Source organism: Ovis canadensis, chromosome 9 (genome assembly GCF_042477335.2).
Source record: "Ovis canadensis isolate MfBH-ARS-UI-01 breed Bighorn chromosome 9, ARS-UI_OviCan_v2, whole genome shotgun sequence".
NCBI lineage: Eukaryota > Metazoa > Chordata > Mammalia > Artiodactyla > Bovidae > Ovis > Ovis canadensis.
In genome coordinates, this window is record NC_091253.1 from 103,917,234 (window position 1) to 104,137,927 (window position 220,694).

At 46.0% G+C, this 220,694-nt stretch overlaps 1 protein-coding gene and 4 long non-coding RNA genes across 24 annotated transcripts; 3 read left to right on the forward strand and 2 right to left on the reverse strand.

Annotated features, from left to right (window-relative positions):
- Positions 1–35,644: 35,644 nt before the first annotated feature.
- Positions 35,645–185,289, reverse strand: ENPP2 (ectonucleotide pyrophosphatase/phosphodiesterase 2). 19 transcript variants are annotated; one of them, XM_069600736.1, is made up of 27 exons: positions 184,931–184,994; positions 164,563–164,675; positions 126,520–126,622; positions 114,930–115,085; positions 107,157–107,282; positions 104,167–104,227; positions 101,687–101,784; positions 101,406–101,485; positions 100,534–100,653; positions 91,515–91,570; positions 86,419–86,484; positions 85,093–85,165; positions 78,149–78,257; positions 75,005–75,130; positions 71,458–71,489; positions 70,605–70,732; positions 68,897–68,984; positions 68,645–68,732; positions 67,358–67,542; positions 63,126–63,177; positions 51,856–51,930; positions 50,432–50,568; positions 49,178–49,313; positions 48,454–48,531; positions 44,869–45,001; positions 43,266–43,422; positions 35,645–36,259 (listed from the first exon to the last, which is right to left on the reverse strand). In XM_069600736.1, exons 2-27 carry the CDS (start codon positions 164,635–164,637, stop codon positions 36,089–36,091), a joined length of 2,709 nt encoding a protein of 902 aa, XP_069456837.1. In that variant the 5' UTR covers positions 164,638–164,675; positions 184,931–184,994; the 3' UTR covers positions 35,645–36,088. The 19 variants fall into 19 exon arrangements, with proteins under 19 accessions (XP_069456837.1, XP_069456836.1, XP_069456830.1 ...); XM_069600735.1 differs by lacking the exon at positions 184,931–184,994 and adding an exon at positions 183,392–183,693; XM_069600729.1 differs by lacking the exons at positions 164,563–164,675; positions 184,931–184,994 and adding exons at positions 80,413–80,568; positions 163,642–163,889.
- On the forward strand, positions 84,697–86,098 carry LOC138446025 (uncharacterized). Its single transcript, XR_011259100.1, has 2 exons — positions 84,697–84,926; positions 85,641–86,098. It is a non-coding gene; the product is annotated as an uncharacterized lncRNA (long non-coding RNA).
- Positions 162,572–166,065, forward strand: LOC138446022 (uncharacterized). Of its 2 annotated transcripts, none has more exons than XR_011259097.1 (4): positions 162,572–162,765; positions 163,617–163,685; positions 163,789–163,913; positions 164,226–166,065. It is a non-coding gene; the product is annotated as an uncharacterized lncRNA (long non-coding RNA). The 2 variants fall into 2 exon arrangements; XR_011259096.1 differs by having other exon boundaries at positions 162,668–162,935.
- On the forward strand, positions 182,769–184,618 carry LOC138446024 (uncharacterized). Its single transcript, XR_011259099.1, has 2 exons — positions 182,769–183,028; positions 183,210–184,618. It is a non-coding gene; the product is annotated as an uncharacterized lncRNA (long non-coding RNA).
- A 660-nt stretch (positions 185,290–185,949) lies between the features above and the next one.
- On the reverse strand, positions 185,950–191,377 carry LOC138446023 (uncharacterized). The gene is made up of 3 exons (XR_011259098.1): positions 191,186–191,377; positions 188,969–190,929; positions 185,950–187,646 (listed from the first exon to the last, which is right to left on the reverse strand). It is a non-coding gene; the product is annotated as an uncharacterized lncRNA (long non-coding RNA).
- Between the last annotated feature and the right edge of the window lie 29,317 nt (positions 191,378–220,694).

Sequence of the window (220,694 nt, forward strand, 5' to 3'; positions counted from 1 at the left end):
TAGCACAGAGCTCTCCATACATCGCTGAACATGGCGCCCAGCAGGCCGTGAGCACTCAAGAGATAACAGCCAGAAAGAGGGAGGGCACGCGACAGTAACCACCTCAGCAGCTGCACCCGAGTGCTTAAAGATCCAGGCCAAGGAGATGAAGGAGGGATCGCGGAGCGCGGGTGTCCAGGTATCATCAGGACCTCCGCAGAAAGAGTCTACGCTGACCGCTGCGCTTCTTCCTCTCTTTGCCAATTCTTCCACATTATCAATAACGAGTTTGCCTATCCCATCTGTGAATAATCAGAGCAGGGCAAAATCTTTCAGGCACTTTGCTTCCCCATCAATAAGCTGAAATGGCTTTTCCAGTCCCCAAACCACACACACACACGTGCACACACACACGTGCACACACACACACACTCTAGGCAGTTTATTGAGGTGCAGGACAGTGGGCAAAAAGAAAAGAAAAAAAAAAAAGAAAGCTACTCCTTAAGCTCAAACATTGTTTTCAAGTCTAGGTTAGCCTTCCTGGAAAATCCATCCACAATATTTTAAGCAGGTTAAAATGTCTGAGCTGTGATCAAACGGTGTGCCAAGAACATGGTTAGACAGAGAGGCTTGGAAAATTGGAAAGGAAGATTTGTTTCCAAATGAAAAGTATAGCACAGTCACAGTTGGCACTCCAGCATGAAGGGCTCTGCGGGGGCTCTGGAGAGAAAGAAATGCTTTGAGCCTGGGGCCAGATCGCTATCAGGGTGCAACTGGGTTCTTCCCAAACTGACTCTTCTGCCTTCCTCTGCTTTAAAGAAACAGCTTCATAACAGGACTTCTGCGATCACAGAAGTCAGCTACCTTTTTCTAGTCTGAATCAGTAGCGGTTACACGTAGAAACTTCGTCTTACTGGGCTGTGCCGTCTCTCCCTTAGTTGACTGCTGCACTCTCAGGACAAATGCTGTCCCTGGAGCCTATGAACGATATACCCTCCAAACGAATATAGCTTCTGTCTCATCCAGGAGTTCTTTCAGAAAAGATTTAGACAGCTAGATAGTGAGACTTCTCTCCTAAGAGTCATCACAAAAAGGAATGAGGGCTTTGCTTTCATAAATAGGTCAGGTGGCACAGTTGCTAAAGAACCCGCCTGCCAATTCAAGAGACGCACGTTCGATTCCTGGGTCGGGAAGATCCCCTGAGGGAGGGCATGGCGACCCACTCCAGTACTCTTGCCTGAAGAATCCCATGGACAGAGGCGCCTGGTGGGCCAGAGTCCACAGGGTCGCAAAGAGTGGGACACGCCTGAACACACACACACACAGGTCCTCCCAACAAACTGCTGAAGGTAGAGTCTGACCAACCCGCCCCTACCTGGCAAACCAAAGAAGCCTGAAATTCTAGGTTTAGCTTCAACAGCATCAAATGAAACATAGAGCATGCAGTTTACAATTAAACAGTTGTGAATGGCTTCAATAATCCTCCATTTCCTAGCTGTGTAATTTGGGGTCGGAAGGTTACATTCCCTGACTTTCGGTTTGATCCGTTATAAAATGGAAAGAATAAGGAATGGCCTCATAGATTGTATACAACAAATGAGATCATGTAAGTGGTTCTCCTTTGCAAAGCCAAACAAAATACGCATAGCTAACATGAAAATGTTTATGATTATTATTCATTACACATTTATCTTGTATTACTGGTATCTGTTAAAATAGCTTTTCCCTTTGAGAAAAGCACTTCAGTCACACCAATTATTTGCACTTTAATGTGGATAAAAATAAAAGTAAAGAGGCCTTGCCTCGCTTGATGACTGAGGAAAGGCTCTAAGAAATAATAATGTTAGACTAACTATGAAAGGAAACATGGGTCTCCCAAGAGGCTTAGACTGAACTTTCTCCTCTTCAAAACATCTTCTATGTTGCTACTGGGCTAACTTTCTTTTCTCCAACAGAGAAAGGTAGAAGATACCGCTTTTCAGTCGATAAATGATGTATTGAGTGCTTGCTAAATGCCAAGCACGGTGACAGGTGCTGGGAATGTAACAGACACACAGGTCAGCGGCCCTTGGACCCTGCCGTCCGTGTTGGTGACTGACTCCACCGAGAGAGCAAAGGCCAAGACGAAGCCTTGAGATCCTCTCACGCCTGAGGGTCCGGGGTATGTAAGAAAGAGGGTGAAGACAGGCCTACAGAGAAGCAAGACGAGGGGAAAAGAGATGGATCCAGAGTAGATATGGACATCAGTTTTAGGCAAGACAAGGAAGGTCTTCCGTTCTCTAAAAGGAACCAGTCAGTTATTCAGCAGATACGTTTTCTTACTCCTTAGCAACTGCACTGGGGCCCCAACAATTGAGTGATAAAAGGCTGAGTTTCCCAGGAAGTAGACTCTGCCATGGAGACCAGCATGTAGGGGCTTTGACAGGCGTTTCTGAAGATCAGCCCCGGATGTGCAGGGAGAGGATGGAGGCAAGCTTGGGCAGGAGGGCTGGAGCTCCAAGCTCAGCAAACCTCCCGGGGCTGCGGGCGGGCGTCTGGCCCTTCAGCGTGGCTCCCAGCAGGGCGGAGACGCGCCCCCGACCAGCGCTGAGGGGGCCTGCTGGGCGCGGCCTCGGGCCAGGTGAGCGCTGCTCTCAGCCCCCGGGGCAGCGGGCGACGGTCTGCCCAGCACTGCAGCCTCTGGGGAGCAGTCCCTCACGGTGGGGGCCGTGGCGGGCACAGCCACGCCGCTCCCCGCGGGCCCCCTCACCCGCTTACAGACGCCAGACGACCACCCAGCAGGCGGCAGCAGTGTGCTTCCGGTCGGTGGGGCTGGGCCGAGGGGTTTGTTGAGCCAGGGCTCTCGCAAGCAAGCACTCGAAACTCCAGCTAACTGAAGGACACCAGGATTTCTGGAAGGGCAGGGTTGGCTCAGGAAACTGATGAGAAGGCCCAGGAAACAAGCTCCAGAATAGAAGGAAGAGCAGAGAGAGGATGGGGCCCAGGGTCCCCACCGAGGTCCTCTCCTCCGAGCAGCCTGCCCTGGCTGCCTCTCCTGAGGCCATGCACACGGTGCCGCCACCCTGCCTCTGGGATGAATTCTAACGTGCTCCCCGCTGCTGCGCACCACGGGCTCCACGCTCAGGGACGCAGGGATGCAGCTCGAAGCCCGTGCTTGGCCCAGTCCAGCCGGCGCTCTCACGCCAGCTGCCAGGACTAAGCGTGAGGCATCCTTGGCCAGAGGGGAGGACCTGGCTTCCACGTCAGCTCGTGAAAAACGTGTCCTCGGGCATCGACATCAGAGGGGCCTCAGACCCTGGACCGATCTTTTAAAATCCTAGAGACAGATGATCGATGGTGGATGGATCGACAGATACAGAGATTGATAGAGATCATGCAAAGACCGGCCCACCGACTTGGCCCTGCGCTCGCGAGAAAGGGTGAACGAGGGTCACGCAGGGCTTCCCCTGGGGGCTCAGCGACATAAAATCCGCCGACAACCCAGGAGACACAGTTTCGATCCCTGAGCCGGGAAGACCCCGCGGACCTCTGGGCGACAGAGCCCGAGCCTCGCGGCCGCTGAGCCCACGCGACGCAACGACCGAGTCCCCGGCCCCGAGCCTGGCCCTGCGACAGGGGGTCCCCTGCGATGGGACGCCGGCCACCGCGGCTGGGGGCCGCCCCCTGACTGCCGCCCCCAGGGAGAGCCTGCAGCGCCAGACCCAGCGGCCGACACAAAGGAAAACGCTGTTTCCACTAGGGTGGCGCGGAGGTTAGGCCCCGAACGCACACCGGGGCAGACCGGGGGCGGGTGGGGCCGGCGGACACGACCGCCCCACCGCCCGCTCGGCCTGGCCGGCAGGGCTGTGAGGGTTAGGGTTGCTGCGGGGCTGGCGGGCGGCCTCGGGCTCCGCAGAAGGAGAACGCGCTCCGGAGACCCGGTCAGAGGCGGATCAGAGAGACCCGAGACCGCGGCCCGCCCGCCGGCGCAGCGCTGCCCCGAGGCTGCGGCCCGGTTCCCCGCAGCGGGCGGAGGAGGGCCTTCCACCTGTGGTCACACGCGGCCAGAGGGGAGAAGGCGCGGGGAGCCTGCGAGCTGGAAGTTTTCGGTTCCCGCAAGTGAGCCGCCCGAGGGCGACGCCAGGAAGAGAGAGGACCCACAGGGAGGCTCGGAGAGCGCTTCTCTCCTTGTCTACTCCTCCAGACGAAGGAAGGGCCAGTCGCGTTTATTCCCTGCCCGCAGGACTCAGGCCGTCTCACAAATACCTTCTCTTTAAAACTGCACAAAGGCTATGATCCTCAACCTTAACCAAGGCAGAAGCGGGGGTCACAGACTCTGAAAACAGGAAGACTGTCAGCGCTCAGGAAGGGCAGGGGTCATCTCTCGTTTACCCAGAGCAGAGTGCCTCCATGCTCTGGGAGTACCGGCTCTCTCACCCCACTAGATGCTAAACCCTTCCCTGCACACGTGGCCCTGATGGGCACTTGGTACTTCTCAGAGTTTTGCTTCTCAAATGGGAATTTGTATTCTCTGTATAACATGTCTGGGGGCTCTGAGGTCCCAGACTCAGTATAAGCACATTCTACGATGCCAATTCATTTGTTTGGCCCACAGCACTTGGTGTGCGGGGTCTTAACTCCCTGACAGGGGATTGAACCTGCAACCCCCAGAGAGGAAGCACGGAGTTCTAACCACTAGAGCGAGTGAGTGACAGTTGTGTCGGACTCTTTGCAACCCCATGGACTGCAGCCTGCCTGGCTCCTCTGTCCACGGAGTTCTCCAGGCAAGAATACTGGGGTGGGTTGCCATTCCCTTCTCCATGAACCACTGGACTGCACTGGAATTTCCTCCTATGATGACAGTTTTACTTGAGGATTCTGCAGGGCTGGGGTTTCAAGTAGGAGAGAGTGCAAAGTGGAATATTTTCATTGGCTAGTGTTTAAAACATTTTTTTTTTCATTAAAGAAAGCACAAATACCTTTAAGATGTGAAAATGTAAGACCAAATAGGCCATGTTGAAGAAATCACAAGCTACTTTGGGCAGAGCCCTTTGAGATATGCATTCACTTGACTGTACCATTAAGGGTGTATTAATGGCAACGTTTGAGAAAGATTAGCTATGAAAAGAAGACCTAGGGAAACTTGGCTAAGCTCTCCACCACCTCCCAAGGCCACTCGTGTTGCAAAGCATCTCTGGCCTTCATGCCTGAGCTTCCTGATCTTGGGAGAGCATGACTTGCCGATGGGTACTGGGAGAAGTCAAGCGTTAGGGGAACACCCTGAGTGTGACACGCCAGCCTCTGCGAAGGATGGAACCTGCCAGAGACAAAAGGATGAGTCAGAGGCCCATGAGTATCCCGGACAATGAGATGAAGGGCAGCACAGGAAAGCTTTGGCTTGGGGCTGGGAAAATCTCCAAGCAGTAAGAACAGTTAGGTGGCCGACTCACAGAGGAAGCAAACGAGGTTCCCCCAACACTGAGCTCATCAAACCCAAGAGCCCTCACTCAGCCTCGTCAGAGAACCATCTGAAAACACTCCGGAAGGACAGGCTGGCCAAGCAGGTCATTTTCGGCTCCTATTTCTGTTGCTCCATGGAATGAGGGTGATTCGAACCGTATGTCTTTAAAACCACTCTGCATGCGGTGGTTTAGTTGTTTGGGTTCTTTGAAAGTACCACGTGACCCTGGTCCTTGTGACAAAGCACAGCACTCTCACAAACAAAGTTCATTTCCACCCTGACTCCCTTCTCCTCTCTTCCCCGAGCATGTCAAGTAATGTGCTTTCTTTTAGAACTTGTTCCAGACTAAACTGGATTGATGTGCTTTAGGTAAATCATGAGGCCAAAACAGGAGAATATGAAAGATCCCACACTGGGTAGGATCAAATTTCAGGGCCGCCTGGGGTTCTGAATCTGACAATGGTACCCAGGGACATGTGGTTAAAAACAAAACACACACTGGTTGTTGTTAACCTCAAAAAGACAGGGATGAGCCTTGAGCAGACTAACATGCCTATCTTGTGGGCAGATGTTTTATGAATATCTTATTCCAACTCTAGTCAAAACAGTTAAAACAGCCTGGCCTTTGAAATCAGACAAAGCTGGGTTCTGGCATCCTGGCACACAGAAAAAGACTTTGAAGAGTGCCTTTATCTTCTCCAAGCCTCATCTCTAAAATGGACACAATAAGCACTTCCACCAAGCATGGCTGAGAGGATGAACTGAGAAAATGTCTGCGGTGGCGGGCAAAGAGCAGGTAATCGATAACTTTTAACAAGCAGTATGACAGAGGTTCTCTCTGAAGCTCTCTTAAGATGATGTGCTTTCTCAGTGTCTAGTGCGTTAGTTCAGATGTATATGAGATACAAGCCACTGTTATGATTATTAGCCTTACTGAATGATTTCCTACTTCATCAAGAGACACAGTTGCCTTTCTATTTGGAAATGGTCTTACTCTTCATCCGATCAGGCTGCTGCAACAGAATAACATGGACTGGGTGGCGTAATCAGCAAGCCTTTATCCCTCACAGTGCCAGAAGCCATGAGGTCCAAGAGCAAAGTGCTGCTAATCTCAGTCAGTTCAGCTCAATCGTGTCTGACTCTTCACGACCCCATGAATCGCAGCCCGCCAGGCCTCCCCGTCCACCACCAACTCCCAGAGTTCACTCAGACTCACGACCATCGAGTCGGTGATGCCATCCAGCCGTCTCATCCTGGTAAAAACCCTGCTCCTGGGTTGCAGATGACGTCCTCTGACTGTCTGCTCACACGGCAAAGAGAGACCGAGCTCTGTCAAGTCTCTCGCCTTTATTTTTGGCTCTCCCGTGTGGCATGTAGGGTCTTAGTTCCCTGACCAGAGATCCAAGCTATGGCTCTGCAGTGGAGTCTTAGCCACTGGACCGCTGGGGCAGCCGCCACGTCTCTTTTTAAAAGGGCACGAATCTCATTTGTGAGGACTCAGCGCTCATGACCATATTACCTCCCACGTTTCCCACCTCCGAGTCCCATCATCTAGGGGATGAGGGCTCAACATGTGAATTTGGAAAGGGAGGCGAAGGGGGCACAAACATTTAGTCCATCGCAGAAGGGAGTGTTTCTCTAACAGTGCCCTGACCTCAGCCTGCAAGCAGGGCTCTGCTCTGTTAATTTTTGGTCCCTAGGGTGCTCTTTACTTCCCAGACTTCCTTCCTCAATCCCTTCCTGAATCCGAAGGGATTAACCTATAGCCTGCTTTCCAGATGCTGTGGGTTAACTCTGCCCTTTTATAGGTTTACCTAAACAAATATAACACTCTCTAACATCTGCCATTTAAATAAGAGGAGACTTACGACTTACTTGTTGCGATGAGAATGTCAAGAAGAAATGGATAACTGCTTGTGCTAGCCTTGGCAGCCTGTCTGGGCTCACCAGTAATCTCTTTTCTTGCCATTGCTGTGGCAGCCACAGGTCAGGCGCACAGCTTTGACAGTGCATCCGAATGAGTAACCTAGAGGACTGCTCTGACGGGAGATGGTCCACAATCCAGAGTTTCTAACTGTGGGATCCAACACACTTCTCTGTTGCTGCCAGTGTTTCAGCTGCTATGGAACAAGGAGGGGGCCTTTCAGATGGCTCTGCACCGCTCGCTCAGACACCAGTCCAAGCCCATGAAGCAGCTGTTCTCCAGTTTGCTGGTAATCACTTGTGAATAAAATCAGGGTTTTGTTCACTTCTAGGCAGCGGGGGTATCTGGGATGTATCCCTGCCAACGCAAAATGTGCCGGTGTCATAGATAAACAAGGAAAGCAGAGAGTAGAGACCACAAGGAGCAGAGTCCAGCCCAGAGAAGGACAGAAGGTCCCTCAATTCTTCAGAGCATTAATTCTTCAGCGCTCAGCTTTCTTTATAGTCCAACTCTCACATCCATACATGACCACTGGAAAAACCATAGCCTTGACTAGATGGACCTTTGTTGGCAAAGTAATGTCTCTGCTTTTGAATATGCTATCTAGGTTGGTCATAACTTTTCGTCCAAGGAGTAAGCATCTTTAAATTTCATGGCTGCAGTCACCATCTGCAGTGATTTTGGAGCCCCCCAAAATAGTCTGACACTGTTTCCACTGTTTCCCCATCTATTTGCCATGAAGTGATGGGACCAGATGCCATGATCTCCATTTTCTGAATGTTGAGCTTTAAGCCAACTTTTTCACTCTCCCCTTTCACTTCCATCAAGAGGCTTTTTAGTTCCTCTTCACTTTCTGCCATAAGGGTGGTGTCATCTGCATATCTGAGGTTATTGGTATTTCTCCCGGCAATCTTGATTCCAGCTTGTGCTTCTTCCAGCCCAGCGTCTCTCATGATGTACTCTGCATAGAAGTTAAATAAGCAGGGTGACAATATACAGCCTTGATGGACTCCTTTTCCTATTTGGGTTCAGCTACTCGAGCAAAGCTAAAAAGAGAATAGCCCACTGCTTCCAGTTCTGTAGCGAGAGTAACCTCCCACCTCTCAGGACTTTCTCCAAAATGCAAAGGACATCTTTAGGTTCTGGGCAGTCAGAATGACTTAACATTCACGACATCCTCCATTCTGACTAAAGTCTCCCCAGATCCTTCTTTGCTTCTTAACATTTTTGAAAGCATTGCTCCTGTAAATACAGTGAAATGCTTCTCAAGACAACCAGACTCTCAGAGTCGTCTGATGGGAGCAAAACAACATCTTGTTGGGTCCTGTCGCGAGCCCCAGGTTCCGGATCTTACGCCTTCCTGATATTCTTCCACTTTGACTAGAAGAGAGGTCATTACTCAGGACTTCCCTGGTTGTCCAGTGGCTAAGACTCCAAACTCTCAATGCAGGGGCTCCAGGTTCAATCCCTGGTCAGGGAACGAAATCCCACATGCTGCAACTAAGACTCAGCACAGCCAAATAAGTCAAAGTCATTACCTGACAATATATGGTGTGTACACACGCATGAAAATGAGATAGAGGAAGCAGGTAATGACGTGCACACACACGCACTGCAAGGTAAGAAATATGGCTTGATGTTACATTCCTCATTTTCGTAATTGAGATGAGGCTACAGCTGATGCTGGGCTTCCCAGGGGGCACTAGTAGTGAAGAACCGGCCTGCCAGTGCAGGAGACATAAGAGACACGGGTTCAATCCCTGGGTCAGGAAGATCCCCTGAAGGAGGGCATGGCATCCAACTCCAGTACTCTTGCCTGGAGAATCCCATGGACAAAGGAGCCTGGTGGGCTGTACAGTCCATAGGGTTGCAAAGAGTCAGACATGACTGAGCAACTTAGCACACGCATATAACTGATGTTACAGGTTGGGTTCTTTGAGAAGTAAACTCTGAGATGGCATTTAAATTTCAGTATACTTATTTAAGAGATGCCTTGGATCAGCATCTGTGGAAAGGTGGGAAAGGAAGCAGTGTAGACAAAGGGCAGAGTCAAGCTGCAGTGCAGGCCCTTTGGGGACCCTGGTTAAGCAATGGGTAGGTGAGTCATACATAATTCATCCATCTCAACCCTCCCATCTTTAAAGTCTTTAGATTCCATCTCTACAGTGAAACTGGCATCTTTTTCATGTAGGTCCAGATTTCAGTCAACCAAGTGAAAAAAAATTAGAACCACTCCCAGATGTTTAAACATGCACAATGAACCCAACAGAAACTGAAAATGGACCAGTTTCCAAAAACTCAGCCTGAAATAAAACGATCTTCTTCCAGTTTTAACCCAACACCCTCAGAGTCCATTCCTGCACACATATCTTAGATTTTTGTCCACATAAGTTAGTAAATTCTTATAATACTTTTGGAGTATAAAATTCTTTTCTCAGATTTAATTTTTTAAATGTCTCCAACCCAGATATTCTCTGGAGAAGGAAATGGCAACCCACTCCCATACTCTTGCCTGGAGAATTCCATGGACAGAGGAGCCTGGTGGGCTACAGTCCCTGATGTTGCAAAGAGTCGGTCATGACCGAGCACGCACATGTGAGGCTCAAAGATGTCACGACAGCACATGAAGAATTAGGCCCTCCTACTCACTCGCTCAACTTAGAAAGGGGCCATACATTTAGGAAAGAGCTGTGCCCTCAAGCTCTACTCTTTATTCGTAGGGCCTCTTTTTTTCCTTTTCCTCTTTGAATCCAGGTGCTACACACCCCTTCCCCAGGTCACCTCTAGGGAAAAACCCCGTAAACACCTTTGCCCCCAGCCTGATAGTTGCACTTGATCCCGTGCTGGTCGTGGGGTTGAGGAGACGCCAAGCGGCAGTGTTTGCAACGCCTCTCCTGCGTCTCTCAGACTTCCTGCTGAAGTGAGCAGCTGCCTCCCGCTCAGCTCCCTCACTGTCCACAGCAAGCCTCTGGATGCTTCTGTCCCCATTACACTCTAGCTCACCTTTCAACCTTTGGAATTGACAGTCTAAAAATCATTGGTGTTATCTTCTATTTTGACTTTGAATGAAATATACTTTTCACTATTAGAAGAATTTGAGAAACTAGAAAGTTTGTAAGATAGAAACTGTATAAACGTGGGGTATTTCACTATACTCAAATTTTCATGGGGATAATAAAAATACATGGGCTTTCCCAGTGGCACAGTGGTAAAGAATCTGCTTGCCAATGCAAGAGAGGCAGGTTCTATCCCTGGGTGGGGAAGATCCCCTGGAGTAGGAAACGGCAACCTGCTCCAGCATTCTTGAAGGGGAAATTCCATGGATAAGAGGAGCCTGGAGGGCTATAGTCCATGAGGTCAAAAAGAATCGGACATGACTGAACACACATACACAGCCCAGATATTATAGGAGCAAGTGTTTAACAGTCAGTCAGTCAGTAAGGCTGGTAGAGAGGACCCAGGAGGAAATGACTTCTGCAAGAGTTAGAGACGCGGTCACGAAGTTCAACAGCAGTCTTGGAAAGGGGTGAACCATTTGAGCTGGCCGTGAAGGCTCACTGCAGTTGCGAGTGTAGACACTGAATTCTTTCACAGGGTCCCATTCTAATTCATGGAGGTCCCATCCTATTTCATTTCTTCTAACTTGAGAAGAAGTCTAACAAACTTTGAATTAAGCTGATTCTGTGATATGTCAAACCTTGGAACAAACCTGTTTGGTTTGGGGCCATCCCCATCCTAAACCTCTGAGAGATAAGATATTCTTTTCCATAGCCATAGAAAATACCTTTCTTTCAGGCTGTTCCTTGAGCCAAGAATGTAGGAATTAGTTGGCTAATCTCTTGAAAGCTCTCTCTAGTGCCATTAGAAGTAGCCGCCCCGTGCAGAACAGCCTCTGTTTGTCCGCCTTGATTGACATTCCATTTACTTCCTCCCTCTTTGCCCCTAAAAGCCATCTCCAGGTTCTGCATCAACCAGGTGACCTCAGCCTTGCGGCTTCAGGTTGGCTGCGGCCCCTGGGATGCCTGAGGGGGAGACTCGGATTGAGAAAGATAAGGGAGGCTCTACCTCCTGGTCTGCAGCCTGCCACGACAGAAGGCAGCGGCTGGACCCTTTTCCCAAAGTCCACAGTTGCTCTCACTCTAAACCTGTGCTGCACCGACAGCTGTCTGGGGCCCTGGTGACCTCTCCTCCCTCTCACTCTTTCAGGCGCAGGGGCTGTGAGGACCTTGCAGGTCACATCCCTTCGCTGCTGCACGGCCCCTGGTTGATTTCCCTCAGCCTTGCTCACAATAGTCTAATAAGCCCTTTGTTAGACTTTCCTCAGCTACCCTATTTGAGTGTGCCATCTCCTTTCTGCTGAGACACCACGTGATACACACCTCAGCCAATAGTTCTCAAATTCTGGGAGTCTTCATCGCACCCCAGGGCATGAAATGACTCAGTCCACCAAATCTTGCTTTTGATATGCGTTTTATCCCAGACTGACAAGCTTCATCAGCAGACTCAACTGTGCACCATGAGCTCTGGATGCTCAAGACCAAATCTGAGCGGAACTTCCATTGTTCTTCATTCTAATCGATTCAAGGAGCCCACAGTTCTCACATTGTCCTAAAATACACCTGCGGATACTACCGGGTCCAGGATCTGCACTTGCCAAGCTTCTTGCTTACAAAGGACAGAAAGTACCACTGAATAACTTAAGCAAAAGCAATGATTTCTTGGGAGGAAATTGGTAGCTCACAGATTAACAGAAAAGTTGGAAAATGACGCTCCGAATGGAGTAAAAGGAGGCAAAACATAATCAGAGTCGCACCAGAGCCACCTCTCAGGTCGGCGCCACAGAGCGCTCATGGCCCCAACGATGCAGGGTGCAATGAGCATTGATGATCAGGGCTTGATGGCCCCAAAGCCACTGAACTTGAACGCCCTCGCCACCGAGTGCTCAGCCCCACTGCAGCTGTCCTGATAACCTCTAATTCACGGCAGTTCTTTCTTTAGTCCATTGACTCCAGCATTTTCACGTCAGCCGCAGACCAACCCTGAAATTAGTGTCAACATGCAGTTCAGCCTTTTTATCCTCCTCTGACTCAGAGCTCTTTGTCTTTTCTGCCACCTCATCTTTGTCCTTTTATCCCCTTATTAGACATTCTAGCAGAAGACATTTTTCTCCCTTTCTCTCATAGCAGAGTGAGGGGTAGCTCGAACAGAGATTTACAAGTCAAATGTTCATAAATTCAATATTTCTATATAATTTCTTAGAATTCTTTATTAGATACATTTAGTATTCAAATGTCAGGACAAAGTTCTACTTCGGTATAGAAGGCTTACCTAAATATTTAAGTCACACTAAGGCTTTCAACCTTTTCAATAGTCTGGGACACTGTTATATCAAGTTGCCTTGAAAGGAAATCATGGATTTGTTCCTGGTTTTGTTAGGTAAAATATGTAAAGGACATATCCTCTCGACTTCTTGGTTCCACAAAGAATTATCCAAAATACCTCTCTTAGATATGCAAAGATAAGACAAGAGTTAATGGGAACCATTTGGAGGTATTTGCCAAAAGCCCCTCCAGATGGTCTTTGCTGTGCCAAAGACACAGCATGTCTGTGATTAGATGGTGAGGTTTGCATGGAGCTTCATGGACTTTGGGATACACAGGTGGTGTGTGTGCTCACTCGCTCAGTTGTGTCCGACTCTTTGCAACCCTATCGACAGTAGCCCACCAGGCTCCTCTATCCATGGAATTTTCCAGGCAAGAGTTCTGGAGCAGGTTGCCATTTCCTTCTCCAGGGGATCTTCCTGACCCAGGGATCGAACCTGCCTCTCCTGCATTGGCAGGTGAGTTCTTTACCACTAGCACCACCTAGGAAGCCCACTTCGGTGGTAGATGCTTCAACAACTTCCACTGTGATGGTCAACATTAAACTCTCTCTGATAGATTGGAATGATGTCAACTTAAGTCCCACAAAGGCCTTCGAAAAGGGCTCACAAAGACAGAGCACAGATAAGTCCAGGGTCAAGGCCAAGGCCCAGTGCTTACAGAGGAAGAGCTGATTCTAGCGGAGCCTGCTGCTCACGTCCAAGCTTGTATCAGCCAACAACCATTGTGAGCCCTTTGAGAACAACACCTTTGCAAGAGGAGAAACCAAAGCACTCTAACAATGGTGAGCTCTCTGGCAGCGGATGACGAGGGGGGGAGTCAGACTGCTCTCCCTCGAAGAGCCACTGTGGCAGGCACAGAAACCCGGGTCAGTAGTGCTTCTACCAAAGCACTTGAGATGCAATTAATGTGAATGTCAAAAAGTTTAAGACTAATCTTCCTTTGTACTGTGAAGCGGATAAGGCAAATTCTTAATGAAATGGAACTTTTACTCGTGAAAGATTCCTGCGGTCATTCTGTCTTCTTTCTAGAGTACTCTTTGTACACTTCAGGAAGAGATAACTTGGTATATGTATGACGTGTGCATGCCTGCTAAGTTGCTTCAGTTATGTCTGACTCTGTAATCCCATGAACTGTAGCCCGCCAGGCTCCTCTGTCTATGGGAGTCTCCAGGCAAGAACCCTGGAGTGGGTTGCCATGCCCTCCTCCAGGGGATCTTCCCAACTCAGGGATCAAACCTGTCTCTAATGTCTCCTGCATCGGCAGGCGGATTCTCCACCAACAGTGCCACCTGGGAAGCTCAAATGTATGATGAGTCAGACTAACGAACGAATCAGTAAAGCCATCATTGTGCTTAACACAAAGATGCACCAGAGGCCAAGCCTTGAAGAACATAGTCATGGTCTTTAGTACCTTTTCTATCTTCATTATACGTGCCTGCTTAAACCTGTGGTATGGACATTATCTGCTGCAAAGACTGGGTTGTCATTCATTCAATGAATAAATTTAAAAGTCTTACCAAGTAAAACTACCTGGTTAAGTATAATAAGCCCTAGACTGGGAATAAACTGACCAAGTTGATTCCCAGACCTCATAAACATTTAATTATCTTTGCAAATACGAACAAACAAGTTACTCTCTTTCAACCCAGTCCTCATCTGTAAAATCCATAAAATGGAAAAAGTAAGACCATTCTTGACTACAACCCAGAGTGACTATGAAGATCCAATGGGATAATGTATGTGACCTAACACTGCAAATTGGATTAAACAATGCATAAATGTGAGAGATGACCTAATTCATCTTCCAGTTTTAACTGGTAAGTTTGGAATTGGCAAGCACTCATTTGAAACAACATTTCTCAGAGGAGCTCAGGGCCTCTCAATCATCAATTCCCCAAGGCTTTTAAAGAGAGTCATAGGACTGAGTCTCCACGGCCACATTCAGAGCATGAAAAGCCCATTTAGCTGTCATCCCCTGCTACTGGCAGACTCTCAGGGAATGCCAGCGAAACGTCTGGAATTGGAACGGCAACCCACCAAGTACATCCAAATCTTTCATCAAACTGTGCCGAGTTTAGAAGCAATATTATGTTAACATTACCCCCACCATGGATTATTTCTAATGAAACCAATCTGCCAAGGTGAAATGAGAGTATGTGTCACAGAGAAGCATAACTGGATTGACCTGAAAACTGGCTTGAAAAGTAAATATCCTTTCAATTAAAGATGAGCAAAAAGATTCCAGAAAATATCAAGACTTCTGACTCTTTTAAATTTGTGGCCTGTCCCTTGGCCCAAAGTATAATTGTCCTTTAAAGCTTCTGAATGTAATTAAAATAAAAATTTGTAATTCTGTTTATTGAATTGGATTCTCCTGATGGCTGAACTCTTAATTGTAGGCTGGCAAACTTCAAAGGCAGAATCAGCTCCTTCAAGCTGACATAGTACCATTCAGGATGTGGAAGACACCACACGGTCTCTAAGTTCAGCCTCTGAAGGGTCTTCGTTTCCTTCCTCTCTTTCACTGCTTCATCATCTTCCACCTCCCTTTGTAGCCATCTTCTGCTAGACCCCAGAATTTTATGGTCCTTCTATTTTCTGCACACTACAAAATGGGCTCTAGGAATATAAAAATGGGTAAGACTTGAGCCTTGGTCTTGAATATTCTGCTTTTACCTAATCACCTTCTTAGTTCATTCTTTCAATCTTTGATCAAATACTTCCTCCATGATGTTTATCCTTATTCACCCAGAAAGACATAAAACTTCTCTATGATTTAACTGTTCCTTGAACATGTGCCCATTCTGACTTGTACCATATTCTCTGTAATTATTAATTAACATATTTCCTGGAAATCAATGATCAGGTCTTTTCATCTTTGGACGCCAATATCCATATTGTATTTGGCACAAAATAGGTGTTTAAAATATTTGTTGAATAAACGATTCTCCAATCGAATCATCCCCCAGATACCAAACACTTTTGCCTGCCCTCTTAGCGGCTCTTCCTCCGAGGCCCGTTTCGTCACTGCTTTTTTTTGGGCAGCGCTGTGCACCATGTGGCATCTCAGCTGCCCGATCAGGGATAGAACCTATGTCCCCTGCACTGGACGCTAGGAGTCTTAACTGCTGGACCACCACGGTTACGACTTCACTGCTTTCAGTACCCACCTTGGGCCTTCCATCACCTTTTGCTCTATCTTCTTCAAATAAGTTTTTCATATACTATTCTTACACCTCTCAGATCCATTTTCTATTTCTACCAAAGTTATCTTAAGTCTGCCTCCAACCATCTTACTCCATTCATCTAATATTGTCTCCTAGATACACAGCAAAAAATACACTGTTCTAACTGACATTCTTCAGCCTATTTCTGCCCTCACACTCCAAGTTCCCTGTGTGCCTAAATAGTTAGGCATTTTTGTTATCTCTATGGCCTTGCTCATGTGTCCTCTAAGCCTGCCTACTCAGGTTTGCCTACTGAAAACTCACCAATCTGTAAGGTTTTAGCTTCAAAATCACACAAAAATCACAGAAGCCCAGGCTAATAATAACCTAGTCCCTCAAGCTTAGTAAAGTAGCTTGCAGGAGTCAAGTCTAAAGGCGGAGGCAGCGCTGAAACCTGAACTCCTGCCTCCAGAGCTCTTTACACAGACGACCGCCCGAGGCGGCCTTGGAACGTGCAGGAGGTCACGGTGAACAGAGAGGGACATACACGCGTGAGACTCCGGGGGATCTGCACTGGAGAGTGCGGGTTAAGCCATCCCCGACGAGGCAGTTATGACAGCCGTGGCCTCAAGGAGATGCTTGAGAGAAAGTAGAGAAAGGGAGAGAAGAGGGCCCAAGGCTAACCCTTGAGAAAACTTTCTTTTTTTCTTTGTAGCCACACTGTTGCATGTGGGACCTTGGTTTACTGCCCAGCTGACACACCTGCACCCCCTGCTGAGGACGTGCAGGGTCCTGACCACTGGACCAGCAGGGAAGCTGGTCCCCTAAAGCCTCGAGAAACTGTGATGGAGGGTTGGGAGGGGAAAGACGTTGCGAAGAGAAGGAAGACTCAGCCAGAGATGGAGGGAGACGTCCAGGAAGGCGCAGCAACTTGGAGTTTCCATGAAGACGGCCGGGATCCGCGGTGGGAAAGCCTGCCCGAGGCGGGGAGTGAAGGAGCGGCCTTTGGATTAGACGGCATGGAGGTCACTGTGATCTCAGCGAGAGCGGCTGGAGGCGTGAGAGGCGGGAGCCGGTGGGGCGGAGAGGAAACGGAGCCCCGGGTGCAGACAGGCCTCTGAGACGTTTAGCCCTGAAAATTGGAAAGGATTAGAAGGCTGTTTGGAGGAAAAACAGAAGAAGCTGTAAGAGGACACAGGTGTAACATGAGGGGAATTTTTTTTTTTCACAGATTGAAGAGAGCTGTGTGTTTAAGTATTTATGGAAAGATCCAGCTGAGAGGGCTCATTAATAATGTAAGGCCCCCGTGAAGACAGAGAAGCGTGGAGTCTGAAGCACAGGAGGAGGGGTTGCCCTGAGGGGAGGGACCACCCCAGAAATGGAACAGGAGGTGGAGACGGCCTTCACTCTGGAGACGGCCTTCACTCTGGAGACAGGCGCATACTCACTTGGCTGAGCTTAAAGAACTTGCCGTCTGATGGCCTCAACTTCCTGTGCAGGAAGGAGGGGACACTGAGCTGTTCAGAGGGTGGGAGCTTGAACTGAGGTTGGGACAGGGTGATGGTCCCCGCACAGAGAGAGCTGAGCGCCGCGTGGAGGCCCACAGAACTGTGCAATCACCAACTTCCCGTGATTCCACTACGCCCTACTGTGCGGCCTTCACCGGCCTACTCAAGCAAAGATCTGGAAAAGCAGAGAACAAAGGTGTGTGTTAGAAAAGCAGAGAGTAAGGGTGTGTGTTAGCCGCTCAGTCCTGTCCGAGTCTTTGCAACCCCCTGGCTGGTAACCTACCAGGCTCCTCTCTCCCTGGGATTCCCCCAGCAAGGATCCTGGCTGCTGTTGCTAAATCCCTTCAGTCGTGTCGAACTCTGTGCGATCCCATAGACGGCAGCCCACCAGGCTCCCTGGTCCCTAGGATTCTCCAGGCAAGAACACTGGAGTGGGTTGTCATTTCCTTCTCCAATGCATGAAAATGAAAAGTGAAAGGGAAGTCGCTCAGTCGTGTCCGACTCTTTGCGACCCCATGGACTGCAGCCCATCAGGCTCCTCCACCCATGGGATTTTCCAGGCAAGAGTACTGGAGTGGGGTGCCATCGCCTTCTCCAAAGGATCCTGGAGTGGGTAGCCATTCCCTTCTCCAGCAGGTCTTCCTGAGCCCAGGACTGAACCCGGCTCTCCCGCATTGCAGGCGGATTCTTTTCCATCCAACCCACGAAGGAAGCGCTAAAATAAGGTTAGGGTTTTGCCAGAACAACGTGAGAAGAAACAAGCAGCGCGGAGGCAGGGTGGGTCTGGGGACTGGCACCGAGGCGCCCTCTTCGCAAGCGAGCGGCGGCGGCGGGGCCGGCCCTCGGCGGGGCACCCAGAGCTGCAACCAAGGCCGGAAGCCGAGGGCCGGGTCGCAGGGCCGCGCCGCGTCCTCGGGGCGGCGTCCGGCGCGGCTGCCGACGAGGGCTCGCCGCCCACTTTGCCTGAGTCCCACGGCCAGGACCCCGAGAAGAGGCGGACGAGGCCCTCGGACCGCCGTGCACGGCGAACACCCCTCACCATCACCGAAGTGCGCAAGTGTCTGCAAGCACCTCGTCCCCATCTTGGCGACGAACAAGGACACAGCCTGCGCGGGAGGCCGCAGGCCCTCGGGAGGCCGCGGGGGCGGCCACAAAGCGCCGTCTTCGCTCCAGACCCGAAGGGCGCGGGCCGGGGCAGGCAGCCCGGGGCGGCCCCGCGCGCACCGCACGCGCAGCGCGGCGCCTGCTCGCGAGGCCAGCGGCGTGTGCGGGGCCGCGGCTCTCGCGGCCGTCTCCGCTCGGGGCCCGCGGCCCGCTCCGTCAGCAGCGGGGCTGCCTCACCCCCGGGCGGCAGGCGGAGGGGAGAAGGGCTGCGGCGGGGAGGCGTCCCCGCGGCGGCCGCCTCTGCCCAGACGCGCCCCTCGCCTCGCCTCGCCCACGCCGTGGGCCGGCGGGCGCGATTGTCCGCTCTCTGCCCTCGGGCCCGGCGCGTGGCCCCTGGAGACGCAGCAGGCGTGCCCGCGGGAAGGCTCGGCCTCGGCCTTCTCTGACTGCAAGGGCGCCAGCCCAGCCCTGAAATCCGGGGCACACGGCGCCTCTCCCCAGCTCAGCAACGAGCAGGGATTCCTGCCAACGTGTCAGTCCCACCGGGGCCACGAGCTCTTACCTTAGTGCAGAGCCGTCCGTGAGCCCCAAAGCAGGGACGTCCCCTCCCTTTCCCGAAATGAACACCCCACTGTTTGATGAGTCATTGCTTCCCTGACATTGGTAGAATTCGCTTGAAACGCTCCCAGAGGGAAGAAAATTACACTGCAATCAAACCACACTCTCTCTCCTTTGCCCTTTCCAGCCTCTGCAAGCCAGGAGCCCACCGTTAACAGTGGAGGCCTCTGCAGCTGCCTCCCTTGCTCATCTAACTCAGCTGAATTAGAGCTGGCTCATGGCTTCTCAAAAAGTAAACAAACGAGGTCTCTCCTAACCTGGCTCAGACGGTAAGCGTCTGCCCGCAGTGCGGGAGACCCTGTTCAATCCCTGGGTCAGGATGACCCCCTGGAGAAGGAAATGGCAACCCACTCCAGTATCCTTGCCTGGAAAATCCCATGGACGAAGGAGCCTGGTGGGCTACAGTCCATGGGATCACAAAGAGTCGGACACAACTGAGAGACTTCACTTTCTTTTCTTTCTCCTAACCTCAGACAGGATCAGGACACTCAAATTTTTGTCACTGAGAAAGAATGAGACAGAACCAGTCAATAGGTGACTATTGGTTCGGTACTTGTTCATTACAGCACTGAAGAGGTGCCAGTGGCCAGCTTAGAATCTGTCGAGGACCAGCCAACATTCACAAGGGAGCCAAGGCTAGGCCAGAGGCAGCTAGTGAGGAGCGCGGCGACCAGGTGGGGTGCAGAGGAGATGGATTGGTGAAGGTGCTTGTGTGGCAAAAAAGAAGTTGAAGCAAGACCTTTGAAACAACGAGGCTGATGACGGTAGGGTTGGGAGAGGTGTGTGTGGTTATGATTGCTTTCTGAGTTTTGAATGGTTTCATAAACCCTAATTCACAGAAGGAAGACAAGACCAGCTCCTGGGTGAGTCAGCATTCCGTCAATTACATATCAAATTCAAGCTCAAACTAACTGAAGCAAGAAAGGCATATGCTGACCCATGTTACTGAAAAGATTGGCAGAAATGTCTACCTGCATGCTCATGCAGTTGACTCATTGGAAAAGACTCTGATGCTGGGAGGGATTGGGAGCAGGAGGAGAAGGGGACGACAGAGGATGAGATGGCTGGATGGCATCACTGACTCGATGGACATGAGTCTGAGTGATCTCCGGGAGTTGGTGATGGACAGGGAGGCCTGGCGTGCTGTGATTCATGGGGTCGCAAAGAGTCGAACATGACTGAGCGACTGAACTGAACTGATGCTTGGCTGAGGCAAGGAACCCGGGGTGTCTCTCTACCTTGTTCTGAGGCCACCTGTGACCTTCTACTTGGAGTGACAGCTCCTCCTGGAAGAAAGAAGACTATCATGGTCCAGCTTCACATCCTCCTGGGGTCCAGTTTTCTGGGAAGAAGCATCTCCTTTCAGGACATTCCAGCTAAAGGAATGTCCTAATGAGGTCACATGCCATTCAGAATCACTCATGAACCCAAGGAAAAACACATCTATAATTGGTCAGATCCGAGTAATCTGCCTGTGAAACTGGAATGGATCCTTGTCATTCAAACCATATGAAATCAGAGATGGGTAAGAAAGTTTTCTTTTTTTTTTTTTTGGCAGTGCCTCTCAGCATGTAGGATCTTGGTTCCCTGACCAAGGATCGAACCCTTGACCCCTGCAGTGGAAGCGCAGACTCTTACTCACTGGACCACCAGGGAAGTCCCGAGAGGTGGTTTCTTAGAAGGAGATTGGAGTGCTGCTCTCAAAAGAGGGGCGCAGCCGATCCCAGCAGCCAAACACCGCAAGTGGCCCTCACAGTTTACTGAGACTTTGTAATGATCTCTATATTCTGATGACTTCTGAAAAGATCAACACAACTAAATAAAATCTAGTTTATGTAACTGAGTTTTTCTATAATAAACATAGCTAATTTTCATGCCAGGTTTATCTGAATTATATTGTTCTGACAATGATTCTACCAAGGCTGTGCCTTATCGTATTTTACAGACAGGAAAGTGAGGCTCAGCAAAGTGACTTTTGCAAAGTGTCACATTGCTAATTAGCGGGCGAGTCAATGGTCACGGACAGGAAGACTGAAACCAGAGAGGCTGCTTGAAAGTTTTCAAGTGATAGTAAAGTCTGGTCCAGACTTTTTACTTGAGAGAAGATTAAGAAGAAAAAAAAAATCCCTGAGGGACAAAATATCTTACCTGTAGTCAGATGCAAAGACACTTATAAGAATTTATATAATTTAAAGCTACATGCAAGAACTTTGGTGTCCAGAAGGCCTTCAATTTATTTGCTTGCAAAGCTAAATGATTGCAAAGACAAGATGTCATTGAGGTCTAGAAGTCAGTCCATCTTGCTGGGTTACTCAAGTCTCTTCAAACAGCCAACCAGGGAAGGAGATGCAGAATAGAGGTCGGGGGACAGGTGAGGAGAGACGGGTTTAGGCCCAGCCATAGGCAGTGGCTGGGGCAGCACAAAGCCAAGAGCCATCTATATTAGCTTTGGTTGTGAAGTCGCTCAGTCGTTTCCGACTCTGCAACCCCACGGACTGTAGCCTGCCAGGCTCCTGCATCCATGGGATTTTTCAGGCGAGAATACTGGAGTGGGTTGCCATTTCCTGCTCCAGAGGATCTTCGCGACCCAGGGATCGAACCTGGGTCTCCTGCTTCGTAGGCAGAAGCTTTTACCGTCTGAGCCATCAGGGAAGTCTTTGGTTAAGGATAGTAATTTGACGATCCTTCCCTCCCTCTGAGAATCGTTTGAAACTCCTCATCCTAACATCCATCTGTTCCTCTGACATTATCAAGTTCTTAGATACCAGGAACGCACTCACAAATAACAGAGATTATGAGCCAAATATTTTCTAACCCAGCCAGAGAGGAACCAGTGGCAATCCACTCAGTAAAGAACGTAGAGATAATTGTTATCTCTTACTTGGTTAGACAGCAATGGGAGTACCACGATGGGAGTGAATAATCTCGACTTTGGAATAAACTACTGGTGAAGGGCACAGTAAGAATTCTGTATCTGAATTGAGATGGATTCAGAAATTAGGGGTGGAGAGGGAAGGAAAGATTCAGTTCAGTTCAGTTCAGTCGCTCAGTCATGTCCGACTCTTTGCGACCCCATGAATCGCAGCACGCCAGGCCTCCCTGTCCATCACCATCTCCCGGAGTTCACTCAGACTCATGTCCATTGAGTCCGTGTTAGAAACTCAAAATTATAAGATTCTTTCTTAAAAATTAATTTATTTTTTAATCAAAGGATAATTGCTTTACAGAATTGTGTTGGTCTCTGCCAAATATGGCCAACCTAGACAGCATATTAAAAAGCAGAGATGTTACTTTGCCAACAAAGGTCTATCTGGTCAAAGCTATGGTTTTTCCAGTAGTCATGTATGGATGTGAGAGTTGGACTATAAAGAAGGCTGAGTGCTGAAGAACTGATGCTTTTGAACTGCCGTGTGGTTCAGCAGGGCACTGCAGACTGACCAACAAGCTCCTTCTTCTTCCAGCCTCCGACTGGGTTGGGCCAAGGGGAGGCCCGAGCGGGAGGGAGACAGTGTCACTGTGTGTCTCTCTCGGGCCTCTCCTTCCAGGCCACGGGTCTGACATGCTGCACCCTTCTTCCGAAGGTCACAGCCACTACTTGAGAACCATCTCCACAACTATAGCTCTTTCTCCAGGTTCCAGAAACCTCTCCTTTTCTTGGCTCAAAAGACCAAAGGGCAGTAATTCCCCGTACCAGGGTGTGCCACTACCTCTAGCTGGTTTGCCTCAACCCTTGCAAACTGTGCCTTCTCTTAACTCTCTTCCATCTTCCCCTGTGAGCATGCCCTCTGTGTCCTGCCAGCTCAGTCCAGTTCAGTAGCTCAGTCCAGTTCAGTGGCTCAGTTGTGTCCGACTCTTTGCGACCCCATGGACTGCAGCACGCCAGGCCTCCCTGTCCATCACCAACTCCCGGAGTTTTCTCAAACTCGTGTCCATTGAGTCGGTGATGCCATCCAACCATCTCATCCTCTGTCGTCCCCTTCTCCTTCTGCCTTCAATCTTCCCCAGCATCGGGGTCTTTTCTAATGAGTCGGCTCTCCACATCAGGTGGCCAAAGTATTGGAGTTTCAGCTTCAACATCAGTCCTTCCAGCAAACACCCAGGACTGATCTCCTTTAGGATGGACTGGTTGGATCTCCTTGCCATTGAAGGGACTCTCAAGAGTCTTCTCCAACACCACAATTCAAAAGCATCAGTTCTTCAGCGCTCAGCCTTCTTTATGGTCCAACTCTCACATCCATACATGACCACAGGAAAAACCGTAGCTTTGACTAGAGGGACCTTTGCTGACAAAGTAATGTCTCTGCTTTTTAATACGTTGTTTAGGTTTGTTCTCTCTATATATAAATCGAATCCTTTGGCCATACACCTGAAACTAACACTGTAAATGAGGTATACTTGAATAAAATAAAGCTGCCGCATTGACATAACTGTTGATAAAGACAGCAGAATAAGCACTGTAAAGTAAGACTTGGGGACGTGCAGAAGGTACCTTGGAAGGGAGCCTCTTTCCACAAGAGAGTTACTTGATACCAAAGCACTGGCCCCCACCCCTCACCTGGCCATCCTCCAGGCTGCAGTCCCCAGCTGGCTTTGCTTCTTGGGCCTGTAGAAAATGCCTCCTCATTCCACCGGCCCTGCTTCTCGGGGAGCTGCAACTCTTTGGAGCTCGCCCCCCAAAATCACTCTTGTTTGGCCTGTCTCGGGTCCAACAAATGAATGGAAGACACATTTTTATTAGGGAATCCCAGGTATTACTCACCTATGGAGCATTCTCATTCATGGGCCTGTGACAATTACCTTTTCATTAGTATTATTGTCAATAGATATTGCTCAGGAAGGCTTCCCTGATGACTCAGCAGTAAAGAATCTGCCTGCAGTGCAGGAGATGCAGGAGCCTCAGGTTCGATCCCTGGGTCAGAAAGATCCCCTGGAGGAGGGCGCGGCAACTCTCTCGCTGGAGTTCTTGCCGGAGAATCCCGTGGACAGAGGAGCCTGGCGGGCTGCAGTCCATGGGGTGGCAGTCGGACACGGCTGGAACGACTGAGCATGCACACACACGTTGCTCAGGAACAAAACAGTTTTTAATACAAGAGAGTTCATTTTGCTCTAGAATACTTGGACTTTCGTCACGGTGAGGGTGGGTGCCGTGTACACGTATTGTCAAAGATGAACTGACATTTTGTTATATTCAGACTGTAAACTGTTTATATCTCTTGGGTAAGACTTCTGACTTGACATGCAGAGAAACGAACGGCTTCCCCAGCTGTAGAGCTACGGGACTCCTTATTATGTCCACAGATGCATGTGGTGTGGACTTGTACAAGCCACAGAGAGCTATTTCCTGCGACCCCTAAGGGACTGAGCTTATTCTGCACTCTTACTAAAAGTGTAGAAGAGGAAAGAGATCAGACTTCACCTCCGCTCTCACTCCCCACCGCCAGGTTAAAATGCTTCCCCACCAGGGAAGGTGTTAGATAAAGGAGAGAACTCAAACAAGCCTTCCTTCAACCCATCCCACCCGCCCAGCAAATCCCAGGCTTCTGTGAAACTGAGTGCTCGGCCAGCTCCCTACTGAGGACAGCTCTCTGCCGCCCGGTGGAGCCGGAGGAGAGGAGAGCGCCTTGGGCCAGATGGAGGCCCCTGGATGGGACCTTGTGCAGCTGTGGCTGGAGATCCCAGCTCTGCCACACACGTGATCTTCAGCAGGTTCCCTACCTCGCTCAACTTTAGCTTCCTCCACTGGAAAATGGGTCCACTAATACACTTAACTGATGGGCTTTGGGTGACCCATTTGTCCCAGGGTGCTTGGGGCTGTTCCAAGTGTTAGAGCTGAAAGCCCGGCATCCTAGGAACACCTTCGTTCCCAGGACAGTGGATCGCGTTATTCTTGTGAGGATGAAATACAGCTTCACCTGTGAAGTGCTGCCCTCAGTGTCTGAAACACGACACATTTACAGCGCATGGATATGCTTGGCGTGAAGCCCCGCTGCCACACCCTGGGGTTCCGCGGAAGTGCCAGATGCTCACTGAAGCCAGCGCGGCGTCCGGGGCGGCCGCCCCGCCGTGTCAGTAGCAGGGGCTGCTGCGGCCCTTAAGCCAGGCCCCTGCGCGCCCCGACCTGCACCGGAGGACGCGCAGGCGGGCGAAAGAGACCAAGGAGCTGGCCCCGGAGAGCTCCGCTGCGTATCGGAGAGCGGCTTCAGTGAGCCGGGCCCTGGGCTCTTCCTGCACGGAAAACCGCGCCGGGGTCCTCCGCTCGCGGTGTCTGGTTTGCTCTAATCAACAGTAATCTTGCTGTGTTCCCACCACTTGGGTTCTGTTGCAAAACTTCCGTTGTCTTTTGGCTCCTCCCGTCTCTCCGGAGCAGCCCCTCAGACCCGTGTTAGAGGCTGTCCTCTGGACTGGGGTCCTCAGAAACTGCTCCACAGAAAACATTCTCAAAGTTGAGGTTTTGCGTTTTTTTCAGTCGACAATTGTCTCTAATTTTCCCAAAGAGATACATGAGAGCATCCCTATTTTACAAATGAACTAACCTCCAGGAAAGAAACACGACCGAGAACTAGAATAGAGTCCAAACTTGAACCTCCTTCGCTTTCCGCGCCCTGGGGTCTTTCCTCACGTTGCAGATTTCCTCACGTTGCTGTTGGTGTGAAAGCGGGCGGCAGAGGCACAGGGCTCCTTTGACCAGAGGAGCAGCTGAGTTTTGCCAGGCGGAGAACAGGGCCGGAACCTGCGGCGCTCCGGCTGGGTGTCACCGCGGCCCGCAGTGAATGCTCTCAGCGCACACAGGCCGCACAGCGCCCGTTTCAGGATGCTGGCCGCTGAACTACCAGTTTATCTTCATCTCAGCCTAGAGGTTTGCAGCCACGATGACATTATCTGAGAGCATCAAGAGAGAGGAAGGCCCACCAGCCACCCAGCTTTCTTTCAGTGATAATCAAATCTCTGTGAGGCGCTCGGCAAATGTCTCTGGACGGAATGATGAACAAGACAAGATCCCCCCTTTTTGAAGTGGAGGAGATAAACTTAGTAAAGCGGAACACTGGCTGGAGTTATTACTGAAACAGCAAAGCCCCAAGAGAGAAAGAGAGCAAAGATTACTAAGATTTTTAAACTACTTAAGGAAAATGACGGTGCGTTTTCCATGGCAAAGTAGGTTAGAATAGAAATGTAACATAATGCAAACATCAGGCATGACCAGTTCACCATTGCTGCTCAAGACTCTCTGGGTTTCAGCATTAAGTCCTTCAGTCCAAGGCATCTGGTCAGCCCACATGGGAGTCAGAATCAAGGGTCTCAAGACAAGCAAAGTGCAATGTTCTGTGGCAGCCTGGCTGGGCGGGAAGTTTGGGGGAGACGGAATACATGGATATGTGTGGCCCGGTCCCTTTGCTGTCCACCTGAGACTATCGCAACATTGCTAATGGCTGTATACCTATAAAATTTAAACAGTAATAAAAAACTTAAAAAAGTAAAGGCAAGCAAGTTAAATTAATGCAGTAGGACAAGTATGAAAAACAAAAGTACCAACACAGTGAAAGATGGCAAGCGGTACCCCATCTGGAGTAGGAGGGTGTATTAGAACGAAGCAGAGCCCGTTCGCGTCTGTGCTGTCCACAGCTGCCTTCAGGCTACAGTGGCGGAGCTGAGCAATTAGAGGTCGAATGGCAAAGCCTTTTATGGAAAACCTTGGCCAACCCTGCTCTAGAAAATGCTTGGGAATGCTGCTAAGGGCAGCCAAATAGACTTCCTCTGAGGGTTGCCAGGAACAATAGCCTACGAACAATGACTAAGTTAAAGATTCTCAATGTTTCAGGAGAGGTTAAAAACCTTTGGCGTCTAATTTTTAAAAAATATCCCACGGGCACAGCAAAAGTAATCTGTATGCAGCCTACAGGCCACCATTTTGCAAAGAGCGATGTACGTCATATGTTCTATGCTAACACGACCCAAGAAATGATTCTATTAGTTCTTGAATTTGAAGGCAAATCCATGACAGCTGGATTCATCCATTGCTTTCAGTTTTGAATGTGTTTCTAATTCAGTTGCTTTACCCATGAGTGCCTTTCCAGGATGATCGAATCCTCTCAACAGCCTGTGAGACATTTTCCCATCCTAAATAGCAGAAAGGGCTCCCTTAGCTCTCCCCATCTTCTGCGACTGTCCTCTGTTTCTGCTGTTTCCGAACTTCAAAGGGCCAGTCTGCACTGCCAGCTCCCAGCGCAGTCTCCATTCTCTCCTCCTCCGGACAGTGTGGCTGTTTCTCAGACCCCTTCACTGAAAGAACATGCATGGCAGATTCATGTCAATGTATGGCAAAACCACTACAATATTGTAAAGTAATTAACTTCCAATGAAAATAAATAAATTTATATATATATATAAAAGAACGTGCTTCCAAGAAGGTCATGGATGGCCACCTTATTGCAAAATTCAAATGGATGCTTTCAAATTCCTGTCTAACTTAACTTCCCTCTGGCATTTGGTATCACTGACCACTTCCTCCGTCTTGAAAATGTCTCTGGCCTTGGGTTTCACACTGCTCATTCTTTCTGTATTCTCTCCCTACCTTTCAAGCTATTTCTTCCGTGAAAATGTTTATTCCTGGATCATTTGTTTTCACTGGCTGCTTTACAATGCTGTGTTGGATTCTGCTGTGTGAGGAGGGGAATCAGCTCTAGGGACACGTATACATCCCCTCCCCCTTGGCCCTCCTCCCCACCCTCCCCATCCCACGCAGCTGGGTGGTCTCCGAGCAGGAGCTGAGCTCTCCGCATACACGGCAGGTCCTCACTAGCTCTCTCTTTCACGCGTGGTCGTGTATGTACGTCAATCTCAACCTCCCAGTTCAGCACACCCCCTCCCCCACCCCCGCCATGTCCATAACTCCACTCTCTACGTAGACATCTCTTCCTGCCCTGCAAATCTGTTCCTCTAGATTCCACATGCATGCGTTAAGATTTTTTGTCTTCCTGACTTTCCTTCACTCTTTATTTAGATAATTTTCTTGAACACTTGACATAGACCGAGCTGATGCTAAGCATTTTCCAAATGTAGCTAGTCTATAGTGTAGCTCACTCCCTAAATCTATTTCCCCAAAATAAATTGCACTTCTAATCTAAACTCCAGCTTACATGGCTTACACGTTTTAATTCAGTCTTTGTGGAGAGTCCAATCATTGCCCCACCCCTGATTATTCCAGATTCTAGTAAATGGGGAACAATGGGAGAGGGGCAGAGGGCATGGGTGCCTCCACGGTACATCCTCAAGTCCCTTGAAATCCCTTGGAAACCTTCCATGTCCAGGCCGAGGTCAGGGAGCTGGGATCTAGGGCTCTGCCCCCTAAAAGGAGCACGCAGCACACCTTGGATGTAGGTGTTAGTCGCTCAGTCGTGTCCGACTCTTTGCGACCCGTGGGCTCCAGCCACCAGGCTCCTCCATCCATGGGATTCTCCTGGCGAGAATACTGGAGTGGGTTGCCTTCCTTCTCCAGGAGACCTTCCTGACCCAGGGATCGAACCCGGGTCTCCTTCACTGCAGGCGGATTCTTCACCGTCTGAGCCACCAGGGAAACCCTCCCGGGGTATAGTCACCTCTCCGACCCACAGGCTTCTCTCTGTCCTGAATCCCAGGAAAGGCCCCTTTCTCTCTTGGCACACTAAAGACTTTTTTTTTTCCACTTCTTCGATGGGTTTAGGTTTTCACAAAAGACAGGAAATCCATTAATTACAGACTACTGCTGCTCCCCACACCCACTCTGCAAAAAGCCCTGAAGCCAAGAAAACACTTTAAGAGGGGATGCCTTCCTTGCTGGGAAGTGGTGTTAAAAATGGAGGGAAAAGGTATCAATTTATATTTCAGTGAGGTTTCCTGCCACAATTCTTTTGCTGACGCTGTAAAGAGTTATTGTCATCACTTTTTCTCTTTTTCTTTTTTTTGGCTGCACCACGAGGCATGTGGGATCGTAGCTCCCAACCAGGGACGAACCTGCGTCCCCTGAATTGGAAGCATGGAGCCTTCACCACCACCGAGCAGGTCCCTCATCACCCTTTTACAGATGAGAAATACTAGGCTTAAGGTTGCCTGAAACCATGTGCCCGTGGATCTCCAGAGTGTGCCCACGGCCTAACGCAGCCTTGCCGTCTCTGCCCTGAAATGCTGGCGTTCTTCCTCTCTCTTGGTTTTGCCCAGTCTGCATGCTTTTCAGGGGTCATGGGGCCACGCGTATTATATTATCTGACACCTACATACCAGGCGTGTAGATTTTTCCTATTCTTGGGTCTCCTTCTCTGCCTGCTTCCTGATCACTTTCACCAAGATGGCTTGTTCACGCTTCCATTTCAGCCCTTATGAATTAATAACGTATTATCTCCTTGTTCCGCCAGCATCTTTCCACCTGTTCCTTTTCTGAGAATTTTGAGGTTTCGGCCCCATCTTCTCCCTAATTGCCAGAATTAAAAGCCTCTGAATTATGCTTATTATCCCTTTTTCTGTTTCCGTATTGAATCTCCTATTTACCTGTCAGGCTTCCCTGGTGGATCAGATGGCAAAGAATCTGCCTGCAATGCAGGAGACCCGGGTTCGATCCCTGGGTCTAGAAGATCCCTTGGCGAATGGAATGGCAACCCACTCCAGTGTTCTTGCCTGAAGAGTCCTAGGGACAGAGAAGCCTGGCGGGCTACAGTCCATGGGTTCACATAGAGTCAGACACAACTGAAGGGACTAAGCACGCAGGCACACACATTTATCTGCCAACTTTTCCCCTCCTTTCCACCCCCAAAGCTACTTTTATGTACTAAATATATATTTTATTTTATTTTTAAGGAAATACTTTTTTCTACATTTGTTATTAACACTATAAAATACAATTTTAACAGCCAGGAAATATAATGCCATTGATCATATGTTATAAATAAATTAATTTGAGTTACTGTATTTTTTCATATGTAGTTCAAAATTATGTATAGATGCAAAAACATCTTATTGCATGATAAAAATCTATGCATTACCATTTCATTACATTAAATTAAAATCATGCCTATAAGAGATTTTCCCTAAATTTTCTTTTTTATTAATTAATTTTTATTGCTGGATAGTTGCTTTACAATATTGTATTAGCTTCTGCTGCTGCTGCTGCTGCTAAGTCGCTTCAGTCGTGTCTGACCCTTTTCGACCCCATGGACTGCAGCCTACCAGGCTCCTCCGTCCACGGGATTTTCCAGGCAAGAGCACTGGAGTGGGGTGCCATTGCAACTTCCATATTAAGGTAGAACTAGTCTTCCTTATTATTCTCACTAAAGGCATTTTACATTGTAACTCTATTTTAACACGTATGTGTGATCCAATATGGGCTTCCCAGGAGGCGCTAGTGGTAAAGAACACGCTTGCCAATACAGGAGACATAAGAGGCCTGGGTTTGACCCTGGGTAGGGAAGAGGCCCTGGAGGAGGGCATGGCAACCCCCTGCAGTATTCTTGCCTGGAGAATCCCATGACCAGAGGATCCTGGTGGGCTACAGTCCATGGGGTCATGGAGAGTCAGACACTACTGAAATCACTTAGCATGCATGAGCGTGACCCAATATACCTTAAGGCTTTTAAAGTTAAAATACTTCTTAGGCATTTTTGCATAAAGAACACTGCCAAGTGTCTCAAGTATTCAGTTGAACATTAATAGCACCTGAGTTTCCACCCAAAGGCAGGAAAAGAACCCCGTGAAGGAATTAGTGGGAACAGAGCCCAGAGCTCACATAGGGGTTGGAGCTTTGCCTGCTCCCAAGAGCCGGACGGCAAAGCTTCACAGGGCCAGGGCACCACGTCCACCTTCACATTCCATCCGAAACTAGACGTCCTGCCTGGGGTGGGGACACGGATGGGACAGGATGGATCAAGGACAGACGCTTCCTAGAAGTTCGACCCAGGTTGGAGCTCCTGCCGCTCCTGGTGACCCTTTCCCGGCCCCCTGCTCACCCCAGGCTCCAAGCTCAAACAGCTCGATCTTGTTCCTCACGGCCCTGGACAATCCCTCCCCTCATGGGAGAATTCCTGTCGCCTTCACCACTTCCCACCCACAAGGCGGCCCTGACCTGACTCAGCAAAGAGCTAGAGAGAGACAGCTGGAGGGAGGAACATCCTCGGTCCACAGCAGCCCTTCCCAAAAAGAGGCGGAACGGGCCGGAATCTAGGCAAACCCAGTGGACACCAAACCCTGCTTTTGTGCAGAGATTCTTTTTTTTAAAGTCAACTCTCTTAAGAACAATTCAGAATGTTTTTGCCCTTGAGAAACTCTGTGGCCGCTTTCCTGGTTCACCCTGTTTACAGTGAGCTCGTTTTAGAGAGGCAGTTTCTGAACGTATCTGCTAAAACAGGACCACCATGCTAGCAAGCAGTTGGCAACTTGCTCAATGAAAGTATGAATGGACCAAGGTCTCAAAATAAAAAAAATTTAAAAAATATCCCCAATTTAAAATAATCTTCCAGACCTCATTTTAATAGAGTCCCTGTCCGTTCAGAGCCTTTCATAAATAACCCCCCAATTAATGACATGTGTTTATCGGCAAAACCGCTCCCCTGAAATACACAGTGGTCGGTATGCAGTTTACTTATGAGAAAGAAAGACTTGACCTAAGGATTAAAAATAGAGGGGCAGTACTCAACTAAATTTGCTAACTGCTCACCCCCAAAGCCTCAGGTATAGTCTATTTTGAGAAGAGTTCAATCTGAGGGAAAGTGCAAGTCTAGCTATGCAAAGAGCTAGCAAATAGTTCTTAAAAATGGAACGGACCCTTCTATCTTGCAATGCCGCTCTTGGGAATGTTAGTGCAGAATTATTGCACCGAAATGGGTGCACTCTCTAGTATCAGTTGCATTTTGTGGAATGACATTGAGAGGAGGCTATATAATTACCGCATATCCAGGCCAATATACTGAAATCTTAAATGGAACCCTGTCATACCTCGGCCTGTGACTTCTCAATTACTTTCCTTGCACTTAGACCCCTCAACGGTCCCCACAAGGATCTGCTGACCTGTTCCCTGACAACCCCACCGTCGTGTCTGGGCACACCTGTTTTCTTTCAGTCCCTCACGCATGCCGAAGTCTTTCTCACCCTAGTCCGAGTGTTGCAGGAAGGGGGACCCCCACCAGGGCCTGACGGCGGGCTCCTGTCTAACGCTCAGAAATGAATTTTCCAAGGAGACACACGCGCTGACCAAGCAAAAGATTTTACTGGGAAGGGGCACCTGGATGGAGAAGGGCAGGATGAGAGAACCAGGAGAACTGCTCTGCCCTGGGGCCCCCAAGGCGGGGGTTTTACCAGAGTGGGGGTAGCTTCCGGTTGCCTTTGGCCAACCGTTCTGACTCAGCATCCTTCCTGGCAGCAGGCACCTTGCTCATCCTTCTCGTGGGTTTCAGGGAGAAGGACGCTGGAAGGCTGATGATTTCTCCGTTTGCTGCTGCTAAGTCGCTTCAGCTGTGCCCAACTCTGTGCGACCCCATAGACGGCAGCCCACCAGGCTCCCCTGTCCCTGGGATTCTCCAGGCAAGAACACTGGAGCGGTTTGCCGTTTCCTTCTCCAATGCAGGAAAGTGAAAAGTGAAAGGGAAGTCGCTCAGTCGTGTCCGAGTCTTCGAGGACCCATGGACTGCAGCCCACCAGGCTCCTTGGTCCATGCGATTTTCCATGCGAGAGCACTGCAGTGGGCTGCCAGTGCCTTCTCCATCTCATGGATTCCAATGAGAAGGACTCCGGAAGGCTGATGACTTCTCCCTGTTTGGGCCCCTCCCAAAGTCTGTAGACTGCCTTCTTGGGGCAGGACCGTATCCCTTATCAGCCTTTCCTGTTGCGAGACCTCTCAGGCAAAAGCAACAGGCCAGGGTGTGTACTTCCCGGTTGAGAATTCCCCAGTCCCTGACCAGCCTCTTCCTTATCTCTGCTCTTGAGGCAGCTTTTCACATCCTCAAGTGTTGGCTGTATTGTTATTGAAGCCACTTCTCTTTCCACCCCCTTGCCCCTCAGCACCTGTTTGATTATCTCACTGCACCTATCACAACGAAGCCCTGTGGTTTTTGAATGGCTCTTGTTCTCCCAGTTCAGTTCAGTTCAGTTCAGTTGCTCAGTTGTGTTCGACTCTTTGCGACCCTATGAATCGCAGCACGCCAGGCCTCCCTGTCCATCACCAACTCCCAGAGTTCACTCAGATTCACGTCCATCGAGTCAGTGATGCCATCCAGCCATCTCATCCTCTGTCATCCCCTTCTCCTCCTGCCCTAATCCCTCCCAGCATCAGAGTCTTTTCCAATGAGTCAACTCTTCGCATGAGGTGGCCACAGTACTGGAGTTTCAGCTTTAGCATCATTCCTTCCAAAGAACACCCAGGGCTGATCCCCTTTAGAATGGACTGGTTGGCTCTCCTTGCAGTCCAAGGGACTCTCAAGAGTCTTCTCCAACACCACAGCTCAAAAGCATCAATTCTTCGGTGCTCAGCTTTCTTCACAGTCCAACTCTCACATCCATACATGACCACAGGAAAAACCATAGCCCTGACTAGACGGACCTTTGTTGGCAACACTAAAGTGCAAGTTCTGTGAGGAGCCATGTTTATCTTAGTTTCATCCTCAACGCAAGTCTAGGTCCTGGCATGTAGTAGACGGTCAGTTAACCAAGACATGATACTACACAGTGAGTGATATACCAATTAATCTCTACTTCTGTTGCCAAACCAGATATGTTTTGCCTGATGGGTGGCAGGTTAAAACGCTGAGACACTGAGGTTTACAGCAGAGAGATGATTTATTTGAAAGGCAACAAAGTGAAGAGACATGTCAGATCCATCTCCCAGAAGGCAAGGAGATTGGGGTGTTTATGGGACAAAAACATGAAGAGGCAGGGTGCTCTGGGGTTGGGGAGCAGGAAGATCACCGGGAGAGGTGATGGAAGAAGGCACAGTAGCCATCGTCCTCTGTGCAGGTGTGATTAAGCGACAGGCCTCGGCACATTGAAAACCGGGAGGCGCAGAGCACGACCTGCAAGGGGAACTTCCGGCTCTGTGACGTCAGAAAGTCACTGAGCGTAGGCGTTCACGCATGCCCAGTTGGAGGGTTGGGGGGTCCTATCCAGTCTTAACCAGCTCAGCGCAAATTAGACACAGCTGACTCCAACTTCCTGGGAAACCACCTGGGCAAACATCTTATTGTTTAGGCTACATGCCGCTTGGAGGACGTGCAAGTGTTTTGATGACCTTGATTTGTGAAGGCAGGTGAAATGGATTTGAGTAATAATTGCCTATGGTTTCACTCCCACCCTATTTACCCCAAACTCCAAAGCCCAATTCCAGCCTTGCCCATCCCCACCTTCACCTCTTCCCTTTTCCATAAAGTCGTTCCTGAGCATATGAAGGGCCAGAGATGTGCGTGGCGCATAGTGGTTGGTGGATAAACGCAGCTGCCATCAGCATTACCAGGGCGCTTCTTCCAGTGCGTCCCTGTAGCTGTGTTTCCCAAACGTCGGTCTTCCTCATACCACGTTCATGATTTCTCCCATATCCCCACTTCCTGCTTCTGTTATGTACTTCTTAACACAACTTCCTTCTTAAGGAAACAAATGTTTTAAATATTTATTTCTTTGGCTGTCCCCGGTCTTAGCTATGGAACGCAGGACCTTTGACCTTCGTTGGGCGTGTGGTATTTTACCTTTTAGTTCGGGCGTGTAGAATCTAGTGCCCTGACCAGGATCTAACGTAGGCCCTCCGCATTGGGAGCAGGAGTCTTAGCCAGTGGACCACTAGGGATGTTCTCTTAAGCAAATTTATTTTTAAAGGAAAATTTAACTGCTATTTTTTTTTTTTGAGAGAAGATTATTAACTGTTAGAAATATGGCAGTACTGAGATGCATCTTCATCCATATACAATCAGAAGGACAGAAAATCTCTGAATGACTTCCTCACTTTGTGCTTCATTATTTTTTATGGCCACAATTGGCTCCATCAAAAATCACCCTATCTATCATTAAACCCTTCTGTCATATTGTGTTATCCTAACACTGCTCACTTAACGTTCATTATTCTCTGCCTTGATTTGTTAAATATACTTTTATGCCTAGATATCATCTCAGTGTCTTATTTCTCTTTATATCCTTCCTGGTTCTTAGGTTGATACTTATACAGAATATATGCTTAGTACACTCTCAGTTAAGTCCAATAAAAGCTTTGAAACAACTTGATCAAAGGAACCTGTTCCTCCAACATTCAAAATATTTTTTAAAGTAGATAGGTGAGAGAAGATATTCAGGAGTTCTGGTTCCCTTCTCCCTCTGTCCTTCTGATATCCCACAGATATGTATCAATACATCCTCTACCTCATTCAAGCCACGTGGTGGACTATTAAGGACGTCCCTTTGTCTATGTAAACTATATCCAACTAGGAAGAGGGCCCAATACAAGAAATGTATCCTTTTCATGCATGAAATTCACTAGAAACAAACCCTCTAATTTCTATGAAACAAAGGCCGAATAAAACCAGGAAAAAAAACTGAATGTGTGATTTATTATATTTAAGATTGGTCTATATTGGTCTATAAGGTTTAAATATGTCTGTCATAATTAACAATAAATGAATGCAACTTTACAAAATCAGTATTTTAATACAGTACGGGACTAAATGTGGCAACTGTGCTTCGGAAGATTGAGATTTCCTCAATGCAAATAGGGCCTATGCAGCACCATTTGGAAGCTTCCACTAAAAATGCAAGGGGCAGCAATTATCACAAGCTCTACTCAAAACACAGGACTACCTGAATCAAGCATTAGAGGAAAACAGTGGAGTCATTCAGGCGTAAGATGTCAGATTTGGTACAGGATTAAAATACTAGCTTTTTCTTTTTTTAATGTCCTGGTTTCAAATTAATAAATACAAAAACAATATAAAAATATACACCAGTTGATAAGCCTGCAGCGCAGAGGACCGGAGGCTAGATCTCGCTCTCATACGTCTGTAGGTACGTCTTTAGGGTCAGAATTTCCGGGTAGCTGCGGCTGGTCTTGCGGAAGAAGTCCAGGCTGGTGAGATGCTCGATGTCCCGCACCCGGGCTGTGTGCATCTTGAGAAGCTCTTCCACCCATTTCGACTCGTCCTCTGAGCTCTGCCACGGAAAGGAAAGACAATCAGAGTCAGAATTTTCCAAAGGTGTTTCTCCAACACTGTTTGGTCCAAGTCCACACACGACCTCTGCGAACTCCTGCACCCAAAGCCAAGGTGTTTTCTTCCTCCTTGGATTCTCCGCGGCTCCCACATCCCTGCCACAACGCACCACAAATACCGGCCCTCGGCTGTTGAAACATTTTCAGCAGCAGTTAGCTGGACCGAATAAAAGCGAGGTGTGGTGCAAGAGGACGTTTGATTCAATGGGTCTTCAGAACAGAAATCAAGATCGGGAGAGGCAAGGCCCTGGAGAAATCAGTCATTTCTCTCTCGCCCGAGGCCGAATTGAAGCGAGGAGCAGAGCGCAGGAGGACTGCGGCGCCTCGGCCTCCCCCAGGGGATGCAGAGCTTGTGCTCAATGCACACAACGTGTGTGCACCCCTGGAGCTTCTGAAGAATATGCTAGATTGATGACGTCACCTATTAGACTGCAACCGATTGAGACTGCAGTAAGTTTGACTCGACTCATATCAATTGAGCCGCTCAGCGAATACACCTGGCACTTTGGGGCCCAAGAGGCCGGGGTTGCAAATGCAGTACCGCTTCCTGCCTGGGAGACCTTGCTCAAGCTCTCTAAACTCTCGGCCTCCTTTTCTTCATTGGTACACAAAAAGAATAACGTTTACTACAGCTCCTGGGACAGGAAGAAGGACAGGAAGGAAGAAGGGGGTGAGAGTGAAAAAAGCCGTTCCGGGTGATCCCAGGATGGGAAGAAAGGAAATCTCTTTCTGTCATAACTGCTTGCGAAGAATCGCCTCATTGGCCCAGACTCAAGATGAAAGACATTTAAATGTCTCACACTAAATAATTTATTTCACATCTAAGGAGAAATGAAAAAAGTAATGCCGGGACCTCCCTGGTGGTCCAGTGGCTAAGACTCTGGACTCCCAGAGCAGGGGACTCAACGTTTGATCCCTGGTCAGGGAACCGGATCCCACATGCCACAGCTAAGACTTGGTGCAGCCAAATAAATCAATGATTAATTAGCAAAAAAAGAGAAAAGAAAGAAAAAATAATGCCCACAAAGCAGTCTTTACTTTAAAAAAATATTTTTCACTTCTGAGGGAAGTTGAGAGAATGAGATCTGAGCACCTTGAGAATGTGGGGAAATGTCTACCTTCAGAGAAGAGATGGGGCGGGAGGATCTTTGCAAATAATCTCATTTCCAAATTGCAACGGCTGCCGAGAGGCCTTCTACGAGCTGAAGGGTAGCTGCATGTCCCAGGACTGAGACAGCTCAGGCATGCCTTTGCCCAAGTCTTCCACCGCAGGCGGTCTCCGTGAGCTACGCCGAAGCCCAAGAACCTGCACTGGGTTTTCTCGGAAAGCTCCAACCCACATGGGCCTGGACAGGGAGCTCTGGCAGCTCGTGCCAGTGCTAAATACGTCCAGGAGGGTGTTGGTTCAGGAAACTGATGCCTGGCCATCCCCGGCAAAAGGAAGAAACAGGAAGAAACTGCTTTGGAGGCTGGGGGAAATAAGGATTTTAACCCTCCACGCCCCACCCTCCTCACCCAGGCTGACCAAGATCTATCTCTGCGATTCATAGGAAAGGACAGGCCTAAATATAACTCTGCCCACAACGGTACTGACCAGTCCTCAGTGTGACCATATAATTAACGAAGTAGGAGGTCTCCAAATGGGTCGGGACCCCCTCAGAGTAAGCAGAGTAAGCAAGAAGAGATATTTTGGGAGAATTTTCATATTCGACTCATTCATCTGATTTTTCAATGGTAAGTTTAATGTTTCCTTTGTAAACACAGTCTTTTGAATGTGTGGACATGGGGTGAAAAGGTTTTTCCTAATTTTAATAATGGCCAGCTGGGATTATAAGAATTTGGGGAAAAATCTGTCTTTTGCTATTTCTTTCCTAGGGAAGTGATTTGCTCGTTTCATCTGAGAGGCATTCTCCTCTGGTTCTCACAGGCTAAAATCCAGCCTCCAATTAGTCAAAATACTGGGCTACGCTACAGGAAAGAAAATGACTTCTGCCCCTTGCTAGCTGGCAACCCACTCAAGTATTTGCTGCAGGAGACTCTAGTATGAAACGCAAAACTAATAAAAGTCGAATAAAAGTTCAAGTGAACCAACAGAGGAAAAGAAAAACTTTAAAAATAAATAACTTTACACATTAATGCAAATGAAAGCACAATCCAGGGACTTGCTTCGTGTTTGTTTTGTTTTTTGTTTTCGATATGGACATTTATTCTTCACCCGCCTTCCTTCCAAACGAGCTTATGAATTCAAGTCCCAGCAGTTTTAAGGTGGACCTTAAAGCAAGGATGTAACTCAAAATGACATGTGTACCCCCATGCTCACTGCAGCACTGTTTACCAAACCCAGCTCATGGAGACACCCTACATGCCGCTTAACAGAGGATGGAGAGAAAAGATGTGGTCTGTGTATACAATGGGACACAGCTTAGTCACAGCGAAGAATGAAACTGGGTTATTTGTAGAGACATGGATGGACCCAGAGTCTGTCATACAGAGTGAAGTCAGAAAGAGAAGAACAAATGTTGTCTATTAATGCATATATGTGGAATCTAGAAAAATGGTTCAGATGAACCTATTTCCAGGGCAAGAACAGAGATGCAGACGGGGAGAGCAGACGTGTGGACCCGGTCGGGGGCAAGAAGGGGAGGGTGGGACGAAGTGGCAGCTTGGGACTGATATATACGCCACCATGCGTAAAGCAGGAGCTAGTGGGGACCTGCTATAAAGTCTAGGGAGCACAGCTCAGTGCTCTGGGATGACCTGGAAGGGTTGGATGGATGGGAGGGATGGTCCGAGAGGGAGGGGCTATAATACATACAGTTGGTTAATTTCATTGTACAGCAGAAACTAACAGCATTGTAAAGCAATCATACTCCAATTTAACAAAGTAAAAGAAAGCACAGACAGCTGTCTATGTGGCAGGGGGTTCTTCAGTAAGAAGCACGCTGGCCATGAGCACTGCAAGAAACACCTCTAAGCCCGGGCAGGGAGGAAGGCATGTAAGGACATCAGTTGCTGTTGTCAGACATAATGTTGGGAGGAATACAAACTGCCTTCGAGCTGAGTTCACGACAATGTTTTCAAGCTCCTCCATCACCCACTTCCCCAAATGACAGGAAAATGTGAGCACCTTCCCTCAGAACTTAGGTGTCTCCCACACGGCTTAAGTCCTCGATGTCTTTGTAGACTCTGCCTTGTCTTAAACATGTATGGCAATTTTGAATTTCACCCCATAAAATATGTCTTTACTTTTTTGCAAAAATGTTATCTCCCCACAGCAAGATTTCAGTAAAACTGAAGTTCAGATCCAGAGGTATTACACCCCCCAGCCCCGGTACACCATTAGCTACTCCTGTGGGGTGTAGACAATCAGAATTGAGAAGGTCAAGCCAATCAGTTGAGAATAGCTCCTCTCTCACCTGACGCTCCCTTGCTTCTCCACCTCCCATCCAGTTATTTCTAAGATTTTATTGATTCTTGCAATACAATATTGCTGCCTTCCACCTTCCTTTAGAAATCTCCAAGACCACACCCCAGTTCAAGTTCTGTTACCTCAATCTTGGGAATCCCGCCAAAGCCCTTTGAGGACCATGCTTCATCTCCTCCAATTCTGATTTATCTCCCAAAACAGAGGCCAAAACATTGCTCTCATGCCTAAACATTTTTTGTGGTTACCTTTGTGGCTCAGCTGGTAAAGCATCAGTCTGCAATGCAGGAGACCTGAGCTGGGAAGATCCCCTGGAGAAGGGAAAGGCTGCCCACTCCAGTATTCTGGCCTGGAGAATCCCATGGACTACACAGTCCATGGGTCGCAAAGAGTCGGACACGACTGAGTGCCTTTCACTTCACTAATGTTGATGCAATAAGCAAAAAATGCTAAGGCTCCAAGCTTCCACTATAGAAATCTGATAGATTTGAAGGAGGATGGGCTTTTGAAAACAGAGGTCTTGAATCTAAATAAAGTTCTGCTCTTCTACCGACTAGGTAGAAGGTAACCAGATAACCGTGCTACAGACTTTTCCTTTATGAGCCACAGGTTTCTCAAGACTCAATAGAGGGGAAGGGGAGGGGGTCATACGTACCAGCCTACTAGGGTAATAAGCTGATGAGAAACGACACAGGAGCCCAGGCTGCACAGGACTGGATGGTTAACATGGACTCGGCCAACGGTGACACCTGCTACCGTGGCTGCCATGCCTATTTTTATTTTATTTTAATTATTATTATTTTTGGCCTCATGAAATGTGGGATCTTAGTTCCCCGACCAGGGAGGGAAACCAGGCCCCCTGCTTTGGAAACACAGAGTTTTAACCATTAGACCAGCAGGGAAGGCCTGATGACTTTTATTTCAAATTTGATTCTACGAAACCTTTAAAACCTTATCTCCCACTATGATCTTCATTTCCAATATTCTGGGCAAACTTACTTAGCTTTTTTTAAGCCATATTTCACATTTCTATCTTTTCCTGAATCCATTGTTTTTTGTTTCGGATAGGTCAATTTTCACCTATAATTGAAGCCCTAGCCTCAAAACTGCCTTGTCCATGAAGCTGAAAACCTGTCTTGAAGCTATTCTTAAGTCTCTTTGCCTTTTAGTGAAGCAGAGTGCTTGTTTCATTTGCTCTCCCCTGGAAGGCTGCCTGGAGGAGTGACTGTGTTAAACACAGCCTGGTTTCTCCCAGGGTACCTTACATAAATAATTAAGGAATTTAAGCACTGCTGTTGACTAAAAATTTTCTTCTGGAGATTTTAGCTCTGATCCTTCTATTCTATAAACAAAAGCATAGAGACTATTCTAAAATCAACCTTGAATCACAAGGTTTCCATCGCATTAAAGAGACCTGAAGTGGTCACGTGATTTGCCCCCAAGCGCAGCATTCGACCAGGGCCAGGCGCACACAGCATGGCTCCTGCCTGCCTTCCTGGGCCTTTTTCATCCTGCCGCCCTGCTTTCACGTTGGAATAAGTGAATCGAGTCATCTGTCTTATTTAAGAATGGGGTGACCTGTTACACCTGCCCTTACAACTTACACATCAAAGTCTGATGTGTAAAGCATATATTCCTATGTGTTTGTGTCTGTATTTAAAATGGATAACCAACAAATTCCTACTGTGTAGCACAGGGAACTCTGCTCAGCGTTACGTGGCAACCTAGATGGTAGGGGAATTTGGGGGAAAATGTATATATATATCCCCAAATGAATCCTTTTGCCGTCACCTGAAACTTTCACAACATTTGTTAATTAGCTATTGTTGTTGTTATTTTAGTCACTAAGTTGGGTCTCTCTGCAACCCCATGCACTGTAACCTACCAGGATCTCCTGTCCATGGGATTCTCCAGGCAAGAATACTGGAGTGGGTTGCCATTTCCTTCTCCAGAGTGATTGGCTATACTCCAATACATAAAAAAATTTTTTTTTAGTTTTTATTAATGAAAATTTCAAACAGCCACAAAAGTAGAGTGAAGGATATAATGAGCTCCTGGCCGTTCTTTCCTCATTTCAATAACTACCAAAGTTGTGCTACTTTTCACTATTTTCAAAATATATTTGTCTTTTGCAAAACTGAAGGCATTTGAACACTTTTATCGTTTAAGAGCAAACACTGAAATAGAACTTTATTAAATGCACAATACCCTTACATTGAAAATTAAAACACCATTAGAACATAGAGTTCCCAAGTGTTAGGCAGTTTTGTTGGGTCCTTTCCAAAGACTCAACTTGTATACCCATTTGTATAGTCCAAATGTTTTATAATAAGTGTGTTCTAGTTCAAGGGTGGGGATATAATTTAAGACACAAAGATGAATTCTGTCAGCAAATCCCAAAGGACACTGCTCTTTTATAACTACATTTTTTTAATTTTCAAAATTAAAATATCAACATCACTAGCAACACCACATCTACTGTGTAAAGTTCAAATTTCCTTTGCTTGCTTTATTTGTTCTTGAACTATATCCCATTCAGGGAGTGTGGTCAGAGTGCACGAGTGCTCAATTGCTTCAGCCGTGTCTGACCCTTTGCAACCCTGTGGACTATAGCCCTCCAGGCTCCTCTGGCCATGGGATTCTCCAGGCAGGAATACTGGAGTGGGTTGCCATACCCTTCTCCAGGGGATCTTCCTGACCCAGGGATCAAACGTCTCTTATGTCTCCTGCATTGGCAGGCAGGTTCTTTACCACTAGCACCACGTGGGAAGCCCTATAGTCAGAGTACAAATGCATAATTTATTTGAATTCTTTTCTCTGTGCAGTTATGTTATAAACTTGATGCACAGTCATTTGTCTCGTTTTATTTAATATGTATACATATAGCTGATTCATTTCATTGTGTAGTGGAAACAAACACGACAATGTAAAGCACCTATATTCCAACTACAGGATAATAACAGAAGAAGGTGGGCTGATTTGAGAGAACAGCACTGAAACATATACATTACCAAACCTAAAACAGGTCTCCAGACGGAGTGTGATGTGTGACGCAGGGCACCTGAAGCGGGGGCTCGGTGACCGCCTGGAGGGGTGGGCTGGGAGGGGGCACCTGTGTGCTTATGGCCGGCTCATACGGACGCACGGAAGAAACATCACAACCCTGGGAAGCAATGATCCTCCAACGAAAACAAGTTCCCCTTATGCCTTACAAACAGGGTGACACTGTGCCCCTCCTTTAAGCACGGCTCATCCCTGTTGTCTGTAGTTGATATTTCATAGCATCCTCCCTCCACTTCCAGAAATGTTCTAGTTTGGAGAATAATGATAATAATAAGGACCTATGTACTTGCTGAACAAAACCTAAACAAATAAATAAAATTAAACAAGTAAATTTTAAAAAGAATAATAACAATATAAAGACTTTTAAAGCAATGAAGATGGAACCGGAAATACGCGTGAGATAAAGGAGCGCGGGCGGAAGCGGAAGCGGAAGCCGCGAGGGCCGCCATGTCTGCACTCACGTTGCAGCTCTCGTCGTTGTCGGGCCTGTGGGGCAGCACGAAGGCGGACACGGAGAGCGGCCCGTCGCAGCGGTCGGCGGGCTGCGTGAAGTCCAGGCAGCTGGTGAGGATGCTGTAGTAGTGGGTGGGCACGGGGACGGAGCTGCCCTCCACGTACCTGGCACGGGGAGGCAAGACGAGTTAGGGCTGAGGGAGGGCGCCCTGCGAGGTGTGCTCAGTGAGCGCTGCCCAGCGACTGCAGGGAGGGTCCTCTCCAGGGAGCCGCTGTCTCCCTCGCAAGCGTTAGCCCACGTCTCTGTCTTTGAATTTTCAATGCCCCAGATCTCCTTTCTCAACCTGGCAGAGCAGAAAAGATACTCGAGACAAAGGAAAACCGCCCGAACCCAGACTCAGAGGCTGGCCACAATGACGGGTCCGCGGAGTGGCGGTGGGAGTCAGGGAGAGTCGGGAGGCGCCGCAGCAGGAGGGGCGGTGGTTCTGAGCTGGGCGTTGTGGAGTTGGGGCTGTGATGCTCCGCTGAAAGCTTCCGTGCTGGGAAGCACCATTGTGAGGCCCACATTTCAGGAGAAGAACTCGCATAGTTTTGCATCAGATGGACCAGAGGCAGAAAACACAGGAGCTAGGAGAATAGCCCTTTCAGGCCACAGTGAGGGCCTGAACTTGGTACAGAGAACTCATTTACTAAAGAAACTTCTAAGGACTGAGTGCTAAGCGTAAATAATTTTTGCCAGTAGAGCACAGCATAGGAAGTGATCATTCCTTACTTAGCTTTCTCTTATCTTAATTTTAATCATTTTCAAAATACTGAAATTACGATTAAGCTGATAATACAATTTGAGCTTAAAACTGTAACAACCATCAATCAATGTATGAGTAAGATAAAATTTCTCTTATGGATGACTGGAAAGGGAGTAAGAGCTATTTTATTATCTATATTTAAAAAATTAACATTTTTGTTTGCTGCTGCTGCTAAGTCGCTTCAGTCGTGTCCGACTCTGTGCGACCCCACAGATGGTAGCCCACTAGGCTCCTCTGTCTCACAATTAAACCCTGTCATATTTTGTGTTGCTCTGTTTCATGCATGTATAAAATCAAGTGCTGATCTATTATGAATTTCTTGTATTTATATCTTCTTGCCTTCTCCACCAGACTGTAAGTTCCTCATGAATAGAGTATGCCTAATTCTTTTATATCCCTAATAGCACCAGAGAGGGACAGAAATGAGATTTGATCAAAGTTTATATGCAATTTCCTATTGAGATGTACTAACTCAGAAAACCTAAGGAATTTAAAAAGTGCCCCCCCCCCCCAAAAAAAAATAAGGGAAACAAGGGAAAATTATTTCCATGAGTTATTAAAGAATAAATGAAAAAAGTTTAATCTTTTGATACATATTCTTTGTTGGAGCTGAAAAGTGCATTTATTTACCACAAATTCCTGTTTCTTTCAACCCCCAATGCCATGTTTCATAAAAGGCCCCAAAGAACTGAAGAATTCACAAGGAGATTCAAAGAAGAACAGGTTTAAGAGGCAACAGCTCTTCTCTGGTACATGAGTATTTGAAAAATATTCTTGAGTGAGATCTTGGAATTTAAAAGCTTACTGTTTGATTTTGTCTTGTGTGTCGTGTAAGCCATCGTAGTCATAGTCAAAAATTGGTCCACTTATCACATTAACTCCATTTCTTTCTGAAGCATATTTCTTCACCAGAACCCTTTGGAAATAATTCCAGATGCCTGTGCAAAGACAATATCAATTCTTTGTGAACAAAACTCCTTGCTTTGGCCAAATTCTCTCTAGGATGTGTTAAACAAGACACATATCACAAGTTAAGAGACAATAGAGCTGTTGTGATTCTTGAGAACAACTCATCGTAAAGCACTAGCTGTGTGTGTGTCATTTATGAACCAGAAAAGACATGGAGACATTCATTGGTAGAGGAGTTTAACCTAGGTGAACAGTCAGGGAAGGCTTTGCAGAGGAAGTGGTTATTAGGCTGAGATCTGAAGGATAGGGGGGTATTTTTGAGCAAAGAGGTGGAGATAGAACATTCCAGGAAGACAGAATAGCTGTGCAATGGAGGAAGTATAGTGTTTGTGAGAAATTGAAAAAAGGCCTTAATCTACTTTTTTTTCTTTCACGATGTCATAGACTAGTTCCCAAGTTTATGTCTCTAGCCCTAACCTTTCCATGCAGCTCCAGACATATTATCCAACCACCCATCTCACGGTGCATTTGAAGACCTCATAATCATATCTAACAAAAAATTATTCAAACAGAATTCTTAATTCTCCTTTTCACTACTGTTCCATCTCTTGGCTTCTCCATCACAGTCAGTGGCACTCGCTCTCAGATGTTCAGGTCAAAATCCTAGGACTCACCCTGGACTTGTCTGCTCTCTTCATACACATGTGGCAAAGTCCTGTCAGTGAGACCTCCAAAGCACAGCCCTGTCTTCTAAAGCTGACCACTCCTCACCATTCTCACTGCATCCACACTGATCTAAGCCATCATCTTCTCTTGCAGTGTGCTACCACAAAAAACTACTTCCTGGGCCCCCTGGGAGAAACTCTTCCTTGTAGCTCAGGGGTCCCCAACCTCCAGATCTAATGCCCGATGATCTGATGTGGAGCTGATGTCATACCAGAAATAAAGCACCCAATACATGTAATGCACTTGAATCATCCCCAAACCATCCCCTTCCTATCCCGGAAAAACTCTTCCACAAAACTGGTCCCTGGTGCCAAAAAGGCTGGGGACCGCGGGCTGTATGCGGCCATTCTCTGGAGCAGCCAGACGGATCCTCTTACACCATGAGTTGGAGAGTGACTCAGGCTCCCCAGCACCCTTTTCTCACACTCCAGATGACTTCTCCCGTAATTAGAATAGCCCCCAGCTCTCCACTGTGGCCCCTGCCTCCCTCCGTGGCTCTCCTTCCCATTCTTCCCCAGCTACAGGCTTTCTTCTGCCCCTGCTTGCTGAGCGTGCTTCAGAGTAAGGCACATGCTCCTCCCTCTATCTGGAAAACTCGCCCTTGGTTTGGGATCCCCGGGTGTCTCCTCCACTCTGCATTTCTCAGCTTCACAGTCATCCTCTAGAGAAGACTTCTCTGTCCAGGCTAGCTCCAGTTCCACGACAATCAATCGCAGGGCAAGGACAGGGGTGGAAGGGAGAAGAGAAAAGGCAAGAGAGGACGGGCAATGCAAACCAGAGAAGCTGGCTCCAAAATGTTAGATATGACTTACTGTACTTGATGCTATTGGGTTGGTCAAAGAACTCATTCAGGTTTTTCTGTACGATGTGATTGAAACACTTGAACTTTTTGGCCAACCTGATACATGGGGGTTATGAGGTTCAGGCTGTTACCATTTCTTACCTCCTCTAATTAAAAAATACTTGGGCATTTTTCCCACGGGGTTTCAACTGCTGATGATCCTCTATCCTAAATGAGAAGGACAGAGCAGCCACCAGCGCCAAAATACCACGGATAACTATTTGGAATGAAGAAGGGAGGACAGTGGGGGAGAAGTTCAGACGTTAACTTAAGCATAAAAATTGGAGAGGACAGAGGGAAAGAAATAACAATGGGGACAGTCAAAAAGCCAAACCCGCAGAAATGTGGCCTGTGAAAAACCATTCCCCACTGAAGAACAGCGGGCCCTCTGTGAAGGGCTTCTGGCCACACCAGCCTCAGGGTGGGACCGTGTGTGTGTTTCCTTTATTGCTGCTTGGTCAAAAAGGCATCAGCAAAGAAGAAAGAAATCCAGGAAACCCAGATTTGTGGAAACTCAATGAAGCTGCATTCCATGTAATATTATGACAAATGGATTTACGTGAGTTTATGAAACATTTCTCCACTGGGCCTGAGAACAAACCAGGAAACCTCCTTTTAAAAGCATACTTTAAATTTTCACTCATATGCAACAGATTCTACCTTTGAATAAGCCCTTATTTACTAACTGAGGACATCAAATAAACATTTTTTTTCCTCTAAACCATGCTGGCCGTTTCACCAATGTCAAGTTGAGGAGGCATGGCCCCGTAGATGACACTTCACCATCTCATGTTTCTGTTCTGAAATTTTATTTTAGTCCCGAGAGTCGTGTAACACAGCCCAGTGCACCTTTACTAAGTGAAATTACGTAGAGATGTTTCCTTTTCCCACCCTTCCTAGAAGCATCCAGGTCTGCTTGCTGTAAATGAAATAAAGGGAGGTCAAGTCTGTTCCATAATGCCCTCTCTGTCTGAAGACATGGATGCATGGATGCATGGTAGATGGAAGGAAGATGGATAAACGGATGGTTGGAAAATGAATGGACGGATGGATGAATGGATGGGTGGAAGGAAGATGGATGGATGGGTAGATGGATGGATGGATGGATGGGCAGATGAATAAATTCTTTGTTATCAGAAATAGAAAATGGACTGGACAGTTAAGTTACAAATCCATATAAGTCATAAAGGTCATGTGATCAAATCTTATAATTTTACAAATGAGAGACTAAATGGCATTTCTGTGGTCACACAGGCAGTGGTCACACTCCAGGGACCAGAATTCAGTTTGGGAGCCAGAGCTCACCATGCTTATACCATTCATTTCATCACTATCACTCACAAATATTCATATTGTATAGAAAGAAATTATGAGTGTATATAATTTACACAGCCCTAAAACCAGCTGAGCTTATACTCTGATGATTCAGAAGACTCGTTAAGGTCTTCCTAGGTTTCAGGATCAATGTTCAGACTACATTGTCACTATTCCCCGAAAGGAAGGGTTGTTCATTGCTTTTACTGTAACATTCAATAAATACAGATGCTGTTAGATGTTAGACAGCCTCCAAAGTACAGAGAAGACTCTAAACCAGATAGAGTGCGCACTGAAATAGGGAGAACAGATGAGCAGCGCAAACTTGGTTTAGCTCAGCTTCCACCATTCATGACCTGAGTCACTTCTTGTGCCTTTAATTTCTTAACTATAAACAAGGGATAAATAATAATCCACCAAGCTCCCTCACAGATTCATAATTTGGATTAGCAGTAGAGAATTTATATTAAAGGTTGAAAATTATAAAGGCTAAACACAGGAAAGTTATTAAAATGAATATAGAGGTAGGAAAGGTAAGTGGCAAATTTAGAAACATTTCTTCCCACAAATAATAATCTACTAGGTAAATATTGGACTTACGTTTAAAAGCAGGATACATTGGAACCATATTGGTTACAAGGAATGCATCGTATTTAGCTTCTGGGGACGAGCTCAGATCTAAACATTAGGAAAACAAATAGTGTCTATTACACACTAAAATCAACATCAATACAAAAAGGCAATCTTGTGAAATGACCCAAACAGCATGCAGTGACTGGACCTACTCTTTCATTTCCACTTATCCCCTCTCTATGCCATCGCCGACTTCTCTTCCCATTCCACCTCTCTTCTTCACTCACTCGTTCTCCTTAAATAAAATTTTTATGTTCTTTTGCTTCCAACCTAATCTTGGGTCTACTAAGTATTATGTAAAACAGTTCCAGTGTAATTCGGACTTTCAAAAATGTCATCAAGGTAATGAGAGATAATTAAAGGGCTTCATGTATTAAGAGATCACATCTATAGTATTATTTAAAAGATTAATGTCTTACTAATTTCCTATTTCACTTTGAGCTTCTCATTTAATGATCTCAGGAGACACACTGAATGTTCCCTTGCACTTTAGAGCTCCCCGGGAATAGGATTTGTGAAAGCTGGTCTCTTTTTCTGGCTGCTTTTGGAAGGCTCCCAGAGAAGTTCATCTCCTCAACCTCTTGAGCACCCCTCTGAAAACCACCGAAATCCTAAATACCAAGTTGCACACGCCAGACTCCGCAAAATAACACCCCTCTAGAATGGTTAGGTCCTGGTCTCTGTAACTTACAAGGAGGAAAGAGGAATCCATAGGACATCTGTTTATCATTTCTGTAGGCCAAACAGCTCTGACTGAAACTCGGAGAAATGCGGACGTCAGGCCGGACACAGTTGGTCAGGTGTGCAGCGATGTCAGAGACGTCAGCCTGAACAGTGAGTCACAGGTCATCAGCAAAGCCACGGGGGAGACAGTGCCAGACCAACAGGGGCACTGAACCAGACTGCTTGGTTCCAAACAGCCAAAATCAAAACCCCACTAGCTGTTACTATAGCTCATACTCTGATAGTCCCTCTTTAAAATAAACAAACAAAAAAGAGAGGACTTCCTTGGCAGTCCAGTGGCTAAGACTCCATACTTCTAACTCAGGGTGAGGTTCAATACCTGGTCAGGGAACTAAGATCCCACGTGCCACTCGGCCAAAAAAGGAAAAATATACTCTTAAAAAAAAAAAAAAGACCTCACTTTTAAATCACAAAGCTAGTAATTTTCAAACTCTTTTTTTCTACTAGCAGAACTCTCTTATCAGTCTTAGGTAAAACAATAATACAGAAGACAGAAATCTCACTGTTGACATAATGAATGAGATTCCACAGAAGACAGCTTAAAAAATAATATTCTGAGAAATAATATAGACATCTCTTATTTTTAAAAAATAACCTTATGTATTGTATGTGCCTGAGTACAAATTAATAAGAAGCTATGTTTGGGGCAATTGAAGTAGTCCTTTGTATTCAGAAATTAGAAACATATCTTGACTGTAATAAATTTTTCTAATTTCTGATATAAACTGAACTATCTCATCTTTACCACAACTGAAATCCCAACATAAAACAAACCTTCATTAAAAAAAACAAAACAAGATGTTAGTGGGTCAGGCTGTGATGTGTGGAGCCGTGGGTATATGGGAATTCTCTGTCCTTTCCATTCAATTTTGCTGTGAACCTAAAACTGCTCTAAATAATAAGTATATTAAAACGCACAGCCAAATCTTGATAGCTTCCGAAACTACTGGGGCATGACAAGCAGAGTAAAAGAAACTAACAGAATTAGTATGCTATCCTATTTCACAGATCACCGTGAAGTTGTTAGCACATGGCAGAAAGCCTAATTCAAAATATTTCACAGTAGAGCCAATGTAGGATTTCTTTCATCAGGAAAAATTAAAGTCTTTTCTGAGACAAAATTCTGTTCTGCCAGCAATCATTCTATTAAGGCATGGAGCATAATGACATGAAGAACATGAAACCCAATGCTCTCAATGACCTGTTTGGAAACAGTGTATGATGTCCAGAGTGGCATTAGAAATATTTCACTATAACCGCTTTCAAAGTCAGTGTGATATAAGATATCATATCTAGTCCGATAGAGCACGGCAGGCCGTCCATAGAGGAGATGTCTCTCTAGGAAAGAAAAAATAATCTGTCTTAAATACAGATTAAAATGTACATCAAATGTTAAAGACTCAAATGACGAGAGTCAAGTTGTCCAACATTTGCTTGCGTACTATTAATAATATAGCTCCTTCTCCTTAATTTAATCAGGTTAGTGTTCCTATTACTTTGGTGGTTTATTTGATCACCTAAGCATGGGTCAAGGCTTCCAGTCATCAAAACTGTAATTCAAATGCCATATTTATTTTAATAATTATTTTCCAGTTGTAAAGAATTTTAATCCACATGGGAAAGAAACAGTAAATTATGAAATGATTCAGCTGAATGGGAAGTCAAGACAGTTGTATTTTTATAGAATTAATTCCTTTGACCCTGAAAGGCTCATCAAATTAACCAACGATTTAATTAAGAGAAAGGCACTCTTTGATCATTATTGGTAAACTGCAACTCAAATACACATTATTTCAGCATAAAAAGTGAGCAGTAATGAGCGTTTAAGCAGCTTTGTGACACGTAGGAAAACCCTTTAGGTAAGAACTTAAAGGGACATGTATAGATAAAATAAGTGGTATTCAAGAGGGTCCTTTGAATATAAAAGGAAGGTTGTCAGTTAGCAAAGAACTCAGGTAAGACCCCAGAATGTAGATTCCTCTTAGGAAAAAATAAAGGTTTAAAACCTTCATCTTCTAAGAAGACAGGGGACATGAACGGGCAAACCTTCATTCCATACCCACAATAAATGCCTCAAGCTTGATCTGCCCATTTTAGATAGACCAAAGTCAGAATTGCCATGGACCCTTAGAAATTGGGGTCCTACAGACTGAAATAGCGGCTGAGGCTTCGGCAATTCACAATTCCCTAAGTGATAACCAAAAAAAAAAAAAATTGCTATGATTTCTATTAGAGAAAGTCATTTCTGGCAACCACTTATTAAATTATGTATACATGTTGCTTTAATTAAAGAATTACCATTCTACGCAAGTAACAGAGAAAACTCTGTAGATTACTTTGCATGACCCTCCCAAGTAGAACTGCTGATTTGAGGCAAAACAGCCCACACTGTTACAACACAAGCCTGTTCTGGATAGTTGGGCTTCGTCAGCACTTCAGTAAATGTAGAAGCCTTGGTTAAGCTGCTGAATTTAGGGACCCACCCCTAAGAATTAGAAAATAATAGGCTAAATATTATATAAGTGAAATATATAACAAACACATAAAAAGCCTGCAAATCATAACAGTAGTACTTGGGAGCAGTTATTAACCAGGTCAGACTGTCCTTCAAAACTCAAACCAAACCTTTTCTAGGTTCAAAATTTCCATTAACGTTTTCCTTGATTTCATTTTTGCTGCCTCTGAATTTCCTGGTTTCAGCTGGAAGCAGAAGTATCAAGATTCTTTGAGAAGCTATTCTCTTTTTATCATTCAAGTTTCCCTGCTTACCCAACACATTCCTCCAAGCTCAAAGGCAAGCCTGGGGGATTATCCAGTCTACCCAGTAAGGAGGACAGCCAAACAGCAACTGTGTCCCTTCACCAGCACCACCCCTCTCTAGAGCAGGCATCAATCAACAGTCTTGCACAATCTGTAGACGCCACCAACTCTGGTTCCTCCTTCCTTCTTGTCATCCCTCCATTCCATGAAGGCTGACTGATTTGCAGGACTGCCCTTAATCACTGTCAGCAACTCTATGCTATGATACATGCGACGCCTTTTCTTTCCCCTGGGAATAACTTTTCCACCAATCCTGTCACTTGTCTCCCTTCAAACGTGTTGTCTATATATCCTCCCTTGTCAAACATGTGTCAGGTCTTGGGTCATGGAATAGAGATAAATCCTGAGTGCGTGCTGAGTCATTCAGTGTCCAACTCTGTGTGACCCCGTGGAGTGCAGCCCGCCAGGCTCCTCTGTCCATGGATTCTCCAGACAAGACTGGAAGTCTTGAGGCTCTCAGCCTCCAGAAGTTCACAGTTCCATGGGAGAAAGAAACATGGCCTGAATAACTGCAAGGCAGCCTGGTGCCCACTCTAGCAGAGACCCTGGCATGGCCGAATAGGAGCACAGAGCCGGCACCTGCCACAGACGGGGTGGGCACCAGTGCAGCCCTCCGGAACTTAGGGAGCTGAGACACAGTGAGCCCACACCCCATTCATGCCTCTGTCCTGGCATAACCGCCCTCCTCACCCTCAAAAGGGGGCGGCAAATCACATGGCCACATGGGTCAGCTCCCATGGAAAAGACGGGCAAGGAGAGGGAGGAAGGGGGGAAGGGGACAAGACGCCCAAAGAGCCCCTTTCTCTTGAGACGTGTCTCTAGTTAAGCTTCTCCATCTCTACTTACGCCTTTGCCCTATATGTACAGACTCACTTTTCTTCATATATTGGGGCTTCCTAGCTCCCAATATATGCACTACTGGAGTTTTTGGCACACGGAACACAAATATGTTATTATCTGACTCACTTTTCCTCAGTTGTTAACTGACCATATATATGATGAAGCAAAAAAAAAAAAAGTAGTAGCTTTGGCAGTCTCCTAAGAGCCCACGAGCTCCCCAATGACTGAAAAAACCTACTTGAGTCTTCCTGAAGCATAAGAGGTGAAATCATCTTTGCAGTAAGAAACACTTTAAGCCCAGAATCCAAATTTAGACTTCCTTTTGGGGGTTTATCAGGGCTTCCCTGCTGGTTCAGTGTTAGAGTCTGCCTACAATGCAGGAGACCGGGGTTTGATCCCTGGGTCGTGAAGATCCCCTGGAAGAGGGCATGGCTACCCCCTCCAGCATTCCTGCCTGGATAATCCCATGGACAGAGGAGCTTGGAGGGCTAGTCCACGGGGTCACAAACAGTCGGACACGACTGAGTGACTGAGCCTTTTCGGTTTATCAGGGTATCAAAGAATCACAGGTTCTTGCTCACTGCCTGGCTCTGCTACTCCATACGACACCTTAGGCAAGTCACTCACGGCATTTCTGGGTAGCAAAAAGTCCCTGTTGGTTGAGCCACAGAGTGGACTTGGAGCTTGGTCTTTGTGCACGTAAGGTCCCCGTCCTGAAACCAGCCGCCCTGGAGATGAACATCTAGTTTCGAAATATGTTCCTCGTGACTTCTTGACACAGACCTAGCATACCTTTTGTCTTCCCAGGCGGGGCTCCTGCTCCATGAGATTCCAGACGGAGCCTCCATGCCACACCCCAGCTCCCTGTTTACAATAGCGTCTGGAATTCTCAGGACATGCCACAGTTCCCCTCCAGATACCACATTTGGCAAGTACTGGGAGGCGAATCTTTTTAAGTGGTGTGGACTTCCCCAGCCCTCTTTTTTTGTCTTCCAGCGTTTGCTTGTCCAGACTGGAGTGTGTATTTCTTTGCCTTCTTCAGCTTTCTGACCCATATTCCCATAGATTAGCTGGCTGACTTGAGAGCCACATGAAAATCTCTCCTCTTTTTCTGTTTGTGTTTTAAACATTCATTCCCACAATAATATGCTCTGACATTTTACCACAGAATCTCTACCCCAGGTCTCTGCTTTTCCTACCTCCTTTCTCTCCCTTGGCCTTACGAGTGTCCACTATCATTTACTGCCGAGTAAACCGCTTCTGGGATTAGACTCGATGTCTCTGTTAGCGTCCTGGTCTTTCTTACCTTGGCCTTTAAAACACTGTGTTGTAACTCAACAGGCTAAATCTCACAATAAAATAATAACTTAATGAGGACAGGGCTTTTATTTATTTTGTTTACCATGTATCTCTACCTCCAACATTGCCAAATATTGACCTGGATAAGTAAATGACTGTTTTATTTGAAAACAAAATATTGTGCTTTATGACTTTCAAGACCTGGCTTTCTACATATGACCCATCTAATATAACCCCAAGAGATAGACTGGGCAGACCAGTGTCATCTTCCTCTTACTGATGCAGGAACTGAGGATTCATGATTTGTGTGAGGTAATTCAGCTACACGACAGCACCCTGAATCCAGGTCTCCGCCCCGGCCCATTACTCTTCTCCTAGCTTTTTGGACAGTTTCCAGGTGGATGCCGCCTGCCGGGTTATTCTAATGGAGAGCACACTGGGTGGAAGGCCCACTTACTCCGGGCAGGAGCTCAGCCTGAGTCATGCCTGCTGAGGTGCTCATATGACCAGCGGTTTGTATCCAAGCATCTACTGCTTCAGAAACAACTTCCAAACCCTGCTGGGCACTGAGATTCTCTCCAAACACTCTCTCTTTATTCCAACCCTTAAAATAAGAAGCATTTACAGAGGGAAGCACAGAGGCTTTAGTGTCCTATAGAACTGGAGTCAGATCTCATCTCAGCTCTTTATAGCTTTGTGATTCTCTAGCTTAACCTCCCAGAGCCTCATAGCTCTCTGAGACGCTGCGTTCTTTTCAAGCAAGGATGTAAAGCACCTCGCCCTGTCTTGATCCAGTGTAGCTGTAGTGTAGTCATTTAGTAAAGGGCATTTGGTAAATTCAGGCTTAAATTGAAAAAAGTAGCGAAAAATCACTAGGCCATTCTGGTATGACATACATCAAATCCCTTACGATTATACAGTGGAAGTGATGAACGGAGGATTAGATCAGGTAGACAGAGTGCCTGAAGGACTATGGACGGAGGTTTGTAACACTGTACGGGAGGCAGTAACCAAAACCATTCCAAAGAAAAAGAAATACAGGATGGCAAAGTGGCTGTCTGAGGAGGCTTTACAGATATCTGAGAAAAGAAGGGAAGCAAAAGGCAAGGGAGGAAGGGAAAGATAGGCCAAACTGAATGCAGAGTTCCAGAGAATAGCAAGGAGAGATAAGAAAGCCTTCCTCAGTGATCAGTGCAAAGACATAGAGGAAAACAACAGAATGGGCAAGACTAGAGATCTCTTCAAGAAAATTAGAGATACCAAGGGAACATTTCATACAAGAATGGGCAGATAAAGGACAGGAAGGGTAAGGACCTAACAGAAGCAGAAGATATTAAGAAGAGGTGTCAAGAATACCCAGGAGAACTACACAAAAAAGGTCTTAATGATCTGGATAACCATGATGGTGTGTTCACTCACCTAGAGCCAGCCATTCTGGAGTGTGAAGCCAAGTGGGCCTTAGGAAGCATCACTATGAACAAAGCTAGTGGAGGTGACAGAATTCCAGCTGATCTATCTCAAATCCTAAAAGATGATGCCATTAAAGTGCTGCACTCAATATGCCAGCAAATTTGGAAAACTCAGCAGTGGCCACAGAACTGGAAAAGGTCAGTTTTCATTCCAATCTCAAAGAAGGGCAATGACAAAGAATGTTCAAACTATTCTACAATTGCATTCATAGCAAGGTTATGCTCAAAATCCTTTAAGGTGGGCTTCAGCAAGATGTGAACCGAGAACTTCCAGATGTACAAGCTGGATTTAGAAGAGGCAGAGGAACCAGAGATCAAATTGCCAACATTTGTTGGATCATATAAAAAGCAAGGGAATTCCAGAAAGACTTCTACTTCTGATCTACTGACTATACTGAAACCTTTGACTGTGTGGATCACAACAAACTGAACGATTCTTAAAGAGATGGAAACACCAGACCACGTTACCTGTCTCCTGAGAGACCAGTATGCAGGTCAAGAAGCAACAGTTAGAACCAGACATCGAATGACAGATTGTGTCAAAATTGGTAAAGGAGTATGACAAGGCTGTATACTGTCACCCTGCTTATTTAACATATGCAGAGTATATCATGTGAAATGCTGGCATGGATGAATTACAAGCGGGAATCAAGACTGCCAAGAGAAATAGCAACAGCTTCAGATATGCAGATGATACCACTCTAATAGAATCAAGATTGTCAGGAGAAATATCAACAACCTCAGATATGCAGATGACACCACCCTTATGGCAGAAAGCAAAGAACTAAAGAGCCTCTTGATGAAAGTGAAAGAGGAGAGTGAAAAAGTTGGCTTAAAACTCAACATTCAGAAAACTAAGATCATGGCATCTGGTCCCATCACTTCATGGCAAATAGATGGGGAAACAGTGGAAACAGAGAGACTTTATTTTGGGGGCTCCAAAATCGCTGCAGATGGTGACTGCAGCATTAAAGGACGCTTGCTTCTGGGAAGAAAAGTTATGACCAACCTAGACAGCATATTAAAAAGCAGCGACATTACTTTGCCAACACAGGTCTGTCTAGTCAAAGAAAGAAAGTGAAAGAAAGTGGAGTCACTCAGTCATATCTGGCTCTTTGCGACCCCATGGACTACAGCCTACCAGGCTCCTCTGTCCATGGGATTTTCCAGGCAATAGTACTGGAGTGGGCTGCCATTTCCTTCTCTAGGGGATCTTCCCAACCTGGGTCTCCTGCATTGCAGACAGACACTTTACCGTCTGAGCCACCAGGGAAATCCTATAATTTAATCAGAGCCACCAAGCCACGATAATGTCTGACTCCTTGCGACCCCGTGGACTGTAGCCCACCAGGCTCCTCCATCCATGGGATTCTCTAAGCCAGAGTACTGGAGTGGGTTGTCATTTCCTTCTCCAGGGGATCTTCCCAACCCAGGGATCAAACCTGGGTCTCCCTCATTGCAGGCAGATGCTTTACCTTCGGAGCCACCAGGGAAGCCCACCACTCAGACGGTATCATATCTAGTCAAGGCTATGGTTTTTCCTGTGGTCATGTATGGATGTGAGAGTTGGACTATAAAGAAAGCTGAGCGCTAAAGAATTGATGCTTTTGAACTGTGGTGTTGGAGAAGACTCTTGAGAGTCCCTTGGACTGCAAGGAGATCCAACCAGTCAGTCCATCCTAAAGGAAATCAGTCCTGAATATTCACTGGAAGGACTGATGTTGAAGTTGAAACTCCAATACTTGGGCCACCTGATGCGAAGAACTGACTCACTGGAAAATACCCTGATGCTGGGAAAGACTGAAGGCAGGAGAAGAAAGGGATGACAGAGGATGAGACGGTTGGAATGGCATCACTGACTCAATGGATATGAGTTTGAGCAAACTCCAGGTGGTGGTGATGGACAGGGAGGCCTGGCGTGCTGCAGTCCATGGGGTCACAAGAGTTGGACACAACTGAGTGACTGAACTGACTGAAAATCACTGTGGATGCTGATTGCAGCCATGAAATCAGAAGACACTTGCTCCTTGGAAGGAAAGCTATGACCAACCCAGACAGACTATTAAAAAGCAGAGACATCACTTTGCTGACAAAGGTCCATACAGTCAAAGCTACAGTTTTTCCAGTAGTTATGTACGGATGTGAGAGGTGGACCATAAGAAGGTTGAGTGCCAAAGAATTGATGCTTTTGAACTGTAGTGTTGGAGAAGACTCTTGAGAGCCCCCTGAATAGCAAGGAGACCAAACCAGTACATCGTAAAGGAAATCAACCCTAAATATTCACTGGAAGGACTGATGCTGAAGCTGAAACTCCAATACTTTGGCCATCTAATGAGAAGAGCCAACTCATTGGAAAGACCCTGATGTGGGAAAGATTGAGGGCAGGAAGAGAAGGAGGCAACAGAAGATGAGACGACTGGATAGCATCACTGACTCAACAGACATGAGTTTGAGCAAACCCTGGGCGATGGTAAAGGACAGGGAAGACTGGCGTGCTGCAGTCCATGGGGTCGCGAGGAGCTGGACAGGATTTGCGACTGAACGACAACAAATTTAGTAAATTTTCAACGTCAGCAAGGAATACTGATAGGTAGTCATTAAAATTCAGTGTTTGGAGAAGGAGAAATATCATATGACACCCCTTATATGCAGAGTTTAAAATACACGATACAAATGCGCTTACAAACCAGAAACAGACTTAGAGCAAACATGGTTGCCTGGGGGAAGGGCGAGGGGAGGGGCAGTCAGGGAGTCTGGGATGGGCATGTACACACTGCTGCATTTAAAATGGGTAACCAACAAGGTACAGCACACGGAACTCTGCTCAATGCTATGTGTCAGCCTGGATGGGAGGGGAGTTTAGGGAAGAATGGATACATGTATACATATGGCTGAGTCCCTTCCCTATTTACCTGAAACTATCACAATGCTATTTGTTAACTGGCTCTACAAAAGAGAAAGTTAAAAAAAATCACTGTCTCACCCAATTCCTCTTGGATCCTACTATAAATCATCGACAATTATGCTATGTATTGAGTTCTTCTAAGTCTTCTGCAAAACACACATGAGGATACTTGCACAGAGAAACACAAGTATATTTCTTCCTTTCTTTAGCAATACTAACATCTCCAGTAAAATAACAAAAGTGAGAAGCATTTCATAATTGAAAAGAGCTACAGAGGAGTGTCCCTCTAGTTGTTCAGGGCTCTGCTTTAAATTGACAAGAATCACTAGTTGGTTAAATCATTTTTCTAATCAAACTAATTTCTCATAGGGTGTGATAAGGAGCCAAATCTGGGTGTTACAATGATTTTTACCTTTTTCTCACAAAGATGATAGTGAATGCCAATCTGACTAAGAAAATATAAAACACAGTTTAGTAATGTAAACAGAGAGAAGACTAAGGTGGAAATAAACAGTGAAGCTATTGTTACAGTGAAACTTCCACCTGGCTCCCGGGCCAGAAATGCTTGCTATGAAAATTTAAGCATCCCCATCTCATTCATTCACTCACTCATCAATTCAACGGATTTCAAAATGAAAATTTAGTACATTTGCCAAGACATTAAATACATCTGATATAGAAATAGCAGCCATCCAACTAAGATCTGGGATTCATTACAAATGTAGAAATATTAGGGCTTTAGAAAGCAGTTTAGATCATAATTTTTGAAGATTATATTGTTCTTTAGTAAAACACTTGATTCTGTAAATTTAGTGTTTATCATAAAACATTTATCATTGTTGTTCTGTCACTGAGTCATGTCCAACTCTTGGCAACCCCATGGACTGCAGCGCGCCAGGCCTCCCTGTCTTCACCATCTGGAGTTTGCTCAAACTCATGTCCATTGAGTCAGTGATAAAACATAACCTAACATTAACTAAATATACCATTCTCTGTTACCTTGAATTTACCCTGAGTTGTTTCACTATTTGAATGCACAGCTTTTACAGATGTGGTTGGTACAAATGTATGTTCAGGGCACGTGATTTATTCTGAAAGAATCAGCTTGTGTATTTTTTTAAAAACTAGGCAGGAAAATAACACAACTTTACATTTGTATAGAGCTTTAGGTCTACAAAACGGTTGAAAAGCCTCAGTACATGTTCAGAGATATGCAGAAAGGGGAAGTGATTACTCTGAGCACAGCGCACACAGCACCGTGAATTCACGAGGTTCCCCCCAGCAGAGCGGACCCCGAAGATTTCCGGGGGGGACCAGACTCATGAACCAGGCACACCATAGCAGCCTGAAGGAACTCAGACCAGGAAAATGGCACTCTGCAGCTGAAGCAGCGACTGAGACAGGGCCCTTACAGGGACAGACAGCAAGAGAAGGGAGAGAATCAGACAGGAGAGAGGACGCTGAGGCTCCCACATGCTCCAGAATTTAGACAGGCACCTGATCAGACAGTGACATGTAGTCATTTGTATTTCATGTAATGGTGGTAGCATCTCTCCTATATCACTCCAGTTATTGGCAATTGCAAACAGCCATTATTATGCATACAGAGCAAACAGTGCTGTATAAACTCAGACAACTTTACCAAAAAAGTCTATTGATATTAAGCCGTTAATTATAATAAAAATAAATGCAGACTCCCTTGCAGCATCAGAGGCTGCCCCAGGGCTCCCCAGTGGCTCGGCGGTGAGGAGTTCACCTGCTAATGCTGGAGACTCGGGTTTGATCCCTGGTCCGGAAATCCCACATGCTGCAGAGCAACTAAGCCCGTGTGCCCCGACTACTGATCCTGGGCTCCAAAGCCGGGAGCCACGACTACTGATGCCCACCGCCCAGAGCCCAAGCTCTGCACCAAGGGGAGTCGCTGCAGGGGGGAGCCCAGGCCCTGCGATTAGAGAGGGGCCCTGCCCACCACAACAGAGAAAAGCCCCGCTGCAATGAGGATGACGCACAGCCAAAAACAAAAGGACAAAAGCAGAGAGAGCCGGGAGCAAGCCAAGGAGCTGTGCTACCATGACCTCCCTCTCTCAGGTCGCCGTCGTGAAGTCCCGTGTTGGAACTGGCGGTGAGACGGCTGACGGAATCTGACAGGGCGTCTCAGCGAAATCAACCCCCAGCTCAGGGCAGGCGCTTAACAAACTCATGAGGGTCCATTGCCATGAAAAAGTAAAAACTTTAAGCCTCAGTGATGTGAAATCATCGAGAAGTAAGACGTATTCAACACTGAGCAGAGCAAAGGAAAGATGAGGTCGCTAGGTCCAGCTCCGGCCGGCCCTGAGAGTCAGCAGTTCGCCAGAAGACGCCTGTTACTTCCACGCTCAGCAGTGTGAGGCCACTCTTTGTGCTGAGTGTGGGGCTGGTTTTGTCCCAAGAGCACACTGCCACCAGAAAACGAAGTGAAAGATTTTTTTTTTTTCCCCAAGCTGGAAATGTTTTAGGACCATGAAGAGCCAGAGCTTGAATCAGAAAAGACATGCGTGTCCCTTCAAAGCTATCATAATTAACTATTTCATTAGTGGCTTTCAGAAAAGAAACATTTCAGTCATATTTTTCTGTCTTGCTGATTGAATGTTTGAAAAACTCAAATCATGAGACTCTATACTTCTTGATCGTGGTGTGCCGTGTGTGAATTCATTCAGTCGCGTCTGACTCTTTGTGACCCCATGACTGCAGCCCGCCAGGCTCCTCTGTCCATGCGATTCTCCAGGCAAGAACACTCGAGTGGGTTGTCATGCCCTCCTCCAGGGGATCTTCCCGATCCTTCCCAGGGATGGAACCCATGTCTCTCACATCTCCTGCATTGTCAGGCAGTATTGCAATTTTTCCAAATATAATAACACCTTCATCCACTAGATTTGATGTCAAATATTTTGAATCACTTCTAGAGTTTGTGAAGGATTTGTGTACCTTCCATCAACCAAGTCCTTTCTCTAAAGCCGTGTTCCTCCAATGACATGTCAAAGAGCCTGTGTGTTCCTTTATCACAGAGAGAAGGAGGAGGGTGGATATGCAGAAAGGGGAGAGGAGAAAAGATGGAGATCTTTACAGAGAGGAGAAATAAGTCGAGGAAATAAAATCTTCTGCGGGTTTCCTCAACCTTTGCTTAATCAGACTGAAGACGGCACATGTGATAAACAGAACCATGTTAGCTAATAACTCAGGTAACGCTCTCAAGAGAATCTGCCTATGTGCGTCTTGACTGCGTGACCTGGGCAGCTGTGCTGGAGTTCAGTCTTCTTTTTCACACACTTCCGGTCATTCCCTTGCTGTTAGAAGACGCTGTCGCCTCTGCTGCAGTAACCTGCCTAAGAGGCTTCCCCTCCTTCTAATTTCAAAATCAGAAGGAAGAGCCTGGGTTGTAGATCACATTACTGTTCCTAATTATTTACTGCTCTTGCGTAAAGGATTATATGCTTCCACCCGGCGCCAAGGAACGTGGAGGACAGCGTCCTTGGGGAGAGAATGTACGTCCCTCCTCCACGGGCTTCACTTGCCCTGCTGGCCCCAGCGAACTTGAAACAGAAGTGAGAAATGCCTCATCCAAGCAGAAGCACCGAATCCGGCCAGAAACCCCGGGATGGACACGTGACTCGACCCTGCACCAGGACACCAGCAGGACGTAGGGGCGCACACTCTGCCCTCAGTTCCGGTCCCTCTGCCCAGGACGCAGACTCAGGCCTGCAGATGGGGCAGCCGGGACGGGAGCAGCGTCAGGATGCACATGGTACCCAGAATGACCGAGCGGAGGGAGAAAGCCAGGAGGTGCTCACAGTCGGCCAAGGCGCTGAACAAAGAGGAAAGCAGAGGCACTGAGCCCCGCGGCCTGGCTCCGCCCAGAGAAGGGCGTGCTCTAACCAGGCCAGCTCCTTCACACCAGGCTCTAAAATGAAAGTGCCACGGGGCAGAGGAGCGCTTGGCCAACAGTCAGCACCCTGAAACAGGAATAAGAAATGCACAAACCGCTGAGGCTTTCTGTTCTCATCATAAGCTTGCAGAAGCTGGCTAAGCCAGGCGTGTTGCAATCGTATGCAGAACAAGAGGAGGGTGGGTTAGGGCTCGAGACCCTCTTGGGAGAGACTTCTAACACAGTTCCTTCCGGGCACCCCTCCCCCTGACATACACACCGACTCTCCAGGTGGGGAACCTTCAGCAGAGGAACCAGCTGTTACCACTATGAATGGTGACTTCCATCCCCTTCATCTGAAGTCCCCTCGGCCCTTAACTTATAACCCATCAGATACACAACAGCATGTCTGTTTTTCAGAGGGTTAAAAGCTGTTGAGGGGGGAAAAGAAAGGTAATAGAACTTTTCTATTATACAGCTGGCACCTTGTATACAGAGAAAAAACCAATACCTTTTGCCAGATCATATAAAGGTCACTCTGCAATGCGAATTCAAATTTTAAGAAAACACTGTGCTTACACTATGAAGTAAATAAGTCTCTCCAGTTTTTGAAAACTAGAAAACAAAACTTATCTGGTTCTTTTTTCTGTCAACTCCTTACCTTCTGTGGACTCTTTTATATGAAGGCGTTTGTTGAGTTCATCCAATTTGTTCTTCATGTGTGAAAATAAAAAAAAAAAAAAGAAAGGGAAAAGAAAGCAGATCAGAAATGGTCTTTCTTTCCAGCACCCTTCTCTCTATAAATTCAAAATAGGATCCTAAGCTTCATCAATATCACACGGTGTATAAAGTGTTACTACTTTATCTCAAATTGACACTGAGGCTCTACTTCTTAGCGATCTATGGTGTTGAACATGCTATTTAATCTCTCCATGACTTTGCTTCCTTTTTTTAAAACCATGGATAATCATGGGACCAGCCTCCCATGTCGATGATGAGGATTAGAGCACATATATATATAAATTAACTCTAATATTGCCTCAAAAGTTTGGATTAATCTCTAGGTACACTAAAGTGATTCCCAAACAAATTTATAAAATTGCTTTTTCTAAAGTAGAAATGGAAGGACCCAGCAATCCTGAAACTGTCGTGACTCAGCAATTCCATTTCCCACTGTTGATCCTGGAGATATCCTAGCATGGGTACAGAGACGTTTGCAGTAATGTCTATAGCCGTATTGTTTGGAGGCACTAACAGTTGGAAATTACCAAACATCCTCAAGTAGCAAAATGAATAAAATCATGATGCGCTAGTTGTACAATTACGCATTATAATAATTATTGATATTAGCAATAAAAATGAATGAGATAAAACTTTGTGTATTAATTTGTAAAAAATCTTAAAAATGCAGTGATCAACAAATAAATGCAGGATACATATGGTATATAACAGCATTTACATGAAAAATATAAAACACCCAGGGGACCTCCCTGGTGGTCCAGTGGGTAAGACTCCAACTTCCAGTGCAGGGGCCATCAGTTCAATCCCTGGTGTGGGAATTGGATCCAGAATGCTTCAAGGAGCAGCCAAAAAAACACCTTTTTAATAAAAAATAAAATATTCAAAACTATACTATAGGTTATTTCAGGGAACTATATTAAAGGTATCTTGATCTATTATTTGAGATACCTGTGTACGGAGTGAAAGTACAGAGGCCTCCACAGCAAATACGGGCCTTCCCTGGTGGTGAAGAATCCACCTACTAATGCAGGGGACTCCAGTTGGATCCCTGGGTCAGGAAGATCCCCTAGAGTAGGAAATGACAACCTACTCCAGTATTCTTGCCTGGAAAATCCCTTGGAGAGAGGAGTCTGTCGGTTACAGTCCATAAGGTCTCAGAGAGTTGGACACAACTGAGCCCAGCACAGCATGGCAATTATATATACTGTCTTCAGGAAATTGGGCTTCCCTGGGGGCTCAGATAGTAAAGAATCTGCCTGCAGGGCAGGAGACCTGGGTTCAGTCCCTGGGCTGGGAAGATCCCCTGGAGGAGGGCATGGCAACCCACTCCAGTATTCTTGCCTAGAGAATCCCATGGACGGAGGAGCCGGGCAGGCTGTAGCCCATGGGGTTGCAAAGAGTCAGACATGACTGAGCGACTAAGCACAGCACGGGATATTAGTGAGCTTTGAGGTAGGAAGGAAGTGGGACTGAGGTAGGGGTGTCACGTGGAGCTTCCATTCCATCTTTAACGTTTTCTTTCTCACGATGTCTGTATTGAAGTATTCATTTTATTAATCTTTATACCTTTTTATGTCTGTATATTTTTTTAAAGAAAAGTAGTCTTTCAGAGAAAACCATTGAGAAAATAAAGATGATCTAGAATCCCTCCAAAACAGTTTAAGATAAGAGAACTGAAATATTTCTTGTTTCCCAGAAGAAAGGTAATTCAGAAAACAAGATCTAATAGATGCCTCTAAAAATATAACTGGAATTCACTTCAAAGACCACTTCCTGTTGACTTGGGCAACTCAACTCCTCCAGCTGAAGTCTTAGAATTACCTACTTTAATTAGTGCTGTTAATTCTCATCAGGAGCTAAAGTAGGAGGCATTAAAGGGGATGTAGGACTCCCCAGGCAGTACAGTGGTTAAGACTTCGCCTTCTAATGCAGGGCTGAGGGTTCAACTCCTGGTCAGGGAGTTAGGATCCTATATGCCTTGAGGCCAAAAAAACAAAACATAAGACAGAAGCAATACTGAACTAATTCAACAAAGACTTGAAAATGGTCCACATTAAAAAAAAAAAAAAACTTAAAAAGATACTGAGCTCATATATAAAAAAAATAAGGCATGGGTGGAGGGAAAGGAAGCGAACTCTCGCCCACGGCGGGCTCCCAGGCCCCAAGGAGCCCTAGAAGGCAGACAGTGGTGGCAGAGGGGGAAAGACCGATAAGAAAACGACTGTCCATTCTTCTGAGGTCTAATGGGAAGATCACACATTTGCCTGTAATAAAACCACACAAGCAAAAACCGCACATTGCTTTGCTTCATGTTGGAACCCTATCAACTCAGTGTGGTAACGCTAGTTGTGTCTTGCTGTCAGGAGTACTGATTGGCAACTTTAAAGGTCATTGATCAATATAAAATTCAATAAGCTAATTATTATCGGCTACACTCCAGTACAAAAGAAAAAGCCGAAAAGATCCCCTGGGATTTTGAATGAGATTGCTTTGAATCTATAGATTAATTTAGGAAGAACTGCCATGAATACTGAGACCTTCAATGAATGATGAGCATCAGTTCATTTGCTTCAGTTCAGTTCAGGTCAGTTGCTCAGTCGTGTCCGACTCTTTGCCACCCCACGGACGGCAGCACACCAGGCCTCCCTGCCCATCACTAACTCCCGGAGTTTACCCAAACTCACGTCCATGGAGTCAGTGATGCCATCCAGCCGTCTCACCCTCTGTCGTCCCCTTCTCATTTACTTAGGTCTTTACTTTCTCTCAATACTGTTTTATAGTTTTCAGCATGCCTAGATATTTTATATTTCTAACTCTACTGCAAATGTTCTAAAATGTCATCATCCAATTGTCTGTTGCTATATTTAGAAATAAAATTGATTTTTACATACGAGGAAAAAACCATTACTGGACCCGTGCTTGTTTCAACAACTGTCGGAACTCACTGTGTGGGCAGCACCTATTTGCACGCCCACCCGCACCCTGCTTCCCGCTTCCCTCCCCTGCCCTGTGCCTGGGAGGCTGATGTCTAGGGACGCATCCAAGACTGGGCGCCAACAGCGAGAGGCGCCAGCAGGGTGGCGAGGGCGTGCTCACACCCCCAGCTTCCTCTCTCCAGGCCACAGTGTGTTCACTGCACCGTCCCCCAAATTTCAGTCCCCGCCTGCAGGGCTCTTCCTGCACGTGCTGGTGGCTGCTCCTCCCCTCTGTTGAGATCCAGATTGGTGCCCTGGGAGCCCCAGGCGCCTCTACCATCCCTCCTCGATTCCCCTCTACCCCGCCAGCGTTGTAAATAGTCTTCTCATTAAATGTGACTGAAACAATTCCTTTAAGCCTTCTTGAAAAACTTCTTCTGCACGGGCCATCTGTTTCCTATTGGGACCATGACTGCTAGACATGTGATCCAGGTTGAAAAAAAGAAAAACGTTTGGTTAGGAATTGCGACTCCACAGAATCAATTCAGTTCAGTTCAGCCACTCAGTCGTGTCTGACTCTTTGTGACCCCATGAATCGCAGCACGCTAGGCCTCCCTGTCCATCACCATCTCCTGGAGTTCACCCAGACTCACGTCCATCGAGTCCATGATGCCATCCAGCCATCTCATCCTCTGTTGTCCCCTTCTCCTCCTGCCCCCAATCCCTCCCAGCATCAGAGTCTTTTCCAAGACAACTCTTCCCATGAGGTGGCCAAAGTACTGGAGCTTCAGCTTTAGCATCATTCCTTCCAAAGAAATCCCAGGGCTGATCTCCTTCAGAATGGACTGGTTGGATCTCCTTACAGTCCAAGGGATTCTCAAGTCTTCTCCAACACCACAGTTCAAAAGCATCCATTCTTCAGCGCTCGGCTTTCTTCACAGTCCAACTCTCACATCCATACATGACCACTGGAAAAACCATAGCCTTGACCATACACAGAATAGTATGAATTTTATTTTTTGCTCTTCATTATCTATGCCTGTGCTGTCCAACATGGTGGCCACAAGCCACTAAATAAAATTAAAAATTTAGTTCCAAGTGCTCGAAAGCTACGTAGCTAGTAACTACTATTTTGGACGATGCAGATAGACCATGCATGTCATCAGAGAGAGTTCTACCCAGCACTGCTCTACACCCAACAGGCTCTTCCATGATCAACAAAAAAGATTACTTCTACCTTCGGCTCTGCCTTATCATCACAGGTACAGCCCAGGTCAAAATCGGACTGAAGGTACATGACCCCTGGGTAATTGGGTCTGGTGACTTCCTCTGGCATAGTCGGTCTAAAGATGTTGGTACGCAGGAGATGGTTCAGACTCCCGTGGGTCCCATTATTCGGAGCTGGCTTCAATCCCAGGAGATCTGATGAGAAGAAAGAAAAGGGCCAGGTACTTTGTAAATATTTTTGATGAGATAGGAGGAGAGTCAAAGCCATTCACCTTCCAAGGGCCGGAAAACTTGGAACACAAATCAAAACGGGATAACCAAATTCAGACGGCAGGCTCCCTTCTGAGCTCCCAAGTCATCCTTGCCTGATGAGGTCTTGGCAACAACTTTCTAAAATAGCATCTTCATAGCCTGATATCAAGAGAGACAGTCCCACAAAGAAAGAGGGAAGGAAAACAGGGCCTCGCGTCGCCGCCTTTATGTCTGTGACAGCTACAACCCAAGGACCATCAGCGTCAGGATCGTTGCCTTTCTGCTTCTCTGTGAGACTTTTTATCCCGAGTTTTGAAGTGGGGCTTATGATCAATAAATAACCTCGAGCCTGCCCTCTAATGCACTCCACAGAAGTACGGGGACAAGAGGAGGCTCTGGCTGTGTGCCCTGAAGGGCCTCTGTGAAATGAACAGGCTGATTTCAGAGCGAGTGAGAAGGCTGCCAAGCAGGCACCCAGGGACTGGCCCGAGCCAAGAGGCAGGGCCGGGGAGCGCCGGCAGCCCAGAGGGGAAGGGAACCCAGGAGGCCCAACGTGCAGACTCCCCCTCTGACAGCCAGACTGGCGCTCCCTTGCTAAATAGGAAAAGCTGTCCTCATCCAGCAACTAGAGACTCCAGGAAGAAAAATAATTAGGAGCACATAAATAGCTGGCCAGCCGTGCGCCGGGCTGCGCTGGGAGAGATGGAGGCAGGGGCAGGGTGGGGGGGCGCTGTGCCCAGCGCTCGCTTCACCGGGCCCGCGACCGGTGGTGTCAGACTGTAATGCTGTGTTAGATCAGCTGGAGGCTGCCAACAGCAACACCATGAAAACTCCCCATTAGTCAACTGTTGAAGCAAGACAAAGAAGCCTTAGAAGGGGGATGATATTCTGTCCCTTGAACCGATGGGCAAATTACAGCATTTTTTTAATGAAAAGATGAGGTGATCCCAGAAAACAGACGCCTCATTTCTTTCTCCGACATCGAAAGGGGCTCATATGTTAACTCCGGATTGTTTTCCTGGTTTTGATGAAATAAGTGACTTACCGCACATAACGTTGTAAAGTTCAATGTTTTCAAATGGAGGTACTTTGGTCTTGTACTTAAATGTTGGGCCATAACCTACAAAAACAGTCTTCCAAAAGAAAAGAAAACAAACAAAAACAATTAGGCCTTGCTAATATCCAGGGGCAACCCTCCCTCCAGTTATGAATGCTCTGCAAGCTTACTCACACCACCATTCCCACCCTTCTTTAGAGCCTCTAAGATGCTCTTCAATTCATAGTGCTGGGAGCATACCTGCATACTGTTGGCCTTGTTATCAAATCCATGGTCTCCCTGGAAAAAACATTTTCCTGATGGTTTCTTATAAACCTCCAAAGGTTTCCTAGAGCGAAACAATTGGACAATCAATCAGGACTTCTCATAAATCGCTCTGATAAAAGTCCAACGCACAAAAAGATCTGTTAAGAAGTGGATTGTACTAATACAAGCATATTCCTCCCACTTTGACTGCATCATTCCCAGGGTGATGAAAGATGATGCTGTCTTTTTGCCCCCAGTGTTTTGGCCTTGACGATCAGCCTAGAAGAGATTGGGAGGTCTGGCGCCCTCCTCCTGTCTCACAGTCACATTGAGCTGAGCACTGGCCACAGGCACGGACACACCCTGTAGGTGCTGCTCGCTGCTCCCGACCACCGCAATTAAGAGACGATCACGCTCAAGGAGTCCCACGACGCTTCTGGTTTCCCAGTGCATTTAAAAGTTATATCCACACGATACTGTATTAAGTGTGCAGCAGCGTTGTGTCTAAGAAAACAACGTGCGTACCCTGACTTAAGAATAGCGCTGTTGGAAAAAGGGCACCGACAGGCCTTCTCGATGCAGGTTCGCCACAAACCTTCAACCACCTGCTCACGTGCCCCACTGGCTCCGGCCTGAAAGAGTCTCTGCTCTGGGACCAGGTCTGTCTGGCTCACTTCTATATGCCTGTCCCTAGGCTCCGTGCTAAGCACACACCCAGCTGGCGCTTTTAAAATGTGTGATGTTTGATCAATGAACGGAGATCTGTATTCCATAGAAATATTTGCATGCAGATTTCCCTGTGAAGAAATTTATCTGGTAATACCACTGGAAAGTATAACCGAGTGGTAAGCCTAGCACATGTCACAGTGGCACAGCTTAACGAGCGCCAAGCCTTACCGAGGCAGTAGCTCTGTTTAGAAACAGAAAACGGAAACCGTGCTCTCGAGACATCAAAAGCATTGGAGCTTCCTTGTTGTGACAGGAAGATGCCTTTTGCTTAGAGTTATGTAGCAGTTTTCCAAAACACTTATATGTTAATTAAGACAAATATTTCCTAAGTACGTACAGGTACACGGCACTGAAGTAAAGCACTTGGGGAAAAACAAAGAAATTAAAGAAATTTCCTTAACCTTGGGAAAGCTACTTTCAGCTTGGGGTAATCAGATACGTGCGAATAATAACGCAACCATTCAAGTCCAGGTGAGAAATGTGCTGCTAATTAAAGTGGCTGGCTTTGGTTTATGCTAATCTGCTCGACTGTCTTCACGTTTTACTAACTTCTACTGAACTCCCAAGTTTTCTTCATCAACACATGCGTGCCCCTGCAATGGAGGCGTGGCTTTCTGACCACTGGGCCACCGGGGAAGTCAGGACATTTATTTTTATGATGGCTAATGGCCTCGCCACGCTGCAGCTGCCTTACACAACTATATACAGTGGAGGGCTAGTCGCTCAATCATGTGCGACTCTGCGACCCCCAGGGCTGCAGCCCACCAGGCTGCTCTGTCCGTGGGATTCTCAAGGCAAGAATACCGGAGTGGGTAGCCATTCCCTTCTCCAGGGGATCTTCAGACCCAGGGATCAAACCCAGGTCTCCCGCATTGCAGGCGGATTCTTTACTGTCTGAGCCTCCAGGGAAGCCCTCGGGGCTGAAGGGATGGTTATGAAGGTGAGAAACAGGGGCCACCTGTCCCCAAGGTACCTTGCGACGTGCCATCTGCGCTCCACCAGTAAATGGACGTCTTCGATCCTTCTGTTGTTGGCGTAGTGCAAACGTTTGGGAAGGTGCTGTTTCAAGTAAGGCTTAAAGTGCTGGTCTGGTTTTTTACACTGAAATATAAATGGACATTGGATTTTGCAATGGAGAGTCTTCTAGAAGAGTCCAAGACATTCTCTCCAGAAAGCTGAAGGAGGCTTTAAGTCACAGGAAAGGCTAATTCGTGAGCAAATGGAATTTGCGACACACCCCCCTCCCCCCCATCAAATAATAAAAGTGGGAAACAGATTCAAAGGGATTAGGTAACGTTGAAGAAGACATGGAAGGGTATCACAGAGGGGAGTTAGAAGTTTTTAAGATACGTCCCTGACTCGTGGGACTGTCACCCAGAGCAGCTCAAACTCCAAGGCGTTTCTCAAACACTCTTAAGTCCAGGGGTGAGGTGGTGGGGATGGGTGCAGAGAGAAGGGAGAGCGGTGAGGTTCACGAGGTCATGTCCTCAGGCGCTTTTAAGCTATCTACTCTGGGTTGGGAAACAACGGAACAGAACGGGGCCGTGCCCTGGTTCAGAAAGTGCAAGGGTCTGTTTAACCAAGGATGAAGGTTTTTCAGCCCTAATGGCATGATCAAATGTTCCCATTCTGGATCACTGCCAAGACCATTAGGGAGCCCGCTGTTGTCCATGGGCCAGGATTTTTGAAAGCTCTTAGGGAAATAAACACACTGGATGGCAGGGCGGCAAGGAAAACGCTCCTCTCACCCTACAGGGAGGCGAGCATGGGTGGTGAGTATGTGGGAGTCACTCCAAGGGCAGAGGCCCGGGGCACACAACACTTACCGTGAGATTAGCAATAATGACTTTCGGGTCATCTGTTCAAAGAGAGAAGGAGAGAGTTCAGAAGAGTGGACAAGAGTCACCGAGAGAGACCATTTTTACAGCAAGAGACTCAATTCTTTTCTTTTTCCTGGAAGTTATTTAGATTTTGTTTCAAGTACATGCAAAACTCTGTGTGGGTATTTAATAGTTCAGTATTTAAGATGAAATATTTCAGTAAGTGAAATATATCAAAATAAGTAGAAATTTCGATGGTAAATGTCCCTGCTAAGTCTGGGTCAACTTTTCTGAAAGGGAATTCCTCCTTTCAGAGCACCATGATGTTGCTGGGTAAGTGGCTTTTTAGAATTCTCCCAGCCGACTCACAGACTTAGAGAACAAACTTATGATTGCTGGGGGAGGCTGCAGGGAAGGGATAGTTAGGAAGTCTGCAATGGACATATACACAGCCATATTTAAAGTGGCCGATCAACAAGGACCTACTGTGGAGCGCAGGGACTCTGCTCAATGTCACGTGGCAGCCTGGAGGGGAGGGGAGGGGAGTTCGGGGGAGAATGGATACACGGATATGCGTGGCTGAGGCTCTCGGCTGTTCGCTTGAAACTATCACAACATTGTTAATCAGCTATATCCCAATACAAAATAAAAAGTTTAAAAAAAGTCCTCCTAAAGAGTCCCTCTGGAGCCTGGATTGAGTTTATGTTAAACACCAGGAACCATATTGAGGCATTTGGGGCTTTGAATGTGACTCCTTACGTAGCCGCAGATCTTTGAAACAAGTGACTGCTCACTTTTAAGATGAATCTTCTAATCCACTGAGTTATTTTTTTCTAAAGGGAGTTTGGTTTCCTCAGTGATATCACAGGTCTAATGACACGAGTGGCTGCCCCTTGTCTGTCACACACACACACACACACACACACACACACGGACCTCCTTTTCACTACCAGCAAATCAAGGATATTTTAGTCAATATCCTGAACTAGCTAAAAGCAAAACTATGCAAATAATAGCTGTGTGTAAACTGTGGACAGGATTGTATTATCTGAAGGTTCCCTTATGGGCGTGGGGGAGTGGGGAGAAAGAGGAGATTGTAGGTTGGTTGGATTTTGTTTTGTTTTCCGAAAATTTGCTTCAGCATGTCATTATAGAAGCAGCAGCAAAGGAAAGCAGCTTTCGGTAGAGATACAAACAGGCAGGAGGGAGCCGTCCCCCGAATGTAAACACCCGCGGAGCAGGTCACGCCTGTCATTTCCTGCTGTGTCCCCTGGGCCCGGGGCATCGTCAGCGTGCAATAAACATGCTAGTAAACAGAAGCAAAGACTGGTGGACACTGGTGCATATACACGAGCAAGCTTGCCTGGCCGCATAAACATGCACTCTGCAAAGACAACACTCAGAATCTTAGTTCTAAAGCTATGAAATTTAAGGATAAATGTGGATTCCCTTCTACTTAAATTGGGCTTAAAGTTTAGTTGCGTCTTTCAGCGGCAAGGAGATAAGTAACAATGGTAGCCACAGTCCTTAACCCAGATCGCATCCATGCCACGTCTCTCTGGCTGTCTCTCTGGCCACTCACGACAGCTCTGCTGGGGGCCCTCACTGAGCCAGTGGGCATTTAGCAGCGGGGGGGTGGGGAATGTGCCAACCAGGACCCTGTTGGCAAGCCATGCTTTCAACCTCTATACTCGGTGACCTCATAAACCACAGTCCTCAAAGGGACCAAACAGAGTGAGTTCATATTCTTCGATAATGAAGAAAAATTATCATTATCTCAGACAAATCCCAGAGAACTTCTAGGAAACAACAAAAGCTTGAGCCCACGTGTGGGACACCAAGCCTCCAATCCGGAAACACTCAGCTCTCACGCTGCCGGCTCCCTGAGAATGAGAGACGCCTCAGGACAGGGTGGTAGTTAACGGTCAGTGAAGCACCTGGGTTTCAATCCCAGCCCTGCCACTCCTTAACTGCCGCCCTCTTAGCCAATTACTTCATCTCTCTCTGAGCCTTGATTATTACTGTTTATAAGAGGAGATGATAGTGCCTGTCACACGGGGCCACTGGAAGGATTCAGTAAGATGTGTATATATCTGGCTGAAAACATCATTTTAACTACCACTTATTTTGCTTTGACTATATGCCCAGCACTAATCTAAGTGATAAGTAGAGAAGCTAAGTAGAGAATCTCCCGTTTACCCTTCCCAATAATCATGTTACAGGTGAGAGACGAACGCTCAGTGTTTAGGAAGCTTGCCCAAGGTCACAGAGTAAGGCAGCCGGCAGAGACTCAAACTCAGACTCGAACCCAGACAGCCCACCGCCGCCGTCTGTGCTCTCACCCAGCTTGCTCTGTGGTCTCTCACAACATGGATGGCGTGTTTTTAAGCTATAAGACGTTTAATTATTGGTAGTTACCATTTCACTGGCCCCAGGAAAGCTTTTCTTCCCCTCCCAAAATAACCTTCCTATTACTTTTAGAGATGTCTTGAATATCTTTAGACAAAGCGTCTCTTGCATAAGCCCTAGAAAGCAAATACTAAATCAGGAGGCACTCGCAGGTCACTCTGGCGAGGGCCAGCCTATCTCAAACGAGCAGAGGAGAGGGGACACAGAGGACGGAGAAGGCGCGGAGAAGAGAGGGCAGAGACACCCACACTGTTTATTTCTCAGCGTTGCCTGGAGCTGACCTTGGAACGCTTCCCGTTTGTGTTGACTCAGGAACATCGTTTGGGAAAAACTTTAATTTTCCAAAGCTTTCTGCTTGGTGCCAATGGTTTCTTATTCCCAAGGCTAAAAATGCTAAAGGATTTTTTTTTTCTTTCCAAAATGCAGCATGTCTCTAATAAAACTACAGACTTCTCAAAAGCTAGGTGGTTGGGCAACATCAAAAACCTCTTAGCCCATGAGTCAAAGCTCTCCTTGGTGACTTATCACAACCCCAACATGCAAAACAGAAGTGATAAGACTATTCCTATTTATTTTATTCTAGTCTTTCAGAGAAGCTGCCGCTTTTCAAGGGCTTCATAGCTTCCCCTGCTGGGTTCTGTCACTCACTTTCCATAAGGTGAGATCCCCTTCATCCAGGTTCCCAGGAAGCTCCAGGCTCTGGGGACGGTTCTAACCCTGTAGCTTCAGCTAGAGAGGAAGCCTGAGCCTTTGGTTGGAAAGTTCTTCTCTTGTAAACAGAAGTTTATGGTTATACACATGCCTCAAATTAAGTGTATTTTCCACATGATAAAAACAAGACCAAATAATTATATAATGCTCCCAGGGGCCAGGAACTATTCTAAGCAATACCCATAGATTTATTTTCACAACAACCCTATGAGCTAGTTGTTTGTTATCACCACTTTTTTTTCCCCCTCAGATTAAAAAAGACCAAAAAACAAAAAAACTGAGGTTTAACGTTTCAGTGACTTATTCAAGTTCACTCGGCTAAGAAATAGCAAAGCCATGCTTTCCCCCAAGTAGTCCAGCTTCAGAGAACAAGCCCCTTCTCACTCCACTATGTTACCATTGTAACAACTTAGTGTTTCAAGAGTCCACTTACATTTAGCATGATTGTTGAATTTGGGTCGAATTCTTCCTAGAGTTCCTGGCACTAAAATAATATCATCCACATTAGTCAGGTAATTGCTCAAGAATTCTGTTCTATCACATGTGACATCTTCCATTCCTATGGGAAAAGGGGGAAAAGTATTTTCAGGCAATTATAAAATTAAAATCTCAACACAGACACTAAAGATAATATTCAGGCACAAGGCTCCCTCTCTTGAGATTTCTCAACTTGACTTTTTTTTAGTGCTTCTTTATATAATCTTTTCTCCAGACTTTGATTGAGTCGTATCATCTTGCAGCACTAGAAGGCTGCAAATGCATCGTCTCAGTTAACATTTTAAGTCATTCAGCAAGTACAACAAGATAGAGGGAGCAGCCACGATCTTTAAAAAAGAAAAAAGATCATTATGAAGAAGATATATTTGTTCAAAAAAAAATCCCAAATCGCTTTAAACTCTTTCTAGCTGGGAGTGATGCAAATCACTGGAATGTATAAGAATCTCATTTTCCAACTCTCTTCTCTCTCTAATACATCTCCCGACTTGAGTACATAATCCTCATTCTGCCTTCACTGGTGGCCTTGGATGTTACTGAACAAACAATGCTGGAAACAAGAGAGAGAAAGAAAAAGGTCAACTCCAGTGACCACCCAAACTGAAAAACAAAATTACGCTGTAAACAATGCAATCAGGTATAGCTGAAAGCTAGCAGCTAGAACGCAGAAAGGGCTAGGCAGCGAAGTTTTAAATCAACAAATACTATCTGCCCACCAAGGATTTGCTACCTGCCTCTCATCAAAAATTTCCTTGATCAATGATAAAAAATAAATAAAAAGAAACTCAAATTTTAGAATGACAAATATGGAGGCTGGGAGAGAACTTCATCGTGATTTCAGAATTTACGAGGTGAGATGAAGCTAGAAAGGCTTAATATATTGCTTTGTACAATTCACTATCTGAATATTCTTTAAGAGGGGGAACATAAATGATTTTTTAAAGGATACCTTAAGGTTCTAGAATAAATAAATATAGAGTGGTCCTGATCCAATAAAATTTAAATTATCACCTTCTGGGATCCCAGATTCAGACCCTTTCCTTTTTTAAATACAAACTGGAAGGAAGTAACCATGATCTTCAAAGAAAAATCTATTTATACAATCCTTATGTAAAACAAAAATCCCAGATTGCTTTAAAATATAGATAGAAAAATATATCCCAACATAGCACAAGGGCTATAGATTTGCCTTTCAACATTTAAAATCTCTGGAAGAAAAATTAAAACAATAAACAGCTATATGTTCTAGTACAATGTCTACTAAGGACTTCCCAGGTGGTCAATGGTAAAGAATCTGCCTGTCAACGCAAGAGACACTGGTTAAATCCCTGGATCGGGAAGATCCTCTGGAGATGGTAATGGCAACTCACTCCAGTATTCTCGCCTGGAAAATTCCATGGAGAGAGGAGTCTGGTGGGCTACAGTCCATGGGGTCCCAAAGCGTTGGACGAGTTGGACTGGACTGAGCAACTGAGCAGGCACGCACGTACAATGTCAACTAAACAGCAGTGTTCACCCAGGAAGGGCTAGTCTCTAAGTATATATGAATGGAAGGCTAGAAAGATCTCCCACTTTCTCCCTTTCTACGTCATGTAAGCCACCCCAGTGGTGAAGCATCTCTCTTGCTTTCAACGTGCTTCTCAAGCATCATCACCCTCCACCCTCCAGGCTAACTCTGGCGGTGGTGTTGGTGTTCTCATTCTACAGATGAGGAGGCTGACTTGGAGAGTGTTTTAAGTGGCACAGTGTAATCTGAACTCCAACGCAACCCATTCTCACGCCAAAGCTTGGACTCTGAAACACCAGACAATGTTACCTTCTAAGAAAGAGAAGCTAAGCCATTTCAGAAGGCTTCCCACCAGCAAGACACAAATTTTATCTAGCCAAGACTTTTACAAGGCTCCAGTGTTGACTCACTGGAACCCATCTACTTCTTAGACATCTGGCTCCACCATGTGACCAAATGTCCTTGACACCTCTGGGTTAAGTTGAGTCAGCTGTGTCACAGGCTCCAAATTCTCTATCCTCTCTGCAGCTCTCCACCAAGTCAAACTCTTGGGGCACGGTTCTGCAGACAGTCATGTTTAGTCCCTGCAGAAGAGCAAGTTAATCCAAGGGCTTTTTTTTTTTTTTTAATTCTCATAGATCTTCTAGAACATTCTGTAAAGAAAACTTCAGGCCCAGAGCAGCAGTTTGATTGGGGAGATTTATTTGCCCAATCTTAATAGAACCACCGGCTCAACCAATTTTCTTCTTCTAAACCCTCCTAGAAGGGAGCCGCCCGTTTTCCAGAGTCATGGTTTCAAATTTCGAGTTCTGGAATGCAGGAGGCGTTCTCTGGAACTCGGTCTGCATACCTGTGAAGTAAGAATGCTCTCTGATGCATCCCTCCCCCAGCTCTATCAACATACAATGTTTATGATGCTCTTGATCCATGAATTGTTCTCCTTTATACAGAGATTTAGAAAACTGTTTCTTCCTCTCTCTAACAGTCGTCTCTGCCGAAACAGGGTCTCCTGGCTTGGGTCTAGAATTCACTCAGTGAATGCAGGGAAATAATTTCCCTTATATGCCACTTCTATAGCAGAAGCCTGTGTCTCCACCTTTTCATCATGTTTAGATTTATTTTTTAGCCATGTGACTCATGTGAGCTCCTTTCAGGGTTGTGATTAGCAGTAATATGTCATATTCACAGAGGAAACTCTTACTATCACAAGGGAACTGTCTGCAACTTTTTTTTTTTGCCCTGCGAGACTTATGAGATTAGCTCCCTGACCAGGGATTGAGTGAGCCTGGACCCAGCAGTGAAAACACCAAGTCCTAACCACTGGACCACCAGGGAATGCCCTGCAACTTTTTAATAAGAGACAGATTTTGGAAGAAAGGACAGGAAGTCCCTGGTTTTGATTGGCATGAACGCAAGGGTTATCTCAGGTCATCTCGTAGTTTTGAGTCACGGTCCAATTTCTTTCCCCATCCTAAAGAAAGGGGGAAGGAAGCAGAGGAAAACAACCTGGGATTTCTGGGATTCCCGGACACCACCAGAAATGTTATCTATTTAGATAAGGAAACAAAGTTTCACCATGGTCTCCAACAAAGATGACATTCACACAGCGATGCAGCTTTAGTTGTTTCAATCCGTCCATTAACTGCCCCACGGTTTTGTCAATGTCCCTCAGAGGATTGGTCATCTGGAAAAAGGAGCAAATTAGTCCCTGAAGGTTTTTTTTTTTTTTTTTTCCTTGATCTTCTAAACATGCTGGAAAGAAAACTTCAGGCCCAGAGGCAGAGCTTTGTCCAGGGAGATTTTCCCATCATTCTAAACGGAAACCTGGTCTAAGCACTTCTATTTGTACTCTTTAAGGAAAGTTAAACCTCTCCTCATCCAAGCCCTTTCAAGATTCTTTGATACAAAAATTGAAATATTAAGGGCAATTCTTTTTTTAGAAATAAAATGGCCTTTCTAAAATATAACAATGTTCCTTAAGTCCAAGAATTTTGAGAGTGAGCAGAAAATCAGATGGACAGTTTAAGCTTCTTGATCCCTGAGTGAAATCACTTAGGCTTTGAACCAAGGCAAGAAGATGGAGGCCAAGGGAATCAAAAGCAGCTCTCAGGTTAAATGGTAACCTTTCACTGACAATGCCGAACTAGACCATCACTAACACAATGAGACCTATCCAGTGTTCTAAAAAAAGCTTAACTGTTAATTTCTGACAATAGATTCTCAAGAGAAGGTCCTCTCCTAGGAAACAAGCTACTCCTCAATTTAGTCGCTTTCAGGCTAATCATGAGTAAGATACAAATCTGCAAGAGTCCAAACTTGAACAGAAGTGGATCACTGAGCTTGTTCTAGAAAGTTTCTTATTTAGCCTAATGAAAACTGAGAACTCAGTTCTCCAAAGAACATTTCCAAAGCGTAAGAAATGGAGGTTTCTGACAGCATGAAAGTGAAACAGTCAGTCACTCAGCTGTGCCCAGCTCTTTGCCACCCCGAGGACTGTAGCCCACCAGGCTCCTCTGTCCATGGGATTTCCCAGGCAAGAACACTGGAGTAGGTTGCCATTCCCTTCTCCAGGGGATCCTCCTGACCCAGGGATTGAACCGTGGTTTCCTGCATTGCAAGCAGAGTCTTTATTGTCTCAGCCACTAAGGAAGCCTCATAGCATGAATGCCCCCACATATCAGAGGTACTGGGGACGTCCCTCTCGGCTCTGGGCAATAGAAAGATTTTCAAGAAACACCCCATCAGCCAAACCCCTGAAAGTACTTTAGCTGACTCTGACAGCTGAGCTACAGTCACACACACCCACTCAAGATGTCTCCCACAAGAACAGAAGGGTTCCGCATATCGTCTTTCCTAAGACATATAATGTTATCTTCCATTGGCATCTTCTCAGAGGACTCAAGATCTTTCCTCATATCACGTCATCAGTAAAGTCAAGGTGTAATTTCGTTTTCCTTTACGACAGAAGTCAGTATTTCAAATTCTGTCTCAAGGAGTAAGTCACAAGTGAAAGTTTCAGAGCGATGTATGCCGCGTAATCTGACTAACGGAGGGTGGACAGTGGCGTTTGCTTCTGAGGAAAACATGCTCTCCTCTAAGACCTTCACTTAGACAAAGAAATACCAAACGCACAACCCATATCAACCCCTGGCAACAGATTAATTTCCTTTGGTCGACAAGATGACTCAGGCTAAAACCCAGAACCTACTTCTCAGTGATCAGTTCAAACAATAAATAAGATAGTGCCTTGGCGGTATCTGAAGGTGTCTGGAAAAGAAACACCTAGAGGCCATTGTGAAGGTGATGCAAAGAGAACCCACCGCCCACGTCTCTACAAGGAAACGCGCCCGCCTCTCCCCACCTCTCTCCTGCTTCACCTCCTTCCGTCTGTGCCCTAAGACTGCCTCTGAACTCGGAACAGGCCGCTAACCTAATCCAGTACCCTACTGAGTTCTAATCCACACCGTCTTTGAGGATTTCCCCAACTACCTTGCTGGGTTGTTCTCAAGAACCAAGGTTACCAACAACTTTGACAAATTCTGTGGAAAAGTGCAAGCAAAACCAACAGCTCTCTTAACATTCGTTCAAGCCAAATGTTCATACTAGTTTGGGGGCAACTAACTCTAAAGAAAGGAGGAGGGTGTTTGTTTTTGGCTGAGAGTTCAAGAACGCGTCACATGAGTGCTAACCTCTGAAGTACAGGATTCTTCTGGACTCAAAGCCAAGGATGGGGCACCAAATGTTTTCTGAAATGCACTCAGCTGATTTTCAAACCAGGGCACTGAAGGGAACCTCCAGGGCTGCCCGCCACAAAGCTTTGGAACAATGGATAAACTTACTTTGTCCTGACGAGCTTCCGCGGCATAATGATCCATCCTATGTACTTTTCTTCTTCTTTTCTTTGGAGGAGTAACTGGTCTTTCCTGTCTCCTCTTAGGGGTAACCTTCCTCTTAGGTCTCTTAGCCGGAGTAAAAGGTGAACCATAACTACTCTCCTGTACTGGCGGATAGAGATGTGTGGGCTCAGAAGCTGTCTGTCCCTCTGGGTCAGATAATAAAGCTCACACTTTGCCATCTAGGGTCAGTGAAGTCTTAGTTAAAAAACAAAAAGCAAACTAAGACTCCTTCTGAAGAGATTAAAAAAGAAATTGGTATGAGGGATGGTTTGGGGAACTCTACAGGGAGAAGCCTCCTAAATTGAACTTGACGCTGCTGACGTAGCTGCTTCACTGAGAACGAGATATAATTTAAGAACATCCGGCTCTCTCCTGTGGATCTCTTTTGGCTGAGGAGCCTATTTGTGGATACCCCTGAAGGTGACACAGAGTTCTGTATTCCACAACTCCTGCGTCATGGAGAGGCTGGTCCTTGGTTATGAGATACTCTCCACTTATAAAGTACTCGCTGAAAAATAAATACTAATCACTCAGTCATTTCAAGCTGCGTAGGGATTCATGGAGGTAGTTTCAAGTCAGATTCGGACAGGTATCTGTTCAGACCACCAAATATATCCATGCAACTGTCACCTTCCTTGGAAAGGATCAGGAAAAAAAAATTTAAACCAAGGATGAAATGAAACATAAATACCAAACAATCCTCCTTGGTCATGAATATGCTGATATTTCCACAAATCAGGAGAGCGTTTCACACTGATAATTTAGGTTTCTGATAGAGAGGAACTCCAAGCCAAGAAATAATCATAAATAGAACTGTCATTATAAAAAAAATTCTCTCATAAAATTAGATAAAATGCAAAAAGTCATCAAGATCTCTTCATCTTAGTATATCTATATCAAGAAAGAGTCTACTTATCCTCTTTCTGTTAGAAATTCCCCTCTTGGTGGTGGTCTGGAAGGTAGCGACTGTTCTATGCATCTTGTTTTGAAAATCTCTAGGGTGTTAAAGGCTGATACGTAAATTGAGGAAAGAAGATAACCTTCTGGGACTTCCAAATACTGGAGAAAAATAAGCCCCTGATTTGCGGATGGTGTAAAGGTGAATTGAAGCAGCAAGGCCTGCCGTCCTCCTAGCTGATTTCTCTCGGGGGGACTGTTCTGAGAATCATTCGGATGCGAGAAGGGGCAGAGGAGGAGCAATGTTAGTGTGTCCCCGGGACGCGTGTGCCATGCGGCGTCACTGTGTCCAGAGCAAGCACTGCAGAGACGCTGCCGTCCCATCCTCTCTCTCCCGCAGAGGAGGGACAGACACAGCACCTCCCCAGACTCTGGTTTGGTCTGCTGGCTTGTTTTTAAATGCTTCCGGTTCAGCCAAGTCCCCATGAGATGAGAAGCAAAAGGGAAAAGAGAGCTCACCATTTCATGGCCACCAAACACACTCAGCTAGCGCTCAAGTCTGCCCATCGGACCCCCGGCCATTTGCAAGAGACCTCAACATTCCAAAGACTCCAGAAACGAGCCCTTCTGGTTGCAGGGGGTTAGAAGAGCAGCAGGGGATTTAGTCAAAATGAGTTTCCATCCAGGGATTATACGGCACGTATCTCCTTCTTTGAATGTTAGAGGTAGACGGAAGCTAAGTTTTCACTGACCAGCCATACTTTAGTCTGACTTTAGAAGATTGAGCCTGAGGTTATTAAAAGGATGGGAAGGAGAGGGGGCACATTTTCCTGCTTTTCAGAAGGATACTCTGCCGTCTGAAGGTAGTAACTAGCCAGCCAAAGCTCTGCCTCCGGGCCTGAAGAGCAGCCGAACCAAGAGTCACGGAGGGAAGCACAGGAGCTCAAAGAGGCAAAGGTTGCGCCAAAAACCAAAAGCAAGCGTGTTTTCAGAACATTCACCGTTACACTGTGGAACCAGGAGCGGCATGTCACTGCGTGGGGCTACAAGCCCCGTGCGTGGCCACCTCATTTAACAACCTTCACGAATCACCCTGAAAAGAGGTATACTCAAATATCAGGCGAAGAAAGCACAAATGTCTGCTGTTCTGGAGCACACAGCATGTTGCCAGATTGAGTCAGTTTGATTGAATTTCAGATGCAAGGTATATTCTCATTAGATGTAAAAGACAGCATGTTACTGATTTCAACAATAATCTTTCAGCTAGTATAGTCTTTGCATGCTCTATAAAGACAAGTGAGAGGTATGTATTACTAGGTAGATAAATCAATTTTGTCTACCACACACACACAAAAGAGGTTTTTCTGGCTTTGGTTTCATGTTTAAAAAGTATAAACTGTTTTGTGTTTCTTTCAGTAAAAAATAAGATTTCTCGAACCAAATGAGAATTAGTTGAAATATAAAAATACCCCTTTCCTCTAAAGGGAAGAAAGTGATCAAGTTCTCAGGTTATCGTAACAGAAGGTACATTCCAACATCTCATCATAAATGCTTTACCTGGTGGATATATGAGAATATCCCAGTTATAAGAAGCATTAATACTAAAAAGAATATAGCAAGAATCCTTCTAACTCTCAGTTCAGAAATACTGAGGAAAAATAGATTTATATGTTTATGAGAATCCTGAACCTAGAACCATCATTACAGCCAATTAAAGCATCCTGTATTATGCTTTATCGCCGCTCGGTACTTAAAAAGCTTTTAATTCATTTCTCGATCAACACACATACACTTTCAAGTAAGTAATTATAACTTAACTATGTACATGAGAAATCCAGAGATGTTTGTGGATAAACAACATTCACTGCTAAGCCTTATAAGTTTTAAGGAAACGAAAATTATAAGAATTATACCTTCTCTGTATTGTAAAAAGCCACCTTTTGACGTAAAGAAAATGTTCTGTGCGGTTTGAACACGGCTGTTAATGGACCGCTTTGCTTGTCTCCTGTACTACAGGAGAGTTTAATGGTTTTCTGTTCTGGGAGTCAGAAGTTCCATTTCCAACTTCACTTACTAGCCAGGCAACTGGAGCAGGCCTCCTGAAGTACCAGCCTCTTGCTTTTTAAAGAATGGCTACACCCATCTCTGTTTGCCTCTGTTACAGGGTCTTTTAGGGATACTATTATCCAAGCAAAAGTGAACCTTTAATCAGGGCACATGGAACTGCTTAGGGCTTGGGTCTTTTTTTTTTTTTTTTAACATCTTAATAAAATCCGGCTCCTTCTGTTCACTTTAGATTAATCTCAAGGAAAATCATCCTAAAGATAAAATGGCCATGCTTGCTGTGGCAAGAAGTTCTGTGTTTCATGTACACAGATGCTCATCTCACTGTATCATTCGTGTCTCATACTCATGCGCAGTGCTTAAACATCAAAGGAACAGGAAAAAGAGCCTCGGACTCACACGACTTCAGTGACTTAAGGCAAACTAAGAATGTTTCACGTAGCCGCCAGCTTCCAGTGCTTACAGCAACCACCACTGAACTGATGCTAAAGCACTCAGAAGTATTTATGGTTCTCAGTATTTACTGCCTTTGTTCAAACATCCTGCATTTTGATCAGAAATACTTAAGCCAAGACACACTTATCTGTATTTCCTTAGTCATTCTTATGCTGAACATGGGAAACTTAATTACAGCTAACAGTGCTGCCATTGGCTCTCTGAGAACAGGAGGTATTTTCCATCATCAAAGAGTTTGTGAAATAATTTCTCATCCAAAATCAAGTCTTATTATGTTGATGTAGACCTCACCACCTCAGGAAGAAAGAGTGGAAAACATTTAAAATATTAAAAGATTTAGGTTCCCAAACCCCATCATATTTTAAAATGATCTATGCTAAAGCACTGGGAGAATTTCCATCACCTGATAAAAGGGCAGCATAATAAAATCTCAACATGTCTTTCCCACCTCCTGAATCTGAAGTCCTACTGGACACTACCTCACAAACCAATTGCTTTCCTAAAACTCCTGAGTGTTTGCTATCAGGGTGTCACACTGCTTTGCTAAACAGATTCATTCAATAGTGTTTTTCTCTCAGTTAAGAATTTGTTTCCCTTTAGGGGGTGAGGGATACGTCCACAGCCTTGATCCTGGTGATGCTCTCACAGGCATGCACCTATGCCAAGATTCATCAAATAAAAACATGTCCAGTGCTACTGTGTTTTCCAGGTTGCCTGTACCTGCAAAGGCTACTGAGCTGACCTATCTTCTCTGAGCCGCACAACCTTGCTAAGGGGCTTAAGATTCAGTTGCACTGCCTTGTATTGTAGGTTCCATCTCTAGATTCTTTTCCACTCCTATCCCGGTGATGGCAAAGGGCAGCCCTTCCCGGTCCTTCGTCTTCTGACTGATGCCGGCAGGACTGGAACCTATGAACACCAAGAGGCTGGAATATATGAACAGCAAGCTGGAAGCCAGGAACACCCTCCTGTGAACACCAAGTTTAGGATATGCTTGCATACCAAATCAATCTGAAATGAAGTTCCTGTAAGAAAAACAGGTACGTTTAGGATTCTTTTAAATGTTTTCACTCTTGCAGTTCCTTGACTCTGTATCCACTGTACACACACCAGCACGCTAAGAGACTTTGTGCAAATCCTGAAATCAGGTCAGTAGGCGACGTGGCCCAGGGACACAGGCTCTCAGGCAGAAGATAAGCTACTAACCTCAGGGCCAAAGGGGCCATACTTGTGTCCAGAGAAATCAGGTTGTTCGGAATAGAAGGCATAGACTGAAGGCCTACGGGAAAATTAAAAGGTTCAGAATCTCCCCCAAACCACACACAATAAAGAGTGTCACATATCCCTACACATTACCAAAACAACCTTGCAAATCAAGTGGATCACCCAACCACTGTTAGTCTTACCATGAAAAAGTCTTTTTCTTGTTTTTTTTTTTTTTTCCTGTTGTTTTCTATTATTTCCACATCCACCACCCTCTACACCGCCCCTACTGTGGTAACTACCTGGTTACCACCTTCAGGAATAAAAGCTCAGGAGGAAAATCTGAATGCAAACTCAGGTCTCTGATCCCTAAGATAATAGAACCCAGTAAGAGTTCACGGGGCCATGCAATCTGCAGCCTGAAAGAACTCCATTCAAGTGAAAATAATCAGTCTTCTGGATTGGGAGTTTGGGATTAGCGGATGCAAGCTATTATCTACTGAATGGATAAGCAATCCTTACTGCTTACACAGCACTGTTTATATATACAGCACAGGGGACTACAGCCAACGTCCTGTGATGAACCATAATGGGAACGGACATGAAAAAGAAGGTGTGTGCGCATATATACAGCGCATACGCGAGTCACCGTCCTGCACAGTAAAGGCTGCTGCTGCTGCTGCTGCGTCGCTTCAGTCGAGTCCGACCCTGTGCGACCCCACAGACGGCAGCCCACCAGGCTCCCCCATCCCTGGGATTCTCCAGGCAAGAACACTGTGGGGGTTGCCATTTCCTTCTCCAGTGCATGAAAGTGAAGAGTGAAAGGGAAGTCGCTCAGTCGTGTCCGACTCTTAGCGACCCCATGGACTGCAGCCCACCAGGCTCCTCCGTCCATGGGATTTGCCAGGCAAGAGTACTGGAGTGGGCTGCCATTGCCTTCTCTGACAGTAAAAACTAACGCATTGTAAATCAACTACACTTCGATAAAATAAAACCTTTTCAAAAGTCAGTCTTCATGCTTTCCCGATTCTTGGGATGCTGCTGGTTTATTTGCCAAAGCCAAGAACTCCCTCGAGCACTGCTGTGGTGACCAGGATTAACAGCTGGAGTAATTCATGTAATTAAATGGTCCTCGATAACCTGCGTCCATTATGCCCTAAATCCCTCTCACGGAGGTCGCGTTTAAGGCTCAGAACAGCAAAACTAGTAACAACAGCAAACCTCGGCTGCGCCCCTCCTGCACAGTCCATCGAGCTATTCACCCAGCTCCACCCTGAGACAGAAATGCACTCAAGGAAGAAGGGGGGAGCCGGGGAGGGGGACAGATACCTTTCGTGGTCCGGTAGGGTCAGCCACTGCAGGATGGTGAGTATCCTCCGCTCGTGAGGGATCACCCTGTGGGGCGGCAACCAGTAAGCGTGAGGTTAGGAGGAAGCTCCACCAGCTCCTGCCCTTGCACCCAGGCCAACAGCTCTCTACTTACCACCATCTGTGTTCACCTCACAGAAGTAAAAGATCCCTTTTCCTATTAGTGTTTAAACGTCCATTTCTATTTGCAACAGGTCATGTTGCTCAGCCTCGGCCACAGAAGATAAGACTGGAAACTGATCCACAGTCAAGTGAAGAATCTGCCTTGCTCACAGAGGCTTGGCTGCAGACGAAAAGGACCCCGGACTCGGAACCCTTGCTATTTAGTGGGCAAAGCCATTAGCTATGGCCAGCAAGGGACCAGGACTTATATCCTCAGTCCGCCTTCTGTTAGCACGACCTCTCTTGACCTCTAGACTTCTTTGACCTCTCTCAGCCTCAGTTTACTCATTAGTAAAATAAAGATAGTAACAGACACCGCACAGCTTGGTTGTAAGGATGAAGTGAGGCAAGACAGGCAAAAGGCACGCACAGTGCTTAGCACATAGTAAGTGCTAAAAAAAGTCCTTATTTTTATTAACCATCAAGATTAGTCACCATGCTATCTCGAAACAGCTATATGACTTAATAAACATTGTTGAATCTGAAACTCAAGTTCCTCATCTATAAAATAAGGGGTTAGGAAAGGTATTCGGCAAATTATCTTCTAGCTCTATAAAAAATCTATCGAGAATAGGCATATATAACTAAGAGACTGACAAAAAGGGTATAATCTTCATCCACAATGAGTTTTGTGTTTAAGTCTCATTCCTCTGCTGAAATATAATTACCCTCAGTCTGGCACTCGTTTCAAGAGCCCTCGGCTAGCACGACAGCACTGTGTCATGGATTGACTTAGTTACATTAAGATGCTCACAAGCTGAGTGATGTTTTACGGGGAAATTTGCTTATTCTTTTCCTAACAAGAAGCATAACATACTTTTCTGCTCCCTCATCCGAGATCAGGCATTGGAGTGTGTTTACAATAAATTTAAACTGAAGCCCAAGTTTAACTGTGGCTAGTAAAAATGATTGTGGCCGAGAGTGAACCTTACTGTAAACTGTGGTCTCTGGGTGACAATGACGTGTCGATGGAGGTTCATCATTTGCAACCAGGGTTCCACTCTGGTGGGGGATGTTGATACTGTGGGAGGCTGTGCCAGTGTGGGGATACAGATGGAGGTATTGGGTTGGACAAAAAATTGTTCAGGTTTTCCCATAAGATGTTATGGAAAAACCCAAATGAACTTTTGGGCCAAGCCAATATATGGGAAATCTTTGCTCCCACTGTTCAGTTTTACCGTGAACTTAAAACTGCTCTAAAAAATTAACTATTAAAAATGTGTTATGGGATACTGGGTGAGCCATTTCAGCTTTCAGTTTTGGCAGACATGAGCATGGGCTAGCCGGGGGAAAGACAGGCTAGTAGAGTCATGGTAGGTCGCTAGCGTTGGCAGCTCCACTCAACAGCCTCCCCCAGAGCCTGCCCCCACCCACCCCCATCACCACCACCCTTGCCGGAGAGACGCTGGGCCTGCCATTCCTCTCTCCAACCACTTCTCCCTCCAGAACTATCCTACCAGCCCAACAAAATCATGTTTACCATGAAACAAGTTCTCGTTTATACAAATTCCAATGCTACTGAATAAACGTGATCTTATTACATCCTATAATTGAATAAGAAGTAGGCAAAGCCAAGCCAGGTTAATCGCCTGAGGTATTTAATTCCTCAGCCTTAGAAATCCCCTGTATCTGAACAAAATAATTACATATTTTGAATTCTTTCCTAACTTAAAAGAAAAGCGAGTGTCGTAGTCTTTTCATTGTGCCTTACTTCACTACCTACCTACAAGCTGCTTTATTTTATGCAATTGGCATTAAGTCATAAAGACTTACTTTCTGATGGACTTTTCTGATGGACTCACTTGATGCTACTGGAAAAATACAGATTAATAGAATGTGTTTCAAGCTCAGAATGCTCACCCTTTAAACGCCTTCTTTGGATGGGGTACTTGACAAGAAGGGGGAAAAACATCAGCTCTGAGGTTTACATCGGTGATGTGACTTTGGCAAGTTACTTAACCTTTTGTTGCTTTATAAAATGAGCTATCTTACAAGGTGGTTGTAAGGATTAAAAGAGATAATCAATGTAAAGCACTTTGAATAGCGTCTGGCACATTGGAAAACGTGAGCTTCCATCGTTATGGACTGGATTTGTGTGTGTGTGTGTGTGTGTGTGTGTGTGTGTGTGTGTGTGTGTGTCAGCCGCTCAGTCATGTCCGACTCTTTGCGACCCTGTGGACTGTAGCCGCCAGGCTCCTCTGTCCATAGGATTCTCCAGGCAGGAACACTGGAGTGGGGTGCCATTTCCTTCTCCAGGGGATCTTCCCAACACAGGCATTGAACCCAGGTCTCCTGCATTGCAGGCAGATTCCTTACCATCTGAGCCACCAGAGACGCTCTGGATTCACGGGCTCACAGAAATGATACACTCACTCATGAAATATCTGTTAAAAGCATATTACATTCAAGGCATTTGTGTGAATATAAATAAAGATACAAGATGCCCCTACCAAAAAAAAAACCGATACGGAAGAGTTACCATTCTCTGCCTGGAGAGATAAGCAGGCGATCATTCTTTTCTGGGCAAGCGTATGAGCGTGGTAAGAGCGTGAGATGAGCACGTGGGGCTCTGCGTATCCGCTGAAATCATGGCCTTGGGCACAACAGTTCACCTCTCTAAGCCTTGGCGTTCTGATCACAGACGTGGGGAGTCACACAGAGTGGTCTCCAAGTTTCCCTGTAGATCTAAGACTGCCTTTATGAAAAAGCCTCAGAGACTAGAAAAGACACGGCCCCGGGCCATGTTTAAAATCGGATGCAGACACAGTACAACAGATTCGACAACGGAAGCCTGTGCTCCAGACAGAAAGGGATTCATGCCGTTGTCTTCCCCATTGCTGGTTGATACAGAATTTCTCATGAGACCAAGTACATTAGACACGTTAGAAGAAAAGGAAATAGAAAAAAAAAAAAAGGAAGATGAACTAGATGAGGAATTTAGTGCTAAAGGGGAACAAGTTACCTTAGGTCACATATAGATAGCCATTGTCTGGTCCTTGTTGAAAGAGATAATGTGAATAAGAAAACAAGTACCATCTGTTGGCTGTTCTCTATGTACTAAGTACCCTACTAAGGACTTTAAGTAAGTTAATTCATTCTGTCTTCATGATGCCCTAGGGTGAAGACACTATCGTTCCCATTTAAAGGTGAAGATGTTGATTTGTCAAGAGATTAAAACACTTGTCCAAGGTCAGCAACCTATTGCGAAGCAGAGCTGGGACTGGAATCAACCTGAGACACATACATAAAGGGAACTCCTGCTCTGAGCATGAGTCGATAGAAAAGAACATAATGGAAACACAGCTGAGCATGATTCTGAAATGAAATACTACCATTTGAAAAGCAAGGCTAATTCTAGGTTGCAGGATGGAACCAGCTTAAAAAGATGACTTTCAAAGTCTAAGTCTAGCGTTTGAATCTGCTTAAATTTAAAAATTTTCAGTATGGATGATGTGTAGCTTTCCTTGACATATATTCCAATAAATACCTGGAAGTGTGACCATTTTTTTTTAAGTTCTAAAGACACTTTTTTTAAAAAAGAAAGAAAATGAAACCAGGTCGCTTCCAGGATACAGAGATAAAAGAAGAATAGTCTGAGAAGCAAAGCAAAACTACAGGCGTCTTTGGAGCACACAAAAGCTACCTTCTTATAAGGTTTGAAATGGGTGGAGAAAATTACCATTCAGAACCGGAACACTAAGCCTTTTCAATGAAGCTCTGCAGCAGTTTTGGGGGGTAAGGTGAGGACTAAGTATTAATTCTACTGTTGGGGCCTCTTCATTCTGTCAGCCAAATATGTTGTGGAGAAGAAATCACTTCTATAAGTATCAATGACAGCCAAGGGTTAAAAAAAAGATTAAGCTGGTAAATCAACATGTCACTTCTAACATGCACATTTTCTCAGCCAAGAAGATTTCTTTTTAAAAAGGAGAGGGGGAGACTTTTAAGGGATACTCTCTGTCTTAGCTTCAAATCACCAAACCCAATTTCAATTTAGCTCTTCAAATCTGAAAAAGCTACCTTTCTTCCTGAATTTTGAGAATATAGATGGTGCCATTCTGGATTAATCTGAACCTGTGACTGCTCTCAGCACTGTACTATTACAGAATAGTCAGATATTTGTTACTGCATAAGAGGCAAATATGGAAACAGCTTTAGGTGGTTTAAAAAAAAAAAAACAAAACAAGATGGAAAGAACATCTCAGTGGGAACAAAATTCCCATGAAAGTTGAAACAGATTCCTTCTCTTACTAAGGAACCTCAAACATAATGAACATATTGACACTTTTATTAGGTAAGTTTCATCTTGAGACTGTTTCATGAACATTACTAATCGGCCCCATCACCTCTGTGGGGAAGAGAAGCAGTTTCTTTTCTCTTATTAAGGAAACCCTGGAGTTCAGCAGGAAAATGAGGGGGAAACAGAGACTTCCTCTTGGTCTCCTGTCTGAAGTTTCCATTCTCTGGGCTACAACATCAGCTGTTCAACAACACGCTTGATCTTTAAAGTAATGAACCAAAATAATTATAGAATGTTGTAATAAATCACAGCTATAAACAGTTTGAGAAATATACATTCCCTAGGTGCCAAGTTACCAAAAATCTACAAACAGGAACAGAAGAATCTAAAGGCTGACTAGACGTGGAAGAGAAAAATCCTCCTTCCATTCTGTTAAGAAAATATGGGGGAAAAGAGGGACAGGGGAGGGAAAGAGAACTGAGACGGAAAAAGAGAGAGGATCCCCCAAAAAATACCTGGAGGGTTATCTTGAGTCAGAAAATACTCATAAGTTGGTCTATACTAACATTTACATTTAAATGAAATAAAACTGAATATTCCTTAAACTGAATCATAACTGTAACTCACAAACATGGACGAAACAGAGGTGACTTACACAGGCCAGAAGAACGTCCCAGCGTTCACCCCTTGCTTCGCGGCTGTGATCCATAGCTGATGAGGAAAATATAAGAGGCTTAGAACATGTTTTGACTTTTGGTCAAAGAAGAAAAAGGTTTTAGAGTATATTAGCTCAGACATCTTAAACTTTACCCATACCCTACCATAAATCTCCCAATATTTGCAACTTTTTTTTTTCACATCTGGAAGTCAGAATTATTCTTTCCATAAATGTTATTCAATACATTCTCTGCAAAAGCTTTCAAGCTCTGCTACGATTACAGTGGCTTTAAAAAAAACAACCCTTATTTCATCGCAAGAGTCTCTTCTGTCCCTGTCCTTTCTGATCATTGTTTTGAACATTTCACTTATATGGCAGAATTCTGCTCATCAAAGGACCTCAAGTGACCATATGTTTCCTTGACTGTTGGAAGCCTACAGAGGAGAACCCCAATTTGGCACACAGATGCCCAGATTGCAGAACCCAGCTTTGCCTTGTTTTATTTTCAAAGAGGTGAATGAAACGGGGGTGAGGGGAGGATTATTTTTTATTCTGCTTGCACCTTTTACTTAGCCTTTTGGTAAATGGAATTTTAGGAGTGAGTTCCTGGGATAAGTTAGGTGACCCAAGCGTGTCATTAAGTCTTCTAAAATATTCTTTTCAGGGACTTCCCTGGTGGTCTAGTGGCAAAGGCTGCAATTCCACAGCAGGGGGTATGGGTTTGATCCCTGGTCTGGGAACTAAGATCCCCCATACCCCGTACTGTGGCCAAAAATATGTAGATAAATAGGCAGAGTATATATATAAAACATGCAAATATGTATATATATACATAGTATATGGGCTTCCCAGGTGGTGCAATGGTAAAGAACCCGCCTGCCAATGCAGGGGACATAGGAACACAGGTTCGATCTCTGCGTCAGGAAGATCCCCTGGAGAGGAGGGCATGGCAGCCCACTCCAGTGCTCTTGCCTGGAGAATCCCATGGACAGAGGGGCCCGGCGGGCTATAGTCCATAGAGTTGCAGAGACACAGCTGAGTGGCTAACCACACGCGTGTTGCTTACTACACGCGTGTACACAACGTACATCCGTATAGGCGTATACGGTCTTTCTAGCTCATGCTGTGGGGCCAGGAGCTGTGGCACTGAAGAACCTGACGGGGGGACCAGCTACTCGGATTCTAGGCTCTGCCTCTGTTGCTTACCAGCCGTGTGATCCTCCAAGAAGCTATCTAAGGCCTCAACCTCTCTTTAAAATGTAGATAATATTACCTAGCACATAGGATTATTCTAAGCTGTAATGAATTAATATGTGCAAAGTCCTTAAAAACGGTGTCTTAGCATTTGGTAAACACTGGATCAATTTTCATCTTGATTATTATGCAATAATGGACGTGAAGATAACCGAGTTATTTCAGGACACTGAAAACAATTCAGGATGCCTGTGTCCCACTGGACAGAAGTCTGGAAGAAGAAACCCCTTCACTTTAGGAGGCAGACAGGAAAAAGAAGCGTGGCTTGGCTTTTCAAAAGACCAAACAAAAATGGTCCAGGAGTTGCGATCCCCCTCCTTTCTGGTTTCAGCGTCTCCACATTTTGACAGTGTTTTATTTACTCAGTTAAAACTTTTGCTTTGGGGGTGGGGGAGGGGCAGTTGGGAGGTGCAGGGCATCCAGAACTTTGGCCACGGTTTCAGGAAGGTTAGGAACGCCTGGCCGAGGAGAATTATGCGAGGACTCCCAGCCCCCCTGGGAGCACTGCAAACCTCCAGCTCCCACAGCACAGCTGCTGCAGGGCGAGTGAGGGACGGGTCAGGGCAGACACACTCTCAGACTTGTGGAGGCCCGAGCTGCCGGCAGGCGTCATCAGCATGAAGGAAGGGATGTCCTCGTCCCTCGGGGATGGACCAGAGTGGTCAGGCCTCAGACCGCGCTGAGCACCACCCAGGGGGTTGGTCCGAAGTATCAGTCGGACACAACTAAAGCACCTTAGCAGGCACGCCCGCGTCTTCCACTTCACAGGCCAGCTCCGGCGTTTCCGGGTACCCCCAGGCCAATGAGGACTCAAGTGGGTCCTCATCCATTCATTCATCATTCATCCTTGTGCCAGACCCTCCACGAGCAAGAAGATGAACTCCAACCGAGCGCTGGACATCCTGCAGGGCCTCAAACCACCTCAGATTCCAGAGAGGTCCGTTTCTGATATTGTGCTCAGTCGTGTCCGACTGTTTGTGACCCCATGGACTGTAGCCCGCCAGGCTCCTCTGTCCATGGGATTCTCCAGGCAAGAATACTGGAGTGGGTTGCTGTGCCTTCCTCCAAGGGATCTTCCTGGCCCATGGATGGAACCCACGTCTCTTGTGTTTTCTACATTGGCAGGCGGATTCTTTACCACGAGCGCTAACTGGGAAGTCTTTTTTTCTTATATTTAGTGATCTTTTTGCATACTTATTTTCATTTCAGAGACATAAGCTTAATGCATCATAGTCAAGCAACTTCCTAGAAAATCTGGTGCCTCGTTTCCAAGGAAGTTGTATTAAGCAATATCTGGTAGACGTGAAGTGTAAGATAAACCCAGGGTTTTCTAATGGAAATTTTTTTTTTGTAAATACAGTTTGTCAAGAGATGACCCTACACTTTCAGAAGCTATCTTGTGAGATGCATGCTGAGGTTGGCATTATCTGAGCAACAGGAAGCCCTATGAGTAACTTTTAGCTTCCTAACCCTCGGGGGGAAGATCACTAAAGGAGTATCTGCAATGGTATAAGCAACAGGCACTGGGAGGGATGACAGATGTGTGTTGAAACTATCCTGGTGGCAAAATCAGGACTGTTGGTTCTGTATACTTTTCTGTACTTAAAATTTTTACAGTGACAACATCTCAGTAATTAGAGATACAAAATTAACCCATTGTAAAACAACAACAACAACGTGAACTATGAAGACAAAGGTAAAATTTTTTCTTTCTTTCTTGATTTCTTTCAAGAGAAGTGATTTCTCCCTGCTCCTGGTAAAAGTCACGTTGGCCATATTTTCCAAAAGAAAATTGGGAACCTGACCAGAAAAGTGCAAAAAGTGAACAAATAAGAGAGAATACTTGAAATTTAGGAAAAAAGTTTTTTAAAGCTCAAAGGAAAGAATCCTAGCAGTAATGAAGCTGGTCTGTCAAAGGACTGGCGAACAGTATGAGACTGAACGCATAAAGTTTCTGAAGTTAAATCAGATCACGAGCAGCTATAAAAGCTCCTTTGCAAGTTATACGTATATATTATATTTCAGAACCCTGAAGTTAAATCTAGTAATTACAGAGGAAAAAAAGCGCAGTAAAAGGTTGGTCCAAAGGAAGATACATGAAAAGGAGCCTTCTGGGCTATAAAAGTGGGGGAGAATCAGGAAACAGACATCATAAAACTAGTTTCTCGTTAATTCAGAGAAGTGGAAATCATAATTTTTCATTTCCCGGTAGGAATCTGAAAGTAATATACATTTCCTCAGAGATGAGTCAGACTACACAGCTTGAAAAAAATTAGCTAAGGAGACGCCCAGTTTGGCCTTCTCGGCTTTAATCCAAGTATTTCTTTCTTTACTTTGCTTTATCTAGAGGCACAGTTTTCAACATTTGTGTCCTAGAGGCTACATTTTGAAAAGGGAATAAATGGGAATATAAACATTGTACCTTCTTGATATGTTATAGGGAATTTAAAATAAAACAAAAAAACAAAACTTTCCCACTGGGACCAGGAGCATTTAAATGCAAAATCTAACCCTTTCTCAAATTCAGTAGAATATGCAGCTATGGGAAAAAGGAAGGTGTTTTCAAAAGGAAAATAAGCAAAAACACATTTTTGAAAACTATGAACTACTATTGTAGTCTTCCTCCTAGTTCTCTGCAGGGAAACTATTCCTCTGCATTCCAAAGCGCAGAAGTGGAAGAAATGGAATTCTGAGGGACCAGAGGAATGGCAGGACCCTAGTATCAGCGGGAGTAAGTCAGTCACTGAGACTCAAGAGTCAGAACAGGATCCCCCTGGTGGCCGGGTGAATAAGCATATACCTGCCAATGCAGGAGACACAGGTTTGATCCCCGGTCCAGGAAGAGTCCACGTGCCGAGGGGCAGCTAAGCCCGTGCACCGCAACTACTGAGCCCGAGAGACTCGGTCTGCAAGAGAGGAGCCACCACCAGGAGAAGCCAGGAGCGGCCACCAAGCGTCACCGCGGCTCACGGCCACGAGAGGAAGCCGGACACCGCAAGAAGCGTAACCACAGCTCACCGCCACGGGGGGACGCCGGACACCGCAAGAAGCGTACCACGGCTCATGGCAATGAGAGAAAGCCGGACACAGCAAGAAGACCCCGTGAAGCCAAAACAAATTAAGTTTTTAAAAAAGAGTCAGAACAGACTAAAGATGTGAGGGCTCGGGGGGGGGGGGGGAGGGGGGATGCTGTGGCAGAGATCGTGGACCAGTGCGGCTCTCCCCAGGGGATGAGGGCCAGAAGGAAGTAAGTGATGAGATTAAGTAGATGGGGGTGCAGAGCAAGCTCAGGCCCGGTAAACAGGATGCCTAGATGAGTCAGGCTAAGGGTTGGGTCCTGAGAATAAAGAGAGAAATGATCAAATCTCTGCCCTCCTGGGATCCATAGACTAAAGCAAATATCTGAATAATTGCAAATGATGTTGTCATAATCATGATAGAAATAACACAAAAATCCAAAACAGGGTCCCTGAGTTTATTAAGAGCTGAGAAAGCTTAGTGAAAGCTTCTTGGGAATGGATATTTCAAATGAAATTTAAAAGAGTGACAAGCATAGTAGGCAAGGGATTGGGGAGCATGGTCTAAGCACGCTGCTGCTGCTGCTGCTGCTGAGTCACTTCAGTCATGTCCGACTCTATGCAACCCCATAGATGGAAGCCCACCAGGCTCCCCCATCCCTGGGATTCTCCAGGCAAGAATACTGAAGTGGGTGGCCATTTCTTTTTCCAATGCATGAAAGTGATGTCGCTCAGTTGTGTCCGACTCTTAGCAACCCCATAGATGGCAGCCCACCAGGCTCCCCCGTCCCTGGGATTCTCCAGGCAAGAACACTATGATACAGCAAAAAGAAAGAGAATACAGATTTATAGCATGGATGGAAAAGAAACAACAGAATAAAGAAAAGGTAGTTTTCCTGGGGAAAAAAAAAGTCACCTGTTAGCAAGATAATCACACAGAGAGGTAAGCCAAGACTAGCGCCATCAAGGCGATCGCTTTGCCCTGGGCGATTGCCGCTGTTCCAAGTCATTCTCCCCTTTGCTGTCTCTTTCTTGAACTTGCCATCTTTATCGGAAAAAAGTGAACGTGTTAGTTGTTCAGTCTGTCCAACTCTTTGTGACCCCATGGGCTGTAGCCTGCCAGGCTCCTCTGTCCATAGCATTCCCCAGGCAAGGATATTGGCGTGGGTGGCTGTGACCTTCTTCAGGGGATCTTCCCGACCCAGGGATGGAATCTGCATCTCCTACACTGTAGGCAGATCCTTCCTTTACTGTCTGAGCCATCAGAGAAACATCCTTATGCTACAGTGATTCATGAGGATGATCTCAGGACCAATTCACTGCATTACCAATACTGGCCAAAAACCACTGTAGGCCCAGCAACTTGAGTAATAAGAACACAACAAACTAGCAAATAAAACAAAAAAGCAGCAGATTCACAGACATAAAGAACAAACTAGAGCTTGGACACCACTCTGGAGAGGGAGAGGGGAGGGGGCACTATACGGGTAGGGAGGAAAGAAGGGTTATGAGATCATATGATATCATGTGTGTGAAACCTGTGAACACTAAAGCACTACAGGATTTCAGGAATCTTGTTTTCAATTTAAAAATTCTTTTAAATGAAAAAAACAAAAAACAATGTATCCTGTCCTCTTAGAAGTGCTTTCCTCCAGAAACTATGATTCGAAGAACTTGCACCATGATGGGGGCTAACCTCATCTCTCAACTCTCCACACCGAGTGGGTCCCTTGAAGTCTCAATGACTCTCTGCTTCGCTGAGTCCAGCTTTAAACTGAACAGGGGATTTTCCCCATCAAGATATCTCAGTATTAGAAACAGCAGGATGAGAGCAGAGAGATTTTTCAAAGAAACAAACGCACTTACGACACTCCATTAAGAGTATGGAACATACTTTTGCAATGAGAAAAAAGTAAATAGCTTCAAAACAACAATATACAAAGGAATCCCATCCTAACACATGCAGGAGAAATGCAGGGTCTTGCAGTGAACGGCGACTATTAGCAGTGCATTCTGAAGATTAACTAATGAAAAGCAGACTCACCTTTGCTGAAGTCTCTATCAGGCTTTTGGTAATGAAATTGAAATGTAGAAACTATTTTTGAAAGCCTCATGGTGTGATTCACATTTTCAGATGGACACTGCAAACACTTCATGGCATATATTAGATTTCAAACTAGAAACAGAGCAGTTCTTATCCCCCATTTAATCTGACATACACATTGTTTGCCAAGTGCCTTTCATGGTTTAATCAGTGTTAAAGTAAGTTGAGTTTGACTTAATTGCCTAAGATTTTTATAAATATTTTCTCTACTTCAATTTTTTCACTGGTGAGTTCATGAAATATATAAGCCTCAGAGAGGACGGTATAAATGCTTGGCAGTATTTATTAAAGGTTCCTATTTTCTTACAGGTTTATTAAGGTTTATTTTCCTATTTTCGGTTTCTTATACTGTAGTTTCTTATAGTTCAGGTCCATATAGTCTTCTTACATGCCAGATTTCAATAAAACGTGCTTTTAAGTTATATCTAGTGCGCTCCCTGGAATGCTTTTGGTGGCCTCTTGTTCAAGAAGACAGACAGAAACACAAATCGGTTTCACGGCAAACCCTGGTCTGCACTAGGGAATCGCTAAACTTGGTGAAACGTGTCAACTTGGGGAGTGGGCGAGGACACAACTGAACAGTTCAGACGGAGGCTTCGCTTCACTGGGCAGGGGCACAGCTTTCCCTCTGCTCTGTCCTGCAGAAGTTAACGACTGGTAGTCTCATTTTCTGAGTCACACCAACCCAGAGGAAGCCTCATGTCCACCCAGGACAGAAGTTGGTCCAATCTGATAAAATGATCATTCATCTCTATACCCTTTGTGGTTCTCCAAGCAACTTTGCTTCCACGACAGAATTAATATAAAAGACCAACTAGCCACAGCTTGACAGAACTCTAACTTCAGTCATTTTATGTATACCTAAAATGGTCCTCTATCATAAACTTGGTTTGGGGAATCCACCCTGGAAACAGATTTCACTTTGCTTACAACACAGTGCATCACAGACTCCTGGGAGTCCAGCCTGAATAAGGACAGCAGAATCAGAACCTCTGCGAGAAAAAAACACTACTACCGACGGACAAGAAGCCTTCCAACCCTTTTTACAATGAAAAACCCTATTAAACCTCGCATACTGGCTTACTATGCAATATGCATATTTTCCCACAGACGACTTTTACTCAAAACCAATATTTTTTTCTTACTTTATATCCTCCATTTAGCCCTTAGACTGCAGCAGACATCACCAGGTGGGAGCTCGTTTCGGGATGGTGGACTCGTGGATGTGTGCAGACCCTGCCCCCTCTTCCTGCCGCGGCAGACAGCACAAAGGCCTCCCAGCCCTCTGTCCTGCCCAGGGCTCCCCGCGGCCGCGGGTGGAGCTGACCTGAGACGGAGCCACGAGCCGCTCTCTCTGACAGGCTCTGTGTCCTGGGATGCGCTCCTACAGGCCCTCGGACCCTTCCACAGGGCCACGTGCAGTTAGTCCTCTTCCACACGTTAAACAGCTGTGGATTTAGGTTGCTGCTTTGCTCACCTTTGATCAACACACAGTCACAGGAAAAATTCTGGGTGGAAAGCCACCTTCATCCCCTTGTACTTTCTGCCCAGCCTTTTGATCTGAAGTCAACAGGATGATTTCTTTCAAAGTATTAGTTTGCTGGTCCAGAACCAACATAGATTCCACTTACTATATTTCACGCCCAAGACTGTTTAAAAATGGACTAAACAAATGCGCAAAATCACTGTGGGTTTCACTGAGCTGGTTTATTCTGTTTCTGCAGCACACGTCCCTGTTCTTGAGCGTATGGAGCTTGGGCTACAATCGTGTGGCCGTCACGCCGTTCGCTTCTTTTGCACCGCACCCACAGATCGTGTAAATCAGTAAGACCTGACTATTCCTTCCCTGGTGGCTCAGGAGGTAGACAATCCGCCTGCAATACAGGAGGCCTGGGTTTGATCCCTGGGTCGGGAAGATCCCTTGGAGGAGAGCATGGCATCCCACTCCAGTATTCTTGCCTCAAGAATCCGCCAGGAGCCTGGCAGGCTACAGCCCATGGGGTCACAAAGAGCAGGACACAACTGAGCCACTCAGCTCAGCACAGCACATCCCTTCTTCAGGATATTTCTGAAAGTCACTGCTACGTCACCATTTCTACCACAATCATTCTAATGAAGACCCTCCTCATCTCACTTTCATAATCATAACCTCCTGTACACACAGATAGACACACAGACACACAAACGTATGCACACACACACACAGAGACACGTAAATACACATGCATGCATATATGGGGCTTCCCTAGAGGCTCAGCAGTAAAGAATCCACCTACCATTCAGGAAACACGGGTTCTTCCCAGGTTGGAAAGATCCCCTGGAGAAGGGCATGGTAACCCACTCCAGTATTCTTGCCTGGGAAACTCCATGGACAGAGGAGCCTGGTGGGCTACAGTCCATGGGGTCGCAAAGAGTAGGACACAACTCAGCGACTAAACAGCTAACAACAACATGCATATACATATTATACGCACATATTCTGGGTACAAGCATACAAACTGATACACACACACATACACGATACCAAAACACGGAAACATTTCCAAGTATGAAGAAATTAAATGCATCTTTTTCACAGGGAACAAATTTGGAAATGAAGAGTTTCAATGCACAGAAAAACACACAGAAATGCGAAACTCACCGGCTGGCCTCCCCACCACCTATGGTTAAACTTCTCTCGCCCTCGAAGATTGAAATGCGCGTCAAATACAGGATCATACATGGAATTGCCAACAATCCCATGTGATTCTGGGTACAGCCCCTGTGTGGAAAAGCAAATTTATTATCAAAATAATCCACATGTCATCATGGTTCCATCATAGATTTTATCATAGAAGGTTTTATAACTGTGTAATTTCCAATTTTATATGATATATATAACTTTTACATGTCTGTCAGAGGAAACATTACCTATACCCTAGTTGTAAGCCATTGTAAAACTTGACAAGATTATAAGAAATTTAACACTGAAGTTTTTTTAACTGTTACAATTTAATAAGATGACAACAATTTTTATTACAGTAATTTAACCTATAGATTGAAATTTACTTATGTGCCTCCAAAGAAGCTTCTATTTCTAAATATACTATTCCTTTTTCCTCGGTTCTATTTCTACTCCAAGGCAAAAAGAAATAAATAAATAAATTGTATTTGTTAAAAAAGAAGGCGAGGTAGAACTTGGGAGCATCTGAAAATTAAAACATAGCAGCTCCAAAGTCAATGCTTTTGTTTGAAAACTCAGAAACTAAAGAAGCGATCTTGTGGTATTTGAGAGGTTAGATGAATGTATGCAGACAGAATTGCACCTGGTAAAAAAAAGGTTTTAATGTTGCAATGAAGTTCAGTCACCCACAAAGTTGTAAAAGGCATTTACTATGAACAATTGATCTGGGTAAGATGAAAAACAGAAAGATTTTCTCTGAACACTAAAGACCATGTTTTTAAAATTTCCCTCTAAGTCGTTCCAGGATGAAATCAGCCCTTTGAATCTACACCATTTGAAAGAATACTTACAGTGGCCAAGGTGTATAAGTTAGGGAAAGTTTTTGTCGGGTACACAGGCCTCATGTAGGGGGAGTGAGTGCCACAAGACCCTGGAGACAGAATTCAGATGTTAGAGCAGGAGAGAAAAGAGGAACCGCTCCCCAGGGAGACCCATTCCATGAGCGATCGAAGACATGGGCTCTCTTCACTCTTGACTTTCAAATGGGAAAGCCGTGTGCCCATACATCTCCTACCGACAGCTGAGGGTTACTGGGTCGGTCGCGGATCACAGATGGGAACGCAGGACTTACTCAGCTTTTCAATGTTAGGCATAACCTTGCTGCCTTTCTTCATGTATGAAGCGCGGAAACCGTCCACAGAGAAGATGATCAGTGGAGGGCGAACAAACCTTAAATGGGAACGCGATAAACTTTAGAAAAATAACGTCACAGAGTTTGCACTGTGCCTAGTCCTTCTCAACAACTGGAACCGAGAATTTCTAAAGCAAAACTTCAGTGAGGATATCCGTACGAGCCTGCACGTTCAGCCACATAACGTTTGTGGCAACTTCAGTGCAAAGTGAAATGACCAGGCAAGGAGCTGGACTCCAGATTTCCCTCAGTGTGCTTTCTCCACGGCTGCCTCTTGCCTTGCAAACAAGGCTTTTCACAGTGTAAAAAGCTGTTATACTGACTTGCCTGGGATATGAAATCTCCCATTTGCTACCTGAAAGACTCCTATTCATTCTTTGAAATCGAGCTCAAAATTTCCTCTCATAATAATGGTTGATGCTTCAGAATTCCTTTAAGATAATAATTAATACCTCTTTCATATTAATATATATCACTTTATATATATATTAATTATATAATTAATACATATTGAATTAATAAATGCATATTATATTTTAATATGTTACATTATATTATAATGCTATATCAACATGTTTATCTTCTTCATTAGTTTCAAAGCACAGTTGGTGTCTTATTCATCTTTCTATTCTATGGACCTATTGCAGGGCTTCAATAACTTATCAAATACAGAAGGAGGGAGAAGGAAAATGAAATTAATAAGCAGTAGCAGTCTTATCACAATCTTATCACAATCACAATCTTATCACAATCTTAGACTAAACACTTACCCAAAATTTTAAGTTTAATTACAAAATGACTGTGAAAATGATTAAAACTGTTGAAGATCTCTAAAACTTAGACTATCCATCTAACTAGGGCAGGACTGATAAACAAGGCTCTTTGTTATAGTCTCAAGTTCCAGTTGTTTGATCAAATCTGAGAATGCTAAACTTTGTGGAAAACTTTCTAATGGCTTGCAAACTATTCCTCAAGCACAAGTTTGCATTTATTTGAAGCCACATAACAAATGAGTCTGACTCTTTGTGACCCCATGGACCATAGCCCGCCAGGCTCCTCTGTCCATGGGATTCTCCAGGCAAGAACACTGGAGTGAGTTGCCGTTTCCTTCTCCGGGGGATCTTCCCGACCCAGGGATTGAACCCTCGTCTCCTGTGTCTCCTGCACTGCAGGCAGATACTTTTACTACTGAGCCACATGGGAAGCCCATATTTTAAATGAGTCACATTCTAAGCACATTCTAATTCTATATGAGTTCATTACTATCATTACTATTATCATTCAATGATTTTACCACTTAAAACTGCTTTCTCTTCCAAAAATGACTGAACACACTTTAGACATTCAGACACTACTGTCATCCCATTCTAACAGCCCAAAGAAGTTCAAGTAGCTCACGAAAGTTAAAAAGGAGACAAAAATAAAAATATCTAAATTCTTGGATCTTGTGTCCCAGGCTGTGCGGCCTAAAACAAAAAGACACTCACTCAAACACACTCATGAAAACACGCTTGTAGAACATCCTTTCTGCCAGGCACTTTAAGGGCCCATGAATTTGCAACAGTTTCCTGGAAGGCGTCACAAGCGCCTTACGCTGCTGGTCCCACTTGAGCTGTGGGGTGTCACTAAGTCTGGCTGGACCCCAGCAGAGCAGTGCAGCCTCGGTTTGCTGACTTCCTGCAGCATCTGGTAGGAGTTACCATCTTGGATAATATTTTCGAGACGTTCTAGAGTCCTCCCTCCAGCCACCCCCCACCCCCACCACACACACAAAAAAGCAAAAGGAGCACTTCAGGAAAAAAACACAGAAAAGCCAAATCACTGCCAGAAATGTTTGTCTTCCTCTTCATTATTATTATTTCTAAAATCTTCAGCTGAGGTGAGATACGGAGGATATTATTTCCAATATGTGCAGAGGCGATAGAGGAGAAAATTTTTTTAACATTTATTTAAAATTTTTTTTTATTGAGTTCTAATTTACATCTCATACAATTCACTTCTTTTACTTGTATGATTCAATGATTTCTGGTATTTTTACAGAGTTGTGTAACTATCGCCACACACACCACAGACATGGAGTTGGTTTTTTGGTTCTGTTTTTGGTTACACCATTTGGCATGTGAGATCATAGTTCCCAGACCAGGGTCTGAACCTGTATGCACTATGGTGGGTGCCTGAAGGTCTTAACCACTGCCAGGGAAGTCCCAACAGAAGAAAAATTTTTCAAAAAAAGAAAAAAATTCCCCCTTCGAGATGTACATTCCAGCTTCTGACTGGGAAATTATGCAGAAGTACTCATAAATTTGCCCATGTAAGAGGATTTCAGTTTTACATTGTTTTAAACCATTCACCCATCCATAGCTTGTGATATTTTATCAACGCACATATAAAATGGCATAGTATTCATTAAATGCACTCACCCTGCAGGACATTCTGGGGTCTTTATTTCCTCACAGTCATCATCTACCCAATGAGACTCTCCTGTAGGGAAAAATGGGTAGACTTTTGGGTGAATCGAATTACAAATGTCATCCGGATCGCTGAGAGTATAACTGCAGGGCCTGTGTCCTGTTCGATACTTGTTGTTTATGGAATGCCATCAAAAAAGAGCTTCGGAAATAAAGTCTAGAGCCTGTTTTGGCTTTACTAAACTACACCCATACGTGATGGGAGAGCCTAGATTTAATAACCCCAAGTGGTGTTTATTTGAGCGTTCCATGTCTAAATGTCTTGTAGATAAAAACACCAGTGGCGTCAGGGAACAAAATTCCATGTTTGTTTCCCTCCAGAAATAAACTGTTTGGTCATTAGACGGAACATTTTCTCCTATGCCACCAAACATCTCAATGCCGTAGAAAACATGATACAACTTCCCTTCAGCTGGGGAGAAAGGTTCAGACTGCTCGGAGGCAACAGATGGGAGACGGCCACAGGGAGGCTCTTCGCCAACGGTGTGCGTACAACCCTCACACCAAGGAGTCTAAACGAATGCCATCTTTCACTTTTATGTTCCAGCAAGATCTGAGAGCATAAACCTAGGCCGTTCTTGAGTCACTTCCTCTAGAGAAGAGGGCAGGAACAGAGACGCAGACAGAGAGAAGGAGCTGTGGACATGAGGCGGGGCATGTGGGGGGGGGGGTGGATGGAGAGCTCGGCCTTGGCATGCACACAGCACCGTGTGTGAAATACTGGCTGGTGGGAAGCGGCTGCTGAGCACAGGGGGCTCAGCTCAGTGCTCTGAGGCGACCTGGGGGGTGAGGGGGTGGGCGGGAGGCTCGAGAAGGAGGGGACATGTGTGCACACACAGCTGATTCACGCTGCTGCACGCAGAGACTAACACAGCACTGTAAGGCTGCTGTAGGCAGAGACTAACACAGCACTGTAAGGCTGCTGCAGGCAGAGACTAACACAGCACTGTAGGGCAATTACACTCCAACTGAAAATTCATTCATTCATTAAAACCTAAAAAAAAAAAGAATAGAGACTGAAAAAGAGCTTCGATTTAAAAATGAAGCTTACTTTGGAGAAAATGAAAATTATCAAAAAGCATGCACTTTAAATTGTCTTAAAACAAACGAAAGCATATGTCTGAAATGTAAGTAACACTTGTGACCAAGACTTTGAAGAAATGGCTCCCAAGTAAAGAGCGCTGGACATCTCCCTGGTCAGTATGAATCTAACTAGTGACCACTGCGTAAGTCCCATGCTCCTTAAAATGGAGCAGCTCTGCCACACATGTGAGAACCCAGGGCCCACACATGAGCCACAGGAAAGTCCCACAACTAGAATTTGAAACCAGCAAACACCAATTTTCACAGTTCAACGACCAGTGATACCTAGAACTTTATTTTCTCTTCTAATAGCCTTTGTGGATTATTGGTACATTTACCAGGGAAATAAAAGGGAAAAGAAAAGAAAATTCTCTACCAATTTGGTGTTTTATCAACAGCTACAACAATCATTTGGGTAGGAGAAATTTTCAAGGTCAGCATTCAGGTAGGATGTGTTGCCATAACTAAACACTACACGTATTTCAGAATCTGCTCTTCCCCTAAAATATTTGAACAGAAACGCTCCATAAATGTTCCATGTCACAGCTAGGAAAAGCTCTTCATTCAAACACTGAAAAGTGACCTGCAAACGTTACACAAAGATCCTGGGATCCTTTCATTAACTTGGCTAAGTGGTTGCCAGGGTGACAAGCTCCTTAAAGGCAAAACGGCATCATTTATACATTCAGCAGTCCATTGATGAATAAAACCACCATATTTGACAATTCACTTCACCAAGTCAGCACGCACGCACACACACACGGCTTTGGGGCGTAACAAGAGCTATGGTTTAGGCCCCCCTCCTCTTCAGCAGCAGTGCTCCCACCCCTGGGCCCTCCAGGTGGCTCGAGTGGTGACGAGCTCGCTGCCAATGCAGGAGACGTAAGAGACACAGGTTCGATCCCTAGGTGGGAAAGATCCCCTGGAGGAGGGCATGGCCACCCACGCCAGGATTCGTGCCTGAGGTTCGATCCCCGGGTGGGGAAGACCCCCTGGAGGAGGGCATGGCCACCCACGCCAGGATTCATGCCTGGAGAACCCCATGGATGGAGGAGCCTGGTGGGCTACAGTCCAGAGGGTCGCACAGAGTCAGACACGGCTGAGGGACTTAGCACGCTCACACTCCCACCCCAAGGCTGGTGCTGGTGCTGAGGCTCACAGCTGACAGCTGGTGGGCACCGAGCCATGCCCAACTTCAGATGTAAGAGCTCTGAGGCTCACCCTCCAGAGCCCGAGGAGGGCACAGCCAGGGGACCCGTGCCCTGAGCCACAGCCTCACTCGCCTTCCCCTCCCCACACCCCTGCTCCCTCAGATGGTTCTCCTGCAGACACCTTCCCAGAGAATTCCCTGGATAGCACTCCCATCTCAGGCTCTGCTTCTAAGAAACTTGACCAAGATAGGATCTCTTCTAGAAATCTCTTCATGATTCAGTTCAGTTCACTCATTTGGCGTTTCAGCTTCAACATCAGTCCTTCCAATGAATATTCAGGACTGATTTCCTTTAGGACCGACTGGTTGGATCTCCTTGCAGTCCAAGGGACTCTCAAGAGTCTTCTCCAACACCACCGTTCAAAAGCATCAATTCTTCAGCGCTCAGCTTTCTTTAGAGTTCAACTCTCACATCCATATATGACTATGGGTCCCTAATTAAGGAATCTGGGATAATTTCCTTGTTATTTCAGATCAGCAAAATGCAGGCCGGCCAACCTGAGGACGAAGCCTGAGGAATGAAAAGGCACAACTCGCTCCCACCTCCCAAGCCCACGTCCAAGGTGTCACAGCCGCAAGAGCCGAGATCCCTTGGGACGTCTCCAATCTTCCCTTTGATAAAGTTTAAGCCAACAGAGGAAACATGTACCTTTGCAAACCACTTGGTAATTAGTGCAGCAGTCTCCCCGGGCCAAGCAGTCCTCCGAGCAGTGACAAGCGTGGTCTTCATTTCTTACTTCCCCGCATCTGTCCTTGGTACACTCCCAGCCGCCAGCTGAAATCAGCACGACAGAACACTTTTCACTGCTTCGCACAAACCAAATAAAAGAGGCCACAACTGCTTACAACGTTTGCCAAGAAAAAGAGCTAAAGTCCCACATCATTTAATCTGCTTGTGAAATTAGAGTTGGCCTGAGGCCTAAATGATATTTGGCATACTTACAAATAGGATGGATTTTTAGTTTTTCAAATCAGAGTCCAATGGCACTGGGCTCCTTTGGGAAAATGGAACCCTTAATCGCTTGTGAACTATCCTAAAAGACCAAGGAAATGGATGGTGTATAAGGTTTGTGACAGGGATAGTTCCCCAGGTGGCGCTAGTGGTAATGAACTTGCCTGCCAGTGAAGGAGATGAAAAAGACATGGGTTTGATCCCTGGGCCTGGAAGATCCCCTGGAGGAAGACATGGCTACCCACTCCAGTATTCTTGCCTGGAGAATCCCAGCACAGAGGGCCTGGCGGGTTACAGTCCATGGGGTCACACAGAGTCAGACACGACTGAAGCGACTTAGCGTGCACATACCACTGTAGACGTAGTTGGCCATAGCTGGGCTCTTTTATTTTCCAAAGTAGTTTTACTTAAACCTTTATCAGCCTGATTTAAATACAGATGATAATGCAACTAAATGGCCTCTAACTGACACAAGATGCACCGGAGGCTAAAGTCATATGAAGATTATGTGTGTGTTAGTCGCCCAGCTGTGTCAGAAGCTTTGCGACCCCATGGACTGTAGCCCACCAGGCTCCTCTGTCCATGGGATTCTCCAGGCAGGAATACTGGAGTGGGTTGCCATGCCCTCCTCCAGGGGATCTTCCTGACCCAGGGATTGAACCTAGGTTTCCGGCATTGCAGGCAAACTCTTTACCATCTGAGCCACCAGGGAAGCCGTGAAGAGTATAAAGCCATACTAAAGACATTCACAGTTCTGAGTGTAGGCCAAACTGTGGCCCTGCTCACGATTGCAGGTCAGAATGCCTGTTTTCAAGGAGGTCAGCTGCTAGGTTGCAGACTCCTATCTGAGCATACTTGATTGGGAGCTCACAACTTTTTTCCACCAAGAAAATATCTTCAGAAAAGTAATATCTTCATTTTGAAGAGAGTGTTGGGCTTCACGCATGACTTTCCCTCCGCTGGACTGTAAGCTCCACGGCAGGGAAAGTCCCGTCTCTCCTTTCACCACTGTAACTCTAGTACCTGGGTGTGTGCCTGGCTCAAGTCAGTGTCCATGAACATCAACTAAACCTAATTCAGAACTACTGTGACGATACAATACAACTCTTTAAATTCACGGTGGCTTTGCTGAGAAACTTCACAGCTGATTCATTTATTCAAAAGATACATCCACTGTGACTCCCATGTTCTAGGCCGTGGGGAGGGAGCGAAGAGCAAGGAAGACAAGGTCCTGTCTTCACGGACCTTACATTCCGGTTGGGAAAGGCAGACCATAAGCAAGTCAATGGTCAATGAGATCATTTCAGCTTGCGGTAAGTGCTGTGAAGAAAATTAACACAGACAGAGTGACAGGCCGGACTGGGTCTACTTGACTTATGGAGCGGGCTGGGTCTACTTGACTTAGAGTGGTCAAGAAAGGCTTCTCTGAGCTAAAGGACACTTCAGATCTTCATCTCTGAAAACACGTCTTAAGTGAGAGGCAAAAATTTTAGAAAGCAATGCTGCTCTTTAGTAATATTCTACCGAGATATACAACTGCTATGTGAATAATTGGATAAACAGATGTTAGTTGCCATACTAGAAAATCATGCAGCTACAGTTTTTAATTTCCATATTTTACAATTACTCTTGCATCCTGATTCCATTCTCTGATATTTTTATAACCCCTGTTTCCACTGCCTTCTCTTTCCAAGTAGATTAAATGCTTGGAATTCTTTTACCCAGGATCTGCTATTCTCAATGGTTAGCAATTTTCCAAGGTTATGTTGAGGGACAGAGGTCATGTGAGGTGTTTTTTCCTCAATTCAAAGATAATTCTTCCAACCAAAACACTTTTTAAAAATGTGTTACTTTGGCCATATAATCTTTTAAGTTGATATGTAGTAGTTCCAGTTTTCTTTACTCAGTTCAAGCAATTTTCTTTCCTTTCCTTTTGGCCACATGGCATCTTAGTTCCCCAACCAAGGATCAGACTCAGCGCCCCCTACACTGGACACACAGTCACAGCCCCTGGACCACCAGGGATTAGACCCAGCGCCCCCAACACTGGACACAGAATCACAGTCACTGAACCAGCAAGGATCAGACCCAGCGCCCCCTATACTGGACACACAGTCACAGCCCCTGGACCACCAGGGATCAGACCCAGCGCCCCCAACACTGGACACAGAGTCACAGCCCCTGGACCAGCAGGGATCAGACCCAGCGCCCCCTACACGGGACACACAGTCACAGCCACTGGACCACCAGGGACATCCCCCCAAAATATATTTTTATTCCTCCCTAGTTCCATAAGAGGGTGTCCCTGGTAAAGAATCCTCCTGCTGATCCAGGAGCTGCATGTTTGATCCCTCAGTCAAGAAGATCCCCTGGAGGTGGGCATGGCAACCCATTCTATATTCCTACCTGGGAAATCCCATGGACAGAGGAGCCTGGTGGGCTACAGTTCATGGGGTAGCAAAGAGTTGGACACGACTGAGCAACTTCAGTTCACTTCACTTCATTAACAAGCTAGATATATTGAAGCATTACTAACTTTGCATAAGAGTGAAATTTTTTAAAATTTAATGAACCTCAAGTAAAGTATGATTCTGTATAATTTTAAAAGCAACTATAAGAATAAACATAAAAATATTTAACCTTATTAGATAATAATAAAGTTATCTATCTATCATATCAGAAAAGAAATTTTTATAAATGAGAACATGCTGAAAAGGGAGTGCTGAAAGGGCCTGTGCCCTTTGAGAGAAATATAAACTTTGAGGTGCATAATTATGTTATATTTATTTACATTTAAGAAATGCATATATATACTTTGTCTGGCCCTAGGTTGAGTGTGAGTGATCACACCATCGTGATTATCTGGGTCATGAAGATCTTTATTGCACAGTTCTTCTGTGTATTCTTGCCACCTCTTCTGAATATCTTCTGCTTCTGTTAGGTCCATATCATTTCTGTCCTTTATTGAGCCCATCTTTGCATGAAATGTTCCCTTGGTATCTCTAATTTTCTTAAAGAGATCTCTCGTCTTTCCCATTCGATTGTTTTCCTCTATTTCTTTGCATGATCGCTGAGGAAGGCTTTCTTATCTCTCCTTGCCATTCTTTGGAACTCTACATTCAAATGGGTATATCTTTCCTTTTCTCCTTTGCTTTTCACTTTTCTTTTCACAGCTATTTGTAAGGCCTCCCTAGAGAGCCATTTTGCTATTTTGCATTTCTTTTTCTTGGGGATGGTCTTGATCCCTGTCTCCTGTACAATGTCATGAACCTCATTCCATAGTTCATCAGGCACTCTGTCTATCAGATCTAGGCCCTTAAATCTATTTCTCATTTCCACTGTATAATCGTAAGGGATTTGATTTAGGTCATACCTGAATGCTCTAGTGGTTTTCCCTACTTTCTTCAATTTAAGTCTGAATTTGGCAATAAGGAGATCATGATCTGAGCCACAGTCAGCTCCTGGTCTTGTTTTTGCTGACTGTATAGAGCTTCTCCATCTTTGGCTGCAAAGAATATAATCAATCTGATTTTGGTGTTGACCATCTGGTGATGTCCATGTGTAGAGTCTTCTCTTGTGTTGTTGGAAGAGGGTGTTTGCTATGACCAGTGCATTCTCTTGGCAAAACTTTATTAGTCTTTGCCCTGCTTCATTCCATACTCCAAGGTCAAATTTGCCTGTTTCTCCAGGTGTTTCTTGACTTCCTACTTTTGCATTCCAGTCCCCTATAATGAAAGGGACATCTTTTTTGGGTGTTAGTTCTAAAAGGTCTTGTAGGTCTTCATGGAACTGTTCAACTACAGTTTCTTCAGCATTACTGATTGGGGCATAGACTTGGATAACTGTGATATTGAATGGTTTGCCTTGGAGACGAACAGAGATCATTCTGTCATTTTTGAGACTGCATCCAAGTGCTGCATTTCGGACTCTTCTATTGACCATGATGGCTACTCCATTTCTTCTGAGGGATTCCTGCCCGCAGTAGTAGATGTAATGGTCATCTGAATTAAAGTGAGAGTCCCTTGGACTGCAAGGAGATCCTACCAGTCCATCCTGAAGGAGATCAGTCCTGGGTGTTCACTGGAAGGACTGATGTTGAAGCTGAAACTCCAATACTTTGGCCACCTGATGCGAAGAGCTGACTCATTTGAAAAGACCCTGATGCTGGGAAAGATTGAGGGCGGGAGGAGAAGGGGATGACAGAGGATGAGATGGTTGGATGGCATCACCGACTCGATGGACATGGGTTTGGGTGGACTCCAGGAGTTGGTGATGGACAGGGAGGCCTGGTGCTCTGCAGTTCATGGGGTCGAAGAGTCAGACACGACTGAGGGGCTGAACTGACCTGAACTGATACATACTTTGACCCCCAAATCCCATTCCTCAGATTGATCTTAAGGAAAATAGAAGTATGAACATGCGTGGACAATATTCACTGGCACATTGTTCACAGCAGCAAGAGTTAGGGAAACATAAGGGCTGATCACTCACTCAGTGACGCAGGCTGTACCTGTTCAGTGGAATACGATGTAGGCATTCAAAAGGATGATGTGCATAAAGGTACATAAATACAGATACACCTCACACAGGCATAAATATACGTAAATATAAATGCATACATGCATACGCTTCAAACCCCCTGATGCTGGGAAAAACTGAGGGCAAGAGGAGAAGGGGGCGACAGAGGATGAGACGGCTGGATGGCATCACCGACTCCATGGACATGAGTTTGAGTGAACTCCGGGAGTTGGTGATGGGCAGGGAGGCCTGGAGTGCTGCGTGCAGTTTAGGGTTGCAAGGAGTTGGACACGGCTTAGCAACTGCACAACAAATACATTCTAAACACATAACACAGCCTTAATTTGCACTGAAACACTGTGCTTATCTCTGGGTCAGCAGAGTAGCATCTCAGAGACCTGTTTTCTCCTTCAACCTTCTGTTATCATTTTATATCCGGTTCTTCCACATTTGGCCTAAGGTATCTTTGTACACAGGGACGCAAGCTACTTTAACGTGTCTGTATTTATTAAACTCAGAAAGAAAGGCATGAGCTACATTCAGAAAGAGCTAAGCTAGAGTCATAACATCCATTCAAGTTTAGAAGCAGCTCTAAGATCAGGAATCGGGGCGGCTGAGATGACGTGTCAGGGACAAGATACTCAAAGTAGAAGAGGAAGTATAGAACATTCGTTAGTTCTTCAGTGCCAAGTGGACACAGACCACTGGTTTGAAATAATATTTTGAAGCCAAAAACTCTGCTGGAACATCTGTTCCATGCCTATATTCAGTTTACAAGGTTCCCAGCATTTCAGTTTACAAACCCACAACCAGAAAGCTGGGAGAAGTTCCAAAGGAAAAAGGGAAGGAACAACAACAAAAATATGGCCAAACACGGGGAAAATGTACTACACAAATAAATAAATAAGCAGCCTACTAGCACTCTCCTTCTTTTGAGGAGGGAAAATCTCAACTAGTAAGGAGTTGACACAGGTTTTCATATAAAGCAGGTGCTATTCCTTTAGTAAAGGAGAATAATATATCTGTTTCTAATGTTGTCATTAGAAAAGTCAGACTAATGTTAATGATAATATGAGCTAGATTTCTGAAATAATCATCTAACCATAAAAGTCTAAAAGCAGGTAAAAATTTATCAAGAGAGCTGTGGAATCTCTGTATCTAATGGTCTTGAACTATTACACTACTCAGCCATAAAAAAGGAGGGTTTCCCTGATGTCTGACAGTAAAGAATCTGACTACAATACAGGGTTCAATCCCCGGGTCAGGAAGATCCCCTGGAGAAGGAAATGGCAGCTCACTCCAGTATTCTTGCCTGGAGAATCCCATGGATAGAGGAGCCTAGAGGGCCGCAGTCCATAGGATCACAAAGAATCAGACAAAGACTGAGCAAAAAACACTAACAGTATAAAAAAGAACAAAACTGGGTCATTTGTGGAGATGTGGATGGACCTAGAGACTCTCATGTAGAGTGAAATAAGCCAGAAAGAGAAAAACAAATGTCATATATTAGCATGTATATGGAATCTAGAAAGATGGTATAGATGACTTTATCTGCAAAGCAGAAATAGAGACAAGGACGTAGAGAACAAAAGTATGGACGCCAAGCGGGGAGCAGGGGAGGGGCATGAATCGGGAGACTGGGATTGACCCGTGCACTGCTGATACTATAGTAGAAGAGACGACTGAGGGGGCCGACTGCAGAGCTCAGGGAGCCCTGCTCAGCACTCGGGGCTGGCCTAAAGGGGAAGGCGCCAAGCAGGGGGCTATATACACACACGGAGCTGACTCACGTCGCTGCGCAGCGGAGACTCACACAGCACAGCAACGCAGCGGAGACTCACACAGCACAGCAACGCAGCTGTTGTTTAGCCGCCAAGTCGCGTCTTTGCAGCCCCATGGACTGCGGCCTGCCAGGCTCTGCGGCGCTCAGCCTTCTCTACAGTCCAGCTCTCACATCCGTACATGACGACTGCAAAACCCACAGCTTTGACTAGGCGGACCCTTGTCAGCAAAGTGATGTCTCTGCTTTTTAATACACCATCTAGGTTTTTCATAGCTTTGTTTCCAAGCAGCAAGCATCTTTTAATTTCATGGCTGCAGTGATTTTGGAGCCCAAGAAAATAAAATCTGTCACTGCTTCCACTTTTTCCAAAAAATAATTTTTTTACAAAATGACCTTAAGAGCAGGGTTGCTCGTCACCTTTCCCAGAGTCAGAATATGAAGCTGCCCAGAGGAATAGGGGATCATCTACAAGGTAACTGCAAAGTCCCCCCTAAAGTGTGAGGCTTCGGAAACACAGCAGGCAAAACGAGTCGCCAAAGGAGACTTTCTCAGCTAACGCACGTTCAGAGGCCTGCATATCCCACTGACGCTTCTACTAAGAGATGCCAACAAAGGTCAGGCACGTGTAGAGGAAGATTCTAGAGCTGCCTTGAGCATGCAACCCCAAGAAGAATTCTAAAATGATTTTAGACTTCCACTGAGAAGAAGTAATTGACCTCAGAGTAGACGCATAGTCACTATACAATAAGATGAAACAAAGCCAGTGTTAGAAATTGAGCAGGCAAGCAAAATAATACAGTTAAAACAGACGCCCCAGAAGAGCCCAAGACTTTAAGAACGTGCAAAATTTCAGTCTAGGTGTGCTAGCAGTGAGTGAGGGGCAGCAAGAGATAGAAATCACAAAGATGAAAGAGAAAGTGACTGGTCATAAACACCCCAAACTAGAAAATGATGACTGCAGCTGCGAAGAATTCTCTCTGGGCTGAGTCTTGTGTGGACGCAACGGTCATACACGGTGGGCTCATAACGCAACTGGCGGTGACTCCAGGAACAAAACTAAATCCCCCAGCTTGGTTTGTCCAAAGCAGGGTGGCGGTGGCAGGCTGCTCAACAGCAGGGGGTCATTAAGCCAGCGAACCAAGACTAGAGAGGATTCAAAAGTTACGCACCTGTCTTCAAGCAGAGCTCATCGAAGTCAAGGCAGCAGCTGCTGTAGCTCTTACACAGGTTGTCGCACCGGCAGTCAGGGGGTCCAGCCTCTTGAAGTTCAAAGCATCTGCCCTTGCAAGATCCAGAGATGTTGATCGAGGGGGAGTCTGACAACACTGCGAGAGACAAGAGACAAGGGCGATGGGATTAGGGCGCAGGTCATGTCACCATGGGGCTTCCCCGGCGGCTCAGACAGGAAAGAATCCGCCCGCGATGCGGGAGACTTGGGTTCAGTCCCTGGTTTGGGAAGATCCCCTGGAGTGGGAAAGGCTACCCACTCTAGTATTCTGGCCTGGAGAACTCCATGGACAGAGGAGCCTGGCAGGCTACGGTCCATGGGGTCACAGAGAGTCGTACGACTGAGCAACCTTCCGTTGCGTCACTCTGGCAGGGAGGCCCTGGGCAGAAGAGCGCGGTCATGCAGGCAGACTCGAGCTGAGCAGCCTGGCTCCATCTCCTGCTGGCTGTGAACCTCGGCAGGCCCTCTGCGCCAGTTTCCTCACCGGTAGAGCGGGGAGACCAATAAAAGTAACTGGAGGCTGTCATGTGAATTAAACGAGGTAGTGGGCAAGGTGTCAGCCATATAGAAAGTAACGAATGTTGGCTCCTGGTTTTACTCCTATTTACAGTGATTATTACTACAAATCTGTGTTTCTGTGGATGTTGTGATGCCAACAGAGACCAGTCCTTTGAAGTCTACACTTAGAAGTGTTCATTCCTCTGTTCAAAAATCCACAGTTTTTGTAAGGAATGTGCAGGCATGCTCAGTTGCTCAGCCGTGTCCAACTCTTTGTGACCCATGGCCTGTAACCCACCAGTCTCCTCTGTCCATGGGATTTTCCAGGCAGGAATACTGGAATGGGCTGCCATTTCCTAGTCCGGGCGATCTTCCTGACCCAGGAATCGAGCCTGTGTTTCTTCCATCTCCCGCATTGGCAGGCAGGATTCTTACAGCTGCAACAGGAAGACTGAGCCGAAATGTTCCGAGAACAGTCTCAACAGACGGGGTCGAAATAGAAGACTTTCAAGATCTCTTCCTGCCATGAAGCCTCCATATGTAACTAGAGCTATGCGAGCGTGAACTCTGCAACCTTGGAGAAAGAAAGGGTTAATCTCTGCAACCTTGGAGAAAGAAAGGGTTAATCTCTGCAACCTTGGAGAAAGAAAGGGTTAATCACGGAGTGAAGAAAATTAATTGGTGAGTAGTGCTAGGGTAACAGGCTGGCTGGAAAAATTAAGCAGAATCCTCATCCTAGCTTACAAAGCAAGTCAGATCTGCACAGGCTAGTATGGAAAGAGCTACAAAATGGATAAACATGTTTTTTTATACAGCAAAGCATGGAAAGTTGTCCTGGTCGACCCAGGGACCGAACCCAGGTCTCCTGAATTGCAGGCAGATTCTTTACCATCCGAGGCCCCACGGAAGCCCCAGCAGTAAATGTACGCATTACATTTTCTGTTAGAAACAGAGACGGAGAAAGCAGTGAAGGTAGAGACAAACATGAGATAAAGTCAGAGGCCACGCTGGAGATGAGAGGGTGGGTGGGGACAGAGCGTCGAGACCGGTACTGGGGTCAATCTGCAGGAGGACACGACACCCACCCCGGGATTCCTGCCTGGGAAACCCCGCGGCAGAGGGGCCGGAGGGCCACAGTCCATGGGGCCGCCAGGGTCGGACGTGAGCACACAGCGCACGCCAGTGTGCATCACACCTGCTTTCACTGGAAAAATTCTTTACAGAAATTATTTCTGGAGAAATGAGAAAGAGAAAAAGCAAGGAAACGTCTTACTTTTCTGCAATTTGAAACTTCTGTTTTACAAATGTCTTTTTGCTTTTTGATGTTCTGCTTGCTCACTTCTCCTTCTCACGTCTACATACAACATATACCTATACGTGTGTGAGTAGACGTGCATGTGAACTTCTGTGCGTGAAGGATATATTACACAATATATAAATATTCTACAAAGTTTATGTTATTTTAGTTCCTTGTTTATGTTTATGAATTTTCCATTTTTTTAATAAGCAGAATCCATTACTTGTGAAATCAAGAAAACACCAGAGGCAGGGAGAGAACAGACATCTAATGGCATTTCTAGGTTCACCAAAGCCGTTTATCTGAACATCCCGTTCATCTGTTAGTCCTTTGTCCTCTTTCAAGTCTGAGTCGCCCAATCCTGACCTGGACGGCATTAGATCAGTCTAACTAAAGCAAACAGACTCACCTGACCACGAGAGGCGAAACGCTTTTGCATGGTTGATTCTGGGATATTCAAAGACATACAAATCACCCCCGTTCAGCTGAAGAAATAATATCAGGTTTCCAAGGCAATGCCTTACCTCTGGTTCACAAACCACATTTTTCTATAGACTTTGCCCAGCCAATGAACAGACACGCTGAACCCCGAGGAACTATGAGAGGAGGAGGACTGAGCAGCAGAGAAAGGAAAAATAAAGCCCCTCAGCGAATGTAAGAAAAATGCCTATAACGGAAACATGCTTTTTATAAGGATACTGCTTAGAATCATTCCAGCATCCATCTATCATGATAAATTCTGGGTAGAATTTGTGCTCATGAGCTGTGTATATAAGCACACTTAGCTAGCCTTAGAGCTGGGATGATCAGAAGAGCTTCAAAGGCACATTGTTCGCAGATGCTCACGCGTCCTTTGGGGCATCTCAGCCAGCACGTATTTTCCTCCATTCACGCCCTCTGCTTTTCCCTCATCATACTCTCTTCCTTTTTCTTATTTTTACTTTCAAAAGATTTGTATGAATTTCTAATCATTTTAACCCTTTCTCCATTCATTCTATCAAAGTGATTTTTACTCCTTCCTTCCAACAATAGTTACTAAGTTTATCACTCACTTTGCTTTTGAAAATAATTGAATTTCACACAATAGCTTGCCCCTATCCAATTGTCACCTTCCTTGCCAACCCTTAAACTGAAGACAGCTTTGGTAAGAAAGAGTTGCTCTTACACTCATAATGCAAAGATACAGCTCATGAAAAGTATTGCACTCAATTTGGGGTCACTAACAGCTTTCAAATAAGAGTGAATTTCTGGGCTGGTGTGGATTAGGGATTGTTGTTGCTTAGCTGCCAAGTAAGTGTGTACGGCTCCTGCAACCCCCATGGACTGGAGCCCTCCAGGCTCCTCCGTCCATGGGATTTTCCAGGCAAGAGTACTGGAGTGGGTTACTATTTCCTTCTCCAGAGGATCTCCCTGACCCAGGAATCGAACCCGGATCTCCTGTGTTGGCAGGAGACTCTGCTTTTTCATCCCACCCAGGTCCTGGGCCCCTCGCCCGGCACCAGGCCCAGCTCAGGTTTTACAACTGCTCCTCTTCTTGTACCTGATTCAATAGTCAGATATGGAAGGATTCTCTGACTTCTTCTTATACACCTGAATTCTAAAATCTGTACAGCCTTCCTTTATCAGAACTAAAAACTTCAGAACTAACGAGAAAGACAACAAGGAAACAAACTCTGTACTGAGTGAAGTAGGTCAGAAAGAGAAAAACGAATACCATATAACAACAGATATGGAATCTGGGAGAACGGTGCCTGAACCTATTTGCAGGGCAGGAACAAAGCCGCAGACGTGGACACAGCCGGGGGAGAGGTGAGGCGGACTGAGAGAGGGGCATGAAACACAGGCGCGACGGCAGGTAAAGCAGACAGCCAGGGGGAAGTCGCTGCGTAACTCAGGGAGCTCAGCCGGTGCTGTGACCCCTAGAGGGTGCAACGCGGCGGTGGGAGCGAGGTGCACGCGGGCAGGGCCTGCGGACACTCGGCCAGTTCTCACTGCTGGGGTGGGGCGGGGCCTGCAGACGCTCAGGGCCGGTTCACACTGCTGGGGGTGGGCGTAGGGGTGGGCGGGGAGCGGGGTGCATGGGGCGGGGCCTGTGGACACTCAGGGCCGGTTCACACTGCTGTGCGGCAGAAGCCAGCATGACACCAGAAAGCAATTATTCTCCAATTAAAAATAAATTAAAAACAAATCTGTCCTAAGTGTGATGGGGGTTTGAAACGTCATATGAGGCACTTGCCAGCACTTTTATGAAATTCAAATGCTATTCTGCCTTTTGAATTACATATTTAAATGATACTGTTTTACTTCAAAGGAACAAGTCAGTTCCAGAAGCTTAAAAAATAAATGTCACAGGTCTACACAGATAGAAGTTTCCTTTAAACAGACTTTAAATTTTAAAATATATGTATATGTGATGTACATAAAAACAATGCTGTACGTTTCTTACTTTTCCCAGAATGCAATTTCATGATTTTAAAAACCCACCCATGTAAAATTGGATTTATCGCATTCAAACTCATAATTCTGATAGAAACAAGTGAAATTATTTTTACTTAGCTAAGTAAACGTTCTTTCTAAAACATTCCGTCTTACCATACCTACACAGAGGTAGCACTGTGGAAATCTGGTGCCATTTATGCACGGAAAAAAAAATTATTGATAATGTTAGACTATTCGAAACAACCTAATTCATGATAAGAGTTGTGACCTACACATTATTTCATCTTGGACTCCCAATCACATTTCCCACCAAATCTCTCTGCAAAATGGAAGTTTTCAGATTTGGACGATGGCCAGTGCGGGAGGCTGTGTTTAAGTTTGAAAATGCTTAGCCCAGCCTAAAGCTGGACGAGTCCTCTCAGTTTTGTCTGGTCCTGCATTCAGAGTTTGTGCTGTGACCCGCTCTCTGTTCCTCCCATTTTCCATGGTTCTCAGCCTGAGGGTTTCCTGAAAGTTGAGAGGCAAGTCTTGAAATGAAACAGACAGTGAGTAAGCCGCCTCCTTTCCAAGAGCACTGGGACAGACCTGGCTCTCCGGTGTCCGCCTGCCTTGTCTGAAGCATAAAATACAAGGAAAAAAGGCCGACAACGTGGATGACAACCAAGATGCCGGCCAACTCAAGAGTGAAGTCCCGTCTAACGCCTCTTCTGGAGTATACGATGTGCTCTTTCTGGTCCTACTTTCTTGCACTGAGTTGCCATTTTTCCTCGATAGTCTTGACCTCATCTCTTGGAAAGCAGCACTTAATACAGGCCTGTGTGTCAGTATCTCCACTTCCTAAATACATCACTTTCTATAAATATCCATTACTACAGCATCATTGCTTCCCTGGTGGCTCAGAGGTTAAAGTGTCTGCCTCCAATGCGGGAGACCTGGGTTCGATCCCTGGCTCAGGAAGATCCCCTGGAGAAGGAAATGGCAACCCACTCCAGTATTCTTGCCTGGAGAATCCCATGGACAGAGGAGCCTGGTAGGTTACAGTTCACAGGGTCGCAAAGAGTCGGACAGGACTGAGCGACTTCACCTTACCTTACCTTACCTTACAGCATCATTAGGCTCTCTTCTTCACAGCTTCTGAACCAGATTTCATAGACAACTTTTTAAATTAATAGGTCCACCTGGGAAGTTTTCAAACACCTGTACTTTCAATGTGTTCGTAAATACAACATCCTCATGTAGCAAGATCCCACCAACTACAAGGAAACAGGTTTCTAGATGGTTTCAATGAAATTTGAGTCTAACTTCAATTGTAAATCACTCAAATAACATGTATGATCATAGTCAGTAGTATAAGTCTGCTACCAAACAATGAACAGTATTTTATATAGCAGATACTGTCAATTTGATGAGGTAAAAATGGAGACCCTGGCCTTAAAACAAATTTGGAGATAAATGCAGTGTATCAGCATACACTCAACACCTTGTATTCTTATCAGTCTTAGTATGGCACGTTTGTTTTCAAGAATCTTTTCAGACAAAGAGGCAATATTATCCTCATTTTTCCTGGTTGGGCGATCAGAACTCTAGTGAAAGAGAAAGTCGCTGAGTCGTGTCCGACTCTTTGAGACCCCATGGAAGACAGCCCACCAGGCTCCTCTGTCCACAGGCTTCCCCAGGCACGAATCCTGGAGTGGGGTGCCATTCCCTCCTCCAGGGGACCTTCCCAACTCAGGGTTGAACCCGGGTCACCTGCCCTGCAGGTGGATTCTTTACCATCTGAACACCAGGGAAGCCCTCAGAATTCCATACTTTTTCAGTGTGTTTTTAAATGCCATGTCCTCATGTAGAAAGACCTCGTAAACTACAAGAAAACAGATTTCCAGATGATTTGAATAAAACTTAGGCGTTTAATTTCACTTGTGTAGTGCTCCACTGCATGGCACAGGGGACCCTACTCAGTGTTGTGTGGCAGCCTGGACGGGAGGGACTTTGGGGGAGAATGGGTACGTGTATATGCATGGCTAAGTCCCTTTGCTATCCGCCTGAAAGGATCACAATACTTTTATACTCCAGTATAAAATTAAAAGTTGTTTTTAAAAAAAGAACCCTAGGCCTAACTTAAGCTAGCAAAGGCCCAGCTACAATTTTAGATCATCTGATTGTAGCTACAATATCATTATCATTAACAAAGGATTTTTCAAATTATGCACATAAGCTCTGAATTTTACATGTTCTTTTTAAGACATGATTTGGGAAGATATAAGCTATGTTGAACTTTATTAAAGATGGTGATTTCTGGTTAATGCAACAAGATAGAAGATTCTGTTTTTTTGTTTTTTGGTTTTTTTTGCTTGTCAATTTTAGTCTTTAATTTTTATGAAATTTGAAAATTAGAGAATAGTTAGTGCCCCTTTCTATAGCATACAATTATGATAAGCAATGCATAAAAATCATCTGGAATATAAACTAAATTTATTTTTTGAAGACAATCTGCAAAATACCCATTTTAAAGAAATTATTTTAAAAGTTTACTATTACAATGTGTGCTTATATCATTTGGACATTTTTTTGCTTAGCAGGTTTTGCCTACTATTTACTATGCTTTTCAACAGAAATTGGAACAAGTTTTATTAGGTTCACAATAAAATTTTAGTCTGAATTCACTCCTTTCCCTTTTGTAAATTAATGTCTTCCCAGGTGGCTCAGTGGTAAAGAATCCACCTGCCAGTGCCGGAGATGCGAGAGACATGGGTTAGATCCCCGGGTCGGGAAGATCCCTTGGGGTAGGAAATGGCAACCTGCTCCAGTATTCTTGCCTGGAAAATTCCATGGATGGAGGAGTCTGGTGAGGTACAGTCCACGGGGTCGCAAAGAGTCGCACAGAGGTGCTTTACGACACTGTGTTGGTTTCAGCTGTAGGCAAGGCTGAATTTCCTTTAGAACTCCCTGTGTGTGGGGGAGCATGGCCAGTTACCAGCGCTGCGATACAGGGCTGCTGGGCCTGCCCCCTGAGCACGGGGCCAGCCAGACCCCGGCACTCAGGCCGCTGCTGAGCGGGGGCACGCGCGTGAGGGGGTGCGTGTGTGCACGAGCGCATGAGCACGTGTGGCCCTGTGCCCCTCCATCCTCCACATGGCCCACCTTCTACACGAAGATTCAATATGTTGCTTCGTATTGTGTATGTTGGGGAAAGTGAAAGTCACTTAGTCGTGTCAGACTCTTTGTGACCCCATGGACTGTAGCCCACCAGGCTCCTCTGTCCATGGGGATTCTACAGGCAAGAATACTAAAGTGGGTTGCCATGCCCTCCTCCAGGGGATCTTCCTGACCCAGGGATCGAACCCGGGTCTCCTGCATTACAGGCAGATTCTTGACTGTCTGAGTCACCAGGAATTTGAGACGTTTTGGGGAAAGTTTGGGGCATAAATCAGTTTGAACTTATAGGAGCGATTTTTCTATCATGCAGAGTAGGTATTTTTTGTAGACTGAAGGTTAATCAATTTTTAAATACTTCTGAGAAAGAAAATTATCTCTGTATACACAGAATATATATATATATATATATATATATATGTACAACAATAAACATGGAACTCGACTCCCTGGGTCCCCTCCCAAGAAAAGGTTGTGATAGTTTCAGGTGGAGAGCCAAGGGCCTCAGCCATACATGTACATGCATCCTTTCTCCCCCAAGTCCCCTCCCATCCAGGCTGCCACACTGAATCAGCTATATGTTCTCATATATCCCCTCTGTTTTGGATTTCCTTCCCATGAAGGTCACCACAGAGTGTTTGTATAGTTCTAAGATACATGAAAAATCACTGCACCTAAGTGCCATATTACAAAGAACTGAAAAATCCACGCTCTTCTTTCAATGCTAATTCAGATCATTGTGTTCCACTGACTTAAATGCCTTCTGGTTTCAATATTAGATTTAACATAAAGTCCCAGGACGTGATAGTCCTTCTAATTTCCTTGCAGAGTAACGGCTGATGACAGTCACCTGTCAGCTTTGCAGTTCCTCCAAGCTATTGCCTTATCATTTAAGTGCCCTTGCGTTGTAGGATGAGATGCCCAAAGCTACCAAATGAACGTGAACCTTCTCACTCCTGTCACCATTATCTGCTTTCTCCAGGATTCACAAAGCAAAGGTTTACTTGTAAAATTGTCAGTGACACTCTTCATTTCACATTTCCCCATGAATTCACCTGCATTCTCGTACTTTTAAACTCTCAAGCCACTTAAAAAGATGATGACTTGAACAAAGCTTTCAAGTCTCTGTTAGCCAGTTATTTACAAGCTTACCCACTTCCCTTTGTCTTTCAAGTATGAAGTTGCTTCTCTCACAGGAGATCCCATTTCCACCCAGAGACTGGAAAAGTATCCGTCACCAACTCCAGTGAAATAGATTCCACCATCACACAAAAACATACACATAAGCACATTCTGTGAGTGTCACCTGCACACACACAAATTCTCTTTCAACTTTAGAGGTAAATCAAGCTGGCTGCATCAGATGCGGGACAAGAATGTCAAACTGAATCGCACGTATTCTTTACGTTCCCTCTGAAGATTTATTCCCGGCATCTCATGTACCTGATGGTCCGTGATATTTACCCAGCAGACTTGTGATCAGTTCTGCTCATTTCATACCCTCTAATAAATCTACAATCTAAAAGAAATCTTATTTTACCATGACTTCCAATAGATCACCACATCCTAACAAAAAATCCAGCTATCAAGTGTGCCAGCTAATTAATTATAATAGTTTGCACGGCCACAGCCTTGAAACTAACATCCACCACAGTCCACTAGCAAGAGTCTGCATGTGTGCAGAACGTTCTCAGCTACAGCTGAGGACTCTGAGGTACTACGTTTCCTAAATAAGAAACCGAATGCTAGTGAATGAGAGGTCTTGCCCTGGTCAGTCTGAAGCTGGCTATACATCAATATCCTCTGTGTTCCTTCTGCTTGGTAGAACAATCTCGAAGCACCAAGCTTCTCAGGAATACTCTGGAACACGGAAGCGTCGTTGACAGTAAGCATGGCAGCCTTTCCTCCTAGCATCTTCTCTAAAGCGCGTGTGACAGCTCACCCAGGGTTTTCTGCCGCGTATGCTTTGCGGGCAGAATCGCCAACCATAAGCGCCATCTCAGACACACACAACATTTAAAAGGGGAAAATGCTTAGACTCTCCGCACTATGCGTTTGCTCAGCTTCCAAAGCACATCATGGCCTTCATTCAGGAGAAATCAATTACAGTGCCTCAACAACAGTAAGCTCTAGCAACAGAAATTTAAAAATAAAAAGTGTCAGGCACACCAAAATCCCCAAACTCAGACTCACATGTATCTCAAGACTAATCCTTCCTAGCAGTAGAATTTTCACTAATAAGTTATTTTAGAAGATAACATAAGGCCAAAAGTAATCAATGATTTGATTAATAATTCATGAAGCAAATATTCTGAAATATACTAGATTTAGAGATAATTTATATTATTTTTCCAGAAGTAGCATTGACTCATTAATTCTTGTAATTGTTTTTAATAATGCAAGGAAATTATTTATTATACACAAAATATATTTGAGGATTAGTAAATCTGGTCTGTATTTTTCAAGTTCTCCTGCAGAGAGTACACACATTCAAAAGGCAATGAAACAGACAGACAGAATCATGTTTTTCTTTTTTAATCCAGAAGAAAAACTGGAAATCACCTAGGCCCGTTCTCCACTGTACAGCTAAGGAAATGGAACTCACAAGTGACTTCCCCAAGACCACCTGGCAAGTGAGACGCATCCAGGGCGCCAATCCAGGGCTTTCATGACCATTTTCCACAAAAAAAGTCAACTTTGAAAATAATGGGCAACTTGATTTTACAACATTCATCAGAGAAATCGCTTTTAATATCAGTTTTAGCCAAAGTAATATATTGATACAAAGAAGGGGAAAAAGTTCCTTTGAGGGTCCACTGGAAAGAGCCAGCAGCGGGCTCTCAAGCTTGCCCCCATGGCCAAACTAAAGGCCTGATCCTCGCTCTTCAGTCTGAGCAGTTACAGGCAGTGTGAGCAGGAGTTACACTTGTCTGGGACAACCATTCGTTACCAACAGAAACAGGATCCTCCAGCCCAGGGGTCCACCTTCCTCCCCTTCCCCAACAGAAGACAGCTCATTTTGTCCATTGGTCCCCTGGGGGTGCAATCTTTATGATTTCTTATATTTTCTTACTTTTCACCCCAAGCACACTCCACTTGGATTCACTAAACCACTTCTGATATGATTCTTTTGCCTTTACTCAAAAGTCACTTGCTTGAAATAAGGAAGGTTCAGAATTCCATCAATGCATGGACCATAACTTGGCTAAGAAATGCTCGTGCTGGCTAAAGAGAGACAGGTGACAGTCTTTTACGAGGCAGGTCAAGAAATCCAGTGCAGAGAAGTACAAAATGCACAGGAAGGCCAACAAACACGCTGAGATGTCAGGAAAAGTCAAGAAAAGATTGCCCCCTAGAGTACCCGTTACTTAATATGTAATTTTTCTTTATAAAACCATCAGCAGCTCCAATTTCCAGGAAATTAACCAACTCATTACTTAAGACCTGGTCAGTTAAGCCTCCTGGACCTGCACAAGGAGCTCCTTTATAAGAATTCCCATACTGCTTATGGCACAGGGTACATTGTAAAAGGAAACGCTTTCACTCCAGTTCTGCTAGTTAAGTCATGATACACTGAAAACTGACCTCTCCTCGGGCCAAAAGAAAAATCAGGGAGCAGCCACTCTCATCAGCTCTTCTAAGCGCCTCCTCTCCTATTTTTCCTGTTTAGGTTAAACCTTCATCTCATAGTCCTGAACTTTCATAACAACAGCTCCCTGCCATTTTTTGTTTTTTACTTCCATCCCTCTTTTTCTCAAGGTCAGAACTTTCTGGACACAAATGCTAGATCTCCTATCATATGACAACAAATTACACTCCCAATGTCTCTACTATCAAGTCAGCACCTGTTCTCACCACTTCTTTTTCAGCCTTGTCTGTTCACAAGAGCTTTACTGTTGCCTTAGCATGTGTAAATTCAGAGGACAGAGATTTAAACAGTCAGTAAAGCAGCAGGAAGAGTTCATAAAATGTTCTCTCTCTAAACCACGTTCCCCCATCTGAACTGTGCAGAAAGCTGATTTGATTCCAGAGACGGCATGAGTTAGTTGCACTGCAAGATTAAAGGTGCATTTCTTAAGGAGTGGACAGTGATCACTTTCAATATTTTAAAAGGACTGAAGATGGGCACAGCTGCTACACATACCTGTAGGAGGGCCTTCATCCCATCCTTCTGCCCTCTTAATTCGGTTTGCTGTGAATCCTAAGCAGATATTGACACCAACAGCAAAAGTGAACAGAGATATTACCTAAGAGAAGAAAGAGATCAGACTGTCAGTGCAGCCAGACAAGCCTGAATCGGATTCCACCAAGGCAGTGCAAATGACTTCAACATCACCATCCAATCCTGCAGCTTTCCCAACGCACCCTGTAGAGCTGTCTTCATTTTAAAAGCAGAAAGAAAATTCAGATCAGAAAGCAACTCCCCCGTCACTGTCCCCTTCGCCTACCTGATGGAGCTGGCATGAGCTTCTCCTGGCCATGGCAGGGCTTCTTGGAAAGCCTGTGGCAGCGTGTTCTGTGTGCCTACACTGAACGCGCTGCTTTTTGGGGCTCCGAGTCCAGTCTATTAACTACAAGTAATCCCACCTGGGAGGTTGACAGCCTCCTCTGATTTGTCCAAAGCTCGATTTCATCACAGTTTGCTCGCAAATCGCAGCTCTGAGCCTAAGCAGCTTGAAACATCCCTCTCCGCCTCTCCACCCCGCTCAGCCCCTCCCCTGACACACAGACACTTTCAAGTGGCTTCCTCTGGTAACATAAGGGTTTCTTATGTTGCTGTAGCCAATAACCCTGCATGTTCATTTTCCTTCCCTCCTGAAAACATGGCTTTTTAAAAAAAGAAACCAAATGCATTTTATCCGATAAAAATGAAACAGAGCCACAAAAGGGTTTCTACCAGCTTTAAGCTTTTAAGGTTTAACAATGTAGTTATTCAATGCAGTCAACCTCACAACTTCATGTTTTTAAAAAAAACAAGGAAAGTTTTATAATTTCTAAACCTGCTAACCCTCTGTCCGGCCCGTTTCTTTATTTTTCTGGTCGCATAAATGACCCTGTCCCTTCTGCCGCATTCTCAGCGACTCCTGGCTCCTCAAACATTTCCCACGATGAAACCTCCCAAGATTGTAACGAAACACAAGAGATAGCATTCTGCTTCCCCATGTTGTCCTTAGAGTTTACAGAAGTAACATTTATCAAAATCCTGGGGATGCCAGTGAAGCCGCACAGAGGTCTCCTGCCTCCTGAGGAGGCATAAAATGAGTTCAGATCTGCCTGCCTCTTCCTCCGGAAAAAACCGTCAGGTTTTTTGTTTCGGAGGGACTGGGGAGCAGCGAGGGTGGGATGTGGCGGGGGCGGGGGCGGGGGCGGGGGTGGGGGGAAGCTTTACTAATGACTGAACTGAGAAAGGACATCTCGGTGGCAGCAAGAATTCAGCTCTACAGAATTGTTTCCTTACGTTTTTTCCCCAGATAAATTATCATCTAGCCACCAAACACTGTGCCTTTGATGCTATTGTGAGGCTTAAAGTCTTTTTACTGAGCTAGCTAGCCACCAGGGGACTTCTAAAAGAAATCAAGCCCTCAAAAGCTGCAAGTTCTTCAAATACTATACACTGGTAGGATTCAGACGGGGGAGGAGCGCTTATCTCTGGTTTTTCTCTGGCCAGACCTGGTGACCACAGCTCTTGTGCAGAGCATATGTGTGTACGTAAACAAACAGGGGGCTTACTATGCAACAAATGGCTAAGGAAGCTGGGGCTCTGCTCAAGTAAAACCCCACAGCACAAAAGCCAGAGCTTGCTTACGGTGGGCTGCACAGTAGGCCTGGGTTTCATTAGATATTCCAGAATTCGGTGACAGCTAATTGAGAAAAAGGAAGCACGGTGCCAAGCTTTCAGCTGCCTCTCTCGAAGCCTTTCCATTCTGCACTCTTACAGAGACGGCAGGCTGATGGGTCTTTCTACAGAAGTCTCTGGCTTCAGTCTGTACGCCATACTGAAATGATTTGGGGTCGGGTGTTTAGCAAGGCTTATGAAAGATGTTAACCCCACGTAAGATTTTTCTACTCTTTATGTTCAGTTTCAAGATGCAGGCTTGTACAAAGGAAAACTATCAGCCTAAAAGGGAAATATCAAGGCAATGCTGTGACTGCATTGTATGCCACATGGCCAAAGGCTCCGAAAGAAAACTGCCCCAACCCCCTCACCAGCCTCGCCAGCCCTCACCAGAGCCCAACAGCTGCAGAATCTGTCTGATATTTGATGGTAGAAATCCAGCTTGAGGACAGTGAACACTCCCCTTGAAAAATGATTAGACTCAGAAACTGAACATTATCCATTCGTTGTTTGGACCTGCAGAGTAGCTGTGCAGGGGGAAAAAAGTCTTAAGAGTAATAGCCAGAGAAATGAACTGTGTGTGTTAGTCGCTTAGATGGGTCCGCCTCTTTGAGACCACATGGACTGTAACCCACCAGGCTCCTCTGTCCATGGGGTTCTCCAGGCAAGAATACTGGAGTGAGTTATCATGCCCTTCTCTAGGGGATCTTCCCAGCCCAGGGATCGAACCTGAGTTCCAGATTGCAGGCAGATTCCTTACTGTCTGAGCCACCAGGGAAGCCCAGCCTGACCCATAACTGGCTTCTGTACAGCACTTGTTACCAGTTATCTAAGAGGACTGAACACCTCTCTTCTGATAACCATTCGGCCAAAGGACTTTATCTACTACTGGTCACTGTGCATAGAGAACGCATTCACACACACACACACACACACACACACACACACACACACACCACCTAACCACTGTTACACAGAATTTCACTCAAAGACCTTAACTGAAAGACATCATTACAAATTAACTGTCAGGGGGGTGACCCAAGTCCCTACCTCAGGCACCCAATCAACTGTAAAACAAACTCAGCCCTCATTATCTAAGACTGAGCCAGCTGCAAAGCCTGACAATGCATACTGCCCGTCTAGAAATTCAACTGAGATGACTGAGATAGAGTCCAAACCCCTTTATACAGAACTAAATCAAGACAGTTCGCCCGTGCTGGTATTTAAGATTTGGGGATAAGGTCACTCGTGGCCGGGTCAGTAAATAACAAAGTGTATGAGAAAGACTAAAATTAACTTTCAGCTTGGTTTATTAATCCAGCCATATTTCAGAGAACACTGCCCCCTGGCAGAAGAAAACCCAACCAAATCTTAACAACAGGCTCAGGCCTGAAAAATCATTCTGTGATTCTCAAGCTTCACTGGGCATAAGAATGACCCTGGAAACGTGTTTAAAATGTTGATGCTTACGGTCTAAACCCCAAGATTCAGAACCATGAGCTCCAGGAGGTGAGAAGAGAGGGAAAGTTTAGGGCCAGGCAGGAGCTAACACAACAGGCTCTTCTGATGCAAGCAGTGGAAGGGCCACGTTGTGATGCAAGAAAAGAGCATTCGAACAAATTACTCTGAATCAGTTAACTTACATCCTGAATGTTGACTTGCCTGGCCTAAGTCATAATGTAATTTTAATATATCACTAATAGCATCCACTACTAATTGGACATTAAAGTTTATATCCCTTAATGGCAAACCATGGTGGTTCTTCCACTGTCCTTCCGTCTCCAAACTGTGAGCAGCGAAACCGTCTTTTATTTACTTTGCTGGTGGTACCAAGCAGCCAGGGTGTGTATTGCTTAATTGTGATACAGTAGTTGCATTTATACAAATGCACAGTCCATCTTTTCATGACATGCTTCTGTGAGTCCTTGTTTCCAAGCCCTGATTAAGGTAAAAGGGTTTGAGGTCAACAGTGAGATTTGAAAAAATCTGTAATTGAGGGTTGTCATTCTTGCCTCCTACCATAATTACGAAGCATTCATGAACGGATTCACACTTTATCAATATCCAGCTTCTCATTGTGCAGAACTAACTACAGTTACGGCCTTGACCCGACTCTGCTCCCACCGCACTTCTAACACTACCGGACGGCCACTGACCACCTGGTTTTCAGGGGCAACACTTGAGCAGTCACTGCAGCACCAACACCAGGAAATTAAGAGAACGGCACCTACATGCATTCTTCCTACCCTATTTTAAAACTCTTTCAGTTAGGTCTTATTTTTCAATTCTGCTGTGGTTGAGAACTGTTAGAAAATTCAGGACAGACACCGGACAACAGGCTCTGCAGGAGGGATTTGCCGACTAAACGGAGCAAGAAATCATGGCAGCTAATACAAAAACAGGCAGGCTCAATTGCCTCACAATCCAGCACTGCCCGTGTATAAAGTGGACTCCACTTAAGAGTTTAAACCACAGGGGCAAAGCTTTACGAGTAATCTACCGTCCCTGAGGGGTTCGCCAGCGAGAAGCGGCATATGCCTATTCAAATGCCAGCAGGACTTGCGTTATTAATTACTACACAGCTGAAAGCTGAAATCAACACTGTCGCCTCTTTCAGTGACTTCCATTTATATCATAAACACCTATGCATCACATGTGCTCTCAGTGGGATCTAAGCATGAGCCCCCGTGCCGGAACACTCTCTGAGAACACGCACTCATGGCACAGATGTGCACTAGCTCCTACTGTGTGCCAAGCACTCTTCCGGGCACTAGTTCCTTAAAAGGAGCCAAACCAAACACAGTCCCTTGGCCTCCATATAAGTCACACAGACACAGAAATAAGCGGGAAATTGCAGCTGTGGCAGGCGTGGATGTATAGGGGCCAGTGATGCTATGGGAACGCATGATTCAGGCTTGATGTGGTCAAGAGGGTCGCAGAAGACTTTGTGAAGTGTCGGCTGAGCTGGGATATGAGGGCAGAGGGGAGGAACGAGTTAAGAGAGGAGGAAAGGCTTCTAGGCAGAGCAAACAGGATATGCAACGGCTCTACGCAGACTGGAGGCAGCACGCATCCCGCCAAAGGCATCCCGTTCAACCCGTGCCGGGAGATGAAAGGGAGCCTGGAGTGAAGTGAGGCCTGAGAGGCTAGTAGAGGTCAGTCCACGTGGGGCCTCGTCAGGCACGTAGGGTGGTATCGTCTTGATCCTAAATGTTTTGGAAAGCCTTTAAAGGGCTTAAATCAGTGGAAGCATAATGAGATATGAAGCCTTGACCTCTGTACAGTGTGGACATGAGTTTGAGGGAGTCAAAATGGATACAATAGGTAGTTTGGAAATGGAGGTGGTAACCCAGACAAAAGCCAGTGAGTGAGACGTGGCATTAGGAAAACAACGGCGCTGGTGGAGAGGCGGGAAACTGGTCGAGCTGGGCAAAGGGCTGTCCACGCACCGGGCACGCAGGCTGAGGGGCAGGAAGGCGTTAACGTGACGCGTGAGCGAGCGAATCGCTGATGGTCGTGATGGCCAGTGAGGCCACTTCTTAGGCTTTTGCTGGATTATAAGGAAGATGAGGCAATACGCATCCATTTGCTAACACTCTAGAATTAAACAGGTAGAATGAGGGATCTCGCCAATAGCTTTAAAACCTGTGTCAGTACTTTTAAAACTCTTCTGAGGCAGTTGATTTAGAGAAAAGTTACAGTAGACTTGAAACATTTGAAAATAGGTTTATTCATAATTGAGGTTTAAGAAGAATTACCCCCAGGAAATAGCTCAGCTTTGTTCCTAACTATAGCTTACAATAAAACATTGCAAAACTCAAACTCAAATTAAGTCTTTTTTTTTTTTTGCTACTCTGAAATGTACGTGTAAAAATCCAGGCAAATGGAAGTCGTTTGAGTCAACTTTGCCAAGTGAACTGTGAACATCTGAGCACGGATGCGTGGCTTTATGACTGGAGAAAATTGTTTAACTAAAAGTATCAACCCAAGGTTGAGAACTCTCACCCTTTATCCTTCAGCCTCACACAAACAGGCTGAGAAGCCGTCGTCAACTCCACTGGTATTGGGTTGGCCAAAAACACCCACGGAAAAACCCAAAAGAATTTTTTGGCCAACACAATAGATGAAGAAATGGAAGCTCAAACAACAGATAAATGGAGGCTCGAACAACAGATGACGGCCCAAGGTGGACAGAGGACAGCCCACGGTGGTGGAATAAAGGACTGGGCCCAGTCCGGAAGCTGGGCCTCCTGAGCCAGGCTTGTCCTCTCCACTAAAGTGTGATGTCCCTCCACCAGGCCACACGAGGCCTCCAGCCAACACACCCAAAACACGGCCACTGGAGCAGCCAGCCCCTCTCCAGCCTCCTTTCAGGGTAACCTTAAAACCACTTTTGCTCTGCCACAGTCCCTGCATCCCTTACTTCGAGTCAGACACCATGTCTGCAGGTCCTAGTCGTTAATCAGAATTATTACCATCCTTTACCAGAGACTGCTGAGAGCCAGGAATACCTGAATTATCTTCCTGTATGAATTCTTCTAGATTCATCTCTTCATCTTCTGAACACAAGTTAGAAATAGCTATTCTAGTATAAGAGACAAAGCAGGAGCAGAATCAAATGCAGATATGTAAATGTTGGACTGATCAGATAATGATTAAATGCTAAGAACAAAAAAATAAGAGAAGAAATAACTGTTCTTCCCGTTGGCACTCTCTGCCCCCTTCAAACTGAGGCAAGTCTTATCTAATCTGTAATTCATTTTTCTACTTCTTACCCAGAGAGCTCTGCATAAAATATAGGCAAATGTGATGATTTTCCCCCTAAACTGAAAACCTTCCAGTCGAAGTGTGATCCCCAGAAGGCTCAGAATCACTTGGAAACTTGCTACAAATGCAAATTCTTGGGTCTCAGAAATTCGAAGGTAGAGCCCAGAGTCTTTAACAAGCCCATCAGGTGATTCTGCTGCAAATTTGAGACCCACTGACCTAGAGGATAAAATCCAAACTGCTTAGCAAGGTGCACAGGGCTCCAAATCCAAAATTAAGCTCCCCACATCCTGATCCTGGCTCTACCACTGTTTAACAGTTAGACCTTACTTGACCCTTTGGTGAATTACTTCTCCATTCTAAGACTCCGTTTCCTCATCTGTATCCAGCTCACAGGACTCTTAAGAGCATTACATGAAATAATCCATGTAAACTGCCTATACAATGCCTGGCACAGAGGGGTGCTTAATAAAGGGTGAGTTTTCTTAATCAGGGGACGGTTTGCTCTTCCCTGATGAAGCTGTGCTCTCTCACACCTTTGTCCTTTGGTGCCCCTTGTTGCTTTGGCCTAGAACGCGCTCCTCCACCTAATCTCCCTGGCCGACTCCAGCACGCGCTGAGGATCCAGGTCAGGAGCCGCTCTTCTGTGAAGCCCCCAACTTCTGCCCTTCCCACGCAGAGCAAGGGCTCTCCCACTGCATCTGTGATCTCTGTTTAGGCATCTCCATCCTTCAGGGTCACTTCAAATGTGCTAGACAGTCACCCTGCACTCCACAGAGCCTCGCATCTTTCCTGGGATGCATCAGACAGACAATAACTGTTTGTCCAGTGAAGGACTGGGCATAAAGAAATCGGGACTTGAACTTGAATTCTTGTTCTCTTACTAACTAGCTGTGTCCCTTTAAGCCTGTGTTTATTCATCTGTAAAGAAGGATTATTGGGCTAACTCAGTGGTTTGAAACCCTTTTTTTAAGCATCAATACCTTACTTTCAAATAAAATCTCAAAATGAACACCAGCGTCTAAATTTGGAGCTGCTCTAGTGGGACTGGGGAGCCAAGATCCCATCCAGGCAGCCCCCTCCCTTCCGCCTATGGCACCTTCTCAGAAACATGGGAACAGGCCAAGGAGTGCAGTTTCTAGAAACAAATGAAAGAAACCCATCAATAACTAAGTCAGTTCCACTACTTAAGGACTTCTCTAAACCCCACCCTTTGTTGTAGTATTCATAGGCCTACGTGTGTAGTTTTCATCACCTAGGTGTATGGTATTCATGTACCTATGTGTGTAGTTTTCATGTACCTACGTGTGTGTGCTTAGTCACTCAGTCGTGTCCAGCTCTTTGTGACCCCATGGGCCCGCCAGGCTCCTCTGCCCATGGGATTCTCCAGGCAAGAATACTGGAGTGGGCTGCCATGCCCTCCTCCAGGGGATCTTCTCCAGGGATCGAGCCTAGGTCTCCTGCCCTGCAGGTGGATTCTTTATTGTCTGAGCCTCCAGCGAAGCCCATTCATATGCCTATGAAAAACGGCAGTCGCCCAGTCGTGCCCGACCCTTGGCGACCCCTGGACTACACAATCCACGGAATTCTCCAGGCCGGAATACTGGAGTGGGCAGCCTTTCCCTTCTCCAGGGGATCTTCCCAGCCCAGGGATGGAACCCAGGTCTCCCACATTGCAGGCGATTCTTCACCAGCTGAGCTCCCAGGGAAGCCACATACCTATACACACGCCAAAACATGACCCGAGTCACCCCCAGACCAGATCTTTCACTGATGACAGTGAGACTCGGGCCCCAGCTTCCCCTCACGCTGATTCGCAGCCCTGCCCCTCTCCCACTGCGGTCACTCAAGCCTTCGTCAAGCCATGGCCCAGCAGCCTCACCAGAAGCCCCTCACAACTGCACCATCCGGGGCACTCTCCTCAAGAAGCTCAGATTCTACCCAAGACAGTCGTCACGTGTCCCTCTAGTGTTGCCTGTCTCACTTCAGTATTTCTTGCCTTGGCAAAAAGAAAATAGATTCCCAGAGAGCAGGGGAAAGACAAAGCCTGGTACAGAGGCTGCAGGCCTGGGTTCTGGAGTCCAGCCAACCTAGGTCTGCCACTTTAAAGCATGAGACCTTGCTTAACCACTCTGAAACTCAGAATTCTCATAACAAAAATGATGACAGTTTTTATCACACAAGACTGATACAAAGCTCAAACAATACAATGCATGTGAAAACAGGTAGCTCAGTAGTTGAACACAGGAAATAAACAAATGCTAAACCTTTGTTAAATATAGCAGGATAAACATCATCGACTCCCATGATCTCAGTAGGCAGCAAAGTGCTGGGCACATAGTAGGTGCTTAGCAGTGACAAAGGTTCTAGGAGAATTCGCTTTACTTGCAGAGAGATGACGTGTAGGTTTCAGCTGGAAATGTTATGAACCGCTTTCTTCACATTCTCTCCAGCCTCGAGAGAAAATGGGCTGCACATATTTGGCAAAGGGTGCAATGACTCTGGAGAGAGCTCCAGAGACACAGGTTTCCACTGTGACAATAACGACCTTCTATTTGAATTGGAAAGTCCCAAGAATTTGAGCTTCCACTCAAGAAAGCTGTTGAACTCAAGCCTAAAAGGAAGTGCATACTTGCTACTGGGGGGGCACCATCACGTGCTCGGAGCACAGCAGGAGCCTCCTGGGAAGGAAGCAGACCCGCTATTTCTGTGATTCCCCTTAAATCAGGCAACAAATAGTGACAGTCAGCAAGCAAGGAGTGGAAAGAGACCTCTGCCCGATACTAGATTTCTTCGAAAACCTCACAGCTAGCACCATACTAAATAGTGAAAGGCTGCAACTCTTTCCCCCTGAGATCAGGGGCAACACAAGACTGCCTTTTCCCACCAGCTCTGCTGAGCACCGCACTTCCAGCTGAAGCAATTAGGCAAGAAAAACAATATAAGACATCTGAATCGGGAAGGAATGAGTAAAACTACCTCTCTTCACAAATGGTGTGAACTTTTATATAGAAAATCCCAAGTAATCTGTTTTTAAAATGTTAGAACTACAACAACAATAAATGAATTCAGGAACATGGCATGATAAAAAAATCAGTGGTATTTTTGTACACTCGCAATGGGCAATCTAAAATGAAACTAAGAAAGCAATTGCATTCATAATAGTATCAAAAAGTCTGAAATACTTAATAATTAATTTAACAAAGGAAGTGAGGCTTGTACACTGAAAACTAGACAGCATAATTGAAATATATCACAGAAGACCTACATAAATGGGAAGACAATCATGCTCATGGTTGGAAAATATTATTGTGAAAAGGGCAAGAAAATGAAAAGATGGAAAAGTCTGCAGATTATATATCTGACAAGAATCTAGTATCCAAATATATAAAGAACTCATGCAAGTGAGCAAAAGAAGACACTTAGACCAATCTTTCAAATGTTCAGGAGTAGAACAGACATTTCTAGAAAGAAAATATATAAATGGTCAATAAGTACATGAAAAGATGCTGACTATTGTTATTCATTTGGGAAATGCAAATCAAAACTACAGTGAAATAGGTACTATTTCACACCCACTGGGGTGGCTAACAGCTTCCCTGTTGGCTCAGACGGTAAAGAATCCACCTGCAATGTGGGAGACCTGGGTTGCGAAGGTCCCCTGGAGAAGGGCATGGCAACCCACTCCAGTATTCCTGCCTGGAGAGGCCCCATGGACAGAGAAGCCTGACGGGCTACAGACCCAGTCCATGGGGTCGTAAAGAGTTGGACATGATAGAGTGACTAAGTAAAGCATAGCACACAGGATGACTAACATTAAAAAGACAAAAAATAAGAAGTATCAGGAAGGATGTGGAAAGATTGGAACCCTCATATATTATTGATAAGATTATAAAATGGGTGCAGCCCCTTTAGAAAACTATTCGGCAGGTCCTTAAAGTGTGAAGCGTAGTGTTACCGTATGACCCAGCAATTCCACTCCTAGGTATATACCCAGGAGAACTGAAAACGTGTGTCCACACATAGCCCTGTACACAAATGTCCACAGCAGAATTCTCAACTGATGAGTGAATAAACAAAATTTAGTATATTCATGCAATTAAACGTTACTCAACTATGAAACAGAATGAAGTCCAGATACATGCTTAAACAGGGATGAACCTTGGAAACATCAGGCTAAATGAAAACAGTCAGATGCAAAGGCCCCACGCTGTATGAATCCACTTACATGAACTATCAAGAGTAGTCAGAGCCACAGAGAAGGAAGGTGGGTCAATGGTGGTCAGGTGATGCGTAAGTGACTGCTTCTGGAGATGAAGTTTTCTTCTGGGGTGACAGAGAGGCTCTAAAGTTAGATCATGGTAGTGTCGGCACATCTCTGTGAATGATTAGACACCACTGAAATGTTAAGTTTAAAAGGATGGGTGTTCTGGTTTATATCTCTAAAAATGCTGTTTAAAAAGAGAGAGCGAACACGCTAGTCAGATTATTTCCACAGTGAAGCAAATTTCAAAGCATCTGGACCTGCAGAAAAGGAACATTAATCCTGATCTGCAGCTCAGGTCAATGCCTTCAAAAGTGTCTTCAGAGTCACCTCAGTTACCCTCCAAACCTGATAATTAACAGGAAAACTGAAGCGTTTGCGTTGCGGTGTAGACCTATTTTAACCAGCCTCAATGTGATGAAGCCCTCTACTTTTCTAAAAATAGGAGGAGTTCCTGGGACTCTTTCAGAGCACTGCAGGTTCTCTGCCATTCTGCTTCGTCAGTTTCTGCTTCATTTGACTTTCAAATAAAGTGGCCTAAGAAGAAAATCTAGGGCCCTGTAGCCGTCACTTCGCCTACAGATCTCAAGGGGGTTGAGTCTTAATGGCAACAAACTGCAACCAGAGTCTGCGAGACTGTGGGGGGAATTTAAGAACAGTGACTTGGAACAGCATGGATGGACCTTGAGGGCATGCTGCTAAGTAACATCAGGTCAGACGGAAAAAGACAAATACCGTTGGGTCTCACTGATAGGAGCGATCTCTAGAACAGAGAGAGAGAGCGCGCGCAGAGACACAGACCAGACTGAAGGTTTCCAGAGGCAGGGTGGGCAAAGCCAGTGAAAGGGATCAAAAAGGACAAGCTTCCAGTTATACTATAAGTCACCAGGATGTCGTGTAGAGCACGGTGACGGGAGATAATAATACTGCATTGCCTATTTGAAAGCTGCTAAGGGGGTAGATCTTAAAAGCTTTCTTTATGAGAAGAAAGATGTCTGATTCTGTGTGGTGACAGATCTCAAATAGAGCCACTGTGGTGATTATTGATCAATATATACAAATACTGAATCATATTACACATCTGAAAAGACTATAATGGGATAGGTTGACTGTACTTCATTTAGAAAAGAAAAAAAAGAACAATGTCGTGCATTTGAAGAGCACTTCTCTTTTAAAGAAAATGTTAGAAGAGTGAAGAATTATAAGTCAAAAGAATTAAGGCTCACTCACTCTCCCCACTTTGCAATCAACAAAACAGAAAGGTTGCTCCTAGTCAAGGTCACAAGAGCTAAAGTCTGGACAGCTTGGTTGGGAGATGAGGGCAGTCCGGGACTGGGAGAAGGAAACGGGAAAAGCGAGTCTGTGTGAGTGGCATCATATCTGGCGTGGAGAGGACATTCCACAAATGGTACTCATATTTAGTAAGTGCTAGCCCTCTGCCAGGCCACATAAGTCAAGATTTTTACATATATTGCCTTGTGTCACCTTCATAAAGACCTTCAGAGTATTACCATTGTCAATATATGAGAAAATAAACTTTAAATTGGGCAACTTGCCTGAGTTCAAATGCATTTTAAGCAGAGGAGTCCTCTTTTCTCCATGATTTCCCAATGAGGATTACAAAACTGGCAAGATTTTAAAGGAATGGGAATTTCAACTATTTTCTAGAAGAAACATAAGTCTATTAAAAGCAGAGGATCTGATAAACATTTGAGAAATCTTGAAAATGTTTCCTATTTCAGAACATATCAAAAGCCACAGATTAACGTCTATTCTAGACTGACCTTGCTCTGACCCAAAAAAAGAGTCAGTTGGTAATGAGGAGGTGATCAGAGCCGTGGGCATCATAGCATGTCATTTCAAAGTTCCTAAGATATCAGAGAGAATGGGGGTCACTGTCAGACAAGAGCCCGAACTGTTCGAAAGGAAGAGTTTTACAAATTCACAAAGTGTTGATTCAACACAGATTTCGCAAGCACTCACTATAAAATATAAGCTAATGCTTAGCAAAAGTTCTGTCGTCGTTTACTCGCTCAGCCACGTCCGAGTCTCTGTCACCCCATGGGCTGTAGCCCGCCAGGCTCCTCTGTCCATGGGATTCTCCAGGCAAGAACACTGGAGGGGGCTGATACTTCCTTCTCCAGGGGATTGAACCCGTGTCTCCCACACTGGCAGGCAGGCTCTTCACCACTGAGCCACCAGGCAATGTGCCGAGCACTATGTATCAGGGATACTGAAACAAAAAAGCATGTCTTAACTGGAAGAAACGGAAGTCAGTTGTTGCTAGAACTCTGTGAGTTCTACTTGTAGAGGTACGCACAGGCCATGCGTGGAACATGCTGAGAACTGGCTCCTTCGATCTCTGCTCCACGCCACTTCCAGGGAGTCCTCCTGTCTTGCAGACTTTTTGTAGGATGAATTATAGACACAGTTTATAGATCTCTGCCAATTATGCTACTGAGATTGTCTTTATGTACATGAGATTTGGACAGCAGAATTAAGACAGGATCTCTCTTCCAACCCCTCCTAGCTGTTACTCTGGGCAAACAAGATTGTGGAAATGGAAGGTTTTCATAAACATTATTTCACTGTCCATTCTCCAGATTCCTAGGCCCTCTATGGGGGTGACAGAGATGATAGCTTCTTGATTCCTAAATCATGGGATATGGCATATATTCTTGAATGCAATAATTCAGTGACAGCTAGCTACCACACACTACGGACCTGGACTGAACAAAATTCAAAAATATCTTGACAGGTTGAAGTCAAGAGATTACACAAAAAAAGAAAATAGCTAGATCTGTCTGGGATAACATTCTTCATATACTGAATACAATGTTGAATACAGTAGAATACAAAATTCGGTTATATAATTTCATACTAGCAGAGACCAAAACTGGAAACCATTCTTGTTAAAGGAAAACTGGGGGACTTCCCTGATAGTCCAGTTGTTGAGACTTCCAGTGGGGGGGGGTGTGGGTTTGATCCCTGGCTCCTGAACTAAGATCCTGAATGCCATGCAGACAAAATGTCTTAATAAAGAAAGAAAATTGAGTATTTGAAAAGAGAAAATCGGGTCTTAAAAAAATCCCCCAAAGCCAGGAGTTTTTACCTGCAAGTTCTACAGGAGACCCTGCTTGACCACAGCTCTAAATAACCTCATTTTACCTTGAAAGTGAAAGTGAGAGTCCCTCAGTCCTGTAGGACTCTTTGTGACCCCATAGAATAGGCATGGAATTCTCCAGGCCAGAATCCTGGAGTGGGCGGCCTTTCCCTTCCCCAGGGGATCTTCCTAACCCAGGGATGGAACCCAGGTCTCCCGCACTGAAGGCTGATTGTTTACCAGCTGAGCCACCAGGGAAGCCTGTTTTTCCTTCAGTTCAGTTCAGTTCAGTCACTCAGTCGTGTCCGACTCTTTGCGACCCCACGAATCGCAGCACGCCAGGCCTCCCTGTCCATCACCAACTCCCTTAGGCTCCTCTAATAAGCAACTAGCTCAGATCCAGAGGAGAAAGGGTCAGCTGCGCTGCCTGGACGCCATCGGGACCGTTTTCCCTCGGGACGTCTCGTCTAAGTCACTGCAAACGGCGCGGGGAGACGCGTGACCGAGGTGATGGGGCGGGCCTGTCACCGAGCGCATTTACGCATTCCTTCATGCATCCGTTTATTTATTCAACAAACTTTTATTGCGCACTTAGTATATCCTCGTGGCTTAGTATATTCCCTGGTGGCTCAGAGGTAAAGAATCCGCCCGCCATTGCAGCAGACGCGGGTCCGACCCTGATCCAGGAAGACCCCACGTCCACGGAGCAACTAAGCCCGTGGCCACGAGTACTGAGCCCGGGGCCCAGCTAGGAGAGCCCGCGCTCGAGAGCCGCGCCCCCCTCCAGAGCCGCGCCCCCGACAAGAGAAGCCAGCGCGTGAGAAGCCCACGCACCACAATCAGAGAAAATCCTCTGCAGCAACGGACACCCAACACAGCCAAAAACAAACAAATGAATAAAATTGAAAAAAAAAAAAAAAAACAACCAACACCCGCACACCACAACTAAGACCCGGTGTAGCCAGATGAATGAATAAACAAAAAACGTGGGGAAAAAAAACCCAAAAAAACCAATCCTCTGCCTCGTGGGTCTCACATTCTAGAGGGAGAGAAGTAGCATGCAAGGTCAGATCGTGGATTCCTGACAAAGCAGAGCAGAGAACTGAGCGGGACGGGAGGGCCGGATGGGAACAAAAGTGCCCCCAGAGAGAGGACTCCCGGCAGAAGTCTGACGGACAGACGGCAGAGCCAGGCGTCTCTTGGGAGAAGCAGCAGTGGGAAGGCCCTGGGGCTGGGGACAGTCCGCGTGCCCAGAAAGGCCAGTGCGGCTGGAGTGGCCGCGGGGCGAGGGGGCACCTGCGGACGACCGCGGAGAGCGGCTCGAGCTCCGGGTCCCGGAGGCCCACGCGGGCAGAGGGGGCTGCCGTGCTTCCCGGGGTGGGATGGGCAGCCGCTGCAGCGATGGGCGGGGTTCCGTGTCTGTTTCAGAAGGCTCACTCCGCCTAATATTTAGACGAAGGCGATTTAACGGCTCCCCTTCCGGCCCGTGGTTGAGGAGCCTGTGACCGAGCATCCTGGTGCTTTAGGTGGGCGATGAGAGAAGGTGGGTGTGATTATCCTTCGCAGATATCTGAAGGCCATTGCACTTCCCTGAGCAAAACTGGAAGGTCCAGAGAAACATGTTTTATCTTGTAATAAATTCTCCAGCCATCCATGCTGCCAAAGTTCTCTTACAAAGAATGAACTCATGGTTATTATTCAAGAAAAGGTTGGTCTTTTGAGGTATCTAAATTTAAAGGAAGATTGACTATACAATACGTATGGTCCTTTCCAACTCTAGACATCTATTATGTTTCTCTCTTCTTAAAACTCTTAGGGAGCTGAGTTCTCTCTGCATGTAATGACCAGCAAAGAGCTACTCAATTAAATAACTAACCTTGGTTTTATTTTTCCTGAATAAATCCAAAGGAACAGTAAGGATCCTAAATACATTTTGTTCTTACTATTTCATCTCCTGAAAGAAATATACATATAGACATAAACAGGAGTAGATAGACATATAATACCTATGGCATGTGCAATTTAATTTCTATCCATCAAAGGGCTTCCCAGCTGGCTCAGTGGTAAAGACCCTGCCTGCCAATGCAGGAGACCCAGGTTCAATCGCTGGATGGGGAAGACCCCCTGGAGAAGGAAATGGCAACCCACTCCAGTGTTCTTGCCCGGGAAATCCCAAGGACAGAGGGGCCTGGTGGGCTACAGTCCATGGGGTTACAGAGCCGGACAGGACTGAGCATGCATGTAGGCACACAATTAAAGAGAACATGGTCAGGGCTAGGCTAAGAAAAGGAGAATACCTTTCACAAAATCACCTGATGGACTTAAGTGAGAGATGAAGGAATCTACTTCCGGACGGAGCTAGAAGAGAGCCAAAGGCAGGCTGATCTTACATTGCCTCTCCCAGTATAAGACCGGGTGGGGGGGGGGGGGTCTTATACAAGACCCAGTGCAAAACCAGGAGATCTCTTACAACCCTCTGTAAACAGAGAGCCACTGCAAAATTGGAGTGCAATAACCTCGGCTTGCCTCTGGAGTATTATGCAAGAGAACTCAGAAGTGCTGGGCCTTCTGTTGACCCGCTAAGCTTCTGTTGCTCTTATGAGGGATGTTATACAACTTGTTCATTACGAAAATCCTGGGCTCTTGGGCTTGTTTGGAGTGGTGACTCTGCCTGCTAGCTGTGTGGCCTTGCCTGAGTTAGAAAACCTCTCTAGCCCTCGTAAAAATGGGAGAATCCCAGTATCTTCCTCATGGGGTTATTGCAGGGATTAAGCAAAAGAATCCGCCTAGCGTTCACTGTTGAGAACAACAGCTACCATCTACTGAGCCCCTAGGATGTGCCGGACATTGTTCAGGAATGAGCTCTGTGAATTCTCTCAGCCTTGCAAAGTACACAGTGGTTTCTCTTCTTGACAGAGGCCCATAGAAATTCGAGTAGTTTGCCCAAGTTCACACAAGTTTATTCAAACTCAGGTCTCCCTAACCAGAGTCCAGCTTCTATTAATAAACAGTTCTTGCTATAGTCCACGATGCTATGTTCTATTACTTTTAAAAGAAATTCCTCTAATCTCATCCTTGAAGGGCAGTTGAAGGTTTTATCCCATAGGGCCTTTAACAGTTCAGAAACAGAACAGATTTTGTAAAGCACAGTTCCTCACTTTGGCACCAAATACAGGTTGGGATCATTATACTAATATGCTTTTCTTGTGTTATCTGATCAAAGCAGCTGTTTCTGTATGCCTTCTAGGTTTGGAGCTGGGTAAATCTCAGTCAGAGACATAGCTTGCGGCCTCTTGTGACAAAACATTTTGCAAAAGACCCAGTCTTCTCCTTTTTTCAGGCTTTCCTCCCTTCCTGCAGCTGTTTCCCCTTCTTCCTGAGAATTGATAAAAATTCTGAAACTCCTGTTTTTACAGTTGATCTCATGTGACCTCACTATGGACAATGGCCCCGTTGTTTCACCCAGCTACAACACTGTCGATGAGATGCCAGTGCTAACAAACGTCACCAAGTGTCGGAGGCAAGAGCAGTATTTCTATAGTGGCTCCTGGCCTGGCGCACACCACAGTCTATCCCTAGTAATGACGCTGGCACAGTAACGGTTCCCGTGTGCTGCGAGCCCGTGTCAGTCGCCCAGCCGTGTCTGACTCTGTGTGACCCCGTGGACTGCAGCACACCAGGCCTCCCTGTCCTTCACCATTTCCCAGAGTTTGCTCAAACTCATGTCCATTGAGTCGGTGACGCCATCCAACCATCTCATCCTCTGCTACCCCTTTCTTCTCTTGTCTTCAATCTTTCCCAGCACCAGGGTCTTTTCCAATGAATTGGCTTTTCATAGCAGGTGGCCAAAGTCTTGGAGCTTCAGCTTCTGCATCAGTCCTTTCAATGAATATTCAGGACTGATTTCCTTTAGGATGGACTAGTTTGATCTCCTTGCTGTTCAAGGAACTCTCAAGAGTCTTCTCCAACACCACAGTTCAAAAGCATCAGTTCTTAGGCTCTCAGTTTTCTTTATGACCCAACTCTCACACCCATACAAGACTACTGGGAAAGCCATAGCTTTGACCAGACGGACCTTTGTCAGCAAAGAGACGTCTCTGCTTTTAACACGCTGTCTAGGTTTTCCATAGCTCCCCTTCCAAAGAGCGAGCATCTTTTAGTTTCACAATCGCAGTCACTGTCCACGGTGACTTTGAAGCCCAAGAAAATAAAATTTGTCACTGTTTCCACTTTTTCCCCACCTATTTGCTGTGAAGTGATGGGGCCAGATGCCATGTTCTTACTTTTTTGAATGTTGAGTTAAGCCAGTTTTTTTCACTCTCCTTTTTCACCCTCATCAAGAGGTTCTTTAGTTCCTCTTTGCTTTCTGCTATTAGGGTGGTATCATCTGCATATCTGAGGTTGTTGATATTTCTCCTGGCAATCTTGATTCCAGCTGTACATCCAGCCCAGCGTTTCTCATGATGTACTCTGCATAGAAGTTAAATAAGCAGGGTGACAATATACAGCCTTGACATACTCCTTTCCTGATTTGGAACCAGTCCATTGTTCCATGTCCAGTTCTAACTGTTGCTTCTTGACCTGCATACAGATTTCTCAGGAGGCAGGTAAGATGGTCTGATATTCCCATCTCTTTAAGAATTTTCCAGTTTGCTGTGATTCACACAAAGGCTTTAGTGTAGTCAATGAAGCAGAAGTGGATGTTTTTCTGGAATTCCCTTGCTTTCTCTATGATCTGATAAATGTTTGCAATTTGATCTCTGGTTCTTCTGACTTTTCTAAATTCAGCTTACACATTTGGAAGTTCTTGGTTCACATATTGCTAAAGGCTAGCTTGAAGGATTTTGAGTATAACCTTGCTAGCATGAGAAATGAGCAAAACTGTACAGTAGTTTGAACATTCTTTGGCATTGCCCTTCTTTGGGATTCAAATGAAATTGATCTCTTCCAATCTTGTAGCCAATGCTGAGTTTTCCAAATTTGCTGACATATTGAGTGAAATAGCTATAGCACCCTATTTTTATGAGGAAGAAAGTAAGATTCAGAAAGATGAAATAATTTACGCAAGACTATATGGTAATGGTGAGAAAAGCCAGTCTGAATGGTTCAGTTCCCCTGATCTCTTCGCCACACCTTGCCTCCTCAGTTGTTTGCTACGTCAGAAATTCTTCCTTCTAAATTGAAAGCTCCTCGAGGACAGGGATTGCCTCACCAACATCTCCTGAAAGTTCCACAACATCTGGCACAGAAACTGTTAAACTTTCTCCATCTAAATCAGCTGCATTTTCCAGGCAGACAGAACTCTAATACCCAAGAAAGATGGCTGCCAATTCTAACATTCCAGCTTGCTCAGCCTCCCTTGGCAGTGGGTTGCAGTGAGTAATTAGCACTGCAGGCAATTCACGGAGTCATTCACGGAGCTGAATGACGTTCAGAATTCACAGTGCAATGGCCACCTGCTGGCATCAGCCTAACCTCCTCAAAATATCCACCTTCCCGAGTGGACTTATGACCTGGACACAGTTGTTTGCCTCTTTATTAGACTTGTGTTTGCCTAGGAATGAATGGACAAACAAGAGGGACGCACATGCCTCGCATTCTAATGAGGGCAGGAACCCTTTGGAGCAAAGAGGGCATTGAGAGGCATCTGAAGAGCCTATGGGCTCTGGTGGCATCACCCCAGCTCCAGGCGAACAATGCTTTTCTCAGCCGTCCTGGGGGCGTCAGCCGCAGCTGCACTTAGCACTCGCAGGCACATCATGGCTAATCCATGGTGAATGGTCAGAACGGGTGAAGAATGAGCAAATGGTTTCTCTCCTTATTCTTGTCTAAGTAGCTTCATGGGAGGATCAGCTCAGCTCAGCTCAGTCGCTCAGTTGTGTCCGACTCTTTGCGACCCCATGAACCACAGCACGCCAGGCCTCCCGTCCATCACCATCTCCCAGAGTTCACTCAGACTCACGTCCATCGAGTCCGTGATGCCATCCAGCCATCTCATCCTCTGTCGTCCCCTTCTCCTCCTGCCCCCAATCCCTCCCAGCATCAGAGTCTTTTCCAATGAGTCGAATCTTTTCATGACGTGTCCAAAGTTCTGGAGCTTCAGCTTTAGCATCATTCCCTCCAAAGAAATCCCAGGGCTGATCCCCTTCAGAATGGACTGGGTGGATCTCCTTGCAGTCCAAGGGACCCTCAAGAGTCTTCTCCAACACTACACTTCAAAAGCATCAATTCTTCGGCGCTCAGCCTTCTTCACAGTCCAACTCTCACATCCATACATGACCACAGGAAAAACCATAGCCTTGACTAGACGGACCTTAGTCGGCAAAGTAATGTCTCTGCTTTTGAATATACTATCTAGGTTGGTCATAACTTTTCTTCCAAGGAGTAAGCGTCTTTTAATTTCATGGGAGGATAGTATAGCTAAATGTAATCATGTTGAGAGAAAGTATAATTCCTTTTTGGTCAAGATTTAATGAAAAGGGTTCTCAAAGTCAGACAAACCTAGGTTCAAATTTCAGGGCTACCACTGCCTTGCTGGTTGAGTTTGGATATTAACTCATCAGACTTCTGCTTTCTCCGAGCCTTCAGTTATTGGCTCAGAGAGAGGCCTTCCTTGCCCCTCGCATACTTTCCGCTTCTTTATTCTCTTTCTGCCCAGGCGTTTACACCTTGCTACTGCAACACTCTACCCTACCTGTAGCAGGGAAGAACCTTAGTTACTGTCGCTATTTATACGCCTATTCCAGGAAAGACTCTTTCTCTCCCCAATATGTCTACCTGCTTTTTGGAGCTTAGTTTTAGTCTCATCTCCCCTATTAACTCTCGGGAAGAACCTTGTCCTTCTGAGTTAACCCGTGAAGAGAGGAGCCTGGCAGACTACAGTCCATGGGGTCACAAAGAATCGGACATGACTGAATGCGCAGGCACACACACACACACAAGTTAATTACTACAGGGCTGTGGCCTTTAGGCTTAAGTTATACATAATGGCCCATCTCTGGAAACCCTGCTTCCCACAAAATGAGCATTAAGCTAAAATACCTCTGTTTGGCTCACAGGAGCATCCAGACCAGGCCAACCTGTGCCTGACTGCAGGGAGGAAGAAATGAACACACCCCTCCAGGGGCTGATGGGAAGCCAGGACGTGTTTGACTTCACTCCCACCTGTTCTAGTAGAAGAGGTGTCCAAATTCTGTGAGTGGCTCAGGCAAGATGGTTCTTTAGGGCACAGGCCCATCTTCTGGGTTAGCTGGTGTGTCTCAAACGTTGGCCTGAGAGTTCAGGCTCAGCATGTAATTCTGGGCACGTGTGCCTTTCCCACTAGACTGTAAACGCGACAAGATTAGGAACCAAGTCCACGCCTCTTCGCTCTTGCCCCCAGAGCCTGGCACACAGTTACTGTTGGTTCAGCAGGTTAACAAAGGAAGAAGCCTCTGAAGAGAGGGGAAGGGAGGCGTACCCGACTGTGGGGAACCGAGACGCAGGGGAAGAGGGGCCGGGCGGCAGTCTGGCAGCTTCATTTGCTGTAAAATGGCAGCAAGGTTGCCAGGGCCTTCTCCCTCTGCCTCTACGGCCAGAGTTCTCAAGAATTTTCTAAATCCTAGAGGATGGCAAGATCCCAGCCCTAGACAAATAATGCTACTTTCTGGCTTCTATTCCATGAACCCAAGACACTCTTTGTTGTTTAGGGGCAAAGTCATGTCCGACTCTTTTGCAACTCCGTGGACTGTAGCCCGCCAGTCCCCTCCCTCCATGGGATTCTCCAGGCAAGAATACTGGAGTGGGTTGCCATTTCCTTCTCCAGGGGGTCTCCCTAGATCAAGGATCAAACTTGTGTCTCCTGGATTGGCAGGCAGATTCTTTACCACTAAGCCCCCAGGGAAGCCCCTAAGACACAGCAGGAAATTGCAAAACCCTGCTGATAACTGCCGTGCGCACTCACACCCCTTCATTTCTGCAAAGCGAAGTCTGCAGCAGTCTTGGCCATGCTTTTGTTATTCAGGCACTCGGTTGTGTCCAATTCTTTGTGATACCACGAACTGCAGCACACCAGGCCTCCCTGTCCTCCACCATCTCCTGGAGCTTGCTCAAATTTACGTTCATTGAGACAGTGATATCATCCAACCATCTCATCCTCTGTCATCCCCTTCTCCTCCCCCCTTCAATCTTTCCCAGCATCAGGGTCTTTTCCAATGAGTTGGTTCTTCGCATCAAGTGGCCAAAGCGTTGGAGTTTCAGCTTCAGTATGAGCCCTTCCAATGAATATTCATGACTGATTTCCTTAAGAATTGACTGGTTTGATCTCCTTGCTGTCCAAGGGGCTCTCAAGAGTCTTCTCCAACACCACAGTTCAAAAGCATCAATTCTTCAGTACTCAGTCTTCTTTATGGTCTGATTCTCACAACCATACAGGACTACTGCAAAAACCATAGCTTTGACTATATGGACCTTTGTCAGCAAAGTAATGACTCTACTTTTTAATATGCAGTCTAGGTTTGTCAACGTTTTTCTTCCAAGGAGCAAGCATCTTTTAATTTCATGCTGCAGTCACCAACTGCAGTGATTTTGGAGCCCAAGAAAATAAAGTCTGACATCTTTATTGTTTCCATTGTTTCGCCATCTATTCACCATGAAGTGATGGGACCGGATGCCATGATCTTAGTTTTTTGAATGTTGAGCTTTAAGCCAACTTTTTCACTCTCCTCTTTCACTTTCATCAAGAGGCTCTTTAGTTCTTCTTCACTTTCTGCCATAAGGGTGGTGTCATCTGCATATCTGAGGTTGTTAGTATTTCTCCCAGTATCTGATTCCAGCTTGTGCTTCCTCCAGCCCGGCATTTCTCATGATGTACTCTGCATATAAGTTAAATATGCAGGGTGACAATATACAGCCTTGACGTACTCCTTTCCCAATTTGGAACCAGTCCATTGTTCCATGTCCAGTTCTAATTGTTGCTTCCTGACCTGCATACAGGTTTTCCAGGAGGCTGGTAAGGTGGTCTGGTATTTCCCATCTCTTTAAGAATTTTCCACAGTTTGTTGTGATCCACACAGTCAAAGGCTTTAATGTAGTCAATGAAGCAAATATTTTTTTGGAATTCTCTTGCTTTCTCTATGATCCAACGGATGTTGGCAATTTGATCTCTGGTTCCTCTGCCTTTTCTAAATCCAGCTTGAACATCTGGGAGTTCTTGGTTCATGTACTGTTGAAGCCTGGCTTGGAGAATTTTGGCCATGTCTTTAGTTACTACACATTGACTTAACCCTTGAATAGTTTGTATATAATGTTGCAAATTTTTCCAGTCTTTTCAAGCCTTTCCACTCCCACTACTCTCAGGGAACAACTTTATCTCCTAATCTCCTCTAAAGATCAAAACTATTCTAATGTATTTAGCATGCTCTGTATAAAGATTTTATTCATAGTGCCTCCATACACAAAATATACTTTGGAGGGTGAGGAAAAACTTATTTTTTTCCAGCTTTTTCCTGAGGTTAATTTACAGATTGAGATGTTTCTGAGGACAATTGCCTGTCTTGTGTTATATAGGAAGGTCATTCTCTGGCAGCCTGGCTCTATTTTTAGTCAATTTGGAGCCACTGGCAATGGATATTAGGACTATAAATATCCAGGGTAATAGTAATAAGGGGTTTAAGGTCCAATGAGCACTGGATGAACATGCTGTAACATCTCACAACACGTCTTCCCAAGGCAAACATGGCCAACCAAGTGCTACAAGGCGTGCTCAGAACAAAGACAGCTCTTACCAGCAGACCTCAAAGATACTGTGGGTTTGGTTCCAGACCACTGCAACAAAGCAAATATCTCAATAAAGCAAGTCACAGAAACTGTTTAGTTTCCCGGTGCAAATAAAAACGGTGCTGACACTCTCCCATAGCCCATCAAGTCTGCAATAGTATTATATCTGAAAATCAGTGTACTGGGAATTACCTGGCAATCCAGGTGTTAGGACTCAGCACTTTCACTGCAGGGCCTGTGTTTGATCCCCAGTTGGGAAACTAAGATCCCACCTGCTGTGCGGCACAGGCAAATAAGTAAAATAATAAAAGGGAAAAGATCAGTGTGCATATCTTAGTTTAAAAATACATTATGACTGGAATTCCCTGGTGGTCTAGTGGTTAAGGATCCTCCGGGCAATGCAGGGGACATGGGTTTGATCCCTGGTCTGAGAAGATCCCACATATCCCAGAGCAACTAAGCCCGAGGGCCACAGCTCCTGAAGCCCACGGTCCAGGACCTGAGAGCTTCGGTACTGAGCCTGTGCACCGCAGTGAAGAGCAGTCCCTGCTCCATGCAACCAGAGAAAGGCCCCCAGCGGCAACAAAGACCCAGTGCACTCAAAAATAAATAATTACCTTAAAAAACACACAATTGCTAATGCTGTCACCTGAGCAATCCGCAAGTCATAATCTTTTTGCAACAGTAACATCAAAGATCCCTGATCATAGATCACATAACAAATACAGCAATAACGAGAAAGCCTGAAAGAAAGCCTGAAATACTGCAAGAATACCAGAACGAGACACAGAGACACAAGCTGAGCAAATGCTGTTGGAAAAATGGTGCCCGTTGACTAGTTCCACACAGAGTCGCTACAAACTTTCAGTTATCTCTGAAGCACCGTAGAGCAAATAAAATGAGACACGCCGACATGAAGAAGCCAGACGGCTGTCTCTCCTCGCTGGGATCTGACAAGCAGAGGCCCCCGTGCTCTCCGAGCCATCTGGCTGAGCTGCTCTGTCAACCAACCGTGGCAAATGCTCCCAACTTTTCCAGACTCTTTATTTCACCCTTATTTTGAAGTAATAATTTGAAATAAAAACAATAAATGCCCTGTGACCCACACATCAAATGCTCTTCCCATTTTTCAGACATCGTCTCACTTAACCCCAGTAACAGTCATGCATATAGGTGTTATCACCCTCTGTAATGCACAGGGACGGAAACTGAGATACAGAGAAATAAAGGGGTTGATCTGGGGCTTAAGCAATGTGGCTCCAGAGCCTGGCTGCTTAACCACTACCCCATGTAATCTGGCTTGTCTTTGAGATGGACAGTATTCAATAAGAAATCAGAAATCAGTTTCCCCATTGTTAAACCCATTTAAGGATACACATAACTGACCATCAGCCCCAGGGCCAGCTACAGTCAGAGCAGAAGTTGTGGAACTCGACAGGACTGGGTTTGAATTCTAAGAGTGACAAGACCTCATGTGCAGGCGCGCTCAGGTGCTCTGTCGTGTCTGACTCTTTGCGACCCCGTGGGCTCAGCTCCTCTGTCCCTGGGGTTCTCCAGGCAAGAATGCTGTGGGAAGCCACTCTCTCCTCCAGGGGACCGTCCCCACCCAGGGATTTGATCCACACCTTCTTTGTCTCCTGCACTGGCAAGCGAATTCTTTACCACTGAGCCACCAGGGGAGCCTGTGAGAATTCACCCAATTACGGACCCTGCGGGTCTCTATGCTGTCATTCTAAAAATGAGAACACAGGCAACTCCTTCAAAGGACGGTTTTGTATGCAAACTTTTCCTGTAAGGGGCCAAATAATCAATATTTTAGGTCTTGTGGGCCATACAATGATCTATCTCAACTACTCAAATTGCTGTAACATCAAAGCAGCCCCAAACTATACAGAAAACAAGGAGGTAACTGTTTCAACAAAATTTTATTTACAAAATAAGCAGTGCTCAGATGTGGCTGCAGGCTATGGTTCTCCAGCCTCTGATTTTGAGGATGACATGAGATAATATATGTACTTTGCATGATCCCTGGAATACAAGTCATCAAAAATGGTAGTATAATTATGGTTTCAGCGTGAGATGACCGGTGCTTTGGAGCTGGGTTCAAGAAAATCCCAACCAAAATCAAGGAATTTAAAATTGTCAGGAAACTCTCAAGTCTCACTTAGGTAAATGGACAGTTTTCATAGACTTTTGAAATACTGATAATTTATCAGTACTCTACCCCCAATATAATTTTACAGGTAAGGTTGCCAGAGACAATTTTTTTTTTTTTTTTTTTAGTATTTTCAGTATTGGGGACATATTTATACTAAGAGTATTTCTTGTTTATTTGCAATTGAAATTTAACTGGGACATCCTGGGAGCGGGGTAGGAAGGGTTGCTGTTGTCTGTTTTGGTTTGCTTGTCTTTTCCTGAATCTGACAGCCCGACCTACAGACCTTTATGATGCCATAATTTGGGAACTGCTGGTTTTATCCCATAACAAGAATAGCTCAACACAAGCAACATTTTGTTCTTTCAGGGAGGAAAAGAATTACATTCTTCAGGAATTATCCCCAAGGTTCAAAACTAATAAGTCCCCTGGGTAGAAGCCACTGAAACACTAAGCCAACCAGTGCTTTGCACTCACGGGTGCCAAGAACAAGCTTAGGTCACCCAAGGAAAAAGTGCAATAATCTCGCATTTGTTCCCGCGGACTAAAGTCAGGCAGCTTCCTGGAAATTGTTTGGCGTGCCTCACGTCACGATGTTGAATTAATATCTGAGCAGAATTAATGATGGAAAAACTCAATTATATCCAACATGTACAAAGTTTTGCAGTTGGATTTGTCAGTAATCAAACTGGGTCCCAAGAAAGTCCATTTTGTCAGTAAACAAAGCTTCTGAGTGGAGAAGAGATATTCTGTGCACATAAACATGGGCGCCTAAATTCCTGATAAATATTTGATAATGAAGACATGGGTGGAGTAGGTGTCTTCAGCCATCGGAGGTCTTCCAACAAGTGGGATTATTCAATCATTCTCAGGGGATTTAGGAGAAGAAAGAAAAAAAAATCTCGCTCAGTATGCCACAACTCAAAGTCTTTTCAAATTCTAAAGAGGGAAGATGATATTCGGCATGTCCACAAAGGTGAAAAGCATCACGTTTTCTCTAAAATTGTATGGTATTTAGTATCCAAAGGCCAATATTTGAGTTGCAGGTCTACCGCTTCCGAGCTGTGCAACTTTGAATAATTCACTTGGCCTCTCTGAACCTCTGTTCCTACGCTCATCTCGGCACTACCCTGGTGGTCCAGTGGTTAAGACGCCCCGCTCCCAATGCAGGGGCCCAGGTTCAGTCCCTGGTTGGGGAACTAAGAGCCTGCAGGACCTGTGGCAAGGCCAGAGAAAGGAAAAGAACGCTCCTCTGTTACAGTCAGGGTCAAAGGAGATCAGTTAGAAAATGCTTTGTTGACTGACACAGTGACATTCCATCTGCTGGCATGCCTAGGGACAACACCATCATCTCTGGTGACGGCAGAGCAGAATAATGTTGCGTTGCTGTTATCTGCTGAAACCACACCAAGGGAATTATGCATTCATGAAATTGGTGTTAAATCTGTATTAAGCCATAACAAAGTATCACAAACCAGCTGACTAAATAACAGAAATTATTGTGTCTCAGGGCTGGAAGCTTAGATGCCCAAAACCAAGGTGCCAGAGGGTTGGGTCCCTCTAGGGTCTGATCCCGCCCCCTCCTCTCGGCTCCGAGGATGGCCATCTTCTCTCTGGGTCTCTTCTCATCACCTTCCTCCCTATCTCTGTGTCAAATTTCCCCTTTTTACAAGGATGGCAGTCACAGTGGGTGACAGCCCACTGGACCTTACTTTGATTGCCTCTGTAAAGATCCTTATGATGGTTAACTGATGTGATTGGGCTAAGGGACACCCCTATAGCTGGCAGTACATTTCTCCAGGTGTCTGTGAGGGTGTTCCTGGAAGAGCTGAGCATTTGAATTGGTTTAGTAAAGATTATCTTCAACAATATTGATTTGGACCACTTCATACACTGGGGCTTGAACAGAAAAAAAGAGGGACAAAGAGTGAATTTGCTCTTTTTGCTTGATTTGGGGCATCCATCTTCTTCCTCAATATCAGTGCTCCTGGTTCTCAAACCTGGGGGTTCAGACTGGGACTTACACCATTAGCCCTGCAATTCCCTGGACTAAAAGTAAATTGCACCACCAGTTTCTGGCCCTTCAGCTCGCAGACAATACACGAATGATCTTCTCAGCCTCCATCCTTGGGAGTCGATTTTTATAATGAATCTCTCAACTATTTATATATAGTTGGCCAGTGAGTTCATTCAAGTTTATCCATAGAAGCTATAACGGAAAAATGCAAATGAACTTTTGAGCCAGTCCATATGCATGGAAAATTCTTAAAAAGATAGGAATACCAGACCACCTGACCTGCCTCCTGAGAAATCTGTACACAGGTCAGGAAGCAACAGCTGGAACTGGACGTGGAACAACAGACTGGTTCCAAATCAGGAAAGGAGTACATCAAGGCTGTATATTGTCACAGCGTCAAGGCTGCTTATTTAACTTCTATGCAGAGTACATCATGAGAAATGCTGGGCTGGAAGAAGCACAAGCTGGAATCAAGATTGTCAGGAGATATATCAATAACCTCAGATATGCAGATGACACCACCCTAATGGCAGAAAGTAAAGAACTAAAGAGCCTCTTGATGAAAGTGAAAGAGGAGAGTGAAAAAGTTGGCTTAAAACTCAACATTCAGAAAACTAACATCATGGCATCTGGTCCCATCACATCATGGCAAATAGATGGGGAAGCAATGGAAACAGCGACATATTTTATTTTTTAGGGCTCCAAAATCACTGCAGATGGTGACTACAGCATGAAATTAAAAGACACTTACTCCTTGGAAGAAAAGCTATGACCAATCTAGACAGCATATTAAAAAGCCCAACAAAGGCCAACAAAGGCCCATCTAGTCAAAGCTATAGTTTTTCCAGTAGTCATGTATGGATGTGAGAGTTGGACTATAAAGAAAGCTGAGTGATGAAGAATTGATGCTTTTGAACTGTGGTGTTGGAGAAGACTCTTGAGAGTCCCTTGAACAGCAAGGAGATCCAACCAGTCCATCCTAAAGGAAAGCAGTCCAGAATACTCATTGGAAGGACTGATGTTGAAGCTGAAACTCCAATACTTTGGCCACCTGATACAAAGAGCTGACTCATTTGAAAAGACCCTGATGCTCGGAAAGATTGAGGGCAGGAGGAGAAGGGGACAACAGAGGATGAGATGGCTGGATGGCATCACTGACTCAATGGTCATGGGTTTGGGTGGACTCTGGGAGTTGGTGATGGACAGGGAGGCCTGGCGTGCTGTGGTTCATGGGGTCGCAAAGAGTCGGACATGACTGAGCGACTGAACTGAACTGACTAATATAGAACTTATCTTCAAATAAAGTCACATTTACAAGCATTAGGGGTCAGGACTTCAAGGGGTGGGGGACAGATACCATTCAATCCATGACAAGATCTTTCATTTATTTTGTTAAAAAGTCACCAAACTGATTCACAGTGTTTTCCAACCAAGACTTACTTCTCATATGAAAACATTTCACTCTACAGTGGAGATATACCTGCTTGTTGAGTGTCTAAGGAGATTAGTTATTCTCTTTAGAGTGAAAGTCTAAGACCCTGGTCACGTGTCTTTTCCAGACACCAGAATATCAGGCAGTGTTTCTCTTTTCCGAGATCTCTCTTTATCCCGTAACGTACGTGTCATCACTTTCCTTATATTTAGCTTGTAAATAAAAATGTGTCACACTGATGGAGAGATGCTAAAGTTTTTAGATTTCAAACTCTCAATTCTTCATTCAAGAAATATATTTACTGGTTATATCTCACTTCTGCATCAAGCCCACGATTGCTGACACATTTTAAAATCAGATTCCTTCATTAAGTTAGAGGACTGAGAAGTGGAGACATAGGCACACACACATAAAGTCTCATATACAACAGATTTATATAACATAGAGGAGAAATGAAGTTTTTAAGTTGAATTAGACCCTGTTTAAATGCATGTTTTCTAAGCAACTCAGTATCAGTTTTTGGTCATCAACTGTCTTGCAATTTTACAAAATGTAAATGTCCCTCACAGAATGGATGTATGGGCACAAGATGTACATCTCAGATGGTCGTCAAAGCATTCCTGGCAACACTGAAAGATGGAAACAACCTGATGTCCCCCGGGAGGAGTTAGTTAAGCAGAGCAGGAGACACTACAGAATGGAGCAGAAGTCAGCACCCACGGAGGACCGTGTGTTTGAAAACATACAGTGACATGGAGTAAAACAATTTTCAGCTTTACTGTAAAGCAGGCTATAGAAGGATACTCGTGATTCAAATTTTAAGACTACCTGTGCATAAAAGAATATAGAAGGGATATTCACTGACATGTTAATATGCTGGTTTCTAGGTACTAAGATTATAGACAATTTTTTCCCTGTTACTCCCCTTATTAAATTTTTTCTACAAAATGCATAAATCATAAAATGAAAATATGACTTTTTTAATAAATGAGAATTTTCTTCTGAAAGGTTACTGCCTTAAACATTGTATAATTCATACCACTGGGTGACTATTTTTCTCAGGTCTTTGTACTAGACTTCTAGGGGATAACAGAGGGAGGTCAAATATGTATAAAGATACACTTCCAGGTATAAACTAGGTTAACTGGTGGGAAGCTACCATACAGCACAGGGAACTCAGCTCGGTGCCCTGCGGTGACCTGGAGCCGCAGGCTGGGGCGGGAGGGACGTTTACGGGGAAGGGAATAGATGGATGCACACAAGCGCCTCATGCGCCATACGGCAGAGACTGGCACGACATGGTAAAGCCACTACACTCCCATTAAAAAGTGAAAAGCCAAAAACGTATAAGAATCACTATGTCCTGATACTTACCGCTATCAGCAATCCACTCCAGCGTTCCTGCCTGGAGAGTCCCATGGACAGAGGAGCCTGGCAGGCTATGGCCCATAGGGTCACAAAGAGTCAGACTGAAGCGACTTAGCACAATGCAGCACTTAGCACTACAATGCAGCTTATAAAATTACCAGAAAGCTGGATGAAGGACTCAGCATTTGATTTAGGCTGTTTCTGTTGTTTAGTCGCTCAGTTGCGTCCAACTCTTTTGGGACCCTGTGGACAGCAGCCCACCAGGCTCCTCCGTCCATGGGATACTCCAGGCAAGAATACTGGAGTGGGTTGCCATTTCCTACTCCAGGGGATCTTCCTGACCCAGGGATTGAACCCAGGCCTCCTGCATTGCAGGTGAATACTTAATTGCTGAACCACCTGGAAAGCGCGTTTAGGTTAGGCCTTTATGAAAAAGTATATTCTCAGTAAGGTATTTAGGATATAAAGAGGGGTATTCCTGACAGAGGAAATGGCTTGAGTGAACCAACATGCAACAGAATGCTAGGTCTCCTCTGGGAGTAACAAAAGTCCAGTATGCCTGGTTCTTAGGGTGTCTAACAGGATGCCGGGGGACAAGGCAGGAATATCGAGTCAAGAGATGCATGATCACAAAAATTTATCAGACGAAGACTTTTGAGAGGGAACACTGAGTGCTCTTAATAGCTACTAGGAGGTGACAGGCATTCAATAGAAAGACACAGGGAAACCAGGGCATATGGCTGTCCTACCTATGGCGGGGTCCCAGTGGGCCCTAAATGCCAAGCTAAGCAAGGTATCTGAAGCTCATACCCAGAATCTTAGGATCTTGGAGTTGGTAAGAAATGCTAATGCCCTCCAGCTGGGCCACCCCGTCCCTACCTCTGCGACTTTCCCGAGAATATTTATCAAGCCTTTGTTTAAACATCTCTGTGGCAGAGAACACACTGCCTTGGACCAGCTCTGTTAGAAAGTTCTTCATTGTACCGAGCTGACGTTTCTCTCTCTGTATCTCCCACCCATTTGGCCCATGGCTGCCATCTTGGACAGACAAGCACAGTCTAAGCTTTCTTCCAGGAGAGCGGAAGACGTAGAGACAGCTGAAGAGGCTCCCTGGACTCCTCTGCGGGTTAAACGTCCTGCAGCCGTCCCTACAGCAGCACGATGTGTGGCGCTCCTTGCGTTCCAGCTCCTAATGAGCTTTGAAAATGCCCCTCTCTTCTCATCTGCCTGCTACCATCTTGGTTGGAGCCACCATCCCTTCTTGCTTATACCACAGTGATTCCTCCTAAGCCGTTTCCCCCCTCTTCTTTCTCTCTCTCATTGACCATCCCTCCAACTCATTGTCTATATTGATCTTTCCAAACCGATTGATCTTTCCAAACTATGTTGATCTTTGCACAAAACTGACTGTGACACTGCCCTGCTTACAACCTTCAATAGCTCCCTACTGCTCTGAGGGCCAGTCAGAGCCTCGCAGCATGAAGTTCTAGGCCCATCCACCTCTCTGGTCTGTCTCTCTCCTCCCCCCCACTCTGGGTGCACGCCCCTCCCTCAGTTCCTTGCACAGGATTTTCGTCCCACTGAAGTCACTTCACCTACACGTGGAATCTTCTTCCCTCCACCACCTGTACCTCGATAACCCATACTTCACTTCTGGGTTTCAATATAAACATTGCCTCTAAAAGTTTACCCTGATTCCGTTAAGTCTGAATTCAAAATCCCTTAAGTGGTTCCTCAGGGACCTAAGCTTCCCCTATTATAGCAAGTGTAACATCGAATTAAAATCCCCTGCTTGTTCATCTAGCACCTTCCCTATACTGTGAACACCCTGAAAACAAGTCTGTTTTTTAGCACCATGATCATCAGTATCTAAGCACAGTGATTGGAACACAGCGTGCACATACATGTGTGTGTGTGTATATATATATTTAACAGCATGGACGGATTTTATGGATTTTTCTATAAGATGTTACGGAAAAACTTGAATGAACTTTTTGGCCCACCCAATATATGCATACATGAATGTGTACACATATGTATATATACACATACACACATATATACGTACTATACACACACACACACACACACATATATAATTTTTCCATAACATCTTACAGAAAAATCCAAATGAACTTTTTGGCCAGCCCAATATATGTGTTCAAAAAAATGTATATATATGGCAACCCACTCCAGTATTCTTACCTGGGAAATCCCATGGACAGAGGAGTCTTGCAGGCTACAGCCCACGGGGTTGCAAACAGTCGGAGACAACTTAGCAACTAAACCACCACCACACCACATACATACATGTGCTCAAAAAATGCTAAAGAGTTCATATCTAGCACCCAGAACTAGATACAATTGTTCTAAATGTGGTCTGCATAACACATATTAGAGTGACAATTGCCTTACATGTTCTATATTCCATACCTCTTTTAATAAAACCTTACATTATTTTAGCAGAAAATTTCATGGTTGATTGTATTGTCCATTTAAGTCCCTACACCGTAAGTATATGAAGCCACCACTTCCGTCTTTTAACTTTCCTTCTTCTGTGCTCGAGCACGCGCGCTCTCTCTGAGTCACACACACAATAATTTGCAAATGATTCTGGCCATGCACAATACATCTTGCATCTATTTTTGCACACTCCTTACAAAGATAAAATATCAAAGTGTACTACAACTTATTGCTAACTTCTGGATTCCTAATCCTTAATTAAGCCTTGTCTCTCAGCAAACATGAGCAGTGTGCTATGCCTTCCTGGATATTAACAATATTGAATAAAACAGGAGTGGAGATGGACCCAGGAGCACACCTTCTAAAGAGGTCCATCTGCCGATCGACTATGCTTTAGTGAATGCGTTCGGACAGTGATTGACCCAGCCCACACGCATACTTCTAACGCAGGAGCACGTCATGAGATCTGGGCCCTTCCTAAAATCACGGTTTTTGAATTGATTAGGTAAACTGAGTATAATTACGTTTCAGATGTTAATCCTTTCATAAACTTTATTTTAGTTATCCTTTTTTAATAGATACTGAAATGGCCGCTCAGAGAGAAAGTCATGCAGCTCACAAGTGCTCGAGCAGGGACATGACCTCCAGCGTTGTGACTGCAGGTTCAATGGCACCCAGTCCACCGGGACCTTCCCAAAAGAGAAAAGGTGCATTCTTGGACGGCAGTGGGCTCCTGGTGACCACCACCTACTCTCCCAAATGCCTGCTGAATGAATAACGTCTTTGATTAGAGATTCTGAACTTGAGGTTCATGACCATGCCAGGGGGCCCAAGAGTAGGCTTGGATGAACCTCCTGAAAGTTTACAAAAAGTACCATGTGGTGTATATGATACATTTTTTTCTAAAAGGTAATGTATGTTTGAATCTCACAGTAATGTACTGTGTCTCCAAAAGGTTCAAAGAACAATCTGCAGTTAAATAGCTCCCTATTAGGATGTCACTGTCACTCTGTCTACAGAGTTCTGAATGCACGTGTTTCTTTAGAAAATCAAACTGAAGTTTTTCATCTCTAGTCTCCAAAGCCTCCATCACTCTAGCAGGCCTCAGACATCTCATCTGCTGGTCCCTTCAGAGCCTTGCTTCTGGTGTCAAAACACGCCAGCTTGATTCTTTGATGTCAGTTTATCAAAGGGCTCTCTTAGAGGCCCACTTTGAGACTCCCCTGGCCGTCTTGGGGGTTGGAACGTTGAGCTTCTAATGCAGGGGGCACAGGTTCGATCCCTGGTCAGGGAGCTAAGATCCTACCTGCTGCACGGCCAAAACAACAAAAGAAGTCCACCTCACTTGGGTTATCTCAAACACCCAGAGAGTTTACACCTTCACTTGTTAAATACTTGGAAGAGTGTGCCTGTCCCTGATAATCAGGGTTGACATTCATTCTTCATTCTTTACATGTTCTATTATACATTGTATCTCTGTCACCTTATTCATCACTTGAAGATCATTGTCACTGACCACAACTGCACAAGAATTCACATAAATACATTGTGTGTCCCCCCTGGGTCCAGAGAACAGGCTCAAAGGATGCGAGGACAGACAGAGCTGATCCTGCTCTCAAGGAGCCTACAGACCAGTGGAGGACAGACAAGCAAGCAGATGCTTGCAACAAAGAATGGTAAATGCTCTGACAGAAGAGATGAGGAAGCTCTGGGAGAAAAGGAGAGGACCACCCACCCTGCTGGAGGATAAGGAGCTGATGGCCTGGGTGGTCTCCAGGAGAGGGGCTGCCAGCCGAGTCTAAGAAAAAACAGAAGTCAGACCAGATCCAAGAGAAGGACACGGAGGAAAGTCAGGGTGAGGAAATAGCTTCACATGCCTGAATTTACACACTGCATGCATCACACGTGGAGAGGGAGTGGGTGGCTGATAAGAGATCACACTGAAGACAGAGGTAAAGGGCAAGTCCAGAGCTCCCGTGTATATCAGCACTGTTCTCAAAGGAAAAAACAGGAACCCACTGTGGACTCTTCCAAAAAGGTCTGCGTGATCGCACTGCATTTTAGAAAGACCATTTGATATAGGACGGTGACAAGACAGGGCGCCCGGGGGGTGGGCAGTACTGGTCTCAAATGAGACTCACAGAAAGCTGGGACCGGAGTCAACGTGGGGCGGTCCGGACTGACACTGAACAGTGGGAGCTGGTCTGGAGACACCGGCGAGTGCGCAAAACCCGTGAGACAGGGAGGGGGACAGGACTTGGGGACTGACCAGGTGTCACGAATGAAAGGGGATGATGCCTCTGTCCAGGGTGACTCTGTCCTGTCTGGCCTGGACGACGAGGGACCCCATTTGAGCGGTGGACAATGGCAGAGGAGCGGGCCTGGGAGGGGAGGGGGGGGGACAGTCTGAATTCGTGGACTTGAAGAGGCTCCGCGAGACCGCAGAGCGGAGAGACCCTGTAGAGAAGGGTGGCATTTAGGAGAAAGGCCCAAACAGGCTACAGATGTGTATGAAGTGGGGGAAGCCATGGGGTAGATGAGGTATCCCAGGGAGACCAAGAGAAAGACAGAGAGCAGAGGGACACGCCGACACTGCTGAAGGGAGGCAGTCAAGGGCGACAGGTCAGAGGGGCCCAGGAGGCCGGCATCAAAGGCTCCGGGACAGTAAAGTTCTTCAGCGAGAGGATGACCAACGCTCACGATGACACAGAGAAGCCCTGGGGACGGCCGAGGGCAACCGACTGCACGGTTGAGCCCCGAGAGGCCTCTGGCGCCCCGGCAAAGCTTCGTCCTCAGAGGCAGAGCGGAGGCCCCTCCGCGCGGCCTGGGCCCGAGCGCGGTACCGCTAGTGGTGCAGAGGCGGCCCGCCGGTGCAGGAGCCGTGAGAGGCCCAGGTTCGAGCCCGGGGCCGGGAAGACGCCCTGGAGGAGGGCACGCAACCACTCCCGTGCTCTCGCCTGGAGAACCCCCGGGCAGCGGGGCCTGGCGGGCTGCGGTCCATGGGGTCTCAAAGAGGCGGACCGACGGAGCGGCTTAGCGAAAGAGGACATGGAGACGGTGAGCGTCACCCGCTCTTTCAAGAAGGTGGGTGGCAGCCATGGAAAGGCGGCGGACAGGAAGCGCGGGGAAGAACACCTACTGGCTGAGGAGAGGAAGGGCGGAAACGCGACAGACACCTAATGACTGAGGCGAGGAAGCGCGGAAACGCGACCAACACCTACGGGCTGAGGTGAGGAGGCGCGGAAAGGCGACAGACACCTACTGGCCGCGGTGAGGAGGACGGTCCGTCGCCGGCCCCGCCGGCCGGAGGGGAGCGACCTCCACACGCGCCAGGGCTGCCTCCCCCTCTGCGTCCCGCCGGGCGCCAGCGGGGCTTCTGTCCCCCTGCCCTTATCGGAGGTGAGCCCTTAGAGCGAAACCAGGGCGTGCGGCGCACGGCGGCCCCGGCCCCGCGGCCCCAGCCCCGCTCCCAGAGGAGAGGCCCCGCTCGCCCCGGGAGAGGCACAGAGGCCCGGCTCGGGCGCGGACCCGGCCTGTGGAAGGCCGAGCGGAGGACCCCCAGAGCTTCGCCGCAACCGGCGGCTGCCAGCGCCGAGCCCGGCCTCCCCGCGCCGCCCCGCTCCCGCAGGCAGCGCACGGAGCGCCCGGCCGGCCCCAGGGCGCAGCGCCGCGGAGCCCGAGCCCGCCGCGCCCGGGGCCCGCGGCCGGGTCTCCAGCAGCGGCGCGCGCGCCTGCCCTCCCCGCCGCGCCCGGGCGCCCAGGCTGGAGGCGGGCCGCGCTCGCGCCCCGCGCGGGGCGGCGCCGGAGCCCGGCCCGGCCCGGCGCCCACCTACCCGCTCGGCGCGGCGGCCCATGCTGCTGCGGCCCCGCGCGGCCCCGCCGGCCCTGCCCCCGGCCGCCCGCCCGCCCCCCGGCCTCCACGCGCGGGGCCGCCGGCCCGGGGCCCCGGCGCCCACTGGGAGCCCGCCGCCGGCGGCGCGCGCGCGCGACCCTTGCCTGGAGCGGCCCCGCGGGCGCGCACGGGGCGTCCGGGGGCCGCCGCCCCCACCCCGACGCGCCGGGGTAATGTTTCTCGTTCAGGGAGACTCCATGGGGTCTGACTTGCCATTGCTCCTGCATCCGGCCCCGGCCTCTCCTGCCGCGCGGTTGGTGAGTTCCCTGAATTAGCATTTCCAGGTTAAACGCGGGCAGTGCCTCCTATAAGGTCCTCTCACACTCCGGAAAATAATACCCCCATTATCTCCCCCTAAAGCCTGCAACAGTTGACAAAGAGCTGTGGACAATCAGCCTGTCATTTGACCTCCCAAACAATGCCAGGAAGGCTCTCCTACGACTGCCATTCTACACAGAAGGAAAAAGCCGCTCCAGAAAAATAAGGTATCTGCCCAGTCAGCCAACCAGAAAGTGAAATCTGCGGGGGGTTTTTCAACCACATCCTGGGTGCACCCACAAACCACCCACCTCCCTACTGAGTGACCCACCCCACTAACTGAATTATAACACAGAAGCACCTATTATAGTTATAATGTATAACACAGAGCAAAGATAACTATTCAACATTCTAATGTTTGGATTATAAAAGTGTTAGAAAGTGTTTTTTAAAAAAAGTGTTAAAAGTTAAGGATATCCACAGATATCTTGAGTTCATAGACTACATTGTTTTATTGTCTGATTTCTTCTCTTTGCCAGCTGCTAAAAGGATGCTGCGGGAACCAGACTGGCCACTCTGAAGTGCTGGAACAAGCCCAGGGATCCCTGAGGCTGCTCTGAGTCCATCACTGGCCTTGGTCAGAGTCTTTTCCCCTCCTTTTTCTGGACCCTTCCAGATGGTGAAATACTGAATGGAATTGGAAGGGGCTGTGAGACTGTAGAGAGCCCTGAACAAGGAGTCAGAGTACCAGAATCTTAGTGTGAGGACGACAGCTGCGGTGTGGGTCTATAGAGATGCTCTGGAGACAAGCTGGTCTGGAAAGTGGCATCACTCTGATTTTTCCACTGAGACAAGGGGAGAGGGGCTGATACTCACACTCAGTCTGGAAGGACTGGAAGGTTTCGGCCAGGAGAAGAGGAAGAAGGACATCACTGACCCGGATAGCATCATGTCCGAAAGCTGTCCTAAGGCCTTTCTGAAAATAGTTCCTGCAGGCGAGAACAGAGGGCGTGGGAGGCTGTGACTACAGAGGAGGGTGTGGTTTGGACTCTGACCTTCTGTGTCTCTTGAGGGGATTTGGACTTCATCCTGCCGAGCCTGATGGGTTACTATGACTGGCCTGGGTTACCAGCTCTTAACACGAGGGTGCAGGAGTCACAGACTGTTTTACAGCAAGAAATTTGTATCTGGCTGGTGGTCGTGGGTATTGGTGTCATCAGACAGATACAGTTTCTTTTTTTTCCTAGCTATAAACTGCAAGCAATGTATTTAACCTCACTAAGCCTCAGTTTTCTCACCAGTAAAATGGGGATTATGTTATGTGCTATGAGAATTAAATGAAATTATGTAGGTCAAACCCTTTGCCTTTCTTCTGACAGTGACAAGTAGCTACTGTTATCGTTGCAAGTACTTTAATGTGTGTGACCACAGGGCTACCATAGAATAACAAGGAACTACCTCCCTTCTGATGCCTTCCCTTCTTCCCATTATGCTTGTTTGGCTTTTGACTCATTAGAATCCTGCTTTTTTCCTCCTTCTCGACATCACTTCCTTCCTTAATGTCCCGGTCTAGACTTTGATGTCAGTTTCGATCTTAACTCACTTTCCTGCTCAGTTTGTTCCTTTCCCGGTCCAACCAGGGTCAGACCATCTCCAAAGCCCCAGCATTGTGCTCTGCGAGAGCCACACAACACTGCGTAGTGTGTCCTCTGGCCCCAGCACCTGCATGCTCTGCAGCCGTGGTGTGGTGCCCGGCCCCCCGGATGCCTTCTACGCAGCCCTGGCCACCCCCCCGCCCACTCCACGGTCCTTCCCACCCCTCAGAACCCGGAGCCCGCTCCTGGCCGCCTTTCTTTCAGCAGACCGGCTCCTCTTCAGCAGCAGAGATCACAGAAACTAGCAGGAGGGAGCTCTGCTTCCTGTCCTGGCACCAGAAACTGTATGTCCAGTCTCCATTCTGCATGCAACAGAATCCCTCTCTTCTCAGGTCTTCTGGAATATTCTTTCATCAACGATCCCCTTAGCTTTCGGCTTGTTCTCTACTGATTTCATCACAGTCTATAAACACATTCAGCTGTCTCCCACAGAGCGCGCTCCATCTTTCCTAATATCGTCTGAATACATGCCTATTCTTTTTAACGACGACACACACACACCATGTGTCCACTGCATAGAACACACTTCTCAGTGGATCTTCCAAGCCCAGTTCCTCCTTTAGAACCAAGCTTTAAGTCACCTCTTCAAAGAGTCTTTCCCTGACCAGCCAATCCAGGGAGCTGTCCTCTCCCTCGTTACCAGCTGTCAGCCTTCTTCACTTTGGCCACATCCTTTACCCCGTGTAAATATTTTCTGAATAAAGAAATGAATGGATGATTCAAAGAATGGGATCACTGAGCTCCTGCCTCTCTTGCAATCCTCTTCCCCTGGGTCCTCCTCACAGCATCTGTTATCTGGGTGTACAAGGCAAACAAGCCCTGCACTCATGGCTCTAAGCTTCTGCATGATATCAGCTCTACCAAGATCACCCACACAGCTTCTCAGCTGCCTGAGGCGCTTCCCCGCTGCTGGACTCCCAGGAAGATCTGGTATCCTCCACAGTGTCCCCAGAGGACTCCCTCTTCTTGCGTGTGTCCCTGGTAGAGTGGTCATGTTGCTGCCAGCAGCTGTGTCGTGATTCGTTTTGACTTGGAAATAATTGCTGTGTTTTATTTTTTGTTTGGGTTTTTTTTTTAACAGCCACATTGAGCTATAAATCACATAACATACAGTTCCTCAATTTAAATGGTACAAGTCATGGTTTTTAGGGTATTCACAGAGTTAACCATCACCACAATCAATTCTAGAACATGGTTGTCCCTCCAAAAAAAGAGAACGCGAAACATTGTAGCGGTTCAGTTCAGTTCAGTTGCTCACTCCTGTCCCACTCTGCAACCTCATGAATCGCAGCACGCCAGGCCTCCCTGTCCATCACCATCTCCCGGAGTTCAGTCAGACTCAACGTCCATTGAGTCTGTGATGCCATCCAGCCATCTCATCCTGGATTGTCCCCTTCTCCTCTTGCCGCCAATCTCTCCCAGCATCAGAGTCTTTTCCAATGAGTCAACTCTTCGCATGAGGTGGCCAAAGTACTGGAGCCTCAGCTTTAGCATCATTCCTTCCAAAGAAATCCCAGAGCTGATCTCCTTCAGAATGGACTGGGTGGATCTCCTTGCAGTCCAAGGGACTCTCAAGAGTCTTCTCCAACACCACAGTTCAAACGCATCAATTTTTCAGTGCTCAGCCTTCTTCACAGTCCAACTCTCACATCCATACATGACCACAGGAAAAACCATAGCCTCCACTAGACATACCTTAGTCGGTAAAGTAATGTCTCTGCTTTTGAATATACTATCTAGGTTGCTCATAACTTTTCTTCCTAGGAGTAAGCATCTTTTAATTTCATGGCTGCAGTCACCATCTGCAGTGATTTTGGAGCCCAAAAAAATAAAGTCTGACACTGTTTCTACTGTTTCCCCATCTATTTCCCATGAAGTGATGGGACCAGATGCCATGATCCTCGTTTTCTGAATGTTGAGCTTTAAGCCAACTTTTTCACTCTCCTCTTTCACTTTCATCAAGAGGCTTTGTAGCTCCTCTTCACTTTCTGCCATAAGGGTGGTGTCATCTGCATATCTGAGGTTATTGAGATTTCTCCTGGCAATCTTGATTCCAGCTTTTCTTCCAGTCCAGCGTTTCTCATGATGTACTCTTCATAGAAGTTAAATAAGCAGGGTGACAATATACAGCCTTGACATGCTCCTTTTCCTATTTGGAACCAGTCTGTTGTTCCATGTCCAGTTCTAACTGTTGCTTCCTGACCTGCATACATATTCCTCAAGAGGCAGGTTAGGTGGTCTGGTATTCCCATCTCTTTCAGAATTTTCCACAATTTATTGTGAGCCACACAGTCAAAGGCTTTGGCACAGTCAATAAAGCAGAAACAGATGTTTTTCTGGAACTCTCTTGCTTTTTCCATGATCCAGCAGATGTTGGCAATTTGATCCCTGGTTCCTCTACCTTTTGTAAAACCAGCTTGAACATCAAGGAGTTCACGGTTCACGTATTGCTGAAGCCTGGCTTGCAGAATTTTGAGCATTATTTTACTAGCATGTGAGATGAGTGCAATTGTGCGGTAGTTTGAGCATTCTTTGGCATTGCCTTTCTTTGGAATTGAAATGAAAACTGACCTTTTCCAGTCCTGTGGCCACTGCTGAGTTTTCCAAATTTGCTGGCATATTGAGTGCAGCACTTTCACAGCATCATCTTTCAAGATTTGAAACAGCTCAACCGGAATTCCATCACCTCCACTAGCTTTGTTTGAAGTGATGCTTTCTGAGGCCCACTTGACTTCACATTCCAAGATGTCTGGCTCTAGATTAGTGATTACATCATCATGATTATCTGGGTCGTGAAGATCTTTTTTGTGCAGTTCTTCTGTGTATTCTTGCCACCTCTTCTGAATATCTTCTGCTTCTGTTAGGTCCAGACCATTTCTGTCCTTTATCGAGCCCATCTTTGCATGAAATGTTCCCTTGGTATCTCTAATTTTCTTGAAGAGATCTCTAGTCTTTCCCATTCTGTTCTTTTTCTTTATTTCTTTGCATTGATCGCTGAAGAAGGCTTTCTTATCTCTTCTTGCTATTCTTTGGAACTCTGCATTCAGATGCTTATATCTTTCCTTTTCTCCTTTGCTTTTTGCCTCTCTTCTCTTCACAGCTATTTGTAAGGCCTCCCCAGACAGCCATTTTACTTTTTTGCATTTCTTTTCCATGGGGATGGTCTGGATCCCTGTCTCCTATACAATGTCACGAACCTCATTCCATAGTTCATCAGGCACTCTATCTATCAGATCTAGGCCCTTAAATCTGTTTCTCACTTCCACTGTATAATCATAAGGGATTTGATTTAGGTCAAACCTGAATGGTCTAGCGGTTTTCCCTACTTTCTTCAATTTGAGTCTGAATTTGGTAATAAGGAGATCATGATCTGAGCCACAGTCAGCTCCTGGTCTTGTTTTTGTTGACTGTATAGAGCTTCTCCATCTTTGGCTGCAAAGAATATAATCAATCTGATTTCGGTGTTGAACATCTGGTGATGTCCATGTGTAGAGTCTTCTCTTGTGTTGTTGGAAGAGGGTGTTTGCTATGACCAGTGCATTTTCTTGGCAAAACTCTATTAGTCTTTGCCCTGCTTCATTCCGCATTCCAAGGCCAAATTTGTCTGTTACTCCAGGTGTTTCTTGACTTCCTACTTTTGCATTCCCGTCCCCTATAATGAAAAGGACATCTTTTTTGGGTGTTAGTTCTAAAAGGTTTTGTAGGTCTTCATAAAACCGTTCAACTTCAGATTCTTCAGCATTACTGGTTGGGGCATAGGCTTGGATTACTGATATTGAATGCTTTGCTTTGGAGACGAACAGAGATCATTCTGTCATTTTTGAGACTGCATCCAAGTACTGCATTTCGGACTCTTTTGTTGACCATGATGGCTACTCCATTTCTTCTGAGGGATTCCTGCCCGCAGTAGTAGATATAATGGTCATCTGAGTTAAATTCACCCATTCCAGTCCATTTTAGTTCGCTGATTCCTAGAATGTTGACATTCACCCTTGCCACCTCTTGTTTGACCACTTCCAATTTGCCTTGATTCATGGACCTGACATTCCAGGTTCCTATGCAATATTGCTCTTTACAGCATTGAATCTTGCTTCTATCACCAGTCACATCCACAACTGGGTATTGTTTTTGCTTTGGCTCCATCCCTTCATTCTTTCTGGAGTTATTTCTCCACTGATCTCCAGTAGCATATTGGGCACCTAATGACCTGGGGAGTTCCTCTTTTGGTATCCTATCATTTTGAATTTCCTACTGTTCATGGGGTTCTCAAGGCAAGAATACTGATAGCCGTTAATCATCCATTAATGACTCCCCAATCTTGTAGTCCTAGATGACCGCCAGTCTACTTCCTGTCTCTATAGATTTACCTGTCTTGGACATTTCGTGTAAATGGAATCATACAATACCCGTTTGTGTGTGTGTGTGTCACTTTCTTCTGCATCTGAAGACTCACTTGGCCCCAGGACGCCTTTCACGTTGAATCAACATGGCAGAACGTGGACTCTGTAGAGTAGTTTGCTCCATAGAAGAAACCAGAGCAATGTTTCTTAAATCACGTCACGCACAGCATCCTGGTAAATCATCTGAATTGCTGAGCTGGAGCAGGAGACTCAGGCTTAGCTAGCCCTGCCCTCGCAGGAGGAAGGGGAACGGGCAGACTCCAGGCGGGCTTGCCTGACCTCCTGTGCCGAGGACAGACTGCCTGCGTCCGCCTGACCTCTGCGTGTGCGAGCTGTCACCTTCAGTCCCGGCTGTGCTCAGTCGTGTCTGACTCTTCATAGCCCTGTGGGCCGTAGCCCACCAGGCTCCCCTGTCCATGGGATTCTCCAGGCAAGAACCTTTGGTGGTTTGCCATCCCTCCTCCAGGGGATCTTCCCAACCCGGGGATCAAACCCGGCTCTCTTACACCTCCTGAATTGGCAGACGGGTTCTTCACTGCTATCCCAGCTAGCTCCTTTCTAAAAAGAGGATATAAATAATCCTGTCTTATAAGCAGCACATTGTAGGATTGTAATAAAGATTAAATGAGAAGATATATGGCAAGTGCATAGCACAGCGCTTGGGAGATTATAAATGCCTGAGAAATATTTACGATGTTGTAGTTGTTGATGTCTGACCACAGCTGTTTTCATACTGTTCCTCTAAGTAAAATTCAATATGGAAAGAGGGTTCTGCTGCTTTACAAAAGTAATTCAAACCATTATTCTAGGAAAGCTTCACACACCATGTGGAGATCCCCCGCCAGATGGTCATGTGCGTTCTGCTTGATGAAAGTAGGGACGGTGGGGAGCTGAAGCTTCAGCTGAAGAGCAACTGTTAGTGGAAAGTTGCAGGGGGCAGGTGGGTGGAGATGGATTGGGCTCAGTTGTCACCCTGCGGCATGTGGGATCTTAGTCCCCCGACCAGGGATCAAACCTGTGTCCCCTGCACAGGAGCATGGGTTGTTAACCTCTGGCCCACCAGGGCTGTCCCTGACTTCCCCTGCTGTGAATGGCCTTTCCTGCATGTCTGGCAAACCTCTGTACAGATGCTGCATGGCCATCTTTTTCTTGCCTTCCTCCCGTCTGTGATGGGACAGCCCATATACATGCCCGTGGGCCTGTGTCCAGCCACCACCTGTGCCAATGACTGCGAATAGCTGAAACACAAAGGGCCTTTTTTAAATTTTTTTTTGAGTGTTTAATGGTTTTTTAAAAATTTATTTACTTTTTAATTGAAGGATAACTGTTCTACGGAATTTTGTTGATTTCTGCCAAACATCAACATGAATCAGCCATAGGTATACATATATGTATTTCTCATTAACAGCTCTGGGCTTAGCATACAAGGCTCATCCTTCCAATTTTCAGATATATATTGAGAACCTACTATGAGCTGACATTTCAAAATGCAAAGACTTCATAGAAGCCTGGGGTTATCACACAGAAGAATCTTCAGACAAGGAAATGAGACCCAGAGAAGGGTGTATCTCATTAAGTTTCTCTAGAACCTGAGAGAGGAAAACATTAGGGATTAGAGTCCAACCCTTCCTGACACCTTGCTCTTTCACGGCAGGGATTTTTCTCCCTTTGGTTAAAATAGCAGATTTTCCGAGTGTCCATGTCGATCCCAGACTCCCTCACCATCTCCTCCCCCCATTCTTGCCCCAGCAACCATAAGTTCATCCTCTAAGTCGGATATGTACACTCTGCTAGGTTTAGAATGGGTAGCCAACAAGGTCCTACACAGGGAACTCCGCTGAGTGTTAAGTGGCAGCCTGGATGAGAGGGGAGTGTGGAGGGTAAATGGAAAGATGGATTTGTGTGGCTGAGTCCCTTCTCTGTCCAAATGTCACAGCACTGTTAATCAGCCATACTACAATATAAAATAAAAACTTTCTAAGAAATTAATAAAAATCAAGAGACCTAAAAATATAAAACAACAGATTTTTGAACATGATTAAAAAACTAGAGAAAATGTGAACGATTATTTTGTTCATTAATGGTTTTTCCAGACCAAATGCTAGCCCTCAAGCACCCCTGAGTTGGAGCCAGAGGACATGAACACAGACCAAGGCCAGTCTGCAGTGCGGCTGATTCCATTCCTGTCTGACTCCCTGTCCGCCTCACACCCACCCTGCAGGCTCACGTTCCACCCACGCCAGGCCAACCAAGGGCCTGTAAAAATTTAACTTGGTGCGATTGCACAACTGTGAAAGCTCAAGCTGATTTTCGGGATAATGAACGAGATTCTTCAATTGCCTCGTGAAAAAGTTTCCAGGGGGAGGCCAAACAGCACAAGCTGTCACAAACGTCGGTGTCCTCAGCACAGGTGAGGTGATGATACCTCAAAAGGCCGAAGGGGACACGCATGTGGGCCTGCGTGGGGGACTCGGAATCTTGTGCGGTTCCTCTGTCTGCTCCTTTGCTGAGTTTCTACTGTTAAGAACCCTTTGGGAGGGGACAGATGTGTCTGTCGCTTTGAATCAGGCTTACATACACGCATATGTCCCCCTTTGTACTTCTTTCCCCTTCAGGTCCCCACAGAGCGCCGAGCAGGGCTCCCTGTGCTCTCCTGAAGGTTCTCACAGTTATCAGCTGACACATAGTATCAATACTACGCAGGTATCTATCCAAATTTCCAAATTCCTCCCACCCTCCCACGTTCCCCCTTAGTTCATATATTTGTTCTCTACGTCTGTGTCTCTATTTCTGCTTGGCAAGTAAGATCATCTATACCATTTTTCCAGAGACATATGGCCAAACTCATCAAATTATATACATTAGATATGCACAGATTTTTAATATCAATTATACCTCAGTTCAGTTCAGTCGCTCAGTCGTGTCTGACCCCATGAATCGCAGCACGCCAGGCCTCCCTGTCCATCACCAACTCCCGGAGTTCACTCAGACTCACGTCCGTCGAGTCAGTGATGCCATCCAGCCATCTCATGCTCTGTTGTCACCTTCTCTTCCTGCCCCCAATCCCTCCCAGCGTCAGAGTCTTTTCCAATGAGTCAACTCTTCGCATGAGGTGGCCAAAGTACTGGAGCCTCAGCTTTAGCATCATTCCTTCCAAAGAAATCCAAAGAAATGGACTGGTTGGATCTCCTTGCAGTCCAAGGGACTCTCAAGGGTCTTCTCCAAAACAACAGTTCAAACGCATCAATTCTTTGGAGCTCAGCCTTCTTCACAGTCCAACTCTCACATCCACACATGACCACAGGAAAAACCATAGCCTTGACTAGACGGACCTTAGTCAGCAAAGTAATATCTTTTGAATATGCTATCTAGGTTGGTCATAACTTTTCTTCCAAGGAGTAAGCGTCTTTTCATTTCATGGCTGCAGTCACCATCTGCAGTGATTTTAGAGCCCAAAAAAATAAAGTCTGACACTGTTTCTACTGTTTCCCCATCTATTTCCCATGAAGTGATGGGACCAGATGCCATGATCTTCGTTTTCTGAATGTTGAGCTTTAGGCCAACTTTTTCACTCTTCTCTTTCACTTTCATCAAGAGGCTTTTTAGCTCCTCTTCACTTTCTGCCATAAGGGTGGTGTCATCTGCATATCTAAGGTTATTGAGATTTCTCCCGACAATCTTGATTGCAGCTTGTGTTTCTTCCAGTCCAGCGTTTCTCATGATGTACTCTGCATATAAGTTAAATAAGCAGGGTGACAATATACAGCCTTGACATGCTCCTTTTCCTATTTGGAACCAGTCTGTTGTTCCATGTCCAGTTCTAACTGTTGCTTCCTGGCCTGCATACAGATTTCTCAAGAGGCTGGTCAGGTGGTCTGGTATTCCCATCTCTTTCAGAATTTTCCACAGTTTATTGTGACCCACACAGTCAAAGGCTTTGGCATAGTCAATAAAGCAGAAATAGATGTTTTTCTGGAACTCTCTTGCTTTTTCCATGATCCAGCAGATGTTGGCAATTTGATCTCTGGTTCCTCTGCCTTTTCTAATACCAGCTTGAACATCAGGAAGTTCACGGTTCACGTACTGCTGAAGCCTGGCTTGCAGAATTTTGAGCATTATTTTACTAGCATGTGAGATGAGTGCAATTGTGCGGTAGTTTGAGCATTCTTTGGCATTGCCTTTCTTTGGAATTGAAATGAAAACTGACCTTTTCCAGTCCTGTGGCCACTGCTGAGTTTTCCAAATTTGCTGGCATATTGAGTGCAGCACTTTCACAGCATCATCTTTCAAGATTTGAAACAGCTCAACCGGAATTCCATCACCTCCACTAGCTTTGTTCCTAGCAATGCTCTCCAAGGCCCACTTGACTTCACATTCCAGGATGTCTGGCTCTAGGTGAGTGATTACATCATCATGATTATCTGGGTCGTGAAGATCTTTTTTGTGCAGTTCTTCTGTGTATTCTTGCCACCTCTTCTGAATATCTTCTGCTTCTGTTAGGTCCAGACCATTTCTGTCCTTTATCGAGCCCATCTTTGCATGAAATGTTCCCTTGGTATCTCTAATTTTCTTGAAGAGATCTCTAGTCTTTCCCATTCTGTTCTTTTTCTTTATTTCTTTGCATTGATCGCTGAAGAAGGCTTTCTTATCTCTTCTTGCTATTCTTTGGAACTCTGCATTCAGATGCTTATATCTTTCCTTTTCTCCTTTGCTTTTTGCCTCTCTTCTCTTCACAGCTATTTGTAAGGCCTCCCCAGACAGCCATTTTACTTTTTTGCATTTCTTTTCCATGGGGATGGTCTGGATCCCTGTCTCCTGTACAATGTCACGAACCTCATTCCATAGTTCATCAGGCACTCTATCTATCAGATCTAGGCCCTTAAATCTGTTTCTCACTTCCACTGTATAATCATAAGGGATTTGATTTAGGTCATACCTGAATGGTCTAGCGGTTTTGCCTACTTTCTTCAATTTGAGTCTTAATTTGGTAATAAGGAGATCATGATCTGAGCCACAGTCAGCTCCTGGTCTTGTTTTTGTTGACTGTATAGAGCTTCTCTATCTTTGGCTGCAAAGAATATAATCAATCTGATTTCGGTGTTGAACATCTGGTGATGTCCATGTGTAGAGTCTTCTCTTGTGTTGTTGGAAGAGGGTGTTTGCTATGACCAGTGCATTTTCTTGGCAAAACTCTATTAGTCTTTGCCCTGCTTCATTCCGCATTCCAAGGCCAAATTTGTCTGTTACTCCAGGTGTTTCTTGACTTCCTACTTTTGCATTCCCATCCCCTATAATGAAAAGGACATCTTTTTTGGGTGTTAGTTCTAGTAGATCTTGTAGGTCTTCATAAAACTGTTCAACTTCAGCTTCTTCATTGTTACTGGTTGGGGCATAGACTTGGATTACTGTGATATTGAATGGTTTGCCTTGGAGATGAACAGAGATCATTCTGTCGTTTTTGAGATTGCATCCAAGTACTGCATTTCAGACTCTTCTGTTGACCATGTTGGCTACTGCATTTCTTCTGAGGGATTCCTGCCCGCAGTAGTAGATATAATGGTCATCTGAGTTAAATTCACCCATTCCAGTCCATTTTAGTTCACTGATTCCTAGAATGTCGACATTCACCCTTGCCATCTCGTTTGACCACTTCCAATTTGCCTTGATTCATGGACCTGACATTCCAGGTTCCTATGCAATATTGCTCTTTACAGCATCGGACCTTGCTTCTATCACCAGTCACATCCACAGAAGGGTATTGTTTTTGCTTTGGCTTCATCCCTTCATTCTTTCTGGAGTTATTTCTCCACTGATCTCCAGTAGCATATTGGGCACCTACTGACCTGGGGAGTTCCTCTTTCAGTATCCTATCATCTTGCCTTTTCATACTGTTCATGGGGTTCTCAAGGCAAGAATACTGAAGTGGCTTGCCATCCCCTTCTCCAGTGGACCACATTCTGTCAGACCTCTCCACCATGACCCGCCCGTCTTGGGTTGCCCCGCGGGCATGGCTTGGTTTCACTGAGTTAGACAAGGCTGTGGTCCTAGTGTGATTAGATTGACTAGTTTTCTGTGAGTGTGGTTTCTGTGTGTCTGCCCTCTGATGCCCTCCTGCAACACCTACCATCTTACTTGGGTTTCTCTTACCTTGGGCATGGGGAATCTCTTCACGGCTGCTCCAACAAAGCACAGCCGCTACTCCTTACCTTGGATGAGGGCTGTCTCCTTACCGCTGCCCTTCCTGACCTTCAATGTGGGATAGCTCCTCTAGGCCCTCCTGTGCCTGCGCAGCCACTGCTCCTCGGGTTGCTCCTCCCGGCCGTAAAGGTGTTTTTAAAAAGAGAAACTGCTTCCTCACTGAGTCAAATCATGGTCAGCAAATCCACTGTTCTCTCTCTGACTAACGTGGGCTTCCGGCAAGAAAGAGTAAGAGACTCCAGTTCCTGCCTGGCTCCCCTCAGGCTGTTGCTTAGCTTCTCTCTGCTCACGACGGTGCTGATTCTGATGGATGCCACTCCTTAAGGCCAGGCCTCCGCTTCCTCTCAGAAAGACCCTGACAATTCCTCTTGACTCCAGTTTGGAGTCTTCAATCTCCCTTCCAAACTGCGGTTGGACAAATCAGCCTAAACTTCGAACCTGAACTAATGCCTCCGCTTGGTGCCCTGCAAGGCTTTCCACGGCTGCAAAGATGATGTGTCAACTCTCAACCTCACTGAGTGATAATCTGGTCAGAGTTGCTGGCTGTTGACAAAGGTTTCTAGCTAAGGATTCTAGTTAGCTGGATCCTGGTCCATGTTGCCCAAGCCAAGCTGTGAGCCCAGCGCTGGCCATTCTGCCTCAGAGCCAGGAAGGGCTGGAGGTGCCCCGAGGACCTGCTGCTCCCTGCTGGTGGTGTATGCTTACTAGCCCCTCTGCCTGCTTCCTTCTTGGCCTCAGCATGGTAACCCCTCCTACTTAGCATCACGGAATTCCCCTCTGTCTTGCTGTCGACTCTACCCATGTTCTCTTCCACATTATTTTCTTCACCTGGGTAAGTCTTTCTTCTTAAATGGCACCTTCCCTGACCCTCTTGGATTAGGTTAGGAGTCATCAGCATGGAGAAGACTCTTGAGAGTCCCTTGGACATCAAGGAGATCAAACCAGTCAACCCTAAAGGAACCCTAAACAAGTCAATCCTGAATACTTATTGGAAGGATTGATGCTGAAGCTCCAACACTTTGACCACCTGATGAGAAGAGTTGACTCATTGGAAAAGATCCTGATGCTGGGAAAGATTGAAGTCAGGATGAGAAGGGGACAACAGAGGATGAGATGGTTGGACGGCATCACTGACTCGATGGACATGAGTTGAAGCAAACTCAGAAACCCACTGGAACATTCAGGCAAGAGATGATGAAGACGTAGACCTGAATTATGGCAACGGAGATAAGAAAGCAAATTTTTTTTTTAATTACAGACAAAAAAAATCACTTGGACTTGATTAAATATGGTTATAAGGAAGGGAGAAGAATCAGAGAAGGCCCCAGGGTTTCTAGCTTCAGCACCTGGGTCACTGGCAGTGGCATCATCTGAGCTCAGAACTATGACGATAGCGACCTCACTTTAAGATGTATTCAGTGTAAGATATGGACTTTACTAAGAAAAGGACTTACCTCTGTATACAGTTTTGGTCATACCTCATACATAATAGGTGCTTAAAACACTTCTTGAATGGAATTGAAGCTGCTGTCCATCCTACCTGTAGAATTTTCAGTATCTACTCTCAACTGTCTTTTGTCAGATTCCATGCAGACTCATCCAACCATAATGCTCTCATGTCATCCATATGACAAGCTAAGAAATCTCACCCCCTGGAAACTATGACTAAGAAGTTTCACTGCAATAATAATTTTCCCTAAGTGGTGGAAGGAGTCGGGGACAAGGGGTATTTACGAGAGCAACCACAAATCAGTCCAGGCCTACGCTTGGCTTTCGATTTCCCTACAAATTTCAGAGAAGCCATAAAAAACTGGAGTGAAATCTGGTTGGTTGATTAGAAACATGTGAAGGAACCCCAACCAGGCACGTGTTTCGCATTTCCTACTCCAGAGCTTGCCAAGTATTCATCTGCGTCCTCCCGGTGTTATTCCAGAAAGCGTCACCGCTCCAGCTGGCCTTTTGGAAGGACAGGCCTGGGTCAGGAGCGCACCCACAACCCGGGCTCCCCTGGAGCCGGGAGGGCGAGCCATGCGGAGGGGGGCCGCTCTCTCCCCGTCTCCTCAGCACGGCTTCCCGGGGCTCCCTGGAGACTGAGAGGACGAGCCACGTGGGGGGAGGCCACCCCCCATCTCCTCGCCCGGCTCCCCTCCGTCCCCTCAGCCCGCCCTGCTCACCTGGACGGCAGGAGAGAGCGGGAGCTTGGAGACGCGCCCCCTCGAGGGAGAACACGGCTGCTTCAGTCTCCAGCTCTCCCTCCCGGAAAGCAGATTCCAGAACTCAGCGGGAATAACCAGAGAGTCCCAAGTTTGACACCGGACTCCACCACCGTCTCGGGTAATTTACTTAATCTTCTGAGCCGTGAGTGTTAGTTGCTCAGTCGTGTCCGACTCTGTGCGACCCCATGGAGCCCGCCAGGCTCTTCTGTCCATGGACTTTCCAAGCAGGAATGCTGGGGTGGGTTGCCAAGCCCTTCTCCGAGGGTCTTCCCCACCCAGGGATCAAACCCGATCTCCTGCATTGCAGGCAAACTCTTCACCATCTGAGTCTCTGAGCCTTCGATTTCCACGTTTCTAAAATGAGGATAACATGACTTGCTTTGAAAGGTAAAGAATAAAAGAGGTAACTCATGTAAAACGCATACATGCATGTGGCATGGACACCCCTGTCTGGTCCCTTCTTGCCCTTCCTCTGTGGGGTGACGTGCCCAAGCCAGTGAGGAGCCAAGACTGTCATCGGCAGAGTCCCCACCACCCTAACCCTCTGGCGTCTGGTGGGAACCGGCCGGTGTTCAGTTGCTCTGAAGAGGGCTCAGGTTCATCTAGTCCTCCTGGGGCTCACAGAGCAGATGGGATGAGGACGCACCTGGCCTCCCTCAGATTAAAGTCCTCCCAGAGCACAGACGACAGAAAAGCTAATTTTGCCTGAAAGTGTCAGATCAGAGCTCATAAAAGAGGCATCCTTCCAAGTGGGCCTTAATGGATGAGGAACAGTTCTCCAGGAAGGAATCAGAGACATTCATGCAACAAAAGGTAAAGGAAGAAAGACACTGAGGTGATGATGTGCTCAAGAAACCATAGCTACGGCTATGGTAGGTACGGCTAAAGGAGCAGCAGTCAGGGGAGGGTTCAGTTCAGTCACTCAGTCGTGTCCCACTCTGCGACCCCGTGGACTGCAGCACACCAGGCCTCCCTGTCCATCACCAACTCCCGGAGTTCACTCAAACTCATGTCCATTGAGTCAGTGATGCCATCCAGCCATCTCATCCTCTGTCATCCCCTTCTCCTCCCGCCCTCAATCTTTTCCAGCATCAGGGTCTTTTCCAATGAGTCAGCTCTTCGCATCAGTTGGCCAAAGTATTGGAGTTTCAACTTCAGCATCAGTCTTTCCAATAAACACCAGGACTGATCTCCTTTAGGATGGACTGGTTGGATCTCCTTGCAGTCCAGGGGAAATGAAGACATCTTAAAAAGACTAGCATCATTTCATTTGGAAACATCCATTAAAACTGCAAAGAAAGGGACTTCCCTGGTGGTACAGAGGATGGGAATCCAGCCGCCAACACAGGAGACAGGTTCCACCGCTGGTCCAGGAAGATTCCACACACTGAGGGGCAACTAAGCCCATGAGCCACAACTCCTGACCGGGCTCCAGGGCCCGTGAACCATAGCAACTGAGCTCATGCGTGCCTGCTAAAGCGCGTCAGTCCTGTTTGACTCTTGGTGACCCCACGGACCATGGCCCGCCAGGCTCCTCTGTCCATGGGCTTCTCCAGGCAAGGACACGGGAGTGGGGTGCTGTGCCCTCCTCCAGGGGATCTTCCTGACCCAGGCTTCGAGCCCACCTCTCAGGACTCCTGTGTTCTTTACTGAGCCCCCACTGAGCTGCAATTACTGAGGCGGGGCACCAGAAGCCCCTGCTTCACAACAAGAGAAGCCCCCCTCACTGCAACAGGAGAAAGCCCGTGTGCAACAAGGACAACTCAGGGCAACCAAAAGTGAATAATTAAAAAACTGTAAGAAGAAATGAAGACGAGCTTTCCATTCTTCTCTCTCTTTTTAAAAAAAGACTAGTCTGTAAAATGGGAAAGCTGGGTTTGGGAGAGTCCAATATGAGTTCCCGATTCCTAGAGCTCCACCCTTGCAAAAGTATTCAGTGAAGGTAAGAAAAAAATATACTGAAGACAATTACAAGACAGCGGATCGTAAGATTTCAAAGCTCATTTAGTCAAAATGTGATGTTCATTGGAAACACCTGTGCAAACTTTTTAAAAACATTTTTATACATCTGTCTATCTATTCACTCATTTTTTGACCAAGAGAAATGCTGGGAGACAGGGTGAGCAAGGTCACCGATGTCGCTTTACCAGGAGGTTTCCATGCCGGGCGGGGCTTCTGGACCTAATCCTGGAAGTCATGCAGGGTCATGAAAGAGATTTGGAATTTTCCCTACTGAATTTGATAGCATTGTGTATTTAGCTTTTTTAAATTCTCATTATGAAAGCCACATACATTTAAAATATTCAAAAGGATATGGTAAAAAATGAATCCTTCTCTTTATCCCAGACCACTGGGTTTACCCTTGCTCCTGAGTTAAATCTTTATTCTCTCTTCTTCCAAAAATTTTCCATATAAACATTCCTGTAAGTCTTCCTGCGAATGAATATTTATATACTGTTCTCTGTACATGCTTCTTTCTCGCTTTACAATGAATCACAGAGATCTTTCTGTTTCAGCATATGTAATTTCACCTCCTTTTTTTAAAAAAAAATAGCTGTATGGTATCCCACACATTAGATTGTTGCCTCATCTTTTATTGAAATAATTCTCAGTGTGTAAATATTTAAGTTGTTCTCAATTGTTTATTATGACACACAAAGCTGCAGTCCGTCCTTGTACTTTTATCTGTGCAAACATATGAGAGCGTTCCGGTAAAATGGATGACTGAAAGCGCGACTGCTGGGTCAAAGGGCACGCGCTTTTAAACTCTGAGGGCTGTTTTCAAGTCGCCCATTAGAAAGAAGTTCCTCCTTACGTCCTCACCACCAGAGGACGACCGGTGGTGCTTCCACGTGCCCTTGACTTTACTGTTATCAGACTTCTAACTCTTGCCCGATCGGATAAGTTAACCTTTTTTAAATTCCCTTGTTTGGACTTATGTTTCTGTAACTGAGTGAAGATGAGCAAGCGCTCTCATGTTTATAAACCATTTGCACTTCTTTTTCTTTTCCTGTGAACAGTTTTTTAAATTTTCCTTGCCAAACTCTCTATTAGTTTGTGGTCTTTTCCTTGCTGATTTATAAGACTCTTTATATACTAAGAAAACAGGTAAGTTGACCACAATGTCAGTCACAGCTCCTGGGCTCCAGCCAGTTCTTAGAAATGTCTCTTCCACTCCAATATTATTTTAAAATCCAAACGTTTTTTCTTTCATACTTCTAGGACTTCCTATTTTATGTTTACATTTTTAATCAATCAAGAGTTTGTTTTGCTATAAGGTGTCAGATGTAGAGGCCTTCCCCGGTGGCTCAGTGGTAAAGAATCCACCCGTCAATGCAGGAGATTCATGTTTGATCCCTGGGTCGGGAAGATCCCCTGGAGGAAACAGCAACCCACTCCAGGATGGTTGCCTGGAGAGCTCCATGCACAGAGGAGCCTGGTGGGCTAGTCTGTGGGGTCACAAAGAGTCAGACGTGACGGGGCACGCACACGCGTCAGATCGAGATTTGAGTTTCATTTTTCGTCTTTCTCTGAAAAGAGTTTACCTTCATTCTTACAAATGTACCTACTTACAAAACAGAAAGAGCCTCACAGACTTAGAGACCGCATGTATGCTGTCTGTGCACACTGCTGTACTTAAAATGGATAACTAACAAGGTCCTACTGGAAGCACAGGGACGCCTGCTCTGTGTTATGCAGCAGCCGGGATGGGAGGCGGGTTTGGGGGAGAGTGGATACATGTGTATGTACGGCTGAGACCCTGTGCTGTCCACCTGAAATTATCACAACATTGTTAACCAGTGATACCCTATTACAAAATAAAAAGGTTTTTAAAAATGCAGAAAAGAAAAAAAAAGACTTTACCCTCATTTCAATCGATCAACGTGATAGAGTGTGAAGTTCCCTTCTTTTTGCTGTTCTCTACTTTTATTGCTTCCTCTGTTTTCTAACTTTCGCTCCACGGTCTCTTTTTATCTTCTTTGATGGAACTGCTTTTCTTCTCATCTTTTCTTTTAAGCCATGCAGCTTGCCACTATCTTAGTCCCCCAACCAGGGGGGACTCCTGCCCCCGCAGGGGAAGCAGAAAGAACTAACCGCTGGAAGATCAGGGAACTCCCGTGCATTTTTAAAGTTTTTTTTTTTTTTTTGCTGTGGACTATTTTTAAAGTCTTCATTGAGTTTGTTGCAATACTATTTCTGTTTTGCGTGTTGGGTTTTTGCCCTCAGGTGTGTGGGATCTTAGCTCTCTGAACAGGGATCAAACCCGTAATCCTGCACTGGAAGCTCAGAGTCTCCACCACTGGCCTGCCAGGGAAGTGCCCCCTCTCCATTTCTGTAAGGGGCACTGTCAGATAGAAGAACGAGGAGTCTGCCTGGCACACCATGGAGGCTCTCTGTCAGCAGAGCTCGTGTGTGTGATTATATACACTGTGTATGTGGGTTGGCCCCGATATCATTATCCCCTACCATCTCTACTGTGCCCCTATACCCTCTCATCCTGAGAGTCCCTGTAGAGACGCCCCATCTGTAGGCTTGTCTTTTCACTCCACTCCCCACAACACTCCAAGGAGGAGACTGGGACTTAGATACCTCCTCAGTCTGCCCGGAACCCCACGCTGCTCTCTCAGCCACAGCTGGCTCATTAATGACGTCCTGTCCCCTTTTAAAGACTGCCATGGAAACGTGGGGCTTCCCACGTGGCCCAGCTGGTAGAGAAGCCGCCTGCCAACGCAGAAGAGGCAGGAGACTCGAGTTCCATCCCCGGGTGGGGAAGATCCCCTGGAGGAGGAAATGGCACCCGCTCCAGCGTTCCTGCCTGGAGAATCCCGTGGACAGAGGGGCCTGGGGGGCTGCAGTCCACGGGGTTGCAAAGGTCAGACACAACTTTGTGATTAAGAGCTCACACCTATGGAAATGTGAACTTTCCGTAATTTTCTTTCCTCAATTAGATTCAAGTCTTACTGTGTTTAGCAGTTATTCTTCAGAGTTTGGGGTTGGGGGTCTTTCCCAAGTTCTTTGAAGATAAAATTTTTCTTCCTTTTTTTTCCTTTCAGTTGGTTTGAGAACAGCGGTCCCCAGACCCCAGGTCCCGGATGAGCACTGGTCCCTGGCCGGGTGGGGACTGACTGGCGCGGCGGGGGTGAGCGAGCGAAGCTCCATCTGCCTTGCAGCCGCCCCCCACCGCTCGCATTCCGCCCTGAGCCCCCTCCAGTCAGACCAGCATCTGCTCACTCACCCAGGCCTGTCCGACTCTGTGACCCTGTGGACTGTAGCCCGCCAGGCTCCTCTGTCCCTGGGAGCCTCCAGCCGAGAATACTGGGGTGGTTGCCATGCCCTCCTGCGGGAGATCTTCCCGACCTCCGTCTCCTGCATCAGCAGGCAGATTCTTTGCTGCTGCGCCACTGGGGAAGCCCATAAATAAATAAATAAGTACTAAAACAAAAGAGAATTGTAAAGGCCGGAAGAAAGCAAGAGACGGTGGCATTGTGGAAACCACAAGAGAGAAAGGGTGTAGAGTCAGCAGCGTCCGGCGTCGACAAGGGTTACAAACATACACCAGATACAGCTGGCCGTTGGGTTTGGCAACCGGCAACGGCGATCTGGGGAGGAAGGAAAGAGGGTGGGGGGAGGACGGCAAACTAATGAGTGTCTGATACACCCGGGCGACGACTGCTGCTAAGCCGCTTCAGTCGTGTCCGACTCTCAGCGACCCCACAGACGCCAGCCCACCAGGCGCCCCCGTCCCTGGGATTCTCCAGGCAACACTGGAGTGGGCTGCCATTTCCTCCTCCAATGCATGAAAGTGAAAAGTGAAAGTGAAGCCGCTCAGCTGTGTCAGACTCTTCGCGACCCCGTGGACTGCAGCCCACCAGGCTTCTCCGCCCATGGGATTTTCCAGGCAAGAGTACTGGAGTGGGTGTGTTTTGCATGTATCGTTCCAGTTAATCTTCACAAAAATCCCCCAAAAGAGGAAATAGACGCCAACAGACATTAAGCAACCCTTGCGCCATCCCGGAGAAGCCAAGGAGACAGCTAGGTTTACACGTGAGTCTGTCCTGCACCAAAGCACCATTCTGTTTCCACTCTATTCATTTCCAGGTCAGATTAGAAGCAACTTAACAAATGCTGGTAAACTAGAAAATGTAGCATATTTCAGATCCTAGTTTCCTGGTGACATCTCAGAAAACCGGTGCTGGATCCCTTTTACAAATTCTGACTGTCTTGCAAAACGTGATCACTGTCCCCAGGGCTGTGTTGGTGTAACGCTGCTCTACCAGCTCTTCTCGTAAATCGGCCAGATAGCACGGACCTCATTCCTGGCCTTGGTAACCGTCCCGGAAAGGGTAATGAAACCAGCAGAGGTCACAGAGTTAGTGCTGCAAGAAAGGCGATTATGCAAATATCTTTATATTTTCCCTGATCATGCTTCAAAACAATAAATTGGAGAGTAATTGCTTTACAATGCTGTGTTGATTTCGGCTGTACAACAATGTGAACAAGCCCTAAGTATGCCTATGTCCCCTCCCACTCCGCCCCTTCCCACCCCTTTAGGTCGTCACAAAGCACTGGGCTGGGTGCCCTGTGTTTTGTTTGTGTGAGTTTAGCCTTTTTAGATTCTACACATAAGCGAACATTATGTAGTCCTTGTTTTCCTGTCTGATTGATTTTGTTGTTGTTCAGCCACTAAGTTGTGTCTGACTCTCTGCAACCCATGGACTGCAGCATGCCAGGCTGCCCTGTCCGTCACCGACTCCCGGAGTTTGCCCAAACTCACGTCCATCGAGTCGGTGATGACAACCAAGCGTCTCATCCTCTGTCGTCCCCTTCTCCTCCTGCCCTCAGTCTTTCCCAGAATCAGGGTCCTTTCAAATGAGTCAGTTCTTCACATCAGGTGGCCAAAGTGTTAGAGTTTCCGCTTCAGCCTCAGTCCTTCCAGTTTCATAATACCCTCAAGTTTGCAATGGAATGTTATTCAGCCACAAAAAGAAAAGAAATTCTTCCATTTGCAACAACTTAGGGGAAACCTACTCATTCTTGAATAGAAACGTCTCCAATCTGAGTTCTGTATGCGCTCTCTTTCCCAGTTAAATTGTACCAGATGAATATGCAAGCTTTCTTGACCTCAGAGTTTCTGTTATCATTGCGCTTTCTCTGTGTATCATCTCTTGCTTGGATTCTTCTCTCTCACAAGACATTGGCGCTGTTCAGCGCTCAGTGCAGTGCCTGCCGCGTCGTGAGCACTCAGTGAATATTTGTTCTACTGAGTTGCTTTTTCCAGGCCCAGGTCACTACAGGTGGCTTTATAACCTCTTTGCCTCTGTTTAAAAGAGCCTAAAAACACCAGAGGTGGGGTATATAACTCAACTTGACTGTTCAACTAATTCGGTACCAACCAACCAACCAATGAAATTGGCTAGGATGGGTACCAGCAACTTTACAGTTTTCCTCAATATGGGAAAAAGATATGTTTAATAGACATATTTATAAGGGGAACATAGTTAAAGAATCTGTGTGCCATTTCCTATCTGGGGCATCTGGCCGGCAAACACAGAGCATCCTACAGGTAAAGCCATTTCCCACGGGGCTACAGGACCAAGACCTGCACATATAGAATATTCTCAGCAATGATTCCCCAGAGCAAACTCAATTAGAAGGGAAAACAGCTCCTTGTTTGGGCACTCTGGCGACTGAAGCTTATAAGGCATGCATCCCCCAGGTGATAGATGGCATATCTTTTACTAGACGTGTTTTGGGGCATGTATTTTCTCAACAGGGAAATTAGTAAGAGAAAAATAACAGTAAACACCATCATTTATTGCCCATCACACTCGCGCCAGGCCTGTGGCTGAATTCTCCCAACAGTCCTACGCGTCATGTCCGTTAACCTAAGTCCCACACATGCAGGTGTTGACAGAGCCAGAATACAGTCAGATCTGTTTATTATTAATTCTACAATCTTAACCTTAAGACTAGAGATCACGGACCTTCCCCTAATTAGAAAAAGTAAAAAATACTGAAATACTGCAGTGAAACCTCTCTCTTTAGAGCTCGGGGTTTTGAATACTCTGCCAGCTTTCTCCCTGATCTTTCTTCTCCTCCAGGAATTTGAATCCCTGATATTTAATTGAATTCTTATGGTCTTCTAGAAAAAGACCACAGTTCCCATCTTCCTTTGCAGTTAGCTTTGGCCATAACTAAATTTTGACTAATGTGATACAAGCAGAAATGGGGTATGCAATTTCTTTGAAGTATTCTCAAAAAGAAGGGGGCAAATCATTCTTCATCACTCCCCTCCATTCTGCTGGCTAGAATTTGTCATCCCTATAGTTCCAGCAGCCGTTTTGGAATGGGAGCCGTAAGCAGCAGGGCGATAAGAAAGGCGTCTAGACCAGCTGCAGCGTGGGGGGCTGGCTTCCACCCACAGACCCTCAAGTGCGGGGTGAAAACACGTCTCTACTTGTCTAAGCTGCTGCCCTTTATTTCCTGTTTCCCACAGTTGGGTCTAGTTGCCTCATGCCGTCCTATGTGTTATGAAATCTTTCTCGTATTGTTGTTACACGGTTTTCATGTTCAATATTAAGTTCCTCGAGTTAAACTGGTATTGGGCGTGCTAAATACACAGGTAGAGATGACCAAGAGCGGACTTCCCTGGCCAGCCAGTGGAAGGACTCCACACTTCCAACACAGGGGTGCGGGTTCAATCCCTGGTCAGGGAACCAGGGTCCCACACGCCAGTTAGTGTGGCCAAAATTTTTTTAAAAAGAAAAACGAGAAATGACTAAGGTGCAGCGCTACTTCAAGGAAGCTTCCATTCAGAAGAGGCGAGCAGGGGCTTCCCTGGCGGCCCATGGTCAGGACGCTGAGCTTCCAGGGCATGGGGTAGGGTTCAGTCCCTGGTCAGGAAATTTAGACACCAGGCTCTGCTCAGCCGAAAAGGTATTTAGAAAAGACGAAAGGAGCTGAGGAGAGGAGGCATGCCCCTGAGACTAAAGCAGATGGAAAGCCTGGCCTGTGAGCAGAGAAGTCCTATGTACACTGTATTTGGGGGTGTCTGTAATGCTTATATCTAGCTCCCTGCATGGATGAAGGAGAAAGCACAGAAGGAGTACTTTTCCTGAGGCCTTTTTGCTTTTCACCCTGGCGTACCGCAGGTGCTCAACAGTTTGGCAATAAATACAGTCTTCAGTTGGTCCGCTGTACTGAAGCAAAAGTGGAGCGCTGGCTGGTGTCTGGTCGGCTCTGCAAGTTCCATCCCTTCATCCTTCTGTGCAGAAGGAAGACGAAGATTCCTGACGAGGCGCCCCAGGCCCCCTGTCCCTTCTCCGGGGAGAGAGAGAGGCAGGGCCCTGTTCCTCCCTGGGCACAGTACACTCGCAGGCTGTCCTTAGAGGTCGTGGCGGGGTGCTCCTCGGGCCTGAGGATACAGCTGTGGGCTCTGGATCCAGCTCCTGTCAAGTTCCCGTGCCCTCAGTTTCCTGGGCCATGAGTCCCTTAATCAGCAACAATGAATTAATCAATTATACCAAGAAGATTTGATCCATACAAGATGTATTATTTAAAGTAACCCCAATCTAATATTGCATGCAAACAATTAGGATTTTTTTAAGCTACCATCATGTGATAATCTAAAAGTTGGCTCGGGGTGGAATTCTCCATTATCTTTCATCTTTCTGCACAGGCGCTTGTATGTCGTGCCTAAGGTCATAAATGAAAAGGGCCTCTCTGGGAACAGAAGTGCCTTTAGCAAGCACAGCTGATCCTGTTGATAAGCATAGCCAACACGCTTAATGTCGTGTGGTTCCCCTTGATCCCAAGTCAAAATGCTTCCTTTTATCCGAGTCCAAACAATTTGTCTATGTCCACTGGAAGACAGGGATTCAGCACCATCCATCCCCTCTTGTAACACGCTTGAAATCCTCTTTACAGTAAATCTCTGCCTAAAGCTAGCAAAGCATCATGTTTTTTCCCCTTTTAGAGCTTTTACAATGTGTACACATTTCCAAAATAAGACATTCTACGTCAACTCTAGGCTGTAACTAAGGGCTTAGTAAACAAAACAGTCAGGGCTGGTTAACAGAGTTTAGTGCCAAAAAATTTAAAAATCACTGTCTTTATCAAACAATGAGACCCTGAGTGAATGGAAAGTTTTAAGGTTTTGGATTCTTCAAGCTGGTTTTCATTTTGGTAGAAGAACTTGTATTTATTTACCTATTAAAGGTAAACTGTAATAAAATAAACACCCCCCAGCTTCTCCCCTTCTTGAACTGAGTCGACTGTCTGAAACTTCACATTATGGGCTGAATTTTGTCCCCTCAAAATTCACATGCTCAAGCGCTAAGTCCTCAGGCCTCAGAATGGGACTGTATTTGGAGATGGGGCCTTAAAGGAGGTGACAAAGGTCAGACAAGGACAGATGGGTGGGCCCCAATCCAACATGACTGGTGTCACCGTAGGAACAGGTCAGGACACAGGCCGCACACAGGGATGACCTGTGGAACCAGAGAGAAGGCGGCCGTCTGCGAGCCCAGGAGGAAGGTCTGCGAGAAACAGCCTTGCTGACACCTTGACTCTGCACTTCTCGCCTCCAAAACGGAGGGAAAATAAAGCTCTGCGGTTCAAGCCACTGAGTCTGCAGTGCTTTGTTATGGCAGTGGTGATAAACTAATACACTTTGAATATTCTGACTCAGATTTACACGAATGGTGAGTCTCCAGAGTCTCTCGGAGCTTAGCACATTGCCTTGGACATAATAAATACCCCATCTGTGTTTGTCAAATGAACGAATGAATTTAAAACTGGAAGCAGCACTCACCAGACTTCCCGTGCTTGATCCTCTGTGCGGTGATGCGTGGGAATGAAGACACTGGGCTGTCCTCTTACCCTCCCCTTTCCCCCTCGGTCTCAGCCCAGCATTTCCATCTGGGTTTGTTCAGTCTGTGATGAGAACCAACACTTTCACTGTGTTGTTTGCTTACATGTTCTAGATTCATCTAGAATTAGATCCACTCATACCCCAAAGATGGTGAAGGACACGGAAGCCTGGCGCGTGGCAGCCCGTGGGGTCGCAAAGAGTAAGACAGGACTCAGTGGCTGAGCAACAGCAGCAATACCCGGAGTCATGACGTGACCTGAGCCTCTTGCACGCGGTCTCACAGGGTGCTGGAATAGCGGCGGAAACGCAAGAATCGACATCCAAGCGCCAAGGGAATGGATCCTTGGATCAGTTCCGAGGGAACTAGTTCCAGACTTGAGGGACTGGCGGGGCGGGAAGACTCGTCCAGCTCCTGGGGCTGTGTTCCGCCGTCCCATTGCTTCTCTCTAGGCTTCATGAGCTGAGAATTCACTGGCCTCCTTCCTTCTGGTCCAAACAGGAAGAGTCTCACTTGCAACACGTCTCTTGAGGAACTCTTCCCTTCCCACTTTGCATCTATGAGCACACCTCCATAGGGCTGTGTAGCTACGTGAGAATAGGACCCATCTCACATTAACCTTTGCGTGTGGTGCCAGGCCCACGGAGTTTCAATCGAGCTGCTGGTCTTGTTTATATGGATGAACAGGGACTTCCCTGGGGGTCCGACGGCTAAGACTTGGCTTCCCAACTTGGTGGGGAAGATTCGCTCCCTGGTCGTGGAGCTATGATTCCACGTGCCTCGAGGCCAAAACGTGAAATAGAAGCAGCATTGTAACGAGCTTGATAAAGACCTTAAAAAACGGTCCACACCAAAAAAAAAAAAAAAAAATCATTAAAGGAAAATAAAATTGATGGATGAACAAAGATCTATTCAAATTATAACAACATCCACTCAGCCAATTACTTGCTCAGGGCATCGTTGCTCAGGCCCTGAAGCAGGCGTGCTGAGTGAGAAGGGCCGTCAAGGAGCTCAGGCCACGGGAAAGCAGTCAGGGCGGGGCACAGCACGCGACGTGGCGTCGGTCCCAATGTGCGTGACTGTTAACGAGAACATAGCAAAAGGGAAAACCAAGCTACAGCAGCGTAAGGACTCCCATCTACCTCTCTCCCCAGCCTGGCTGCCCTTCGGCTTCAGTGCTGCTGCTGGTGGTGACGGCTTCGTCTCCAAAGCAGGTCTGACTCTCTGTGACCCCATGGACCGCAGCCCCCCGGGCTCCTCTGTGCATGGGACTCTCCAGGCACGAACCCTGGGGTGGCTGCCATCTCCTTCACCAACTGCAGCATTCCTGCAGTACATGGCTCCTTACAAAGAACATATATTCAACGCGTAAAGCTTTGTAAGTCCCATTGTTTGAACGTTTTACAAGCCCAGCTTAAGTTTTACTTATCCTCTTGGGAAGATATTCCCAGATGGCCCCAGGGCTGTATTTTCTCCACACCTTCCTGACGGTCTTCACCACGCACTAGCAGCGACTCCGAGCCCACCTGCGGGGGCGCTTTAGTCTCGTGCTTGAAGCCCCGTGTGAGCCATGCGCGGCTTCTGTGCTTACACCTGCCTTAGAGACCACAGCTTCTTGAAGGCGAGAAAGATACAGACTCACAGAATGCTAGAAACAAGGGCTGCAGTGGTGATTTGATTCAGCTGCATCTTTTACAGATGAGAAAACCCAGGGTCAAGGATGTCACCAGTCAGGCAGGCCCTTAGGAACAGAGAGGCTTAGCGGAAGAGCGAAACTGGAATCCAATATCAAACTGACCTGAGACGCTCTCGGGAGGCTGACGGCCCTGATCTCCTTTCCTGATCTCTTCCTGGGCTCTTTCTTTTGGCTTCTAATATCCTCTCTCTCTCTTGAATCTGCTCCCTATAAAACAAAATAAAAATTTTGTCCCTAAGGAAAAGCCATCCTTCTGTGTGTGTTTTATGTGTACGTAAGTGTGCATGCCCACGGTAAAGTACTATAGAAACTTAGGGTTTCGTCAGGCTGGGATTCTCTCCACATCCTTCGGAATCAGATGGCCTAGCTTCAAGTCACGGATCATTCTCCAGGGTGAGGATTAATTCAGGTCGTCTCCAAGTCTCAGTTTCCTTATCTGAAAAATAAAAATGAGCATACCTACCTCTTTTGATTTCTTAAAAGACCAGACTTTTAAAGCATTAGTATAATGCTTGGCAAAAAGTAAATGCTCACGACATTTACAGCTATTCTGAAATTAAATGCCACCCTTGCTAGGACTTTGATTTGAATCCTATGAAAAGTAGAGGAAACCGCTGTAGGAAAGCCCGTGATGTGTTGAATCACCATGGAAACTACTCACAAGCACTCACAGTTCAAACCTCAGCACTCATTTATTTTTTTTTTAAAGTGTTAAGTTACAAAACTCCTTCCTTTCCAGTTAGAACTGAAGACTACCAGAGACGTGCCTTAACTTGGTTACACTGGTTCTCTCAGAAAGGACCTCAGGGCGTTTATTTTTGTTTTCATGTTTGGAGGACATGCGTCAAGGTGAAAGCACTATTCATCACATCCATTGCCCTTTCCACTTGTGTACAAAAACAGGAATCCATTAATTTCCTTCAGATCCCAACCAGTCGAGTCCTCCTGGCAGCCCGGAAGGTTTCTAAGGACTTTCCTTTGTCAATGATGTCATTAAAAGCCTTGCAAGTTTCCTTCCTCCTGCTTGTCTTTCTTAAGAGCAGAACATTCAATTTATTGCCCTTTTTCTTCCCTGCTGGATAAATAAAAATTTATGGTAAAACTATGGAAAATAACCCCCATGACTGTCTTCCTTCAGGTCTGCCAAAACAAAATGAAAGGTCTCCACAGAACTTGCGGGGCATGCAAACGAGTCCTACAACGTGGGCCTGTGGGTTAGCGCGTGTCTGGGTTAGAGCAGATTGTGGCAAGGCTCTCTCGCCGGAGATTTCTGTCATGGACTGATGATCTTGTAGGGAGCTGCTAAACCCTTTTCCTCTCCCACCTGAAGCTCCAGACAATTCAGAGGTGCTCACGGTGGTACTGTACTGAAAACAGTTGGGATCAAGGGACCTGTGTGTTGCTACCTGCGAGTGATGACTTTGCTAGTGTGGAACGAGGAGTGACTGTAGAAGGGGAAGGAAAGCGATTTCTCCTGCTGCTCCCGTGTCCCCATCTCAGCCGGGTGGTGTGGGCATCCTTTGCCTGGTAGGGAGAGAGTTCCAGGATGAGCTCTACAAAGACGATGAGGTACAGTGGGGGATTTAGTCTTTGAGGGCAATTATCAATATGTAAGCAAACCTCTCATACATTTGACTGCTTAAAGCTTCATGCAGTTCACCCTCAGGTCCCTCCACCAGGGCAGGGACTCTCAAAAATGTGATCAGATCACTCAGATGTTTGCTAAACATACAGATTCCCAGGTCTTGCCTCTGAAAGACGGATTTGGTGGGGCTCAGAAATCTGAATTTTTGCTAAGTGATCTAGGTAAGATTTGTGGTACAGGTGCTCAGACCACACTTAGGAAAGGGCTTCCCAGACAAGTGTGGCAGGCTTCAAGCCTCCCCTCACAGATTGCACAAGCCCAGGTCCTCACCCTCACTCTTGGCAGCCTGTCTCCCTGGAAATGAGCCTCTTAACGTGGCAGAGCGGGTAGCAACTGGAAATCTCTCCTGGAAAGACTTTTTATTTTCATGGAGGACCAAGGGGTCACTGGTTTAGGAAAACACCTTCACGTGAAAGGCCGTTGTGACCATTTCAGCAGGTGAGGGGGCCCCATGGGGGGCTGAGCACGTTGTTGGGGAGCTCCACTGGGGAGTCGCTACAGGCCAGCCCCCCAGGCAGGGCGGGGCAGAGAGGCCGCTCCAGGCAGTCTGTCTGGATCCGGGGAACCCCGAGGGAGCCCAGTGCCCGGCCCTGGGCATTGCTGCCTGTCTGCCTGGGGATCTCAGGCTTCCCGTCCTTAAGTCCCACAGTCTCCGCAGAGAAGCCACTTCAGCTTCACACGGAAGGTGCGCCCCTCCTCACGGTCTGCCCAGCAGCGCTGAGCCTCAGGCTGGGCTCGGCGGCGGCGGCGGCGGCGGCTATGGGTGGGTTTCCTCTGCAGCTGCTCTTGTTCTGGCCCCCCTGGGCCTCAGTTGCCGCACTCAGGGTCTCCGACCTTCTGACCTTCCGTGTGGCTTGCAGGATGCTTAGCTGTAGCACGTGGGGTCAGTTTCCGGACCAGGGATGGAACCCTGGACCCCTGCACTGGGAGGGTGGCGTCTCAGTCCCTGGACACCAGGGAAGTTCCTGCAGTTTCTGTGTGTGTGTGTGTGTGTGTGTGTTTTTAATTGGAGCATAACTGCTTTCCAGTTCTGCGTTGGTTTCTGCCCTACACCAGCAGGAGTCGCCACAGGCGTCCGCAGTCCCCTCCCTCCGGAACCCCCATCCCCCACCCCTCCACCCCGCAGGGGGTCACGGAGCAGAACACCACTGATCCCTGGAAAGCCCAGGAAAGGGGAAAAGTGACGGCGTCCTCTGTTCTGTGCTTGACTTTCCCCCGGCATTTGACGGAGGACAAGAAAACTACTGAAGATTACTCCCCCTGCGCTGAAGACACCTAAACTCATGATTGGTTAATGCGGATTGTACAGATGTGATGTGTTGCTTTTGCACATCAAAGGCTGTTAAGATGTGCAGGGTTCCAATCTGGTGTGCAGAAGCACCCACTAACTCCCACACTGAGCTGAGTATTCAAAACCCATATTGCAGTTTGAACTTCCTAACAGCCCTGTCCTGAGTAGGAGATGTTATTGTGCTCATTTGAGAGACGAAGAAAGCGAGGTTTGAATGGATGTGAGTGACTTGATGAAGTCACACACCTGGAAAAGAGCTGGAATTTGTCCTTGTGACTTCAATGCCCATATTCTTACCATTACACCATGCTGCCCCTCCCTTAAGCATGTTAAAATTTATTTAATTACGAGGGACTAACTTGCAAGTCCCCAGGCCTGAACTGCTGGAGTGGACCCTCTATAAAAGCCTTAAGTACCGAAAACCTACACTGCATGGCTACGTCAGAGACAATACTTCTCCAGAATTGTGAGCATAATTTAATCAAAACCACACTGTACCCAAAGAGCAAACAGATATTCACAAAGTGTTTAACACTCTGGAGAAGGGTACACTGCAACATAAAACCAATCCAAGCAACATGCTTAAAACCGCATTGGCAAACATCACCCTGTATTCAACCAGAAACAGGATGAGTTTTAATTCCAGGGCATTAGTTCAGATCTGTTCTAGATTTGAGCTGATGGAAAATCGTTCCCTCCTGACAGCCACTCGGTGGCCACGTTCACTCTCAGTAAATTGGCGCTCCCAGGAGGCGGTACTGCTGCGCACAGACCCCCAGGCCCGGCCTCTGCAGGACACATGGCAGGGCTGGGGAAACCCAGGACAGAAATCCGCTTCCTTGCAAAACATTCCCTAAAGGGACCCCATGCTTAAGGCAAAACAGATGCTCCCGAGAAACAGCCTCAGGCCCAGGGAAGCTCCCCGAACCCTCCGTTTGCCCAGGTCTCCGCTCTTTCCAACCCTCTTCTGCGTCTACGCAGCCACGTCCGCGCAGACACACGCGCGCAGAGACCAGTAGTCCGTGACGGGCCTCCTCGAGGTAAAACCTCAGAAGGACGGGCAGTCTTGGCATTGGCACCGAACTGGTCGTGTGGGACCCTATCCAAGAGTAACACAAACAGCTGCCCCTGCTGAGCACTGGCCGTGCCAGACCCTGGGCCGTGTGCTTCCTGTGGGTGGGAGGGTGAGGAAAAGGAGGCGCACAGAGGGCGTTACTGCCAGGATCCCGCGTCTAGCAAACAGTGGTCCCAGGATGCAAACCAGCTCTGTCGGACTCAGAAATCTGAGCTCTAAATCCCCAGACTACACAGCCGCTCAAGCTACGGCACCTCTATTAAGGCACCTCTGAAAAATGGGCAAGTTGGACCAATTTGAGATTCCAGAGAGCCAAAAAAAAAAAAGCCCGCAAGGCACTGGGGAACGCTTTCCTTTGCTGCCTAGACCTACTGTCATTGTTTACTGGAATTTTTAAAAATTCTGAATTCGAGTGCCTGAGCCAAGACACCACACCTCTGGGCCCATCTGCCTTCCTGCCCAGTCTCCCCTCCGCCTGCTGCCCTTGTCCTCTGGTTTGTTTCCAGCTCCTCCTCGCTCTGTACTGCACCGTCAGCTTGGCCTTTCTTTGATCTCTGTATGGGGACGGTTACCCAGCCATGAGAGAAGGATGGTGAAGAGTAGAAACTGGTAAAGTCAGAGTGGGAGGTGCCGAAACTGACGGCTGTGTGATAAGATGGCAAGTTTGGGCTTCCATGAGGCATGACAAATATTATCCATCTATAGTGCCGATTGTGGCCTGGTATTCGCAGACTACCGTGTGGGGGATTCGGAGGCTGCACCTTGACTCAGCAGAGGGCCAAGGTTGATTGCCAGGCTCTTATCAGCCACAGAATGCTTTCTCTGGACAAAAGCTTTTAAAGACTTTATTAATAAAACAGATAAAAGTGAAGTTGCTCAGGCTGAAGCAGAGATGGGCCCCTGCAATGCCACCCTACTGGTTTCCTTGAATTTCTACAATTACTGACATACTGTGTTCATGGAAAGCCTCTTATTCCTTAGAGGATAATGTAGAAATCACTGACAAATTACTGACTCCCCAGTGTCCCTTTACCCTCTGACATACTCTGATCCCCTGAGACATCAAGAGATGAGGGAGATGCCCAGCAGCATCACAAAGGACGTAAAGGCTTCTGCTTAAAGTCATTTATTTCATCAGCTTTCACGTGGTGGCGAGACGACAATAGCAAAGATGGATCCCATTTCTGTTGTTCCAGAAATACTCATCTGGCAAGCCAGATCCCTTCTATCTTGTCTCTGTGTCCAAGGCTGCTGTCATTTCCCATGTGGGTGATTGCAGCTGCTTTCTAGCTGACGCTCTGGTTCACTCTCAGCCTCCATAGTCTATTCTCCATGAACACAGAGACTGAACTTCGGAAATGTTACACCAACTCACTTCTCCACTCAAGACCCCATGACAGCTTTACGTTTCACTTGGAATAAGCTTTCAGGTCTGATCACAGCTCCTGCATGAACTCTGTGGTGACATCCTCACCCATCATTTCCTGTTACTCTGCTCTAAAGCAATGGTTCTCAAAGTTTAGATCCTGACGCCCATTTTAGACTTTGGAGGCCAAGCTTGCTTTTATCCTAATACCGTGATGTTGTTTTCATGTCTATGTTCTCAGAGAACAAATATTTTGTTGATATGGTTCCAAATCCCACATTGCAACTTCCCTTTAAAAGACAATCACTTGTTGAGTTTTGATGCAGTATCAAAGCAGCATAACCACAAACATCTAAAAGGGCTGTTTAAATTCTCTTGTATTTTCCAACCGTGTATCCGTATGAAGCCAGGTTTTCTTCATATACTAAAACCAGAACAACACAATACAACTAATTGGACACAGAAGCAGCTATGAGTCTCCAGCTGTCCTCCAGCAAGCCAGACATTGAAGAGATTTGCAAAAAAAAATGCAAAACAACATTACCCTTCTCATTAAAATGCTCTTATTTTGGAAAATATAGCTATTTTAAATAAAATATTATTTATATTAATATGACATGTTTATTATCATACTTTTAAATGAATCAATACGTATTTTTAAATGTCCTCATTTTTAACTTCTAATATGACAAATATAGCTAGAATCCATACAACCAAAGCTTTTGGGAACCCTCAATAGTTTTTAGGAGTGCAACAGGGTCCTGAGACCAACATGGTTGAGAATCACTGCTCTCAATTTATTGTCCTGTTCTTCCCCATGCTCAAAAGAGATCTATTCTAAGGAATGGGCCCACGAAGAAGTGCGGGGTCTGGAGACTCAGGAGAGAAGAAGGTGGACGCTCCAGTCTGAGTCTGAAAGGCAAAAGGAAACGGAGGGCCCAGCTAGAAGACGGCCAGGCTGAGAGAGAGCTCTTTCTTGCTCAGCCGTTCATTCTGTGCAATGACCTGGGTGACACGCACCCACTTAGGGAGGGCAGTCTGCTTCACTCTGTCGTTTGACCCAAAGGTTAAGCTCATCCAAACTCCCTCACAGATGCCCGTGTTTAACTGAACATCTGGGGAGCCTGTGGCCCAATCAAGTTGACGTAAAATTAACCTTGACTCCTTCCTTTCTTCAGTCACCGCTCCAGTGTTACGTGGTCAGGTATCCCCTGTGCCAGCCTACGCAAACTAATACCAGCACACACATCCCCTCTATCCTTGACCATCTTATTTTCTTAGCATGTTAACACCATTTATAAAGTCTGTGTCTGTTCTTTTATTTCTTCTTCCCTGTCTAAAATGTAAACTCCTTAGACTAGCCAACAGTTTACGTCCCTGTTGCTCAGAACTGGTACATAGTAGATCTCAAGGAATATTTGTTAACTCAGCGAATAGCTATGTCATACGACTTATTTAGATTAAGACCATAATTAGGATTTGAGGAAGCAATTATTCGGGAGAAAGTACTGGACTGCTCTGAAGTGAACTGTGGTGTGCACATGTCAAGCACAGTTCTTGAAGCAAGGCAGATGATTATTTCACCTAAAATGTTGACACTAGACCTAGAGTCTAGGGGAGGCTGGCTGCTCTACTTTTCAAGGTCCTCAGGGGCTCTACAGTGTGGCCCTTGCTTCTTGATCCAAAACGGTGGTTTGAGACCCAGCTACGTGTCTTCACTCCAAAAGAAAGGCAGAAAAAAACTAGTAAGAAAAGTGAGAGATGACATAAGCAGATGGAGAGATAGTCCATGTCCCTGGGTAGGAAGAATCAATACTGTGAAAATGACTGCACTACCAAATGCAATCTACAGATTTAATGCAATCCCTACCAAATTACCAACGGCCTTTTTCACAGAACTAGAACAAAAACTTTCACAATTCGTATGGAAACACAAAAGACCCCGAATAGCCAAAGCAGTCTTGAGAAAGAAGAATGGAGCTAGAGGAATCAAGCTTCCTGACTTCAGGTTATACTGCAAAGCTGCAGTCATCAACACAGTGTGGTACTGGCACAAAAACAGAAATACAGACCAATGGAACAACATAGAAAGCCCAGAAATAAACCCATGCACCTATGGGTACCTTATTTTTGACAAAGGAGGCAAGAATATCCAATGGGGCAAAGACAGCCTCTTCAATAAATGGTGCTGGGAAAACTGGACAGCTACATGTAAAAGAATGAAATCAGAACACTTCCTAACACCGTACACAAAGATAAACTCAAAATGGATTAAAGACCTAAATGTAAGACCAGAAACTCTAAAACTCTCAGAGGAAAACATAGGCAGAACACTCGATGACATAAATCAAAGCAAGATCCTCTATGACCCACCTCCTAGAGTAACAGAAATAAAAGTAAAAAGTGGGACCTGATTAAACTTAAAAGCTTTTCACAGCAAAGGAAACTATAAGCAAGGAGAAAAGACAACCCTCAGAAGGGGAGAAATTAACAGCAAATGAAACAACTGACAAAGGATTAACTTCCAAAATACACAAGCAGCTCATACAACTCAATACCAGAAAAACAAACAACCCAATCAAAAAGTGGGAAAAAGACCTAAACAGACATTTCTCCAAAGAAGACATAAAGATGGCTGACAAACACAAGAAGAGATGCTCAACATCGCTCATTATTAGAGAAATGCAAATCAAAACTATAATGAGGTATCACCTCATACCAGTCAGAATGGCCCTCATCAACACATCTACAAACAATAAATGCTGGAGAGGGTGCGAAGAAGAGGAATAAAAATGCTAGGAATAAAACCACCATATGACCCAGCAATCCCACTCCTAGGCATACACCCTGAGGAAACCAAAACTGAAAGAGACACGTGTATCCCACTGTTCACTGCAGCACTATTCACAATAGCGAGAGCGTGGAAGCAGCCTAGACGCCCATCGACGGATGGATGGATGAAGAAGCGGGGGTCCAGACACACAGCGGAATATTACTCGGCCATAAAAAGAACACATTTGAGTCAGTTCTAATGAGGTGGATGAACCTAGAACCTCACTTCACAGAGTGAAGTGCGTCAGAAAGAGAACGAGAAATATCATATTCTAACACATATATACAGAATCTTGGCATATAGCTCTGAGGAATTTATTTACAGGGCAACAATGAGAAACATAGAGAATAGACTTATGGAGAGGGGAGAGGGGAGGAGAGGGTGAGATGTATGGAGAGGGTAACATGGAAACTTACAGTACCATATGTGAAACAGACAGGCAACGGGAATTTGCTGTGTGGCTCAGGAAACTCAAAGAGGGGCTCTGTATCATCTAGAGGGGTGGGACGGGGAGGGGGAAGGAGGGAGGGTCAAGAGGGAGGGGTGCATGTGTACCTATGGCGGATTCATGTGGAGGTCTGACAGAAAACAGCAAAATTCTGTACAGCAATTATCCTTCAATTAAAAAATAATTTTAAAAAAAGTGAGGCAAAGGGTACATAGCATACTTTAAAAAAGATTTTCAGAAGCTGCCACATAAGAATTCTATAACCATTCACTTCCAGCTTTAGTCAGATGGCTGTACCTGGCTGCAAATGAGTCTGAGAAATATGCCTTTAATCTGGGGACAGGTACACAGCTCAAACACTGGGGCAAAGAGAAAGGGAAGTGGGACTCCCCCTGGTGGTCCAGGGGCTGAGACTTCGTGCTCCCAATACAGGGTCCTGGGTTCAACCCCTGCTCGGGGAACTAGACCCCACATGCCTCAACCAAGGCCCAGCATAGCCAAATAAAGAAATAACTAGCAGGGGAGAACAGATACTTGGGGGACCATCAGTCTCTGCTACGGCAGCTGTTGCTTTTGTGGCTGCTCGGTGGCTCAGCCGTGTCCAACCCTCTGGGACCCGTGGACTGCAGCCTGCCAGGCTCCTCTGTCCATGGGGTTTCCAGGCAAGAACACTGGAAGGGGCTGCCATTCCCTTCTCCAAGCTATTGCTTCAGTCTGCCCTCTTCTGGAAAAGGAGCTCCTCCTTTATCATTAGGGAACGTCCTCACCCTACAGCGTTTCTTGGGGCCTTGGCAAATTGGTCTAGATGGCGCTTCCTTCACCAGATGTGGAAACGTGCCTCAGAGTCTGCATACCCTGCCCCTTCGGCCCCTGGACTGGGCAGAGGTGAGCACGCGGCCAGGCAGGCCCGGATACGCACCGCCAGACAGGGCGTCCTCCGAGAACCACAGATGCGTGGCAGAAGAAAACAGCTTTGTCCTGGGGTTGCTGAGCTGGGATTGGTGAACCCAGGGCTGCCAACGTCCCCTGTACCTTGGCTAAGTCCCATGCGAGGCTGACCCGAGGCAAGCCGCCCCACAGGGTGGAGTGAGTGAGTGAGTGTTAGTCGCCAAGGCATGTCCAACTCGCTGTGACCCCAGGGACTGCAGCCCACTAGGCTCCCCTGTCCATGGGATTCCTGGGGCAGGAACACTGGAGTGGGCTGCCTTTCCCTTCTCCAGGGGATCTGCCCACCCCCCCCATCAGGGATTGGACCCTCGTCTCCGTGTCTCCTGCGTGGCAGGCACGCTTTCCCGTGTGAACCACCAGGGGGGCCTGGAAGGCGGAGAGATGACATCATTCGTTCTTTGATCTGCTGGTGCCCGAAGTCCGACATCTCAGGTTCCTCTTTTGCTAAAGCTGGTTCTGGTTGACTCTCTGTCCCTTGCATTTGAAAGGCCTAGAGACTGTCTCCTTGAGTGAAGTAAGTCAGAGAAAGACAGATGCATGATATCGCTTATATGTGGAATTTAAAAAAAATGGTACAAGTGAGCCTATTTACAAAGCATAGGTAAGAGTCACTGATGTAGAAAACAAACTCGTGGTTACCAAGTGGGGAAAGGGCAGGAGGGGTAAACTGGGAGCTGGGATTTTGTAAACAGCCTCTTCCATTTAGCATAATGTTTGCAGTGCTCACAACCCTCGTTTCCGGAAGCTTGCTAGTAATATCTCTTCTTTATTTCTGATTTTAGTTATTTGAGTTTCCTCCCCCTTGGTCAATCTAGATAAAGACTTGTTAACTTTGTGGACCTTTTCAAAGAGCCAATTTCTAATTTTCTTGATTTTCTCTATTTTTTTCCCCTATTTTCCACTTTCTTTGTGCTCTAGTGTTTACTTTCCTTCCTTATGCTTGATTTGGGTTTAGAAGGCGAGACATTAACATGAGCTCTTTCTTCTTCTCCACTCAGGCATTTACATGTAAATCATCCCGTAAGCAATAGTTAGCTGTGTCCTGTAAGCTTTGGTATGTGAGCCTCCATTTTCATTTATCTCACAGTAGTTTCTAATTTCCATTATTTATGAGTCTGTTATTTCATTTCCACTTATTTGTGGAAACTTCTTTGTGTTTACTGATTTCTAGTTTTACCCCACTGCATTCAGAAAACTATGAATTCCACCCTGTAAATTTATTGTGACTGATTTATGGTTGAACATATAGTCTATCCTGAAGAATGTTCCATGTGCACTGGAGGAGAATTTGCATTTCACTTTTCAGTGGGATAGCCATTAGGTCTGGAAGGTTTACAACGCTGTTCAGGTCTTGTCTTTACTCCTTGGTCTTTTGCCTGAAGGCCACGTGCCCTACCGAAAGTGGGTGTGTACGTCTCCACCGTTACCGCTGAGCTGTCTCTCCTTCAGTTCTCCATTGTGCTTCACGTAGCTCGGGCCTTTGCTGTTCGGTACATATACACTTATAACCATTATATCTTCCTGATGGATCGAGCCCTTTATCATTATAAAATGTCTCTATCTCTAGTAACAGAAACGTTTGCTTTAAAAGCTCTTTTGCCTAATATTTGTACAGCCACTCAGCTTTTTAAATTGACTCCAGCTTCCTGTTTTGCATGGTATTTTTTAAAAGATTTTTTGATATGGGACATTTTTAAAATCTTTATTGAATTTATTACAATATTGTTTCGCTTTCATGTTTTGGTTCTATGGCCCTGAGGCACATGGGATCTTGGTTCCCTGACCAGGAATTGAACCCAGGCTCCCTGCATTGAAAGGCAAAGTCTTAATCACTGAACTGACAGGGAAGTCCCTACCTGGTATTTTTAGCCATCCTTTTACTTTAAACCTATTTCTAGCTTTGAATTTAAACTGTGTCTCCTCTGGGCAGTACACAGTCAATCTTGTTTTTAATTTTTAATCCAGTTTGACATCTCTGCCTTTTGACTGGATTGCTTAATTCGTTCACATTTGCTACTAATAAAGTTTTCGTTATAGTTGTTGTTACTGATATGGTTAGACATACATCTGTCATTTTAATTTTTGTTTTCTCATCTTTTTATTTTTTCCTTATTCCAAAATCACTGCAGATGGTGACTGCAGCCATGAAATTAAAAGACGCTTCCTCCTTGGAAGAAAAGTTATGACCAACCTAGATAGCATATGGAAAAGCAGAGACATTACTTTGCTGACTAAGGTCCGTCTAGTCAAGGCTATGGTTTTTCCTGTGGTCATGTATGGATGTGAGAGTTGGACTGTGAAGAAGGCTGAGCGCTGAAGAATTGATGCGTTTGAACTGTGGTGTTGGAGAAGACTCTTGAGAGTCCCTTCGTTTGCGAGGAGATCCAACCAGTCCATTCTGAAGGAAATCAGCCCTGGGTGTTCTTTGGAAGGAATGATGCTAAAGCTGAAGCTCCAGTACTTTGGCCACCTCATACGAAGAGTTGACTCATTGGAAAAGTCTCTGATGCTGGGAGGGATTGGGGGCAGGAGGAGAAGGGGACAACAGAGGATGAGATGGCTGGATGGCATCACGGACTCGATGGACATAAGTCTGAGTGAACTTGGGAGTTGCTGATGGACAGGGAGGCCTGGCGTGCTGCAATTCATGGGGTTGCAGAGTCGGACACGACTGAGCGACTGAACTGAACTGGTTCCTCCTTTAAGGTTTCCTTTTGCATTAAGTGTAACATTTTATTTCCTGTAATTGTTTTCACTATAGTTTTATGAGTTATTTTCTTAGTGGTTTCTCTAGGGTTTATCATATATATCTTATCAAAACCTAGGATAACTTAATTCCAGTGAGATATAGAAACATTATTCTTAACATGCTGCTGCTACTGCTGCTAAGTCGCTTCAGTCGTGTTCGACTCTCTGCGACCCCATAGACAGCAGCCCACCAGGCTCCCCCGCCCCTGGGATTCTCCAGGCAAGAACACTGGAGTGGGTTGCCATTTCCTTCTCCGATGCAGGAAAGTGAAAAGTGAAAGTGAAGTTGCTCAGTCGTGTCCGACTCTTAGCGACCCCATGGACTGCAGCCTACCAGGCTCCTCCGTCCATGGGATTTTCCAGGCAAGAGCACTGGAGTGGGCTGCCATAACATAACTATTTCTTATTCCCTCTTTGGGGCTTTTATTGTTGTACATATCACATCTATATATTACTACAAAACCAACAACATGGTGTTATATATGCGCCATAATATAATTTTATGTCTATTAAAGAAACTGAGAAATGAAAGCAAGCATATACGCTCGGAGCTTGATACAGTCACATTCTTATTCACCACTTGCGGTTCTCTTCGTTTGTTCCTGTGGATTCAGACTGTGCTCTAGTGTCTTTCCCTTATTTCAGTCCAGCCTGACTCCCACCTACTCTGATTGCACTGTTAGGTTAGATGGATTCCATTTCTATATGTTTTAGGCCTGACAATTGCTTTTTAAAATCAATTAGGAGTAGAAAGGAGGGGACATGTGCATTTGTGTTTTCTTTTATGATTACATAGTCACTTTTAGCAGCGTTCTTTGTTTTCCCATGAAGGGGGTTTGCACCACCAGCTGCAGTCCCTTGCTTTCAGCCTTAAGAACCCCCTTTACTGTTTCGAGTAAGCTGAGTCTGCTAGCAACACATTCCCTCAGCTTTTATTGAAAACTGTCCGTATTCGACTTCATTTGTGAAAGCTTTGCTGAACGTAAGATTACTCTGATGGTTTTTCTCTTCAACACTCCGACTATGTCATACCCGTCTTCTCGCCTCCGCTGTTTCCGAGAAGTCAGGTACCGGTCTTGGTGGGATTCCTTTACATGTGATGAATCCCTCCTCTCCTGCTGCTTTCAGATTCTCCCCTTTGCCTTTGTTTCAACATCTTTCCTGCGATGTGTCTCTTGTGGGCCTGTGTGTTTTCTGCTTGCAGTTCATTAGGCTCTTGAGATGCAGACTGACTTTCATCAAACTTGGGGTGTTGTTTCCAGCCATTCTTTCTTTTGATATTACTTTGTTCCCTTCCCTCCTCTTCTGGGACGCCCATTATCTGCACATTCATGCATGATGGTGCACAGTTCTCTGACACTGTCCCTTTTTCTTCATTCATTTTGTTTTCTGTCCTTTGGGTTGCAAGGTCTCTATCGAGCTAACTTTCACTTCACTGATTCTTTCAAATGTGTTGGTCCCTCTAGTGAATTTTTCATTTCAGTAACACTTTTCAGTTCCAGAGTTCCCATTTGCTTATTTTTTATAACTTCTGCATCTTTATTCATATTGTTTGATGAGATATTGTCGTCATAGCTTCCTCTACTCCCTAAGTATAGTTTCTTCAGTTCTTTGAACATATTGACAATGGCTGCACAGCAGGCTTTATTCAATTTGGCATCTAACCTGCTCACAGCTCATGCACACCGATTTTCTTCTATGTATGAGTCCTACTTCCGTTTCTTCCCATGGCTTTTTTTTTTTTTTTTTAATGGGACATCCTAGGTAATACACGGCAGCAATTCTGGATGCAGATTTCTTCCCGCTCCTCCGGGGGCTTTGTGTGTGCATGTGAGCATATGTTTATCTGTGTAGGGGCTCGGCTACACTCTTTTAATGAAACCTGTTTCTCCTTTCCCACCCGCACCCCCACAATGTGAGGCTTCGGCATGAACACGGTCGTCCTGGGGTGACGGTGGCTTGAGCAGGGCTCTCTTTGACCCTCTTTTCCTCTGATTCTCTATGTAGTTGTCGCTCTCTCTTTTTTTTTTGTCTTTTTTTTTGTCTGTCTCTTTTTATATCACAGTTGGCTGTTAGGCTCCGCTAATTACATGGGATTGTTCTCTTCTTTTTGACAATATCCTGGGATATAAACTGCTCCTCAGTTTTGTTAGGTAGGTAAGATAGGGAAAAGGAGTCCAAAATGGCGGTGGCTACAAGACAAGGAAGGGAAAAGCCCGCGAAAATGGAACACAAGGTCCGAGGACCCGAGTGAGGACCTCAGGTAAAACAAACACCACCCTGGCTGGCCCAGTTGACACAGGACAGGCCCAGGGGGAGAGAAACATATAAACAGCGGAGCCAGAGCCAACCCGGTCTCTCCCGCGCGCGCTGGGGCGCTCTTCTCCTCGTGTCTTTGGATCGATGTGCCCTCACGCCTCAAAGATGGGTTTTCCTGCTATCTTCTAAATAAATAGAGCTGTCACACTGGGCTGTAACACTGACTTGTCTAAGAGCTATAACACGGTCTATCCACGGCCTGAGAGCTGTGACGCGGCGAGGGGGCTTTAATGTCCCTCACTCCAAATCTTAGTTGCGACGAGACAAAGAACCGAGGAACATACACTCGCGAGACAGTTCCATCTAATTAAATATCATGGATGGTCTGAGGCAAGGCTTTGAGGTGTTTTTCTCACATCAGGAAGGCTCTTAGAAGCTCTTTCTCTGATTCCTTCTAATAAACCAGCCAGGCCACCGGCTAACTTGATAGTCTCAGAGCTACAAGCCCCTTACCTTCTCACCACCGTCTCCATTCCTGGAGAAGGACATGGCACCCCTTCCAGTCCTGCCTGGAAAACCCCATGGACAGCGGAGGCTGGCCGGCTGCAGCCCATGGTCGCAAAGAGTTGGACACGACGGAGCCGCTTAACTTCCTTAAGTCTCCGTCCTTTTAGAAAGTGCCCTTGGGCTTGAATTTCCCCTTGTTCTGTTTCAAATAAAGTCAAGGCTTTCACGGGAGCGCCTCGGAGCGCTTCGTTCCCACTGGCCCTGGGCAGACTCTCTGAGGCACAGCTCTAGGTGCGGCCGGGGCTGGTCTGCCCCTCGGAGACGGACACCCCTGCTCTGCGCGCGGGGGCTGGCCTCAGCTCGCCTCCCGGGCATGGTCTTCATCCGACGAGCTGGCTGCGGGGGCAACGACTGGGGCTGCGTTCTTTATTCCCCGGCTGCCGGCTCAGCCTGAAGCTCCCACCTTTACTCCGGGGTGCGGGTGGGGAGCAGCCGAGGCTGCGGCCGCACCCGCCCCTCTCCCAGGGCTGAGCTCTGACCGGAAGCTGGCCGGGGCTGGGGTGCGGCGCCCCCGGCTTGGGAGGCCGGGACGCTGTCACCGAGGGCCACAGCAGCCGCAGGCGACGCCTGAAAAGGAAGCACGGGAGAGTTTCACCCGCACAGAGTGAAGGTTCAGTGCGGCGGAGACGGGGAGGATGGGTATTACTGGGTGGCCGCCTAACCAGTATTGTATTGGGTTGGCCAAAAAGGTTACTTGGGTTTTTCCGCAGCACCTTACGGAAAAACTCAAACGAATTTCGTGGCTAAATACATCATAGTGACAAGATTCACAGACAGCCTTGCGGACCCCGAAGCCTGCGCAGTAACAATGCAAGGAGCCAGCTGAGCAGAGGTGTTTAACCGGCTCCATTGCTCCCGGACTACTTTCGTACACTCCTTAAGATTCAGGTCCTTTTCTCCTTTACAGACGAGCCTCAGCTGGAGCCCCTGCAGGGATAACTGGAAAAAGAAGTGGAGCAGCAGCCGGCTCTCGTGTTAAGTCTTCTGAATCATCAGGCAGTCACCTAAGACGCAGCCGAAGGACATCTGTTTTAACAAAAAACCCCTCTGTCTTCAATAGGAAGCCAGTCATGAAGCTCCATTGTTTGATTAAGCGTGGAAACTAAATGCTGACCTTTTAGGATAATAGTTGGCTCCTCCTGGAATGGAAAACAACTGCATGAGAATCAAAACCTGATGTGTGACGTGTCCCCTCAAAGCAAGATAGTCAAAAGATGTTAGAAGTTTTCGCCAGGAAAACAGACATCTCTATTTTTTCAGTTAAGAAAAATACTTACCATTGCTAATTAAAACCACAATATTTAGAACTGAGGCCTCCCCTACCGCATGAAAGGAGCTGGTCCCACATCTGCAAGGTGTGAGGGACATGTGAGCCCTGGTGACCTCACATAGGATAACTCTGCATAAACGACTGCGAACAGAGGTGTCTGGAGAGCAGATTGTTAATCCACGCCAGGACACGCCTGTATTACACTAGCAGAAAACGCAGAACACATGCTTGCACGTCTGCTCAAACACAAATCGAGCCGAGTATCACCCGCTTTGCCTCCTTAGACTGGGCGCAAGAGCAGAAGAGGAGTTCCATGGAGGCACGGCCTTCGTCTGCCAGGCACTGACGGCCGTGGCTGCGACACCTGGGAAACTGAAGGACTGTCGGCTTTGACCTTGACAAGTAGGAACCTTAAGATGACAGTCATAACAACGGTCTATCAGCCAACCAACAAGCCACCTACTGTGGTCAACAGCATTTCGAAAAAGGCCTTTTCATCAGCAAGCTACTAGGATGGACACGCTTACCCTCCACGCCTGAAAGGAATGAGCTTCATTAAGACTTCACCCTCTCAGCTCATGTGCAGTGATCAGCACTGATGAGCCACAGGGCCAGTCCTGACATTGTTCTGTCCCTGGATCTCAATGGTAAGACAGCTCTCTGGTACAGGATTACAGGCAAGGTCCAGGTGCTTTAGCAGCACGCATTCAAAAATCTTCATCAGATTTTAGAGCAGATCTGTAGTTAAGAGAACTTGGCAAGGTGTCCCCTAGATCCCTCATGGCCTGCTTTAAAATACAGACAGTCCCCAACTTTCAATGGTTCAACCTTTTTTTTCAACTTTATGGTGGTGCAGAAGTCATAAGCATTCAGTAGAAATCGGACCTGCGTTCTGATCTCATCTCCGGCCAGTGAGATGTGGTGAGGGCCAGCAGGGAGCCTTGACTCAGCGTCAGCCACGGGACCGTGGTGGTAAAAGACCCAGACACTCACCATCACCCTGAGCTCAGATGACCACACTTGTTTTCACTTTCAGCTCAGCGTTCAGTAAACTACACAAGTTATTCAATACTTTATTCTAAAGTAGGTTTGTGTAGATGATTTTGCCAAACTGTAGGCTAACGTTAAGTGTTCTGAGAATGTTTAAGACAGCTAGGCTATGATGTTCGGTACGTTAAATCCATCCGTGCCTATAATATTTTCAACTTAACTATGGGTTTACTGGGACATAGCCCATAGTAAAGCAAGGAAAATCTGTCTCAAGAGTTTAGCTTTAGACTCCAGGTTGAAGCTCCTATTATTCCATTTGTTTATTTATTGTAACTCTACTTATAGAACCAAGCCACCCCGAGAGCAGGGGCCTTATTTTCTCCACGAGATCTCCTGGCCAGCAGGCATCCAGTGATACCTGCTGACTTGACGAGACGCTGATGACTATAGAGTCTGTAAAAGTTCAAAAGCGAATTATAGTGCCTGATGAGCATCATAGGGAGCTGGTCTTAGGAAAAAGATGAGTCTGTCCAAAGAGACAAGAGTTTACAGTCAACTGAGAATGTTCATGTTCGCACCTCTAACTACATACTGTCTAACACATATGTCCGAGCAGATGCAGAGAGTCTAAAGTTGAAACATAAGTTCTTTTTAGAAAGTTCAGATAAAACTTAATAAAGGCTGTTTATTTCAAGAATGGAAATAAGGACTTTATAACCTGGGTTTCTCACACAATGTGTAAACGTGCATTTTCTGTATAGTGAAAGTGTTAGTCACTCAGTCATGTCCGACTCTTTGTGATCCCATGGACTGTAGCCCGCCTCTCCAGGCTCCTCTGGCCAAGGGATTTCCCAGCAAGGATACTGGAGGGGGTAGCCATTCCCTTCTCCAGGGGATCTTCCCAACCCAGGGACTGAACCTGCGTCTCCAGCACTGCAGGCAGATTCTCTGCCACTAGGGAAGGAGTGACAGAATCATCACAGGAGGGGCAGGAGACGGTCTCAGCCAGACTCCTCGTCTTTCAGGAAGACAGCCCCGCTGCGGCTGGGTGATACATTTGAGGCCCCAACTCTAGATACTCTAGCTGGGATTTGGAACCCAGGTTTCCAGTTGTCTAGAACCAGGATCCCTGCACAACATTACTCACTCTCTGGCTGATGAAATCACCTTCTGCTTTCACGGCCAGTTCAGTGCAACCTGAGCCCCTGAAAGTGAAGTGCCGGCAGGGACTTGCAGCGACAGCAGATGGTCATTCGCAGGGCAGGCACGCGACCTACGCCCTCTGACTCACCGTCCAACAGGAAGCACCTCACATGGCCAGGGAACACATTGTAGAGGTAACAGTTTATCTTGAGAAATACATGTTTTTTTCCAGACCTTTTCAGCCTGTCCCATCGGCTGAGCCCTTTCCTCTCTCTCCACTGTGTTCATAGTAACTAACAGGTGCCGGTCGCAGAGAATATCTGTACAGTCAACTAGCTGAAAAAACAAAGCCCTCTAGAGCCTGTTTCTCAATGTTTGAAAGTAAGAAAACGAAGGAATATATTTGATGCAGTTCTCCTTTGTACTGAACCCTGCACGTCAGCCTGTATGCTGGCGTGCGAGCTTGTAACAATCACGCCAATCAAAATAAGGAAGTCACCTAAGGGGACACCCATCAGAGTCACTCTGGACAATGTTGCAAAGAGATGCCATCATCGCGGAGCACTGACGGACACACGAGGAGCCCGAGAGCCACAAGCACTGTATGAGGTTCGCATCCAAGAGAAAGGTGGGGGCGAGGGTTAGTGCCGAGTGCTGTGATCTCTGAGGACAAGGACTGCCGTCTTATTGACAATATTATCACAAGCCTAGAGCATGGGAAAGGAGTGGGTATTCAAAAATACTGTCGGCCACACATACACCACCCAGGGTAAAACAGGTAACTAGTGGGAGCTGCTGTGTAACCCGGGGAGGTCAGCTTGGTGCTCCATGACAACCTAGACAGGTGGATGGGAGGGGGAGGGGAGGCTCAAGAAGGAGGGGAGATATATGTAACTACAAAAATGCTGTCTAAAGGGTGAAATGCAGGAAGGAGGCGAGAAGAGAAGCAGGTACGTTGATTCACTTTAAAACACGACACAGATGGCTGTTTGAAAAGTATCTGCACAGGAATTACATCTATCCTGATTTTGTGTCATCCGCATTGAAAAAACAAAGGCATATCAGGCCCTGTGAACTACGGAATAAAGAAGAGGGCGACAGACGATGAGCTGGCTGGATGGCATCACCGACTCAATGGACAGGAAGTTGGGCACACCCCAGGAGATGGTGAGGGACAGGGAGGCCTGGCGTGCTGCGGTCCATGGCGCTGCAGAGAGTTGGATGGTCTTGGCGGCTGAGTAGGAAGGAGGAGGGGAGGGACGTGGGGTGGCGGATTACAAACTATTATGCAGAAAAGCAGTCATAAGGGTTTACTGTACAATCCAGAGAACACAGCCAACACCCTTATAGATGGAGTATGACCTTTCAACGTTGTGAGTCACTGTATCGTGCACTTGTAGCATATAATGTTGCACCTCAACTACACTTCAGTGAGAAAGAAGTTAAAATGTCATTAGCCATCCAAAAAAAAAGTGGCACTGAAAGCAGAAAATGTGTTTGCAAGAAGCCTTGAGAAGAAAGGATTTTTATCTTGTCAAAAAGCAACCACAATTTTTCTTAAAAGAATCAAAGAAAGCAACTCTGAAGAACTCTTCCTCTCACCCTTTTATTTATTGTCTCCTTCTGGCCCTGGGTCCCACACAGTAAACATCTGTGTCCCCTTAAGATTTCAGCTCCCCTGCTGAGCAAGGGGCCTCCTGGCTTCTAGCTTTACAGTTCGCTTATTCTTTTGCAAAGAGGCGGCCAGAGGAACGATAATTTAAATAGCAAGGCACCGGGACTTCCCTGGCAGTGGTCCTGTAGCTCAGACTCCTTTTTTCCCCTGCATGAGGCACGGGTTCAGTCCCCTGTCTGGGGAAGTTCACATGCTATGTCATCAAAGACAAATGAAAAAAAAAATTTAATAAAATAAAGGAAGGCGCTGAAGAAGAGGGATAAGCAAGTGAAATGTACAAGGTCAAAGGTCTACAGCAGAGGCCTTTCAAGTAGGGCGCCCTGTACTGCAAGGCGCATGCGAGACCAGAGGACTCGTTAAAACCGCTGCTTCTATGGATCTGCGCACAAATGACAGAGACTCTCACTTCAATCCTATGTCAGACGCGTGAGGTGCGTCTCAGCAGCAAGGAGCTGGGGACGGTGGTCATCCTGGGCCTCACCGATTCCTGTGTTTCGACATATTGCAGTTGAACCAAATACCACAAAGTAGACAATGGTCTTTCAAAGAGTCCTGCCAAATGGACTGAAGACAATACACATAACATAAGCACCAACAGCTGACAAAGAGCCACGCCCACGCTCCTTTCACAGCATGAGCCCTTCCAACGCCACATTACCGGATGGAAGCGCGGTGACTGACTGTGTCGGCCAGCGCTGTCCAGCACAACTCACTGGGGTGATGGAGACGCTCCAGACGGCCGTGCCTAACGAATTACCGAACACCTGCAATGCAGCTGGTGCAGCTGAGAAACTGCGTTTTAATTTTTCATACCTAATTTAAATACATGTCCCAATGGCTACTATACGGACAGTACAAGTCTGAGAGAGAACACACTCAGGCTGGAATCCAAATGCTTTTCCTTACAAACTGTGACCTCCTGCTTAATGTTTCTACACCTCTATTTCTTCATCATAATCATAACAACTATCTCATATGGTTAAAATTAAACTAATGCACAAAGGTACTTAGACTACTGCATACAATATAGAAACTTTATTATCTCCTAAGCAGATTAGAGAAGAAAAAAATTAATTTGAAAAATGGAGAAACAAATACTTCTCACTAATGAATCTTGAACAAAGCTTACATTTGAGATATTAAATAGTTTCTGTAAGACTACCGCAAGTTGTGGGACATCTACAAAAATTTTATTTCATCGTTATCCTATGCATTCTTGTATACATCTTATAATGAACACTGTAGATATCAATACTACTACATAAACTATGTAATTTCTTTGTGAATGATATAAATACATTATTAAAAAGACAAAGACTGGCAGCATGAATAAAAAAAACAATAGCCAACCAGACTGAACTATGCTGCTGCTGCTGCTGCTAAGTCGCTTCAGTCATGTCCGACTCTGACCGACCCCATGAACTGCAGCACACCGGGCCTCCCTGTCCATCACCAACTCCCAGAGTCCACCCAAACCCATGTCCATCGAGTCGGTGAAGCCATCCAACCATCTCATCCTCTGTCGTCCCCTTCTCCTCCTGCCCTCAATCTTTCCCAGCATCAGAGTGTTTTCAAATGAGTCAGCTCTTCGCATTAGGTGGCCACAGTATTGGAGTTTCAGCTTCAACATCAGTCCTTCCAGTGAACACCCAGAACTGATCTCCTTAAGGATGGACTGAGGGGGTTGGATATCCTTGCAGTCCAAGGGACTCTCAAGAGTCTACTCCAATACCACAGTTCAAAAGCATCAATTCTTCTGAACTCAGCTTTCTTCAGTCCAACTCTCACATCCATACATGACCACTGGAAAAACCACAGCTTTGACTAGACAGACCTTTGTTTGCTAAGTAATGTCTCTGCTTTTCAATATGCTGTCTAGGTTGGTCATAACTTTCCTTCCAAGGAGTAAGCATCCTTTAATTTCATGGCTGCAATCACCATCTGCAGTGATTTTGGAGCCCCCCAAAAATAAAGTCTGCAACTGTTTCCACTGTTCCCCATCTATTTCCCATGAAGTGATGGGACTGGATGCCATGATCTTGGTTTTCTGAATGTTGAGTTTTAAACCAACTTTTTCACTCTCCTCTTTCACTTTCATGAAGAGGCTCTTTAGTTCTTCACTTTCTGACATAAGTGTGGTGTCATCTGCATATGAGGTTACTGATATTTCTCCTGGCAATCTTGATTCCAGCCCAGCGTTTCACACGATGTACTCTGCATATAAGTTAAATAAGCAGGGTGACAATATACAGCCTTGATGTACTCCTTTTCCTATTTGGAACCAGTCTGTTGTTCCATGTCCAGTTCTAACTGTTGCTTCCTGACCTGCATACAGATTTCTCAAGAGGGAGGTCAGGTGGTCCGGTATTCCCATCTCTTTCAGAATTTTCCATAGTTTGTTGTGATCCACACAGTGAAAGGCTTTGACAGAGTAAATAAAGCAGAAATAGATGTTTTTCTGGAATTCTCTTGCTTTATTGATGATCCAGTGGATGTTGGCAATTTGATCTCTGGTTCCTCTGCCTTTTCTAAAACCAGCTTGAACTGGTTATAGAACTTGGAAGTTCATGTTTCACGTATTGCTGAAGCCTGGCTTGCAGAATTTTGAGCGTTACTTTACTAGTGTGTGAGATGAGTGCAATTGTGTGGTAGTCTGAGCATTCTTTGGCATTGCCTTTCTTTGGGATTGAAATGAAAATTGACTTTTTCCAGTCCTGTGGCAACTGCTGAATTTTCCAAATTTGCTGGTATATTGAGTGCAGCACTTTCACAGCATCATCTTTTAGGATTTGAAATAGCTCAACCGGAATTCCATCACCTCCACTAGCTTGGTTCATAGTGATGCTTCCTAAGGCCCACTTGACTTCACATTCCAGGATGTCTAATTCTAGGTGAGTGATCACACCATCGTGATTATCTGGGTCATGAAGATCTTTTTTGCACAGTTCTTCTATGTATTCTTGCCACCTCTTCTTAATATCTTCTGCTTCTGTTAGGTCCATACCATTTCTGTCCTTTATCGAGCCCATCTTTGCATGAAATGTTCCCTTGGTATCTCTAATTTTCTTGAAGAGATCTCTAGTCTTTCCCATTCTGTTGTTTTCCTCTAGTTCTTTGCATTGATCGCTGAGGAAGGCTTTCTTATCTCTCCTTGCCATTCTTTGGAACTCTGCATTCAAATGGGTATATTTTTCCTTTTCTCCTTTGCTTTCCACTTCCCTTCTTTTCACAGCTATTTGTAAGACTTCCTTAGATAGCCATTTTGCCTTTTTCCATTTCTTTTTCTTGGGGATGGTCTTGATCCCTGTCTCCTGTACAGTGTCATGAACCTCCATCCATAGCTCAGCAGGCACTGTCTATCAGATCTAGGCCCTTAAATCTATTTCTCACTTCCACTGTATAATCACAATGGATTTGATTTAGGTCATACCTGAATGGTCTAGTGGTTTTCTCTACTTTCTTCAATTTAAGCCTGAATTTGGCAATAAGGAGTTCATGATCTGAGCCACAGTCAGCCCCTGGCTTTGTTTTTGCTGACTGTATAGCGCTTTTCCATCTTTGGCTGCAAAGAATATAATCAATCTGATCTCGGTACTGACCATCTGGTGATGCCCATGTGTAGAATCTTGAGTTGTTGGAGGAGGGTGTTTGCTATGACCAGTGTGTTCTCTTGACAGAACTCTATTAGCCTTTGCCCTGCTTCATTCTGTAGTCCAAGGCCAAATTTGCCTGTTACTCCAGGTGTTTCTTGACTTCCTACTTTGGCATTCCAGTGCCCTATAATGAAAGGGACATCTTTTTGGAGTGTTAGTTCTAGAAGGTCTTGTAGGTCTTCATAGAACTGTTCAGCTTCTTCAGCGTTACTAGTCGGGGAATAGACTTGGATTACTGTGATATTGAATTGTTTGTCTTGGAAACAAACAGATCATTCTGTCATTTTTGAGATTGCACCCCAGTACTGCATTTTGGACTCTTTTGTTGACTATAATGGCTACTCCATTTCTTCTAAGGGATTCTTGCCCACAGTAGTAGATATAATGGTCACCTGAGGTAAATTCACCCATTCCAGGCCATCTTAGTTCGCTGATTCCTAGAATGTCAACATTCACTCTTGCCATCTCCTGTTTGACCACTTCCAATTTGCCTTGATTCATGGACCTGACATTCCAGGTTCCTGTGCAATACTGCTCTTTACAGCATCGGACCTTGCTTCTATCACCAGTCACATCCACAGCTGGGTATTGTTTTTGCTTTGGCTCCATCCCTTCATTCTTTCTGGAGTTATTTCTCCACTGATCTCTAGTGGCATATTGGGCACCTACTGACCTGGGGAGTTCCTCTTTCAGTATCCTATCTTTTTGCCTTTTCATACTGTTCATGGGGTTCTCAAGGCAAGAATACTGGTTTGCCATTCCCTCTCCAGTGGACCACATTCTGTGAGACCTCTCCACCATGACCTGCCCGTCTTGGGTGGCCCCGCGGGCATGGCTTGGTTTCATTGAGTTAGACAAGCTGTGGTTTGTGTGATCAGATTGCTAGTTGTTGCGATTGTGGTTTCAGTCTGTCTGCCCTCTGATACCCTCTCTTAGCACCTACCATCTTACTTGGTTTTCTCTTACCTTGGACGTGGGGTTATCTCCTCACAGCTGGTCCAGGAAAGCGCAGCTGCTGCTCCTTACCTTGGACGTGGGGAACTACTGTTTGTCAAGAAACTTCAAAAGTCACCATACTCCAGTGTGATAAAGAGAGGAGAATCTAAATAATTAGATTTTGCTTTGTTAAACAGTAATGATGTTTTTAATTAAATGAAACCTGACAATTAAATTAAATAAAAACTGTCAAAGTTTCTAGAATAGCTGGTTGTGAAAAGCCTATTTTGGTGACAAAATAGTTCACACAGTAAAAATACCAGGGTAACACTGAAAATACCTATGGAATAAATAAATTTTCTAAAATTCACAGGAAAAAAAATCCACAGTCCAGTAAGTTTGGGAAAGAACTGTGTTAAACACATCTCTTTACGACAAGACTTCTTGGATCTTGTGATAAGCTACTGAGGGTCATAGTGAGTCTCAGAGGAAACACGTAGTTTCTCAACTGTACCCAATCATAAAATCTCCATTTTCTTATAGCATCTAATTGGAAACTTTAAAAAATTTGCCTTTTGGGACTTTGTTGGTGGTGAAGACTCTACGATGCCAGTGCAAGGGGCCCGGTTCAGCCCTTGACCAGGGAACTTGATTCCATACGCCACAACAAAGACTGCAGACCCCATGTGCTGCAAGCAAGACCAAGCACAGCCAAACAGATACACAAATAAATTAAAAAAAAAAAAAAAGTCATTTTCAAAGGCTAGCTCCTCAGCCTTCTCTTCTTTAGAAGGATTTTTTTTTTAAAACAGTATTCCTCCTTGTGCGTCTCATAGTTTTCCGTCTTTGGGTCTTTGACCTCTCAAATAGCCCTCCATGAAGTGCATGCATTTTCTTCTAAAATCACAAGGTGAGGAAAATAAACTTTTATAGCTCTTCATGAAGTAAATAATTAAGGTCATAGAAGTGATCGAAACACGCTCACAGTTTAGGGTTACGATTGGATCAGCACATTTTCCCTCTTAGCAAGTAGTTGCATCTACCCTTCATCCAGTTGCGCCACTGTCAGCACCCTAAATCACCACTGTACATTGTCTGAACTAAGAAATCAACATTGTTACGTTAACAAAACACCAGAATATATTTAGATTTCACCAGCTTTTTCACTAATGTCTTTCCTGTTGCAGGATCCAATCCAGGAAATTCCGCTGATTTATCGTCGTACTTCCTTGGTCTCCTCGTCAGTCAGTTCAGTCGCTCAGTCGTGTCCGACTCTCTGCGACCCCGTGAACTGCAGCACGCCTGGCCTCCCTGTCCATCACCAACTCCCAGAGTTCACCCAAACTCATGTCCATTGAGTCGGTGATGCCATCCAACCATCTCATCCTCTGTCGTCCCCTTCTCCTCCCACCTTCAATCTTTCCCAGCATCAGGGTCTTTTCAAATGAGTCAGCTCTTTGCATCAGGTGGCCAAAGTATTGGAATTTCAGCTAAACATCAGTCCTTCCAATGAATATTCAGGACTGATTTCCTTAAGGGTGGAATGGTTGGATCTCCCTGTGGTCCAAGGGACTCTCAAGAGTCTTCTCCAACACCACAGTTCAAAAGCATCAATTCTTCGGTGCTCAGCTTTCTTCACAGTCCAACTCTCACATCCATACATGACCACGGGAAAAACCATAGCCTTGACTAGACGGACCTTTGTTAGCAAAGTAATGTCTCTGCTTCTTCATATGCTATCTAGGTTGTTCAGAATTTTTCTTCTAAGGAGCAAGCGTCTTTTAATTTCATGGCTGCAGTCACCATCTGCAGTGATTTTGGAGCACCCTAAAAATAAAGTCAGCCACTCTTTCTTCTTCTATTTCCCATGAAGTGAGGACCGGATGCCATGATCTTGGTTTTCTGAATGTTGAGCTTTAAGCCAACTTTTTCACTTTACTCTTTCACTTTCATCAAGAGGCTCTTTAGTTCCTCTTCACTTTCTGCCATAAGGGTGGTGTCATCTGCATATGAGGTTATAGAAATTTCTCCTGGCCATCTTGATTCTATCTTGTGCTTCTTCCAGCCCAGCATTTCTCATGATGTACTCTGCATAGAAGTTAAATAAGCAGGGTGACAATATACAGCCTTGATGTATTCCTTTTCCTATTTGGAACCAGTCTGTTATTCCATGTCCAGTTCTAACTGTTGCTTCCTGACCTGCATACAGGTTTCTCAAGAGGGAGGTCAGGTGGTCTGATATCCCCATCTCTTTCAGAATTTTCCAGTTTGTTGTGATCCACATAGTCAAAGGCTTTGGCATACTCAATAAAGCAGAAATAGATGTTTTTCTGGAACTCTCCTGCTTTTTCAATGATCCAGCAATGATCCAGATGTGACAGTCTATCACAATTATTTTTCATAAGTTTAATCATTTTCAGGAGACTTCCCTGGTGGCTCAGACGGTAAAGCGTCTGTCTATAATGCGAGAGACCTGGCCTTATCCCTGGGTTGGGAAGATCCCCTGAAGAAGGAAATGGCAACCCACTCCAGTACTCTTGCCTGGAGAATCCCACGGATGGAGGAGCCTGGTGCAGGCTACTATCCATGGGGTCGCAAAGAGTGGGGCATAACTGAGCAACCTCACTTTCAGTTTCTTCACTTTGAGTCTGGGTTTGCGTGATTATTTTCTTTCCCTCATATGTAGCCTGGGTAGACTGGGACTGTGGCCTTTAGATCAGAGTCTATCTCATCACAGAACATGATGTGGGCGTGCCTTAGCACTGGGTTGCCAGGGTCGCTTGGTGAAGGCAGTGTTGGTCGCCCTTCCTCACTGAAAAGCGACCACTGTCCTGTTTCCATAATCTGTTCTTTAGAGATGAGTCACAAAGACCAGTCCATAGTCAAGGGCAGGGGTGCTGGAGGTTGAGAACTTTGAAAGCCAGTTCTGCTAGGACTGGAGTACATTCGACACGAAAAGTTTCATTTATTTACAGTAAACTGGAAACTGAAGAGTCAGAAGAGGATGGGAAAACAAAGTCACTTTCTGCTATTTACCAGACAAAGATTTCACTGTAAGAATGATACTTTGATCAAAATGTCTTTTTAGGGAGTTTACAAGACTTGGGTAGTAAAACAGCTTCTCTATTCTCTCAAGAATTATCCAAAAGCCGTAAGGAGAATGTGAAACGAACTGTAAACTTCAACTTCTAAGAAATTAGAAGAAATTAGGAACACAAATCCGCAACACATGAAGAACGACCAAATGCAGAGAGAGGGAAGCGCGGGGCAGGAGATGTTGGCAGAGACGCCCTCCCCTGCAGCTCTCAGGCAAACTTGGCATGAGAAGTCAGACCAAAGAAGACGTCAGAAAACTTAACGCACAGACATTAGAAAAGAGGTCATACAACTAGCCATCCTTTACGGATAGGAGTATTTTCAAGTAAAACCCAAGTAATGCATTTAAAACATGACCCACGGGTGTATGGCACAAACCAAAACAATATTGTAATTATCCTTCAAATAAAAAGAAATAAATTAATAAAAAAATGCTGAATATTTAGTAATGTGGCTGTGATGTTTAATTTTACACGTCAACTTGATGAGAGAAGCCAAGAGACGCATGACTAGCTGGTTAAACATTATTTTTGGCTGCGTCCGGGGGGGTCTCAGGAAGAGACCAGCATGTGAACTGCTGGACTCAGTGAAGCAGAAGGCCCTTCAGTGTCGGTGGGCGTCATCCAAGCCGGTGAGGCCTGAGCAGAGCAAGAAGGGGAGGGAGGTTAAACACCCACTCCGCCTGCATGTACGAGGTCTGGCACCAACCATTGGGCCCCTGCGTGTACGAGGTCTGGCCCCGACCGTTGGCCCCCTGCATGTACAAGGTCTGGCACCGACTGCCCCTGCAGTCCTGGTTCTCAGGCCTCCACACTGGACTGCACTCTACACTGTGGACCCTCTGCATTCCGGTCTTTGAACACCACCACTAGCTTTCCTGGGCCTCTGGCTAAAAAATAACAGGTTATACAACTTAGCCTCCATGGTCATCTGAGTAAATACTTTTTAAACATATATGTTGTTTCTCTGAAATTGATTAATACAGTAACAAGGCACAAACTTATAAAAAAAAGACTAGATAACCTTATAATGAAAAAAAAACACTACTTACAGAACACCAAATGAAAAACAGTACTTTATAATAAAGCTAAAAAGAAACAGTATATTAATAGACAGTTACACTGATATCCCTAATTAGAATAATCAACACTAAGCTATCAATTCTAAGTTAACTCCTGATTAAAAACACAGCCAATATCAACCTACAAATGCAATTTCAGGGAAAGGCCGGGAAGATTCAAATATTAACACAGAAACAAATCCACAACAATGGCAAAATTACAGGAATGGACAATCTATCAGTGGAAGCCAGGGGGTGGAAGACGGGAAAGCTGAAACAAAAGAGCGACATGGGGCAGTTTGGAGTCATGGGCCGTGGCGGCTGGACACACAATTTCAGACGTTTGTCAAAATCCCAGAAACGTGCACTACAAGGAGTGAGTCCCACTGTATGTAAGTCAGTCAGCCAGAAAGAGGCATAACCCACAAGAATAGCCAAGAAATTCTGTAAGAGAAAAGTAATGAGACAGAACTTCAAAACATCACGTTACAATGATCTGAACAGTGTGGTGCAGGCCCCACGAAACCCGCTACAAAGCCCCTGAGTGAGCCCAAATGTAATACAACGCCTGCAAGTCAGAGAGTAAATCTGGAGTTTTAAGCACGTGGTATCGGGTATACCATATTGGAAGGAAATAAAAAGTGGGTCCTTACCTCCTACCTTCTATCAAAATAAATTCCAGATCGACTCTACTTGGATAAGGGATATAAATCTGAAATTTAAGACTTTAAAGCCAACAGAAAAACTGGGAGAATTCTTTTATAATTATGGAATAAGAAAGACCCTTTTTTGGCACAACACAAAATGCAGTAGCCATAAGTGACTGTTGAAGACCTCCAGGGACTTCCCTGGTGGCTCAGGGCTGGACCCCAGGGTCGCAATGCAGGGGCTGGGCTCGGCCCTTGGCCAGGGAACAAGGTCCTACTTGCCCCAACCAAGATCAAAGATCAAAGATCCTGCATGTGGCAA

Excerpts from the sequence above, each read along its gene's own strand:
- ENPP2 (XM_069600726.1), bottom strand. The coding sequence starts at position 126,856 with ATGGCCAGGAGAAGCTCATGCCAGCTCCATCAG. Across the intron at positions 91,571-100,533 it reads GGTGGTGGGGAGGCCAGCCG|CTATGGATCACAGCCGCGAA; the intron begins GTGAGTTTCGCA and ends TTTCCTCATCAG. Across the intron at positions 51,931-63,125 it reads TATAAAAGAGTCCACAGAAG|CTGAAACCAGGAAATTCAGA; the intron begins GTAAGGAGTTGA and ends TTCTGCTTCCAG.